The 287,109-nt window shown below is 43.3% G+C and overlaps 11 protein-coding genes across 22 annotated transcripts; 7 read left to right on the top strand and 4 right to left on the bottom strand.

The window, feature by feature from the left end:
* Nucleotides 1-4,824: 4,824 nt before the first annotated feature.
* UNC93B1 (unc-93B1 regulator of TLR signaling) lies at nt 4,825-25,053 on the bottom strand. Its single transcript, XM_089520553.1, has 12 exons — nt 24,937-25,053; nt 23,255-23,358; nt 21,717-21,858; nt 14,537-14,690; nt 13,769-13,930; nt 12,291-12,420; nt 12,051-12,144; nt 11,732-11,856; nt 8,827-9,009; nt 8,456-8,729; nt 7,238-7,356; nt 4,825-6,398 (listed from the first exon to the last, which is right to left on the bottom strand). The coding sequence occupies exons 1-12, from the start codon at nt 24,944-24,946 to the stop codon at nt 6,087-6,089; spliced, it is 1,809 nt and encodes a 602-aa protein (XP_089376679.1). The 5' UTR covers nt 24,947-25,053; the 3' UTR covers nt 4,825-6,086.
* A 14,741-nt stretch (nt 25,054-39,794) lies between these two features.
* On the top strand, nt 39,795-113,444 carry LOC149314114 (aldehyde dehydrogenase family 3 member B1-like). The gene is made up of 12 exons (XM_089523062.1): nt 39,795-40,049; nt 40,984-41,092; nt 94,978-95,317; nt 100,557-100,719; nt 100,862-100,972; nt 101,939-102,059; nt 102,238-102,323; nt 104,795-104,876; nt 107,085-107,471; nt 107,843-108,009; nt 110,387-110,486; nt 112,583-113,444. Exons 1-12 carry the CDS (start codon nt 39,795-39,797, stop codon nt 112,774-112,776), a joined length of 2,115 nt encoding a protein of 704 aa, XP_089379188.1. The 3' UTR covers nt 112,777-113,444.
* Nucleotides 41,323-51,031, bottom strand: LOC149314115 (aldehyde dehydrogenase family 3 member B1-like). Its single transcript, XM_089521347.1, has 4 exons — nt 50,671-51,031; nt 50,319-50,398; nt 49,700-49,799; nt 41,323-41,345 (listed from the first exon to the last, which is right to left on the bottom strand). Exons 1-4 carry the CDS (start codon nt 51,029-51,031, stop codon nt 41,323-41,325), a joined length of 564 nt encoding a protein of 187 aa, XP_089377473.1.
* A 6,007-nt stretch (nt 113,445-119,451) lies between the features above and the next one.
* On the top strand, nt 119,452-143,855 carry LOC149314116 (aldehyde dehydrogenase family 3 member B1-like). Of its 4 annotated transcripts, none has more exons than XM_089520556.1 (10): nt 119,452-119,473; nt 128,311-128,473; nt 128,631-128,741; nt 130,733-130,853; nt 131,031-131,116; nt 132,184-132,265; nt 133,790-134,176; nt 134,472-134,638; nt 141,947-142,046; nt 143,279-143,855. In XM_089520556.1, the coding sequence occupies exons 2-10, from the start codon at nt 128,312-128,314 to the stop codon at nt 143,470-143,472; spliced, it is 1,410 nt and encodes a 469-aa protein (XP_089376682.1). In that variant the 5' UTR covers nt 119,452-119,473; nt 128,311; the 3' UTR covers nt 143,473-143,855. The 4 variants fall into 4 exon arrangements, with proteins under 4 accessions (XP_089376682.1, XP_089376681.1, XP_089376683.1 ...); XM_089520555.1 differs by lacking the exon at nt 119,452-119,473 and adding an exon at nt 121,087-121,191; XM_089520554.1 differs by lacking the exon at nt 119,452-119,473 and adding an exon at nt 126,023-126,284.
* Nucleotides 143,856-145,529: 1,674 nt separating this feature from the next.
* On the top strand, nt 145,530-158,989 carry LOC149314117 (NADH dehydrogenase [ubiquinone] iron-sulfur protein 8, mitochondrial). 4 transcript variants are annotated; one of them, XM_089520558.1, is made up of 7 exons: nt 145,530-145,600; nt 149,983-150,046; nt 154,859-154,921; nt 156,628-156,717; nt 157,712-157,884; nt 158,473-158,601; nt 158,777-158,989. In XM_089520558.1, exons 2-7 carry the CDS (start codon nt 150,007-150,009, stop codon nt 158,906-158,908), a joined length of 627 nt encoding a protein of 208 aa, XP_089376684.1. In that variant the 5' UTR covers nt 145,530-145,600; nt 149,983-150,006; the 3' UTR covers nt 158,909-158,989. The 4 variants fall into 4 exon arrangements, with proteins under 4 accessions (XP_089376684.1, XP_089376687.1, XP_089376686.1 ...); XM_089520561.1 differs by lacking the exon at nt 145,530-145,600 and adding an exon at nt 145,647-145,767; XM_089520560.1 differs by lacking the exon at nt 145,530-145,600 and adding an exon at nt 145,855-146,000.
* A 4,433-nt stretch (nt 158,990-163,422) lies between these two features.
* TCIRG1 (T cell immune regulator 1, ATPase H+ transporting V0 subunit a3) lies at nt 163,423-195,010 on the top strand. Of its 5 annotated transcripts, none has more exons than XM_089520562.1 (21): nt 163,423-163,586; nt 171,240-171,573; nt 172,581-172,701; nt 173,291-173,369; nt 175,187-175,416; nt 177,931-178,028; nt 178,628-178,754; nt 179,024-179,106; nt 179,607-179,700; nt 180,407-180,619; nt 182,396-182,546; nt 182,968-183,107; nt 183,280-183,437; nt 183,518-183,608; nt 185,761-185,879; nt 186,254-186,467; nt 189,954-190,070; nt 191,035-191,148; nt 192,973-193,090; nt 193,373-193,544; nt 193,835-195,010. In XM_089520562.1, exons 3-21 carry the CDS (start codon nt 172,585-172,587, stop codon nt 193,914-193,916), a joined length of 2,517 nt encoding a protein of 838 aa, XP_089376688.1. In that variant the 5' UTR covers nt 163,423-163,586; nt 171,240-171,573; nt 172,581-172,584; the 3' UTR covers nt 193,917-195,010. The 5 variants fall into 5 exon arrangements, with proteins under 5 accessions (XP_089376688.1, XP_089376689.1, XP_089376690.1 ...); XM_089520563.1 differs by having other exon boundaries at nt 177,934-178,028; XM_089520564.1 differs by lacking the exons at nt 179,024-179,106; nt 179,607-179,700.
* A 1,098-nt stretch (nt 195,011-196,108) lies between these two features.
* Nucleotides 196,109-210,006, bottom strand: LOC149314119 (T-box transcription factor TBX10-like). The gene is made up of 8 exons (XM_089523063.1): nt 210,000-210,006; nt 203,896-204,157; nt 203,091-203,192; nt 201,055-201,226; nt 199,445-199,600; nt 198,324-198,391; nt 197,374-197,462; nt 196,109-196,383 (listed from the first exon to the last, which is right to left on the bottom strand). Exons 1-8 carry the CDS (start codon nt 210,004-210,006, stop codon nt 196,109-196,111), a joined length of 1,131 nt encoding a protein of 376 aa, XP_089379189.1.
* A 9,584-nt stretch (nt 210,007-219,590) lies between these two features.
* Nucleotides 219,591-226,368, top strand: ACY3 (aminoacylase 3). Its single transcript, XM_089520568.1, has 6 exons — nt 219,591-219,823; nt 221,734-221,929; nt 222,027-222,120; nt 224,266-224,373; nt 225,534-225,643; nt 226,174-226,368. The coding sequence occupies exons 1-6, from the start codon at nt 219,591-219,593 to the stop codon at nt 226,366-226,368; spliced, it is 936 nt and encodes a 311-aa protein (XP_089376694.1).
* A 396-nt stretch (nt 226,369-226,764) lies between these two features.
* Nucleotides 226,765-250,514, bottom strand: CABP4 (calcium binding protein 4). The gene is made up of 6 exons (XM_089520569.1): nt 250,224-250,514; nt 238,144-238,174; nt 237,028-237,171; nt 233,734-233,843; nt 230,015-230,162; nt 226,765-228,766 (listed from the first exon to the last, which is right to left on the bottom strand). The coding sequence occupies exons 1-6, from the start codon at nt 250,455-250,457 to the stop codon at nt 228,738-228,740; spliced, it is 696 nt and encodes a 231-aa protein (XP_089376695.1). The 5' UTR covers nt 250,458-250,514; the 3' UTR covers nt 226,765-228,737.
* A 10,294-nt stretch (nt 250,515-260,808) lies between these two features.
* On the top strand, nt 260,809-284,664 carry CORO1B (coronin 1B). Of its 2 annotated transcripts, none has more exons than XM_089520570.1 (11): nt 260,809-260,880; nt 264,963-265,174; nt 266,264-266,386; nt 267,335-267,464; nt 267,619-267,800; nt 277,254-277,373; nt 278,589-278,693; nt 279,219-279,364; nt 279,514-279,571; nt 282,307-282,588; nt 283,384-284,664. In XM_089520570.1, the coding sequence occupies exons 2-11, from the start codon at nt 264,974-264,976 to the stop codon at nt 283,510-283,512; spliced, it is 1,476 nt and encodes a 491-aa protein (XP_089376696.1). In that variant the 5' UTR covers nt 260,809-260,880; nt 264,963-264,973; the 3' UTR covers nt 283,513-284,664. The 2 variants fall into 2 exon arrangements, with proteins under 2 accessions (XP_089376696.1, XP_089376697.1); XM_089520571.1 differs by lacking the exon at nt 260,809-260,880 and adding an exon at nt 262,669-262,759.
* On the top strand, nt 271,906-272,938 carry LOC149314123 (uncharacterized). Its single transcript, XM_089521356.1, has one exon. The coding sequence runs from the start codon at nt 271,906-271,908 to the stop codon at nt 272,848-272,850; it is 945 nt and encodes a 314-aa protein (XP_089377482.1). The 3' UTR covers nt 272,851-272,938.
* Nucleotides 284,665-287,109: the final 2,445 nt, after the last annotated feature.

Consider the following 287,109-nt stretch of genomic DNA (forward strand, 5'->3'; position numbering starts at 1 on the left):
CCTCCGACAGACACTGACCCTAGGACTGCCCTGGAGGAGCTACAAAGGCCTAGTAGAGTGTTCTCTCTAGGAATCTCTGGGTCCTCCAGGGCAACTCTGTGGCCAACGTCCGACAGACACTGACCCTAGGACTGCCCTGGAGGAGCTACAAAGGCCTAGTGGAGTGTCCTCTCTAGGAATCTCTGGGTCCTCCAGGGCAACTCTGTGGCCAACCTCCGACAGACACTGACCCTAGGACTGCCCTGGAGGAGCTACAAAGGCCTAGTAGAGTGTTCTCTCTAGGAATCTCTGGGTCCTCCAGGGCAACTCTGTGGCCAACCTCCGACAGACACTGACCCTAGGACTGCCCTGGAGGAGCTACAAAGGCCTAGTGGAGTGTCCTCTCTAGGAATCTCTGGGTCCTCCAGGGCAACTCTGTGGCCAACCTCCGACAGACACTGACCCTAGGACTGCCCTGGAGGAGCTACAAAGGCCTAGTAGAGTGTTCTCTCTAGGAATCTCTGGGTCCTCCAGGGCAACTCTGTGGCCAACGTCCGACAGACACTGACCCTAGGACTGCCCTGGAGGAGCTACAAAGGCCTAGTGGAGTGTCCTCTCTAGGAATCTCTGGGTCCTCCAGGGCAACTCTGTGGCCAACCTCCGACAGACACTGACCCTAGGACTGCCCTGGAGGAGCTACAAAGGCCTAGTAGAGTGTTCTCTCTAGGAATCTCTGGGTCCTCCAGGGCAACTCTGTGGCCAACCTCCGACAGACACTGACCCTAGGACTGCCCTGGAGGAGCTACAAAGGCCTAGTGGAGTGTCCTCTCTAGGAATCTCTGGGTCCTCCAGGGCAACTCTGTGGCCAACCTCCGACAGACACTGACCCTAGGACTGCCCTGGAGGAGCTACAAAGGCCTAGTGGAGTGTCCTCTCTAGGAATCTCTGGGTCCTCCAGGGCAACTCTGTGGCCAACGTCCGACAGACACTGACCCTAGGACTGCCCTGGAGGAGCTACAAAGGCCTAGTGGAGTGTCCTCTCTAGGAATCTCTAGGTCCTCCAGGGCAACTCTGTGGCCAACGTCCGACAGACACTGACCCTAGGACTGCCCTGGAGGAGCTACAAAGGCCTAGTAGAGTGTTCTCTCTAGGAATCTCTGGGTCCTCCAGGGCAACTCTGTGGCCAACGTCCGACAGACACTGACCCTAGGACTGCCCTGGAGGAGCTACAAAGGCCTAGTAGAGTGTCCTCTCTAGGAATCTCTGGGTCCTCCAGGGCAACTCTGTGGCCAACGTCCGACAGACACTGACCCTAGGACTGCCCTGGAGGAGCTACAAAGGCCTAGTAGAGTGTTCTCTCTAGGAATCTCTGGGTCCTCCAGGGCAACTCTGTGGCCAACGTCCGACAGACACTGACCCTAGGACTGCCCTGGAGGAGCTACAAAGGCCTAGTGGAGTGTCCTCTCTAGGAATCTCTGGGTCCTCCAGGGCAACTCTGTGGCCAACCTCCGACAGACACTGACCCTAGGACTGCCCTGGAGGAGCTACAAAGGCCTAGTGGAGTGTCCTCTCTAGGAATCTCTAGGTCCTCCAGGGCAACTCTGTGGCCAACGTCCGACAGACACTGACCCTAGGACTGCCCTGGAGGAGCTACAAAGGCCTAGTAGAGGGTTCTCTCTAGGAATCTCTGGGTCCTCCAGGGCAACTCTGTGGCCAACGTCCGACAGACACTGACCCTAGGACTGCCCTGGAGGAGCTACAAAGGCCTAGTGGAGTGTTCTCTCTAGGAATCTCTGGGTCCTCCAGGGCAACTCTGTGGCCAACGTCCGACAGACACTGACCCTAGGACTGCCCTGGAGGAGCTACAAAGGCCTAGTGGAGTGTTCTCTCTAGGAATCTCTGGGTCCTCCAGGGCAACTCTGTGGCCAACGTCCGACAGACACTGACCCTAGGACTGCCCTGGAGGAGCTACAAAGACCTAGTGGAGTGTTCTCTCTAGGAATCTCTGGGTCCTCCAGGGCAACTCTGTGGACACCGTCCGACAGACACTGACCATAGGACTGCCCTGGCCTGGAGGAGCTACAAAGGCCTAGTAGAGTGTTCTCTCTAGGAATCTTTGGGTCCTCCAGGGCAACTCTGTGGACAACGTCCGACAGACACTGACCATAGGACTGCCCTGGAGGAGCTACAAAGGCCTAGTAGAGTGTTCTCTCTAGGTCCTTCAGTGGACTTTGGTTAAAGTTGGCCATAGAGTTGCACTGGAGGACCTAGATATTCCTTGTACTAAGCACGTCTCCCATTTCCTCCACCCCTTTTGGATGTTTTTTTTCTTTAAAGAGATATTCTCAGGGTAACCAGGCACCCTCCTTTTCCAGGACAAATCCTACATTTTGAGGACACGTCCTACTTTTTCAGCTTTCTGTACAGGAGGAATTCCTAAACGTCTTTCCATTTTGAGCATGGCCTGAGAAGCATGGATTTACATTCCTTATGAGTATTTCAGGCTTTTATTTTTGTAATGTCCTATATTTTTCTTTGATATCCTACATTTTGTGGTGCCTTAGAATCATAGAATCGTAGAGTTGGAAGAGACCACAAGGGCCATCCAGTCCAACCCCCTGCCATGCAGGAAATCCAGATCAAAGCATCCCCAACAGATGGCCATCAGCCTCTGCTTAAAGACCTCCAAGGAAGGAGACTCCACTACGCTCTGAGGGAGTTTGTTCCACTGTCGAACAGCTCTTACTGTCAGGAAGTTCCCCCTAATGTTGAGGTGGAATCTCATCCATTGCTCCGGGTCCTAATCTCTGGAGCAGCAGAAAACAAGCAGTAAATGATGCCATTTGCCAGGCATGGGCGAGAGGGAGAAGGCAGAAGAGGCCTGCATGTGCCCGTTCCTCCTCCTTCCTGCTATCCCCCCTCCCCCCAGCTGTCTCTCTGAGTCCTTCCCAGGCCTTTCCTCAACACGAACGGACTCCCCAAAGCCCATTCAGGGTGAAGAAAGGCAAGCCGAGAGGAGACAGTAGGAAGTCAGAAAATGGTGCTCAAGAGAAGGAGCCAGAGGGGCGCGCTTCTGGCTCTTCCTCCCAGATCTCTCCCAGCCTCTCTGAGACAGCTGGAGGACGAGAAAAGGGCAGGGGGATGAGGAGCAACCGGAACATGCCAGCAGCTCCTCCTGAGAGACGTTTTCCGGCCTCCAGCTATCTCCGGAGGGAGAGCAGGGGGCAGGAAAAGGTCTGTGGGGAAGAGGGACGGGCCACGTGCCCACTCCTCTTCCTCCCGGCTTGCCTTTGTTTACCCCAAACGGGCTCCAGGGAGTCTGTGTGCAGTGAGGAAGTGACTGAGAAGAAGAGGACTGGGCTGAGTCTTTGCTAGTCCTGAGGTGTCCCTGGAAGGATACCTCAGGATTGGCAAAGCCCCGCAGAGAGAAGCAGGTGCTGCGGGCCCATTGCTCCTCCCCCCACAGGCCCCTACTGGCCCCCAGCTGTCTCTGAGGGACAGCTGGAGGCCAGGGGAAGGGCAAGAGGGGCAGGAGCAACAATGCGCACTCGTCCCCCCCCCTCCCCCCGTAATTTCCCCTGGCTTCTAGCTGTCTCTCAGAGACAGCTGGAGGCTGGGAAAGGGCAGGGGGAGGTCCTGCCCCAGAAGCCCTGCCTCCGAGGGCAGAAGTTCCACTTCCGAAGGCCAGAAGCCCCGCCTCCAGAATGCAACCCCCTCCCTGGGCAGCACGCGGACCTGAAATGGTTCGCCATCACTGCCCTAGTGGATAACAAGGATCCATTGCACAGAAAATGACATTACACAGTGTTATAAGCCCCAAGCTAAAACTCTGGGTTGTAGTCTGAACTTTACAGTTGCATCCAGAGCATGTTGGGGGTAGGGTTCAGCGCATGAGTGGTTTCTTTAGAGCTTGGTATGAATCAAGGAGCCAGTTAAGGAACCCACTGGCATGCAAGCCATCAGCCACTCTGAATTTACAGCAAAAGACAAATGGACAGAGAGCATCAGGAACTGTCCATCTTGAAACTCCTAAACAGTGGGTGAGATCCTACTTAGTCAGGCATAAGAATGATGAGACAGTTCAGTTGTTGTAGTAACATCTGATGACCCCCCTCCCCCACTTAAAATGCCATTTTATTAGCCCAGCAATGTCCCAAACAAAAGGTTTCCAAGGCACTACAGATAAGGATGCTGGGAAATTATGTCTGCAGTACTCTCCTGGTCAAGGGGTGTGTTGAGAAATCAGGCAGCTGGAAAGATGCCTTGGGGTCCTGCCCCACCGGCTTGTCTCAATGTGCCCTACAACTAAGAGAGTGCTGCAGATGTCATTCCTCAGTACCCCAATCTGCAGCACCTCAGAAACTCTTCAGCTGGGATGCTGCAAGGCTGGTAAGGTAAATTTTTGAAATCACATTCAGAGGTTAACCATAAACAAGAATCTCCAGCAGTAACAAGGTCTAAACTCCAGTTTGCAATCTCATAACTACGGAAAAGGATGCAAGCCAATTTGTTTTACAAGCAAGTGCATTTGCCCTTCCTCTAGTTTAGGTAAAATCCAGCAAAATAAGATGACAAAATATTTTTATTCCTGTATATCATGTAAATATTGTGCTGAACCAAAGTTTGCTGCAAGACTTTATAGTAAGTACTTTAATATGACTCTAGAGAGAAATAAAACACCTGGGCTGTCTGTGGTTGCCCACATAATTATTACCAGCTGAATCACAGCAACCGATATATGAAAATATACTAACATTTTATTGCCAGTTCTTCCTGAAGAATAAAAGAATTTCACCATAGAAAAAAATAATTAAAAATAACACTTTTCTCACCACTTACAAGAGGTTACATTAAAAAAATAATTTTATTAAGTCTAAACACAACCACAAACAAATTTTGTACAGATATCTAAAACTAGTATCAACAAAAAATAACAAAAACTTAATTAAACTACTAACAAAAAAAATAAAATATACACCAATGATTCCCCACACAAACTGATGGGGATATACCACTGTTAGTATAACTGGATTTTTCCAAAATGTTGGTGTGTGGAGTTCCTTCATGGCCCCAAACTGACCTCCCAGGTAGGTCTGCCATTATCCTCAAAGCAGTGGGTCAGGTAGGCAGATGAGTCAGCCTCGCAAGACCCCTGGAAAACAACACTTTGGAAATTCCCCACACGGTTTGGGAATTGCTAAATGGGAAAGCCATCACTTCCAAACTTAAAACAATACAAAATGTTGGTTAATAGTCTCACACTTGATGGGCCAGTGATCAGCTTAACAACTCACACATTCTCCTGTTTGTCTCCCCCCCCCCCCGCCCCCTGTTGTCAGACCCAACTCCACTGATACTACCATGCTACTCCCTGACTTAACAATGCCCAGGCAATCAAACAACTTTGTCTGATCTTCAGCCAAGCCATTAAGCATCTTGCCAAAGGCTAGATTTTGCCTATAAGAACCCCCAGATTTGCCTCTTCACGGGGCCAGTCTGGATTTCAGGGGAAAGCGCTGTCCTTCTGAACTCTGGTCTGGCTCCTGGACTGGTCATTCACTTGCATGACTGAGTCCCATCTACATCCCACTGGACTGGATTCCCAGAGAAGCCTACTGGAGTAAGTATAGCCTTAGTACTGCCTTGAACTATTCCCTATTTCCACTCTTGATTTCCTGAGCCTTATATGAGTGTGTGTATGTCTGTGTTGCTGTGTGATTTTTCCCTTTTAATTGAAGAAGCCTGTCTGTGCACTATTTCTTAAGGATAATTCAGTCCCTTTGTAGACAGATTGGGAGCCAGTCTCATGCGGTACTTGTAAGGCCCCCCTCTCAGCAACTTGAGCTAATTAAATATGCCCCTAATTAGATCCTTCCTTACACCACATATTACTTATTATTTCTAAAGTGCATTTTCAGCAGGGTCTTGAGATCAGATTTTCAAGTTTGATATCATTCTTTTGTCAATCCTAATATTTAAAAACAAAAACAAAACCTAACCAAGTAATGAAAAAGTAATAGGCAATAAAACAAGTAACCTTTTAAAATATACAGTGAGTTGATAGGAATGAATAATTTTTAAAGAAATGTTACAAGCTGCAGTAGGAGTTAACCAGCATTATCTCCACCCTCCTCCCCCAGGGCCTGCTCATAGGCACATCTGTTCCTGTGCCGAGGTTGGTCCTGCTGGTCAGCGGGTGCCTCTCCCTCTGAGGAGTCACTCTCCTTCCCCTCGTCCTCCCTCTCTGAGTCTGTCTCATCAGAGTTCTCATCTTCCAGGTAGCGGTAGCCTCGCATCTTGTGGCGTGGCTTGGGAATCTTGGGAAGACGGTGTGGGATAAGCTGGACTACTTTACGTTCCATCCACAGGTAGGATAATACCGCAGCTATCAGTGTAGCAAGCAAGATGGACAATTTAGCCTGGAAGGTAGAGATTTCATGGGTTACCAAAGAAAACAATAACAAAAAACAGGAGACGTCAGTTCTTCCCTCACTCTCTTCTGGGAACTTAGCCTAGCAATAAGAGGAAAATTCAGCCATCTAGGTTGATGCTACTCAAAATGACTGCTGACACCTTCTCCTATCTGAGAAGTGAGCAAAGTGTGGCTCTCCAGATGTAGTTTAACTGTTGTTCCCATCAGACTTAGCCAACACTGACAATGGTGAAAAATGATGGGGAGGTGCAGTCCCAAATCTTGAAAGCCATGCGTCACTCCCTCATTCCTTTCTTTTTTTTTTTTTTTTCAACCTTACTTTACACACTACTATTGCCATAGATTTTGTCACCCTTCCTGGGCCAGAAGAATTCTCTTTGTCTCAAAGTTATTCTCATATTTTGCAGAACGAGTTTCTTTTATCTGAAATACTTCGGACCAGACGTGTTTTGGATTTCAGATTTGTTTTGATTTTGGAATATTTGTAGATACATAATGATGTACCTTGGAGATAAGATTAAATTTTAAACATAAAATTCACTGATGTTCCATAATCATCTTATACAAAGAGCTTGAAGGTAATTTTATACAATATTTTAAATTTTAAATAATTTTTGTGCATAAAACAAAGTTTGTATACATTGAACCATCAGAAAGCAAAGATGTCACTATCTCAGCAACCTATGAAAAAGTTTTGAGTTTTGCATTTCTGGATAAAGAAGACTCAATCTTCTATGAAGCCAGAAAATGCACCTTGCCCTAAAGCATGTGAGAATTCCACTCTGTTGCAGAGTCCCATCTTTCCACCCCAGCCCTGGTCCTCACCTTCATGGGCAGTCCAGACCACAGATAAACAACAAAGATGGCCATGGCTTGCCACCAGTGGTAGATGGTGAAGATAAAGTCCTGACGCTGTTTGTCCTCATAGAGCATCCCTAGGAGCACTGTAGGAAAGGAGTGAGAGTGGCAATCAGATTCAGGGACAGGATTCTCTCTCTTGTTTGCGTTACTGACCTGAGCATAGCAAAGTGAATTTTTGGAACCACAACTCTCACAATTCCCTAGCCAGCATGGACAGCAGAATGCTGGGAGCAAAAGTGACTTTTCCAAGCTCTGATAGTACCCAGTGCAGACTGATTGTAAAGATTATCAGCTGGGTCTGATGGAAGAACACAGCTCATACAATAGTTCCAAAAGATGCAAAAAATGATAGCTTAAAAGCTATCATTTTTTGCACCTTTTGAAACTATCGTATGAGCTGTGTTCTTCCATCAGACCCAGCTGATAATCTTTCTAGGTTTATTAGTGACCAATAAAAGACTTAAAGGAGATAACTGTCCTAAAAAGCCATTGCAGTCCTTCAACACTGAGTGTGCTTGGTATGTATTCTCACATCTTCTTAGAGAACTGCTGTTAATGTGGAATGATTCAGCCTGGTTTGATGTATTTCCTAGTCTGAGGCAGGGCAAACTTCTAGATTATAGAATCTGTGTGACATGCATGCATACATTCTGTTATGCTATAACCTCAAGATCCACAAATGAGACTCAAATGACAAAAATAATCATTTAGAGACCAAACCTTCATTATTAAGAGCACCTCTGAGTACATGGATAACCTAGGACCTTGTTTTCAGAAATGTTCCAGAAATGAGTTCAATAGTTCTTTCACCTGCAAACATATTCCTAATTTCAATATACAGTATAATTTATTTTTATCCAAGCAGTCTTTGTTAAACTTAAAGTTACTGCTATTGATAATTTCCTCTGTGTGTTCAAGCATATGTGTGTGTATTTACAACAGATCATCCAGAAAACCTTTGTGAGATCTATTGTAAACCACCCAAAGATCTACCATTAAATTCTGACCTACCTTCTGTTAATCTCTACCTACTGTTCATCTCTGTCCTTGTTTATGGGAAAGACTGCAGCTACATCAGACACTCAGTTTAGAGGTGAATGGGAGAACAGGTCTGACTGAAACAAGGGAAGGGACATGGCTCAAGCCCTTTGGCACAACTTTTGGACACATTCTTTGGCTCACCACTGAGGCCCGTCTTGTTGAGGGAACTGCCAAGGCCCCAGAGTGCAGCCACAAGGTAGAGCATGGAGGCTTCGGCTAAACTGCGGGCCTCAGGCTCCCAGAAGAAAAGGGCGATCGAGAGGACAGCATGGACAAAAGCACCAGCAAGCAGAGGAACTTGACGTGGCAGCCACAGCATGGAAAGTGTGAAGATGGAGCAGACAGCTGATGAGAGTCCGTATGATGTCAGAATATATGCCACATGTTCCAGGCCAATGGAGCAGACACCATAGTTCTGGGATGTGCAGAGAAAGGAAGTGTTGATTATCATGACCCAATCACACACCCAGCTCATTTTGTTTCCCAGGCTTAGAAGAGGACATGTACTGTACCAGTGTAAAGCCTGTGCAGAGGAATAGCACTTCAAAACCACTGTACACGAAGAAGGGGAAAAGATGGCGTAGGCGATAGTCTCGCATGTGCTTGAAAGGCAGCTGGAAGATGTTACCCCAGCCGATGCTGCGTAAATCGATCTCCTCGGTGGGACGATAAGCTGAGCCACACATAATCAACACCTGGGGAGAGAAAACCACAGTATGATTTCAGGAACAGAGGCAAAACTAGAGCCTATAATGTTAGTTTCCTGGCTTCTTCCCTCACCCCCGAGAGGTGCCAGCTTATGACACAGGACATGGAAAAGCGCAACAGCTAAATCCACTTAAGTGAGAAATGAGGAACATAGGTTCCTATAGATGTTCTTGTATTATAGCACCCATTAGCCCTAGCCAATATAACTAATGGTGAGTGGTGGTGCAATTTGTAGTCCAACATGACCTGCCCCCCTATGACATTAAATTCCTCCATAATGCCTGACCTAAGGTGGTCAGAATACAGCAGAGTATAACTGACAATTTCAGAAACGTGTTCACAGCCCTCAGCGAAGATAACAGCAGATGGATGTCTTCCAGGAATGAAGGAATGCAGCTACCGTCAGGAACTCTCCAGCACCACTGTAGGCTTCTGCTGATTAACAACCAGACAAGCCAGGCTCCCGAAAGTGCTTATCTTTATTTACAGAGTGCAAACCAAACAACCAACGCTACTATACAGAACTATACAACCAACTCCTATCTCTCAACTCACACCACTCATCAGAAGTCCCTGAGTTTATATACACACAATGCCATGCGGTCCCACAAACTCACCCCCTTCCTGTGTTACATTGAAACTTGTCCCCTTGTTTAAACAGACACATGTACATTTCCAGGCTTGCTGCACGCAGGCAGTAGAATGGCCTTGTACCTATGAGCAACAGCTGTAGCTCATTAGCTTTTGTCCTCCAAAGGCTGATTGCTCATGGTCACACACATCTAAACATTTCAGTGCTAGTTTGGCTTTTAACCCTTGACAAAGGTGTGTGTGTGTGTGTGAGAGAGAGAGAGAGAGAGAACAAATGAACTCAATATGGGGCTGCCATTTTCAATGGCATCTGCATCTCAAACTCAACTCTGCCTCTTGTAAATTAGCAGTTATGTCAACTAGTGGCCAGTGATTAAGGGTATGACATCTTCCACAGACAACCCGGAATTGACTCACTGCTTTTAGTGTTTTTTTTAGTATTTTGATGTGTTTCAAAAATGTTTTCATCTTTGTATTGTTTTAATAGGTTTTTATTTATTCATCACCTTCAGGCAAACCGTCTAATTAAAAAGATTGTATGTACAGCGCTGTGTAAATTTACAGCGCTTTATAAATAAAGGTTAATAATAATAATAACCTTGGGAGCCTTTTATTTATTCATCACCTTGTGGACTGGGAGGTGATACAGAAATTTGTTGCTGTTATTGTTGTTTGCCTTCAAGTTGTTTCCAACTTATGGCAACTCTAAGGCAAACCTATCATGGGGTTTTCTTGGCAAGATTTGTTCAGAGGAGGTTTGTCATTGCCTTCAACTGTGATTGTGTGGCTTGCCCAAGGTCACCCAGTGGATTTTAAGGCCAAACTACCCTGTACTCTAGAGTCGTAGTCCAACACCCAAACCACTACACCACACTGGCTCTTAATACTATAAATAAATAAATAAATAAATAAAGGCCATTTTTCTATTATGCTTCCCTAGATATGGTATTCCCTTTCATGAGAGATCTGTCTCCCCCATGCTTTGGTCTTTTATGAGTCAACTGCAAAATATCGTATAACTTTATCTGTATCCCACCCTTTTCCTGAAGAGACATATCAGTTAAAAGTACAGTAGAGTCTCGGTTATCCAACATTTGGTTATCTGACATTCTGGATTATCCGACTGTCGGATAACTTGGGGGCGTGGCTAGCCTTCCCTTCAAAGGGAGCTCTCGGACTCCCTTTGGAGGAGAGCTCCCTTTGGAGGGAGGGCTGCTGAAGCCCCCACCGGTGCTAGCCTTCCCTCCAAAGGGAGCTGAGGGAAGCCAGGCCACTGAGGAAGGGACTCTGGCCTTGGCCCAGTCCCCTCCCCGGCGGCTTGCTTTCCCTGGGCTTGAAGGGAGCTCTGCGGAGCTCCCTTCAAGTGGAGGGAAGCCAGGCCACTGAGGAAGGTACTCTGGCCTTGTCCCAGTCCCTTCCCTGGCGGCTTGCTTTCCCTCGGCTGGAAGGGAACTCCGCGGAGCTCCCTTCAAGCGGAGGGAAGCCAGGACTCCCTTGGGACTGAAGGAGTCCAAGCCGCGCTGAAGCGAGGCTTAGACTCTTTCAGACCCAAGGGAGCCACTGTCCCCAATGGCAGCAGGTGTGCTCGTGCACGCATGCTGTCATTGGATTATCCAACATTTTTGGTCATCCGACAATCAGTCGGCCCGTTTATGTCGGATAATCGGGACTCTACTGTATCAACTTGTACATACTTTCAATGCATAATTAAATGTTTATTCCTTGCATGTATTGCTTTTGTTGTAGTTCTTCCATTATTTGTAACTGGTGTTTTAAATATTTGTAATTTGGATATGTGTAATTTGTGATTGATAGATTTGCTATTTTGGATGTTTGCAATCTGTGATTTGACTGCATGCTGCATACATTTTTGGTCACCCTGACCTCTTATGAGAAATGGTGGAGTATATACTGAAAATAATAATAGCAACAGTGAGAACAATTACAAACATGATGATGGCCATGTGAATCACAGAAGTTGCATAGTCTCACACAAGACAGATTAACATGTCTCTATGCCAAGTGCATAAATGATTTATGGTCACAAAGTGGGAAGTAGACTGCAGAAAGACTATGAGTATTGGGTTTAGTCCTTGCACTTATTCTATCTGTTCATACCAGGAGCATGGAGATGAAGGCCACTCCCATGAGCACACTCTCCACTGCGATGAGTTCACTGCTGCGTGGAAGTTTCTGTAGAACTGTGGTGTTGAACCCTATGAGAATCCCATGGCTCTTGGTTCCTGGGGAAGAAATACTGCCTCAGAGATTGTGGGCTAAGTATGGGTCCTGATGGAAGAACATCCTTCAGTGATAGTGAAAAGGGATCATGGGATAATAGAGCTATGTGAGAAACTCAGGAGACTGAAACCCCCAAGTGGAAAATGCTGGTACCTAAAACTGTGGCTAAACTACAGCCATTTTCCACGATACTCACCACAGTGCTGCACATTGTAGAGTGTATGATTCATGTCATAAAGGTACCACCTTAGGAAGAAATACATAGGAAACTGGGCGCAGACAAAACATAGCTGGGAAAGAGGAATGGGAGAATATGTCAAACTAACTATGAGAGACAAACTTGCACAATGGGAGGGAGGGTGCCTCAAGTCCTCCCACCCACCCCTCTTGCTTCATTCTCCCCAGAACATTACAGTTGCATTGGCAGAACTCTCACATAAAAGAGACCATAGAAGACAGTCTGGAAGCCAATGATGTAGGAGTTGTAAGCTCCACGTGGGGCCCGTTTCTGCTCCTGGACATGTTCCATCTTATAGTTTGCATATTCATAGTACTTCTGAGCCATCCTGTTGAGGAGAATAGCACATGAAAGCCTGTCACAGGGCCTTCCAGACCTCAAGCCTGGGTTGTATCCAGCAACCCCTTCAGAGATAAGCAACTGCAGTGGCTCAATTTTTCTACCAGGCTACCAAAAATCAAAAAGGAAAAAAGAGAACTGGCCACAAATTTAGTTCTCCAACAACTAATACAAATTTTAAGCTGTGCAGGAAACACAGCCACCTATTTAAAACCTGAACTGTGTCTCCTGCATGCTTCCTGAAGACACTTCCCCTTTTTGTGTGTTCAAAGAGCAGAATTTCTGGACAAGCGAAGGGCTGCCAGAACAACCAGGGTGGATGGCTGGGTGGGAAGCACATGCAGTTACAAGACACACTTTCACTATTTCTGCTTTAAACCAAGGGAGGTAAACCTGGGGCTCAGGTGCTGATTTTCCTCCCTGGGACCTGCTACATGCTACGCCACCCCTGAAAAATGGAAATGGACAGAAATCTATTTCTGGTTTCATAAAATCCCGTGGGTGGACAAAATAAGGAATTTGGGGTGGGGGCAACTGACTTGTTTTAAAGTAAATTGTCACCCCTGGAAATTTCCAGAAGCAGCTCTTTTCCTCTGGCCCTAAAAAAAATAGTGTTGGATGGGTTTGGAGATGGGAAATGGTTAAAAAAATGGGGGGAGGCACTATGGCACCACCCAGCTTTAAAAGTTGGTCAAAACTTTGCACATCGTGAAACTATCTAAAAAGTTTCCATCAAGATGGGGACAGTATATCCAAAACATACAAAACCCATTTACCACTCTGACAGCCCCGATGACATGACAGATAGACCCAATGTCAGTGCCAGTCAGAGCAGCATAGTGTGTGTGTGTACATACATACATGCACACCTTCAAATCGCCTGTTAGCTTATGGTCACTCCATGAAAAATACTCAGAAGTAATTTACTATTGTCTTCTTCTGAATGGGGCCTACAGCACCTCACATTCCTTGGCAGTCTCTCATCCAAATACTAACCTTGCATGATCTTACATAGCTTTCAAGGTATGATGAGATTTTGTGCCTTCAGGGTGTTTAGGCGCTAATGCACACTAATGGTGAAAAAGGAGCTCAACCAGCTAAGTAAGGTCAGGTCTAGTTAGTACTTGGATGGGAGACTACCCATGAATACCAAATGCTGTAGGCTATATTTCACAGGAAGGAATTGGCAAAACCACCTGTGAGTATTCCTTGCCTTAACCCTTTGAAATTCATGGGGTCATCATAAGTTGATAGACGACTTGAAAGCATACAGGATGGCTGATATAGCTGGGCAAGTGGCTTTTCCTCTCACAGCCTGGCATGTGTGGCCAACTCACCGGGTGATGTAGTTGCTCATGGAGGTCCAGAGAGGGACAATGACAGCCCCAATTGCCACAGCAGATGGCACCAAAGTATAGTAGCGCTCCCAGTAATTAGTAGAGACAAAGAGTGCATAAATGCCCACAGCCAAGAACAGCATCCACTTGGTCCCAAAGAATCTGGAAAGATGGAAGGAGAATCCTGGATTCTAGTTGTGTCAAGGTTCAATGCTTGGGATTTTGGATCACTGAAGTATAGCTACTTCAAGGAAAAGGCTTCCGGGTTACACTCCTTTCAAAAGGAAATATTTTCATAGAAATCTACACAGTGGTATTGGGAACCAAAGCTTGGGAAAGTTAGGCCTGGTACATACCTGAGGTTTTGTCCGGAGCGACGGCGGCCTTTTTTCCTGCGGAGGGAAGTCGCAGCTGCCAAACCGTGCAGCTTCCCTCCGCAGGAAAAAACATCCGCAAAAAGCTATGCATCCGTTATGCCATAATGGCAGTGCCAGGGTACATGGGGCACCGCCATCATGCCACCGCCATTATGTGCTAGGGTTAGGGACCATGCGGTTGCTGCGTGGTCCCATAACCCTAGCATGGTGGGAGCATAGCGCTTTAGTGCCATCTGTACCGCAACAGAGTACTGATCCCAGAAACCCCTAGCCACCTTAGTCATAGTGGCTAAGGATTCTGGGAGCTGTAGCTCAAAAACCTAACATTTCCAAGCTCTGTACAAAATTCACCATGAAAAGAGGATTAACAGCAGGAAGGATAGAGCAGTACCTGATGAGGAGCGGAGTGTATAGAAGTGCAACAATTGGGGTGACGTTGATGCCCATCAGCATCTTGTTGTCAATGTTCTGTAACCCCAGGTTGCTGTATTTTACTTCCCGGTAGGTCTCATCATAGTGAAGGATGAGCTGCATCTGCAGCAGACCTATAGGAAATCATAATTGAAACACAAAAGATTGAGGGTCAGGCCTAAGAGTAGTTGTTCTAAGCAAAGGCACTGCTCAGTTGACTTCTCCAAAAAGAGGCAACAGTTGTTCAATTTTCCAAAAGGCAGGGAATCTTCAGAGCTAGTACCAAGCTTTCAAGATATAGCAATACATGGAAACCAAGCTGCCTTGACCAGTATCCCTTTGCCTGCTTCTTCAAAGAGACTCTGCAGCAGGTTGAGATCTCACCAGCCTTCTGAGGCTAAATAAGGACAGATAAAGAAAAGCATAATCCACCTGCCTGGATAGCATTTCTGAAGACCAGATAGAGACAAAGCTGTAGGTGCCAGCCCTACGTCAAAGAGCTGGACAATCAGATCCCTCACCAACTGGAAGTGTTACATTTAGTTTGGCATACAGATCCTTCTTCCACAAGAGCTGGGAGCTTATTTTGCCAGAAGGAAACCAGGTAAAGATTAATTTTTAAGAAACCGACAATACTGGACTTAAACTTTAATAATGCTTTTTTAAAAAAATGACAGAACAAAAACAAAACAAAAAACAAACAGCTTCATTTATATACCGCTTCATACTGAACTAACTGTCTAAGTGCTTTACAACTGTAAGCTAATTGCCCCCAACAACCTGGGTACTCATTTTAGCGACCTTGGAAGGATGCAAGCCTGAGTCAAGCTTGAGCCCCCTTGGCTAGGATTGAACATACAACCTTATGGTTTTAAGTGAATGGCTGCAGTACAGGCATTTAACCACTGCACCATCAGGGCTCATTAAATACAGTATCAGGAATATCTGTCAGCATAAAAAACCCTTGGTGCCTGGAGACCAAGTTATAATACATAATAAAAACTAGTTTAAACATTTTAAAAAAGGCTTAAAACCTTCCTTTTTTTGTCAAGCCTTCCCCCTGATAAATGAAGTTGTGTATGCTGATGCCATTGATTCCCTGTCTTACCTTGCTGTATGACTGTGTTTTAAATTTTGTATAATTGGGTTTTTATCTAGAGATGTTTTGTAACTTTTTTTATGGTTGTAATGGTTTTCTACGGCTGTAAACCACTTTGATCTGTGGAAAAGCGGTATACAAATAAAATGTATTATTATTATTATTATTATTATTATTATTGTTATTAAATTATAGTGATAAAACACACTAGGATGTTTAAAAATTAGAAGAAACAAAATTTAACATGGGTCATTAAAATTGTAGCACTTAAAAATGAAAGCCTTACCATAATTACTACTTTTATTCAAAGTCTGCTGATAAAAATACCAAGTGATTAAAGAATGGCAAAAGCGAACCATAGACATTTACAACACATCATAACAAGCAACCTAGATTAAATCTGGACACTGTACTGAACATCTGAAAAAGAAAGACCAGGCCTTTCAGGACTACCAAATTATTTGGCTGTGTACCAGATTAAACTCCACATCTTACTCCCTTCCTGCAAAGTAATGTTTACCCCTATGCTTTTAGCTGAATCAAACGTGCCTCTCCCAATAAATGGTTACCACACTTCTTTTCAGATTATGGCACCAGAATGCATTGCTTGAAAAGGCTGCATGCATCAATGCTCCAAAACAAATCTACATTTATAAATGGCACATGTAACAAATCTCTAACAGTTGCCAAGTTTTCATGCTTTTCCATGGACTTTGGAATCTACACTAAGGGCTCATCCAGACTGGCCAAAAGCCTCCGGATTTGGCAGATATATCTGTACTTATTGGGATTTTGCAACAGACTTCCTGTTCCGGTGTTTTCCTTATGAAATTGACTACTTGTGACTTTCAAAATCCAGGTCAAGGTGAGTGTTTCTGATACAGGTAGGGTTAAATTCCCATGCCTGTATCCATAGTCTTGGCTCATCTTGTACTTCTGGACAGATCCACTGTTGACATGTTGAAGAGGGATGTGATCTTTGCTACATACGTTTTCCTTTTATCATACTTCCCTTTCACATTCCAAGTTACCAGACTGAATATTACTTCTTCTTTTTGCTTTTCTTTTGCAGCTACAGTGTTAAAGTGGTATTGCATTTTAGCATTATGACTACAACAACAATAATAAAAATTAAATATGTGAGACAATGGGGGAGGAAGTGAACCCCACCCACACCACAGTTAATCACACCTCAAACAGAAAAAAATACCAGTATGTTTGGGGCATGACTGGATAAGGGAGCATAAAAAAAAAAACTCAACAATGCATGAAATCCAGAAACAGAATAGCCCAACATTTACCACTCATTGCCCATCTGGAAGAACCCTAAGGAGGGCCGTTATCATACAAGGGAAATGTATCCTCATCCCAAAGGAAAGTAAGCCAATTCACGTTATGAATTATCACACATTTAGAGCCAAATTGTGGTCATTCCAAAGGCAAAGCAGAGTGACAGCAAAATAAGTTATCACACCAGTACATACCAAGCGGATTAAGCAATTTGAATTGGCACCCTTGTACATGCTCAGAGGGGCTCTGAACACATCATGAACCTTTGCACTTCCAGGATGAAGAAGGGGGCCACTTCCTGTTTCATGTGAATGATTGCTTCACATTTCTTCTTTTCCATGCATATATATACGGGCACATGGAAGCACACACACACACATATATATATATTTGTGTGCACACATACATATGCATGCGCACATAATCCCCCCCCATGGGCGAGCCATGGACATGGGTGGGCATATACATATATGGAAATATAAACATCTATATATATATGTGTGTGTGTGTGTGTGTGTGTGTGTGTGCGTGCGCGCGTGCTCTGTTTTTGTATCCAAACAAGCAGCCTTTCTATGGGCTTTATGCCCCGGTTTGTTTTTTTTTGGGGGGGGGGGGCTTGCATCCAAACAAGCTGTCTTTCTATGGGCTTTATGTTCTTTTTTTTCTTTTTTCTTTTGCATCCAATCAAGCTGCCTTTCTATGGGTCTCTCTGCTCTTACCCCAGCGGCATCGGGGGCACAAACCATGCACTGCTTTGTCCACATTAAAACTTGAATATGTTCATTCCACAGTAACCTTTTCCCCAGCGGCATCGGAAACTACTACACTACACTGGCTACACTACCCTCCTCGCCAGCACTGGAAGTGTAAGGACTACCAGAAGTAAAATGGTGCAAAATTGCAGCGCTGCACCATGGGATATGTTGTACCTTCGAGGTTGGGGGGGGGGGTAGCAGGGCCAATGCAAACTTGCATTCCACACCAGCACCACATCGAATTGACTGTGACTTAACCTTGGAATAAGATTTGTGAATTTACTAGTTCACTGAATTTGCCTATTTTTGGACTGACTCAGGATCAGGCCCGGAATGACTGCACAAAAACAGCAATTGCGTGAGATAATCTCTTGCAAATTAACGTGAATATGCATGATTTGTCTTGGGATGGCATTGGATTGGCATTGGTTTGCCTGGAAGTTTTCGGGGTGTGATAATGGCTGAGGCGTACAAAGAACATTGCTTGGTGGGCTGAGTCCCTTGGCCCCATACAGACAGGCCAAAATAAAGCTGCTTCGGGTCACTTTGGGGGTATGCTGTTTCAATGATGCACGTGTCTTAAGAGTCTGGAAGCTGCGCCAAAGCTGTGCTCCAGTTCTTAGGACTGGGACGTGGCTTTGGTGCAGCTTCTGGACTCTTAGGACGCATGCATCATTGAAACAACATACCTCCAAAGTGACCCGAAGCAGCTTTATTTTGGCCTGTCTGTATGGGGCCATCATTAACTATTTATCACACCTAATAAAGTACCTGGTGTTCCTTTCCATCAATAAAGCAGCACTTTCCAAATGTTTGAAGAGGTTTTCTATAGACCATCACTACAGATTTAATTTTATCACAGACAGTCAAGATTTTTTTTGTGGCTTTTGAGCTTCCATGTTTATTAGCTTGAACTGAAAGAGGAAATAAGCTCCCACCAAAGCTGTCTTTGTGTTCCTTTCCCAAATTTATAAAGAAAGCAGTAAGACAAACATTGCATTAATAGTGGTTAAGGCAAAAGAAAAGGAACCCTTTGCTTCTTGTCCTAACTTTGGGAGGACAAAATCACTGTGTTTAGCACAACAGGAAGGCACCTCACCACAGAGGCTGCAGCTGACAATGAGAAGGAACAGAAACACAAGAAACACAGAGGCAAACTTGGCTAAAGCATTCTGGTACTCAATGCAAATTCATAAAGTATTATGCCCCACCAGCCAGATCCTGGCATACCAGAGGCACACGATCTCTCTTTTCCAAAAGTTTTACAAAGTTATTTTTAGGGACTACAGTTCCTCAGTTCTCCCACTGGTCACACTGGCTGGGGAATTTGAGGAATTTCCCCCAAAAAGTAACATTTCAAAGCTCTGCTTCTTTCTTTCCTCATTCTATTTCCCCTTGAATAACAGAGCCTCTTTCACTGCTCGGTTCTCATAGGTGTGCCTGCAGTGTGTCCCTTGCTGGAATCTCTCCTATACCCTATTGCCTCCTGACATCTTAGCAGGCTCAACCTTCCATGTTGTAGAAGGATGTTGCTAATAGTTTTTTGTGGGTTTTTCGAGCTATGAGGCCGTGTTTTCAGGATTGGTAGCCAAACTTTGTTTACTATGAAAAACACCACAATCAAGACCTAGCAAATGCAAATAAAAACCACCTAGCTGAAGAGGTTTCATTCCCCACAGACAATGGACCATTAATTAAATAGACACCCTGAGGCCTTGCTATTCAGAACAGAACAATACACAGATTAAATCATTTCCTCTGAACCAACAGTATATATACCCTACTCTCTTCCATGCCAGCATTCTCTGAAGATGCCAGTCACAGCTGTTGGTGAAACCTCAGGAATAAACTCTTGAAAAATCCACAAAAAGCTATGGATGCCGGCCATGAAAGCCTTCACGATGTTACTAATCACTCATTGTTGTCCACCTCCAGTGAACATCACTGCCTCCTACCTGATGCATCCATGCATCACTATGTTTCTAATTTTCCATTATTTTAAAGAAAGCAAGGCATAAGGGGCTACCTGATTGGGAATCAGCCCACTGGGCATTTTTATCCCTGTGCTAACAGGCTGTGTCTCTCTGAGGTCTCAGGCAAAGGCCTTTCACTCATTTGCTGTGTACAGTTCTTTAATATAAGGGCAAACAACAACAACAACAACAACAACAATTTATTTCTTTCCCACCTCTCCTCATGGCTTGAGGCAGAGTACAACATGTTAAAATAAAAACACAAATAAAAGAAAAAGAAAGAAAACACATAAAACTAATAGTTAAAATATAATACAAATAAAACATTAAAATACACTCATATGAGTACATTTTAAAAATACACAAATTAAAATGTAATGATTTAAAATTGACTAGGTAAGCCTGCCAGAAGAGATCTGTCTTTAATTTTGTTTTAAATTATGTCAGTGTTTTCCGCTATAATCTCTCTTCTGGCAGGTCATTCTATAGTCTCAGGACAGCAGAGGAAAAGGTCCTCTCAGAAACTTTTGCCAGTCTAGTCCTATCAAACAAACAATCACTTTATTTAGATCCCACCTTTCCACAAAAATTGGAACACAAGGCAGCAAACCGGATAAAATGAAAACAAAACCACATATAAATGGACTAAAGCCATGGTTAAAATAGTATTAAACTGTCTATAGCTTCAAAACCATTTACAACACTAATTTAAAAACACAGAATAAAATAGTACAGCCATAGTAAAACAGAAAGATTTTTACATATAAACTATCTGTTCCCAAATGCATACTAGAACTGAAAGATCTTCACCAAAAGAGAAGACAGCAAGGAGGGACCATAGGACTATCTCCATGCCAAATATATGCCCTCAAGTTATGAATACAGTATTCCCTTTCTTCATTCTCAAATATTCCAGAGTGACGTAAGAACATATGTACTAATAGGGCATTGGGAAGTAAAACTCTTTTACTAGTATTTTGCTAGTTTTAAGTCCAGAACTAGTGTTCTGACAAAACACACAACTGCTGCTTTAGTCCAGCCTTCTTAGCAGATATTCCTGATACTGTATTTGTTCTGTCATTTTTTAGTCCAGCCACTGAACTTGTAAACACTACTTATTGGGCTACAGTTCCCAGAATCTTCCAGCCATCATGGCAAGCATGCAGGAAAATAAGCAGGTTCAATTCCTTTGCAACTAACATGGAAAGCAAGAGCACAGGTTGCAAAATGTCTACTTTGATAGAGGGCAGGTTTTTAAATGCCTAGCCTGTTAAGAGGATAGTAGTCTATGTTCCAGTGCTACTTAGCACTACAGTCTAATGATATACAGTCGGCCCTCCGTTTTTGCTGGGGATCTGTTCCAAACGCCCTCCCCCCGCAAAAATGGAGACTTGTGTATATTCAAGCCCCATAGCTTGAATGGGGTGCGTGGCTGCAAGCGTGTGCAGGGCGCACACCAGGGGAACACATTACACTGACAATAACGGAGGTTGCCTCTCCGTGAATATCCAAGACTGTGGATCTAAAGTCCTTGAGAAAGGAGGGGTGACTGTACAGTCCACTTGCCCCAATTGCGGGTTTGCCATCTGCAGATTTGAGCATCGGCAGATGGCCCTCCTTCATTCACCCCAATGACAGGGTGTTTATGTAGCCATACGCACAGCTCACCTCCATTAAAACCAAAGGGATTTGAAGTCCCGCAGTTTTTTGGCATCCAAAGGGGGTCTGGAACAGAACTCCAATGGATACGAAGGGCCAACTCTATGTGGGCTTACTTACAAAATTGTTCTACTCTACGTAGACTAGGGGATAGCCAACATGTGAACCTGCAGATGTTGTTGAACTGCAACTTCCTTTATCCTCATCAGTTTAGTAAATGGGGAGGGATGATGAAGCTGCAGGCCCGTAACATCTGGAGGGCCAAAATTTTCCCTCTTCTGTCCTAGATATATGATTGGCCCTGCAGATGGGTGAGAATTTCAAGCAGACTAAGGCATGGGCCAATAGCAAGACATGTTCAAAGTAACAACATGTAGAGCATACCGAGGAACACCCCATAGGTCAGCATCCCTCCAATGCTGGCTGCCAAAAGGTTCTTGATAATACCCAGACGCTTCCGGCGGAAGTACTTCCGCTCCTCCTCTTCTTCGTTGTACTCGCCATGAGCTCCCACAAAGTCCTCCAGCTGGAAATGGAAGCATTATCAAGAGGTTGAAAGGAGCACCCTGGCATATTCTCAAAGAGCTAGCATGCCTCACATTCTTCAGAAAACAAGAAAGAGAAGAAGGAAAAGGCCTACAAACAAAGTGGTGATGTGACAAATTTTGTGAAATGGAAATAAGCTTAGCACTATGCACAACGGTTTGTCAGTTCTCCTTTTCTTAGATTAATAACTGGAACTTCATATCCTATATTTAGCCCATTTAACATGATTGATTGCAGTGCAACAACCCAGACAACTGGGGATGCACACAGACACCCACACATATATAGGTTGATAATTTTTCCATGGAAAAATATCCATGTTCTCCACATTTCCACATTCACAGGAAAATCTCAGCACTCAAATTACAGATTTATAGTTTTACAAGGTCTTTTCCCTTCTCTGCCAAAGAGTGCTAGCGCCTCACAAAATTACAAATTCCAGGATTTTGTATGATGGGGCCATGGCAGTTAAGTGGTTTCAAACTGCATTATTTCTACAGTGTAGATGCACCAGAATAAAGGAGCATAATATATTTTGCTATTACATTAAAAAATAAAATCTCCATTCTTATCAGGGCTGTCAATAGGAGTGTGTGAGCTTCACCAGGTGACACCCTAAGGAGGAAGAGACACTACTGCTCTCCAAACATCTGCCTTTTGGCAGTTCTGGGCTGTGGTGTTTACCTGCATCCATTAAAAATACTAAAGAGATGGTGTGAGTAGGGCAAGGCTTGGAGGAAAGAGAAAGGAGAGGCCCCAGGTTTTTATATATATATATATATATATATATATATATATATATATATATATATTTAAAATTAAATTTAAAAATCATTTTTTAAAAAAAAAATCTTTTACTTTTTTTCACTTTACCCACATGAAACAATGTACATGTAAATACATTTAGGCTGTGCATATGACATTGTAATTTATAGGTTTAATTTTAATTTTGCTAGTGGTTTATGTCACAGCTATTGCCATTACATTCACTGGTATATGGGAATTATGATTTATGAGTAACATTAGTACGAAAATAATAATACAAAAGTTTCTGTATGGAGTGGGGTATTGGAGGAAGTCATTGGGGGGGGGGTTGACACCACGGGTTTCCGCAGAGGATGATCATGATGGCAGTCCCAGTGACACCATCAATTCTGGTCAAGCTTCCAACTTAGAACAAAATTAACTTTCTCTCTCTCACACACATATGCACTCACACCACTTAAAGATAATGTGAAGAGTTTAGCAAGGTTGCAGTTTGGACTACAACTCCCAGAATCCTCCCAGGTCATGCTGATAGCATGAGAGAAATCTACAAATTGTAATTCAGAAAAAAACGATTCCCATGCTCTGAGTTGGGGTAGGTCTTCTCTTACTTGAACATCTGGCCCATTCAGGGCCGGGCCATTTACACCGCCAACTTCTTGCCCATCTGGGGCCAGCCCGTTATTCCCCAACGCCTCTTCATACACATTGCCACCTGTGTGAAACAAACCAACAGGAAAACACATTGTAAAATCACTGTGAGGGGGGTTTCAGGCAATGATGGTGAAAGGCACTGCTTGCTATCAATTCCGTTACCCTCAGATGGTCCAATTCTTGAAATGTTTTAGTCAGAAGGTCTTCTTTCTGCAAGGATGGTTGCTCTGAGTCCTTATGACTCTATCCCCTCTGCTTTTTAAGCCTTCATGGACTTTCTGAGGCTCCACCAAGGAACTGATAATGAGTACAATAATCCAAGCCATTGTATTCCCCATCCCCATGTATGGATGTGAGAGCTGGACTGCGAAGAAAGTGGATAGGAAGAAAATCAACTCATTTGAGATGTGGTGCTGGAGAAGAATGCTAAGGATGCTATGGATAGTCAAAAAGACAAATAAATGGGTCCTAGAACAGATCGAGCCTTAAATACCCCTGGAAACCAAGATGATCAAATTGAAGCTGTTGTACTTTGGCCACATCAGGAGAAGGCACGACTCATTCGAAGAAACCATAATGCTAGGAAAGGTAGAGGGAAGCAGAAAAAGATGAAGACTGCATGCCAGTTGGATAGGAGTTGATCACACAGGGACAATTGGAAGTGGAAAAATTGTCCTGAATTTGCAGGAGCTGAGCAGAGCGGTGGAGGATAGAGGATCTTGGAGAGGTCTCATCCACAGGGTCACCATGAGCTGGAGTCCACTGAGGGTAACTAATACACCAACAACAAAGCCAGCCCAGCGTAGTAGTTTGGGCTTGGGACTGTAGCTCTGGAGACCAGGCTTCGAATCCTGGCTTGGCCATGGAAACCCAGTGTGTGACCTTGGGCAAGTCACACTCTCTCAGCCTTTCAGGGAAGACATTGGCAAACCCCCGCTGAAGAAACTTGCCCGAAAAACAACACCATGATTGGGTTGGCTTAGGGTCGCCTAAGGCGCACAACAACCATTGAAGGAATGCAAGACTAAACCCAAGGCAATAAATAAAAGCAAGGCTGGTTGAGCTTGTCCCTTGTCAAGGGGGGGGGGGGCAAGGCATGGACTGTGCGCTGCTCCCCACAGAAGGCAAGCGCCACTCCAGAGGAAGAGAAGGAGAGGGGGACTGCAACTGGGCTCCTCCAGCTGTCCTTGCTGCTGTGTGCCTTCAAGTCATGTCTGACTTTGGGTGACCCTTAGGCCACCCTTCTAGATTATTTGGGGGGTTTGCTGGCAAGATCAGTTCAGAGGAGGTTTGCCATTGCTTTCCCCTGAGGCTGAGAGAGTGTCACTTGCCTAAAGTCACCACTGGCTTTCCATGGCCCAACTGGCATTTGAACCCTGGTCCCCAGAGTTGCTCAAACCACTTATACTACACTAACTGGTTGTTGTTGTCCTCTGCCCTTGAGCTACCATTGCCTCCCTCTGAGGCTGAGAAAGTGTCACTTGCCTCCAAAAAACGCCTACATTGTTGTTGTTGTCTGCCCTCTCTCCTGGGGTTTCCTTGGCAAGATTTGTTTGGGGGGGGGGTCTGCCAATACCTCTCCCTGGGGCTGAGAGAGTGTGCCTGGCCCTGGGTCTCCCTAGAGGAGGGTCAGTACTACCTGCTTCCATGGCTCTCTCTCTCCGCGGGGCGTCGTCCTTCCTTCCTTCCTTCCTTCCTCCTTCCTGGCCCCTCGGGGAGCGGGGCTTGGAGCAGCCGGGAGCTTTCACTTCGTGGCTTTTCCGGCCCCAGACAGACAGTGAGGCTGGCCCAGGGGAGGAGGAGGAGGAAGGCAGCCAGGGGCAGCCCTAAGAAGAGAGAGAGAGAGAGGGGCAGGCAGGCGGGAGGAGGGTGGCAGAGGAGGAGAGGCAGCTCGGGTCCAGCAGGGCTGCTGCCCCTGGGCCTCTCCCAGCCCTGAGACACACTTGTCCACACAGACACGCATTCAATGGCCTTTCCCTGGCACCGCTATGCCCTGCCAAGTAAGCAGTGAGAGTGTCCAGTTTTATAGGGGCCACTTTTACAGCATGCTTCTAGCCTCACGTTTGGAAACAGGGCAGGAGTTCCCAGCTGGGGTGACTCCTCAACAACAACAACAACAACAACAGCCAGCGTAGTCTAGTGGTTTCAACACTGGATGCTGACCCTGGAGACCAGGGTTCAAGCCCCAGCTGAGTCATGTAAGGCCACTGGGTGACTTTAGACAAGTCACACTCTCTCAGCCTCAGAGGATGGCAATGGTAAACCTCCTCTGAACAAATCTGGCCAAGAAAGGCCATAGGGTTGCCATAAGTCAAAAAGGACTTGAAGGCACATGACACCCCCACCCCCCACCCACACACACAGAGAGCTCACTTAGACCAAGGACCCATGGTATTTACATGCAGGTCAGGCAACTTACAAGCAAGCTGAGAGATGGGGTGTTTAATATATTCCCAGCAAATGCACCTGTGAGGATGGCAGGACCGAGCCAAGGGCCTTCTCTAAAGGTCTCAGAGCTTGGGCAGACATGGTGCATCAGACGGCTTGGACATAATTCATCCAAGGCTTTAGAGGTAATTATCAGGATGCTGGACTTTGCTCAGAAACAGACCAGTCGCCAGTGAAGCTGTTGTGTGTCCCCTGCAACCCACTCCCTTTAATATTCTGGCTGCAGACCTTTGGACCAGTTGGAGTGTGCAAACATTCTTCAAGAACTGCCCCGTGGAGAGCATGTTTCAGTAATCCAAACAGGATGTAAGTACTGTAGTTCCACTGAGATTTTAGATTCACATTTGGATCTAGGCCAAAAACTCTTTGGGATGGCTGTTATGGTAGAGTTTAGTCTTTTTAGATTATGCGGTCTTGAAAAATTATTTTGGAAAAATAATTCTAAATTCTAGGATTATTTCCCCAAAATTCTGCCTTTTGCAGGGCATACAAATAGATCTGAATGGTGAATGGAGACCAGATTTAATAGCTGCTGATAGCACAAGCTCACCTCCTCTAAACCTCAGTTCCTAGAAACGCTAAAAATCCAGTTCTTAGGATCAGAATGAGCCGACTCTCTTCCTCAGGCTGCACCCTCCATCACCAATAATTTCCCACTCCTTTTGGGAAGGGAAATCTGACATTCTCCTGAGCCCGATCTATGAGCATGATGACAACAGTGGGACCCAGTTCTGGGAGAGGGACAGGATGTATATGCAAGTAGATCCATGGAATGCCTTCTTTGTCTATTTGGATCTCAGCTTTTAAAGCAGCCACCTGCATGAATATGACTATTCTGGATGTTTCACATTTTCCAAGTTTCACTTCCTCTGTAGGGTCTCAGTTCCTCTGTTACTTCAGCTTTTCACTGTGATCTAACTTTCATTTTCATTTCCCTATCCTTTGCAGAAATTTACAGAAAGTGTGAGCTAAATATGTTCACTAACAGAGTGACACTAAGAGCGATGATCTTAGGCTTTTTAAAGTAGCTGTAGAGAAATTTATTGATTTTTTTGCACTCCAGGGTTTTACAGTTTTGACGAGTAGGTTTGCCATTGGGATGCATCACACGAGGCAGGTAAATCACAATTACAGCAGCATAATAGTGTCTTTGCCTGGGACTTATCACATGATGTACGGTAGTTCTTCTTCTGTTGTTCTTCTGGTAGAAGACAGTTTGGAAAGCATTCCTTAACACACACAACAATATCTGATAATGGCACCCTTTTCCACTACTATTTTGCTACAATTTCTAATTCAAAATTAAGTTCTGCTGTATGCCAATTTTGGATGGTCAGATGGTCTGTTGACATGCTTTGTGTGTGGCTTAGGTGCCCCTTGCTTCTATCCTTGTGCAGTATTGGGAAACTTCACTCTACCTCTGGTGATCATGTGAAAAGGTGGAAAATTCAATTTGATTTCAGTTTGAGATGGCAAAGTTAACTGTGAAACTTCTAAACTTGTTTTGTCCAAAGAAAAAAGATGCAGTGGCAAATGACACCCACCCAACTGGGGCTTGTCAGAGAAGCCAAGTAGGTCAAACTTGGCTCACTGCCTCCCTTACCCCACATCCTTTTCCAGCTGGAGTAGCCCAGTTCCAGAATCTCTCTCTCTCTCAGTCATGCACATATACACATACATACATGTTTGGAAATGTAAGTGGAAAACAGGCTTACAGTTTTTTAAAAAAAAGATATTTCATTAACCCTGTCTTCTGCCTCTTCTTGTTACTTCTACCTTCAGACTTAATTAATTGTAGGCAGATGAAAGCCAGCTGCTATTTTAGGTCTGATCTATCCTGAATTGGGAATCTTCCCTTCACACACAAGTGGGGGGGGGGGGAGGCAGAAGGCTGTGAGGCTTATTTTTCTGTACATGTGATTAAATAAATACCATTTTAAATGTAAGACTATTTTCATGACAGAATTGGGGGCATTCTTATCAAATTTGCAGATGACACCAAATTAGGAGGAATAGCTAATACTCCAGAGGACAGGATCAAAATTCAAAATGACCCGAATAGACTAGAAAGCTGGGCCAAAGCTAACAAAATGAAATTAAACACGGAGAAATGTAAGGTATTGCACTTAGGGCAGAAAAATGAAATACACAGATAAAGGATGGGGGACACCTGGCTGAACGAGAGACTACATATGAAAGGCATCTGGGAGTCCAAGTAGACCACAAATTGAACATGAGTCAACAGTGTGATGCGGCAGCTAACAAGGCCAATGCGATTTTAGGCTGCATCAATAAAAGTATAATGTCTAGATCAAGGAAAGTAATAGTGCCACTCTATTCCGCTTTGGTCAGACCACACCTGGAATATTGTGTCCAGTTCTGGGCACCGAAATTCAAAAAGGACATTGAGAAATGAGCATGTCCAGAGGAGGGTGACTAAAATGGTGACGGGTCTGGAAACCATGCCCTATGAGGAACGCCTTAGGGAGCTGGGGATGTTTAGCCTGGAAAAGAGAAGGTTAAGAGGTGATATGATAGCCCTGCTTAAATATTTGAAGGGATGTCATATTGAGGAGGGAGCAAGCTTGTTTTCTGCTGCTCCAGAGACTAGGACCTGGAGCAATGGATGCAAACTGCAGGAAAAGAGATTCCACCTCAACATTAGGAGGACCTTCCTGACAGTGAGGGCTGTTTGACAGTGGAACACACTTCCTCAGAGTATAGTGGAGTCTCCTTCTTTGGAGGTCTTTAAACAGAGGCTGGATGGCCATCTGTCAGGGATGCTTTGATTGAGAGTTCCTGCATGGCAGGGGGTTGGACTGGATGCCCCTTGCGGTCTCTTCCAACTCTATGATTCTATGACTCTATGATTCATTTATATTTCTGTGTGGGTGTATTTGTGTGTATATTTGTGTGTATATTTGTGCATGTGTGCGAGACTGAGCTGTTATGCAGACAGTAAAAATAATGCAGGTAGAATCTGGTTTTAATTTTTGTTATTCACATTCATTTTGAATACATCCAATTAAGTTCTGGGAGGAGCTGCCAAAAACCTCCACTTAATGCAGGATAAGTTTTTCTATAAGATTTGGATTCTCAGCAGAGGTGAATAGATGGGGGATAAACCAGGGTAAAACTCTGCATGCCTTGAATGTGTTTTGAATACATTCACATTATTGACCCCATTTTTATGTAAATGAACTCCCAGAGATGCCCTTAGATGGGGTTCCATAGTATCAATAGCAAAGGTCGTATGCGTGAGTGAGATTATTTGCATAGTCATGCTAAAAAACGACAACATGTGAATGACCCTGAAATAGGAATTCCAGGGGTGTAGCTGCAAAAAGGGATGTGTAGGGGTTTCCATGGCTTACATTAAAAAAGAGAGAAAAGAGTCTAATTCAGGAGGGCAGTGTTGCCAACAAGCCTCAAAGATATTCCCTGGAATGTTTTACAAAAATCCCCGGAATTCCTCGATATTACCCGGAATATTCCATCAATATCCCCAGAAAATCCCTGTAATGTTAATATGGCAGATCTTTTGCAAATAAACGTAAACATAATTGAATAAAAAATAATTGTAACTTATTTCAACTCTCAAAATTAAAAAAATTAAGACACCATTTTTCATCTACAAGCTATTGCAGCAACGCAAAAACTTGCCACCTTGGTTGTAATCCCTGGCCAGAAGTTAATCAATTTAAAATGCATCAGGTTTACCTGGTATTTTTTGTAAAATTGGTACTATAAAACAACGCTGCAGATCCAAGTAAAAGGTGCAGTACAATAAAACATGCCCCACTGTTTCTACCTCCCCAGACCCACACGAACATAAACATCCAGAGAATGGTTTATTATATCTTCCTGCAAGTAAGGCCAATGGAAGTACATTACATTTGGCCAGGGTAAAGGCTTCCTATACTTTGGATATGTTAGATTTTTCAAATATGCAGCAAGGACCAAGCCTCTCCCACTGTCTTTAAAAGTTGAGTGTAAAGAGGCTGTACTTACATGATTTTGTTGTTCAATGTCCCGTATGCGCTGGCGGATGTTCACACACTGCAGAAATAATCCAGTTTGACACCCCTTTTACTGCCCTGGTTCAGTGCTAGGAAATTTTAAGAATTGTAGTTTTGTGAGAAAGAGCTCTAGTGCCACAATAAACTACAATTCCCATGCATCTGAGGAAGTAGGCTTAAGTCTAGGGAAGCTTATGCTGTCAACTTCTTTCTTTCAGTGAGTCTCAAAGGTGCTACAAGATCTCTCTATATCATCATTGCCATTATTATTATATCTAACCAAATGCACTTGAGAAAGTGGACTTAAGTTTAGGAAAGCTCATTCTGCCAACTCCTTTCTTGTAGGGCGTCTCAAAGGGGTTACAAGATTACTCTACAAAATTATTATTATTATTATTATTATTATTATTATTATTTCCAAATGCATGTGAGGGAGCAGACTGAATAGGGCAGGATTGGATGGCCAATCCAGAGGAGCAGCAGCGATTGGCTAAGGCTGCTGAATGTGATAGATTGGATTGGGGGACGGTCATGCATGGCCTGGCTGGCTGGGTGACCAGATGTCCTTCTTTTCCAGGAGATGTCCTACATTAAACCTTCTATCCAGGAAGAATTCCAAAATGTCCTCCATTTTGAGCATGACCATTTGAGCATGCTGCCCAAATACACCTCAGGTCCATCCCCACTTCCAGGAGCATTCCTACCAGTTCTTTTTGGATCCGGGAGTTTTCTGAGTTAAGAAAATGGCCGCCAGAGTGCTCCTGGAAGCGGGGATGGACCCGAGTTGTATTCGGGTGGCAAATTAGGCAGCAAAAACCTTGCGATAATATCAGGCTGCCACCCGCATTAAGCCGAGTAGAGGTAAATCAATTTATTAAACCATGGGATAAGCTACAAAGCTTCCACAAGAGGGGCTTCTACCCATAGAGAGATGCAATGTTAAATATAATTTCATCTGTTGAATTTCTGGCACTTGTGCAGCTGATAAGAGACAGGAGCCTTGATGCAAAATATATGGCAGCACTAGCAGTAATAGTGGAATAAAGGTCCAATGCCACAGAAGCCAATCCAATCCATATATACTGTATAACTATATGAAGCAGGGCCACTAGAGGGAGCGCATAAACCACAGAAGTCATGATTGTTCACCAACTCTTGCTAGAAAGATGTTATGGAGATGAAAGAGCCCAGCTAATAGCCTGACCTTCACCATGTATTTTGGTCCACAGTTGATTTTTGTTAAATTTGTTAGCTCAGTACTGTTTTAGTACTATCGTGGTCCTGACTAGTATTGACGTCTTCTGTTGCCTGCTATTCACAATAGAAATAAAGTGTCTGTTAGCAACAGATGGTTTCCCCCTTCTCATTTTGATAACCAGTGTCTGTCTGTCTGTCTCTGTGCGTGCACACACACACAATGGCCCCACTCGAGTTTAGGATTTCCTGCACAAACTGCTTTTGTTTTTTTACAAAAATTAATTCTGCCGCACTCATGCACATGAAGAAATGATGTAACTAGATTGACCCTGGGTCACATTTCTCTCCTCTCAAGATGTGGAGCAAGAGAAATAGCTATGTTTTGTACTGAAATCCATTTCTGCTTGGTTTTGAAATGACCTGGGAACTCCTTTCCCAGAATGGTTAGACTGGGACCCTCCCTACTTTCGTTCTGCAGACATGAAACCCTTTCTGTTTTGAACAATAGGCCTTTGAAGACTGAGTGTACAAGGCCCATCCCAACTAAACATTGGATTTTCTATCTGTTATTTTTGTTGTGCTGCTTTAAAAAATGGTTTATGTTTTTAACTGATTTTAATTTTTTGATAGTTTAATTATCTTTTATATTATATTGTGAGAATGTTAACTATATGTTTTTTATTTGTTGTAAGCAGTCTTAAATCCCAAACTGGGATAAGGTGGGATATTACTTCTACTACTATTACTACTACTACCACCATCATTATGAGCCATTTGCCAGGGACTCTTTGGTTTTAACTTTTTGACACATTTCAACATGTTTTGTTGAAGCCAAGAAAATATAACAGATCATCTGGTTAGGACTAAAATTCCCCATAAAACCTATTCACATGTTTACTTCTAGATGGGGCCCCCAATCTACTCTACACCATATGTGCAACTTGTTATTGGGACAACTTACTTTGTGTAATTTGCTGCACACAACACACCTGAAACTTTCCTAGATATTTAACCTCAGAGATGGGTTGTTTACTCTGCACTGGAAATATATACAGTAATCAGAAATGTACCTATTTGGCTTATGTATTATAAAGAACATTTAAATGATATGTACAGGAATGCTGAAGATGCCAGGTCACTTTTGGAGGGTATCTTACTTTCTTCCTCTTCTTCTTTCTTTTCCTCTTCCTCTTCTGCAGTGCTGTTTGTGCAATTTCCTCTGTGTGACATGAAGTGACAGGACTTAGGATATTTTGTTGTTCATCATCAACAACACAGTCACCCTCTAGATTTATGGACTGGGATTATGATAATACTTGAGTAGGGTTGCCATCCCTGAGGACCTCCAAACCGGGAAAAATGTAGGACAAGGTTTTAAAATGTAGGATTTTTTTTTTAAATTTCCTGGCCAGGAAATTTAAAAAAAAGGTCCTACATTTTAAAACCTTGTCCTCCTTCCCGGCTTGGGAGGAAGCCTCAGCCTCCTCTCAGGCCGGGAAGGGGCGCGGTGGCCGCCCGTCATCGCGGCCATCGCCGCGGTTGCAAGTGGCCTCCTCCTCCTCCCAGGCCCGGCGATGCCTTGGAGGACTCCGCGATCGCGGAGCTGCCCCCAGGGCCTCGCTGGGGGGGAATCCCGGGGCGGGGCCAAACCGGGGCGGGACTGTGCGGACCCGCCCCCAGGCGGGATATGGCAGCCCTACTTCCAGAATGCCCTCTCTCTGCCTTCTCCCAGCAGCTGATTCCTTAATTAGAGGAGGAAAAGCAGCCGGGGAACCTGAAGTGGGGAGTGTGTGTGTATTCCTTTAAGACATGAGAGGACTCTCCCTCTTTGGCACAGCAAGGCATCCTGGGAAATGAAGTCATCTGAGGCTTGCTTTCCACACAGCTGATTTGACGCAAAGGGAGTCAATCCACAAGCAAAAAGAAAGCGTGAATCCAGTAATTTTGCAAATTTGCTCATTTCTTGATTCCCCTCCCATTCTCCCTGGATTCCCTCCGGATTGGGTGCAGCGTCATGTGATAAGCGACTGCAAAGTTGTCTTTAAACTCTGCATTGGGGCCACTTTAACCCTCCAGTTTCTCTCGTGTGATAACCCTCTAAGGGGGCTCATGGTGGTGGGAGCTGATACTCAGTTCTGCCCCTGCTTCTAGTAACAAGCGAAGGGTCACTAAGTAGTGAGGAGGGTGGTTGGAGAGGGCTGGAACGATCCACCTAGCAGAAAGGAAATGGCGGATGTGGCTGGGCAGGTGGTCCGAGTTCAAGGGACTGCTTCTTCTCCCTTCAGAGGGATACAGCCTCTGGGGCGGGGAGAAGGGGCACCTGTCTTTTCTGTGGGGGAAGGCGGTGTGAAGGGAGCGGGAAGCCGGGAAGGGAGGGCCGGAGGCGGCGGCGGAGGAAGAGGGTAAAGCCATCTAGTCCAAAACCCTTCTGGGCTGCCATGGGGCTGAGAGAGTGAGACTGGCCCATGGGTGGCCAGAGTATGTGACCCCTCCTCCTCCTCCTTATCCATCTGCAGTTCCTGGAGAAAGGCTTTGGGCAGGTCATGGGCCAGAGGTAGGGCCAGGCGGGGGTGATGCGGGTTGCAGGGGATTCTGGCTACACCTTGCCACTTTCCCCCATAAACATTCTCAGCATCCCTCATTTCAGGGTGTATGAGGCCTGTGAGAGTGGTGAGGGATGATGAGGGTTGCAATCCAAGGGATTCTGGTTACAGAGGAAGCCACTATCCCCCATCATCTTGCCACCTTCCCCCATAAACATTCCCAGCACCCCTCCTTTGCGGTTCTACACTGGCTCTGAGGGTGGTGGTGGTGCTGCTGCTGGGGATGATGGGATTTGCAGTGCAACCGGGTCTGGGTACAGATGATGAAGCCCACTCCCAAGTTGGGGTCCTGTCACATGGAGATGCCTCTAATCTCCTTCTCCAGCCTGAAAAATGTTGGGTTGCATGTAGGGACGATGGGATCTCTAATCCAAACAGTGGGAAAAGAAGGCCGCAGATGGTTCTGGGCACTTCCTTTCCCCTTCCTTCCTTCCTTCCTTCCTTCCTTCCTTCCTTCCTTCCTCTTTCTTTCTTTCTTTCTTTCATTCCCTCCTTCCCTCTTTCTTTCCCTTCGTTCCTTCCTTCCTTTCTTCCCTTCTTCCTTTCCCCTTCCTTCCTTTCTTCCCTTCTTCCTTTCCCCTTCCTTCCTTCCTTCCTTCCTTCCTTCCTTCCTTCCTTCCTTCCTTACCATCTTTCCTTCCTTCTTTCCTTCCTTCCTTCTTTCTTATTTAATTTTTTTTTCTTTTTCTTATTTTAATTATTTTTATTACACAGTACATAATGCAAATTGTACAATGCACATTTCGTAATATGCTTTTCTCACCTCTCCCCCGTTCCCCAAAACAGCATTAGAGGGAAATGCATACCAATCAAGTTAACAATCATGATTGGAGATGTGGAAAATATCATTCATTATATTTTTTTTACTTCTTCATAACCCATTTTACCTTCCACTTTCTTAATCACAATTTCCTATTTTCCATGATTCTTTATTTCTTTTCCCTATATATTTAAGTCGTCTTTCCCTAAGGAAATCAAACAATATGTATTCTTTTATATATTTAAAGAAATAAGATTTATTTCAGTTTGATTTCTTTTTCCACCCAAAAGCAATCACTGCATGGACAGCATTTAGAAACTTTTTATTAAATATCTTTGATTACTATTCAGTTTTAATTCCCCTAAACTGGAGCCCATTCGGCTGGAGGCAGGGGCCAAAGGAGGGGGACTGGGACAAGTGCCCAAGCTCCTTCCTTCGGCTTCTCTTCCCTTCGGCCGAACGGGCCCCTTGGAGCCCGTGCGGCCAGAGGCAGGGGCCAAAGGAGGGGGACTGGGGCGGGTGCCCAAGCACCTTCCTTCAGCTTAGGCTTGCCATATCCCGCCTGGGGGCGGGACTTTCCCAGTTTGGGGTGGGGCCACATGGTCCCACCCCGGTTTAGCCCCTCCCCCGGGACCTCCCCCCCCAGCAAGGCCCTGGAGGCAGCTCCACCCCTTCCTCCCCATGGCTGTGTGCCACCCTCCCCGCCTCCCTGCCTGGCTTAGCCTAGAGAGCAGGTCTTCAAGACATCTGCCACTCAGAGCTATTGCCAGCCCACTTGGTATATATACCCTGCAAGAGGCATTACTTTCAGGTTACAGTGAGCAAAGAAAAAAAGGCCATCAATCGTTCCTGTTTCCCTGGGAGTCTAATTGCCTCATCTTTTAAATGTATAGCACTCAGTATTCTTGTAATTCTTTATCACAGGGTCGTTTTTGAGGCCCTAAACACCTTTCCGTGTAATATGCAAATTTCTCTGGAAGCTGACCAATGGGAAAGAAGCAATCAGCCCCCCTCCACTTGGGTTGGTTTTCAATGGCTTGGAAGGAAGAGATTTTGCCTTGCTTGTAAATAGGAAGGGCTTTAGGATAGCAGAAGGCTGCAGAAATAGTTTGACCCCCCCTTAAACATCCATGGCTCAGTTCTATGGGATTCTGGGAATTGTAGTTTCTTGTGGCACCAGAGCTCTTTTGACAAAAGGAAGCTGAATGCTCCACAGAGGAGGCGGGGGCAGAGCTTCTTGCCAGCAGTCTGCGGTGGAAGAGAGGAGGCTGATGGTCCTGGCCACTTCCCTTGGCTCCCTCCCTCCTCCTCCTCCTCCTCCTCCTCCTCCTCTCAGAGTAGTCACAGCCAAGGTGAGCTTCTCATTCACACTCCCTGGCTTTTCTCTCCCCCCCCCTCTCTGCACTTTGAGACCCCTTTAACTGCCAAAGCTCAATGCGACAATAAACTACAATTCCCAGGATTCCATAGCACTGAGCCCTGGCAGTCCAAGCAGTGTGTTTTGGACACAGAGATCCTCCAAATGAATCCAGTCCCTAGCTTTTATATCTCTCTCACACACTGCAGGAATAATAACCCGCTTTGAGACTGCTTTAACTCAGTGCTAGGGAATCCTGGGAATGCTAGTGTTTGGGAGACATTGAGACTTCTCTGTCAGTGATGGCTCTGAGGCCACAATAGACTACAATTCCCAGGATTCCCCAGCACTGAGCAGTCTCAAACTGGACCATTTCCTCAGTGTGGATGCACCTGGGGAGGAATTCTGGGCACTGCAGTTCAACTACGTTTGGAGGGTTATGGGACTCCCTGTTAGAGAGAGCTCTGGGGCCACAATGTACTACAATTCCCAGCATTCCCCAGCACTAACCCAGGACAGTTAAGTCACTCTTAAACTGGATTATTTCCTCAGTGTGGATGCAGCTTTGGTGAGGAACTCTGGGCATTTCAGTCCAGCATTGTTTTATTTCTGCAGTGTGTTTTGGACCAGAGACAAGGTGACCAGGCATCCTCCTCCTTTTCCAGGACATGTCCTCCATTTGGATCATGGCTAAGAAGCATGGATTTATAATTACATGGGTGTTTTTAGCTTTTATTTTTGGCCATGTCCTACATTTTTTTGCTTGGGTGCCCTACATTTTGGGGTGAGGGCATTGGTCACCTTGGTCAGAGAGCTTTCCAGGGGTTAACTGCCATTCTGCTGTGGTGCTGGAACAAACCACCATTCCCAGAATTCCATAGCATTCATCCAAGACAGTTAAAGTGGTCTCAAACCAGATTATTTCTCCAGTGTAGATGCAGCCCAAGCCTTTTGCCTCTCTTATGCCTGAGATTTCAAAGCCCAGCCTTGGCACCACAACAAACTACAAATCCCAGGATTCCATAGGATGGAGTGATGAGAGTGAAAGCAGTGTGGCAGCAGCCTAAGTGTGCTTAATGCAGTTCTTAACATGGTGCACCTCTTGCCTACAGAGTCTCACAAGACTTTTTTGTTTAACAACTTGTACCCATTAACTCCATTTCATGTCTCCTTTATTTAGTGGGGTGGAATACAGACAAAACAAGTCAAAATGAAGAAAAACCAAAGTCCCTTGACCAAGTACACACTTCTGAGAAGTATACTTGGTGAGACACCTGAAACCGAGGGCAAATCCACTTTTTGTTTAACCATGTTCTATATGCATAGCCATGTTAACCCATGTTCAGTGTTAAACCCAAAGGGTTTGGTTGTGGAATAAGCCTCTGAAATATGCAAGAGGCAATGTTAAAATAAAGCCATGATCAATGCCCAAATGTGCTGTTTGGAATAGGGAGAGGGGGGCGGCCAGAAAGGGAAGTACATTTCCGTGATCTGTCTACGAATAATGTCAAAACGTCCTCCATTTTGATCATGCCTAAGAAACATGCATTTCTATTAACATTTCTAAAAAAAGCCTCAATTTTTTGAGTGTCCTCCATTTTTATAAAATGTGTCCTACATTTGAAAACGTTGTCCTGCATTTGTCCTACATATGTCCCGGTTTGGAGGTCCTCACTTATGGCAACCCTACCTCAGCTTCTCTTCCCTTCTCTCCCCTTGGAGCCCGTTCAGCCGAAGGAAGGTACCGCGAAGGAGAGGGAGGGCGTACACCTCCTCCTTCCCACGGGGCTTCGCTAGACCTGAGTTGTCCTTTGGAGGACACCTCAGGCCTCGCGAAGCCCCGAGGAAGGGAGCAGGGGCCGCTGGCCTCCTCCTCCCTGCGGGGCTTCAATAGACCTGAGGTGTCCTTCGAAGGACACCTCAGGCCTCGCGAAGCCCCTCAGAAAGGAGCAGGGGCTGCCAGCCTCCTCCTCCTCCTCCCTGCGGGGCTTTGACAGACCTGAGGTGTCCTTTGAAGGACACCTCAGGCCTGGCGAAGCCCCGCAGGGAGGGAGCAGGTTCTGCCGGCCTCCCCCTCCTCCCCCCTGTGGGGCTTCGACAGACCTGAGGTGTCCTTCGGAGGACACCTCAGGCTTGGCGAAGCCCCTCAGAAAGGAGCAAGGGCCGCCGGCCTCCTCCACCTCCTCCCTGCGGGGCTTCGGTGTCCTCCCTCCCTCAATCTTTCGTTCACTTCTTCCTTCCTTCCATCCTTCCTTCCTGCCTTAGTCCCACCCACTCTCCGTTCCTTTTGTTTATTCCTCTTTTTTCCTCCCTCCCTCCCTCCCTCCCTCCTGTCCTTTCTTCCTTCCTTCCTTTCTTCTTTCTTTCTTTCTTTCTTTCTTTCTTTCCTTCCTTCCTTCCTTCCTCAGTCCCTCCCTCCCTCCTTCCTTCCTTATCTTTTTTCTTTCTCTCCTTCCTTCCTTCTTTCTGTTCCTTTCTTTCATTCCTTCCCTTTTTCCTTCCTTCCTTCCTTCCTTCCTTCCCCTTCCTTCCTTCCTTCCTTCCTTCCTTCCTTCCCTTTTCTTTCTTTTTTCTTCTCCTTCCCATCCTCCCACATCCCTTCCCTTCCCTTCCCTTCCCTTCCCTTCCCTTCCCTTCCCTTCCCTACTGCCCTTTCCCCTCCTTCCCCTCCTTCCTTCCCCTCTATCCTCGCCTTACCCTCCTTCTTTCCCTTCTTCCCCTTTTTCCTCCCCTTCACTTTCCCCTTCCCCTTCCCCTTCCCCTTCCCCTCCCTCCCTCCCTCCCTCCTAATGAAATCCAGTCCCATGAAATAGAGCATAAAGCCGCCCAGAACATCACCAGCCCTTTCCCAAGTGGCAGCAGTGGTGCAGAGGAGGAGCCTGAGCAGCTGAGTATAAAGCCGCCGAGGACACCAAGAGCTGTTTCTCAAGCAGCGGCAGCAGCGCGGAGAAGGAGCCTGAACGGCACAGGATAGAGTCCTGCAGGAAGCCACCAGTCCTTGCCCAAGCGGAGCTGTTTAACACCGCCCAGGACATGACCAGCCCTTCCCCATGTGGCGGCTGTGGCGTGAAGGAGGAGCCTCAGTGGAAGACCATAAAGCTGTCCAGGAAAACAGTAGCCTTTTCCCAAGAGGCGGCAGCGGCGTGGAGAAGGAGCCCGAACAGCACAGGATAGAGCCCTGCAGGAAGCCACCAGTCCTTGCCCAAGCAGAGCTGTTTGACACCACCCAGGACACCACCAGCCCTTCCCAATGTGGCAGCTGTGGCGTTAAGGAAGAGCCTCAGCGGAAGACCATGAAGCTGCCAAGGACAACACTAGTCTTTTCCCAAGCTGCGGCAGCGGCACGGAGAAGGAGCCCGAACGGCAGAAGATAGAGCCCTGCAGGAAACCACCAGTCTTTGCCCAAGCGGAGCTGTTTAACACCGCCCAGGACACCACCAGCCCTTCGCCATGTGGCAGCTGTGGCGTGAAGGAGGAGCGTCAGCGGAAGACCATAAAGCCACCCAGGACAACAGCAGCCGTTCCCCAAGTGGCAGCTGTGGCGCAGAGAAGTAGCCTGAACGGCACAGGATAGAGCCCTGCAGGAAACCACCAGTCCTTGCCCAAGCGGAGCTGTTTAACACCGCCCAGAACACTGCCAGCCCTTCCCCATGTGGCGGCTGTGGTGTGAAGGAGGAGCCTCAGCGGAAGACCATAAAGCTGCCAAGGACAACATGAGCTGTTTCCGAAGTGGCGGCAGTGGCGCAGAGAAGGAGCCCAAACGGCACAGTATAGAGCCCTGCAGGAAAAAAACAGTCCTTGCCCAAGCGGAGCTGTTTAACACCGCCCAGGACACCACCAGCCCTTCGCCATGTGGCAGCTGTGGCGTGAACGAGGAGCGTCAGCGGAAGACCATAAATCCACCCAGGACAACAGCAGCCATTCCCCAAGTGGCAGCTGTGGCACAGAGAAGTAGCCCGAACGGCACAGGATAGAGCCCTGCAGGAAACCACCAGTCCTTGCCCAAGCGGAGCTGTTTAACACCGCCCAGGACACCACCAGCCCCTTCCCATGTGGCGGCTGTGGCATGAAGGAGGAGCCTGAGCAGAAGACCATAAATCTGCCCAGGACAACATGAGCTGTTTCCGAAGCGGCGGCAGTTGCGCAGAGAAGGAGCCCGAACAGCACAGGATAGAGCCCTGCAGGAAACCACCAGTCCTTGCCCAAGCGGAGCTGTTTAACACCGCCCAGGACACTGCCAGCCCTTCCCCATGTGGCGGCTGTGGTGTGAAGGAGGAGCCTCAGCGGAAGACCATAAAGCTGCCAAGGACAACACTAGCCCTTTCCGAAGTGGCGGCAGTGGCGCAGAGAAGGAGCCCAAACGGCACAGTATAGAGCCCTGCAGGAAAAAACCAGTCCTTGCCCAAGCGGAGCTGTTTAACACCACCCAGGACACCACCAGCCCTTCGCCATGTGGCAGCTGTGGCGTGAAGGAGGAGTGTCAGCGGAAGACCATAAATCCACCCAGGACAACAGCAGCCGTTCCCCAAGTGGCAGCTGTGGCGCAGAGAAGTAGCCCGAATGGCACAGGATAGAGCCCTGCAGGAAACCACCAGTCCTTGCCCAAGCGGAGCTGTTTAACACCGCCCAGGACACCACCAGCCTTTCCCCATGTGGCAGCTGTGGGGTGAAGGCGGAGCGTCAGCGGAAGACCATAAATCTGCCCAGGACAACAGCAGCCGTTCCCCAAGTGGCAGCTGCGGCGCAGAGGAGTAATCTGGTGGAATGCAAACCACTTGCCACACTCATTTTCAAGGAAAGATCATCTACCGTTTTAAGCTTGCTGTTTCTAAAAAGATCATATATAATAAGTATGGCCTTTTCCCTTCATTCCTTAGACTAGATTAATTTGTCAGCTGCACTGAAAAATTGATGATTAAGGTCTGTATAGGTGAGGGATTAGGAGATTAGGAGACAAGACTTTCCCCCCCCATTTCATCCCAAGTTTTCATTAATGTCTGCAAGAATGAGTTTTTAATATCTTATTTTTTTTAGTGGGGGGTTGAAGGAGTGACATTGGGAAATATAAGATCTAATTTAGCAAAATGTTCATGAGCAACCTCTAAAGCCATCCTGGAGGTATCTAACCTTGTCATTTGGGTATATGGATTTAGCTGGAAGGCGATGAAGTAGAGTTCAATGTTTGGGACAGGTAAACCTCCATTTTTAGAAAATAGATGACAGACATGTTTAACAAATTGAGGTTGTTTGTTCTCAAACACTAAATGGATAATTATCACCTGCCAGGTTTTGCATTTTGTAGACGGGCAGAGGGGAATCACTTGAAAAAGAAAAAGATGACTCAGGAGCAGAACATTTTCAAGAGAAAAACCCTTCCGAATCCCAGAAGAGAAAATTTAAAGATTTTCCAAGTATGTATCTTACATTGCATCCATTTTTGTGATCATGTTATAGTTATGAGATAGCTTTGGTGATCATAATTCCTAGATATATAGATTCCGAGGGCTGAAGCTTCATGTTCGTCAGGTTTTGTCAGCTCAATTGCTGATTCAATATGGTTTTGGTGCATAGAAACATACATTTTTGAACATTTATTCTGATACTAACATGGTTATCAATATCTTCCAATGTCATCTTAAGCTCAGAACACAAGGTTTGAAGAGCCTGTGGAAAGAGTGGGACATAATCCACAGAAAGATGAATTTTCTGTGTACATCCATTAATTAGTGGCCCCAGGATGCTTGGGTTTTTCTCTAACAGAAATAGTCAGAGATTCAGGGGCCAAAAATATAAGGGAAAAAGTTGAGACTGGGCATCTGTAGTTTAGTGCTCCTCTGTAAATGAATGGGCACTGAGTTCATTCTTCTAACATTTATGAGTGCCTCTGAATTCCTGTACAGCTTTTCCAGAGAATCAATTAAATTCTTGCCAAAATTCACTTTTTTGAGTATGCTAAAAGCACTCTGTCAAATGCTTTTAGTCTATCAAGAGAAATCATTGTAGTTGGAGAGTGTGACAGAGTGGAGTGGTGTATCGCATTAAAGATGCATTTAATGGCATCCACTAGTTTGTGGTCAAGAATAAATCCTACCAGATCTCAGTCTTTGTATTCTGGATTGAAACTGTTAATTCTGTTGGTCAGGACAAAAGTTTAAGTATGATTTCAAATATGTTTGAAATGGATTTTTAAAATGGTTTAAACTATGTGTTTTTAAAAGAAACACATTAAAATTATGTTTTTTAGCTTTTGTAATATTTTTAGTGACACTTTTGTTTTAAATTGTTGTAAGCCATATTGTGTCCCATGGTGGAAGAAAGGCAAGATATAAACTGAATAAATAAAACAATTCTATTGAATTGTAATAATAATAATAATATGTTTTATTTATAGACCGCTATTCCGCGATGATCATAGCGGTGTACAGTAAAATCGTAAAAAATACAAAATACAGTTAAAGGAGGGAGAAGTCTCATCCTTCAGGCAGTCCCTGATGTTGCTGGTCTGCCTGATGGCTCCCTCTGAGGCCAAGATGACAGTTGAGGAGGGAGGGGCCTCTTCCTTCAGGCAGTCCAAGATGTTGCTGGTCTGCCTGATCTCTCCCTCTGAGGCCGAGATGACAGTTGAGGAGGGAGGGGCCTCTTCCTTCAGGCAGTCCAAGATGTTGCTGGGTCTGCCTGATGGCTCCCTCTGAGGCCGAGATGACAGTTGAGGAGGGAGGGGCCTCTTCCTTCAGGCAGTCCAAGATGTTGCTGGGTCTGCCTGATGGCTCCCTCTGAGGCCGAGATGACAGTTGAGGAGGGAGGGGCCTCTTCCTTCAGGCAGTCCAAGATGTTGCTGGGTCTGCCTGATGGCTCCCTCTGAGGCCGAGATGACAGTTGAGGAGGGAGGGGCCTCTTCCTTCAGGCAGTCCCTGATGTTGCTGGGTCTGCCTGATGGCTCCCTCTGAGGCCGAGATGACAGTTGAGGAGGGAGGGGCCTCTTCCTTCAGGCAGTCCAAGATGTTGCTGGTCTGCCTGATCTCTCCCTCTGAGGCCGAGATGACAGTTGAGGAGGGAGGGGCCTCTTCCTTCAGGCAGTCCCTGATGTTGCTGGGTCTGCCTGATGGCTCCCTCTGAGGCCGAGATGACAGTTGAGGAGGGAGGGGCCTCTTCCTTCAGGCAGTCCCTGATATTGCTGGGTCTGCCTGATGGCTCCCTCTGAGGCCGAGATGACAGTTGAGGAGGGAGGGGCCTCTTCCTTCAGGCAGTCCAAGATGTTGCTGGGTCTGCCTGATGGCTCCCTCTGAGGCCGAGATGACAGTTGAGGAGGGAGGGGCCTCTTCCTTCAGGCAGTCCAAGATGTTGCTGGTCTGCCTGATCTCTCCCTCTGAGGCCGAGATGACAGTTGAGGAGGGAGGGGCCTCTTCCTTCAGGCAGTCCAAGATGTTGCTGGGTCTGCCTGATGGCTCCCTCTGAGGCCGAGATGACAGTTGAGGAGGGAGGGGCCTCTTCCTTCAGGCAGTCCAAGATGTTGCTGGTCTGCCTGATCTCTCCCTCTGAGGCCGAGATGACAGTTGAGGAGGGAGGGGCCTCTTCCTTCAGGCAGTCCAAGATGTTGCTGGGTCTGCCTGATGGCTCCCTCTGAGGCCGAGATGACAGTTGAGGAGGGAGGGGCCTCTTCCTTCAGGCAGTCCAAGATGTTGCTGGGTCTGCCTGATCTCTCCCTCTGAGGCCGAGATGACAGTTGAGGAGGGAGGGGCCTCTTCCTTCAGGCAGTCCAAGATGTTGCTGGGTCTGCCTGATGGCTCCCTCTGAGGCCGAGATGACAGTTGAGGAGGGAGGGGCCTCTTCCTTCAGGCAGTCCAAGATGTTGCTGGTCTGCCTGATCTCTCCCTCTGAGGCCGAGATGACAGTTGAGGAGGGAGGGGCCTCTTCCTTCAGGCAGTCCAAGATGTTGCTGGGTCTGCCTGATGGCTCCCTCTGAGGCCGAGATGACAGTTGAGGAGGGAGGGGCCTCTTCCTTCAGGCAGTCCAAGATGTTGCTGGGTCTGCCTGATCTCTCCCTCTGAGGCCGAGATGACAGTTGAGGAGGGAGGGGCCTCTTCCTTCAGGCAGTCCAAGATGTTGCTGGGTCTGCCTGATGGCTCCCTCTGAGGCCGAGATGCCAGTTGAGGAGGGAGGGGCCTCTTCCTTCAGGCAGTCCCTGATGTTGCTGGGTCTGCCTGATGGCTCCCTCTGAGGCCGAGATGACAGTTGAGGAGGGAGGGGCCTCTTCCTTCAGGCAGTCCCTGATGTTGCTGGGTCTGCCTGATGGCTCCCTCTGAGGCCGAGATGACAGTTGAGGAGGGAGGGGCCTCTTCCTTCAGGCAGTCCAAGATGTTGCTGGGTCTGCCTGATGGCTCCCTCTGAGGCCGAGATGACAGTTGAGGAGGGAGGGGCCTCTTCCTTCAGGCAGTCCAAGATGTTGCTGGGTCTGCCTGATGGCTCCCTCTGAGGCCGAGATGACAGTTGAGGAGGGAGGGGCCTCTTCCTTCAGGCAGTCCCTGATGTTGCTGGGTCTGCCTGATGGCTCCCTCTGAGGCCGAGATGACAGTTGAGGAGGGAGGGGCCTCTTCCTTCAGGCAGTCCAAGATGTTGCTGGGTCTGCCTGATGGCTCCCTCTGAGGCCGAGATGACAGTTGAGGAGGGAGGGGCCTCTTCCTTCAGGCAGTCCCTGATGTTGCTGGGTCTGCCTGATGGCTCCCTCTGAGGCCGAGATGACAGTTGAGGAGGGAGGGGCCTCTTCCTTCAGGCAGTCCCTGATGTTGCTGGGTCTGCCTGATGGCTCCCTCTGAGGCCGAGATGACAGTTGAGGAGGGAGGGGCCTCTTCCTTCAGGCAGTCCAAGATGTTGCTGGGTCTGCCTGATCTCTCCCTCTGAGGCCGAGATGACAGTTGAGGAGGGAGGGGCCTCTTCCTTCAGGCAGTCCAAGATGTTGCTGGGTCTGCCTGATGGCTCCCTCTGAGGCCAAGATGACAGTTGAGGAGGGAGGGGCCTCTTCCTTCAGGCAGTCCAAGATGTTGCTGGTCTGCCTGATCTCTCCCTCTGAGGCCGAGATGACAGTTGAGGAGGGAGGGGCCTCTTCCTTCAGGCAGTCCAAGATGTTGCTGGGTCTGCCTGATGGCTCCCTCTGAGGCCGAGATGACAGTTGAGGAGGGAGGGGCCTCTTCCTTCAGGCAGTCCAAGATGTTGCTGGGTCTGCCTGATGGCTCCCTCTGAGGCCGAGATGACAGTTGAGGAGGGAGGGGCCTCTTCCTTCAGGCAGTCCCTGATGTTGCTGGGTCTGCCTGATGGCTCCCTCTGAGGCCGAGATGACAGTTGAGGAGGGAGGGGCCTCTTCCTTCAGGCAGTCCAAGATGTTGCTGGGTCTGCCTGATGGCTCCCTCTGAGGCCGAGATGACAGTTGAGGAGGGAGGGGCCTCTTCCTTCAGGCAGTCCCTGATGTTGCTGGGTCTGCCTGATGGCTCCCTCTGAGGCCGAGATGACAGTTGAGGAGGGAGGGGCCTCTTCCTTCAGGCAGTCCAAGATGTTGCTGGGTCTGCCTGATGGCTCCCTCTGAGGCCGAGATGACAGTTGAGGAGGGAGGGGCCTCTTCCTTCAGGCAGTCCAAGATGTTGCTGGTCTGCCTGATGGCTCCCTCTGAGGCCGAGATGACAGTTGAGGAGGGAGGGGCCTCTTCCTTCAGGCAGTCCAAGATGTTGCTGGGTCTGCCTGATGGCTCCCTCTGAGGCCGAGATGACTGTTCAGGAGGGAGGGGCCTCTTCCTTCAGGCAGTCCAAGATGTTGCTGGGTCTGCCTGATGGCTCCCTCTGAGGCCGAGATAACAGTTGAGGAGGGAACGGCCTCTTCCTTCAGGCAGTCCCTGATGTTGCTGGGTCTGCCTGATGGCTCCCTCTGAGGCCGAGATGCCAGTTGAGGAGGGAGGGGCCTCTTCCTTCAGGCAGTCCCTGATGTTGCTGGGTCTGCCTGATGGCTCCCTCTGAGGCCGAGATGACAGTTGAGGAGGGAGGGGCCTCTTCCTTCAGGCAGTCCAAGATGTTGCTGGGTCTGCCTGATGGCTCCCTCTGAGGCCGAGATGACAGTTGAGGAGGGAGGGGCCTCTTCCTTCAGGCAGTCCAAGATGTTGCTGGTCTGCCTGATGGCTCCCTCTGAGGCCGAGATGACAGTTGAGGAGGGAGGGGCCTCTTCCTTCAGGCAGTCCAAGATGTTGCTGGGTCTGCCTGATGGCTCCCTCTGAGGCCGAGATGACTGTTCAGGAGGGAGGGGCCTCTTCCTTCAGGCAGTCCAAGATGTTGCTGGGTCTGCCTGATGGCTCCCTCTGAGGCCGAGATAACAGTTGAGGAGGGAGGGGCCTCTTCCTTCAGGCAGTCCCTGATGTTGCTGGGTCTGCCTGATGGCTCCCTCTGAGGCCGAGATGCCAGTTGAGGAGGGAGGGGCCTCTTCCTTCAGGCAGTCCCTGATGTTGCTGGGTCTGCCTGATGGCTCCCTCTGAGGCTGAGATGACAGTTGTTAACCCCTTGTTACAACACTCTCCAAATGACGAGTTGCATTGCAGGTAACATAATTGCTTCTAATGCATTACTGCCAAGCTGTCTCTGAGATTATGATATGCAGATCTGAATGCAAGCATCATTACTAGAGATAGGCCCTCCCATCCCCACCTCCATGCAAATTTTTGTTAATTGTGGCTGGAAGCAGAATACCACACCAGATGGACTTTGATCTAATTCAGTAAGAGGACCAACAACTTGCTTACTGCGACCCATCAGTTTGCAATTGCAACACAGAGAATATAACCCAAGGAGACTATACCCCTACCGGGTCTATCAACCATAATGGAATGCATATGTTCTTCATCAAGAACAAGAAACATATGTCTGAAGATGAAGTTGGCAAAGTACTACAGTATAATAACTTGACTTCTCTGTGTATAGTTGGCTCGATACATTACCACCCATCTACCTCCAAGCAGTCAGAACACCAGCACTTCAAAATGTTTTGAGCTGTAGTGAATTTTGTTGTAAAGTGAGCATTTATTTGTCCTCTTCCCTTGTTTCTATTCCTCAAATTCTGCATTTTGAATGGATCCTTCAGGGTAGGGATGGGTATTTGGCTACTTTTACTACATATTATCTATCAACCAATGACAGCATGTCAAGAGAACCAGTCAAATTTGATGCAAGATCTTTATTACAGAAGCAAAATGTTTACTTCCAAAAACAGTACTGTGCAAGAAAGGTCAATAAGTCTGTAATCATAAGCAATCATTGCAAGGAAATAAGTACCTTGAAACTCATCAGATTTACTTCTGAGTAAACATGCTGAGGATTGCCTAGGCTGGAAATTGTTTGGATGAAGATTCTGTGTTTTATTTTATTATCTTTATTTTTACTGTTGTAACCCGCCTGGATTCCTTGTGATTGGGCGGGCTATAAATAAATCATTATTATTATTATTATTATTTAAGATTCTGGGTTAAAGATGGCTGTGTAAAGATGATTTTATACTATTTCATGTGGTGATTTTAATTGTTTGTAAAATTCAATTGTGAATGTTTATCAGTTTAGTCTGGGGGCCTCCTTGGGTCCCACTCCATTAGAAAGGCAACATACAAATGTCATAAAATAAATAAATAAAATAAAAATAAAAATACTATCCAGGAACAAATGTTGGAAGAACTGTTGCTTACTAAAAGGCAGTGGACATGATTATACTAGCATGATAGTGTTGGGGAACTTGCATAGAAATAATTCATGTGAATTTAGCTTTACAACCCTTTTGAAATTAAGTTGGCTTAAGGACCCAGCCTTAAGACATTGACTGACTGCTGGTGCTCCTTAGAGAGCATCCTGCAAATCTCCTTAGAGAGTCCTTGCTTTTAACATATGGATACATATATTATGAGAGTGATTCAATCTGTAGGTGGAGTGACTTTAGTCAGTCTTTACAAAAATCTGGTACTCACAGACACTAAACCAGAAGTGGCATCATAAAACTGTATTAAAGGAGAAATTAATCTCTAGCTTGAACCTAGTGCAAAGCTTTTGCATGTGCTCATCCTCAACTGAGGACCCTAGTGTGAGAAAATTCAGTGTAAGAATGCAGAGCACATCTGGGCTGGGGGGAAATGTGGCCCTCCTGATGTTTTTGGGTTGTAACCCCCATCAACCCTAGACAGCAGCATCAACAGTGAGAGTTGAGAGTTGAATAGTGGTTCAATAGCAACTTGGAAGGATCATGTGTTCCTCAACTCTGACTTAAATGTTGGATGTAGACTGGCTACCAATGCTGAGGTGCTGAAGGAGGACCACAGGGTGCAGGTTTCTGGGAGAATCCGTTTTCTTACTTTTTAAGTGTGTAAGGTCTGAAGATCATACAATCTGGTATGGGTTGAAGGCAAGACTTTACCCACCCTTCCTCTAAGCACTGTCTAAAGATGATCTAGTAGAAGCAAGACAGATTCTGCACACCTAAGAGCCAGCAGGGTGTACTGGTTTGAGTGCTGGACTAGAATTATATGAGGTCAGGGTTCAAATCCCCACTCAGCCATGGAAACTGACTGGGTGACCTTAGGCAAGTCACACTTTCTCAGCCTCAGAGGAAAGCAATCAAAAAACCCTTCTGAACAAACCTAGTGATAGGTTTTCCTAAGGATCACCAGAAGTAAATGAATTGAAGGGCTGCAACAACAAATGCGCACCTACTAGGAAGTAGGGTTATTGCATAAATTAGGCACTATCTCTGATTAAATGCACTGGACTATATTGGACACCTGATATTAATTGATTAATTGTGTCATAGGAATAGTGGGGAGAGTGGTAGGCAGAATAGACTACATTCTGGCACACCTGAACAAATCATCCAGATTTCTGAAGCATACCTATGGGAATGGATGGATCCCCTGGGCAAATGCAGAGCTTTGGAAAAAAATGTTTGAACTACAACTTCTAGGACCCTCTCACACATGGCTAGTGGTCATGCTTCCTGGGGGATTCTGGCAGTTGCTGTCAAAAAAACTGATTGTTCCACACACACCCCAGCTCTGTCAGCACCTAAGATGCCATTTGAAATGGTAAATTGGCTGAAATCTTCCACATCATGTACTGTTTTGAAAATAAATGAATCCTGCTACCAAGACAGTAACTTTTCCTTCTCAGCAGTTTCTGGTCTCATTGGTATTACTTTAAACTCAAAAATATAGTGCCCTCTTCTCAACAATGAAGTTACTTGGCCCAGAAGATTGCAGAAAATGCCGTAAGCCTGCCATGGCAAGTGGCAGAGTTCTCCCTGTTAACAGCCTGCAGGTTGACATGGCACAATGGGTTAGTTGCAATTAATCTCTTTGTTGCATTTTGTGCTTATGATCTGCAAATGTGGGCAAGGGTGGTATGGAAACCTACAAGATCTTTCTTCCTCCTTGTTCGAAAAACAAAACATAGGACATTATCACACGTGGGTTTTAAACCACCATAGACATCTGATAATAGCACCTGTGGTATGACACCGTCTCCCTCTTGTCTTTCAAATGCGGTTAGCCCACACCTTGTCAATGATGGGGAAAACCCATCAAGCTCCCAATCATGCTAGTCCACAGGTGTGGCAAATCATCTTTGGCAGTTCCAGGACTGTACAATTATTTTTTAAAACCATGGAGTTTAAAATCACAGCATAACTCCAGAATTGTATTTAAGAAAAACAAAACACACACACATAGACACACATGAAAGGCATGCTGGGTAGGGCATAGAGCTGGGAGGCAGGGTTACGGACGAGCGTGAAAGGAAGGGGCTAGCAACAGCCTGGTGGTGCTAATGAAGGGACATGCAGTGGGGAGTGCTCCGAAACTGGTATGTATGCGCTTCCCTCGTTAACATGATAGCTGTGAGAATGGGGGTAGTGTGATAAAGTCCTAAGAAACAGAAAGCTTATCCAGTCTCATAGACTGGAAGGAAGGATTAATGCAAAAGCAGGGAATGGAGATAGCTGTGGGATAGTCATACCAATGCCTCCAAATGGTAAGGAGGTCAATGTTGTGTGCATCAAGGTATCGTTGCCACAAAAACCACCACTGCTGGTGCAAGCCAATACTCGATTCACAACCTGTAGAGATTTTTTTTTAAAAAAGAGCACAGGTGTATTAGAAACTCTGCCCTTGATCTTCCAAGGAAAGGAAATAAGAGTTTTCACTTTAGTAAAAAGGGACACCTTATGACCAATGATGAAACATACATGAAACATAGCCAAAGTTAATAAATAATATACATATAACAGGAAAATACCAGCATCTACCAAATAGTGTAAGATCATGAATACCAAATAAATGATTTTTTAAACAATATATACTGTAAATATACAAAGCCAAATTTGACTTATTTGTATACTGTGACACTGTATTCAGTTCTGCACATCTTCCTATTTGTTTGTCATTCATATGGACTATCAACAGTATCTTTGTAATTATACTCTTTAATACTGTCATAGGCCCTGTACAGACTGGTGCTTTGCGAAGGTCTGGAACCAAAATTAGGGTTTTGTAGGGCTGGGCGTCCGCACACGCCCAGCCTTACAATTGGCGTGCAGGAGCCATTATTGTGTGTGCCCGTCCATACGTGCGCCCACCCAAACAGCACCACGCCACACGGATGTCATCATTGTGCATGAGGGAGGCAATGGCGTCCGACGCTCGGCACAAAAGGAACCTGCCAAGAGTTCACAAGTCTACAAAGTTTTTGCTTCATTTAAACTAGGGTCAGGAACAGATGTGGGCTTCCAGATGGTGGACTCCAACTCTCATTATCTTCCCTATAAGCTATGCGCACAAAGGCAGATGGGAATTGCAATCTCATGACACCTGGTAGATCCCATGTTCTTCACCAAACCCTTCATAGAAAGCTTCCTAAACAATAATACCACATGGTCCCCCCCATCCAAGCCCCTTCCTTTCCCCCCAAAGATCAGGCCACTTGCTCACCAATGTAACGGTCACATTCATCTGTCTCGCCACCCATGGTCACTCGTCCACACTCCATCAATGCTCGGACACGCCGGAAATGCTTATCATTGACTAAGCGGCCAAAGTCTGGTGATTCACGGGGGGTGCAGCCATAGAACTTACGGATGGCCTGGCGCAGGCAAGGCATCAGCCTCTCCTGTGTTTCAATGGTACAGATCACGTAGTCGGGTGCAATGCACGTCTGGCCAGCATTTAAGAACTTTCCCCACACTATCCGGTTGGCTGCATTCTGGAAATTGCAGCAGTTATCCACGTAGCAGGGATTTTTGCCCCCCAGCTCCAGAGTCAATGGTGTCAGGTGTTGGGCCGCTGCAGTCATAACAATCTGCCCCACATGGCGGCTCCCTGCAGAGGGATGGCAAGATTGAGGGAAGTCAGAGATCTACAGAGGTGGCTTCACCCAGACTGCCGATCCTAGATTTTTCATCTAATATATCCAAATGCTATGATTATAAAAGAATTAGGACACAGTCTACCAGTGCCAAGTTAACTCTGACAGGTTATCACAAATTTATTCAAATACCCTACTAACTACTAATTAAAATATGTACTGCAAAACATTTCTGCAATATGTTTGCATACACATTTATGTATATTAAAATAGGCAAACTGTATGCCAGGCAGAATTGTATTGCCAGTTATTAGTATCAATTAATTACTGTAAATACTCATGTAGAAGTCTAGAAATTTTAGTCAAAAATTGACCCAAAAATTGACTTATCGGCTGGGTCGACTTATCCACGAGTCAATGTAAGTACTGAACTTTAACTCTTATATATATATATAAAAAAGGAGCCACCCCCTTTCTCTGAATAAAAGACAAAAGCTTAGTCTGTCCTTGTAGCACCAAAAAGAAGGATGGATCCCCTCTACTCTCCCATCTATCCAGTTATTCCTGTCAGAATTTTCTAAGTTCTTTGGGATCATTTTTCTTTGCATCATCCTTTACATCCTTTGTTACATGCCCCTACGTTTTACCCTCAACTCATAGGGCATGGTTTCCAGACCCTTCACCATTTTAGTCACCCTCCTTTGGACAATTTCCAGTTTCTCAACATCCTTTTGGAATTGTGGTGCCCAGAACTGGACACAATATTCCAGGTGGGACCTGACCAGAGCAGAATAGAGTGGCACTATTACTTCCCTGGATCTAGACACTATACTTCTATTGATGCAGCCTAAAATCGCATTGGCCTTGGTAGCTGCCGCATCGCACTGTTGACTCATGTTCAATTTGTGGTCTACTTGGACTCCTAGATCCCTTTCACACGTAGTCTCATTCACTGCCGAATCCACCATCCGAATACAGCCTGGCTACAATCCGGTCCCAGGAGCACTCAGCAAGCTGCTTTTGAAAGTTGGAAAACTCCCGACTTTGAAAAGTGGCTTGCTGAGTGCACCTGGGACTCCAGATGCAGCCGGGCTGTATTTGGCCAGCAGATTCGGTGGCGAATTACATGCGAGAGAACCTACCTGCTCCCGAATTAGAATTCAACTCAGGAGAGGTACGCCATTTTTTTAAGCAGTGCAATAAACTCCATACACACTAGTATTTGGGACTAAATTAATTTGTACTAATTACTGACAATACAACTCTGCTCAAATATATTTAACGCATATTTTTGGGATCATCCTTTGTTACATGCCCCTACGTTTTACCCTCAACTTATCCATGGGTCATATCAAAATCCATAATTTTGGCCCCCAAACCTGCCCTCGACTTATAGTCGAGTATATACGGTAGTAATATTAACTAGTATTTAGGACTAAATACCCTGAAGGCACCAGATCTCCTCTAATCAGGGTAGCAAAGCAGGATCAGGCCTGTTTAGTACTTGAATGGATGACCACTAAGGAATACCAGGTGCTGTAGGTAGGGATGCCTTATCCCGCCTGTAGGCAGGGCAATCCCGCTTTTGGCGGTGCCAGCCCGGTCCCAGTCAGGTTTCGCGCCAAAACCGGGACTGCCCCGCCCGCGGCCACCTCCACCCCCGCGCACACCTTCTTTGTGGCCGCGGGGTCCTTTTTCAGTAGTGTTGCCCAGAACTGGACACAATATTCCAGGTGGGGCCTGACCAGAGCAGAATAGAGTGGCACTATTACTTCCCTTGATCTAGACACTATACTTCTATTGATGCAGCCCAAAATTGCATTGGCCTTTTTAGCTGCTGCATCACAGTGTTGACTCATGTTCAACTTGTGGTCTACTTGGACTCCTAGGTCCCTTTCGCACTTAGGAGTTTATCACATGTCGACCTATGTGCTTCCATCCCAAAAATAATCAAAGTGCTGGCATCCCACAAAAGCAAGCCCATTTGCTATTGGTTATCACACACAGAGCACAACAAGGGGTTAAAAGCACATTAAAGTGGGTCCAATGCGGATTTGGCTATCAAAAGGAGACGAACAAATCCCCATTGCCAACATAGAAATACCTTTTCTGAGCATGCTCAAAACTGTCATTTCCACAATTGCCCTCCCCACATGCTCCAGGGAGGGGAGGGGAAGGGATAGGGCAGGGAATCCTCTTTGCCCAGAAGCCCCAAAAGGTGTTTCCCTTTGCAAGCTCCAAAACCAGGCACACACACAGAGAGAAAGGAGGCAGCCGGGTCCATTTCTCCCTCCTCTCCAGGAGGACTTCCAGATAGGGTTGCCATAAGCCAGGAGCTCCAAACCAGGACAAATGTAGGACAAAATTTTCAAATGTAGGACACTTTTAAAAAATGGAGGACATGCGCAAAAAAATTGATGATTTTTAAAAAATGTTAATCTAAATACATGTTTCTAAGGCATGATCAAAACGGAGGACATTTTGGCATTATTCCTAGACAAAAAAATAAAACTCAAGACAGGGGTGTATATATTTAATAATAAAAATAATGAAAAAATAAATAAAAAAGCAATAATAAAAATTAATAAAATAAAAAACAAGAAATAATAAAAATTAATAAAATAAAATAAAATAAATATTTGATATTTTAAAAAATAATTTAAAAACCCCCAAAACCCAAGGCAGACCTAATGGCCACTGACTCACCTTTCGTCCGCCTCCTCCCCCTCCCCCTCCTCTTCCTCCTCTTCCTCCTCCTCCCGCTCCTCTTCCCCCCTCCTCCTCCTCCTCTTCCCCCTCCTCCTCCTCTTCCTCCTCCCCCCGTCCTCTTTCTCCTCCTCCTCCTCCTCCTCCAAAACAGGAGCTCTTCCCTTGCTTTGACCAGCCAGCCATTGGCCAGCTGGCCAAAGAGGATGGGCTCCTCAGCACGCGCCGCCCGGGCCTCAGCAGGGGCCAGCAGCAGCGTGCGCACCTGCCCTATATCCCTGCTGCGCGCGTGCTGCCGCTGGCCCCTGCTGAGGCCCAGGCGGTGCGTGCTGAGGAGCCCGTCCCCTTTGGCCAGCTGGCCAATGGCTGGCTGGCCAAAGCAAGGGACGAGCTCCTGTTTTGGAGCCCCGCGCGTATGTGCGGGCGGGCAAGCCCTGACGCTGGAGGCGTGGTGGCGGTGGCGCTGCTGCCACCGAGGAAGAGGAGGAAGGCGGAGCCGAAGGAGGAGGTGGGTTGGCGCTGCCCACCACGAAGAGGAGGAGGAGGTGGGTTGGTGCCGCAGCCAGCCGCATTAGTGGCAGCGGCAATGGCCGCAGGAACGGGCCCCGAACCGGGAACAAGGCGTGGGTGGGGGCCAAACCGGACCGGGACCGGGAGGGGCCCCCCAAAAGCGGAATTGTCCCGGGGGCCACCGGGATATGGCATCCCTAATATCACAGCATGTCTGAATGGGAGAAAGGCATGCCAGCTAGACTTGATGCGTGGTGTGGATTCTATGTGCAGCAGACTGCATACCCCTTAACCATTCACAGATGAAAAATGGGACACATCCCTGTGGCCAAGCAAGATCGAGGTGTAGTCAAGATGGCAAAATACATTAAAAAGGAAGAACACACATGCCTGCAGCAGTTTGCTTTTGCCAGAACCTGCTGGGAAGGGCAAGACTCCTCCTGTCCTTGCTTTCCTGTGCAGTGTATATAGAGGAAACCTTTTGTATTTTGAATGCAGTTTGCAGCCAATGAAATAAGCTGAAGACAAAGGGAGAAAGTAGGAGGAGAGAGAAACTGGGACAGTATAAAAACAGCCATAAAACTAGAATAGCAGAAGATTAACTGGGACTGTCCCTGCCAAATCAGGACAGTTGGAGGGTATGAAACTGTACAAACAGGATGGCGAGGGAGTCCAAACCTTATGTAGCAGAAAGGTAGACAAAAACCTAGTGTGTCATGAATGACTGCATAAAGTTGACAATTTGCAACTAAAAGGTATCCCGCTGTTTGTCTTTTAACAGTTCAAGAGCTGTGAAACAGCATGCAGTTGCAGGTCCTTGTCTTCTACTCTTCCCTAATCATCACTCCTCCTTTCTCCCTGGTAGAGTAAATAGTCTTTTCATTTTTGCTGTGCAGGATGGAGGATAGGCAAAGGAGCTGTAAGGTCGGAAAGGAGCCAGAGAATCTGGTGTAGCTCAGGCCCACCCATGTTGACTGATATGTGTGTTAGTGGAAACATACATCCCATATGTAACAACTCATGTAATTATCCAATACAGGGAGAGGCGGGATACAAATAAATATTATTATTATTATTATTTCAAGTCTGAAAAAAATATTTTCTGTTTCTAAAATGACATGATGACCCTCACTTTTTCTAACATGCATATATTTCCCTTTCTGCTAGTTTTATGTATCCAGTCTGAAGAAGAGTCCTTCTTGCAGATTATTTTATAACTGTAAAATTGAAGGCTTTCATGGCTGGCATCCATATTTTTTGTGGGCTTTTCGGGCTATGTGGCCATGTTCTATAAGAATTTATTCCTGACATTTCACCAGCATCTGTGGCTGGCATCTTCAGAGAATAGTTATACCACACTCTTCCAGGTTAGCATTCTCTGAAGATGCCAGCCACAGATGCTGGCGATACATCAGAAACAAACTCTTATAGAACATGGCCACAGAGTCTGAAAAACCCACAAAAAATTATTTTATAACTTTTTACATATAGTCCAATTCACTGGAAACCTTTTATTCTTGTTCCCTGGTTATAGTGTACCTCTTACAAACTCTTTCTCCATCCCAGCTGAGTTCAAGAAACCCTGGGACTGACAGTTCTTGAGAGAGCTACTGAAAGGTATTAACATCAGAACATCACAATGAACAAATTTCTCTCTGTAAAATTAAACCAAACAAATACATTCTGAGTTCCAGATAATATAGGCATCAGCCAACAGCTCATTGTTAGAATATTGTGGTGATCTGACACTCTTTTTTTTTGCTGGCTCTAGAAGATCACTCCAGATTTAAAGATTGTGTACATAGATGTAAGCGATTTGAGGGGTCAGTCATTCACATGTTGTTTTTTGTAGTGGAACGATGTTAATAACCTCACTCACGCATTCTGGGTTTGTTATTCACACCATGGAATGGCATTGATCCTCATCTCTGCGTTCAGAGCAGGAGTGGGCAGCTGAAGCAGGGTGGGGGGGGGTCCCCCATTGCTGGTCCTGTGCTTGGCCTCTTTGGTTTTTTGGGGGGGGAGATGCCGCTTTCTTCCTGGGAAGCCACCGGAAGCCAGCCTGTAGTAGCAATAGGTGTGCAAGGAAAGAGGACGAGGAGGAGAGTCTCCGCTTAAAGCCAGCTGGGAGGAGCCTCATCTCCCCGAGTTCAAGGTACACTGAATTTAATCCAGGTCTGTTCTCATTGTTATTCACCCTGCCGACAATGCAAATCTTTTTTATAATCTTGGGAAAAGACAGTATTGATTATTCCAGATTAAATGGTTTTTTTTTATAGCCTCCTCCAACACTGAATCAGGTGCATTCAGGGTGTGCGTGAACAACAGAAATCCAACCCAAATTCCTTCTGGATTATTTTCACTGTGAAAATAAGACCTGAGTGTTGGACTCTGACTCTGGAGAACAGGGTTCAGTTTCCAACTCAGCCATAAAACCCACTGGATGACCTTGGGCAAGTCACACTCTCTCAGCCTTGGGGGAATGCAATGACAAGTTTCCTCTGAACAAATCTTGCCAAGAAAACCCCATGATAGGGTTGTCTTAAGGTTGCCACAACTCAGAAACTATTTGAAGGCACACAACAACAGATGCAAGGAAATAAGTTCCAGGAAGCATTCCTTTAATTATAGCCTCCTAGTATAGTATCATTTTCCCCACATATAGTAATAAAATTGCTCCTTGAGCTGGCTGGTTAATATTTAGAATTGTGCTAGTACCTTTCCTTCTATTGCCAGCATAGGATTCCCAAATTGCAGGCCCTGGACGCTCTTCTCCAGTCCTCAGGGCAAGAGGTGTGGAATCTCAGAGTGGAAATGATGGCTCAAAAAGTTTGTTTGTTTGTTTGTTTATGGTATTTATATCCCGCCCTTCAGCCCTAAAGGCTAGTTGTGTGCATTTATATTTCCCTCTGTTGTTATATGTAGAGTTTCTGATTTGATTGGTGTACTCCGTGGGACTGTGGTTGATGCTTAAAGTATCATGCTTAATGATATCACCAGGCATTTCCTCTTGTAATGTTACCATCTGCTAATGACATCCAAAGGAGACTGTGATGTGATCGACTTGTATTAGAAAATATTGATTGATTCATTGATACTATAATAGACTATAAGGTAAGGAGCTACTGGGAGTGGGGAGAGGACAGAGTGTCGGAGTGAATATTGATTGGTGCAGTGTTTGAGAAGATGTTCATAAGGTTGGTGAATGAGTTTGTAAAAGTCAGTTAGACATTTGGGGTTAGTGAGGGATGTGGATGGTTTACAAGCCTAAATGCCCTGGAGGCACCAAATCCCATCTGATCATGGAAGTTAAGCAGGGACAGATCAGGTTAGTACTTGGATGAGAGACCACCAATGAATACCAGGTCTTGTAGGCATTATTTCAGAGAAACGAACTGCCAAAACCACTTCTGCATATTCCTTGCCTAAGAAAACCCTATGAAAGTAGTGGTGTCACCATAAGTCAACAAGCAGTGTGAAGGCACATACATAAATATGGATGATCTTTGTGAGAGGATATGGAAGATTAATAATTAAGAGTGAGGTTCAGGAATAAATGAGTGGCTTCCTGTCTGATCTTGGAAGCTAAGTAGGGTCAGCCCTTGTTGGTACTTGAATGGGAGACTACCAGGTGTTGTAGGCTATGTTTTAATTGTAATAAATAATTATTCTGCTTTGTTGTTTAATTTCTATAAATAAAGAATTGTTCTTGTTTTTATACACTTTTGGCCTCTGGGAATATGGGAGGATATCACATGACTGAAATTGGAAGTATAATCCAGTTTCATCCTGAACGCAATCATGCGTATTCACGTTATTGCGTGAAAGGTTATCACACAAGATCGCTGGCAGTCCAAACGCACTCCGAATGCAATCACGTGTCAATCCACACTTAAGTAAATTCGGTGAACTAGCGAAGTCACAAACCCTACTCCTAGGCAACTTCGCACTCAGTGCGCTGTTGTTTGGTGTGATGTGCATGTCTGCTTTGGTCCTGGTCCCCCCCCAATCTGGAAAGGGGGGTTCCCATGAAGCCACGCTGCAATTCCGCTCCAATTTTGCTTCCACTTGTCCTTCAGCATTGCTGAGGGGGGGGCTGCTGCCTGATAATTAAGAGGCATGGACCAGGAGCTATTGGATAACCATTATATTCACGTTTTAACATGACAAGAGTGAATATATACTCATTTTAACGTGAATAGAGCATGTTCTTTCAACCATTCCTCCCATAATTACGCGTGAATTTTCGAATTGACCGCGCTATCTTCTGTTTTGAAATTGATAGCCTCCCGTCCCGTTTGATAAACTCCACTGTCTATATGAAAGGATGGGTGTTTGTGGCAGCAGCACTGAATATAGATGGGTGGTGTCCATTGGGCCTAGAAGTTGCACAAATCCTCATAGAAATATTGAGGGCATTGAGATGGTCCCCACAGTTGGTGTCACACAAAGGGAACTGAAGGAAATCCTTGCATTGGTGGATAAGGGTGGGGATCAGGGGAAACCCACACTCTTGGCAATTGCAGTAAGAACAACAGTTTGTAGTTATGGAGTAAACAAAACCCACATTTGGCCACAATTGTGGAATTTCCACACTTGGTAGGATAAGAGTTAGAAAACCCCACATTTGGTGACCATGCTGGTGGAATAAGGGTAAAATGCCCCAGAAGTTTTGGTGCTGAAATTGCAGGGATTGAAAATCTGTGCAGAATCTCTTATTGCAGCCTAGCAAGTAACATTATTGATGCCTCTTTTCTCTTGGCACATTTTCAAAACCAATATGCTTACAGTTTTGCCACAACAGTTGTGACTGATGCAGATTGGGCAACAATTGCATAGCAATAACTGCGCAGATGGTAGACTGCTTGGCCTACATTTGTTCGTTCTTATCTACCTTTGTGCGGCAGTTGGTTTGTTTTTCTTGTAGCTGGGTTCTGTTTGAAGTATGACTTGAACAATGTAATCTGCAATTACTTAATAAAGCAACTCATCACTAGTGATATTTGGCAGAGCTCTGTGCCAAGATTTATCTTGGCGTTCTTTCTTAAGCTTCGCTAGACTCGTTTTTAAAACATAACAAAAGATAGTAAGAAAAGCAACTTGCATGGACTCATGTGTTCCAGCGTTTCAAAGATGAAAACAGGGTCATATGTGACCAAGCAACATCAGAGCATGGCCAAGATGGCAGAAGTTATTAATGGGGAAGAACACACAAGCTAGGAGAGGCTGCAGAAGTTTGCTTTTGCCTGAACCTACTGAGAAGCCAAAGATTCTGCCCCTTCTCTTGTCTCCCCACTTGTGAGTTGAGTACAAACTATTTTTGCACTTTGAACTCAGTTTGCAGCCATAAGCTGAGGACAAAGGGGGAAAGTGTGAGAAAGCAAAAGAAACAGACATTTGTAAAGCCGCTGAGAAAGTGGGACAGCAGAGGATTAATCAGGAATGTCCCTTCCAAACCGGGGTCATTGGAAAGCTTGGGCACCTTTCAACTTTTTAAGGCTAGTGCAAAGAGCCTTCATGTTTTTGTTTCTACCAAATTTTCAGAAATGAGTGTTCGACTACAGTGAACCCTAACAAGAAGATCTTGATTTCAGAAATCCCTGGAGAATAATTCTAAATGTCCTTCCATAAACTACAAATCCTAGGATTCCACTGGATGTTGCCATAGCAGTTAAAAGGGAATGTATCACTGTAATTGTGTAACGTGAATGGGCCCTACGCCCAGATAGTCCCTAAATGGGAGACGGGAATGCAGCCACACTAAGTTTATTCTTACAATCCATTTTATAATAGGGCAAGGAATTTGCACATAGTTCTGACCACAGTGTTTTTCTGACCATAGTGGTTTAGAATGGTTCAGCAACAGTCAATTTGTTAGTCTTTATTACAGTGGAAGAAACTGTCAAAACTACCTCTTGAATATTCTTTGCCTAAGAAAACCTTCTGAAATTCATGGGTTTGCCATCTGTTGACAGGCAACTTGGAGGCAAACACACACAGAGTATCTTACATATGGTAAGTCTTGACTTGTTTTTTGTTTAGTCCCCCACCCCCACCAATGTAGGGTCTTTAACGACAACAACAACAACAATTTCTTAAACACCTCTCCCCATGGATCAAGGCGGGGCACAACAATTAAAAGACAAATAACATCAGTTTTGAAAACTTGGAAACCCTAGATCCGGCACCTGAAGTGGTCTCTTGATGATGGAATGGTAGATATTATCATAGCAGACTTAATTTTTTTAGCAGAACGTCCTGACTCATGACTCATTACAAAATTGCAGGTATTATCAATCTACTAATAGTGCCCTGTAATTGAGAAATTATGATAATGTTTAAGTGGGTGTGAATTAATATGCATTTCTTTGTGATGGCAGCGTACTCATATTTATTAATGTGCCACCAACAGCTGCCCAGCAGTCCATGAACAGAGATTGCTGTGTTTCAGCTACTAGTGTGTTTGTGCTGTGTGGTTAAAACAACGTGAAAGTGTATGATTGTATCACTGGAAGAGTCAGATAAAAACCAGAAGTCACATAGGTAAATTGTTTATTAGCAATAGGCCTTGTTCTTTTTTCATTAGCTACAGATACATTGCTCATAAGCGTGATGTCAAGATTTCACAACAATGATGACGATGGCAATGGTTCATTGGCTGTTTTGTCTCCCCTGTGAGCCCTCCTCCTCTACCATTGGCCAAGTGGGTGTCATCTTAAGGAATGTTCATAGATATTCTGTTTGTTCATGATATATGTATGTGTCACCATGCATTTCAAGAGAACCAAGGGGTCATGGCATGTGAAGATCAAAGGTCACATATTTTATCTCAAGACCAAAAAGCATAGACAGCCAACATTAAGATAGATAAAAACAGAATTTGTACTCGCTAAATTAAAAATAAATGTTTTCAAGGAAAGTGCATGTGTGTGGGGTGTGCCCTCCCTTGCAATTCTGTCAGGGGCAAATGGTTAGGTCCTTTTCTTGGCTAAAAGGATTATTGGAAGAAGTAATTAGTTCAATGTATTTTTTAGTAAGTAAGTACTTTCTGCAGTATCGGTGCATTACATTATTGTTGTAACTTAAGGGAGGAACACTTTTAGTTACATTTATCATTGTAGAGGTTGTTGTTTTTTGTGTGCCTTCAAGTTGGTTCCAACTTATGGAGATCCTAAGGAGAACCTATCATGGTGTTTGTTTTATTTTTAGCAAGATGTGTTCAGAATGGGTTTGCCATTGGCTTTTCAGGGCCTAGGAGAGTGTAACTTGCTCATGTTCATCCAGTGGGTTTCCATGACTGAGCAGATATGTGAACCCAGATCTCCTGAACTCCTAGTCCTCACCCAAACCATTATATCATGCTAGCTTCCCATTGTAGCAATGTAGCCAGACTACACTGACAGAGGAATAGCATGGTTGTAATTTAGAAGTAATAGTTTAGTAACCTTTGAAAAGCAGCAAAGTAATGTGTTACTTTATAAACAGCAACCATAACATTAACTGTGAAGTCAAAGGCTTTCATGGCTGGCATCCATAGTTTTTGTGGGTTTTTCGGGCGATGTGGCCATGTTCTAGCAGAATTTCTTCCTGATGTTTCGCCAGCATCTGTGGCTGGCATCTTCAGAGACTGTTTGCCTGGAAAGGACTTGGCTATATATATTATGTGACCTGGAAAGGCAGGAATGATTTGCATGTATATTGTTTGTTGCTAATAGCAGGCCTCAGGGTGTGAGGGTCTGCACAAGAGGATTAAACCCCTCTTCTTGGAAGATGAACTGAAGCACTTGGACTGGGCTCTACAGGCTAATGGTTATTCCAGCTCAGACATCAGAAGGGCTGCCAGGCCCAGGAAAACCCAGAGAAGTGAAGCAGCCACCCAAAGGGAAGGTATTTTTACCATACATCAAAGGAGTCACAGACAGAATAGGCAAAGTGGTGAGGAAGCACAACCTTCAAATGGCTTACAAATCGACAAAGATAATCCAGCAAATGCTTCACTCAACCAAGGACCAGAGAGACCCTCTCACAGCTGCAGGAGTTTACCGCATACCATGCAGATGCGGAAAAGTCTACATAGGGACAACCAAACGCAGTGTGCAAACAAGAATCAAGGAACATGAGAGACACTGCAGACTGGGTCAGCCAGAAAAATCAGCAGTAGCAGAACATGCCACAAACCATCCTGGGCATAAAATACTGTTTGAAAACACTGAAATCCTGGACCTTGCCAACTACTACCATGTCAGGATGCACAGGGAAGCCATTGAAATCCACCAACATCTGGATAATTTCAACCGGAAAGAAGAACCCCTTAAAGTAAACAAAATTTGGCTACCAGTCCTGAGGAATACGAGGGTCATTCAACAAGTACTTAGCCTCACCACCCGATGGCGCTGCTGTTACAAAAGAGTTTTACCATTGTGCAGTACATTCTTTTAGAAGCCTACTGTCAAAGTTTCAGTTAATTCCCTTCATTTGTTTTGTTTTGATAGCCTTTGGAAGTGAGTGTGTTGGTCAGTTTTACAAAAATGGAAAAAGAGCAGTATCGTTCGGTGATTCGATTCTTGTTTTTGGAAGGGAAAACACGCTGCAAAATCAAAGAGCGCTTGGATGCCATGTACGGTGACTCTTCTCCTTCAATGGTGACTGTCAAGAATTGGTTCAACGAGTTTGTTTGTGGCTGCACGTCAGTTTTTGATGAGCCACGCCCAGGTGCCCCGAAAATGGCTACTACGGAGGAAAACGTAAAAAAAAATCCACAATCTCGTGTTGGCAGACCGCTGATTGAAGGTTCACGAGATAGCTGATCGCAGAAGGAACGGTGCATCATATTTTACACGAAGAACTGGGCATGAGAAAGCTGTCGGTGCGATGGGTGCCGTGTTTGCTCACACTGGACAACCGTGAGACCACATCAGTGACATGTTTGGCGTTGTTTAAGCGCAATCCGGCAGCATTCTTGTGTCGTTTCGTGACCATCGATGAAACATGGATCCACTGGTACACACCAGAGACCAAGGAACAGTCGAAACAGTGGACTTTACCCGGCGAACATGCTCCGAAGAAGGCGAAGACTGTTCTATCGGCCGGAAAGGTGATGGCCATCGTTTTCTGGGATTCACAAGGTGTGATCCTCATTGATTACCTCAAGAAGGGTAAAACAGTCACGGGGCTCTACTATGCCAACTTATTGGGCCAATTTGACGCCGAATTGAAGAAAAAACGGCCCCGTTTGGCGAAGAAAAAAGTGCTGTTCCACCACAACAACGTGCCGGCTCCGCGGTCGCCATGGCCAAATTGGTCGAATTGGGCTACGAATTGCTGCCCCATCCACCGTATTCTCCAGATTTGGCCCCCTGTGACTTCTTTTTGTTTCCAAACCTGAAAAAGTCACTCGCCGGGAAAAGATTTGGGTCGAATGAGGAAGTCATCGTCACCACAGAGGCCTATTTTGCAGAGCCTGGGAAAACGTATTTTTCGGATGGGTTGAAAAAGTTGGAGCATCGCTGGGCTAAGTGTATTGAGCTAAAAGGAGACTATGTTGAAAAATAAATTGCCACTTTCCCAAAATTTTCATTTTTCTTTTATAGGCTAAGTATTTATTGAATGACCCTCGTATGTATCTGAAATACAAATTATTGCATAATGTGATGATAACCTGTTAGGTATAAGAGTCTGAGGCCTGTTACAGACTGCCAAAATAAAGCTGCTTTAGGTCTTTTTGCAGGTATGCTATTTAAATGTTGCATGGGTCCTAAGAGTCCGGAGGTCGCGCCAAAGCCACACTCCATTCCTAAGCACTGGAGTGCAGCTTTGGTGCAGCTTCTGGATTCTTAGGATGCATGCATCATTTAAACAGCATACCTCCAAAGAGACCCGAAGCAGCTTTATTTTGGCAGTCTGTAACAGGCCTGAATTTTTGGTTAGTTTGGCAATATTTGAGGGGTATTGTTTGCGATGTATAAAACTATTAAGCACAGCAGCCCTATAAATTAATTAAATTGGGGAACAAGAGTGATTTGTTACTGCTAGTCTGTCAAAATGCCCCCCTTCTTCTATACCTGGAGGAATGAGAAATATTCAATAGAAAAAGGTCCTCAGACTGTGTAAAAATATTAGACAGATCCTCAGCATCTTTGGAAACACCCCCATGTTCACCCATCAGGGGTCGTGCAAGTGACAAGGCCAATTTGCCCCACCCATATAAATGCCTTTCAACCTTTCACTGATAAAAAACAGAACACGAGTCCAAGCAACATCAGAGTGTGCTCAAGATGGCAAATATTATTAATGAGGAGGAACACATAAGATAGGAAAGACTGCAACATTTTCCATTTGCCTGAGCCTACTGGGAAGGGCAGGATTCCACCTCCTTCTCTCTTCCCCAGTGAGCTGAGTTGCTCTTGCCTCAAACCAAAAAAGGAATGCACAAGTAAACGCAGTATGATATTCAAATGGAATTTAAAGAGGACTCTAGTTACTAGACCTGGAATATTTGAATGAGCAAATATTTGCATTGGAATGGAATAATCATCAATGGTCCTTACATCACTTAAACTTTAACAGGTTGAGTGACATCTGGGATCCTTCCCCAGTGAGAATAAAGAGGAAGACTTTATTGTCAGCATCTGGAACAAAGGAGACAGTCATAGCAATGTATGTTAATCATTGTATGAGTAGTGTGAGCATGAGTAGTATTTCATTTGGTCATAGAACAAGGGTGGATTCAATTCAAAGATTTTGGCAAAAGAGCATGGCATGGCATGGCATGTAGGATTTTGCCCTCTGATGAATGTGGGGATTTCAACGGTTGTGCCTAAATTAACCTAAGACTCCAAGGCCAGATGAACTACATCCAAAGGTATTGAAAAACTTGCAGAAGTAATCTCAGAATCACTGGCAATAATCTTTGAGAATTCCTGGAGAACAGCACAGGTCCCAGCAGATTGGAGGAGGTCAGATGTTGTCCCCATCTTCAAAAAGTGAAGCAAAGATGAACCAAACAATTACCAGCCGTTTAGTCTGACATCAATACCAGGAAAAATTCTAGAGCAGATCATTAAACAGACAGCTTGTAAGCACTTAGAAAGGAATGTCGTGATTACTAAAAGCCAGCATGGGTTTCTCAAAAACAATTCATACCAGACTAATCTTATCTCTCTTGTTGCTCTACAAGCTTGGTAGATGAAAGGAATGATCTGGATATAGCATTTCTTGATTTCACTAAGGTCTTTGTCAAGGTCCCCCATGATATTATTGCAAATAAGCCAGTAAAATGTGGGCTGGACAATGCTACTGTATGTTATACCCTGAGTGTGGAAAATTGTAATTGGTTGACCAATGGAACCCAAAGGCTGTTCACCAGTGGCTCCTCTTCATCCTGGAGAGAAGTGACTAGTGGGCTGCCACTGGGTTCTGACCTTGGCCCAATGCTATGCAACATCTTTTTAAGTTATTCGGATGACAGAACATAAGACATGCATATCAAATTTGCAAATGACACCAAATTAGTAGGGGTAGCTAATACCCCAGAGGACAGGATAAGAATTCAAAATGACCTTAATGGATTAGAGAGCTGGGTTAAAACTAACAAAATGAATTTCAACATGGAGAAATATAAGGTAGTACACTTAGAGAGAAAAAAATGAATCATACAGATATAGGATGAGTGACACCTGGTTTGACAAGAGTACACGTGAAAGAGATTTAGGAGTCCTAATCAACAGTGTGATGGCATAGTTTAAAAAGCCAAAGTTATTCTAGGCTGCATCAATAGGAGTATAGTGTCTAGAACAAGGGAAGTAATAGTGCCACTCTATTCTGCTTGGAATACTGTGTACAATTCTGGGCAGTACCATTCAAGAAGGATATTGACAAACTAGAACGTATCCAGAGGAGAGTGAACAAAATGGTAAAAGTTCTGGAAAACATGCCTGGTGAGGGGTGGCTTAGGGAGCTGGGTACATGTAGAAGAAAAGGTTAAGAGGTGACGTAACCAGATTTAAATATTTGAAAGAGTGTCGTATTGAAGATGAGATGCAGTGGCTTAGTGGTTAAGATGCCAATTCTGACGATCGTAAGGCCGGAATGTTGGCAGTTCGAGGCCCAAATGCTGCATGATGGGATGAGCTCCCATTCTGTGCTATCATGCTGGCCACATGACCAATGGAGTTGTTTTCAGACAACGCTGGCTCTTCGGCTTAGTAACATAGATGAGCACCACCAACTACAGTTGGTTATTACGACTAGACATTCATGTCAAGGGGAAACTTTTACCCCCCTTTTTTTACATATTAAACATGGCTTGTTTTCTGCTGCTCCAAAGACTAGGACACAGAGTGATTCAAACTACAGGAGAAAAGATTCTGTCTAAACATAAGGAAGAACCACCTGATGGCAAGAAAACAGTGGAATATGCTGTGTGGTGTCCAGAGGACAGAGTGTGGTGGAGTCTCTGGAAGGTTTTTTAAACAGAGGCTTGATGGCATCTGTTGGGGATGTTTAAATTGTGTATTCCTGCATGGCAGGTGGTTGGACTGGATGACCCTTGGGGTCTCTTCAAACGCCATCATTCTATGATTCTTATGTAGCACCTGCCTGTCTTGGATGGAGGCCTACACAGAATATGCGCCCCTGGAAAAAACCTTAAGGATCCACTGAGAGAAAGAAGAAGCCTGTGAGAAATGACCACAGCTCAGTGGAAGAGCAACCACAATCTTTGCCTGCAGGTCCAATGCCTGGTGTCTTCAGTAAAAAAGATCAGTTAGCTAATGATGGGAAATATCTCTCTGAAATCCTGGAGAGTGGCTGCCAGTCAGAGTAAACAAGACTGTGCTAAAAGGACCAACAATTATAATACAAGTGCCTATGTCACTGCACATGAATATGAAACAATGGTGCACGTGTAGTATAATATTTGATTGGTCTGCTGTTGGTGACATAGCGACTTCAGCATGTAAGAGCAGTTTACATGCACGTAAGTCACTTTTTGGATAGGGTGTGTAAGACTATTCTCTTGCCCTTGTGCTCTATCCAGAAACCTCCCATTGCCTGGCAGATGTCAAGCCATAGGAGGGCTCCTGCACTACTTTTGCTGATGGTGGTGGGAGGGAAAAGGTATATCTGCCATGGGCAAGATTATCTTCAAAGAGAGAAGAAGAAACCTATCTTATAAGTTACACCCTGGGTGTGGAAAATCAAACCATTTAGCAACATTTACACAAGATAAAAGTAGCTTGGTAGATACATATCAATCATAACATAATTATATGTGTCCTATTATGGCCATTTGTGATGAAAAGATGTTTAAAAGAAAGAACTGGAGAAGAAGAGCAACCAAAGTGGAGTGATTAGGCCAGGCTTTACTACATACACCTGAGAAGAGGTGTTATGAGAAAATTTGCCCTGTCCCCAAAAGAGGGCTGCTGAATGCAAACTACATAAAAATTCACCATCCCTGATGATGGTATACACGCTTGTTCTTGTTTTTATGTACCTTCAACAGTGGCATCACCAGGGGGTGTGGGGGATACAGACTGCGCTGGGTGACACCCTAAGGGAGGGTGACACCATTATTCCCCAGACTTCTTCCTTTTTGCAGAAATGGGCTGTGGCGTTCACCTGCATTCCTTTAAAATGCTGAAGAGATGTTGTGGGTAGGATGAGGGTTAGTGGGAAGTGAAAGGAGAGGCCCCAGGGTTTTTTTTCAAAAAATAAATTTTAAATGTTAATTTTTTAAAATTTATTTAAAAAAACAAATTTTTTATTTTCATTTTTTAAAAACACCACCACAACTTACCAAAATTTCACTTTATTGACATGAATCAATGTACATGTTACTTCATTTAGGCTGTGCATATGATATTGTAATTAAATTAAATTTTAATTTTGCTAGTAATATGTTCACCTTAGGGTCACCAAAAGGGTCAAAAACAACCTGGAGGCACACAGCAGCAGCAATAACAACAACAAATTGTTTATGTCACAACTATTGCCATTACATCCAGTGATATATGGAAATTACAATTTATGAGTAATATTAGTACAAAAAACATTACTAAGGATTCTGTATGGTGAAGTTTGAAGGAGTTCATGGGTGTGTGTGACACCATAAGTTAATGCACCGGTTAATGCCCGTCCTAGTGAGGCCACTACCTTTAAGATATATGGAGACCCCATGAACTTCACAAGATTTATTTGCAAGATTTATGCAGGGGTAAGTCTTCTTTTCAATATAGCTTAAGGCACCTGCTGTTCTCTGTTGGTCTCCCTTCCAAGTCCTTACCAAGTCTGATTCTGTTCATCTTTGAGACTAGGAGGGAGCGATGCCTTCAAGATATTTAGGCCTGTTCTACGCATGTTATATTCCTGACTGTGGAAACTACCAGAACAATGGTTCTTCGTGCCACTGGCTGTAGAGCTGTTGTATTGTTTCTTCCTCCTTCCTCCTCCTTTTTTTTTTACAGAGGAAAAAGATGAATTGAAGGAAAAACAGAAGAGGGCTCAAAATGGAAAATGCTGTAATCTAGATCGCCCCTTCCACTTCACATTCTGTGAATGAGACTGGATGATTGCAGATGAAGAGCCTCACCTGGAAGCAACACAAGTGCTTTGGACCCATAATTGTTTAAGAGATAGTCCAAAAATATCACTTGCGTCTTGGATGGTTGGATGGATGTTCTTCATGATATGTTTAGAAATTGCCAGTACACTCAGCATCTGCCAGACATTTTTTTCTCTTTAATGTGTGTGTGTGTGTGTGTGTGTGTGTGTGTGTGTGAGAGAGAGAGAGAGAGAGAGAGAGACATTGACTCTTTATTCACAGGATAATGGCAGGATTATCACGATGTCACACAACTTTGTCTGAAAATCTTTGCCAAATCGTGCAACATTGATGGGAGCATCGCTCTATGCTCCCATCCCTTTTGCCCATCTGAAAAAGTCCATTGTCTTCTCCACATTCATGCCTTCTCATGATGTGGCCATAGTATGACAGCCTCAAATTAGTCGTCATTGCTTCCAGGGAGAGTTGAGACTTGATGCTTGACTTCTTGGCTTTCCATGGTACCCTTGGCACTCTTCTCCATTAGTCATCTTGGCTAATGAATGAAACGATGAAGTCTGTGTTGAAATTCAACATTGACATGCATATCTACCTGCATCCCTGGGGTCAATAGGATGTTTTAGATGTTCAGACGTAGTCACATTTTCCCAGGCTTTTATGCTTTTCCTATAACAGTCACTGGTTCATACTGTGAAGTGAAAGCATAATTTTGATAGGAAAACTCCTCCTGCTACTTGTGAAAATTCACCTCAAGCATCAGTTTTTCACAAGTGCTTTGGGTTACAACAATCCATGTGGGGGAGGAGAGGCCAGGGGAAAATACTGATGTCAGTGAGTGCCACATAAAGCTTCATTTGTTGGGTGCAAAACAGCAATAACAATGACTTGCTTATAGGGACTGAAGAAACAGGAATTTAAAAAACACTTTCAACGATTCAGAGCTGGAATACAATGAGCCATTTTAATCTTCCAGATGAGGCTAACCTCAAGACCCAGTGAGCGCCATACATGTACCAGGCCAAACGACAGTAGCTTCTCTGTTTCAGGTGACTTGGCTATTCCAGATTGCTCAGCAACAATTAGTTACTTCTTGCCTCATGAACATCTTTCAGAGGTAGTAGTGACGGAGGATCTGGTGGCCACAGATTCGTGACCTGTCAACATTAATTATATGATCAGAGCTGGAATGCCCATGTAGTATCTTTCAGTCCTCCTCATCCTACCTTTTCTTTATCATTTCCAAGGAAAGAGATTCCATTAATTCTGTGGGCAATTTTTGGTGTCAGGCAGTGACTTGTGCTGGACAGTAACTTAAGCAGTCATTGAATGTCTGAAGCACAGCAAAGGAGCAGCTGCAATTCAGAAGGGAGAAACTGCTGTTAGGGGAACATAGTGCTTACTCTTTGCTCTGCCACTGTTCAGAGATACAGAAATGGCCTACTGAATGTGTGTAATTAGAAAACAATCCCCTTTACTCCAGAGACTGGCAGTTGTGACCTTCCAGATGATTTTGTCCTATAGCTCCCATTGGGCATAGCTAATATGGCTAATGGTCAAGGGTTGTGGGGGCTGCAGTTTAAAAATATCTGGCAGTCTACAGTTGCCCATCTGTCTTCTGCTCTTTAACATATAACTGTAGACAACTGCAGGGAGAAAGGATAATGCTTACTATGTATGTCTGGATCTCATCTAAATCAAGAGCTGGAAGCCCTGTGTGATGTGCCTCATTTACATTTGTGATTATGTTCATTGATAGTACTGGGCAAATGCATTTCACTTTCTGTCCCCATGGCTGTCCAAGAGAAAATTCACTTTGCTGGAAATGGATGGCTAAAAAGGCAAACAAATGGGTCCTAAATGTGGCCATGCTAGTGGCTGTGCACTTGTTGCTCTGCCAGCAGGACAATGAGACTTGAGGTCCCATTTTTTCATATTTGCAGGGGTGTGTGGTCCAAACAGACTTTGAAGAGTAACTAGAAAGCTCTACTTATCACACATGCACGCACGTGCGCATACACACACGCACACACACACATACACATTATTGACACATTACTTTACTTTTACTTGTTATGCATTACTTGATTTTTGAAATATACTACTGAATTGTGACCCTTATTACCCCCACCAAAAGCAACTAATTACTGTTATGTACATTGCTTGTAGCCCATTACTTTATAGCACTGGTTATATAATCTGTCAACAATTAATCAATTCTAAAGGTTAGCAACAAAAGCAGCAATGAAAAGAATGCTTTTTTAACTGTAAGACTATTTCCCACTTACATGTACAGGTGTGTGTGACAGAGAGAGAAGTTTATCACATGGGGAAAAATTGAGGGGGGAATTGGGGTTTAAAGTGTCATCATCCATAAATCTTCATGCGATTGTGGGAAGATTTTCACACACATCGCAATTCAAGAGGACTTATCCTGGGAATAACCAGGGAATAACCAGCAACAAATCATTCATGGGATTTCCCAGTGAATGATTCATTGCTAGTTATTATCTGGTTATTGCTGGGACAAGTCCTCTTTAATTGCGACATCGTGTGAAAATCTTAAGCACGATCGCATGACTTTCATAGGATAATGAAACTTTAAACCCCGCTTTTCCCTGGTGTTCCCCATGTAATAAAGTCCAGAGAGAAAGAGAGAAAAAGTGAGACTCTAGAACTACTTGGCCAGGAAAGACAGTGGTGTAGGAGGCTTTTCTAACAAGCCCAAGCTGGGGTGGGGAGGTCATTTGCCAACTGATTTTTTTTCTAGCCAAAATAAAATAAAATAATGTTTAAGCATTTCTCAGTTTCTTTGTCAATTCTCAGACCATGATCGAAAATACAAATCATTCTTGGCGGCACCATCTGCGAAGCCAGTTATTCACCTCTGCTATTTTCTTCTCCCTTCATGGACTAGAACCAGGAGATCTAGGTGGAAATATCCATTCAGTCATAAAACTTGCTGGATCGCCCCACTGGGCTCAGCAACATCTTTCAGTTCAGTGACTTTGGCTGCTGCCACACTGTAGAGATAATGCAGGTTGACGTTACTTTTAGCTAGCATGGCTCTATCCTATAGAATCCTTGGATTTGTAGTTTGTTGTGACATCAGAGCTCTCTGACAGAGAAGACAAAACTAAAAATCCCATAATTCTGTAGCATTGAGCCATAGCTAAAGCAATGTCAAACTGCATTAATTCTGTAGTGCAGATGCAGCCTTGAATATAAAACTGGAATATAAATCTCATCAACCCACAGTTCCATTGTCAGAGATACACATTAGGGCCTTGTGATGTTATTACCTTGTTGCAGAAAAATCCATAAATAAAGCGAGGTAGATTTTCCTGAAGGGTGTGACTGAAGACAGGATGTTTATCGCTCTAATGTATAATCCCTTGACTCATTATGCATATGAGTGCTCTCTCAGTAATCTGCAGAACTCCTGTGCTACACGAATTACATAACTTAAATTTGGCGGCAGTGATACAGGATCTTTTTCTAGGAAATAACTCTAAAAATGTATAGCCAAACATAGCTATATGGGCTCTAACCATATAAAAGTCATAAGAAAATGAAATGCTTATCTACCCCCTTCCAATAGAAACCCATCTCACATCTTCATTAAAAACCTGTTGTCAATCGTTGGGACATTTTACTGTTACTGCTTGTTAAAAACAAAATTATTGTTTGTTTTTACACATTTTAATGTTTGATGATTGTTCTAGGCTAGGATGAGGATTTTGCTGCTGCTTTTATTTATGGGCTATAGAAGGATTTATTTTCATTTTTATTTATTGTATATATTCATGTATAAGTATAGAAATGTTAGTCAAAAAACTGACCCAAACAGCCTGAGTTGACTTATCCATGGATCAATGTAAATACAGTGCTGTACTTTAGCTCTTAGGCTGCATCCACACTCCAGAAATAATCCAGTTTGACACCACTACAACTATCATTCCCAGAATTCCATAGCATGGAACCATGGCAGTTAAAGCAGTGTTAAACTAGATTATTTCTGCAGTGTGGATGAAGCCTCAGGGGAAAAAAGGAACCATCCCCTGGTGAAAGGCACGAATGTGATCTGTCCTGGAAGCACTGACCCTCCCTCTACGCTCTCATCTATCCAGCCTTTTGGGTGAGCACAGACAGTTATACCTGCTGGAACTGTGTAAGTTCCTTGGCATAGTTTTCCTTTGCTTCATGCTTAAGATCCTCTGTTACATACCTCAGGATTTTACTCTTGACATATATACAAGTCATATTAAAATCCATAATTTTGGCCCCCAAACTCTGCCCTCTAGGTCGACTTAAAGTAAATACAATATATATATATTTGCTATGAGAACTCTGGTTTCTCTTCATATTGTATAGAGAACTAGCATGGTGTAGTGGTTTGAGTGATGGACTATGATTCTGGAGACTGGGGTTTCTATCCCCGCTCAGCCATGGAAACCCAATGGATGACCTTGGGTAAGTCACACTTTCTCATCCTCAAAGGCAAAGGAAAAGTAAACCTGTGAACAAATCTGGCCAAAAACCCCCCATGACCTGTTCAATTTATAGGATTGCTATAAATCGGAGATAACCTGAAGCACACAATAATAACCGAGGGATTTTTTAAAATTATTGTTGAATATTTATTTGTTGTAATCCAGATAGAACTGACTAGAAAACAAGCATGATAAAATATTTTTAATGTCTTCCAGGCAGAAAATAACATTTGAATTCCCCAGATTTATGTTTTGCTACAGAATTCGCCCAGATACAAGGCAGACATTAAATGACATTATTTCTTGAAGAATTATAAATAATGTTCCTAAATTTCAGACAACAGGTTTTTTTTTAAATCAGACCAAATGGCTTCCATAAAGGCACCAAATCCTGTCTGATACTGGAAGCTAAGCAGGGTCATCTCTAGTTAAGTATTTGGATGGAAGACACCAACAAATACCAGGTGCTGCAGGCTATATTTCAGAGGAAGGAACTATCAAAACCATCTCTGAGTATTCCTTGCCTAAGAAAACCCTATGAAATTAATGTGGTTGCCATAAGTCAGCAAGCAACTTGAAGAAACATACTCTCACACACAAAATGGCTGGCACAAAAATTGTCCCAACGAATCAGTTGCATTTGTGTTAGTTACTTTTGAAGATACAGAAAAGGCAGTCTGTCAGAAACTCAAAAGATATGTCCTACCTTGTTCATGTGTCCATGTGTTTCCTGGCTCTGGGTGCTGGGTATCATAGAATACCTTTTGTGCTGCACTCATTCCTATGGACACGGGACATTTTTGTATCCCAGCAATACACTGAATTTATAATTGGGATTAGAAAGTACTCCCCATTAAGGCTTTCTATTTATTTTTAAACCAATCTGGATAATGGCAGACGGATAGAAGTAAGTAAGTTAGGAACAACTAGTGGCTATTCACATTTCTTAATTACAACACTATGATTTCACTTTAATTGTCATGGGTATATCCAAAGGAAATTTGGGATGTGCAGTTCAGTGGAGGGATATTCAGAACTCTCAGGCAGAGAACTCCAGTGGAGAACCTGGAATTCCAATGGATGCTGCTGTCATGGCAGTTGAAGTGGAATCATAGCACTATAACTGTGAAGGGTGAGAGGACCCTACGAGTAAAGAATGGATCTCTAATTAAACAGACACAAATCTTCTTTGCATAACCTCCCACCCTGAGGCCTTGCCATTCAACAACTGAACAATACACAGATTAACATCCTTCCAACCCAGGGTCACAGTGTATGTGTGTGTGTGTCTGTATGTACATGCACACACACACACATGCACCCCACTCATTTTCATGCCAGCATTCTTGGAAGATGCCAGCCACAGGTGCTGGCAAACCATCAGAAACAAACTCTTCTAGAACATGGCCACTTTAGCCTGAAAAACCCACAAAAAACTAAAGACCCTAAGAGGGTCTTGTGAGAAACTCTCAGAACTATGGGCCCTCAACAAGATGAGCAAGGGGTTGTTCTCACTAGGTGAAACCCCGCGTTCTGAATCGAATCCAAGGAGTGGCGTTCCTATTAGGATCCGATTTAAACCTAGAACGCCTGCATCTGCCAAAGGAGTACAAGGCTTCCCCCGGTGGATTGCAACCTCCCCTCTGTGTGGGGAGAACCCATTTCTAACGGAGGAGAGGCAGGAAGGGAAGCCTCCTCTCAAAGAGGCATTCCCTGCCCGCTTGGGCACTGATCTCGCCCAGGCAAGGAAGGGAAGGCTCCTCGCGAGGAGGCATCTGATCTCGCCCAGGCAAGGAAGGGCTCTGATCAATGGAGGGGGGGGGGATAGTGTCCGGGATTGCTGCCAGCAATCTCTGACTTATGCTGATACGTGTAGGCAAAACAAACCTTGTGGAGAAGCAGTCAAAGAGCAAGCCGAGGAAACAAGCCGGTGTCGGGGTTGCAGAAAGTCAAGCGTGCCGAAAGACGAGCCGAGGTCAGGAAGCCAGAAAGCAGCGTGGTCAAAACAGTCCGAGGTCACAATAGCCAAGAGATAACAAAGGTCCGGTCCGAGGTCAAGGTAGCAAGGAAGCAAGGTAACAAGATGTCTGGAGCTAGAGCGACAGCAATCACACCAAGGGCTCATGCAATAAACTCTAGCAACAAACTCAAACCTCTCTTCCACTTAAATCAGGGAAGCTCTCCCTCGAGCCACCTGAGGCTGATTTGCTAACTGTCTTTCTGCAATCCTCCTGGATCTGCGCCTGCAAGCACTCTCGGCCCTTCTCTCTTGATAGGAAGGCACCTGCAGGCAAGCTTCGTCTCCAGACTCACCACTAGGCTGTGGTACCGAAGGAAGCCTCTCTGTGGCACTAGGACCTGGTTGAATCTCCTCCTCTGGGGCTGGAGGATCACAGCTGGGACCTGGCAGAGCAGAACTAACACCTGGCGTTGCCTCAATCAGCCCTTGCTCTGGAGGAGGCTCATCCTCCTCCTCATCCTCCGAGAGCTGATCTTGGCTGGCCATGACATCATTCCCCCTCCCATAATGCTCTCCCTCCAACTGTGGAGGACGAGGTCTGTCGGAGCAGCGGCGGTGGAAAGCCCGAACGAGCCGTGGAGCATGAACGTCCGAGGCGTTCTCCCAAGAACGCTCTTCTGGCCCGTAGCCGACCCAGTCGACCAGGTACTGGAGGCGCCCCCGATGGCGACGAGAGTCCAGGATCTGGGCCACCTCAAACTCTTGCTCCCCATCCACCAAGACTGGATCAGGCGGTGGCGTCCTACCAGCGTCAGGCCGAACATCGGAGGCTGGGAGCAGCAGGGAGCGATGGAACACCGGATGAATCCGCCAAGTCCGGGGAAGTTGGAGCCGAAATGCCACCGGATTCACCTGGGCCACGATCTTGTATGGCCCCACAAACCGGGCGTCCAACTTCCGGCAGGGCCGCTGTAGGGGCAGGTGCCGCGTGGAGAGCCAGACCGAGTCCCCCACCTGCAAAGGAGGACCCTCCTGGCGGTGCCGATCCGCTCCTCTCTTATAAGCCTCCTTCGCCACCTCGAGCTGCTCTTGCAGCAAGGACTGCGCCGCCTTGAGCTCCTGGAGCCACTGATCCGCCGCAGGGACCTCGGAGACTGGAACCACCGCCGGAAACCCTCGTGGATGGAAGCCCCCTGTGGCGAAGAAAGGCGTCTGCTGAGTCGAAGCATGGACCGAGTTGTTATATGCGAACTCAGCCAGCGGGAGCAACTCGACCCAATTGTCCTGGCGGTAACTGGCATAACAACGGAGGTACTGCTCCAGGGTCCCGTTGGTCCTCTCTGTCTGACCATCAGACTCTGGATGATGTGCTGAGGACAGATGAGGCGTGACGTCTAGGAGCCGGAGCAAGCTGGTCCAGAACCGGGCGGTGAACTGGCTGCCGCGGTCCGAAATCACCCCTTCAGGCAGTCCATGGAGCCTGAACACATGCTGCACAAACAGCCGGGCCGTCTCTTTCGCAGTGGGCAGACCAGCGCACGGGACGAAGTGCGCCATCTTTGAAAAAAGATCCACCACCACCCAAATGGTGGTGCAGCCAGCAGAGAGGGGCAGATCTGTGATAAAGTCCATGGACACCATCTTCCAGGGCCCCGACGGCGTCGGCAGCGGCATCAACAATCCCGCCGGCCGACCCGGATGGTCCTTCGCCCGATGGCACACTGAGCATGTGTCCACATACTTGGCCACCTCCGCCCGAACTCGAGGCCACCAAAACTCTCGGGTGAGGAGGTGCAAAGTCTTACAAAAGCCAAAGTGACCTGCTGGCTTGGAGTCGTGGCACAGCCGCAACACCGCCTCCCGACACGGTCCTGCTGGCACATACAGGCGGCCCCGGTGGTAGAGCAGGCCGTCCCGCATGGTGAAGGGCGAAGCATCCCCTTCCCCTGAATGCTGTGCCACCAATGGGTCCTGGCCCTGGAGTTCCCGGATCTGGTCCACCAGTGCGGCCTCCCTCGGCGCCGCAGCAAAATTCTCTGGACGCAGGATGGTGGACTGTAACTCCCTCTCTGAGTTCGTGGCATACTCCGGCTTGCGGGAAAGCGCATCCGCCTGCCGGTTCCGGGACTGGGGAATGTATTTCAGTTGGAAGCGGAAGCGCGTGAAAAAGGACGACCAGCGCTGTTGCCTCTGAGACAGCTTCCTGGCCGTCTGCAGGTGCTCCAAATTCCTATGGTCAGTGTGGACCACCACCGGGTGCGCCGCCCCCTCCAGCAGGTGCCGCCAGGTCTCGAAGGCCGCCTTGATTGCCAACAGCTCCTTCTCCCAGATAGTATAGTTCAACTCCGGAGGAGAGAGTTGCCGGGAGTAAAAGGCGCAAGGCAGCAGATGCCCCTGGGGACCCACGGGTTGGAGCAGCACCGCCCCGATGGCTACGTCTGAGGCATCCGCCTCCACAACAAAGGGCGTGCGAGGGTCTGGGTGCTGTAGAATCGGGGCCGACGTGAAGCGCACCTTCAAGGCCTCAAACGACGCCTGTGCCGCCGCCGTCCACAAGAACTGTCCCTTCCCCCGCAACAGTCGGGAGATGGGGCTGGCGAGGGCCGCATAGTCCTCAATAAACTTCCTATAGAAGTTTGCGAACCCCAGGAACCGCTGCACATCCTTCCTGTTGCGAGGGGGCTGCCAAGACAACACCGCCTTGACCTTGGCTGGGTCCATAGCCACACCCTGTGCTGAGACAGTGTACCCCAGAAAGTCCACCTCCCGGAGGTCAAAAGCACACTTCTCCAGCTTGGCATACAAGCGGTATTCCCTCAGGCGCTGGAGCACAGCACGCACATGGGAATCATGGGCTTCTTGATTGGGGGAATAAATCAAAAAATCGTCCAGGTAGATAATCACGAACCGGTCCAAATAGTCCCTGAACACATCGTTCACAAAATGCTGGAATACGGCAGGGGCATTGCAGAGACCAAAGGGCATGACCGTATACTCATAATGCCCATACCGAGTCTGGAAGGCCGTCTTCCACTCATCCCCTGCCCGAATCCTCACCAAATTGTAGGCCCCACGAAGATCCAGCTTGGTGAAGACCTTGGCATGGCGAAGCCTCTCCAACAGCTCTGGAATCAAGGGCAAGGGGTAGCGGTTGCGGACAGTGATCTTATTCAAGGCCCGATAGTCATTGCAAAGGCGCAACTCCCCACACTTTTTGCGGACAAAGAGCACCGGGGCACCCGCAGGAGACTTGGAGGGACGGATGAAGCCCCGCTGCAGGTTCTTCTCCAAAAAATCCCTCAGAGCCGCCAGCTCAGGCTCCGAGAGAGAATAGAGACGCCCCGCCGGAATAGGGGCCCCCGGCACCAGATCAATGGCACAGTCATAGGGCCGGTGCGGGGGAAGCCGGTCCGCCTCCTTTTTGTCGAAGACATCCGCAAAGTCCCGGTACTTCTCCGGCAGCGTCACCTTGCCATCCTGAGCCTCTGCCACCACAGCCGCTGGGATCCGCTCTGGCCAGCAGTGCTCCTGACAATACTCAGAGCCGAAAAGCACCTCCCGCCGGGACCAGGAAATATGCGGGTCATGCCGCGAGAGCCACGACATGCCCAACACCAACGGGAAGTGCGGGACCGCTGCCAACAAAAAACGAAGCTCCTCAACATGGCCCTGGATCTCCAGATGAAGCAACGGTGTCTGATGAGTCACCGGGCCTGAGCGAAGGAGCCGTCCATCAATGGTCTCTACCGGTCGGGGCTCAAGCAGTGCTTCCATGGGGATCCCATGCTGACGAGCAAACGCCAAATCCATGAAGCAGTTGGAGGCTCCTGAATCCAGCATGGCTCCTACTGGCAACAGTTCCATGGATGGGAGCCGCAGGGTGGCAGCCACCAGTAGGGGATCCCTCCGGGAGACCAAAGCAACAGGGTCGGGTTTTGAACAGGCCCCCAGGTGGCAAACCCTCTCTACACCTGGGGTGCGCCGTTTCCCGGCGGCTTAGCATGACGTCCTTTGGCCGGGCAGACCCTGGCAAAATGTCCAGAGAGGCCACAGTACAAGCAAAGGCCCTCCCGCCTCCTCCGCTCTTTCTCTGTCCCTGGGAGCCGGGGCCGAGCTCCCCCCAGTTGCATTGGTTCCTCGGTGGTTCCGTGAACAACAGTCTCGGAAGCAACTGTAGGAGATGACGACACAGGGAGCGAAGGCAGTGAGAGGCCAGCTTGTCGAGCCTCTTTCCGAGCCGTAAGGCGGCAGTCCAATCTAATGGCCTGGGTAATTAAGGCTGCCAGGGTTGCTGGGGGTTCGGAGCGAGCCAGTTCATCCAGAATTCCAGCCGACAGTCCCTGCCGAAACACAGCCTGCAAGGCACTATCTCCCCAGGTGACATCCTGGGCAAGCAGGCGAAAAGCCACAGAGTAATCTGCTACTGAGCTCTGGCCCTGCTTCAAAGTCAATAGCCGGTGCTCAGCAGTCTCAGTCCTAACTGGGTCTCCCCAAGTGTCTTTAAACTCCTTAACAAAGGATTCCCAGTTATCAAGCACCGGGCTGTTTGCATTCAAATAAGGCGTTGCCCATTTACTAGCTGGGCCAGACAACAGACTGATAACAAAGGCCACCTTATATGAGTCTGTGGGAAAATCTGCCTTCCTGATTCTAAAATGCAAACTGCAGCTGGCCAAGAAGCTCTCCAGCATAGCCCGGTCTCCAGAGAATTTCTCAGGCAAAGCAGTGAGACACTTGGTTCTTGGTTTAGGCTGAGGTGGCTGCGGAGCTGGAGCTTGGTTTTGCAGCTCTGCCATAGCCTGAGTGAGCATAGCAACCTGAGTTGTCAGCTTTTGGTTCTGCTCCAACAGTTCTTTAACGAGCACTGCTTCTGCCATTCTGTTATCAGCAATGATTAAGGCTAGAGTTTATTATGTCCGGGATTGCTGCCAGCAATCTCTGACTTATGCTGATACGTGTAGGCAAAACAAACCTTGTGGAGAAGCAGTCAAAGAGCAAGCCGAGGAAACAAGCCGGTGTCGGGGTTGCAGAAAGTCAAGCGTGCCGAAAGACGAGCCGAGGTCAGGAAGCCAGAAAGCAGCGTGGTCAAAACAGTCCGAGGTCACAATAGCCAAGAGATAACAAAGGTCCGGTCCGAGGTCAAGGTAGCAAGGAAGCAAGGTAACAAGATGTCTGGAGCTAGAGCGACAGCAATCACACCAAGGGCTCATGCAATAAACTCTAGCAACAAACTCAAACCTCTCTTCCACTTAAATCAGGGAAGCTCTCCCTCGAGCCACCTGAGGCTGATTTGCTAACTGTCTTTCTGCAATCCTCCTGGATCTGCGCCTGCAAGCACTCTCGGCCCTTCTCTCTTGATAGGAAGGCACCTGCAGGCAAGCTTCGTCTCCAGACTCACCACTAGGCTGTGGTACCGAAGGAAGCCTCTCTGTGGCACTAGGACCTGGTTGAATCTCCTCCTCTGGGGCTGGAGGATCACAGCTGGGACCTGGCAGAGCAGAACTAACACCTGGCGTTGCCTCAATCAGCCCTTGCTCTGGAGGAGGCTCATCCTCCTCCTCATCCTCCGAGAGCTGATCTTGGCTGGCCATGACAGATAGAGCCTTTCTCCCTCCATTTCTCAAATGGAATCTGGCTTCTCCTCCAACCCTGGAAAGAGAATCTTTGGGAAGAGTGCTCCCTCCCTGCTTTTCCAGCAGCCTCCTTCATTGATCTCTGGGCTCTCTGAAGGGATTCTCCCTGGCTGTCTTTTGGGAGACATGAAGAGGGGATGCTGTCATGCAAAACCTATCCCATAGTTCCTCTGGAAAGAGCTTGGGTTTCCTAAATTCGCTTTCATAAATTCGCTAAATTCACAAACAGTCAATGAAATGGAAACGATGCCAAAAGATAAATCGCTTCCAAATATTCCGGATTAACGTTACGTCATTCTGACGTACTATTGCAAAACAATTCCACATGTGAAATTCTGTTTTGTATATTTACTATTTAAGGGGCATCAGCACTACTACAGATAGTTCATAGATCAAGTGTAGAGAAGAATCTCCCTCCAACATTTTGCAATGACTTTCCTTTAGTCCATTATTTGCCACAACACACAACATTGTTATTCCATTACTGTCATTTTACATTATTCCTTTCAATTTCCCCCCTCTTCTCTGTAACCACAAAAAGTCTGCATTTTCAACTGAAGAACCAAAAAGTAACAAGTATATGTGCCCTTAGAGGGAGAGAAGCAGGCCAGCAACAATAGGCCTCCGCCTGCTAAGAAGTAAAGCCCTTCTCCCGACCACCATCTTGCTTGTCTTTATTGCATGTTGTTCAATTTTTATTGGTTTTTGTGAGGTTGTTTTTATGATGTATACGTTTTAAATTGATTCTGTGAACCGCTTTGATCACTTCGGAAAAGCGGTATAAAAATAAAGCATATTATTATTATTATTATTATTAGAACCATACCTCTGCTTTTTTAAAGATAGCAGGGGCTTAACATTTTGTGTTAAAAAACCTAATATTTATTTAATGGCAGGGGTCTGAAATAGGCAGAATATTATTTAGTTGGTGTTTTGATTAGCATTAACACCCTTTTTGGGCTGCCATTTTAAAAGAAGTAAAATATTGCTAAAAAGGAGGATGGCAATGATGGAACACTACAATGCCAATTGAAAATATGGTCTAAAAACTTATTTCTGGTCACAGTAATACATTTCATTTCAGTCCAATACAAACATTCTTTTTTAAAAACGTATCAAAGGAAGTTAGGCAACCAGGCAAAAATGAATAAACACATAGCCTAATTTTAAAAATAAATTAAAAAAGGATTGTTTGGGCTTTCTCCTGCAAAGCTACTCACATGAATTGAACCTTCTCCTTTCTCAGACACAACACTAATGTCAGTTTGATTACTATGGACAGAATGTAGGAGGAAATTGCAATTTCCCTACAAGCGTGATAACTTGGAGTGGGATAGCACTAATACAAGTCCTCCGTCTGGACACCCATCACTCTGGAATTTCGAGGTATTCTTGGAGGCTGACACCAGACCCATTCTATATCATCCACATGGCACATATTGCTGAAGAAATCATAAGGCAGATCCCTGTGATTGCATACGCAACCATCACTGTAGACAGTAAAGGTGTCAAAATTTTTTTGTCCTGCCTGTACCATCCAGCACAGAAAACTCAATTATCAATGTTCTTCATGAATACTGAGACTTCACCACCAGAAGATCCTCCTGTTCTCATTACATACTAAATGATGACACCTTTCCCAGCAACTTAATCATATTTAAAAATATGATGATAAAGGGAGATTGGGCAAGCAGGATTTCTGCATCATGTGCAGGATTATGATGCTTTTGAAGTGTGACATTTCAAAATCACAACTCTTTCCAGTATTTTAAAACTAAGAATAATAATCCAGGATTCTCTATATGCCAGAGGGAGTATCTGCTCTTGAAGGTTCTGCCCCTGGGGCTCATGAGTGGAGTGACATTTTGAAGAGCACTATTTGAAGAGACATTTTGAAACTTCTAGGCCAGAGGTCCACAGAAGGGGAAGCATTTCCATTTGGAGAAGTACATGAAGGAAACATCTCCCAACACTGTGCCTATGAAGAGCACGAGATCTGTCCTTATCTTATTTCAAGTTTCTCCTGCAAAGAAAAATAATATTCAAAACTTGAAGGGGAAAGACACTTTTTTGGACCATAACTCCTTGAATCCCACAATTAGCACGGCTCCCTGAAAAGGTGTTCACATTATATTAGGATCTTCTTGTTCTTCCTGACTTCACTTATCATTCTTGGCTTCTTTCCATCCAGTTCCATAAGGATAGCTCAGCTTCCACGTGCTCTATATGGATTACCCAACTCTCCCTGTCATATCCTTTGCACTCAATACCCCCTTCTTATCCTTGTGGTTTTGGCAGAAACTCCACCCCAATTTCTACAGCTCCAATCAGTTACTAGGTGGCTTTGGTCGGCACCCAATCACCATTGCCAGGTATGTAAGGCAGGGAATACAAAGCGGTAACAATGTGCTGAGTCAAAGTCATCCAAGGCACTTATCAAAGAAACACATAAAGTGCCTGAGACTTCCTCCCAGCAAGCCAGAACTAAAGGAGCAGAGGAACAGGCTGAGGAGGATCACATCTGCAGCAATGGAAAGAGGTACCAAACACAAAAGGAGATTAGATGATATGTAGCTTGCTTAGAGCCTGGTGACTGACTACTTTTTGGACTATAATTCCTAGAATCTTCCAGCCATAGAGATGTTGGTTGATGATTCTGGAACTGGTAGTCCAAAAAGTAAGCTTTCTACATGGATGCTAGGCATAGCCCAACTGGAACTTGAGGAGACTAGCTGCAAGGAGAGCTGCAAAGAAGGTCTTCTTCTAATCTAAGCAATTCTTTTTATGTGATGAGAGATTCAAATGGGCATGAGACTGGATGCAGGCAGTGGTTGTGGGGGTGTTGTGCACTGAATGAATCAGAGAAAAGCAACTGTTTGTGTATGTCAGCTCTTTTTATCTGATCTGAGAGACATCCCTGCTCCAGTCACAGGAAGTCATTGCAAACTGTTATACATTATTTTGTCTTGAGGTTTTTAGCTGTAAAATGGGAATAAGGAACATTCCCATAGGATCCAATAGGCATCACATGGAAATGATTTTGCATGGCCTGGCCCTTATGGCTCAACTGCATAGCTAGATACATTCTAAGGACTTTTGTTCATTGTTGCCAGGAAATACAGAGACAACAAGGCATCAAAATGTGTTGTGTCAATAGCCATGTAAACAAATTGTATTCCACCCTTCAAATTAAAATTTGTCCAGGGTGGCTTACAGAAACTGTCAGTGTCATAGTTTAATTGGCAATAACAGCATTAAGTCATTATACAGACTATTAAGAATGTCTTTATAGAAGAAGGCAAGAACACAGAAATATATCAAGATACAAAGGCATCTGCTTATTGATTTTGAGGTAACTTCCTTTCCAGTGGGAGGTTCAGAAAGCAGGGACAAGGAAGAGGACCTTCTCAATTGTGACTCCCTAACACTCTTGAAAAGAAGGGTATATACTGCTCAGTCCCAGTTTTGTCTTTCTTTTCATGCCAGGTCAAGAGGTTCTTCTACTTCCAGGCTGCGGATGCATATAATGGTCTTGTTTTTCAAGACTGATATTACGTCAACTGATTAGCTTTATGATTTGTTGTCCTTAGATATTGTTTTTATATTACAGGCACTGGGTTTTCTATTCTTGATTTTCAACAATGGATCTTAATATAAGTGCTGATGTAGCAAGTTCCCACTTGTTTTGGGAGTCGTAGAAACACTTTGAAGTGTAGGATATGGCTTTGGGTCTTTCTCAAATCCATGCTCTCCTCAGAATTGTCCCTCAGCAAAATTACGGGCCTACATAGGTGTTGCTTACTGGAGTACCTGAAATAGCAAATGCTCGTGTAAATTAGCATACTGCCTTTAGCAATCAAAATTAATTTCTAAATACAATTTTGTGATTAACCCTCAGTTTCTGCTTAAACTACACTAACTCCAATTCCCAGACATTCCCCTTCTTTTTATGCTGGCTGGCTGACTGGCTTGTGACATACCACAATTATTGACTTTGTATTTGTCAGCCACTTTGTAGAATTCCCAATGGTTACAAGGAAGGGTATAAACTGGGCTTAAGAAGTATAATGATCCAAAACAACAGTTTCCATTTTAGACAAAGGCAAAGACAGAAGCAGTCCATCTTTAAACTGCTAAGTCCATGGGCATTCTGAAAACTGATATTGATCATAGGATCATGGAAGAGACCATAAGGGCCATCCAGTCCAACCCCCTGCCATGCAGGAAGATACAATCAAAGCACTCTCAACAGATAGCCATCCAGCTTCAGTTTAAAAACCTCCAAAGAAGGAGACTCCATTACACTCTGAGGCAGCATATTCCGCTGTCTAACAGCTCTTACTGTCAGGAAGGTCTTCCTAATGTTTAGGTAGAGTCTCTTTTCCTGTAGTTTGAATTCATTGTTCCATGTCCTATTCTTTGGAGCAGCAGAAAACAAGCTTTCTCCATCCTCCATATGACACCCCTTCAACTATTTAAACAAGACTATCATATAACTTCTTAACCTTCTCTTCTCCAGGCTAAACATACCCAGCTCCCTAAGTTGTTCCTCACAATGGTTTTCAAACCTTTCACCATTTTGGTCACCTTCCTCTGGAGGTGTGCTAAATGGCACACAGCAATGGCTACTAGTTGTCATGTTATGAGCAAATGTTTGGGAAAGGACGAATTTCCTACTTGCATTTATTTTAGGGGAGAAATTATAATTCTTGTACATTTGTGCCTTTGCATCTGGCAGAATGAAAACACATTTTTGCACTTGGTGATATTGTTTACTTTTGAGATAAACCTGGAATAATTTCATACCTACTAATTCAAATTAATTTTTCAAAATTCTTAATTCATACTAAGCATACTAATATTTGTTATTGTCCTGGTAAAGAGTAATTTGATAATGTAAAGTAATGTGAACAACAGGGCAATAGATTGTTAGAAGATGACTAATATTGAATGCACATCCATATAGAACACTAATAAATTCTCCTAAGCATTTACAAATCGACATGTGAAACTGAGTGTAGTAGCCTTGGATAACATTGTATCCACTAATAATTTCAATTTTGTTAAAGATCTATCCTTTTCTCTCTCATTTGCCTACATAAATACATTTGTAAATATAAAATAAAAACATACAGTACAAGCAAATAGATGTTAAGTTTTCAGTATACAGTATAAATATATTAACATCTGCACAAGTTTGATATTTTTCACTTTGAGTTTAATCACAGTTTGAATATGTAACTGAAACTGAATTAAATTAACACAAAGCAGTAGTCCAAGAAAGCGTATGGCACCATGCTTTTTTTTAGTCTTTGAGGTCCACCTTTCTAAAATTAAGTGTAACATGTTTACTATTTCAATGAAAATTAATCTATCCCAGGTTAAAGTTACCAGGGTGCTATAATTGCCAGACTTTCTATTTTAATTCAACAAATTGTCTTTTTCCGAGGCACTTTAAAGTCTAATAAAATGATTTTGGCATAAGCTTCAAGGACTGAAGCCCCTTGCTGTGTTCTATATTCAGTACATTTAGTGTGTCAAGGTGATAAAACCACCCCAATAAATAAAATTCAGGAAATTATCTCACAATGGAAACAACAGAAAGTCTAGTGGGATCTTAAAGACTGACTAATATGTTAGTGTTTAGGGTGCCCTAAATAAAAAAAACGATAGGCCTAAATATCATGAAGGCACCATATCCCATCTAACCTTGGAAGTGGAGCCCTTGTTATTAATTGTTTGGGAGAATGCCAAGGAATTGCAGATACTGCAGGGTAAATTTCAGAAGAACACAATAGCAAATCATCTCTGAGTACTGCTTGCCTAAAACAACCCTATGAAATTCATGAGGCTGCCATAGGTCAACCTGAAGACACAAATAAAGAAATAACATCCTCACTATGAGCCTGCTGTGGTCCTGCTAAACAAGGCTCATTTGCCTGGACATGGTGCCATGATTACATCCATAATCTCCTAGATATTAAGGCACTCAGGAGCTATATCCAATCCTACGGAGGAAAACAGTTACAAAATAAGCTAACATGGTCCCGGGAAACAGTTTTTCAGTGATGTCTGGCAATCCATGTAAGTGCTGTCTCTTTGACAGGTGCGGAGGTCTGGTTACCTGAAAGAGCTACAGGTTGAGAGAGATGCTAGTGCTCCAAGAAAAGGATGTCTCAGCTTATTCTGCTAGCTCATATTGTCTACAAGAGTTGGAAAAGTTTATTTTTGGACTATAGCTCCCAGAATTTCTCAACCAGCATGATTATGCTTGCTGGGATTTATAGTTCCAAAATGAAAATTTCCAGGCTCCATTTCCTACATTTCTTGCAAGTCTTGGTATGAGTAATGTGTTAGAGGCTATTCGGCTTGGGTTATGATCCTGAAAACTCTTGACATGGGGGTAGGTGTTCTGTATATTTACTTTCATTTTAATTTTGTTTTAAATAATTCTGTGCCACATGTCAGGCCAAAATCTTCCCAAGGCAGTTCACATGAGTAACCATAAAACACTTCCACTTGGATTTGCCTTTGAGTCAGTTGATTTAGGATTGTGTTGAGGGGAAAAAAGCAGTACATCATACTATAATATCCTATCAGCCTGAGGGGAAATTTTGAGCTTGATCTGTAGAAATTATGTAGACATTATGACAGCCCTATAATTATCCATGTTGTTTACACTTGGAAAATATATTGTAAAACATGCAGCATCACACAGTCTCCTGGCATCTGCCCCCACAGTGAAACATTATCAGGCAGGGATCCATGCCAAGTCCTTCCTTGCTCATTTTAACTCCTATTGGCTAAACAGCCTCTCCTTCTTCCTTGAAATGCCTGTACAGCAGTGACAACTCGTGGCCTCCAGGTTAGTGGGATGTTTCAGCACCTTGGATAGTGTCTTTAAACTTTGGATTACAGACCAGAGCAGATTCACTACCCCACTCACACAATTATAAAGCCAGGTTGGCAGGAGAAAACATCCATCTTTCAGCTGTAATGTTGCTCTGAATCAGCCCTTCCTCTACCTGATTGTGCCCCTTCTGCTGAAAAACAACAACTTTTTTTCTGCTTTGCGCATGGAAAATTCTTGGTTCACTCTTCCAGTAGCTCTAATTAAAAGGTTCTCTCAGGTAACAGACCTAAGGAAGGCCACTGTCCCAAAGGACTGGTGCTGGTTGGGGATGCATGAGGACTGGTTTCATAGGCCCAGGAAACAGCATAAGAGAAACCGCAAAGTATAAGAAGGAAATGAAAGGGAGATAGTTGGTATCAGATGAGATGGAAAACTGCTATAAATATTGTGACAAGAAGCAGAGCCTTGGCTACTTCATGAACTCCTGATTTAAATATGACAACTGTTTTTCTGAGTCAGATTAAAGTCTATCTGGTGTGATATTCTGCTTCCAACAATAACTAACCAAAATTTTGTGGTAGCTAACACAAAGTATATGGAAGTGGGAATGGGTGGAACCATCTGTCTCTAGTAGTGATAACTATATTCAGATCTGCATGTTGTAGTCTGGTGAGACAGTTTGGAAGTGACGTCTTATAAGCAGTTACGTTCTCTGTAATGCACTACTTTGGGGGTGAAGCAAGGCCTTAACAGTTTATTATTATTATTATTATTATTATTATTATTATTCTATTTGCTTAATCAGTATAAACCCCACATTTCTTCCACTATGGGACCCCAAGGTACAACAATTTAAAAGAAAAGTTTATAAAAAATGTTCTTTCAGAAAAGTTGTATGTGTGTACCTTCAAACTGCCTGTAGACTTATGGTGACCCCATAAATTTTGTGGTGTTTTCTTAAGCAAGGAATAGTCTGAGGTGGTTTTGCTATTTCCTTCCTCTGAAATATAGCCTACAGCACCTGGTATTTGTTAGTGTTCTCCCATCCAAGTACTAACCAAGAATGACCCTGCTTAGTTTTTAAGATCAGACGGATCTGGTACTTTAGGGTATTTAGGCCACAGCTATTACAAAAGTTAAAAACAATTAATATAGTTCTATTAAAGGCATGTAGTTAAGAAGAGTTTAAAATACATTGAAATTCAAAACATACAACAAGGCATACAAAACATACAAAAGCACAGCATAGCACTTTCAAACACAGTCCTGCCATGTGATTAAAAATCAAAGAACGTGTTTAAATAGTAAGGTCTTAGCTTGCTGGAAGAGTGAAAACAAGGAAGGGCAAATCAGACTTGTTCTGTGAAAAACAATTTCATACCTGGGAGCAGTCACTGGGAAAGTCTTTCTTTCTTTTTTAAGAGCTTTTAAGCATTAATGCTAGTATGTTATTTGATGCTTTAAAAATTCCTTTTAAAAGTTTTCTTGGGAGAAGTTGTTTTATTTATTTATTTGCTATGCTGGAGTTTTTACTTTTTTAAAAATAAAAAATAGTCTTTTAAAAGATTAAATATAGGATTAGTACAGACCAGGTCCACAAGCCACTTCCTGTCCAGCCTTAACTGGTCTCTAGTCTCTGATATTTGGAGACACATTTATAGGCATAATAATAATAATAATAATAATTTTTATTTATAAACCGCTATTCCGTGTTGATCATAGCGGTATACAGGTAAAAATTGCAATATCAAATACAAAATACAGGATAAAAATTGCAATACATAAATAAAACTTCAATAAAAACATTTCAGAATACAGATTAAAACCATACATCAAATGTCTTTGGACATAAAGATTCAATGTAGCTATCTTGCCAAACAACCCCTGATAAACTAAACCCCATTGATTTTATCCCGCAACAAAACAAAACAAAAACATCCAAGTTGTGGGACCATGCTGGCTAGTGGATTGCAGTTGTGATCCGAAATAGCAACTTTTCCAAGCTCTGGACCGGACACTTCAATTTCTGAGCCTTGCAAGTCTCAGAATTGGGGGATGGAAACAGTTTGCTTTAGCCAGACTGCTTCTTCATAGCTGTGTGCTTTGCTACTTCAAGACTAGTTTGGCCAGTTCTCAAGCAGGTAGAATTACAATAATCTCAGAATGTGACCAGGACAGCATCTCCTTGTGACACATAATATGGGCAGCATCCTTGGTTACTAAATGCAAAGCCGGGACATTCACTGCACACTCAGTCCCAATTCATAAGATTCTTGAAATGTATGAAGGCCTCAATAATTTTCCATTCTCTTCAGGCAGGACAGTATTTCCTGCCTTCTGCTAAGGTCCTGCACACATTATTTTTTATGTATACAAGGAAAATATTTCTTACAGAAGATGGAAGTCTCCAAATTTAGCCAACCACTATGTCCCCTTTATGGATTTTTAGTGTCAGATGCCAAGTCATATACGGTGGCCATTGGTATTTGCTGATTCCAAGATCCTCCAGAGAATACCAAGATCTGTGGATGTTCAAGTTCCATTAAATACAGTGACATAGTAAAATGGTGTCCCTTATATAAAAGGGCAAAATCAAAATTTGGTTTTGGGAATTTATATATTTTTCAAATACTTTCAAGCTATGAATGCTTGAATCCATGGATAAAAAAATCTATGGATACAGAGGGCTGACTGTATTTCCATGTTCCATAAGGAGGCGGAAAAGGAGGAACAAAGCAATTTATGTGTCCACTCTCATTCACATGGCACACTGACTCACACAAGTTCTCCAATCATGATAGGGCTTAGGCATTTCAGGAACTGCCTTTGATACTGACTAACAACTAAGCAGTATGACAGACAACAAGTCTTATAGAAACAAAACTCAAACACATAGTCATTTGGGACTGCTAGATAATGGGACTGCCATGGGATTTCCAGAAAATAATGTTTAAAATGTACGTTGCAGGGAAGCAGCAGGTTTATACAAGGAGAGGGAAGTGAGGAGAGAGAGAAATCGGCTCCTATTTTGCTTGCACTTGGGAGTTTTCAGCTTTTAATGGAAATTCCATGTATCAGCTGCCAAACTCTTTAAAAATTTGCCAGGGAACAGAACTTGTTTTTAAAGGAAACTTATGCTCATCCCTTTTAGGAGATGTCTGAAAAGGCAACATTGCTCTTAATAGTTGCCCAACATTTTCCAGGAATAAGCGCATGGGCAAATACAGTTTATTTAGGTGGCTACATGAAAGCTGTTTAGATGTTCACCTGAACTCTAGTTCTTATGCATCCCCTCTTCTTTTAGGTTTCATATCTTATATCTTTTGTGTTCTTATATTTAATATTAATATAATTAACTTCTACCTAACATTCCATTCTTCCAAAGAATTGTTATGGAAAATATTATAAACTGCCTTGAATGCAAGAAAAAGTATGTTCTAGGCTTGAAGAAAACATTTATTGTGCTTTCATGACCCTTTTATTATTTTCCCTTTTTTTGCTACTTATTGCTCCCCATTTTTTGCCTCTGTCCTAGGCTACATTTATAATACTTTTAATCCAGGGCAATAGTTATGTTTGCAGAAGTTTTAGGCCTTTACACCCTGTACAATGATATCAGAATTCTGGGATTTGCAGTTCAGGAAGGGGCATTTAGGATTCTCAGCCAGAGAGCACCTCTAGTGCCTTTGATCAAACTACAAATCCCAGGATTCTGTAGGAAGCAGACCATGTCAGTTAAAGTGGAAACATAGCACTATAACTGTGTAATCTGAAAGGGCCCTTGGTGGGGTTGAAATAAATATAACAGAGCTAAAACTGGACACCAGTGAGCCCATGATTAAGAAAACAAAGAGTATAGCCAGGTACTCTATCAATGTTCCTTGATGGAGGAAAGGCTATATAGTATCCAGGTCATACTGATTAGCACACAGGACTATGAAATTACACAACAAATGTAATACAGGATGTGGTGGTGTGCAGATGGGTAAAGTTGTACTGTATCTAGATATTTTACTGACTGATGCAAAAGAAACCATGCTATCCCCTCCATTCTGTATACAGAATGCTCTGGCACTATGACAGAGCCCAGAAGTCAGCAAGTTAGTTTAAAGCGGACAGTACAGCCATGCTGTTGGTAATCAAGTTGTGGGTTCAAATGATTGAAAGATCCACAGACTTAAAGATCGAGTGAGGGGACTGAGTGATCCAGTAAGGAGACCTGTTTGGTTGAAGGAAAGACAAAAAAGAGATCTTATATTTGGACAGTTGGCAGAAGTGTGCTGATAATGATGTGTTACAGAGAGAGAATGGTAATCCCTGAAGTAATAGTTTTAGTTGCTGAAGTGTGCCTCTGACTGGCTGCATCCCCACAGCAGAACTAATCAGGTTTGACACCACTTTAACTGCCATCACTCCATGCTATGGAATTCTGAGAATTGTAGTTTGTTGGGGCACCAGAGCGGAAGTAAAAGTTCTTGAGGTAAACGTTTTGTGTAAATGTAAGGAAATACTGATGGTATGCCTCCCAAGCAAGTAAAACCAACTTTGGAAAGCCCACTTCAAAAGTGGAGGAAATAATAGAGAGTTTAGGGGCTGAACAGACTGCCCCTAAGGGGGGGCCTGTAGCTGCCCCTTTCAGTGCTGATCAGGGCCATGACAACTACATGCCACAGCCTTGATCTGGCTCCTCTTTGTGACACAGAAAGGGTGCCTTTGCCACCATGGCAGCACCTTCTGGCACTCCTTTTGGCACTGCATCATCTGGGTGCAGTGCCAAAGGATCCACACACCGTGTGGTCAGGCGCATGGTATGACGGTGGTGTCAGGGCAGTGTTGGGGCATGTGTCGTGTGGACGCCACATCCCCACTCTGCCCTGAGATCAGCATTTATCTATCTGTCGGTGTGCAGAGGCTGTTTAGACACTAACATGCCTGAAATCACAGATAGGGAAAAGTATGAAAAAATAAAATAAAGAACTGAACTGGCTAGGCTAGCTTTAAGAGAGAAAGAAATGGAAAATGAATATGAGAGTAAGTTAAGAAAAATAGGAGAGAGGAATAAAGAAAGGCAAAGGGCACATGAAACAAAGCTGGATGACTTGAACCTGAAGAGAATGAGTTGACAACAAGTTTAACTCCTAAAAATATCAACACCAATGTTTTCCTTTGCCAGGATGGAAACAAATTTCCTAAATACTATAAAGAAGACCAGCCAAGGACAGTGGGAAAGGCACAGTGAAGGAGGCACTAGGCAGACCTGACCCCCCCATGAGACTGGGAGTTAGCTAGTGTTATAATGTGTGTAGTGTGCCAGGAAACAATTGTATGGTTGGAACTAAGTACTAGAACTTGTTAAAGTATTTACTACTAACTTTAGAAAGCCCACTTCAAGGAGAAGACTAAAAGTGGAGGAAATAATAGAGAATTTAGGGGCTCTTATTTTGTTAACTCCGATTCAGATTGTCTTCTTTAACCCTGAATCTAAGGGTGGTCATGTTTACTACAAAGAACACAAGCTAATACACAAACTTGTCCACACTCGTCTGGATGCCCAGAAACCCAATCCAGGAAAGAGGGGAACTGGAGGAAGAAGGGCAGGGTGAGTAGTAGGATTCCCTAGGGGTTGGAACTGTGGGGCCAACCTGGGAGAAGAGATCCATCACATTTATGCATCACCCTTCAGCACACAATGGCTCTCAGAGCCCAGCAAAGAATGACCAGGCAATTCAGGAGGAACGTGGGCAGAGGACTCCCCACAGCTGCCCTCCCCCAAACATCTGCTAGCTGAAGTGGCTGCCTCTTTCTGCCTAATGGTAGGAATGGCTCTGGGTGCAGAAATGGCATTTTTGGTAGAGAACAAGAATCATGGCTGTTGGCAGGCACATTGATATTGCCTGAGACTGCTTCCCACCCCTCTTATTTTGCCATCCAAACCAGCTTTGGGTTGAAGATAAAGACATTGAGCTGTTTGTTGTTGTTGTTATTGTTAACTGCCTTTGAGTTGACTTCAATTCATGGTGACCCTATGAGTGAGAAACCTCGAAGCCCCCATCTCTTCACCTGTTCTGTTCAAGTTCTGCAGGCTCAGGGCCATGGCCTCCTTGATTGAATTTATCCATCTAGTATGCAGCCTTCCTCTCTTTCTGCTACCCTCCACCTTTCCTAACATCATTGTCTCTTCCTATAAATTGTGTCTTCTCATTATGTGGCCAACGTACAACAGCCTCAGTTTGATCATCTTGACTTCCAGGGAGAGCTCAGGTCTGATCTGTTCTAGTACCCATTTGTTTGATTTTCTGACTGGTCAAGGTGTTCTCAGCACTCTTCTCCAGCACCACATCTCAAATGAGTTGAATTTCTTACTGTCAGCTTTCTTCACTGTCCTTCCATACATGGTGATGTAGAATACAATGGCTTGGACTATGCTTCTGCTTTGTATCTTTGCACTTTAGGATTTTGTCTGGTTCTTCCATAGCTGTCCTTCTCAATCCTAATATTTTGATTTCTTGACTGCAATTTCTGTTCTGATCAATGATGGATCCAAGGTGTGGAAAATCTTTGACTATTTCTATTTATTTGTTGTCTAGTTTGAATTTAAGCAAATCCTCCGTGGTGATTATTTTTGTTTTCTTAAGCAATACAAGCTCAAATGTCTCCTGATAAGACAGTCTTGTTAATAATATTGCCTCCCCTGTTTCTCCCAGCCTTACCATTCAAGTATAAATGAGTCAGATGCACCTCATTTTATAAACAAAAACCTTGCCATGGCATGTACTGAAAAACCTTTCCAATGACAATACTCAGGATCATTTAAATTGCTTCATACTCCTTAAGTGACAATAGTGGAAGATCTGTTAATGTGTCAGAATAAGGGCTGTGGCACAACCTTCCCTCTTCAACAAAGGATTTACAACTGTTTTGATTCCATGGGCAAAGCACACCATTAACAGTGGCTGTGATCCACTGAACAAGCACTTTTCAAGAACATAACTTCTTTCCTCTGGGACAGGGGTGGGGAAGACATTTGGCCATGCAGGAGCTTCTTGAAGCTAAAGCCTTAAACTTGTCGAAGACTAACAATTCTCCCTCCTGACCTAGGAGGAGGTAAGCACTTGGCATTCTTAGCCAAAAACATAGCAGAGCATACATCTGGAAGCACCTGCAATTGTTCTTATAAACCAGGGAGAGCACACTTAACTATTTTCTTATCTCTTTCTAGCTGGTGAAGTAGTGCAAAGCATATTCTCAGGACAGTGGGATGTAAGACAACACCAAGAAGTTCAAAACCAAGGTGAAGGCACACAGCATGCAATTTCCATAACTCAGGAAATAGAACAGCACATACTCCAGGAAGTTCCCCTCCAAAATGAAGTCACACAGAATGCTCCATCTGGAGAACAACAAAGTGTAAGAAAACGCCTAAGGGTTCCCGGAGTTTGCAACCATAGTGGTGGTGTACAGATTATCCCTGGAGGGCAGCGGAATACAAATACAAGACAGCACAGACTCCAGGACGTTCCCAGACAAAGCGACAACAAGCAGAATGATACCTTATCCAGGTAAGGAACTGATATTGCATAGGGTTAGGAAGATTCTCTCAGGATTAACGGACTATTGTTTTCTATTCAGTTCACACATTCAGATAGATTAACTCTAGTAAATGTTGCATAGGATCACAGCCCACAGAGGAAAGAGGAAGAGGGAGAAAGCCAAGTGAATGGGTATTGATTTGGATCTGATTTGGGATCATTTTGTGTTATTTTGTGTCTTCAAGTCATTTCTGATTTCTGATTACCCTAAGGTAAATCCATTACATGGTAAGATTTGTTCAGAAAAAGTTTCCTCTTGTTCTTGTTTTCCTCTGAAGCTGAGATAATGTGACTTACTCGAGATCAACTAGTGGGTTTCAGCAGCCAAGTGGGGATTCAAACTCTGGTTTCCCAGCATCCTAGTACAATGCTCCAACGTTCACTGCACCACACTGGCTCCTGGGACAATTTAGCCAACCATTTTCTACCCTGGACATTCTAAACTATAACAGTGATTTAACAGGGAAAAGTTCAGCATAAGTGTCCACCCATCATTGCAGATTTGTCCTTGAAAAAATAGTTCATGCCTGCTGTTGTAAAAAAGGCACATGGCCTTGCCCAGGAAGATTAACAACAAGTTACCCTCTGCTTGTTCAACCAGAAACTAAATGAAAAGGGTTTAGGGATATAACTTTCTCTCAGACCTACTTTCCTATTTGTCAAATGGGAATAATAATGATTTCCCATTTGGGAGGAAGGCGAATATCAAGTCAATAATTAAATAAAATATTTCCTAGGAAGCCTAATACAAACATAATAGAAGCACTTGTATTTTAAAAAACATAATCTTGAATATAGAGTGAATTAAACCCATTGAACTCAGTAGCAATTCATCTGAGAAAATCTGTGTAGGATTGAGTTTTTCTGCCTACATATACTATAAAGTTATTAATAAATCATTAAGGATAGTGGATACACAATACATGTCAAATCTAAGATCTAAAACTTAATTTAACTCTTTTTTTTTAATTTAAAAAAGCAACAAGTGATCAGTCTTTGTGGTATGGAAAAAAACCCTTGAACATTTGCAAACAGTGTCTGTTAGAGGTCTGTAGTGTAGGCATAAAGATTGAAAAGTGGCAACTGACAGGAGCATTGTACTGTCTATCTTGCAGAGTTCCCTTCTCCTTGTCTTCAGCCTTCCCATCTGCTCTCTTAAGTCAATGATCATCCTTCTACTTCTTAGCTATCTGTTCCAATATAATTCAAATTGGCTGTTGCCTTCCTACTGTCAATAAACTGATCACAACATTGCAACAAGCATTAGGATTCTGTAAGATGTTGCTATGGCAAATAAAGTGAAATTATAGTGCAAACATTGTGTAGTGTGAAAGGGCCACTGTCTGTTTGCTCCATGTGGACTCTAACACTTTTGTCTTTGGCAATGGTGACAACACAGCTGTTAGCAAAAATATATTCCAATGCAGATTGTGCTTCTCCACAGACATTGTGAAAACCAATGGGTTTACACCACCCAAACTTCACAATGGGACGATCCTTGTAACTTTTGCAAATCCTGTGGCTGATTTTTATTACTTAGGAATCAATATTCAAATAATTATTAATTGTGTTGCCTCTGTTGGCTTGGGACAGTCAGTCTCACTGAATGTCTGAGCCATTAGCAAAATATTGCATTGTTTAAGTATATCAGTTGTCTATCGGCTGCTTGTTGTTCAACACAAGGGCTCAGCCTTGACATACGTAACATATCCCTATCCATCTTTGAACTTTCTAGTTGAGTAATCACAAACTGGGATTACAGGGGAAATATGACAATCTCAGGGTTTAAATCAGATTTAAACACTTGACCCAAATTCCAGATGTTATTTCCATCATTTTAGAGGGATTATAGCATGCATCTTGGTCAGAAGTAGGGTCGGTTAAGTGTGCCAGGCTCAGCACACAAGTCTGGGGTGGTCCAGCTCCTCATAAAATGCAGCTACCCACAGCTGACCTCAGTGAAATTTTGGGAGGAGAGTTTCAAATATGACAGTCAGCAAGGAGGGTGAGTTCAACATCTAATCTTGTCTGGTTTTGGAAGCTAAGCACGGTTGGGCCTGGTTAATACCTGGGAGGGAGAATATCAGGAATCTCCATTTAAACTAAGAAAAAGAACCTTTCTGAAGCTCTGGAGAGCTGCCAGTCAGAGTCAATAATAACTAGGCTCAATGTTTCCTTTGCTTCCTCTGTTCCTCTGGTCAGGGCAATTTTGTGTACACAAGGGCAGCTACAGAGCTGTCATGATATAGGGGTTTGAGCACTGGTCTATGACTCAGACTAGAGTTTGAATCCCCACTTGGCCATGGAAACCCACTGGGTGACTTTGGGTGAGTCACATACTCTAAGCCTCAGAAAATGCTGTGTTAAGATCATCTTAGTGTCACCAGCAGTCAGAAATGACCTGAAGGCACAAACAACTTTAATACAGAGCTAGAACTTGAAACAAAAATCTGTGCATAAATGTCCTTCTCTAATCATGCATACTTACAGAATCCAGTTCAATGAGATCTTGATGCCCATGTAAGAGTTCATAATCTACATGAAGAATCCACTCAAAATCCCCAAAATATTACACGTACAAATGATACATGGGGGTTTCATTGGAGTAATTAATCACCTACTTCAATACATGTATTCATCAGCTGTGATGCAGCACCCATTTCTTTCAACCCCAGCCACAACCTAACCTTTCCAGTTGTGTATTAAAGTGGTAGGTAAGAAGACTGGGAGATAGGAATTTAAAATCTTCAGTAAAGCAATGTTTTGCATTAGGACCAAGTAAAATGTCACTATGGCCTGAGCAAACAATATAAATTCAACAGACTTCTTCAGATAGGTTAGATTGCCATCTAAACTCTTATAGCACAATCCTGTTCAAGTTTATTGAGAAGCAAATCCTGCTGTGTTCAGTGGGAGCTTGCTCCTAAGTCTGAATCGGATTGCAGCTTTACCGTACAATTTATGCATTACTACACAGAAAGCAGTAACTGTAGTTTCTTGTAATATGTTACTTCTAAGCTATAAGCATGACCATTGATAGGGGTTATGAGAATGTACTGTATTCTAAACATATCTGCTGGGTGGCTTCCCAGCCTGGTTAAATTTTTTGTTGAATAGCTTTCCCCCAAATCAATCCTTTTTATACTTGCTTGCTTGCTTCTTTGCATGCCTTGTACTATTTCTACAAAAGATCCTGTGTCACTGCTTACATCTTTTGCATTTCCTCCTTCCTTCATTTCCCCATTCAAAAGGGCCCCAGAGGAGATTTCCCACTTGGTTTCAGCGGCTCCTTGTTAACATAAGGATGAATAATATAACAAATATACATACCTCCAATGACACATACTAGGGTTTATCTTGTCTTTCCTGAATGTCCATCTGCTGTACTCATATAAATGGAATAAGAGTTTCCATCCTTCAGATGCATATTTTTCAATGATATAATCATCATAATCTCCCCTCGTGATGTGAAGGGTTGCTAGTTCTTTGAATTAATGATTAACAACAAGGTATAATTATGTAAATATGACACAAGTCAGAAAATGTTAATCTCTAGGTTGTTTAGGGCTGAACTGAAGGCAGGTAGAAGGTCATAAATGCTGTAAAAGCAGGGAAGCCTTAGGGAATGGAGCAGTGGAGGAGATAATAGAGTTTATCACATGGGGAAAACCCTGTGCAAAAACGGGATTTAAAAGCTGGAAAAAAACTGCAAAAGTGGGTTGATTTTCACACATGTCATTGTTAAACTGGTGTTAACCTGAATGGAAAGTAGACAAAAGCCACTCCTTTTTACTTTCGGGATTTTCCTAAAGTAAAAAGATTTTCCTTCTACCTTCTGTTCAGATTAACACCACTTAAATGACGACGTCATGTGAAATTAACCTGCGTTCTTTCTAATTTAAACCCCTGTTTCTGCACGGGATTTCCCCTGTGAGATAGACTCCATTGATAGCAAGAGGAGATTGGGAGTAAATGGGGTTACCCACAGTATGTTTGTTGACACACAGATCTACTGGTGCTCACAATTAAAAAGTGTTATACAGCTATTCTGGTTTTTTTTTTCTTAATGGATTTGCTCTGGTTAAAAATTTGAAAAAAGAAAAACTAATGACATCATCATTCAGACCTTCCATCAACTTCCATGATCATGGCAGTGTGACCACGCTTCAGAAGCCTTGAATGGAAGTACTTGAAAGGTTTGAATAATGATGTCATCAGTTTTTCTTTTTTCAAATTTTTAACCAGAGAAAATGATTGGGTTTCTAGTGCTGTTTCTTGCATATATTCCCCTGTGAAATAGTGAGACAGAGAATACTTTTCTCCTTCACTCTGTTCCTTGGTCACAGCAGTTTGAAATTTCCTTTCTCGGACTTTTATGCCCAGCTTGCAGACATTGTAGACACTGAAATTCTTTCCTGTTGGGAGCCTGGCTTAACATTTCACTGCTGCTGTGGGGGGGGGGGGGGAGTTGTTTTGGCAGGAGTTTGTATCTCTTGGAATCCTGTTAAGGAATTAGGATATACAGCATCATTTTGTTGCAAATTCTATTTGTATTCCTATTTGGTTGTTCCAGTTTGTGATGCAATGTCTGGGTATTTTTAGAATTCACAACAAAGCTGTTCTATTCTGAATTAGTATGCAAAGGGATCTTGTAGCACCTTTGAGACTAACTGAGAGAAATAAATTGATAGCATAAACATTCATAGATTAAGGTCCTGTGTGCACAAGCCATAATTTAAAAAAATCCTTCCTCCATTCCCATGGTGATGATGAATGATTCTATGAATGGTTGCAGGTGGTGGCAGTTGAGGAAGTTGTCTTCAGGAAAGTGAACTTCTGATCAAGCCCAGTGAAGCAGCTGTACTTTCCTGTTCCTGTCTGAAGCTCACCATGATGTCACATTGGCGGGATACAGACCGCCCAAAAAGGGCGGTCTGCCGCCGCCTCCATTTCCACCAGTGGGAAGCCTCAGCCTCCAAACGGCGAGGAAAAAGAACCTGCAAAAAGCAGGTTCTTTTTGCATTGCGCTTGCGAAGAGGGCAAATAAATAAATAAATAAAGCAAACAGCAGGAGCCATAAAATGAGTATAGTTGTGGGGGATCCTAGCTTCAGGTATGGGGTTCATATAATTGAGCCATCTTGTGTATGTGAGTGTAGGAATTTTCTTCTGCAATATTCTGATTCTGTGAGAACCGTCTTTCTCCTCAGCATAAACCCTTACAAAGGCCTGGTGGACTGCCTACGTACCACATGGCTCTCAGGAACAACACGATCTATAGAGTATCGGAAAGAGCAGTTGGAGGCGTTGGGTCGCTTCTTGGATGAGAGGAAGAGCGATCTCTTCCATGCCCTACAGGAAGATCTGCGCAAAGTAAGTGTGACTATAAACCAAAGATTCTCATGAGACCATACCTTTCCTCCAAGTCAGAGGTACCAGATCAATTGCTGATCACTTTGGCTCTTGAGCCTGAGGTGGATCTCACCTATACATTTGTTTCTTGTCCTCCCTACAGCCCACCTTTGAAGCTGAGCTCACAGAAGTTTCCTTTACAAAGAATGAAGTGAATTATGCCCTTAACAACTTGGACTGTTGGATGAAGGATGAATATGTGACCAAAAATCTAGTAAGGAGATCAACTTGGGAGAGGAGGAAATGTGACCTTGCATGTCTGATGGAAGGAAGGTTGACAGGGGCTGTTCTATTTCATTAAAAGGACAGGGTGGGTCTCGTATCTTTCCCCTTTTAAAGCAATGTATGCACTCTATCTTGAGCAACTGGCTTGGGTTTATCTTTATCTGGTGTGGATATTGTCTGGGCTTGCAGATGTTGTGGATCTGCAATTCCCAGGATTTCTCACCATTGCTGTCCACTAGCTGTGGCTGCTGGGACTTTTATCCCAACAATAGCAGAAGTGCTTCATCTATATATTTGTAAAGATGCCAGCGTATATCTGCAATTTCCATCAACCCTAGTCAACATAGCATCCATGCTAAAGGATGCAAGGGACTGCAGTCCAACCACAGCTGGAAGGTCATAGATGTCTACTTATGTTTTAAGCAATTATTGTACATTATGCCAAAACTCTCCTTTGGTTTCCTGTATTTGTAATGTAAATGTAAAATCTACAGAGTCCAAAATGGAGATTCACCTGAGATTTTGTTGTTCTTCTGAGACAAGCAAGAGCCAAGATCCTGTACTGTTTTAGCATAGCATAAATTTACACCTGTGTAATTAAGCTGGATCCCATATTATTTAATCACTTGTACAACAGGCACCAAGGCCATAATCTCATCTGCTGTGCAATATTCAGTGATTTCCCCAACCACAAAGTCAAAAGTAAGTGACAGAAGGCTGTGTATTTGCTTGTGGGATGATTAAAATATATGCCTGCATCATCAAAACAGCCAAAACAGAGAGTAAAACAGATTTGTCTTTATGTTATCATGATAAAAGACTACTTTGGAAACTACCCTGCCAGTGGACCCTTACTGTCGGGCCAAAAGAGAGCTTTTGCTGCTACAACCTGATTTGTTATTTTTTTACACTGCTACACTTGCTTCATGGACTTTTCCTGCTCTCTTCCTTATAGGCCACCAAGCTTGACAGTGCCTTCATCCGCAAGGACCCCTTTGGTGTGGTCCTCATCATTGCAGCTTATAATTACCCTATCAACCTTGCCTTGGTGCCTCTGGTGGGGGCCATTGCAGCTGGTGAGCGAGAAGCTATTTTGAGGGCTTCCATCTAGTGTTGCTCAGCTGAATCCCCACAATCATTTCCCTTGGACTATTGACCTCTTCACAGTTGTGGGCTGGTTGATTGATTGGTTCCAGGGATGGGGTGGGCTTGTATCTCTTCCTACCATGGTAATGTGTCTTTCTTTTCCTCCAGGGAATTGTGTGATTCTGAAACCTTCTGAGATAAGCAGCTGTACCGAAAGGCTCCTTGCTGAAGCATTGCCTTGCTATCTGGATCCAGTGAGTTTATAAGGCCTAATCAGTCTATTGTATTATTTTCATCCAGTTTAACAAACAGAAAAGTTTAGGAAATAAGTGTTCACAGAGTAAAACATCAAAATAGTTTTAATGTCTAAAATATTTTGATTGTGCGATAACAAAGAATTCCCTTACATCAAAATAAGCAGTGTATAAACAGGGCAATACACTGTGCCAAAATGCATAAAAGACAAGATGTATATAAATTTCCAAAATTCATTAAAAGTAAAAAATATCAAAATATCCAAACACATTTCGACAAGAGTCTTCCTCAGTGGTAAGCAAAGCTGTAATGGCAGCAAAACAATTATCCTATTGCCAGAGAGTCACCCAGTACAAGTAAGTAGGATAAATCAGGCTTACAATAATTCTGTATCCTGGATGCTTATTTTGATGTAAGGAAAATCTTTGTTGTTGCATCATCAGAATATTTTAGGCATTAAAACTATTTTTATGTTTTACTCTGTGAACACTTCTTTCCTAGACCTTTCTGTTTGTTATACTGTTTCGTTTTTGGTTTAGGCTAACACTTTGTTGTCTTGATCAGTTCATTGTTGGTGTTATTTTCATCCAGATATTTCACTTGCCTACATTCCCATCCTGTCAGACATTGAAAATATTTATTTATTTAATTCATTTATATCTCACCTTTCTCTCAATAATGGGACTCAAGGCAGCTAGAAACATAGTTAGAAACAATACAGATTAAAATTATGGAAAATTTTAATGACTGATAAAAATATCAATATTCATTACTCAAAAAGTGATTAAACAATTTTTAAAGTTAAAACATTAAATGTTAAAAACATTAAAATTCATTAAAAAAATAAAAACCTTAAAAACAGCACCACATAGGATGAGAGGAAGAGTGATCTCTTCCATGCCTTACAGGAAGATTTGCGTAAAGTGAGTATGACTATATACCAAAGGTTCTCATGAGATCATACCTCTTCTCCAAGTCAGAGGCACCAGATCAATTGCTGCACGCTTTGGCTCTTGAGCCTGAGATGGATCTCACCAATGCATTTTTGCCTGCCATCCCTATAGCCCACATAACATTAGAATCCTATCTCAATCAGTTTTTACAAACCTAATTTTGCTTGATAGAGGGAGAGCAAGGACAGGGCTATCCTGGCCCCTCTAGGGAGGGAGCTCCAAAGTCTGAGAGCAGCCACTGAGAAGGCCCTCTCCCTTGTTCCCACCTAACAGGGCTTGGAAAGTGGTGGGACAGAGAGAAGAACCACTCCAGATGATCATAGTACTCTAAGAGGCTCGTACAGGGAGATATGATTCTTCAAGTAACTGGACCCAAATCATATAGGCTTTATGGGTTAAAACCCAAACTTTGAATTGTACCTGGATAAGGGCCAGTAGCCTGTGGTGCTGTTGTAACCAGTGTTGCCAACAAGCCTTGAAGATATTCCTCGGAATGTTTTACCAAAATCCCTGGAATTCCCCAATATTTACCAGAATATTCAGTCAAAATCCCTGGAAAGAAATTAATTAAATTCTCCAGGTTCTGGGGAATTACCTTGAAATTCCTGGTTGTAACATGGGCATTGTGTGTTCCCTGTAGCCAGCCCTAGGTCCACAACACATTGTATGAGACCACTTTAACTGCCCTGGCTCAATGCTAGAGAATCCTGGGAAATGTCATTTATTGTGACACCAGAGCTCTCTGACAGAGGCAGCCAAATGTTTCACAAAACTACAGTTCCCACTGGATTATTGGATTATTTCTGCAGTGTGTTTGGGGAGATTATCATACAGCTAAATAAAGTGTCGTACAGCTGCCGAATTCAATCCTCATTTGAGCTGCACGCTCCTCAAAACCACCATCCAGGTACAGCCCAGCTCCAATGAGGGTCCGTGAACTCGCTTTGGTGGCCATTTTTTCAAAGTTGGGAGCGTTCACTAACACAGGCTGCTAGCAAGAAGCCACATACTATTCCAGTACTGTTATCTCCTGACCTGCTTTGATCATCCTCAAATGATCCTGGGGATGAAATAGGTAGGGCTTCTAAATCACAGTGACCTAAAAGCTGGGCTTGTAATTCCTAACAGCCTACTAATCAGAAATAAAAAAGGCCTGCCTCATTTCCTTACTGTAATGCAGAAGAATTAATGATATGCACGTGGTGAATTAAATATAAATGGAGGAAAAGAGTTTGTATTAGATAAAGGGTAGAAACTGAGCAGCCATGTAAGTATTGTTGAACTTCAATTCCCAGCATTTCTCACCATTGGCTGTGTGGTTACAGCTGCTGGGAGCTGCAGTTTAACAACTCTGGAAGGCTGTTCAGTTCTACCCATGTATTTTATTTGAAAACCAGACATTGTGTTCTTCTTCATTTTAAGAATTCAAGGATGGTGTAAGGATCTGAGTACCTACTACATACGTTTGTTTTCTCTGTATGGAAGTCAACCTTCTCCCCTTCCCCCCTCTTCCACAGGAAACCTTCGCTGTGGTGACAGGTGGGCCAGAAGAGACAACAAAATTATTGGAAAACAAGTTTGATTACATCTTCTTTACAGGTGACCTCACCTTTTAAATCTCTGTTGTTCTATTTCCCTATAAAATAACGTGTTTTGAACATTGCATTTCTGCCTGCAATCTTACAGGTTAATTGATCAAATTCAAAGTTCACAGATAGGATATTCTGAAATGATCCCAAAAATATGCGTTAAATATACTTGAGCAGAGTTGTATTGTCAGTAATTAGTACAAATTAATTTAGTCCCAAATACTAGTGTGTATGGAGTTTATTGCACTGCTTAAAAAAATGGCGTACCTCTCCTGAGTTGAATTCTAATTCGGGAGCAGGTAGGTTCTCTCGCATGTAATTCGCCACCGAATCTGCTGGCCAAATACAGCCCGGCTGCATCTGGAGTCCCAGGTGCACTCAGCAAGCCACTTTTCAAAGTCGGGAGTTTTCCAACTTTCAAAAGCAGCTTGCTGAGTGCTCCTGGGACCGGATTGTAGCCAGGCTGTATTCGGATGGTGGATTCGGCAGTTGTGATGGTTCCCTTGAGAGCAATGCCCTGTGCGTGGCCCTTACTCTCAGGGAGCCCCTTAAAAGAACTATCTTTCCGCTGCCACCACTCAGTGAATTGTCAATGAACTATATTTCCCCAAGCACACACTGAGACTTGCTTGGGAGGGGGATCTAGTTTCCTTTCTTGCTAACCCAGAGCAATCAGTAACCGAGTTAAGGCACGTGTACAGGAGCAAAGAGACAGCAGATGCTTTTAAAAGAAAGAGTTTATTTTAAAGAAATAATATAGAATAGGAAGGTATCACTCATGCCAGGCCTCCTTGCCTTGCAGGTCAGAAAACACCGTTACAAAGATATTCATTTCAGGCAAGCTATTAGATAAACATAACAAAAAGACCTAGACGTACTGACTAACACTGTTCCTGAGCTACTCACACAATGATGGGATTTGTAGTCCTTGTGGAGTTCTTGGAATCAGGGAGCTGGCTCCTTGCCAACTCTACCTGCATTCCTGAGTCTGTGTCCCCCCAGACTCCAAGAGACATCATCTGGTTCCCCCTCAGGAGAGGATCAAGGGAGAGACAAAGGAGCGCATGGCTTCAAAGGGCCTTTTAAAGATTTCCCATAGAAAGTTCTTGAATCTCGCGGTCCTACCCTCTGATTGGTCAGGTAGACCTTACATCAGCTATGATGCTACAGCTCATTAGCATGTGATGTCATCTCTCATTAGCATGTTCCTCCTCCCAGATTAACCCTTTGTAGTTCAGGAGAAGTTCCCAGATGACTGGAGGACCAGTCATCACAGCAGTGAATGAGACTACGTGTAAAAGGGATCTAGGAGTCCAAGTAGACCACAAATTGAACATGAGTCAACAGTGCGATGCGGCAGCTACCAAGGCCAATGCGATTTTAGGCTGCATCAATAGAAGTATAGTGTCTAGATCCAGGCAAGTAATAGTGCCACTCTATTCTGCTCTGGTCAGGTCCCACCTGGAATATTGTGTCCAGTTCTGGGCACCACAATTCAAAAAGGATGTTGAGAAACTGGAAATTGTCCAAAGGAGGGTGATTAAAATGGTGAAGGGTCTGGAAACCATGCCCTATGAGTCGAGGGTAAAACGTAGGGGCATGTAACAAAGGATGTAAAGGATGATGTAAAGAAAATTGATCCCAAAGAACTTAGAAAATTCTGACAGGCATAACTGGATAGATGGGAGAGTAGAGGGGATCCATCCTTCTTTTTGGTGCTACCAGGATGGACTAAGCTTTTGTCTTTTATTCAGAGAAAGGGGGTGGCTCCTTTTTTTATATATATATATAAGAGTTAAAGTTCAGTACTTACATTGACTCGTGGATAAGTCGACCCAGCCGATAAGTCAATTTTTGGGTCAATTTTTGACTAAAATTTCTAGACTTCTACATGAGTATTTACAGTAATTAATTGATACTAATAACTGGCAATACAATTCTGCCTGGCATACAGTTTGCCTATTTTAATATACATAAATGTGTATGCAAACATATTGCAGAAATGTTTTGCAGTACATATTTTAATTAGTAGTTAGTAGGGTATTTGAATAAATTTGTGATAACCTGTCAGAGTTAACTTGGCACTGGTAGACTGTGTCCTAATTCTTTTATAATCATAGCATTTGGATATATTAGATGAAAAATCTAGGATCGGCAGTCTGGGTGAAGCCACCTCTGTAGATCTCTGACTTCCCTCAATCTTGCCATCCCTCTGCAGGGAGCCGCCATGTGGGGCAGATTGTTATGACTGCAGCGGCCCAACACCTGACACCATTGACTCTGGAGCTGGGGGGCAAAAATCCCTGCTACGTGGATAAGTGCTGCAATTTCCAGAATGCAGCCAACCGGATAGTGTGGGGAAAGTTCTTAAATGCTGGCCAGACGTGCATTGCACCCGACTACGTGATCTGTACCATTGAAACACAGGAGAGGCTGATGCCTTGCCTGCGCCAGGCCATCCGTGAGTTCTATGGCTGCAACCCCCGTGAATCACCAGACTTTGGCCGCTTAGTCAATGATAAGCATTTCCGGCGTGTCCGAGCATTGATGGAGTGTGGACGAGTGACCATGGGTGGCGAGACAGATGAATGTGACCGTTACATTGGTGAGCAAGTGGCTTGATCTTTGGGGGAAAAAGGAAGGGGCTTGGATGGGGGGGACCATGTGGTATTATTGTTTAGGAAGCTTTCTATGAAGGGTTTGGTGAAGAACATGGGATCTACCAGGTGTCATGAGAATGCAATTCCCATCTGCCTTCGTGCGCATAGCTTATAGGGAAGATAATGAGAGTTGGAGTCCACCATCTGGAAGCCCACATCTGTTCCTGACCCTAGTTAAAACGAAGCAAAAACTTTGTAGACTTGTGAATCATGTGAAGGTGCAGCCAGCAGGGAGTGCTAAAGCCCTGGAGATAAGGGAGCAGTATGTCATAGATACCATAACATGTCTTGATGTAATCTCTCTGCCTGCCTACAGCCCCGACAGTGCTGGCTGATGTGAAGGAGTGGGAGCCAGTCATGCAGGAGGAAGTCTTTGGGCCCATCTTACCCATCTTCACTGTGGCTGACTTGGATGAGGCCATCCAGTTCATCAACTGCAGGGAACGCCCACTGGCTGCCTATGCTTTCTCCTGTGACTCCAAGGTACGTGTTTATTGTGTCCTGGAAACTTAGCACAAACCCAGCCCAAGCAAGCCTAGCCATAAAGCAAAAAAGCTTTACAGTACTTTCAAGATATCAAATCCATTTGTAACAGAGGTCTCTCTCAGGACTGTCTCAGTACATTCTGATAGATGTGGAATTATATAAAAAGTAGCAGCACCTGATCTCTAGTGTCCAAAGGTAAATGGAATACTGTCTTCCCTATATGCACATGGTGACCTTTGAACTGAACCAGGATGTTTGGCTGAAAGACTGTAGAATTCCCCATCTCTACTGGAGGAGGTTATTAAGAGCATTTAATATCTATAATTATATAAAGCCAGAGATAACAATCAGTTACCAATTATTATTTATATCTGTAGTATATTTAGTACAGATTCTCTGAGCTTCTGAATAAAAAGCAATTTCCAGGTCAGTGGTCCTCTCAGTCTTTTGCAGTCTTGTGGTGTCTTAAAGACTAAAACATTTCATTTATTTATACTTATATTTCATACACACACACACACACACACACACACACTCTTCATTTCACTTAACCTTCTATGGACCACAACCCACTTTACAAATTCAGGCATGGAGATTGTCCTTGGTATATGTAGAATGTTGCTGGGTTTTATAAAATGTAATTTGATACCTCTTGCTCATAACCTCTGAAAAGTAACCCATTATTATTAATAAGAATAGTTGTTTATTGCCAACACATTGCATATATTTTGATTATATTTTTAAAAATACATTTGAGTACAAAAATGCCAAACTTCCACCAAAAAGACTGCAAATGATATTTTAGGAGTAATGAGTATATATTATTCATTACACTTCTAAATATTCTGATATTTATCAATCATTTCATTGCTTTTAAATAAGAACTTTGCCTCAAAAATCACATGGACAGTGTTGTCATTGCCTGCAATGCATTACTTGCAGCCTCTTCCCTGAGTGTTCTCCATTTAGAGCAGGAATGGGAAACTTATGACTGTATTGCAGCTTCCAGCATTCCTCACTATTGGCTATGCTGGGTAAGGCTGATGGGAATTGCAGTCTAACAACATCTGAGGGTCATAATTCCAGTGTATTTAGAATGATGAGGTTGCTTTCCAAATTTAAGGCCCTACTTCATCTGCTATTAGTGGCCAGCAGATGGTACCAGTGTAGCACCCATCTATTGGTGACAGTAATTTCAATAAACCGGTTTCCCTAGTTTTTTTTTTAACTATCAGAGACCTATAACTTTATTTTTAAGACTCCAGATTCCATGAATATGAGACGTTTTTTGTGTTGGAGGAGGACTACAGTTTTAACATCAGCAGTACATCCATCTTCTGATGCTCATTTATACAGTCGGACCTTGTTATCTGCTGGGGTTTGGTTCCAGGATCCCCCGTGAATAACAAAATTCGTGGGTGCTCAAGTCTCATTAAATACAATGGCAGAGCAAAATGATGTCCCTTATATAAAGTGGAAAATCAAGTGCATAACATTAGAAGAACAAGACAAAATGAATAGGTCCCATCATTGTTTCCCCCACTGAATGGGCTGTTAATGTTAAAACAAACAAACACAGAGGAGCAGGGTCTCAACCACAAGTGCATAAACCACAAAATAGCATCACAAAACATAGATATATCTATTAAACTATAGGACTGTACAGATTGGGAGAAAGGGGCAGCAAAAGTCCACCCATTTCTTCCCCGGATAGAGCCCACAGCCGACAAATGGTGCAGCCTCCGTGAGGCCTAAAAAGAACCAGCTCTTGGCGGGTTCCTTTTGTGCCGAGCGTCGGATGCCATTGCCTCCCTCATGAGCAATGATGACGTCTGTGTGGCGTGGTGCTGTTTGGGTGGGCGCACGTATGGACGGGCACACACAATAATGGCTCCTGCACGCCAATTGTAAGGCTGGGCGTGTGCGGACGCCCAGCCCTACAAAACCCTAATTTTGGTTCCAGACCTTCGCAAAGCACCAGTCTGTACAGGGCCTATGACAGTATTAAAGAGTATAATTACAAAGATACTGTTGATAGTCCATATGAATGACAAACAAATAGGAAGATGTGCAGAACTGAATACAGTGTCACAGTATACAAATAAGTCAAATTTGGCTTTGTATATTTACAGTATATATTGTTTAAAAAATCATTTATTTGGTATTCATGATCTTACGCTATTTGGTAGATGCTGGTATTTTCCTGTTATATGTATATTATTTATTAACTTTGGCTATGTTTCATGTATGTTTCATCATTGGTCATAAGGTGTCCCTTTTTACTAAAGTGAAAACTCTTATTTCCTTTCCTTGGAAGATCAAGGGCAGAGTTTCTAATACACCTGTGCTCTTTTTTTAAAAAAAATCTCTACAGGTTGTGAATCGAGTATTGGCTTGCACCAGCAGTGGTGGTTTTTGTGGCAACGATACCTTGATGCACACAACATTGACCTCCTTACCATTTGGAGGCATTGGTATGACTATCCCACAGCTATCTCCATTCCCTGCTTTTGCATTAATCCTTCCTTCCAGTCTATGAGACTGGATAAGCTTTCTGTTTCTTAGGACTTTATCACACTACCCCCATTCTCACAGCTATCATGTTAACGAGGGAAGCGCATACATACCAGTTTCGGAGCACTCCCCACTGCATGTCCCTTCATTAGCACCACCAGGCTGTTGCTAGCCCCTTTCTTTCACGCTCGTCCGTAACCCTGCCTCCCAGCTCTATGCCCTACCCAGCATGCCTTTCATGTGTGTCTATGTGTGTGTGTTTTGTTTTTCTTAAATACAATTCTGGAGTTATGCTGTGATTTTAAACTCCATGGTTTTAAAAAATAATTGTACAGTCCTGGAACTGCCAAAGATGATTTGCCACACCTGTGGACTAGCATGATTGGGAGCTTGATGGGTTTTCCCCATCAATGACAAGGTGTGGGCTAACCGCATTTGAAAGACAAGAGGGAGACGGTGTCATACCACAGGTGCTATTATCAGATGTCTATGGTGGTTTAAAACCCACGTGTGATAATGTCCTATGTTTTGTTTTTCGAACAAGGAGGAAGAAAGATCTTGTAGGTTTCCATACCACCCTTGCCCACATTTGCAGATCATAAGCACAAAATGCAACAAAGAGATTAATTGCAACTAACCCATTGTGCCATGTCAACCTGCAGGCTGTTAACAGGGAGAACTCTGCCACTTGCCATGGCAGGCTTACGGCATTTTCTGCAATCTTCTGGGCCAAGTAACTTCATTGTTGAGAAGAGGGCACTATATTTTTGAGTTTAAAGTAATACCAATGAGACCAGAAACTGCTGAGAAGGAAAAGTTACTGTCTTGGTAGCAGGATTCATTTATTTTCAAAACAGTACATGATGTGGAAGATTTCAGCCAATTTACCATTTCAAATGGCATCTTAGGTGCTGACAGAGCTGGGGTGTGTGTGGAACAATCAGTTTTTTTGACAGCAACTGCCAGAATCCCCCAGGAAGCATGACCACTAGCCATGTGTGAGAGGGTCCTAGAAGTTGTAGTTCAAACATTTTTTTCCAAAGCTCTGCATTTGCCCAGGGGATCCATCCATTCCCATAGGTATACTTCAGAAATCTGGATGATTTGTTCAGGTGTGCCAGAATGTAGTCTATTCTGCCTACCACTCTCCCCACTATTCCTATGACACAATTAATCAATGAATATCAGGTGTCCAATATAGTCCAGTGCATTTAATCAGAGATAGTGCCTAATTTATGCAATAACCCTACTTCCTAGTAGGTGCGCATTTGTTGTTGCAGCCCTTCAATTCATTTACTTCTGGTGATCCTTAGGAAAACCTATCACTAGGTTTGTTCAGAAGGGTTTTTTGATTGCTTTCCTCTGAGGCTGAGAAAGTGTGACTTGCCTAAGGTCACCCAGTGAGTTTCCATGGCTGAGTGGGGATTTGAACCCTGACCTCATATAATTCTAGTCCAGCACTCAAACCAGTACACCCTGCTGGCTCTTAGGTGTGCAGAATCTGTCTTGCTTCTACTAGATCATCTTTAGACAGTGCTTAGAGGAAGGGTGGGTAAAGTCTTGCCTTCAACCCATACCAGATTGTATGATCTTCAGACCTTACACACTTAAAAAGTAAGAAAACGGGTTCTCCCAGAAACCTGCACCAGTAATGATACGCTTTTTGCATAGGTCTCACAGGTTCCTTGTACATTTTAGCTTGTGTATAGTATTAATTTCCATTTTTTCCAGTGTCCATTTTTCAAAACCAAACATAAAGGTCTAGCCACTTTCAGCTGTGTTTTGTTTTAATTTTTTGGCAGTTTGTGTGTCCCCCACCAGGCCAAAAAGGTTGGCCCCTAGCCCACTGAAGGTGCCCAGGTGGTACAGAATCCTGAAAACAGTCTGCCCAGGAAATATCAAGGGCTGTGGAGAAGGAACTCTGTACCAACACACCTGAAACCTTATTCGCATGAGAAAGAACAGAACAAAGAACTACCCAAGCTGTGTAGTGAACTGAAAAGTTCTGCCCATGAGCAGGTTTTAACCTGGATGCTTTCTTCTTCTTATGTTGTAGGATGCAGTGGCATTGGCAAATACCATGGCAAGTTCAGCTTTGACACATTCACTCACTACCGTGCCTCCCTTTTGCGCTGTATGGGCCTGGAAGCAATCAACACAGTACGCTACCCGCCATATGCTGACCGCAACTTAGGGCTGCTGCTTTCTACTACGGAGGTCAAGCGCAAGGGCATATGCACTCTGCTATGAGCTCCCTTGAACTGTACAGACCTTGTGCCCAAGTACCTGTGACATGGAGAGGAGGGCTGTTCCTTCACACTTCCTTCCACTTAATTTACCTGTGAGAACACTGCCTTCTGTAAAAGCCTTGCTTCCTCATCTTGGTTTCTTACCCTGTGGTCCTCCTTCAGCACCTCAGCATTGGCAGCCAGTCTACATCCAACATTTAAGTCAGAGTTAAGGAACACATGATCCTTCCAAGATGCTATTGAACCACTATTCAACTCTCAACTCTCACCGTTGATGCTGCTGTCTAGGGTTGATGGGGGTTACAACCCAAAAACATCAGGACATTTCCCCCCAGCCCAGATGTGCTCTGCATTCTTACACTGAATTTTCTCACACTAGGGTCCTCAGTTGAGGATGAGCACATGCAAAAGCTTTGCACTAGGTTCAAGCTAGAGATTAATTTCTCCTTTAATACAGTTTTATGATGCCACTTCTGGTTTAGTGTCTGTGAGTACCAGATTTTTGTAAAGACTGACTAAAGTCACTCCACCTACAGATTGAATCACTCTCATAATATATGTATCCATATGTTAAAAGCAAGGACTCTCTAAGGAGATTTGCAGGATGCTCTCTAAGGAGCACCAGCAGTCAGTCAATGTCTTAAGGCTGGGTCCTTAAGCCAACTTAATTTCAAAAGGGTTGTAAAGCTAAATTCACATGAATTATTTCTATGCAAGTTCCCCAACACTATCATGCCATTATAATCATGTCCACCGCCTTTTAGTAAGCAACAGTTCTTCCAACATTTGTTCCTGGATAGTATTTTTATTTTTATTTTATTTATTTATTTTATGACATTTGTATGTTGCCTTTCTAATGGAGTGGGACCCAAGGAGGCCCCCAGACTAAACTGATAAACATTCACAATTGAATTTTACAAACAATTAAAATCACCACATGAAATAGTATAAAATCATCTTTACACAGCCATCTTTAACCCAGAATCTTAAATAATAATAATAATAATAATAATGATTTATTTATAGCCCGCCCAATCACAAGGAATCCAGGCGGGTTACAACAGTAAAAATAAAGATAATAAAATAAAACACAGAATCTTCATCCAAACAATTTCCAGCCTAGGCAATCCTCAGCATGTTTTCTCAGAAGTAAATCTGATGAGTTTCAAGGTACTTATTTCCTTGCAATGATTGCTTATGATTACAGACTTATTGACCTTTCTTGCACAGTACTGTTTTTGGAAGTAAACATTTTGCTTCTGTAATAAAGATCTTGCATCAAATTTGACTGGTTCTCTTGACATGCTGTCATTGGTTGATAGATAATATGTAGTAAAAGTAGCCAAATACCCATCCCTACCCTGAAGGATCCATTCAAAATGCAGAATTTGAGGAATAGAAACAAGGGAAGAGGACAAATAAATGCTCACTTTACAACAAAATTCACTACAGCTCAAAACATTTTGAAGTGCTGGTGTTCTGACAGCTTGGAGGTAGATGGGTGGTAATGTATCGAGCCAACTATACACAGAGAAGTCAAGTTATTATAGTACTTTGCCAACTTCATTTTCAGACACATGCTTCTTGTTCTTGATGAAGAACATATGCATTCCATCTCATTATGGTTGATAGACCCAGTAGGGGTATAGTCTCCTTGGGTTATATTCTCTGTGTTGCAATTGCAAACTGATGGGTGGAGCTATAGTATTTTCTCCCGTTAGAATAAACAATCCACATCTCCTCGCTTTTAAAGAATGTGGATTATTTACTTGGAGAGAAAAAACTGGGAGGGGATACCCTAAACTAAAACAAGCAAGTGTGTGGACAAAAAGTCTAGGGGGGATGAAAATAGGAAACACAGTAATTTTATTGAAACAATATGTTGCAATGGGATGTTAAAAGGAAATAAAAAGCATAAAATATTTGCAATCCTATAAACAAACAGGCTTGTGATGGCCTGTAAGCCACGCCCTAACAAACACAAGGCTAGTGTTGCCAGTCAGTACTAGGCTTGAAAACTGCAAATTCCAAACAATATAACAGACCATAAGGAGGTGTCAAACATACAAAATGCCAGTACAATGTCAGATAAATTCCCTTGCACCTCTCAGTAAAAAATTAAAAGGGATAGCACAGTACGCCCATTACAATTGCAAAGTGGACAAACAGAGACCAAACGCGTTTTGACTATGCGTCTTCATCAGTGGTCATGAAAAACTAATATTGCAGCCTTGTAAGGGAAATCATATGCTATGTAGGGACATCCAGTCACAGTAAGCAAGTTGTTGGTCCTCTTGGACCTAGTATAATGCCAAAGCCCCACTTGCTAAACCCCATTAGGGCTTGTATTTACATGTGGGACTTCCAAGTCTTTGGCATTTGGCATGGGGAAGGGCTGGTGGTGTCCTGGGCGGTGTTAAACAGCTCCGCTTGGGCAAGGACTGATGGTTTCCTCCAGGGCTCTATCCTGTGCCGTTCGGGCTCCTTCTCTGAGCTGCTGCCGCCGCTTGGGAAAGGGCTGGTGTTGTCTTGGGCAGCTTTATGGTCTTCCGCTGAGGCTCCTCCTTCAAGCCACAGCTGCCACATGGGGAAGGGCTGGTGGTGTCCTGGGCGGTGTTAAACAGCTCCGCTTGGGCAAGGACTGGTCGTGTCCTGCAGGGCTCTATCCTGTGCCGTTTGGGCTCCTTCTCCGGGCCGCTGCCACTGCTTGGGAAAAGGCTAGTGTTGTCCTGGGCAGCTTTATGGTCTTCTGCTCAGGCTCCTTCTTCACGCCACAGTCGCCACATGGGGAAGGGCTGGTGGTGTCCTGGGCGGTGTTAAACAGCTCCGCTTGGGCAAGGACTGGTGGTTTCCTGCAGGGCTCTGTCCTCTGCCGTTCGGGCTCCTTCTCCGCGCCGCTGCCACCGCTTGGGAAAAGGCTAGTGTTGTCTTGGGCAGCTTTATGGTCTTCCGCTGAGGCTCCTCCTTCATGTCACAGTCGCCACATGGGGAAGGGTTGGTGGTGTCCTGGGAGGTGTTAAACAGCTCTGCTTGGGCAAGTACTGTTGGTTTCCTGCAGAGCTCTATCCTCTGCCTTCAGGCTCCTTCTCTGCGCCGCAGCTGCCACTTGGGGAACGGCTGCTGTTGTCCTGGGAGGCTTTATAGTCTTCTGCTGACGTTCCTCCTTCAAGCCACAGTAAGGAAGGAAGGAAGGAAGGAAGGAAGGAAGGAGAAAGGAAGGGGAGGGAAGAGGGAAGGAAGGGGAGGGAAGAGGGAAAGGGAAGGAAGGGGAGGGAAGAGGGAAAAGGAAGGGAGGGAAGAGGGAAAGGGAGGGGAGGGGAGGAGGGAGGTTAAGGAAAGAGGAGGAAGGGAAGGAAGCAGGCGCTTAGGAGCCCGGCTGACTGTCCAGCAGTGTCAGGAAGACAATTGTGGGTGGTGGCTGATGGGAGATGCAATTCTCCCTTCCTTCCTTCCTTAGCCTTCCTTGGCTGAGTGGGAATTTGAATCTAGCCAGCACTTAAAGCAACCTGCTGGACTCTAGCAGTTGAAACCTCAGAGCTGAATCCAGACCCAGCTTTGGGTGTTAGTGCTGACCTCATCTTCCCTATTGGAGCAGAGCTGCCTCCCATCACTGGAAACCGGGACAGGCAGCTCGACCTGGGCGGGACATTTTAATCCTGGGTGAAACCAGGATTGTCCCACCCCAAATGGGGAAATGTCCGCCGCACCCAGCTTCCGAGTGGCAATGAGGAAAGCCATGATGGCATTTTTCTGTTCCCCAGATTCAGCAGAGTCCTCAGGCGAGTCTTCTGGAGATTTCTTGGCAGGAATAGGAGATGGGGGGCACGGGGGAAGTGAGGGTCTTTCAGACCTGCGGGGGGGGGGGGGGAGCAGAGATGCTTGGGGGGGTCTGACACTGGCCAGACCCCCCCCCCCCCGCTGCCATTCGCTTGACCACTCCCCTTCCCTAACTCACTCACTCTGAGGAAGCCCCTGGCGCTGGGGCTAGCAGCAGTTAACAACCAACAGTTGGGTTTCTAGAATGGAGTCAAGGTTCCAGACCACAGATGGAACCTTTGCAAAGGAAAGCAAGGGTAGGCTTCTCTTAGGCAGAGGGTTGCCATGTCTTTTCCTGGGCCTTGCTCCTCTGCCTTGAAGGGCAGGCGTCTTGAACATGCTCCAGAATGGCAGCTCATACTTCCAGAGGTTTCAGAGGGGGCATGGCTTTCCCTCCAAACATAATAGTGGGGGATCCCATAATAAGTCTCCTTGAGGCCTCAACACCCTTTATTTCCCAGCAGAGAATAGGGTTGCTTCTCCCATGAGCTCCTAGAGGCAGGGACATATTAGAATAACAAAAGGACCTCCCTGCTGGCTGCCACCATTTTGGATACTGTGGTGACGGTGCCCTACAGGGCTCTGGCAGCCGCCATCTTGGTAGCGAAGGGGGAACCCGCTCTTTGCAGTACCGAGGGGGCTTCTCTCCCCCCCACTCAGCCACAAGCTCCTTGGGCAACCTTCCACCCCAACGTACCCCCCAGAAAAAGCCTCAGCTAGACAGGCCAGGGTCAAAGAAACCTTCTCCTGCTGCACAGGCCCCACCAGCACACGGTTACACCACCCAGGAGGGGGGCGGCCGCAATCGACAGCACAGAGAAGCTGAGGATCAGGGGACCCCAACCATCCCTCCTGCAAAGCGACGATGAAGAGGACCAAGAGGCAGAGCTGTCTGAGACGCCAAGGAGCCTGCTTCTCTTTCTGGAGATCCTCCATCTCCTGCTGCTGCTGCTGCTGCTGCTGCCAGGGCCTGCCTTTGCCCCAGAGGGCTCTCATGGCTGGGAAGGAGGCCAGAGAGAGGGAGAAGTCATCCTCAGGGGTCATCCATGGGGTCACCCTCACAGGATAGATGCCACTCCCTCCGGCCCATACCTTTCCTGCATCCTTCCTCTTCTTGGTGGAGGAGGAGGTGCGGAGGGAATTCTGGGAAGAAAGAGAGGGTTAGGAACTGGGCCAGGGCCGGGAGGCCACTGAAGGCCATCAGGACAGGCCACCAAGAGCCATTGCCCAGGCCAGGACCTCCCTGCAGGAAACAGAGAAATGGGGGGAAATAGCAATACCCAGAATCCTCTGGGGTTGGATTGTAAATCCCATCATCCCTTGGACATATAACTCAAAGCATCAGGGAGGCAAAGGTGCACTGGAGATTCGCTTCCTCTGTGCCCAGAACCGTCTGCGGCCTTCTTTTCCCACTGTTTGGATTGGAGATCCCATCGTCCCTACATGCAACCCAACATTTTTCAGGCTGGAGAAGGAGATTAGAGGCATCTCCATGTGACAGGCCCCAAACTTGGGAGAGGGCTTCATCATCTGTACCCAGACCCGGTTGCACTGCAAGTCCCATCATCCCCAGCAGCAGCACCACCACCACCCTCAGAGCCAGGAGGGGTGCTGGGAATGTTTATGGGGGAAGGTGGCAAGATGATGGGGGATAGTGGCTTACTCTGTAACCAGAATCCCTTGGATTGCAACCCTCATCATCCCTCACCATTCTCACAGGCCTCATACACCCTGAAATGAGGGATGCTGAGAATGTTTATGGGGGAAAGTGGCAAGGTGTAGCCAGAATCCCCTGCAACCCGCATCATCCCCCGCCTGGCCCTACCTCTGGCCCATGACCTGCCCAAAGCCTTTCTCCAGGAACTGCAGATGGATAAGGAGGAGGAGGAGGGGTCACATACTCTGGCCACCCATGGGCCAGTCTCACTCTCTCAGCCCCATGGCAGCCCAGAAGGGTTTTGGACTAGATGGCTTTACCCTCTTCCTCCGCCGCCGCCTCCGGCCCTCCCTTCCCGGCTTCCCGCTCCCTTCACACCGCCTTCCCCCACAGAAAAGACAGGCGCCCCTTCTCCCCGCCCCAGAGGCTGTATCCCTCTGAAGGGAGAAGAAGCAGTCCCTTGAACTCGGACCACCTGCCCAGCCACATCCGCCATTTCCTTTCTGCTAGGTGGATCATTCCAGCCCTCTCCAACCACCCTCCTCACTACTTAGTGACCCTTCGCTTGTTACTAGAAGCAGGGGCAGAACTGAGTATCAGCTCCCACCACCATGAGCCCCCTTAGAGGGTTATCACACGAGAGAAACTGGAGGGTTAAAGTGGCCCCAATGCAGAGTTTAAAGACAACTTTGCAGTCGCTTATCACATGACGCTGCACCCAATCCGGAGGGAATCCAGGGAGAATGGGAGGGGAATCAAGAAATGAGCAAATTTGCAAAATTACTGGATTCACGCTTTCTTTTTGCTTGTGGATTGACTCCCTTTGCGTCAAATCAGCTGTGTGGAAAGCAAGCCTCAGATGACTTCATTTCCCAGGATGCCTTGCTGTGCCAAAGAGGGAGAGTCCTCTCATGTCTTAAAGGAATACACACACACTCCCCACTTTAGGTTCCCCGGCTGCTTTTCCTCCTCTAATTAAGGAATCAGCTGCTGGGAGAAGGCAGAGAGAGGGCATTCTGGATGTCCTCCTGGAGAGGAGGGAGAAATGGACCCGGCTGCCTCCTTTCTCTCTGTGTGTGTGCCTGGTTTTGGAGCTTGCAAAGGGAAACACCTTTTGGGGCTTCTGGGCAAAGAGGATTCCCTGCCCTATCCCTTCCCCTCCCCTCCCTGGAGCATGTGGGGAGGGCAATTGTGGAAATGACAGTTTTGAGCATGCTCAGAAAAGGTATTTCTATGTTGGCAATGGGGATTTGTTTGTCTCCTTTTGATAGCCAAATCCGCATTGGACCCACTTTAATGTGCTTTTAACCCCTTGTTGTGCTCTGTGTGTGATAACCAATAGCAAATGGGCTTGCTTTTGTGGGATGCCAGCACTTTGATTATTTTTGGGATGGAAGCACATAGGATCTCCATAAACTCCTAAGTGCGAAAGGGACCTAGGAGTCCAAGTAGACCACAAGTTGAACATGAGTCAACACTGTGATGCAGCAGCTAAAAAGGCCAATGCAATTTTGGGCTGCATCAGTGTCTAGATCCAGGGAAGTAATAGTGCCACTCTATTCTGCTCTGGTCAGGCCCCACCTGGAATACTGTGTCCAGTTCTGGGCAACACAACTGAAAAAGGACATTGAGAAACTGGAGTGTGTCCAAAGGAGGGTGACTAAAATGGTGAAAGGTCTGGAAACCATGCCCTATGAGGAAGGACTTAAGGAGCTGGGGATGTTTAGCCTGGAGAAGAGAAGGTTAAGAGGTGATATGATGGCCCTTTTTAAATACTTGAAGGGATGTCATATTGAGGAGGGAGCAAGCTTGTTTTCTGCTGCTCCAGAGAACAGGACCTGGAGCAATGGATGCAAGCTGCAGGAAAAGAGATTGCACCTCAACATTAGGAGGAATTTCCTGACAGTAAGGGCTGTTCGATAGTGGAGCACACTCCTTCCTTGGAGTGTAGTGGAGTCTCCTTCCCTGGAGGTGTTTAAACAGAGGCTGGATGGCCATCTATTGGGGATGCTTTGATTGGATTTCCTGCACGGCAGGGGGTTGGACTGGATGGCCCTTGCAGTATCTTCCAACTGTACGATTCTATGATCTTTGTATATATTGGAACAAAGATTAAACATCTGGTGTACGCTTGACTACACTGTCTGCATACCCCCAACAAAACCTATATAATGTCCTATATGATGTGGGACATGAGCAAATAAAAGCTAAAGACACTCATGTAAACATATATCTATGCTACATAGCTATGCTCCAAAGTTGGGGCGGAGGACATACCCTGGAAAAGGAGGACCTTTGGTCCCCCCCGACCTGATCTTGTCTAAGAGACATCGCTCCACTCTTTGATCATTGTATAATTTTATTGCCACTGTCATGTGATAATGTGTTAATTTTTAATGGAGTTATCACTGTTATTGTATTTTATTGAAGTGTTTGTATGTAATTTTTAGATTGGAACCGCACCTCGATCCATCTGGGAGAGGCGGTAAAATATAAATAAATAAACAAATTTATTATTATTATTATTATTATTATTTAGCCACTTATATAATGTCCCCCATATAATGGAGGACATGACTAAAGACAAGCCTAAAAACACTCCAGGAAATGTAACTCCATGCTTCTTAGCCATGGTCCAGAAAGGGAGGGCATTGGGGAACAGGGCAGAATAAATGGAGGACACTCTGGGCGGCCTGCAGAGAGGAGGAGGAGGGCGACCTGAATCATCTGCGGAACCTTCCCCCGCTTTTTGATTCTTTGCTCCCGGGTCCAGAGTTCTAATCCTGCCTTGTCTGCAAAATTGACCAATCAGCGGCGGCAGAGGCGGGTCCTGGCCCCAGAAGAGCCCTAGGGAAGGGCGCCAGCAGCGACATATCTTTCTGCAGAAGAGGGAAGGGAAAGGAGGAGGAGGAGGAGGCGGCTTTAGGAAGTTGAGAGACTCAGGTAGGTGGGTCGGTTGTGGCTGTGCTCTGCCCAAGTGCAGCAGGGTGGCCGGATGTCCTCCTTTTCCAGGGCAGAGTCCTCCATTTCAGCCTCCTTCTGTCCAGGAGGAGTCCCAAAACGCCCTCCCTTTGGAGCAGGACTCCTGTAAGAAGCATGGGTTTGCATTCCTAGGAATGTTTTCTCCAAAGCTTTCGTTGGGTATTGCAATGAACTTTTCCTTGAAGGCCCTCCATTCTGAGGGGCACTTGTCCTCCTTGCAGGGGTTAGCCATGAAATGCGGGAGAGGAAGGGCAGCTGCACCTCTCCAGGGCTTTCTTTCTGGTTTACAGCTGCTGCCAAGGCAGGAGAGGCCCAAATTATTATTATTATTATTATTATTATTATTATTATTTGTATCCCGCTCTTTTCCCAGAAAAACAAAGAATACAATTAAAAACAGGAAATTAAATTATTACAATATTAAAACAGATAGTTATTAAAAGAATAAAACACAAACTATATACGCTTGTCCCTCCCTATTTGCTAGGGTTAGGGGCACAAGACCCCCGTGAATATGGAAAAACTGCTAATAACAAAAATGCCATGTTTTGACCTGAGAGGAGGCCTCTAGGAATCTCTAGGTCAGTGATGGTGAACCTATGGTACGCGAGTTTTCTGGCACTCTTTTCCTTTGCTTCATCCCTTGCATCCTTTGTTACACACCCCTAAGTTTTACTCTCGACTTATCTATGGGCCATATCAAAAGCCATAATTTTGGCCCTAAAACCTGCTTTCAACTTATACATGAGGTTGATTTATAGTCAAGTATATATGGTAGGTCTTCACCTGCTGGCGGAAGGCCATCAAGGAAGGAGCCATCCTGGCCTCCCTAGGGGCAGCCGCTGAGAAGGCCCTCTCCCCACCAACCGTTCCTATGATGGTGTTAGGAAAGAGAGAAGGTCCAGAGGATCTCAGAGTCCGGGTCTGTTCATACAAGGAGATACAGTCTGCCAAATAGTGTAATATTTTGCCGCCTGAGGTTATGGATGAGGATGATGCTCACTCTGGCACTTAAGGAAACCGATAGTGGTTGTGGTGTGCCTTCAAGTCGTTCCCGACTAAGGTGGAACCCACTGGGTGACCTTGTGTGAGTCACACTCTTACAGCCTCAGGGGGAAGACAAGGACAAATAGTCACATCTTGCCAAGAAAACCTCATCATGAGTTCACCTTAGGGTTGCCCTGAGTCAAAAACGGCTTTAAGGTATACACAACACGCACACACACACACAAGGTGAATGTATTGTAGGAGTTTATCACACAAAGGAGATCAGAAATTATTCCATGAATATCCTGGAAAAATCGCATAATTATGTGAAATGATTTCACATGACCTTGCACAATTAAAATGGTCACAAAGAAGAATTAACTTACATCTTTTTACTTTTGGGATTTCAGCGACAATGCATTTCCGACGTCAGTTTATTTGCGCAATTACATGTGATAATCATTCAAGCAATTACTTGCCATTTTTGCTTTATTTGCGGGATGCTTTAAATGCACTTTAATCTCTCTTTAATGCCAAAATTAGCTCCAGTGTGATAAACTCCATAGGGTTTTCTTGGCCTGTTTTATTCAGAGGGGTTTTGCCATTGTCATCCTCTGAGGCTGAGAGGTCCAAAGTCATCCAGTGGGTTTTCATGGCCAAGTCAGTTTCCATTTCCAGAGTCATTGCTACCCCCGCTTAACATAGTATAAGAATAATAATATTTTGTTTATTTAGTGTACATATTTTCGTTCGCACATTCATGTAAATTCATATTTAAACATTTCTAATTGATATTTTTATTTAATTTTTTGACAATATAAATGAGACTTCATTCTAACACAAATACTGTCTGTTATATAAAAGAGAGTTGTCTTTCTTTAACCTTACTTCATTTCTTCTTCCTTACTCTCTCTCTTTCTGACTTCCGGTTTTTCCACCATTACTATGGTTTTAAAATACAAGTATAATTCACCTCATATATTATATAATGCATACATCTCATATACATAACATGAAATCTAGAGGCAAGTAAAACGTTAGTACATATTACATTGATTACATTGATTGCACAACCATATATCATACCCAAAAATATTGCATTCTTGCCTTCTTAATCACTTCTCCTTGTTCCTATATTAACTCTTTAATATCAATCTATTGCCACCTCCTCATTTGATTTAACAATTTAAAAAAACATTGTTCTTGTTGATTGACCTTCTTTATATCACAGCACCTCTTGCAACATTTTGCTGCTTATCACTATTATCCAGTTACTATGATCTGTCTACAAGCATTTTACATTACTTCTATATATTGTCATATTTAAACATTTTATATGGAAATTTGTTTTTAGTTTTTTGTAGGTTTTTGCGTTATCTGGCCATATTCTATAAGAGTTTGTTCCTGATGTTTTGCCAGCATCTGTGGCTGGCATCATCTTGGGCTGGGAATTGTAGTCCACTTCAAGGCATTAAGAGCCAAGAATGGGGGCGATGTGGGTTGCAATCCAACAATGTATCTCGAGAGCCCTCATGTAAACACATTACATGATGTGACATCAAATACAAGTTTTTATCTGGGTGACCATGGGGAGAGGTGGGGAAAAAATACAGTGGCCCCTCCACATTAGCTGGGGTTAGGGGTGAAGGACCCCGGTGACTGTGGAAAAACCACAAATAAAAAAACACTATTCTTTTTACCTAAGAGAACACCTCTTTAGGAATCTCCAGGTCCTCCAGTGCAACTCTGTGGTCAACATCTGCCAGAAGTTGATCATGGAATCATGCTGGAGGACCTACAAATGTCTAGAGAAGTGTTTTCTCTAGAAATTTCTAGCACAACTCTATTGTCAGCTTCCGTCAGAATTGTGCTGGAGGACCTAGAGATTCCTAGAGAAAACATATTAGCCAAAATGGCAAATAATCAAATCTACAAAAGTCAAAGCCCCAAATGTGGAGGGCTAACTGTAAATAAGTTTTTTTTTATCCAGGGTGACTGGACTATCCTGGGGAGAGGTGGGTAATAAATAAATAAAAATTTCTTATCCTCCTCTCCCCATGGATCGAGGTAGGAAACAACAATAGACCAACAAATTCACAACATCACTTAAAAAATGCAACATCAGTTAAAACACACACATCAATTTAAAAGCACAAACAAGACATGTATTAAAACAACTCATATTTAAAATTAATTGTTTAAAATTTTAAAATAATTGGGATAAGTCTACTGGGAGAGACTGGTTTTAATACTGCTTCAAATTTGGACAGAGTATTCAGCTGTCAAATCTCTTCCTGCGGGTCATTCCACAGTTTAGGGCAGTTGGAAAAAAAGTGATTTGTCTGACAGTTTTCAACCTAGTCCTGGCTGCCTGGAATAAATGTTTGCCAGGGGACCTGAGTGTACAGAGTGGATTTATACAGCAGGATGCCATCCTGTAGGTAACCTGGACCCAAGCCATGTAGAGCTTTAAAGGTAATAACCAACACTTTGTACCTTGCCTGGAAGCTAATTGGCAGCCAGTGGAGTGAATATTGCTGTAATGTGTTCACTCCCGGCTGTGTTAGTAACCAGTCTGGCTTCCGTGTTTTGAACTAACTGAAATTTCCAAACTTGGTACAGAGGTAGCCCAATGTACAGCACATTGCAGAAGTCAGCCTTGAGGTTACCAGCATGTGCACTACCATCTTTAGATCCTCCAGCTCTAGATAAGCATAACCCCAAAGGAAGTAGACTTTAGTCTATGACAACTCATGCTGCCAACTTTTTCCTTTCAGTTAGTCCCAAAGGTGCTACAAGATGTAAAGTCGAAGGCTTTCATGGCCGGCATCCATAGTTTTTTGTGGGTTTTTCAGGCTATGTGGCCATGTTCCAGAAAAGTTTCTTCCTGATGTTTCGCCAGCATCTGTGGCTGGCATCTCTGAAGATGCATGGAGTGAAGTTCCTAGGGACAGACATTTATACTCATGAATAAACAGGTTGTATGTGTGAAATGCAAAACTTGTTGATACAGTTTTGAGGTGACAAGTTCAGTTTTAATGCTGTTCATGGGGAACAAAGGTGGCAAGAAAGCTATAGCCTAAAGCCAAAGTAGGTAAATAACCATATGAATAGTGGAGGGAATTATTGGAATGTACTGTAATATGATGCTGACTGGCAAACAGAAAGGAGATGTGATAAAATGGGCAATGGAGGCCCTGATAAGGGGTGTTTGCTAGTGTTATGTGTAGGGTTCCAGGCAACCATTGATTCTGTTTAACCCATTGCTGGTGGACTGGAATTTGCAGATATATTCCGGTTCTGCTACATAGTTCTCTTTCCAATCTCCATTTGAAGTTTTGTTGTTTGTTCAAGGACTACTGTTCTGAGGTCTGAGATGGAATGTGCAAGAAGACTGAAGTGTTCTGCAACTGGTTTTTGTGTATTCTCATTCCTAATGTCTGATTTATATCCATTTATCTTCTGGTGTGGAGCCCTGGTGGTGCAGTGGTTAAATGCCAGTACTGCAGCCACAACGTTGTGAGTATGATCCCAGGGGCTCCAAGTGAACTCAGCCTTCCATCCTTTTGTAGGTCAGTAAAATGAGTACCCAGCTTGTTGGGGGTATTTGGCTTACAGATTGTAAACCACTTAGAGAGTGCTGAGTTCACTATGAAGCAGTATAGAAATGTAAATGCTATTGCTGGCCTGTTTGCCCAGTGATTGCTGACAGAGGATAACATATATCACATTAGAAGGATGACGATGACGATGATAATAATAATAATAATAATAATAATAGTAATATTTATTTAGGGCCCGCCTCTCCCCGGAGGATCGGGGCGCGTTACAATCAAGAATAAAACATAGTAAAATAATAACACAATCTCTAACCTACAATTAAAATACAACAGCATAAAAATAGTTTTTCTCACACAACCAAGGATCTTGTCCACGTCATCAGTACTTACCGACTCGAATTGATCCAGTTTAACAACATAAGCGGAGTTGCTGGATACCTCTCTTACTGCTTCTGCTGCAATGCTCGGGTCTAAGTCTGATGAACAAGGAAAAGTACTTCTAATATTGTGAGTGATGTAATTACTGTATATACTCATGTATAAGTCTAGAAATTTAGATTAAAAAATTGACCCCGAAAACCTGAGTCGACTTGTCCATGGGGCAGTGTAAGTACTGTATTTTAACGCATATATGTGGTGAAAGGCAAGGGTTTCATTTGCCCTGGAAGCACTGACCCACTTCTACTCTCTCAGCCATCCAGCCTTTAGTATGTGCACAGATAGTTATGCCTGCTGGAATTTTGTAAGTTCTTTGGCATTGTTTTCCTTTACTTTGTCCTTTATATCCTTCATTACTTGTGCCTAACTTTTACACTTGACTTATCCATGATTCATACCAAAATCCATAATTTCGGCCCCAATATTTGCCCTCAGCTTACATATGAGGTAAACTTATAGTCCAGTATATACGGTAGGTCGTGTAATGACATTTCCCAAGTAGATGTGTGGGTAGAGTTGGCATTTGGGGTTGTGGCAAGGTCTTGTACCTATCTCCCACAACACAAATGTGGAGTTGGGTACCTAAAAACCAGTTTCAGTATTCCTGGACATTACATCTTGGGTCATAGAAGAGCAGTCCTTGGACAAAAGAGCCTACAAAGGAAGATTGGAAAGAGAAAAATACAGAATCTAAAAAGTCATTATACAAAAGGAAAAAAGAGTTGGGGAAGGCAACGACACTGTTTCAGCAGGGCTTTGGGAATGACCCTGCTTGGCACCTCACCTCCTTTGCAGTAGTTCCCTGAAAGGACTGCTGGTGACAGCAGTTGAGGAGAAACCTTACAGGAGGAACCTTCAGGGTGCAGAGGGCTTTTCAGACAGGGATGGTGCAGCCTGAATGGTTTCTGGTGGTGACAGGTGGGGGAGTTGCCTTCAGGGATGTGGTATTCCGATCAAGGCTAATGAAAGAGCTGTATTTTGCTGTTCCTGGCTCAGGCCCAACATGATGTCACACTTCTTTGCAGAAGAAAGATATTGGCAAAAGAATTGGTGTGGTAGGAAAATGCTGCATTTACCCTTTTTGAGGTACAAAAGTGTTGTGTGTCCATTTTTCCTGCTACGTTGGTGGACTGAGAAGCTGTTGTGCAGTTGACACGCCCTAACATGGATTCAAGGAACAGAAAGGCAAAGATGCTATCCTTTAATAATCTATTGAAGGGACTTTTGTTATGGACTGTGTTTTTCTATATCTGTTTTCTATATATTAAGTGTTTTTATTTGGTTTATAACAATACAAAACAAACAATTAATACATAAATAACAAATAGCATTGGAAGACTAAATGTAAACTTGTATAATAGCTTCCTTTCATGGGGTAATAGCAGTAACAAAGTCCTAAACACATTACTCAGATTTGCTGGTTGATGAACTTGGGATCAAAGTATCTTTCCAACAGATAGCTTGATGAGTAGGAGGTCTGATCGCAAATGAGTTGGTGCTGATGTAAATCAATCAACACTGACCAAATATCTATTTTCTTTTTAAATGTTTATACTTTTAAATTGTTTTTAATCTTATTGAGAATTTAATTATATTTTAACTTTTGCCTGTTGCGAACTTTTATATGCATTTAACTTTTGTAAGCCACCTTGAATCCCAGGGGTGGGGAAAAGGCGGCATATAAATAAATAAATAGTTAGCAGCAGCAACAGCAACAACAATATAGTTGTAGGGTATGGGATTCATATAATAATAATAATAATTTGTTTTATTTATATACCGCTATTCCAAAGATCATAGCGGTGAACAGCAAGTAAGCTAATTAGCACGTAAGCTAATTTGCCCCCAACAGTCTGGGTACTCATTTTAGCGACCTTGGAAGGATGCAAGCCTGAGTTGAGCTTGGGCCCTTTTGCTGGTCTTGAACTCGCAACCTTGTGGTTTTGAGTGAATGGCTGCAGTACAGGCATTTAACCACTGCGCCACCAGGGCTCCATGCGCCACCAGGGCTCCATCCATAGTTGACGTGTGTGTGTGTATGTAGGAATTTTCCTTTGCAGCCTTTTGATTCTGTGAGCCTTGTTTTTCTCCTCAGCATGAACCCCTTCGCAGGCCTGGTGAACAGCTTACGTGCCACATGGCAGTCAGGAAGGACACGCTCTATAGAGTATCGGAAAGAGCAGCTGGAGGCATTGGGCCGCTTCTTGGATGAGAAGAAGAGTAATCTCTTCCATGCCCTACATGAAGATTTGCACAAAGTAGGTGTGACTGTCCAACCAAAGGTTCTAATGAGACTATACCTCTTCTCCAAGTCAGAGGCACCAGATCAGTTGCTGCATGCTTTGTTTCCTGACCCTGAGGTGGACCTTATGAATGAACTTTTTCTTTTTCCCCCCTGCCCTGCCCTCCCCACAGCCTGCTTTTGAAGCCGAGCTCTCAGAAGTTTCCTTTACGAAGAACGAGGTGAATTATGCCCTTAACAACCTGGACCAGTGGATGAAAGATGAATATGTGACCAAAAATCTAGTAAGGAGATGAATTTGGGTGAGGAGAAAATGTGACTTTGCATGTTTGTTGGAAGAAAGGTTTACAGGAACTATGCTATCTCATTAATTGGGGCAGGATGGATCTCATATCTTTGTCCTTTTAAAGCCAAAGATTATATATATACACACACACAATGTGGATTGTTTTAATAAGTATATCTTATTTGTCCTTTTAAATTGTTGTGTATGTTAACTGATGTGTTTTAATGTGCTGTGTCTGTTAATTGTTGTTTTGTGCCTCAATCCATAGGGAGAGGTGAGTAAGAAATAATAATAATAATAATAATAATAATAATAATTTATAACAATAATGTTGTTGTTGTTGTTATGCAGTGGGCCTTGGGATCTGCTGTTGTTTGGTTCCAGGACCCACTCACCTCCGTGGATACCAAAATCTGTGGGTGCTCAAGTCCCATTGTATAAAATGGCATAATAAAAAGAATGGTGTCCTTTATATAAAAGTCAAGGATTGCTTTCTGGATATTTTTTTTTTTTTGTGTGTGGGTGAATATTTTTGAACTGTGGTTGGTGGAATTCATGGATACAGAATCTGTGGATACGGAGGGCCAATTGTAATGTATGGATGTGAATCTTAAGACACTGTGTTGGCTTTATTCTGGGGTGGGAATTATCTGGTTCTGTTGATGTTGTGGAACTGCAATTCAAAGTGTTCCTCATCATTGCCTCCACTTGCTGGGGCTTCTGGGAGTTCTATTCCAACAACATCAGGAGGGCTTGATCTGTGTATTTGTAAAGATTCCAAAGTGTATCTCAAACTGTGGTCTCCAGCAGTTGATCCCTAGTGATGACTTAACTTTTTATTTATCAACTTAGATTTCAGCTGGGTTAGTTAAAACATGTCTGTAGCTCAATTTAAATCCACTCAAGCTGTTTTGTCTTAGAATGGGGTGGGCAATCAGTAATCCTTCAGCTGTGCTGCGACTCCGACTTCCATGAGCCATATCCAACATAGCATCCATGTTGAAGGATACTAGGATCTGTAGTCCAAGTATATCTGGAAGGTCTCGGTTTTAGGCAATTATCATATGGGCCCATACAGACAAGCCAAAATAAAGCTGCTTTGGGTCACTTTGGAGGTATGCTGTTTAAATAATGCATGCATCCTAAGAGGCCAGAAGTCGTGCCAAAACCTCACTCCATTCATAAGGACTGGAGCGCAGCTTTGACATAGCTTCTGGCCTCTTAAGATGTGTGTGTCATTTAAACTGCATACTTCCAAAGTGACCCGAAGCAGCTTTATTTTGGCCTGTCTGTACGGGACTATATGTTACAGTATAGCTAGTGAGTCAACATGGCATAGTGGTTTGAGTATTGGACTGTGGTTTTGGAGACCAGTTCATATCCCCAGTTGGCCATGGAAACCTACTGGATGACCTTAGGGAAGGCCCAGACTCTCAGACTCCAAAACCCTGTGATAGGTCCACCATAGGGCCAGCACACAACAACACCATATTTGTTGTTGGTTTTCTGTATTTGGAATGGGAATGTAAAACTTCCAGGGTCCAAAATGGAAATTCACCAGAGGTTTTGTTGTTCTTCTGAAATAAGGAGGAGCCAAAATCCTGTACTGTTTTACAATAGCCTAAATTTTCACCTGTGTAATTAGGCTGGATCCCATATTGTTTAACCAATTGCACAGCAGGCTCCAAAGTCATGATCTCATCTGCTGTGAAACAATAAGTTCCCCAACTACAAAATCAAAAGTGAGTGAGAGAAGGCTGTGCATTTGTTTGTGGGATGATTAAAATATATGTCTGCATCATCAAAATAGCCAAAAGAGAGGGTAAAACAGGGTAGTCTTTATGTTATCATGATCAAAGACTAATTTGAAAACTAGCTACTAGTGGACCCTTACTCTCAAGCCAAAGGAGAGTTTTTGTTGCTACACCCTGCTGTGTTTTTACTCCGTTCCACTTACTTCATGGACTTTTCCTGCTCTCTTCCTTATAGGCCACCAAGCTTGACAGTGCCTTCATCCGCAAGGACCCCTTTGGTGTGGTGCTCATCATTGCCCCTTTTAATTATCCCCTTCAGCTTGCCTTGGTGCCTCTGGTGGGGGCTATTGCAGCTGGTGAGCGAGAAGCTGTTTTGAGGGATTCCATTTAGTGCTGCTCAGCTGAATCCCACGGTCGTTTCCCTTGGATTGTAGTCCTCTTCATAATTGCGAGCTAGTTGATTGGTTGATTCCAGGGATGGGGTGGGTTTGTATCTTTTCCCATCATAGTAATGTGTCCTTCTTTTCCTCTAGGGAATTGTGTGGTTCTGAAACCTTCTGAGATAAGCAGCTGTATTGAAAGGCTCCTTGCTGAAGCTTTGCCTTGTTATCTTGACCCAGTGAGTTTATAAGGCCTAAACTTGCCTTATTATTTTCATCCAGACACTTCACTTGCCTTCAGTCCCATCCCGCCAGAGCTTGGAACAATTGCATGGGCCCCTATCAAGAAAACCACATATACAGTACAGAGTTGTTGCAGAATTGTTATCTTCTGGCCTGCTTTAACCATCTTTGAGCAATGTTGGGGATGAAGTAGGGTTTCTAAGCCACAGTGATCTCAAATCTAGTTTTGTAATATTCCTACCAGCCTACTCAATCCTGCCTCACATCCTTGCTGTAAAGCCATAGAAGAATTAGTGATACGGTTAATGAACTGCACACAGAGGAAAACATTTTATTTACATCAGGGATGGTAACTGAGCAGCCTTCCAAATAGTGTTGAACTCCAACTCTCAGTGTGAAGTCGAAGGCTTTGTGAAATCGAACTCCAACTCTCAGCATTCCTTACTACTGGCTATCTGGTTTCCTGGCACATTACATACTTATAAGACTAGTTAATACCCCCTCCCTAGCCACATGAGGGCTCTCTTGTCCACTTCATCACATCTCTTTCTGACACCCACATTACATTCTAATTCATATGATTATCTACTCACCTTGGCTTTAAGCAACATTCTTCCTCTTGCCTTTTTCCCTCAGTGATCATCATTAAAACTGAACTTGTCACCTCATCTCCATACCCACAAAGTTTTGCATTTCTATTGCCATTTTCATACAAAATTTGCTTACGTAGGTCTGTCCCTGTTCCCTCTACTCCACCCAATGCATCTGAGGAAGTAGACTCAAGTCTATGAAAGCTCATGCTACCAACTTCTTTTTTTCCATTAGTCTTAAAGGTGCTATAAGATCCCTTTGCATATTGGCTGTATGCTTAGAGCTGGTGGGAGTTGCAGTTTAGCAACATCTGGAAAGTTGCTCAATTCCTACCCCTTCTTTAGATGAAAAACAAACATTGTGCTCTTTCCTCTTAAGAATTCAAGCATACCATTAAGGGTTTGAGTACCTATCACATAGGTTTGCTTTATCTGTAGGGAAAGGAACCTTCTCCCCTTTTCTTTTCTTCCAGGAAGCCTTTGCTGTGGTGACAGGTGGGGTGAAAGAGACAACGAAATTACTGGAGAACAAGTTTGATTACATTTTCTTTACAGGTGACCTCATCTTTTAAATCTGTAGTTGTTTCCTCTTCATAAAATAAAGTGTTCTGAACATTGTATTTCTGTCCACAACCCTGTGGTGTAATTGATCATTTAAAGTTCACGGATAGGATATTAAGGTTAATGGAGAATGATTTATTCCTGATCATCCAATGCTTAAGAATAGCTTAATCCAAGCCCTTCTTATACCATACTGCCTGCTGACAATTGCAAACATTGACCACATTTGCGTGTGTAGCAGCTCCATTGTGCCTTGTTAATCTATCTAATGCTATGTTTTCCTTTATAGTTTCTTGAACGGTAGGCCTCTTGTTTAGTAATGCAACAGGCCAGAGCCGTGCCTACCCCCCCCCCCCCCCCCCCAGATTTCTAGTATTTTCCAGCAAAAATTGTTCTGTCAGGAAATAATTTAAACATACCTGAAGCAACTATGTCAGCTAAGAGGTTTGTCTTTGGATCAAATGAAGCATCATTTTGATTTGCTCTTATTCAAAACTATGCACCAAAATTTCTGTACATGTAAAGATTCTAAAAATATGCATTAAATTTGCTTGAGCAGAGTTGTATTGTCAATACTTAGTACAAAACAATTACTAGTGCTTAATATTAGTGTTTGTGTAGATGTTACCCTATGGTGATCCCATTAATTTCATAGGGTTTCTTTGGCAAGGGCTACTTAGAAGTGATTTGCTGTTGCCTTCCTCTGAATACCTACATCAACTGGTATTGCTTGGTGGTTCCCTATCCAAGTACTAACCAGGTGTGATACTGCTTAGCTTCCCCAATCAGAGCAGATCTGGTGCCTTCAGGGAATAATAATAATAAGTTTAATTTATATCCCGCCTCTCCGAAAAGATCGAGGTGGGTTACAACATAAGATGCATAAATAAAATACATAAATACATACATAAATCAATACATAAATCCCCTTATTCCCCCATCCTTAATCTAATCCACATAATTACAAAAAGAAAAAAATAATAAAACAGTTAAAATCAAATTAAAACAGTCACAACTGGGGCGAGACATCTTGGGGCAGACATTGGCCAATCCATATCCATGGAGCTGGGTTGATCAATCAGGGAAGGCCTGCAGGAAGAGATCTGTCTTGACGGCTTTTTTTGAAGCTGTCAGGATTGGTGATATGTCGGATCTCTTCTGGCAGGCCATTCCATAATTTTGGATTGATACTAATAATTAGCAGTACCACTCTGCTTGGGCAGACTTTGTGTGTGTGTGTGTATACACACATAAATATGTTGCACAAATTTGGCAAAACATGTATGCGAACACAGTGCAGAAATGTTTTGCAGTACATATTTTAATTGATAGTTAGCAGGACATTTGAATAAATTTTTGATAACCTGTCAGAGTTAAGTTGGCACTGGTAGACTGTGCCCTAATTCTTTTATAAGCATAGTATTTGGATATCTTACATGCAAAATCTAGGATCAACATTCTGGGTGAAGCCACCTCTGTAGATCTCTGACTTCCCTAAATCTTGCCATCCCTCTGCAGGGAGCCCCCGTGTGGGACAGATTGTTATGACTGCAGCGGCCCAACACCTGACACCACTGACTCTAGAGCTGGGGGGCAAAAATCCCTGCTATGTGGATAAATCCTGCAATTTCCAGAATGCAGCCAATCGGATAGTGTGGGGAAAGTTCTACAACGCTGGCCAGACATGCACTGCACCCGACTACGTGATCTGTACCACTGAAACATGGGAGAAGCTGATGCCTTGCCTGCGCCAGGCCATCGGTCACTTCTATGGCTGCAACCCCCGTGAATCACCAGACTTTGGCCGCCTAGTCAATGACAAGCAATTCCAGCATGTCCAAGCTTTGCTGAAGTGTGGCCGGGTGGCCATAGGTGGCGAGACAGATGAAGGTGATCGTTACATTGGTGAGCATAGGTAGCTTTCTATGTAGGGTTTGGTGAAGAACATGGAGCCTTCTAAGTATCATAAGACTGAAACTCCCAATAGCCACTGGGGAAGATCATCAGTTGTGGAGTTCAACAATATTTTGAAGCCTTAATTTGTTCCTGACCTTGGTTTAGACAGAGCAGAAAGCATTTGTGGACTTGTGAATCATGTGGAGGTGCAGCCAGGGGGGAGTGCTAAGGTCCTGGAGATAGGGGAGCAGTATGTCACAGATACCATAACATGTCTTGATGTGATCTATTTGCCTGCTTACAGCCCCGACAGTGTTGGTTGATGTGAAGGAGTCAGAACCAGTCATGCAGGAGGAGATTTTTGGGCCTATCTTGCCCATCTTTACTGTGGCTGACTTGGATGAAGCCATCCGGTTCATCAACTGCAGGGAACGCCCATTAGCTGCCTATGCTTTCTCTTCTGACTCCAAGGTATGTGTTTAAGCTTATAGCTTACTGTGTCCTGGAAACTCAGCATGAACCTTTCCCAAGGAGGCCATGCCACAAAGCAGAAAAGCTTTGATATATTAGAATACAGATCACAACCAGCTACCAATTATTATTTATAGCTGTAGCCTATCTAGTATAAATTCTCTCCACTACTGCTTAAAAAGCAGTGTCTAGGGAGGTAGTCATGTCAGTCTGTTGCAGGAAAAAAATGACAAAAAGTCTGGTGGAATCTTAAAGATTTGCACATTTTATTTCATATAAGCTTCTATGGATCACAACTTACTTTACAAAATGTGTGGATTTTAACAAGTTGGTGTATTTTTAAAAAGGTAATTTGATACCACTTGGTCATAATTTCTGAAATGTAGCCCATCATGATTAGTAAGAGTAACTCTAGTTCAGTGGTTCTCAAACTGTGGGGTGGGACCACTAAGGGGGCCTCGAGACTTGGAGGCCCTGATCCCTCCCTCCCTTGCTCTTCCTCTTTTTCCTCCTCATTCTCCCCACCAAACCTTTTTGGTCCTGGAAGGGAAGAGAAAAGTATGAAGAGTGCTTGGAGTCTCTGCCTGAGAGAGAGAAGGAGGAGGAGAGCTATTTCCTTATAAGATATTAAAATATGAGTATACATAAATGTGTTAACACTAAATATGCACATAAACAAATTATTTATTCATATATTATGTCAAGCAGGAGAGCATGATGTCTAGATGTAGATGTAAAGAGGGTCACATGTAAAAAAAGTTTCAGCACCATTACTCTAGTTGTTTATTACTGACATTGCATATGTCTTTGAATACAAAAATGCCAAAGATCCACCAAAATGACTCCAAGTAATATTTTAGGAGTAATGAGTATATAGGATCCATTATACTTCTTAATATTCTGGCATTTATCAATCGTTACATTGCTTTTAAATAAGAACGTTGCCTCAAAAGTCACATGGACATTGTTGTCATTCCCCGCAATGCATTACTTGCAGCTTCTGGCCTGAGTGTTCTCCATTTAGAGCAGCAATGGAAATCTTATGACTGTATTGCAGCTTGCAGCATTTCTCACCGTTGGCTATGCTGGGTAAAACTGATGGGACATGCAGTCTAACCACATGAGGGTCATAATTCCAATATTTACAAATGATGGGGTTGCTTCCCAAATTTAAGTCCCTACTTCATCAGCTATCGGTGGCCAGCAGATGGCGCCAGTGCAGGACCCAACTGGTTTCCCGACAGGTTTTTCTAATTCTCAGAGGCCTGTAACTTTCTTTTTAAAAATCCAGATTCCATGAATATGAGATGTTTTGTATGTTGGAAGATGACTGGTTTTAACATCAGCTATACACACATCTTCCATAGCTTTTTTAATGTTAGCCAACATATCCATAAAGTATATTCAGTATATACTCTCATATTCTTGAGGTTTGAAAGCCAGAGCCTGGTATGATTGCCATAGCAATTCTACTTGGCAGAATGTGTTCAGAGAAGGTTTCCCGGTGCCCTTCTCTGAAACTTAGAGGGTGTGACTTGCCCAAGGTCACTTAGTAGGTTTCTATGATGGAGCTGGGATTTGAACCCAAGTGTCCTAATCCCAACACTCTAACATTATCACAGTTATTGAAATAAATGTGTTCCTGTGCATTACTTCTTTAACAGAAAATTGGCAAGAGAGGCAAAAATAACATGGAAAGAATAGGGATTGATCCCTACACCACAAAAAATATTTCAACATGTTTTGCCAAAGTTTTTACTTAAAATCAACAGTATGCAAATGTGAAATGAAACAATCAGATCAGATAAGCCTTGCATAAGTAAACAAAAGCATAGTATCTTAAAGTTGGAAGGGGTCTTATGGGCCAGCGAGTCCAGCCCCCTGATCAATGCAGGATCTCCAGCTAAAGCATCCCAAGCAAGTAGCTGTCCAGACTTTCCTTGAAGATGTCCAGAGAAAGAGACCCCACCACCTCTCTAAGCAATTGGTTCCATTGCTGAACTATTTTGTCAAGAAGTTCTTTCTAACATTCAATCGAAATCTACTCTCCTGCAACATAAAACCATTAGACCTGATCCTACTGCAGCAGAGAATAGGCGCACTCCCTTTTGTCTGTAATAGCCCTTGAGATATTTTGAGCCTTCTACAGACCGCTTGAAATCTTCAAAAATGCATCCAGAGATCCCCCCCCCCCAGTCACCACCCTGTTTTTGTTATGATTTCCATTTTGGTGGCCAAATGTAAAGCTCTGTGCCTTTTTTAATTGGTGAGGCAGGCTAATTCACTTTTCCCCATTTCTCTCTGTTTTGCTATGTACTCATGCTCAATAAAAAAAATTATAGAGGGAGCAGCTGTTACTTAGCCTGTTGTAAACAAAGACAACTTCCACAATATGGGCTGAAAAGTAACCTCTTTACCAGCTCAAGTTTTATTACTTTATTCACTGCAGACATGCTGTTACAACCCAGCAACTTGTGTTTCTCCAGTCCTTCACCACTCTCCCAGTTCAAAAGCTGTTTCAGAAAACTTCCAGCTAGATAGAGGACAAGGAAGAAAAGAGAACTGGCTGGGCGGACAGAAAAAGATTTTGTAAAAAGGAGCTTCTTTGTTAGAGGCTTAGTTCACTGAGGTATGCCTCTACAGTGGACTTTTGGTATGTATGGGGTTTTGGTTTCAGCACCTCCCCCCATACCAAAATCCATGAATGCATGGTAAAATGGTGTCCCTTATATAACATGGCAAAATCAAGGTTTGCTTTTTAGAATTTAAAACACATATATTTTCAAGCTGTGGAGAGTGGAATCCATGGATACAGATAGCCGACTATATAAATTTAATGTTTTGAATGGGTTTTGATATTAAAGATACCAAGTATCTGTTGGTGGACCTCCTCCTAGATGCAGTTCTTAGATCACACAGTACTTTATATTGTTACATTGAAAGTTCTGTTTATTAAATATTTTTGAAAGATTATTTCCCAGCAGAGAAGGTGAGAGAATTGGGTTGCTCTTCCCATATGCTCCTAGAGGCAGGGACATAATAAGCATAACAAAAGATCTCCCTGCCCCCCAATGGGAGGGGCAACCCCTCAAAGGACAGTTCTTTTCCTGCCTCGCTCCTAGTAGGATGTGGACCTTCGATTCTCAGGAACATCTCACCTTTGTCCTATTTGTTATTTTTAAATAATTTCCCTTACTTCTTACAATGGAAAAGCCTTCGTCGGAGCCTTCACCCCAGCCACTTGCCCCAACTTTGGTGGAGGGGCAGCTGGCTCAGGATATGGGGACAGCAGAAAGCAATGTTGCTCATCCAGAAAAAGGGTTTTCCCCTTTGTGCTACTAAGGAAGCCCCACACCCTCAGTAAGCAGAATCAGCCTTGAAAGAAGGCCCACAAGGCCTTATCTATCACTATGAGGGTGACGGCCTCCTCCTCCATGATGGCTAGGCCCTCCATCTAGGGACCTACTGGAAAACTCCCCGGCCTTGTACACCAAGCTGCACCAGTCTGTGAACAAACTGGCCAAGGCCTTGGCTTACACAGCAGGTGGCACCCTTGATGCGGTCCCAACACTGTGCTGGGGCCCAGGCAGCGACAGTGAGGTTCTTCGACAGCTGTGGCTCAAGAACTAGAATGTCAACAAAAAGTCAAAGCAGAACCTGGCCTTCATTATTTGGAGACTCCCTGGACCTGGTATTGGTAGAGGGCAAGGACAAGAAGAAGGCCTTGCCAACCAGTAAGAAGACTTGAGAATAAGAATCACTACAAGGCCAAGCGCCAGTCCTTTCGTTCCTCTAGATCTTCCTACTCCACAGGTTCCACTGGATCCTTCCAGTCCAGAGATTCCAGACAGCCTAGACAGCGATGGGAAGGGTTCAAGCCTCAGCAAAATCAACAGGTGGGCTTTCCCCAAAAGGGATCCAACACCTCCTCCACCAGCAAGGGTCAGCGAAGGAACCAACACTACGGGCTTCCTGGACCGGCTGGATAGAGATGTTATTGACGGAAATAGAAAAGGAATAGTGAAGGGTGGGCTTAGGAGGGAAAACAAGAAGCTCAGTCTTGGACATATTGAGCTTCAGACGTCGATGGTGCATCCAGTGGGAGACAGCTGTTAAACAGGATGACACTTGCTGCTCTAGCTCGGGTGAAAGATTAGGGGTAGAAAGGTACAGCTGGGTATCATCGGCGTACAGATGGTAGGAGAAACCAAAAGAACTGATAAGTTTGCCAAGGGAGAGTGTGTATAAAGAGAACAAAAGGGGACCCAAAACAGAGACCTGAGGAACTCCAACAGATAAGGGGACAGAAGACGAAGTCTGACCACCCGAGACCACTGAAAAAGATCTGACAAGTAAGATGTGAACCAATCGAGAACAAGGCCCGAGAAACCAAGGTCAGAAAGTACGTCTTACCCTTTCCCTCCACCACTCTCTTCTCCTTCTGTGTCATGTCTTTTTAGATAGTAAGCCCGAGGGCAGGGAATCATCTAACTAAAAAGATTGTATGTACAGCACTGTGTAAATTTACAGCGCTTCATAAATAAAGGTTAATAATAATAATAATAATAAGGAGACAGTGGTCCACGGTGTCGAAGGCCGCAGACAGATCGAGAAGGACGAGGATAGAGTAAAGGCCATTTGCCTTGGCCCGCAAAAGATCATTCGAGATCTTAGTGAGGGCTGTCTCTGGAGTGCCGTGGATGAAAACCAGACTGGAAGGGATCCAGAATAGAGTTGGTTTCAAGAAACTCAAGACAGCGTGAGTAGACAACTCGTTCCAACACCTTAGAAAGAAAAGGAAGAAGAGAGATTGGAGGATAGCTAGCCAAGGAAGAGGGGTCGAGAGGTTTTTTTCAGGATAGGGGAAACTAAGGCATGTTTGAAGACTGAGGGGAAGGAACCTGAGGAGAAAGAGAGATTAAAGATATAGAGGAGGGAGGGTAACAAAGAGGGGGCTATAGAGATTAGAAGACGAGAAGGAATTGGATCAAGAAAACAGGTGGTGGGTTTGGATGAGTTCAGCAGCAAAGAGAGTTCTTCCAAAGAAACAGGAGGAAACACAGAGAGTTTATTAGTAGGAGGGGCGAGGAGACTAATGGTGGGAGCCAAATCAAGAAGAGTTAACTCAGAACGAATGGTAGTGATCTTTGTAATGAAATAATTGGTGAAATCGGAGGGAGAAAATAATGGAGAGACGGAGGGTGGAGAGGGTTTTAACAGTGTGTTGAAACAGGAGAACAAATGCTGTGGCCGTCTCTCGTTGACGCAGATCAATGATTTAAAGTAGTCTTGTTTTGCCATCGACAGGGCGTGTGAAAAAGATAAAAGAATGAATTTATAGTGGATAAAGTCGGCCCACTCCCTGGACTTTCTCCAGAGATGTTCGGCTGCTCGGGAGCAGGACCGAAGAAATCTAACAATGGGAGTGATCCAGGGCTGAGGCCTAGTCGTAGAGGACACGCGCGTAGATAACAATCCGTCCAGACCTACTTTCCCAGGGTCAGGTGTTCAATCCCGACCCAGCCTGGCTACAACTTCACACCTGGAGGCTGAATGGCTCATGCTCCAGCAATATGGCTACTCACCAGAGGTGATAAACTCCATCCTCGCCTCAAGACGTCCCTTCACACAGAGGATCTACGAGTGTACCTTCAGAGCATTTCACAAATGGTGTCCATGCAAGCACACCCACTATCTCCACTTCTTGGCATTAACCCTCCTGCAGTTCCTACAGGACGGCATCAGCCAGGGTCTCCAACCCAACATGCTAACATCCTTCCTGTTCCACAAGGAAACAGCCAGGATCTTGGCCAACCCGCACATGAGACGACTCCTCAAGGAGATCACTAATCTCACTCCACCAACCAGACACAGGTTCCCTTCATAGGACCTACACATGGTACTCAAGGCACTGACCATCCATCCCTTCGAGCCGCTTTGGGAGGCATCACTGAAGCACCTCTCCTGGAAAGTGCTCTTCCTGACCGCCATCACCTCAGCCCACAGAATTTCCAGGTTGAGCGCTCTGTCGGTGTGCGAGGACCTATTTGACTTCAGACCAGATTTGGTGTTACTGTGCACGGATCCCACTTTCATTCCCAAGATCAATTTTCCCTTTCACACATTGCAAGACATAATTTTGCTGTCTTTCTGTCCAAATTCAACAGCAGAACTAGAAAGGATCTGGCACACCCTTGATGTCCGCAGGGCAATCAAAATTTACTGCAAGAGGACGAGACCATTTAGGATCTCAAAGGCCCTCTTCGTCTCCTTCAGCCAAGTTAAGAAGGGGAAGAAGGTGTCCCCATCCACCCTGGCCAGGTGGATCAGAGTGTGCATTGTGGCCTGCTACAGGGCCCTGGATTTGCTCCCCCCAAATGGGGTGATCGCATACTCAACCAGGAGCGCAGCCACTTCTGTGGCCTGGTGTACCTGCACACCCTTGCTTGAAATCTGTAGAACTGCCACCTTGAAGTCCCCATCAACCTTTGTCAGGCACTACAAGCTTGAGCATTTCCAGGTGGCTGAAGCACCTTTAAAAAGAGAGTACTCCAGCACATGCTACCGACTTCCCCATCTGCTTCGCAGCAATCCCTCCCAGATTATAAAGAGGGCTTTGGCAAATCCCAGTTCTCAGGAGGATCTCACCTTCTCCACTGGGAAAAGGAACATTGGTTCTTACCTGTTATACATCCATTTCTGCCACATCCCTTGTTTCCAGCACCAGGTTCCTAGCGCACTGCTACCAAAAAAACAAAAATGACAAAAAGAATGAAAAGAATAAAAGAGAGAGACTAAAAGGACAAAGACCTACCTCTGGCCAGAGTTTGCTATCTCTAGGCTGGCTAACAACTGACCTTTGAGGGGTTGCCCCTCCCAATGGGGGGCAGGGAGGTATTTTGTTATGCTTATTATGTCCCTGCCTCTAGGAGCACATGGGAGGAGCAATCCAATTCTAGAATTGGATTTCTCTGCCAGAAATGGAAGTATAACAGGTAAGAACCAACGTTCCTTTTCATGGTAGCCAAAAATCCTAGTTCTTACCATTCTTACATAAAACAATAGAAAATTCAGTCTTGCTTCAAATGGTTTTGAATAATTTATCCACTTAACTATAAGGTTGGAGGGACAAGACAAAGTGAATAGGCTCCACCATTCTTTCTCCCACTGAATGTGTCGCTGTTGTTGTTGTTAAAACACTGGTTTCTGCAGAACAGAATTTGTTGGGTCTAGAAATAACTATACTGCGTCCTTTTTCTTTAATAAAAAACCAAACTGGAAACACTTATTTCTTTTCGATCTCTATAGATTGTGAATCAAGTATTGGCTTGCACCAGCAGTGGTGGCTTTTGCGGCAATGATATCTTGATGCAAACAACGTTGATCTCCTTACCTTTTGGTGGCATCGGTATGACTACAGCTATTTCTAATTCCTTCTTTTGCATTCCAGTCTGGTAACACATGAGAGTAGATGAGCTTTCTATTTCCTAGATTTGTTTTTGGGATAAAGAGGAAGACCTTGTAGGTTTCCATACTATCCTTGCCCACATTTGCAGATCATGGGCACAAAATACAACAAAGAGATTAATAGCAACCCATTGTGCCATATCAAGCTGCAGGCTATTAGGTTTACTTACGAGTAGATTTCCTGACAGGGACAAATAGCCCCAAATCCCCCGCCCCTCATCCTGGCTTGTTGCGTCCTGTTTACATGACAGGCCAAAACCCCAAATTGGGTCCCTTTTCACTTGCTGGCCCTCACTCCTGGAACCTCCTTCCCCCACGAGCACGGGTCATCACTTCTTTAACCAGTTTCAAAACTGAGCTGAAGACTATATTGTTCAGGAAACTGTTCCCAGGCATTGTGTGACTATTTATCCGATTGTTACCTAATATTTTATTTTATTTGAGCTCTGATGTTCTCAATCTGTTGCCTCCTTATTTCATCTAATTCTATCTTGTATTACTATCTATTGTTTTATATGTCTTTTGTAGATTGTACACCACTGGTAGGTTTCACTTTTATTGATTTTATTGTCTGTATGTACAGCGCTGTGTAAATCTACAGCGCTATATAAATAAAGTATAATAATAATAATAATAATAATTCACAATGCCCACTCCTGACTTGGGACTTCTTCTTTGCAACCTGCATTTAAATAACGTGACTTTTTGCTGTGGGTTTGGTAGCTGCTATCAAATTGATTATCTCATTCTGGTGTGCCAGAATGTAATCTCTTCTCATCCGCCCCCAGTATTCCTTCGACACCCTTAATCAGTAGATGTCAGATGTCCAGCATAGTCCAATGCATTTAATCAGAGTAGTGCCTAGTTTATACAGTAGGCCTACTCCCTAGTAGGTGAGGATTGGACTATTTATTTTTAACTTCCATCTCCTATGATTGTGTCCCAGTCAATTTCACTGTGCCAACAGGAAAGCAAAATGCCCAGGCACATGAGCCACCAGTCTGCACAGTCAATATCAATGGTTGTGGAGAAGGAACTCTGTACAAACACACCCGAAACCTTATTCGCATGAGAAAGAACAGAACAAAGAACTACCCAAGCTGTGTAGTGAACTGAAAAGTTCTGCCCATGAGCAGGTTTTAACCTGGATGCTTTCTTCTTCTTATGTTGTAGGATGCAGTGGCATTGGCAAATACCATGGCAAGTTCAGCTTTGACACATTCACTCACCACCGTGCCTCCCTCTTGCGCAGCATGGGCCTGGAAACAATCAACTCAGTGCGCTACCCGCCATATGCTGACCGCAACATAGGGCTGCTGCTTTCTACTACGGAGGTCAAGCGCAAGGGCATATGCACTCTGCTATGAGCTCCCTTGAACCCGATAGACTTTATGCTAGGCTGATCATACGTATCATTTTAAATGGGACTGAACCTTTCTTTTTCATATTTTCAGATTGCCCTGTCTTTTTAATATAAATATCAAATTTGCCCTGTTTTCAAGAAAAATGAGCTGTTACATTGGAAAAATGCTTTGAAGATTCCTGTTTGAAATTGTGGTAAAAAAATTGTCATGGAATTGAATAGAAAATTTGCTAAGATTACTTTATCAGAGAAACATTCATGGCACGATGGTGCTGAAATCCAGTCTCCCTCTACGTCTGCCTAAAATTTTGTATGAGTTCTGTCAGTGAAGAATAATTGTTAGCTCAATATGTTAACGTAATAAAACTTTTGTTATTGTTTTAAGTATTGGTTTACTTTGTCATGAATACAGAATATTACAAAACCCTGTCCTGTATTTTGCCATCCCAGTGTCCCATTTTTGTCTCAAGGAAATATGGTCCACCTGCCTTATGTCCCATTAGTTGCGACTTCCACGTCATTCCCATTCAAGAATGTTACCTTCTGTAAAGGCCTTGCTCCCTCGTCTTGGTTTCTTACCCTGTGGCCCTCCTTCAGCACTCCAACACTGATAGCCCAGTACCAGCTTACAGTAAATTTAGGTCACAGTTGAGGAACACATGGCCCTCCCAAGATGCTACTGAACCACAGCTCAGCTCTCAGTGCTGATGCTGTTGCCTGGGGCTGATAGGAGTTGCCGTCCAAAAACTTCAGGAGGGCTACGTCTTTCCCCATCCCTGATGCACTCACTATTCCTACACTCATTTTACTCACATTAGTGTCACAAGATAACTAAGGATAAGAATGTGCTAAGTTTTTGCACTAGGTTCAAGTCAGAGATTAATTTGCCATTTAGTACAGATTTATGGTGTTAATTCTGATTCAGTGTTTGTGAGGACCAGATTTTTGTCAAGAATGACTCAAATCTCCACCTAAAGACTAAATCACAAAGCACCCTTGAGAGATGGCCATCCAGCACCTGTTTAAAGACCTCCAAAGCAGAAGACTCCACCAAAACCTCTGAGGGAGTGTGTTCCAATGTCTTAACAGCCCTGACTGTCAGGAAGTTCCTCCTAAGGTTGAGGTGGAATCTCTTTTCCTGCAGCTTGGATCCATTGTTCCGAATTCTAGTCTCTGGAGCAGCAGAAAACAAGTTTGCTCCAGCCTCAATGTGACATCTCTTGAAATATTTAAACAGGGCTATCATGTCACCGCAGGCACAATGGAGATCATAGATTTATAGAGATGGAACAGACTGCAAGGGCCATCCATCCCAACCCCAATCTGCCATGCAGGAACTCTCAATCAAAGCATCCCCAACAGATGCCCATCCAGCCTCTGTTTGAAAACCTCCCAAAAATGCCATCACATATTCCACTGTCGAACAGCCCTTACTGTCAGGAAGTCCCTCCTAAGGTTGAGCTGGAATCTTTTCCTGGAGTTTGCATCCATTGCTCCATTCGGTCCTAGTCTCTGAAGCAGCAGAAAACAAGCTTGTTCCCTCCTCAATATGACCTCCTTTCAAATATTTAAACAGGGCTATCATATCACCTCTTAACCTTCTCTTCTCCAGGCTAAACATCCCCAGCTCCCTGAGTCTTTCCTCATAGGGCTTCATGGTTTCCAGACCCATCACCATTTTAGTCGCCCTCCTTTGGACATGCTCATTTCTCAATGTCCTTTTTGAATTGTGGAGACCAGAACTGGACACAATAGAGTGGCACCATGACTTCCAGTTCTAGACTCCTATGTATTCCTGCATGGCAGAACGGGGCTGGACTCCTTGTCCTTCACTCTCTCCACAACGTTCTTCGCCCAAACAGGTGCCTTGATGAAGGCAACTGCTAACCCTTCAACGCAGAGGCCCAACTGAACTGCGCCAATCCCGCGCAGCCAATCAGCGGCTGCTACAGTAGACGTCACTACCCCGCCCTTTCCCATCGTTCTATTGAACCTCGCAGAAAGTCCCGCCTCCCGCTGGGCATCTTCAACCAATGAATCTTCAGCCTCGCAGTGATTGGCTCCTTAGTGGTCGCTCCTTGCCGGCGGCTCTGAGCTCTGCGGCGCGCGGCTCCCTCTCGCCGTTTTCGGGGGTGAGTCCTCTTTTTTTTGTCCTTCTTCGCGACCCGGCGTGACGTCACGCCACGCCTCGCCGTCCCTCCAGACTCCTGGGAGGAGAGTGGAGAGGCAAAGGGAGAGAAGACTGTCCTCGCATCCACTCGATGCTGGGGACCTTCATGGGGGAGTACAGAGGACAACGGTATGCGCATGCGTCCTGGCGGATAGGCTGATGACTGCGCAAGCGCCCTAAGCAGTTTGAGGGGTAATGAGAAGAGGGCAGAGGGCGCTGCGCATGCGTGCAAGCGCTTTGGCGTCACTTCAGGCCGGAGTCCCGGTTGGCCCCGCCCAAGTGAGGGCAGCCCTCCAGGGTTCCATCTCTCCTTGCAAAGCACCTCTCTCAGCGTTGTGCCCTCGCTGCTGGTCTGGTTGAACGTAAGCACAGAAGTCGGCTTTTTAATAGCGCCCGCTTTAAGGGGAGGGCCTGCGTGGCTTAGTGGCTGGAGCGTTGCTCTAGGACCCTGGGAGAGAGCAGAGTTCGAATCCCCACTCAGCCATGGAAAGCCACTGGGTGACCTTGGGCAAGTCACACTCCCTCAGCCTCAGGGGAAGGCAAAGGCACCCCCCCCCAGGACGAATCTTGTCAACCCTGTGACAGGCTCACCTTTTGTTGTTGTTGTGGATGAGACACCTCCAAGACCACAAGTTGAACATGAGTCAACAGTGCGATGCGGCAGCTAAAAAGGCCAATGCAGTTTCAGGCTGGATCAATAAAAGTATAGTGTCTAGATCAAGGGAAGTAATAGTGCCATTCTATTCTGCTCTGGTCAGGCCCCACCTGGAATATTGCATCCAGTTCTGGGCACCACAATTCAAAAAGGAGTTGAGAAACTGGAAATTGTCCAAAGGAGGGTGACTAAAATGGTGAAGGGTCTGGAAACCATGAAGCCCTATGAGGAACGACTCAGGGAGCTGGGGATGTTTAGCCTGGAGAAAAGAAGGTTAAGAGGTGATATGATAGCCCTGCTTAAATACTTGAAGGGATGTCACATTGAAGAGGGAGGAAGCTTGTTTTCTGCTGCTCCAGAGAACAGGAACCAGAACAATGGATGCAAGCCACAGGAAAAGAGATTCCAGCTCAACATTAGGAGGAACTTCCTGACAGTAAGGGCTGTTTGACAGTGGAACACACTCCTTCCTCAGAGTGTAGTGGAGTCTCCCTCCTTGGAGGTCTGTCAGGGATGCTTTGATTGAGAGTTCCTGCATGGCAGAATGGGGTTGGACTGGGTGGCCCTTGCTGTCTCTTCCAACTCTACAATTCTATGATTCTTAGACCTCTGTCCTGCAACCCGATAAAATCCTTGACCTCCTTAATAGAGTCCATCCATCTGGCATGTGGCCTTCCTCTCTCTCTGCTTCCTTCCACCGTTTCTAGCAATACTGTCTTTTCTAGTGTGTCATCTGTTCTCATGATGTGGCCAAAGTATGACATCTTGGCTTCCAGAGAGACTTCTGGTTTGATCTGCTCAGGACCCATTTGTTTGACTTATTAGCTGTCAGTGGGATCCTCAGCACTCTTCTCCAGCACATCCACTTTCCAATGAATGGATTTTCCTCCCATCTTCTTTCTTAACTATCCAGCTCTCGCATCTATACATGGTAACAGGGAATGCAACGGTTTGTACGATTCTAACTTTTGTACTGAGTTGTATACTTTTGCATTTTAGGATCTTTTCTAGTTCTTTCATAGCCACTCTTCCCTTTCTTAATCTTCTGATTTCCTGGCTGCAGTCCCTGTTCCAGTCAATACACTTGTCCCTCCACATTCACTGGGGTTAGGGGAACAGGATCACCATGAATGTGGAAAAACTGCAAATAACATAAACTCTATGTTTTTACCTGAGACGACACATCTCTAGGAATCTCTAGGTCCTCCAGTGCAACTCTCTGGTCAGCATCTGCCAGACATTGACCATAGAATTGCACTGGAGGAGCTACAAAGGCCTAGTAGCATATTCTCTCTAGGAATCTCTAGGTCCTCCAGTGTGACTTTTGGTTAAAGGTGACCATAGAGTTGCACTGGAGGACCTAGAGATTCCTAGAGAGAACATATTAACAAAATCAGTGAATAATCAAATCCACAAAAGTCAAAGCTGCAAATGTGGAGGGATGAGTGTATTTGATCCAAGGTATGAGAACTCTTTTACTATTTCTATCTCTTCATTGTCTAGGTTGAATTTATGTAGGTCCTCTAGTCATTATTTCAACATTAAGCCTGCCTTTGCACTTCTTTGATCTTCCTTAACAGATGTTCCAGACCTCTGAGGTTTTCTGCTAGTACTATGGTGTCATCTGCATATCTTAGGCCCAGTACAGACGGGCCCTTTGCGGTGCACCCATGACGTGCTAGGGTTGCTCGGGGCAGGGCGTACACACGCCCTGCAACCCTAGCATGTCATGGGTGTGCCGCAGCACCATTCAAATGGTGCGGGCAGCAATGACATGCCAGCAGTGCAGCGTCCAAATGGGACTGTGCTGCTGGCATGTCATTGTTCCATTGCTGGTGCTTTGGCACAGCGCAAGTATGCCGCCACAAATTAGCTGCTTCCATGCGCTCCTTTCTTGCTGCGCAGCAGCGTAGCACAGTTTGGTTGCTACGACGCTGCTGTGGAGCAAGGAGAGGCACCTCCCCGGCGCCTCTTTTTGGTGCTTTGTACCGCGCCTTAGATTGTTGATATTCCTTCCTCCTATTTTCACTCCTTCTTCTTCTGTGTCCAATCCTGCTTTTTTATGATATGTTCTGCATACAAGTTGAATAGATAGGGTGAGAGAATACAGCCTTGTCAGACCCCTTTGCTAATTGGGAACCATTCTGTTTCTCCATGTTCTGTTCTGACAGGAGCCTTTTGTCCTGAGTACAGATTCAGATGTGCTGGCTTTCCCATGTCTTTAAGGGCGTTCCATAGCCTTTCATGATCTATGCAGTCAAAGGCTTTGCTACAGTCTATAAAGCATCTGCTGATGTTCTTTGGGAATTCCCTGGTGCACTCCATTAGCCATCGTATGTTTGCAATGTGGTTCCTAGTGTCTCTTACTTTCTTGAACCCTGATTGGACCTCTGGGATTTCTCTTTCCATGTATGGTTGGAGTGTATGTTGCAGAATTTTGAGCATAATTTTGCTGACATCTGCCTTAGAGACATCTTAGGTTCACCATAAGTCAGAATCAACTTCAAAGAACACAACAACAATGTGTGGATGGGCTGTTTTAGGCTTAGGATAGGCGGGATGCCAGAAGGAGTTTAGGCTCAATACCACCTTAATCCTCAGTTTCTGTATTATAGCCTTGGGGACATCCTGGAATTTCATTTGCACCATAATCTTTGCTGCATATACACTGTAGAATTAATGGCAGTTTGAAATGCTTTAAAGGCCATGGCTGAATGCAGTGGTTTTTTGGGATTTGTAGTTTCATGAGATATTTAGCTTTCCCTGTTAGAGATCTCTGCTGCCCCCACCAAACTACAAATCCCAAAATGGAGCCATGACAGCTAAAGTAGTGTCAGGCTGTATTAATTCTGCAGCATGTCTGCAGCTGTCTAATGATTTGATGTTAAGTTGCGAAGCAAGATTTCTCACTCTTAACTGACTTTATCAAAAGTGCAGCATTAATGAATGCTTACTCAGAGTGGGAGCCAGGTAGCACTGGATTTCCTAAGGCTTATTCCTGCATCAATAAACAATAGGATTGCAGCCATACAGTGCAATCCTATGTATATATGCTTGGGAGCTGGTATCCAGTGGAGTTTATCCCAGGTAAACTAAGGCCTGTTACAGACTGCCAAAATAAAGCTGCTTCGGGTCTCTTTGGAGGTATGCTGTTTAAATGATGCATGCACCCTAAGAATCCAGAAGCTGCACCAAAGCTGCACTCCAGTGCTTAGGAATGGAGTGTGGCTTTGGCGCGACCTCCGGACTCTTAGGACCCATGCATCATTTAAATAGCATACCTCCAAAGAGACCCGAAGCAGCTTTATTTTGGCAGTCTGTAACAGGCCTACGTTTAGAGAATGTCTCTTCCACTCTGGAGTAAGATGGAGCTTTTCTCATCATGCTGCAGTCCATCTGCCCCTACTTGCCTCCTTTTTTTCATTCTTTTATTTGATTAATAATCAGCTTGGTTAGTCAGCCATATTTAAAAACATTAGCTGGAATCCTGTTCTCAATCCTGACTAGAATAGACCAGTGGGGTTTACATGAGTGTTCACTCACCATTGAGTAGTTGATTCTGTGGTCTTACTTTAGTTTGGATAGCTAAAAGGATTCATGCTCTACTCTTCTCCTAGATTAAAAAAACCCAACAATAACATATCTAACCAGGAAAACTATCAGCATTTTTTGTTTCTTTTCTTTTTCAGAGGAATCCCAGATTCAAGCTGAAAATGCCTGTGCTGTGGATGATGCGCCAGGTTTCCCGAACAGGTAGCTTGCAGCAGAGAGATATCTGGGGTTTGATGTTGGCTTTGACCTACGTTTTGAACCTAGGCCTAGCCATTACTTGTTAGTAGTTCCTCCCCACTTGTAAAATGGGAGTATTACTAAATGGCTGATGTTTTAGGATTAATGTATTTAAAATGTAAATTATACTGAAAGACATGTTTAAAGAGTAATTATGGTAGCATGAACAATGTATTGAGTTCTCATGTGGATGATTCATATTTAAGTTGCTGCCTAGCCCCAAAATTTCCAATGGCATTTTGTTGTTGTGTGCCTTCAAGTCATCTCTGACTTATGGCAACCCTAAGGTGAACCTATCATGGGGTTTTCTTGGCAAGATTTGCTAAGAAAACGTTTGCCATTGCTTGCTTGCTTGCTTGCTTGCTTTATTTATTTATTTATTTATTTATTTATTTTTATCCCTCCTTTTTCCCAAAGTGGAACCCAAGGTGGCTAACATACATAAAACACAACAGTTAAAACTGTACAATTAAAATCGTAAAAATATAAACATTACAAATATAAAATTTAAAACATACAAAATTAAAAGTTATTTAGTCTGTAACCCCGCTTCAATCCACCAGGAGAGGCGGGGAAACATAAATAAATTTTATTATTATTATTATTATTATTATTATTATTATTATTATTAACAATCCAAGACCATCCCTCTCATCCCCCAGTAAAACCATGCCTGCCAGATATTATACTCCCTTGAGGCTGAGAGTATGTGACTTGTCCAAGGTCACCCAGTGGTTTTTGTGGCCAAACTGGGGGCTCATTCCCACTTACATTTAAACTGGTTTGGGATTCCTCTTCGCTCAGTGTTAGTAAATCGATTCCGAAAGGTCCGTCGTTCCTACTATGAAAGCAGATCTTTTTAATAATAATAATAATAATAATAATAATAATACATTTTATTTATAGACCGCTATTCCGCAATGATCATAGCGGTGTACAGTAAAAAATTGCAATACATTACAAAATACAATGTGACAGTTAAAGGAGGGAGAAGTCTCGTCCTTCAGGCAGTCCCTGATGTTACTGGGTCTGCCTGATCGCTCCCTCTGAGGCCGAGATGACAGTTAAGGAGGGAGAAGTCTCGTCCTTCAGGCAGTCCCTGATGTTGCTGGGTCTGCCTGATCGCTCCCTCTGAGGCCGAGATGACAGTTAAGGAGGGAGGGGCCTCTTCCTTCAGGCAGTCCCTGATGTTGCTGACATCATGTCCTTGTAATTGCTTCTTTTTTGGCATGATTGTTGTCCCCACTAGTTTGCACCGCTTCAAAATGCCAAAATCATCTGTACATCATCAGTGACATAAGTGACAGCCCAGGCTCTGGATAAGGAGAGGGTACTGGTAGGCACTGGGCCTTTTGGCTGGGCATCACTCAGGAAGTGCTTTCCCCAAAGAGGTGCTTAGAGGCACAGTGCTGAAACCTTCAAAGGGCTCCATGGCATTTATAGATTTTTTTTAAAATAAATTGATTGAAGATTCAATTCATTGGTTTTGCAACTACTTGAGTTTGTACCCATAGGTCACACCAAAAGTCGAAAGGTAGCATTGAAGGGGGGGGGGGATGGTAGATCTACCAAAAACTGAGGAGCGATGGTAAACACCCCTCTGCCATTAGTCCCTCCCCACCAGAATGGTACCATTCACATCCGTCATTCCCACTTGTTGAACATGCTCCAGAATCTACTCTTTCCAAAAGAACCTCCAAAGAACTAGTGTCAGAGTGGTTTTGTTTTGTTTTGTTTTTGCATTTGCCTTGCTTCATCACGCTTGAAACTGATCACACTAGGATCAGAACTGGGAATGACAATCATATAAACTGATCTGCAATCATAGTGGGAATGAGCCTGGTCTCCAGAGTCATATGCCAACACTCAAACCACTACACCACACTGGCTCTTTACAGTAGCATTATGTACAAGTAACTAATATCTGTGATGTATGAATAAACAAGATTTGTAAAGTATATTATACAATACTGTTTCTAAGAGGTCTTGAAGCCTGTACCAGCTTATTTGGAAAGAAACCCTGTTTAACCAAGTGAGATTTATTTCAGAGTATTCATCCATAAGATCAGGCTCCATATGTGAAGCAAAGATGGTTTCTAATTCTAAGCAGATGATGATGCCAGTTAGAGGACACCTTATCAGTAAGCAGTTTTTAGGCTTTACTGGTGAACCAGGCACAGTTGGTGAAGATATCTTAAACACTTTGTTGTATCTATACACAAAGGCCTCATGGATAGCCAATGTGTTGTCTTCTATAAAGGTGGAATGTCTAGTTTTAACTCCATGTCAGCATCTACATCAGTGCAATAGAAAGAAATGCTACTAGCCATTCTATACTTTATGTTGATTTGTGTGAAATAGTAATGGTGCATCTCTTATTTGCCAGCTTTGTCCCCCTCCCCCGGTTTCTGTGATGAACAGCTAGTATCTGGATCCAAGAAGAACTGTATATTTGTTTATTAGCAAGCAGTCTTTCTAGTGGGGAAAAGACAACTAGATGTGTCAGTGAATGATAAAGTTGGGCATCTTTATAGAATTTTAAATAACATCCCTAAAGCATCTTGAGATGGTAGCTGTGTCTTTTTTGAGAGTGTTTTTCTTTTGGGTAGCCCTCCACTATTGTAGGTGTTAGGGGTGGCAACAGTAAAGCATATGAGAACAGTATCAGATTTTGTGCATATTTATGCATGGTGAAGAAAATGAAATGGCAGTTGGGTTGTTTGTGATATCCTTATTGTCTCCACTCAAGTGCTTTGGCCAGTTTATTGACCTCGCTGGATATAAACAGCCCTGTTTGTACTTCTTAGAATGGCATGTTCTCACTGTTAGTTAGTTTAGTTAGTACAGTCAGCCCTTGTTATACACTGATTTTTTATACACGGATTCAAGCATACACGGCTTGAAAATGTTCAAAAAAAGTATAGATTTCAAATATCAAACCTTGATTTTCCATTTTTTATAAGGAACATCATTTTGCTATGTCATTGGAAGACAAAGAGCCCTCCTCCAACCACCATCTTGAGGGGGAGAGAGGCCTGGCCTGGAAGACAAAGAGCCCTCCTCCAACCACCATCTTGAGGAGGAGAGAGGCCTGGCCTGGAAGAAAAAGAGCCCTCCTCCAACCACCATCTTGAGGGGGAGAGAGGCCTTGCAATTTTTTGTATTGTTTTGCAATTTTACTGTACATTGCGGAATAGCGGTCTATAAATAAAAATTATTATTATTATTATTATTATTATTATTATTATTATTATTTTTAATGGGACTTGAGCATACACGGATTTTGTTATACACGGGGGATCTTGGAACCAAACCCCAGCGTATAACAAGGGTCTGCTGTACATTGCTTTGCTATCTGAAGGATGGTTTCAAAAAGTTTCAGTATGTAATAAAAATAACCAAAAACGGTAAAGCATAGTTTTGAAAGTACAGTGCACCCTTTTTTTACGCGAGGGATTCATTCTGGACCCCCCACGTAAAAAAACGTGTATGCTTGAGCCCCATTGAAAGTAATCGGGCTTGTGCATGTGGTGGTGGTGTGGCGGCGCATGCGCGCCACAGGCACACGCCCCATTAATCTAAATGGGATGCGCCTCCCCTTGCGTCCTGCGTGCTCCTGCACGGCTTTCAGTGTATGCTGAAAGCCGCATATAGTGCATCCACGTATGACACAGGCACACTGTATGTACAAAAGACTTCTCTAGAGAATTAATTTTGTAGTTATATTCTGAAGTACATGTATGAATCTGTTGATTTGATAGAGATGTATAAAATTATACATAGTGTAGAAAAACAAGGTAAAAAGAAAAACCTTCAAAAGCTTGCTACATGTATTTTGTACATTTTGGCTGGTCCGATAAAGGTATCACTGTTTTGTGTATTTTAGATCCCATGAGGTTCAGGACAGATAAAAGGGAGTGCTACTTCACATAGTTGTATAGTCAAACTGGAATTTGCTACCCAGAATGTCATTATGCTAATGAGAATAGACAGACTCGTGGAAGATGCAGCTATCAAAGGCTACTAGTCATGATGGCCAAACATTGTCTCTAAAAATCAGTTTCTACAGAATAAAAAACAGCTGTTTTTATCATGCCCTGAATGCAGGTTTTCCCATAGGCATTGGGCTAGCCGGTGTGGAAACAAACTGGACATTTTTCACAGTGAGCAGCTTGACTGTGTGCTAATTTCTTTTGCTGGTTGTTTTACAGTTGTTCTCTAAACCAATTATGGTAATATTTTGAAAACCAGATCATTATTTCTCAATCTTCTTGGGGATAGTAGAATAGGATGGAAAGCTTTATTGCTGTTTACATTTTCCCAAAAGGGCTATCCATAAAGAGAGATCTTTTTCTTCATGAACAGCACTTTTAGCTCTGTGTTATTAGCATGGTAACTCATCTGCATCAAATTCTATGCTAGATGTAGTGAACAGTTAGCTGCCCAGATGTTTTGTACTGCAACTCCCCCAGTCCCTTGCCATTGGCTGTGCTGGGTCTGGCTCATGGAGTTTATAGGCCAAAAAATCTGGAGAGCTAAAGGTTGCCCATTCTTCTTCTGTGCTCTCACCTGCATGGAGTTTCTTGTTGCCTCTGTCTAGCAGACTAGAGTTTAATTATAAGACTGTTTCAGAAAGAATGTGGGTCAGGATTTTAGACATTTTGGCAGAGACCATGAGTTGAACTGTTCCTGTACTCACTGTACTGTTTTGGGCATTTGGAACAAGCATCTCTGTTTCTCTCTGGTATATTGCCTAGTTTTTCTGTTGCTTCTTAGGGACTCCAATGTGCCTGAGTCTTGCCCGTCATCTTAGCAACACAGTTCCCAGAGCTTCCTACAGTAAGTACATAATAAAGTCCATGTTGAATTATAATTATTGCAAACAAGCTAGTGAAATGTGGGCTAGACAACGTAACTGTTACATGGATTTGTAACTGGTTGACTGACTGAACCCAAAGGGTGCTCAATAATGGCTCGTTTCATCCTGGAGAGAAGTGACCAGTGGGGTCCCACAGGGCTCTGTCCTGGGCCCAATGCTGTTCAACATCTTTATCAATGACTTGCATGACAGAATTGGGAGTATACTTATCAAATTTGCAGATGAAACCAAATTAGGAGGAGTAGCTAATACCCCTGAGGACAGGATCAAACTTCAGAATTACCTTAATAGATTAGAAAGCTGGGCCAAAGCTAACAAAATGAATTTATACACAGAGAAATGTAAGGTACTGCACTTAGCGCAGAAAAATGAAATAAATAGATATAGGATGGGTGACACTTGGCTGAATGAAACTATGTGTGAAAGGGATCTGGGAGTCCAAGTAGACCACAAATTGAACATGAATCAACAGTGCGATGTGGCAGTTAAAAAGGCCAATGCAATTTTAGGCTGCATCAATAGTGGTATAGGGTCTAGATCAAGGGAAGTAATAGTCCCACTCTTTTCTGCTCTGGTTAGCCCCCACCTGGAATATTGCATCCAGTTCTGGGCACCACAATTCAAAAAGGATGTTGAGAAACTGGAAATTGTCCAAAGGAGGGTGACTAAAATGGTGAAGGGTCTGGAAACCATGTCCTATGAGGAACGACTTAGGAAACTGGGTATGTTTAGCCTGGAGAAGAGAAGGTTAAGAGGTGATATGATAGCCCTGTTTAAATACTTGAAGGGATGTCACATTGGGGAGGGAGCTAGCTTGTTTTCTGCTGCTCCAGAGACTAGGACTCGGTGCAATGGATGAGATTTCACCTCAACATTAGGAGGAACTTCCTGACAGTAAGGGCTGTTCGACAGTGGAACAAACTCCTTCGGAGTGTAATGGAATCTCCTTCCTTAGAGGTTTTTAAACAGAGGCTGGATGGCCATCTGTCGGGGATGCTTTGATTTAGATTTCCTGCATGGCAGGGGGTTGGACTGGATGGCCCTTGCGGTCTCTTCCAACTCTATGATTCTAAGCAAGGAGATCTTTTTCTAGCAGTTGTTCCCTTGTACTTTTGCTGTTTTCTTTCTGTGTCTCTCAGGAAGGGACACTATGCAAGTTTATCACATGACAACCTTCCTATGAAAACTCACAGATATCCCTAAGAATGAATATGAGGCTTTTAATATGTAATTGTTTGCAGAAAGACTTCTTTTGAATGTGTGTGTTTATTTTTAACATTTGTATGCTTTTAAAACGATAGTCATACTGTTTTAATGCGATGATTTTAAATTATTTTAAAAATGTTATTGTTAGATTTTAGTTGATTATTTTTGTGAGCTGCTTTGGGTCCCACTCCAGGAGATAGGCAACCTATAAATTAAACCAATACATAATAAATAATAATAGTGCAGACAAGGGAATTTCCCATCAATAATCAAGGGCATGAACATTTTTACTTTGAAGTTAATTTTTGTTTCCAGGAACTTTAATGTGTAGTGTCCTTGTTTACAGAGTTTCTGTAGGAGATCTTTTTGGTTGTTAATTGCATGATCCCTTGTTGTACATTACAGCATTTGAGATTTCTATGAAGCAACAGCGCAAGGTTCATCTCTTTTTCCCCAACAGAATATGTGAATGCAAGGGAGGAGGCAACAGACATGAAATCAATCACTGACAAAGCTGCACAGACTCTCCTGTGGACAGAACTTATCCGAGGTGAGGACAGTGGTAGGATTAAGACAATGATGGGGATGCTTGGAAGTAAGGAGAGGAAAGTGTGTCTTGTGGCATTGAGTAAACCAACTAAGTGGGAATGGAGAATCTAATATGCAGAGATTACCGACTGCCTCCTCCTGTCCTCACACCCTCCAGAAGTTCTATCATGGTGGGACTGAGAATGAGACTGTGCCCTGGCCATGGCTGACTGCAACTAGTAATTTTTCAGTACCAATTTCATCTCAGTGTGTGAGTAGCCTTGGAAAAAATGCTGCAAATAACCTACCGTTATCTGTAATAATGACGACAGTCTTCATTAACCCACTGCCCCTCCTGTTGCTGCCAGATTTATTTATTTACTTATTTATTTAAATTCAAGACTTGCTTTCTGCTATTGTACTTCTATCACTGCAGATGCATTCAAGGACCCTGACCTAGCCTTTTAACACCAAAATAAAATATTTTTTTTATCTCAATGGCGTGGGTAGCTGCAACATGAAAATACAGCTCAACACTCTGGTGGGCATCCTCAGTGCTCCTTAGTTTCTGTCAGAAGACTTTGAACTGGCAGCTGTGATAAAGTGTCATGTTATCTTAGCTGAATTTGTGCACTGTCACTCTATCTTAAAAAGGAAGAAAGGAAATAAAGAAATTTGTAAAGGCAACTGTGGTAGTTCTGCTGTTGGATGGCTAATTCCTTGGGAAGTAGCAGCAGCAGCTGGTGGGAAGGAGATTCATGCTGGGTGCAGTTTATGATTGATCATGCCCCCTGGTAGTAAATGCAACTTACCCAAGGTGAATAGGCAAGCAGCCAATTGTAGCACTCCAGGAAACAGCTATAATATTAAATCTTTTCAGTTATAGTGCTTTTGTTTGGACATTAGCTAGATAGTCTTTTTAACAATTTAACTCTGTAGTTGCTCTGCCCAGAACTTTGTAGTGAAATCAACATAAGATTTCAATTAATAATATTTTGTTTTGCTATCCTCTTCAGGCTTGGCTATGACCATGAGCTACTTATTTAGGGAGCCTGCCACTATCAACTATCCCTTTGAGAAGGGTCCCTTGAGCCCCCGCTTCCGAGGGGAGCATGCCCTGCGCAGATACCCATCTGGAGAGGAGAGGTGTATTGCTTGCAAGCTTTGTGAGGCTATATGCCCTGCTCAGGTGAGACCCCTGTTGTCCCCCCTTTCTTCTCTGATTTGATAGAGATTGTTTTTCCCACATAATGCAGGAATTCAGTGCAAAAGTTATAAGCATAGAGATGAAAGTTATAAACATTTGGAAGCTTGCAATCCACCTGGGAGACACACTGTTATTCCTTTAAGAATCAGGTAAGCTTCACTGGATTGTTAGATCTGCAGATTTGCTTCTGTTAGTCCCTGTGACCTCCTTTTGAACTGTGAGAATGTGTGTCTGCTCAGTTAATCTGAAATACTTTCCCTACCACTAGTTACCAAATCCAGTGATTGATTGTGCCCCTTAATAATATCCATTATGGAGTTTGTGTTTGAAATAGTGTCCTCCTTTTGGGGCAGAGATTTACATCCTTGCTAAACAAATCTTCTCCTTTTCTGCCAGAGTTCTTTTCTGCCAGAGTCCCCACAGACCTTAGTCCCTTCTCGTCCATAGTATGAATACAGCTGAATTCTGCTTTCTGTCATTCTGTTCCCTTACTTCCCCCAGCCTTCAGACCAGGCTTCTGATATGTAGAATGACACCTGCTATTGTATTGTGCCTCTTTCTTCTTCACAGGCAATAACAATTGAGGCAGAACCCCGTGCTGATGGCAGCCGGAGGACTACGCGTTATGACATTGACATGACCAAGTGCATTTATTGCGGATTCTGCCAGGAAGCCTGTCCGGTTGATGCCATTGTGGAGGTGAATAGGCTGGAATGAATATGTTGAGATTAATATTTTGAGTTGCCCACTTTGGATTTGTTTCTGGAAGATGGGTCTACTCATAGAGTAAAACATGCCCCCTGCTTTTGTGGACAGGGGTGGGGGTGGTAATGCAGACTGATCTGACAACATGCTTTTTTCCTTTATTCTGCAGGGTCCTAATTTTGAGTTCTCTACTGAGACACATGAAGAACTTCTATACAACAAAGAGAAGCTACTCAACAATGGTGACAAGTGGGAAGCTGAGATTGCTGCTAACATCCAAGCTGACTATTTGTACCGATGATGGAGCACTTAATTCAACCTTAATACATCCTAACCAGCCAACTCCACTGAAGCACACCTGCAATAAAGGACATACACCCATTGTTCGTTTTCCTGTGTTTTGAAGAAGCAGTAGTCCATAAACTTTCTGATATTGTAGTACAGTCATACTTGCATGGGTGGGGAGAGGGAAGTATCTGTCTTTTCTTTTAATGGAAGATTGTTGTACGAAGGGCAAAATTAAAGTGCAGTACAAGGATGTTGTTCTGGGAAGAGGTGGTGCTTAGAAGAGAGAACTATGAGAATGCATGTTCTTCTATATTCTTTCTGCTGAATGGGCTTTTTTGTTTGAAGGCACTCTTGTGGAACTAATATCCCCTTTGCTGTCTTCTGTTACAGAATCAGTTCTAAGATTCAGAGAAATGTTAGTCTTCCTGGTACTAGTAACATCTGTTGAATCAAATATGCTGTTGACGGGCAACTAGTCCATTGTGGATAAACCTGACATTTCTTCACATACTATAAGCTCCTTTATACAGCTTGTTGTTGAAATGGGAGTTAGAGATGTAACTTACTTTTCCTCCACCTACTTATACAATTGAAGGAAGCCTATGCCACGTGCTTTTCTCTAAATGTTTAAATGAGCTGTGAATAGAATAGAAAGGTCTGTTTTAAGATAAGCATCCTTTAGAACTAAGATAAGAGTCTTGTGTACTCTTCAATGAAAGTTTTGCCAGGAGTGTGTTTGAGTAAGATAGACCTGAGTGGATAAAGAAAAGATTTATTGCATAAACACCTGATCTTTTGAGAAATGAGGATACTCCCTCGTCTTCAGCTGTTTTAGCCACTCATATTGATGGTACAAAATCCAGATACTGAGTCAAAGGGCGGGTTTCACTTTATTCATGCTGGTGTGTGACACAGTGGACTTATACTTTACTGGTGGTATCAGTAGCTCTGACTGATTACATTATTTCTGAATTCTGATAGTTTAAACAGCCTTAACAGATAAAGAGCCCCATAGTTAAAAAGTGGGTGGAGTTGATTTCTTCTGCTACTGAAGAGGGTCAGAGTAGTTGTGCTGCACCTTAAATCCAGTATGTGACAGTTATCTGCCTCTCATGTCAAATGGCTGTTATATCAGAGCTCTTTTGACGTAGAGGCTTAGAGTTTATTGGCTCTGCACAGCTGTATGTCTCTTTCTGCCAAGACCTTTAAAACCATTTGCACTTGGAGAACAAAAAGTATGTTTCAGAGTAGAAAGGGGTCAGAATAAAGTGATTATGATTCAAAGAAAAACCAAACAAAAAAGATATGCATGTCTCACTACTTTGATTGTTATCTCTTAACAGTAAGTTCTTACAAGTACGATTAAGGTATGTTTACCATAGGGATTTGTTTCTACAGCACCAGATCCTGCTGATGGATCTGTTAGGGGCAGGAGGGACTATGGCTGTTAGGTTTTCCTGAATGCCCAACCAAGTCTATAGGAGCCATTACCTTACACTCGGCTAATTTTAGAAAACCTCATGATTGTTTCTCTGAATAATCACTGTCTCTGTTTTGCATGTCCACCTTGCCTGGTATGCAATAGGAAGCTTCACTTGAAGTAAAAATGGTTAAAGGGAGCTGCTGAAGGGCGAGGGAGAAGACTGAGAGGCAGGGAGAAAGCAGTGAGGGCAGGAGAGTAAGCTGCTGCCATGGTCCTGATAGAAAGAGGCAGACAGCAGCATTTAGAATGATTACATTCCTCCAGAAATATGGGAAGTCTTCCAAGTAGACACTGTCATTAACCATACGTTCCCTTTCCTATTTTTAGTCAGAATGAGTTGGTATAATCTGGTTGACTAAAATTACTGTTGGAAAATAGGAAGGAAAACGGTGAGATGCTTTTGGATGGAAAATGAAACTTACAGAGTGGGCAAGTGATGCTGAGTCAGTCTCCCAAGCTGACAGATGTTTCCACACATTTAACTTTTCAAATCCAAATTACCATATATAGTAACTCTATATATTTATATAGTAATGTCATTATAGCAACATATTTCTATATAGTAATATATTTATATAAAATAATTCCAACACAATAACAAAACAAATATAAAAGCAGAAAGGAATTAATGTTAGGAGCCTTTTTTTCTCTCCGATAGGTTTGTTTGCATTACCTATTTTCTTGGCCATTTTGCTGACTTCTTGATGGTACGTTTCCAGTGGTACTATATCTGAGTTTCTGTTACTGTGGTTTTGAGTGACACTTCCGCCCCAAGCATTCCGGGGAGTTTGGCTTTTCCACTTTTAACTGCTGTCCTCAATTCAGAGAAGTAAATGGAGGGGGAAGGCTTGTGTGCCTTCGATTGCTTGCTATGTTCCTTAACTTACATGCCCACTTAACAGTTTGCCTTAGTGCTATGCCACTGGGGCAGAGATGCTTCCCCTCATGCTCATGATGAAATGGAGCTCCCTGTAACTATGGCTGGCTTTTCCCTGGGGTGTGTCAGTTTGGTGAAGAGGTTCTCATTTTCCCCCCTGGGAGTAGAAATTTAAGAGACTTTGGTCAGGGCAGTTTCCTGTGAGGCTTCAAAGTATTAACAGAGAAGTGGAAAGAGAATTTGGGCATTTTGAATCTATCTGAAAATGCAAGCATGTGTGTGGATCACAGGATCTTCAAACACCTGACGGTCACAAGTTGTCCCCCTCCTTCTCTCAAGTGTTACCTAAATTGCAGGGGTCCCAAGAAGGCACCCAGAAATTTTATTCAATCAGGAAATGGATTTAGCTGAGTAGGGAACAGCAAGAAGGCTTTGGTAATGGAAAATGGGGACCTCTGCATTTGTATAACAGTTCCAAACCCAGAGAACTCCAGAGGCAGTGTGTCCATATTAATTTAGTTTATTAAAAAACAAAAAACAAATACACACACACACGAACTAACAATGCAAAAGTAGTAGGTAATAGTGAATTGCAGTATGGTTAAGAGGAAATACTGTACCAATCTAAAGCGTAGCGCCAATTGCTGGGTTACTGTAATGAAGATGACTCGGTAGCCACCTTAATGCGGGTGGGTGGCCGGCTACTGAGATTTCCAGCTGAAATAGAACAAAGGTTCTATTTAGCTGGTTGCTATTCCTGGAGTTGCAGTCAAACATTTGGAAAACTGGGTGATACCCACCCCGATTGAAGAAAATAGTGGGCAACTTTTAGGGCACTCACTAAGAACAATAGTAAATTCAAGTGTATAAGCTAATGTTCCTCCAGTGTGCAGTAGCATAGGCATCCATCACACACCATCTCCCTCTCCACTTTGTGCTTGTCTTGCTTCTTGATCAGAAAGCCTCTGGCTCCACAGTGACGTCGCTCCTGGGAATTGTAGTTTTTTGTGGCACCAGAGTTCTCTGACAAAGGTTAAATGTCTTACAAAACTAGTTCCCAGAATTCCCTTGCATTGAGCCAGGGCAGTGTGCTTTGTACCTAAGACAGCAAAAGATGTAGAACAAGCTTTTGTAGACTTGGTCTACCTTCTTAGATATGTGGCATGAACACTGTGTGTGTGTGTGTATCTCCTGTGTCATGTTTTGCTCTGGGTGGACTGTATCCAGCCAAAGCACAGCTCTCCTGCTGCCAGGGAATCCTGTTGTGTGTGCACTTACTTGGGAGTAAACACTTTAGTCAACTTCCGACAAAGTCCGACAAAGCATAGTGAATGCTAGACTAGGACTTTAGAGGCCAGGATTCAAATCCCCACTGAGTGACCATGGGCAAGTCATACTGTCTCAGCCTCAGAAAACAAAATCATAAGAGACCTCAATGGCCATCAAGTCCAACCTCCTGTCACAAAGGAATACCAATCAAAGCACCCTGGATAGATGGCCATCTACCCTCTGTTTTCCGCTGTTGAACTGTTTAGGTGCAATCTCTTTTCCTGTAGTTTGCATCCATTGTTCCAGGTCCTATTCTCTGGAGCAGCAAAAAACAAGCTTGTTCCATCCTCAATATGACAACCCTTCAAATATTTAAGCACGGCTATCATCATCTCAAGAAGGTTCTGGGCTTTGCCACAAGGCTGGAATAAGTGAGAGGCCTCTCAGTCACTGCTCAGCCAGCTTAGTTGCTGCTCTGAGGGTGAATGGGTGCAAAGGAAGCAATGACCAAGCAGCAAGCTGAACAGCAACTGAAAGGCCTTTCTCCTGTGCTGGCCTTCACCGCAAGATTGGCACAATAGACAGGCTTCTTGGTCACTGCTCAGCTATAGGCGGGGGGGGGGGGGGGTCAGGATTCAGCTTACACAGCCATCTAAGAGAAAGAATACAAACTGAAAACACTCCTAGGAAGAGGATCGTGCCCTGAATGGAGGACGCTTCCCTGGAGGGAAAGTTGAAATGGAGGGCAGGTCACCTCAACATGGAGGCCGCGGAAAAGAAAAGCAAAAGCTAAGAAGGCTCCTCGGAAGAGGCTGGTGCCCAAAATGGAGGATGTTTTGGAATTCCCCCGGAGAGAAGGCTGCAGCGGAGGGCAGGCCCTGGAAAGGAGGACCCTGCTCCTTCTCCCTGGGGCTGTGGCGGGCGGGCGGGCGGCGCTGAGGGGAAACCCTGCCCTGGGCCCTGCCTCCCTCCCCGGGGTCCCTCCTTCCCTGGCCCGGCCCCAACCCTTCCTGGCCAGGAGAGCCCGAGGAGGAAGAAAGCATCCTCGCTGCGAGGAGGACGGTAGGTACTCCCCTGGGCGCCATCTCTGGGCCCTTCTTTCCTTCTTAGCCAGGCTCAGAATGGAGGACACATGGGGGGAAATGGAGGACATGACCCAATGGAAGCCTAAGACACTGGTGGAAATATAAATCCAGGCTTCTTAGTCTCTGAATGTATGGAGAAAAATGGAGGACATGATTAAATGGAAGCCAGAAACACCCATAGAAACCCAGGCTTCTTAGTCAGGCTCCAAAGGGAGGACATTGGAGAAAAATGGAGGACAGGACTAAAGAAAAGTCTGAAAACAGAAATAATACATTCATCCTTCTTAGGCTCCACATGGAGGGCATTGGAGAAAAATGGAGGACGTGACCAAGTGAAAGCCCCACTCACAGAAATGTAAAATCCAGGCTTCTTAGTCAGGGTCTGAATGGAGGACATTGTAGGAAGATGGAGCTCATGACTAAGTGAAAGCCAAAAACACTCATAGAAATATAAATCCAAGCTTCTTGGTCAGGCTCCAAATGGAGGACATTGCAGAAAAATGGAGGGCATGATGAAACGAAAGCCAAAACCACTTGTAGAAATATAAATGCAGGCTTCTTGGTCAGGCTCCAAATGGAGGACATTTGAGAAACATGTAGGATGCGGCCAATCAGAACCCTAAAATAAACCCCACTTTTGAGTATAAATCCATGCATCTTAGGCGGGCTCAAAATGGAGGACATACTGGAAAAATGGAGGACACAGGGGAGGGGGGTCTGGGAAACATGAATGTTAAATTCCTCCTTCTTAGTTCTGCTCCAAATGGAGAACATCTGGAATTCCTCCTGGACAGAAGGCAGAAATGGAGGACCACTGAGCTTCCCTCACCCACTTCCTCAAGTGCCTTGGTGCTGCCTCCATCTTGCCTTCTCAAGGGCTCACCTGGGCTCTGGGGCTACAGGCCCCCTTCTTTTCCCCTTTCTCTGTCAGCCAAGAGATTAGGGCCTTTGCACAGAAGCCATCCATCCCTGCCTTGTGGATTTTGAACCTGGAGGGCCATCTGCAGCAGGGATGATAGTGCTGCTCCTTCAGGAGCACCTGGGCCTCTGGAAGGGGCAGGGGGCAAGGTTTGGCCTTTTCCAAATAAAGCTACAACTGCTGCACCTCCCCACAAGAAGGAGGGCCAGGGGCATTGCCTTCAGACTAAGGTCCAAAGCACATTGCAGAGATAATCCAGTTTGAGACCCCTTGAGCTGCCCTGGCTCAGAGCTAGGGAATTCAGGGACTTTTGTGAGACAGTGAGCTTTCTCTGTCAGATAGCTCTACTGCCACAATAAACTACACTTCCCAGGATTCCCTAGCACTGAGCCAGGGCAGCTCAAACCGGATTGTTTCTGCAATATGTTTTGGACCTAGGTTCTGCCAGTGCTAAGCGTGTGTTACTTTGCCACTTCCAGAGTGTGGCAGCTTTGCAGAGCTTCCCTCACTTCTTTTCTGCAACTATATATATACAGTTGCCCCTCCGTTTTTTGCAGGGGATCTGTTCCAGCCCCCCCCCCACAAAAACAAATTCCTCTATATTCAAGCCCCATTGGCTTGAATAGCAGCGCGCACCCCACTTGTCCCCCACCCGCAAACAGGAGAGGGTCACAGACTTCAAGCTCTCTCTCACACACACATGTAGAGAGGGAGAGAGTGTGTATATTGTGTGTGTGAATATATATACAGTATAGATAATGTGTTTTATATATATAATCACATCCGAAACTACTTGAAGTCACACAAAACAGACACACAACTTGTTACGTGTTTTCAAATCATATCTGACTTAAAGCAACTCTTAAGACAAACCTATCATGGGGCTCTCTTGACAAGATTTGTTCAGAGGTTTGCTATTGCCATCATCTGAGGCTGAGAGAGTGTGACTTGCTCAAGGGTTTATACGACCAAGCTGGTATTCCAGCTATGTTCCCCAGGGTTATAGCCCAGTGTTCAAACTACTACACCACACAGTCTCTCCTACACGCATATCTAAATTGTAACTCTATCTATATAGTGTGTCTGTGTGTGTGTGTATACACACACACACACACAAGATGAGTAAACTGACGCTGTTGTACTTTGGCCACATCATGAGAAGGCATAATTCATTAGAAAAGACAATAATACTAGGAACAGTAAAAGACAGAAAGAGTAAGACCACATACCAAATGGATAGACTCAATCAAGGAAGTCACAGGCTTGAATTTAGAGGGCCTGTGCAGAGCAGTGGAGGATAAGGGTTTTTGAAGAGGTGTCATTCACAGGGCCACCATGAGTCAGTGTCAACTCAAGGGCATTTAACAAGTACACACAATAAATAAAATGTAAAATAAAAACTAAACATTGCTATTGCTGATCCCTGAAATTTTTGATAGTAGTGGAACTGTTGATTGGATTGGGTGCAGTACAGGTTGGGAGTGCAAGGGCCCTTGTACACTTCTTCATAGGTCTAATGAAAGATATTATTTACAGCATGCTGAATTATTTTCTGGGACAAGTGCAATACTCTTCAAGATATGGCTAAACATGTTTCATTTTGTGATCACATCCCGTCTGCTATAAATATCAATCCATTTTGTTACCCTCATATCTGACACACATTATCACAGTGTGGCAAGGGCAATACAAGAGTGATTTTATTTTATTTTAGAGACAACTGGAAAAGGTTTTAGCATATTTAAAATATGCATGACTGCTCTGGGGGAGAAGTTATTGCTTCTTCTTTTAGATTTCTGAGCAGTGTTTTTTGCATGACCTCTTGGCCTACATCAGTTTTCTGACTGGGGGCAAATCTGACCTAGAAAGATATCTCACAGCAGATTCCTCACTCTGCAAAGAGATCTTGTAGCACCTTTGAGATTAACTGAAAGAGAGAAGTTGGTAGCATGAGCCTTCCTAGACTTGAACCTACTTCCTCAGATATAGACAGCAGATTCCTCAGCTGTAAGCATCATCTTGGTTCTACCATATGAATGAGAGACAAACAGTAATGTCAGATGTAAATCAGGTTTGGGGGCCCTTCCACACTACATTTATAATATTATGACTCCCTTTTAACTGCCATTGTCATGCAATATTGAAATTTGCAGTTTAGTAAGGAGTGCTTAGAAGTCTCAGCCAGAGAGCTCTATTGGCTCACCAAACTACAAACCGCAGAATCCCATAGGATGCAGCCATGGCACTTAAAGTGGAATCATAGAACTATAAGTATGTCGTGTGAAAGGGTCTTTGGTTCAGCTCAGAGTTGTGTGCCTTCCCCTGGGATAGAGGCAGGGGTGTTCTTTTTTCATTCAATATAACATGTGTTTGTCTTAATTTGTTTCTTTGCTGATTTTAAAAGAAGAAGTGAAAAAATGCAAAATTAATGTAGGGCCGAGGAGAAGTTGGTATGCCACCAACATTTGACCTCTACCACAAAGATTGAAGAACTGTTTCTTCCCAGAGCCTACATTTCCAGTAACTGAGGATGACTCCAGATTAGTCCCTTTGCTTTAAAAAGGAAATTGCTTTTCTCTTTACTCATTACACCAAGTGTAGTCCTGCAGATGTTTATTGAGCCACACCTCCCAGCATTCCTCATCAGTGGCTGTGCAACTAAGGCTTATTGGAGCCACAGTCCAACAAACACCTAACGGGCTGCAATTTGCTCACACCTGAGATCTGTTTGTTTTTCATTTTTGTTCTAAGAAAAACTTACCAAAATTTGGGAATTTTTTTTTAATATTGTATGAAAATATAGCCTAAATCTGCTGCTGACTTCACTTTAAGAGTTCTACAACCAGACTTGCTAGTTGAAAACTTTTCATTCACATGCCAAGGGAAATGTGATTGTAGCTGAAGCTCAACACAGCCTAGCTCAACCTGGAATTCCCCTCCCATCAGGGTTTTAATATGTGGCGGCATTACAGAGTTGATTGTCATTACTCATGTTGCTGCATGCTGAAGAGCTTTCTGTAGTAGACAATTATGAATTGTTTACTTTTTTCTTACCCCTCAAATCTTGGCATTTGGATCTTCTGCCATATTTAACCAGCATGCTTCTCCAGTTTCTGGTAAAGAGAAGTCTTAACTCAGCTCCCTCCTGCCCCGAACCAGATCCTTGAACCTTCTAAGGCCTGCTGCGACCAATTTAACAACTTCTTTGCGGATAAAATCTCTCGGATAAGCGAAGGTCTTGAGGCCAGCCTTAGAGCAGAACCTAGAGTAGAGGTATCCAGGGCTTCCGTGAACTTGGTTAGTCTGGATCAGTTTGAGTCTGTCAGTACCGAGGATGTGGACAAGATCCTTGGAAGTGTTAGGAAGACAACATGCCCTCTCGATCCCTGTCCCTCATGGCTAGCGGCACAGGGGGGCCCAGCTGTAACCTTGTTGTTACAGCGGATTATTAATACCTCACTGAGGGATGGGCAATTTCCAACAAATTTGAAATTGGCCGTAGTTAAACCTCTATTAAAAAAGCCCTCCCTTGACCTCCTGTTGCATAACAATTATCGGCCTATCTCACTATTGCCATTTCTGGGGAAGGTGATCGAGCGGGTGGTTGCAATCCAACTTCAATCGATCTTGGATGAAACGGAATATCTAGACCCATTTCAAACCGGCTTTCGGGCGGGTTACGGGGTTGAGACTGCTATGGTCGCCTTGGTCGATGATCTCCGTCTGGGCATGGACAGGGGAAGCGTGTCCCTGTTAGTGCTCTTGGACATCTCAGCGGCTTTCGATACCATAGACCATGGTATCCTTCTGGGGCGCCTGGCGGAGGTGGGAATCGGGGGCACTGCGCTCCAGTGGTTCCGGTCCTACCTCTCCGGGAGGTCCCAGATGGTGCAGCTGGGAGACGTGCGCTCCGATGAGAGGGCCCTTACATCTGGGGTCCCTCAAGGAGCCATTCTGTCTCCCATGCTTTTTAACATTTACATGAAACCGCTGGGAGAGATCATCCGGAGACATGGGGTGCGGTGTTATCAGTACGCTGATGACACCCAAATAGTCTTCTCTATGTCTCCGACTGATGCAGTGACCGGGATTGGCGTCTCTCCTCTCGTGGCCTGTCTGGAGTCGGTAATGGGCTGGATGAGGGACAACAGACTCAGCCTGAATCCAGAGAAGACGGAAGTACTCGTGATAGGTTCCCCCGGTCCGGGGTTGGCGGTGGTTCCACCAGCCCTGAACGGAATCACGCTTTCCGTGAAGGACTCTGTACGCAGCCTGGGGGTGCTCCTTGACTCGTCGCTTCACCTTACATCTCAGGTGGATGCGACGGTCAGGAGCACCTGTTATCAGCTTCGGCTGATACGCCAGCTGCGTCCCTACCTCGACCGGGGAGACCTTGAAACGGTTGTACACGCCCTGGTAACCTCTCGTTTGGATTTCTGCAACGCGCTCTACATGGGGCAACCCTTGTACCATACCCGGAAGCTGCAACTTGTGCAGAATATGGCAGCCCGTCTGGTTACTGGCACTGCCAGTCATATAACACCAGTCCTTAAAGACTTACATTGGCTGCCTATTCGCTTCCGGGCGCAATACAAGGTGGTTATTACCTATAAAGCCCTAAATGGCTTGGGCCCAGGGTATCTGGAGGACCGCCTCTCTCCGTACAATCCGCCCCGCACACTCAGATCATCAGGGCAGCTATTGTTAACCGTTCCAGAGGCGAAATATAGTTCTACCATCAGGAGGGCTTTCTCCATCTCAGCCCCCAACCTCTGGAACGCGCTGCCCTTCGAGCTCCGCTCAGCCACCTCCCTAGCCCAATTTAGGAAGGGGCTAAAGACCCACTTATTTGAACAAGCTTACCCCTGACCAGTTACTCTCCCCCCCTCCCCTTGTCAGCACTGTCTTGCCGGCATGGACATTTTGTTATTTTTATTAATCTGTTTTTAATGTTTTGTATGACTTGTTGTTATATTGTTCGGAATTGTTGTTCACCGCCCTGATTTTTAGAAGGGCGGTATACAAATAAAGTTTTTATTATTATTATTATTATGTGGGCAATTACTGTATATACTCAACTTGCCAATCTTGTGTGTAAATCAAGGGCAGGGTTTGTGGTCAAAATTATGGATTTTGATGTGACCCATGGATAAGTTGAGGGTAAAACCTAGGGGCATGTAACAAAGGATGAAGCAAAGGAAAGCAATGGCAAAGAACTTAGAAAATCCCAGCAGGCATAACTATTTGTGCTCATACTAAAGGCTGGATGGAATAGAGAATAGAGGCAGGAGTTAGTGCTTCCAGGACAGATTACACTCTTGTGCACTCATCAGGGAATGGTGTTTTTTTTTTAAAATAATATAAGAGTTAAAGTAGAATACTTAGATTCATCCTTGGATAAATCATTTCAGTGTTCTGGGGTCAGTTTTTTTGACTGAAATATCTAGATTAATACATGAGTATATACAGTAGCTCTCAACATAGGATGGTTGCTAAGTCATTTGGCCTTCATAGCTTAACATTCCATTATTTTAATTCCTGATACTGTGTCATAGAGTTGTATCTCTCTTTTTTAAAGCAATGAGATCCTAGAGCTCACAAGGAGAAACAAGCCTGCTTGCAATGCATGATCCACAGTGAGGAATGCTTAGCTTCTCTGCTAGTATATAGATCATCTTTGGGGACAGTGTTTCTGTCATTTGGAGAGCTCAGGAGCAAGGCAATGTTTGTTAGACGCAGGTGTGTTTCTTCCTGACACGGCAAAATCAGGTTGGGAGAAGTTGCACCTTTGGCACTAAAGCTCTGATCAGACTGAGGGTCAGAGGCCATCTTCTGAACAGAATGGGAGGTATATTCACTCCAGCAGAATCTAGCTCAGAATCATTCTAAAGTCAGGATGACCCTCAGAGTGGCAGGTGTGCCTAGTTCATTCACAATCAAAGAGATACTACAATAGGTGGCAGACGACCACCGTCATTTTGTTTGCCATTTTTACAACAGGAAATGGCCTTAGTAGCTGTTATGATCTGGAATATCAATTGTGTTAAAACTAATCTTGTAGCAATGATGGTCTAGTCTAGATAGTTACCCTGTGTGTGGTTCCTGTGGCTATCACAAAGACTCTGTGGTTTCCCAAGTCTGCCATGGAGATGTGAGAGGGGCCTCATTCAGCTATAACTAGGGCATTAATATTGCCTTAGATAACATATTTGGGGGTTCATAAAAGGAAAACAAATACTGTAGTTATTTCCTTTTTTAATATTGGACTTGTACTGTCAGGGGACGGTGAGGGGTGATTGTGGGACATTCTGCCTTGTGTGCCAAAACAACAAGACTGAGAAAACAAGCTTGACTTAGGTGGGTGTCATTTGATGGCTGTTTCAGAAAACAAAATGTCTTGGGTCAGCATGGCTGTCATTATCACTTTACCTCCACAGCAAGTGACTTACCACAGAGTTTCAACCAAAGCTTGGAAGAAATTACTGTTTGGACTGCAGCTCCCAGGATCCCCAAACAGTGTGGCTATTGGTCATGCTGGCTGAGGGGAATTCTGAGAGTTGTAGTTAAAAAAAAAGTTTCAAACTCTAGTTGCTACTGATTTACCTCTCATAATATGGAGAAGAGTTGTTGGAAATGACAATTTGAGAAGATTCTTCTTGACTAATAGCGGAGTCTTGCCTCTCTCTCTCTCTCTCTCTCTCTCCCCACAAGGACAAACTACTGTGCCTCATCTGACATGTCAAGATAACACTTGCAAGGATTGTTTGCTGTTTTCCTCCATCTTGACTCCCAGATTTGCCATCTTGGGAGATTTTTTAATCCCATGGTGAGCAACATGGAGCCCTGAGTCATTGGGAAACGGATGGTCGTGGCTTAGCTTGGAAACTCTGTCGCAATCCCAGAACTAAAAAAGGGGAAAATACTCACGTGAGTCAGTAGCCAGAGCTTGGCTGTTAGTTGTAGCAAGATCCTGGAACATCAGAAGAGACAGCAGCTGCAGGATAACCTCGTTTTTAGCTTCTTGTGCTTTCTGGAACACTTGAAGGTAAGCTGTTGATAAAATTTAATAGACTAGTGCTGTTGCTGAATGTCATTATGTATAACCTTAATGTCAGGCACTGGGAACTTTCTTTTTAGGGAGATGTCCCAGATATTATTGCCCAGGGATCTTTCTGAGTATGACCTCAAAACTGACAAGACGAGAGCTTGTAAATGTTGTTTTTTGAACAGTCGGCCCTCCATTTTCATGGGGGATCCGTTCCGGACACCCTCCCCCCTCCCCCCTGCAAAAATGGAGACTCACTGATATTCAAGCCCCATAGGCTTGAATGGGTTATATGCCTGTGATCGTGCTCAGGGTGTGCGCTGCTGGGTGCACCCCATTGAAAATGGCGGAGGTCACCCCTCTGTGAATATACAAGACCATGGACCTCAAGTTTGCGAGAATGGAGGGGCAACAGTACAACTTCAGAATCCTCCATCCAGCAGTGGACATATTGGTTGGCATATTGAAGAGTTTTAGTCCAGAAAAGTAACATTTCCAGATTCTGGGCAGAACTGAATACAGAAGCCATCCTTCTTGTCTCCTTTCTGTTTGCCTGTGATTTACCCCTAATAGTCTGTCCCTTCTATCCTTTTGTTGCCACTACCTTTCCCTTGCTCATTCCAATTTTTATTGCTACTCTCATGTCATTAGTTCATGCTAGGCTGCATCTGCAGTGCAGAAGTAATATGCTTTGACACCACTTTAACTGCCATTGCTCAATGCTGTGGAATTCTGGGAACTGTAGCTCTTCTCTAGTACCACAACAAACTACACTTCACAGAATTCGATAGCATTGAGCTGTGTCAGTTAAAGTGGTGTCAAACCAGATTATTTTTGCAGTTCAGATGCAGCCCTAGTTAGATAACCATAGAAAAACCAACAACAACCCTCAGATGGCACCATCTCAAATGTAAATTATTGCTGGCCTGTTAAGGACCTGGTTCATGTTAGTTTCATTTAGGCCATGCCTGCTTCACCAGCTGCTTTTCTCTTTTGGTTTCCTCTAGCAACATGGGTTCCATGTTCCGCAGTGAAGAGATGTGCCTGGCTCAGCTGTTCTTGCAGTCAGGTTCTGCATATGCTTGCATCAGTGAACTAGGCGAACAGGGACTTGTAGAGTTCCGTGATGTAAGTGCAAGAAGGCTTGAGAGAAATCTCTGTGGGAAAGCTATGGAAACCATGGTGTAGTTCTTTGGGGTCTTTGTAAAGAAAAAGTTTGCTCAAAACATTGGATACATGGTTTTATTTGGGGTGGCAATTGATGTGTGGTTGTACCTGTGGCACCCTTTTAAAGGTAAGTCTATTTTCCCACTACAACCATGAGAAATAGCAAAAATTTCTGCTTTGTTTCACATAACGATATATGTTGGGGGATGAAAAACTTGCTAATATTGGTTTTGTTAAGAGTTCAGAACATTTTTAGCTGCATGCAGAGAGATAAATCCCCCCACCCCATTTATGAAGAAAGTTGGCTATGATACACGGATGTCAGCAAAATGGACAAGGAAGTTATAAGAAAGGATCAGCATTTGGGTGGATTATAAAGTTGGTGTCTTTTGCTTGGAGAGTGGGTTTTGAAGTTGTGCAGCCCTTAAGAGGGGAGAGCATGGGCAAGCAAGCAATGAAGACATAGCATATGTATTTCCCAAGTAGGGTAACCTTCTATACTATGTCTTTAGTATGTTCTTCACTAGCAACATACTTCTTTTATTTTCAGTTGAATCCCCATGTCAATGCCTTCCAGCGACGTTATGTGGGAGAGGTGCGACGATGTGAAGATATGGAAAAAACCTTCAGTAAGTGATCCTTGTGTCTGAGGGAGCTTTTTGAGGTCTGTCTGTGGTGACTTGAACAAAGGGACTTCCCAAGACAGCATGCCAAGCCTCTTGCTCTAAACTGCCTGGACCATCCAAGAGCAGTCAGAGGGCTGGGCAAGGCTTCCAGAACTTGGTAACTGGAACTTTGTGTCGTTCGTCCATCATAACAAAACTGAATTAGCAAATCATGAGACTTCCTTTTTATGAACAAAACCATGCTTCATGGGTCTTAATCTAATTTCTGGTTTCTGACTAGTGGTAGTTATACTTCCTCACACAGCCTGCTTTTTGCCGCTCCTTCAAACTTAAGTATCTTTATGACTATGAATTTGGTTAGGCAACTGGTATGTTAGCCATCTAGGTTACGGTAATGTGTGCATCCTGGCATCTTCCTGCCTGTTGTAACTTCTTGTTTCCTCTTTTCCTATAATGAGACTACAGCTTTTGAGGGCACTATCACTGATAAGATGGACATTTTGGGGTGGGTGGGGGGGGAATCCTAGGGCTCTTAGTCAGTGAAATTTGGTTTTAGCATGTGTAGTGTATATTTAATTATCAACACTTTTTTTAAAAAAAAAAGCATGCTAGATTAATTTTACATTTTTAATATATATACACACACAGTGTGCCTGCGTCATACACGGGCGCGCATGGGGTGCTCATGGGGTGCAAGGGGCGGCGTGTCCCATTGGAATGAATGGGGTGCGCTCCTATGGCATGCGCTCGCCACTGCACCACCGCCGCATGCACGAACCCCATTCAAGTGAATGGGGCTCGAGCATATGCGCTATTTGGCTTATGTGGGGGGGGGGGGGTCCGGAATGGATCGGAGTTTTGCTTATATGCAAGCCCCATTGGCTTGAATATAAGTGTGGGTGGACAGGTGCTCACCACTGGTATACTCCCCATTCATCTCCCCCCCCCCCCCCGTTCATCCCTCGTGCATAAGCAAGGGACACGAGTCCAAAGATCACAAGAACGGAGGGAGGACTGTAGCTCAGAATGCTTGTTTCTAATACTGCATTAATTTAGGGAAGCAGTACCTTTTAAAACATGAATGGGTTTCCATTGGAAAACATAGTAGTGGGAGGTTTTCATTTTATGAAAAGTACCCAAATTATTGCATAAGGTAAAATATTCTACTTCCCTTTCCTGTTAATGCCATATTTTCTTTGGAGAATTCTAGATTCAGTTGCAGAAAAACAGTGATTCTTCATGTATCCTTCTGCTTAATTTGAAGTAGGAAGGGCTTAAAACTCAATCTTCTTTTATGCATGGAGGCTTTCATAATTTCATAATAATATAACTTCCAAAATTTTAGCAGCCTGTCGTTTTAGGAAATTTCTTTCTTTCACAAGCCTCCTTAACAATAGAGAGAAATTATTTTAGTTATGCCTTTGATAGATATTTCCAGATTGTGACCAGCCAGGTCACCAGCTATGTAGTGCTTAGCACCTCCTGTTTGTGTAGGTCCAGGCAGCCAACAGGAACAGGAACTTTTCGAGCATGAGGAACTTGTGGTCTTCCACTTGATGTTGGAGTTCAGTTCCCATCAGCTCTAGCCAGCATGCCCAGTAGTCAGGGTGAGGGGAGCTGTAGTTCAATACCTGCAGGGACACAAGTTCCCAATCCCTGGCTCCTGGGTTGTCTGGTGAACTGGTAACAACCCCTGGGTTTTCTGATGAGGTGTGTTGAATGTTGTGGATGTCCATATGTCTAAGCCTGCTTTTCCATGATCTTAAAAAGAAATGGGTGTCCCAGGTGCTGGTGTTCCTCATGATTCACTTCTTCTCCAGCTTTCTTGACCCAGGAAGTGCGGAAGGCAGGGCTGTCACTAACACCCCCTGAGGAGAATTTGCCAGCTCCACAATCTCGCGATGCCCTGCAGATCCAAGAGGAGTCAGAGACACTGGCACAAGAGCTGAGGGAGGTGAGCCACAACCGTGAGGCACTGCTCAGTCGACTACAGGAGATGCGAGAGCATATTCATGTGTTGCAGGAAGGACAGCACTTCACTGGTCAGCTGGTAAGTGATTTCCCCCTCGCTACACACACACTTCCATACCTGCTTTTTTGGCTAGCCAGAGGTTATCAAGAGAAAGGGATATAGCTATGGCTAAAGGGTGGTCCTTCAAATACTTGATACCAGCTCTTTTGAAAGTGGTGTACCTGCTGGTGCTTGAGTATCTAGGGAGGAAGAGGTGCAGAGAGGAAGAGGTGATGTGGTGAAAGAGGGAACTGCAAGGACTGACAAAGGAGAATGAGAGAACTATAAAAAAGAAGCATTCTGTTTACCACATATAATCCTTTGGACAGACTTCATGTCTATATCATACTGTCTAAAAGAAGTCCCTCACATTTCCAGAATTTAATAGGTGACTTGTTGCTTACTTAGACTTCTGCCAAGCGGGAATACAAAGCAACATTATTGATACCCATTCTCATTCTCTGAAAATAGATAAGGTTGGATTGATGTTTGTGAAGGTGATGGCTTCTAATGCCTTACTGTTTTGAACACACTGATTTCTTTTTCCATATATAGCGTGCCTGTGCCATATGCGGGTGTGCCATGTGCAGCTTTAACCTTATGCGGAAGGCAAGCCCCAGAAGCAATAATGGCACATGCACATAGCCATTGTTTTAAATCGGGCTTGAACATACGCGTTTTTCCTTTATGGGGGGGGGGGGTCAGAAACAAATCCCCCGCATATGGGAATGGCCCACTGTACTACTTCCTTTCTCATATATTACCAACGGCCGCATTCAGATATCAGATACCATAGTTTAGTGTTAAGCTGAAAAAAGCTGTTTAACCCGTCGTTGTCTCCCGCCCCCGAAATCCATCAGTATTTCTGTAAGGCGATCTGAATTTTTGTTTCTATTTTAATTTAACCATATTTTAGTATTATGTCCCAACCCAATACACACTGGTTAATTTTAACTTTTGGTTGTTTAAGCAAGGTTTGTAACTAATTGTATTAATTCAACTTGTTTGAAACAAACTCAAATTGAGATTAACCACAATTTGTCAGGTTCAGAAGAGGGAGGTCCCTCAGGTCTTGTAGGGGGCCAGTGTGCCTCCAACTCACCATTGTATTTAAATAATGTTGTAATGTAACTTCTTTTTTTAAATTTTATTGGAATAAAAAAATTACACCATCTGACTTACACTTACAACATAGACCATTACATAAGACAAACATGACATACAAAACCATTAAAAATATAGAACTATAGGCAAAATTTTCTGAGTACATGTACTGTACAAGAAGAATGTTTCAATGATATCTACATTTTGATGTAGCCCTAAATGGTTCTAAACATGCACTTCAAAGAAAATTTACTTCCTGTTACTTTGAACCTACATTTGTATAATGTATTGTCATTTTAATTAAGTAGTAATAAGGTAAGCTATATTACATAGCAAAAATAAATAATATAAGGACAATCATGCCTATTTCTCTATTTTGTCTATTTTGAGTCTTGCCAGTGTACTGTTAAATCTTTTACAATTACAATTATATTACATAATTCTTATTTTTAAAATAAAAAGTATAGACCGTTGTAACCAACACTGTAATTTTTCCTTCATTAAAAAAAACATGGTATCTTTTCAATCAAAACTACTTCTATTTTCTGGGTCTCCTTCTTTTCGTTGTAATAAACTACAGATCTTTCATGCCATAATTAGTTTTGTGGCCATTTCCTTTCTAAGTAATCTATGACTTTTTTCCATATCTCAAAAAATTTGTTCGATTTTTCATCTCTTACCTTTCTTGTTAATTTGTCTAGCTCCAGTACCTCAGAGGCAGAGAGGCTCATCTTGCTTCTTTGCCAACTCTGTCCTTCACACCAGAACTCTTGCATTTTCATGTTTCACCCCTGACATTATACAGGCATCCAGCAGATTCATTAAGAACAAACATAGCTGCCTCAGTTGCATCTTATTTGGCCTTGGAAAACCCTTTTACCTTGAATTTTAAGTATTACAAGATGACACTGTTAAACATATAAATTTGAATGGAGCTTGGTGGCTACAAGAGTTACATACAAGAATTCATGAACTCTGTGGAGATAGGATCATAGAGTTATAGAGCTGGAAGGGGCTTTGAAGGTCATTTGGGTCCTTTTGCCAGTCAAGGCAAATTAGTGTAGGAAATCTACGGGTAAAGAACATCTTAAAAATCTCCAGTGAAAAGGCTCTTATCTCCTTCCAAGGCAGTGTGTCCCACTGTTGAACAGCTATTACTGTCAGGAAGTGCTTTCTGATATTTTGCTGTTTCTTTCAACTTGAAACTTTTGGCTCATGTTTTACCTTCTGGAGCAAAAAGAAATCTAGTTTGTTCTGTCTTTTACAAGATATTATATGTATATTCATATACTTGGGATATCCAATTACCTCCCAATCTTCTCTTCTCCAGGCTAATCATGACTAACTCCCTCAACTATTCCTTATAGGATGTGGTTTTCAGACCCTTCACCATCTTTGATGCCCTCTTCTGTTACTCAATGCTTTTCTCACAAACTCTTTTCCTGCCAGCAGGTACCACTGGGATCCCCATTCCGCCGGCGTGCCTTCTCTGATAGAGAGCCTCTGCTTGACCCATCCATGGCACAGCGAATTGACCTCAGACTAAAGTGAGCCAAAAGAGTATGATGATTGGAATAGGCAGGGTAACATTTCTATTTGAGGGACAGAGCTTGCAGGGCAAACAAAGGCCATTGCTCCTGGATGAGGCATGGTGTAGCCAAATGATTAAAATGGTAAGGTGAGAAATCCTCAGTTTACCTCTATTTAAACCTGAATACTCTAGGTGGGCACAGGCAAAGTGCTGTCTCTTCAGCCTCCTCCCCCATTTTGGGGAGATAATGCTTACCTACCTTTTAGGGTTGTCCTAAGGCAGGAATGAACAACTCTGAAGAAGATGGGGCCATTTTTATCTCATGCAATTCCCCTCACTCCCATGGGGGCCTGGGTCTGGGTGTTGCTCCCTACACAACTAGAAGTGACTTAACATCACCTCTGGTTCAAGGTTTCAACTGCAGTGTATAGGATGCATTTTCTCCACCTTGTTCTAGGGGTTACTGTGATATTATATAGGAAGCACTTAGGTACATTTGAAATACACTGTACAAATTACAAGAGTTTGTTAAGTTGCCCTGGGGTACTTTGCACCCAGCCTTTTGCAGTTAATCTGCTCATGCACTTTGCATTTTATTTATTTCTTTCCCCCAAGCTTTGTGGCTGGTGTGATCCACCCATGGCGTGTTAGTTCTTTTGAACGACTTCTGTGGCGTGCATGCCGTGGATATCTTGTTGCTCATTTCACAGAGATGCCAGAGCCCCTCATAAATCCAACCACGGTAAGTTGGAGTAGAGATAGTAGGTATGGTTTCAGGTGGGGAGTTAAAATGACTTACCCTATGAGTTTACAAAGGGAGGACTGACAAATTACACAGAGGGCCTGGGTGTGGGTGAGACTGAAGACTGAATATGGATGAAACAGGAAGAGGCTACAGCTGAGGAGGCCACAAGTACTTCTGGGGTATAGCCCAGGGTGAAGGCTCCCAAAGTGCATCTTCTACCCCCCTCAGTGCAGAGTCTTCTGGGCAACCTCTTCTCTCATGTGTAGGGTGAGAGTGTCACCTGGGTCGTCTTCCTCATCTCCTATTGGGGTGAACAGATTGGACAAAAAATCCGCAAGATCGCCAACTGGTGAGTGCTGAGGTAATACATGCATGTGTTGCTGTATGTCGATGAATGTTGCCTTCTATGATTTCCTTTGATCTGCTGCTTGTTTTTTCTATTCAAAATGCTTCTTCTTTATTTGGTGCTATCCTCTTCCAAAGATACTACTCTCACCAACACTTGATATTATTTGTCTTTATTTGACACATGATGTGTCTTCTTACCCATTCAGATTTGTCATCCCCGAAATACATGGATACTCTAAAATTTTTCCTCTCATATGTTCTTCACTCTGCAGAAATATGACAGGGCACAAACTTCTGCAGGGAGTCTGATGCTAGTGTAGGCCCATGAGCACCAGGGTGTCTTCCATAGGCCTGCTCATCTTCATACAACTGACAGAGCTCCCAACCCTTCTTCAAGAAAACTCACTTTCTGGACCTCTGCCCTCCCCTCTGTCAGCTTCCCTATGTGTATGGGCTTATATATGCACTCTCATGTTCACTCTATACCATGTCTCTCTCTAGTTTTCATTGCCATCTGTACCCATATGCCGACGATGAGGTTGAGCGGGCAGAAACCCTGCGTCGTTTGCGCACCCAGATAGAAGATCTGACCACTGTAAGAGGCTGGGAGCTCTTTGGGGTGGTTTGTGGTAGAAGTGCAGGTCTTAGGAGGATGGAAAAGAGCCATTGGGGGATCTGTTGTTACCTTTTTTTGAGGAAAAAAATGAGATTGCTTGGGTTGCCGTGGTGTGGGAGAAAAAGTCTCATTTTCAGCCTTTATTTTTTGTAAGGTGTTCTATTTTCCTTTCAAGTCAAGATGTCAAAAACACACTAAATTCAGTGTTTGTATTTTGATTGACATCTATCGTTACTTACAATCCAAGTTTTTGGGCTAAAAGTAACAGTCTCTTCTGATCTGTTTCACCCAGGATTTTCTTTTCACAGTGCTATCCCTTTGTCTGAAGTACTCAGTGTGTTCCACTGACCTGTAGAAAGTGCTATCAGGGCATTTTAAGGCATAACAGCTACCTCCCACCCCCATCCCAGAGCTTGTGCTTTTGGAATATGGGAGAAGAGGAGGGGTTGTCAGTGAGAGAAAAAGAACCTGTAGGATGCAGGTACTGGTGCAGATTGCTAAATGTAATCACACAGAAATTCAGATTTCAAAATTTGCAAGCTCAATGCATACTCCGTGGCCTTAGATGTTGCAACATCTTCAGGCTGCTTAGGGAGCCAATGTTCTGAGCAGCTCATTCCACAGCTAAACTTTTCTTTCATACCAAGAAGTACTTCATAATTCACAGTTCTCCTTCTGCAAATAGGTCTTGGGCCAGACGGAGCAATATTTGGACCAGGTGCTGAAGAAGGTGCTACTGCTGCTTCCTGCTTGGCAAATGCGGATTCAGAAGATGAAGGCCATCTACTTCATCCTCAACCAGTGCAGCTTTAACATAACTGACAAGTGCCTCATTGGTGAAGTGTGGTGCCCTGTACGTGATCTTCCAGCTGTACAGCAAGCCCTGAGGGAGGGATCGGTACGTGCCATCACATATCTGCCCTTTACTCACCCCTGTCTCCATTCTAACATTCCTCATTCTGCACTGCTTGGGGAATCATGGGCTTTGGGTTGGAGCTTTCTGCTGTTCTTTTTGATGTACTCTTAAGTCCCGTGGTTTTTTGTTTGTTTGTTTGTTTTTGTTTTTTGGTGCCATATAGCAAGTCTTGCCTATTTCTCTCAGGCAAATTATGAATCAGAGTTTGACCATTTGGGGCTGTAGCAAAATTTTGCAGTGTGGGATGTTTCTGTTCATGGCCAGCTTAAATAGTTCCCTCTTCCAGGATATCCCATTGCTCCTTCCACTACAACTCCCAGTCCTGTGGCTACCAGGTGCCCAGTCCTTATCAAGCTTTTTGGGGTATCTACAGCTTAGATTCCCCTCCTGCCCCAGTGTTGATTTTCTACTGTAAATTGTAGGCCTTTGCCAAGGCTTCTTTTACTTTCCTCTTGTGCATGGTGATTCTGTTTCACTAAATAATGATAATGTCGCAAAAATGGAATCTATGCATGTGTGTATGGTTTTGTATTAGTTTTGTTTATTCCTGTGGGCAGGGCTAAACTGAAGGTAACATATTGAAGGATATAGACTACTGGTATTACTTCTCCCCTCGTATATCAGTTCAGTCCAGATTCCAGAGTACCTAACCCTCATAACTGGTTTGTATGTGAGAGAAACTGTGTGTGTGAGAGAAGAGCATTGTGTGCTGAAATTGCAGAAGGGAGGAGTAAGTAACATTTCCAACTGTGTCTAAATGTCCTACATAGCTCCTTCTCTTCAGCCCCCCTGGTGGTTAGCAGAAACCAGAATTAAATCATTCAAAATCAGATAGATAGATAGATGTACATTTGAGGTAGCAAAGAGTTATTGTGGAAGTGGGATAGAGTGGTGCAAGGCAATATAACTCCATTTCTGGCAACTGGTTCACTGATATATCTCACTGATTGTTCTGTAATCTGTAAAGACTAGAAGCATTATTGGGGAGGGAGGGGAGACTGATCTAGAGACCTCTTAAAAGGGATAATCACACTTGTACATCACACATGTCTGAAATCACAGTGTACCTTTCCTTTCTCCCACAACTGTAATTTGCTTTTCATCTCTGGGCATGTAGTTGAATGGCAAACTACAGTATGACCCCTTTATCTGTGAGGGATACATTTCAAGACACCCTGTGGAGACCTGAAACTGTGCATAATAGTAAACCCTATAGTTTGCTATACTTGGGCATGGATCATAGCATAGAATAGCACAGAGGACCTAGAAGGCCCACGAACACTTCCAGGGTAGATATGTTTTGAACCACAGGTAAGTGAAAGCATGGCTGTTGAATCTGCAGGATCGTACTGTACACTGTATTGTAGAAGCTGAGCTGCATATATAGTGTGATGTACCCTTTTCAGAGGAAGAGAGTACAGTGGGCCCTTCCCATACATGGGAGATCTGTTCCACCCGCACCCCACGCCCCCACATAAAGGAAAAAATGTGTATGCTCAAGCCCTGTTTAAAACAATGGCTGCACACTCCTGTGTGTGGCGTGGTGCAGGTGTAGTGGGTGCATACACCATTATTGCTTCCAGGGCTTGCCTTTCACATAAGGTTAAAGCCGCATATGGCGAGCATGTGCTGTTAATGATTATTGACACATTGGTCTGCCTTCATGCCTTTTTTTTAAGAGCTCCTCTGAAAAGCTCCTTTAAGAAACTGGGCTTCTCATTTTAATCTCCTTTGTCCATTCTCCTTGTACCCTTGCAGCGCCTCAGTGGTTCTACAGTAGAATCCTTTGCCCATCGGATCTCCTGCACTGAGAACCCCCCTACTCTCATCCGTACTAACAAGTTCACAGCTGGCTTCCAGAACATTGTTGATGCTTATGGGGTGGCCAGCTATCAAGAGGTGAACCCAGGTAAGGAGATTTGTAAGGTGCATCTTGTCTTGCCTCCACTGGCTACATCCCTACCTAAAGCTTAATGGCTTGTACACCTAACAAGGAGAGGGCAAGGGTATATCAGCCACTGATGCTGGAAGTATTGCTGTCCCTCTCCAGGCAGGGGCAGGCTTTATGGGTAAGCTAGCTGTGGCATGAAGAGAGAAGAAAAAATGTTATTTTTTATTATGGATGGAATTTTATTCAATGAGAGGGACCAATGGTGATACTGTCTTGTATTCATATCCTGCCTGATCAGTAACATGACAGATAGTTACAGGTTTTTTTTAAAGGAATAAATATGGGTTTCTGCTGTATTAGGTGAAGGATGGGTAGCCTTGTGTGTTTGGCCTAGGAGGTTTTGTTGAGCTCCTCATCTGACACTGGGTCTGTTTTACAGCTCCCTACACTATCATCACTTTCCCATTCCTTTTTGCTGTCATGTTTGGGGACATTGGCCATGGTCTGCTGATGTTTCTCTTTGCCCTGTGGATGGTGCTAGCTGAGAACAGTCCTGGCCTGAAGAAGGTGGAAAATGAGGTACGTCCTCGGTTGTAGAAGAGGCAGTTTGGGGGAAAGACACTACAGATGGGAAAGGAGGAACCCAGATCTTGACAGCATTTCTCTACCAGATGTCTCTGATCCTTGCTCTAGCCACTACACTACATTATTTATCAACCTCATTATTAAAATTACATTGCTTTTTCCTCAGATCTGGCAGACGTTCTTTGAGGGCCGCTACCTCATCCTCCTTATGGGTGCTTTCTCTATGTATACTGGCTTCATCTACAATGAATGTTTCAGCAAGGCTACCACCATCTTTCCATCTGCCTGGAGTGTTGCTGCCATGGTTAACCAGTCAGAATGGAGGTACTGACCAGCTTGTGACTCAGACCATTGTATCAGCCCCTTCTTTCTTCTGTACCAAATAATACTCTTTTTCCTTACAGCTGGAAGTATATCACTGAAAATCCTGTTCTTCCCCTGAATCCTAACATCACCGGAGTCTTCAATGGCCCCTACCCTTTTGGGATAGACCCGGTAAGTATTGAAAGAGCAAATCAGTGTGAAAAAAAAATTAATGTAATGGTTAAGAAATCTTGGTCACCAATGTCAGACAAGGACAAGATAAAGGATGCCTAGGTATCTTTAGCTGCTCTGACCAAGAGTACAGTTAGGATTTTTTGTAGAAAGTCACTACTGCACCGTTAGCTTAAAAGCAACAGTGTGGGTTTTCTGCAAAATTTTTGCAGAAAATTGCAACATTTTCCCATTTGCTCAAGGGTTGCAATTTTTAGCTGACTTACACAAAACCTTTTAAAAGTGAATCATGTTAATTTTATGCCCCTGTAAATTAACTGAAAAACTTGTTTGAGGGGGAAAATAAACAAATTACAATTTAGTGTGGATTAAATGCACAGTTCAAGCAAATCCAAAGCTAGACAAGCACACTATTTTTACTGTAAAAATTGAAGAGCAATAGCATATACTTCACTTGCATAGATGATACAATTTCCTTCCAAATTAAAAAATAAATTAGTTGGTTAATTTGAAACAGCAATGTCACTAGGGTTGACACTGATGTCCAAAATTAAAAAATAAAATAAAGGTAATGTGCATTGTTAATGCATTATTTTCAGCACATGATGTGCTATGTGTGTCCATCCATTTGCTTCAACAGAATTTAACTCTCCCACTGAGATTACTGGGGCAACTCCTGTTTCACTTTCCCTGACTGCACTTATACCACGTACTCATTCCATTTCATGCTGAAGCTGACCTGATTCTGATCCTGATCTATTTGAATAACCTCTTTGTTGTTATTGTGTGCCTTCAAGTCAATTCCAGCTTATGGTGACTCTAAGGCTATCCCTATCATAGGGTTGACACGTTTCTTCAGAGGGGGTTTGCCTTTGCCATCCTCGGAGACTGAGGGAGTGAGACATGCCCAAGGTCACACAGTGGGTTTCCATGACCGAGCTGAAATAACTTATACTTTCACTAAAACAATTGGGGAATGTGGCTCTTCAGATGTTGTAAGATTGCAGTTCCCATCATGCCTCAGTATTGGTCATACTGGCTTGAAGTAAAAGATGGCTCCCTCTTTTCTCTCTTTTGATTTTGTTTGAGCTGAAACGCTTCCATTTTTATTCACAAGAAGTGGCTGTTGGTGGAATGCTTGGAAACTTTATGACCCCCAAATCCAGTCAAGGTAACACCTTGTGAAAAAGTGTCTCTCACTTTCTGAGAAGACCAGATGAGCTCTGTTGCCTGTCAAACAATGTCTTTAAGCTTTAAAGAACAATTAGACCTTATGCAGCTGCCTGCAATTTCCCTGGCTTGGGGAGAAAAAAAATGAGGTGCTGTTCCGTGTGCTGCTGAAAACAAAACAATACGTTTTAAATTACATTTTTAGCTTCACTGGAAGTCAAGGATGAAATAAGGGCCTGTTACAGACTGCCAAAATAAAGCTGCTTCGGGTCTCTTTGGAGGTATGCTATTTAAATGATGCATGGGTCCTAAGAGTCCGGAGGTTGCGCCAAAGCCACACTCCATTCCTAAGCACTGGAGTGCAGCTTTGGCGCAGCTTCCGGATTCTTAGGGTGCGTGCGTAATTTAAACAGCATACCTCCAAAGAGACCAGAAGCAGCTTTATTTTGGCAGTCTGTAACAGGCCAAGAATTTTTGCTTTGGTTTTAATTTGTTTTACAAAGCTGGCCAAGGAATTCATAGCTAATTTTTTTAAAATCTGAATTGTTGTTTGTATTTATGGTTTTATTTTGCTGCCTTGTTTACAAATCAGTAAAATGAGTATGCCCTCTCACACATTTTCTAGGGATAATTGTCTGAAAAGTACTGCATTGCACTGTTAGAACAGCCAAGCTTACCTAACATTGTTTTAACTTCCATCCATGGTTTTAATGGATGTTCCCTATCTATCCCTAAAAAAACTATCGGATTTTTCCACATGGAAATTTTTCCTGCTCATTTTCCTGCTTTGAGGTCCAGATGCATATTTAGGACAGGACTCCTTGTGCCACCAGAATTAAAGTAACTGGACTTCTTCCTTATCCCTACTTTTGTTCTGTTCACCTTCCAAAAGAAGTTCATACTTTCGTTTTTTTGTGGGTTTTTCGGGCTCCTTGTCTATTTCGAGTATGTGATTCTTGTCCTCTCCATTCTGTTGCATCAGATTTGGAGTTTGGCTGTCAACCATCTCACCTTCTTGAATTCCTTCAAGATGAAGATGTCTGTGATCTTGGGCATTGTGCACATGAGCTTCGGGGTATTTCTTGGCATCTTTAATCACGTGTAAGTCCATGGCCTTCCCTTCCCACATGATTTGTTTCAGTCAAGGGTGTTAAGAAATCCCTAGATGGCACTCCAAATTTCTTATATTTACTGTGGATATCCCATGTTGGCAAAGAGGGCAGTGTAAGGGTGTTTGCTAAATCTAGGGCAAATAAAGTTGTTGGGGACCATTCATCTTTAAAGAACATGCTTCTGATACCCATTGCTTGAGTAATACAAGAAAGAGGGTGCTTTCGCGCTCTTGGGCTGCTTGTGTCTCTGTGTCATCTGGTTAGTCACAAACAAGATGTTGAACGCAGCTGGGCTTTTCCTGATGATTTTTTCTGACAAACTCCCCCATAGCTGATGGTTACTCTTCTTTGTCTGACCTGCAGTCACTTCAAGCACAGGTACAAGATTCTACTGGTTTTTCTTCCGGAGATCACCTTCCTGCTGGCACTCTTTGGCTATCTTGTGGTCCTGATTTTTTATAAGTGGCTGGTCTACAATGCTTCTAATTCCCAATGGGCACCTAGCATTCTCATCCACTTCATCGACATGTTTCTGTTTGCAGAGAATGCTGATAACTTGCCACTCTATGAACACCAGGTAATAGCTTGAGGTAACATAACATGTCTATTCAGCCTAATATTTAGGAAGTATTCCATCCTCCAGTTTTCCCAGTTGTTACCCCTCCGCTCCCCCCTTTGCCCCAGTTTGTTCAACATGAAAATGATTGCATTCAGATTTTGTAAGGCAGAGTGGACAGAACAGTGATATGGATCAAATAAATTGAGATAGTATGCTCATATATTCAGGTTATCCATGTTATCTGGTTTACTCTTTGTCCCAAGTAGCAGAGAAATGCAGGAGTTTGCTGATCTTGTGAGAGATACTTGTAGGAAAAGAAATGGTCAAGTGAGACAGGTTGAGTCTGGTTCACTCAGATGTTTTTATCCTTTGAAGATTGACCTTTGTTGGAGACTTTTAAATAGAGGTTAGGTCGCCATTTCTCATGGATTTTTTAACTTTAGATTTCTGCATTGACAGCACTGTGAACTATGTCAGTGTTTCTCAAGCTATGTGATGTGGCAGACTCACTTGTTCTCCCCAGCATGCCCCAGATCAGTACCATATTATTATCCAAGGGCTTGTCTACACTTGCCAGCATATTTCAGGCTGCCCCCAGAATATTCTGGCCTTGAATTCACCCCTTCCCTTGCTCTCTTCCCCTAGTGACAACGGGCAGCTTCCTTGCTGCATGGCCCCTGTTCATAGTCTGGCACCACTGCTGAGACCATAACGAGGTACCCAGCCATGCTATCAATGCTGGGTGCTTTGTTCTGACCTTAGAGTGACTTGTGCCCACAGTGACAGCATCGGGCAATGAATGGAAATTGCAAGTGAAAAAGTCATCTGTTGTTGCTGAAAACCCCTCCAAAACCTAGAGCAAAAGATGAGTTTTTAAAGTGTGGATTAGGGGGAGGAAACCCTGAATTGGGTGTGGGCTTCATGAATACAGTCTGGAGCCAATTCAGAGTTTGGCCCTGCATTATGTAAGCGCAGGATACAGCAAGTCCACAGGGAACTTGGGGTAAAACAGCCATGTAGACATGGCCTGAGTCACGTATTTTCCTAGAAATTTGTCACAGAATGGCAGCTGATGGCTTAAGGATTGGCAGAAGTCCATGGACCATTCCTTTGAGTAGCATTGAACTAACTAGCTCTTAGGATCCCTTCCAGTTCTGGAACTTTATGACTCTGTGACAATCTGCCATTTCCCAAAGACAAAGTTATTTGTTGAAAAAATGTGATATTAGTAGCTTTTACAGGTCACTGTATTATCTAAGGAACATAAAATGTATTATGTATAATTTTGTTTGGCACAAAGTTATATTTTGTATACAGGTATACCTCAGTTAACAAAATTTCTGACAAAGAAGCCCCTTTTTACAATGTCTTTTTAAGGGGCCTAGCCTAGCGCAGCTCCTCCCCTCTTCTGTTTAGCTAGGTTTTTTGTTTTGTTTTTTGGTTGTTGTTTTTTGCAGCACTGCCATAGGAAAGATGACAAGGGCGGGCTGGAGAAAGACCTTCAGTGTTGGGTTGCAGCAGCAGCAGCATGTCTTCAGTAAACAGTGCAGTAAAACTGAACAAGGGAAAGATTGACATTCTACTCTGGGTGATTCTACTGTAGCCTTATGTGCTTACAATAGCCCATAAACAGCTGCCTACAGAATCACTCACTGAAATGTATAAAGAGCAGATGGGAGTGGGGGGAGAGTGGAAATAAGACTAGCCTGCCTCACCAACTACCCAAGTATGTTGAAAAATATAGATCTATAAGTTCACCACCAAAATGAAGATCTTACAAAAAGTGGAGGCTGTTGAAAGATAGAAAAAAATCATCCCAGGATGCATTTTGGAAGAAGCTTTCAATATATTTCCTCCGTAAGGTACCAAACCTCTTTGATTTTGTGAGCAGACAAAAAGCATTAGAAACAGAATAAACTGTCAACATTTGTAAAACAGAGAAAATAATTTTGTCTTCCCTTCCATAGTATCAAGCAGAGAAAAAGTTTTCATTCCCATAAAGAAACTGAAAAAAGGAAACCAAGATCAGAAGCTGCAATGATCTAACATTGTACATAGTCTTATACAAAAGTCTTCCTTAGACATAGTTTTTACAAATGATTATGGTGCAATGAACTTGTAAACATATTTTAAAAGAATTTAAAAGAAAATATACCAGAATCCTTTTTATGATTTTTGCATGAAAAAAGGCTTTGGGGAAAAATAGAAATAACCAGGGTTTTCTCTCCTGAATTGTAAAAAATTGTTCTGGGCCTTCACATCCTTTACTCAGTAATGCCTTAGATTAATACAGATTGTAGGTCTAGAATCATAGAGGTGGAAGAGACCACAAGGGCCATCCAGTCCAACCCCCAGGACTTGTCCTCTATTTTTGCCTTCTGTCCAGGAGGAATTCCCAAATGTTCTCCATCTGGAGCAGGACTAAGGAGGAATTTATATTTTTCCAAGCTTTTTCCTCCTCGTGTCCTCCATTTTTCCTGAGTGTCCTCCATTTTGAGCCTGCCTAAGATGCATGGATTTATACTGAATAGTGGGGTTTTAAGGGTTGTAACTGACCATGTCCTACATGTTTCTCAAATGTCCTTCCTTTGGAGCCTGACTAACAAGCCTGGGTTTATATTTCTGTGAGTGTCTTGGCTTCCATTGGATTGTGTCCTCCATTTTCCCCCAACGTCGTCTGTTCTGAGACTACGAAGTCTAGACTTCTATTTCTGTGAGTGTTTCTGGCTTCCTTTAGATTGTGTCCTCCATTCCACCACCCCCCCCCCCCCCCACGGCCTTCACCTGGACTAAGATAAGGAGAGGAAATTTGGCTTATTTAATTACTTAGTTAATTCTTTAATTACCAGTACTGAAGATCTATATTGGAACTACTGTTATATTATGGGATTACTACCAGGAGGTGTAATTTGACAGATAGGAGGATTTGTATATAGGTAGAGGTTTATGTATTTAGGTAGAAGTTTATGTACACAAACAGAATCAAAAGCCAGTTTGATTTAGTTAGCACCAACTCCCTGAAGGTAGGAAGTACTAATAAAATAATTGTACATTTGTAGAACAATAATCTGATTTGCAAATTTTAATAATGAAATTAATAACAATAACATTTTAAAAAGATTAATGCACATTCAAATTATCATATTTCTGGTCATATTATCCTATTTGGGGAGCATAGTGGAGACTTGGAATACTATCACGTTTGTAACAACAACAGTGGTGGTACTGTAGTTGTTGTTTATAACAACAAATGTGAAATTGGATTGTAAGACGTAGCCTCGCCAATGAAGCTGCACAGGATAGGGATTGAGGCAGAAAATGAGAAGGAGATTAATGCAAGAGTAAACATGGTGTTATTAATTGTCTCCAATTGTCTTGTGTTAAGGTTGGACCTAAAATCCTACCCAAACAGTAGGCCTTGTGAGATAGGCTTGCATCAGTTTTATTCCTCACCTCAACTGTGGTTGTTAGGACTGAAAGGCTTGCAACAACCTTTTTTGGTAGGTGACGGTGCAGACTGTTTTGGTGGTGGTGGCCCTTGCTTCAGTGCCTGTCCTACTGCTAGGGGTACCCTTGTATCTCTGGTGCCAGCATTCACGGAAAAAGGCCTCCCAGTCCCAGGTAAGACAGTCCTATACCCTACTCTTGGGTTGCTATCCAAATCTGGCTCCCTGCCCAAGCCTCCTTGCCAGGGCAGGGGAAGGACCATTATGTGGATTCACTGGCATCATGTCCTGAGACCCCACTGGAAAGAGCCAAGGACTGTATCTGGGTTTGTCCTGCAGTGGCATGCCTGCTGAAGGTGCATGTCAGGGGCTAGAGGGTGTATAGTTGGGGGTAGAACAGACCTGGGAAACATGTGGCCTCCAAATGTTTCTGGATTGCAGCTCCTATCACTCTTCATCACTGGCTATACTGGCTAGGGCTGATGCAACTGTAGTCACAACAATAACTGGAGGACCATATAATACACACCAGGGTTGAAGGGTACAGGAAGGAGAAGAAGGCTGTGATTATAATGTCACTGCAAGTTCTTTCAGTTATTGATGTAATATACCATATTATATAATCTATTTCTATATCTTTATAGTCTATTTCGGAGCATATTAGCATCAAACTTCATTCAGTTGTCTCACTAATTCTTACATTAAAACTGCTACTTTCCTCCATTTCATTACATCATGCAGTTCTGTGAACCAATCATCTATTGAGGGTGTGTCTTTTATCTGCCAGTTCTTTGCACATAGTATTCTGGCAGCTGTTATCATTTATAACATGGTTTTGCGGATCCTTCAGTCAATGTTTGTCTATCATGTTAATTTTTAATATTTTATTGATTTGGTCATCGATTTGTTTGCAAAATATATTTGCTTTGTATGTGGTATATAGTACCTTTCTGTTCTTTACACTTCCAGCATTTGTGTTTCATATTTTTTGCCACCTTAGCTGTTTTTGGCAGTATCCAATGCCATCTGTAAAGCAGTTTGTAGATGTTTTCTTTGAGATCCTGGCTTACAGTAAATTTGAAGGGTTCACTGCATGGAAGCTTCCTTTCTGATGGGCTATACATTCTGGGATGTTGCAGCATGAACCCTCAACTGTAGAAGAGCGCCAGTCTTTGATAAACTCTGGGCCAAGCAGATCGGTGAACGTTGCTGAGGATGATGTGGACCGTGCCCAACCAAGGCAGGAGCTGGAGGTAACATCAGAATTGTAGGACCCACCCAAACCTACCCCTTCGCCATTTTTGACCATGCAGTTTTTCTACATAGCCTAAATGCTTCATTTTTGTCCATTGTTAAGTTGAAGGCTTACACAGCTGGCATCCATAGTTTTTTGTGGGGTTTTTGGTCTGTGAGGCTGTGTTCTAGAAGACTTTATTCCTGACCTTTCGCCAGCAGCTGTGGCTGGCATCTTCAGAGAATGCTAGCATGGAAGAGAGTGGGGTATATATACTGTTGGTTGAGAGGAGGTGATTTGCATAATAATCTGTGTATTGTTCTGTTGTTGAATGGCAAGGCCTACAGGGTGTCCATGTACTTAATGGTCACAGTGGAAAAAGAAAAGGAAGGAACAGTGTCATTCTTGGGTGTCCTGGTTATCTGAAAATTGAACCAGAGGTTGGGCCATACACAATACAGAAAATCTACACACACGGACATATACCTACACAAGAACTCCAGCCATCACCTAGGACAAAAAAGAAGCACAATAAAAACACTGGTAGACAAGGCAAAAACGATCTATAATCCCTACTTCCTGGAAAATGAATTGAAGCATCTAGACTGGGCTCTGCATGCTAATGGATATTCCAGGTCAGACATCAGAAGGGCTGCCAGACCCAGAAAAAACCCAGAGGACGGAAGACAACCACCCACCCAAAGGGAAGATATTTTTACCATACATCAAAAGAGTCACAGACAGAATAGGGAAACTGGTGAGGAAACACAACCTCCAGATGATCTACAAAACAACCAAGAAAATCCAGCAAATGCTTTGCTCAGTGAAGGACAGGAGAGACCCTCTCACAGCCACAGGAGTTTACTGCATACCATGTAGCTGTGGAGAAGTCTACATAGGGACTACCAATCACAGTATTCAGACACGAATCAAAGAACATGAGAGACACTGCAGACTGAGTCAGCCAGAAAAATCAGCAATAGCAGAACATGTTATAAACCATCCTGGGCATAAAAACCTGTTTGAAATTCTGGACCATGCTAGCAACTATCAGGTCAGAATGCACGGGAAAGCCATTGTAATTCATAAACACCTGAACAATTTAAGCAGGAAAGAAGAAACCCTTAAAGTATGCAAAGTTTGGCTACCAGTCCTGAAAAATACCAAAATAAAGACCCAGCAAATGCAAATGAAAACTACCCAAAGAGAGATGGATTCTCAGCAGATCATTAAGTAAATGGACACAGAATAACATGCAAATCACCTCCTCTCAACTAACAGTATATATACCCCATTCTCTTCCATTCCAGCATTCTCTGAAGATGCCAGCCACAAACATCACAAATAAACTCTTCTAGAATATGACCTCATAGCCCGAAAAACTCACAGAAAACAATGTTTCATTTTTGCTTATTTTAGAATGATTTCTTTAAAATAGTTATCGCTTTAGAATGAGGTTGAAATAGCTGGAATAATTAAAACAATATAATTAAGACAATAAGATCATTTCCTGATTGGAAAACGGCCTCTCCTGCGCCTAAAACAAACCAGGAAGACCTTTATCCTAGCAAAATGGACAGGTAGGGGAGCTTTATCAGTATTTTTTAAATGAAGATATTTGTAGGAAGCTGTAGTCTGCCTAGATCAGTGCATGTGCATATGTGCAGCCACTGGATATATGCTCATTGCTAACTCTAGTAAGTCCTTAACTTTAATCTTTGGAAGCTGCTTCAGAGGACTTTTATTTGAGACCTTGCCTCCTGACTGGATTGCCTGCTATGACAGCCATTTAGAGCATCAGACTAATGTTTGCCTGCACCCTTTTTGTTTTTCTCTCCTTCAGTTTGAGTTCTCTGAAGTGTTCATGCATCAAGCAATCCACACCATTGAGTATTGCCTGGGGTGCATCTCAAACACAGCTTCCTACCTGCGTCTATGGGCTCTTAGCTTGGCCCACGCACGTGAGTTTCTGGAGGTGGGAGGTGAGGGAGCAGAGAATGTGAAGCATGGCAAAAGCTTTGGACATGGACATTTGTGTAGGAGGTGCTGTTGGAGAGGGCTGGGGTGGTATTTGTCTCTCTCTGTGTGTAAAAAGAATGAGAGAACGCACATGCATGCTTTGGCATCTGTGCTAACCTTTTAACTGCTGTTCTTGCCCCGAGAGACTTCTAGAGTGGGGCAGGGTGGCTCTTTGATTGCCCCACTGATTCGCTGACAATTCCCCTACCCGTCTCTATCCATAGAACTTTCAGAGGTCCTGTGGACCATGGTGATGAGGAACGGCTTTTGGATGACTGGCTACAAGGGTGGTGTCATCCTTGTACCAGTCTTTGCCTTCTTTGCGGTATTGACTGTGGCTATCCTGCTTGTGATGGAGGGGTTATCAGCTTTCCTGCATGCCCTGCGTCTGCACTGGTGAGAGCTACAATTATGTGTCAACCCTCTTCCTAGACCATTGTTATATAATCATACCCTATATGATAGCTACCATACTTGACTTGGATTGCCTCATGCCTCCACTGTTCTAGGAAACTGAGCTGGAGTGGAAACACGAAAGAGGTCCTCTTCCCAGGTTGAGAGGGAGGGACCTGGAATGGGAGAGGACATCCTCTTCCATGTAGCATTAGTGTGGTATAGTGTGGTTTGAGTGTTGAATTATAATTCCAGGAGACCAGGGTTTTGACTCCTCTTGTATCTTTTTTCAGGGTGGAATTTCAGAACAAATTCTATGCAGGTGCTGGGTACCGGTTCAACCCATTCGCTTTCACTGCCAATATCTGGGACTAAGAGAAGAAAGACGAAGGCTTCTCTGAAGAGAGCAGATGTACTGTGTGCCCTCATGAGCCAGTGGGGAAAATTAATTGGCTTATGCTGCATTTTCTTACTTGAGCAACTATCTCTTGCTTCTCTTTCTGCCGATTGTGCCTCCTGTCCTACCACATGGTGCGACAGAGCTTTCTTTACCCCTTTCCCCTATTTGGACCTGCTGTCTGTTACAATGAAGATAAGGTCATATGCTGCTTCACCACAAGGATATCAGTATTGGAGGAAATTCTGAAACTGCCTCCTGGTCCATGCCATGTTACTTCCATTCTTGATTCATGGGATTTGCACCTGAACCAGACTGCCTTGTGCATATCTGTGTAGCCATAGAGATGCTTCCGGGAAAAATGTACCAATACCCTATACCAATATAAGGACAGGACTATCTGTGTAGTTTTCGTAGGTTTGCCAAGTGGCCTGTTCTTCCTTGCTCATCCTTGTTCATCAGAGCGCATTAGAAGACAAGAGATGTAGGCCAGGCTCCTAACATCCCAAGAAAGAAAGCATTTTGGAAGTTTACACTTCAAAATTTTTACATCTGTTGTTGATTTCTGAGTCTGTCCCAAAGTTCTTGTTTCTTTGCTAAGGAGTTGGGCTTCTCTGCAACTACTAGTGCATGTAGTGGCGCTGTAAGTGTGTGCCCTTGGCATGTGCCTAATGTGAAGGATCTGTCTGCCTATGCTAGCAAAGTAGATGACATACTGGTGGCTAATTCATGGAAAGCAGAGGATGTGGCAATGCTTGTTGTAGGCCTCTTGTTGTCAACTGTTAGAAAAAAAGAGCAAAGTGTAAGTACCAGGAGTCCTGTATAGGCCACACTTGCAGGCTTATCTTTCCAAGGACAAGAGAAGTACTCTTCTTTCCTTGAAACTGTAGAATAAATATTACTTTGTACTGAGGACCAGGGGTTTGTAGCAGCACCCTGAGTTTTACCCTGTTGAGTCCTGCATTTTAAGAGAAGGAGAGCTGCCATAAGCAAGCTGTCCAGAAGTTTTGTTCTAAAACCTTTCAATCACTGTAGTCACAAAATACCAATTAAAAACATGCTTCTCCCTGCATCATTTTTAAAATATTTATCTGCTAAGTTTATTTCTGTTGCAAAGCTTGTGTAGGAGAGTTGAGTTCAGGGTCGGATGTGTTGTGTACATTGGAACATCATTTGCTAGTGCACCAGGTTTTGGGATAGCGTCGAATTCTTTTATAACTGTAGATTCTACAGTGCAGAATATTACAAAGAGAGAAGGCATGACATTGTTTGGGAGGTGGAGACCAGGGCATCAGTGAAATACATTTCCAGCTTCCCTAGGCTGTCTTCCATCTCGGAAAGGAGACTAATTCTGCACCAAGTCCTGAACTTTGATTGATGTCTGTAATTGTTATGTGCCTTCAAGTTGACTCCAACTTATGGCATCCTTAGAGTTTTCCTGGAAGCATTTATTCAGATGTTTGCCATTGCTTTCTTCGAAAGCTGAGACTGTGTGACCTGTGCAAACCAGTGGCTTTCCATGGCTAAGCAGGGATCTGAACCCTGGTCTGTAGTCCTAGTCCATTATTATGATTTGTGTGTTGAACTGGGATTGGAGACCAGGGTTCAAACCCTTGCTCAGCCATGGAGATCTCTGAATGACATTGGGCAAGTCATGATGTCTCTGCTTAGAGCAGTGGTCCCCAAACTGTACCCTTTAAGAGATTTTGGACTTCAGCTCCCAGAAGCCTCAACCATGTTGGCCAATAGTCTGGGATTCTGGGAGCTGAAGTCCAAAATCCCTTAAAGGGCACAGTTTGAGTACCACTGACTAAGAGGATGGCAATGGCAGACCTCCTCTGAATAAATATGCTAAGAGGATTATGCAACAAGGACTCCATAAATTGGAGTCACCATGAAGGCACATAATATCCATAGACTAAGGAATAACTAGTGGGAACAACACTGTTTGCCTTCAGTAGAATGGTAGGCACATGTTTCAGGATGCCTTGAAGGTACCATCCTCAAATATTTTCAGTGGAGTGTAAGTTGTGAAATGGGAGGACCTCTGTGGGCAGGCAGTGGAATGATCTAGACAACAGGAGGGGAAAGTGGCCACACATTTGACTCTTGTTGTGTAGATTCAATGAGGGGTGTGCTTGCTTGATCTACCCCTATCTCTTTTTTTCCTTTATTGTTGATAGCCACCAGCTGTGTAGATGTTGAGAGTGTGGAAGCTGGTGGACCGGCTGCTGGGGAGTGCATATGGTGTTGCACGTGAGCGGGCTCCCACGTAGATGCTGTGATAGGAGAGATGCTTGTAGGGCAGGGCCCCGGATGCTTCATTGAAGGGCCGTCGAGCAATACACATATCCGAGAGGTTGGTGGGAGTCACCAGGGGTGAGTGTTGGAGCTGTGAGGTTTCTTTGAAAAGAGAAGGAGGAAGATGATGGCTGCTGGTAAATCCTAGAAAGAAAACAAATACAGCACGGAAGCTCTTTCCTGATAACTTGACTCATCCATATGCACTGTGAGACTTGCTTATGTGATTCTCCAACCAGTGTCTACACACTGCACTAGTATGAAATATGATCATGCCTTCTGCCTGAACTGTATGCTGCTTATTTGTATGGTTTAATGCTGTGCCAGAAAGACCTAGATGGAACTCAGTGTTTTGCCAGGCAGTATGTTGACAAGGTTAAAGCTCTCCCAAAAGAACTCAGTATCATATGATTATGACCAGGATTGGTTATGCATTGCAGTCTGAAAAAGGTAAGATCATACTGTCCATCATAAAAAGCCAATTTATGCAAATTTACACAAACTATACTGCTAGTGGTAATTACAGGTGGACAAATGAGGTGGGCACTAGTGAGAGTAATTCCTAATCATGGAAGCCCTTATTCGGTAGCATCTTTTCTTTTAATTGTTGAGATGTTATTATTTGTATGCATCCATAAGGACTAGAAACTTGTAAAAGCAAGCAAAGAGTCACAGCTGAATTCTGCAACTAAAATTAAATTCTGCTGTTGGTCCAAGGGTAGATTGGAATGCAAACAATCCTGATTACAAATTTATGAAACCAGGCTACACTAAAAGTAAGCAAGAGGCCAGTAGTAGATAGGTTTGGTGACCCCAGCCTATCAGCATTGCAACATGTGGTGGGGTTTTATTTGGATAAATGCTATAATATTGTGATCTGGGTGCATTGTGGCCCAGCACGATACTTTAATCCACTGTTGGTGTAGTCTTTGAATCTTGCCAAGATAGCACTACAATAGGATCGCTTTAGGATTGCCCTAAAAGTCAGGAATGACTTGAAAGTACATGAGAACAAGGTGTTAATAGGCCTTTAGACCTCTCGGTAGCACAGAACTGTTGTCTCTGGCCCCCTCCCCCCAACATGCTCTGAATGAAGGGCTCTGTGCACCAGTACCATTACCTCTTCCATCTTACCTTTCTCTGGAATCTCCTGCATCTGAGCTAAAGTAGCTGCACCACCATTCCGCGATAAGCATCCTAGAAGCTGCCCTGGTGACCCTGGCCTATATAAAAAAAGAAAGGGAAGATGCAAAAACTAATTGGTGATGGTCTTCATGAAGAAAAGCTGTGAATTTGTCTCTTAAGCAAAAATGTGGAACCTTTGACCCTCCAGATGCTTTGACGTAGAATTCCTATCAGCCCCTCTCTACATTGATAAGGGACTGTGGAAGTTTTACTCCAAAACACCTGGGGAGGGTTCAAAACATCTGGGTCCCCCCCCTCCATACCTGCTGTAACCCCAAATCTTTCTCCTATTCCTATTTATTTCCATTTTTTTCTTGTTTTGATTATTGGGAAGGTACAGAGGCTGGCTAAGCCACTAGGAAGTCTTAACCTTTTGAGCACAGCGGGATGTGAAAGCTATTTATCTCAAATTACAATCCAAGAAATCAGCCTTATTCAGACGTGGCAGCAGTGCATTATATAAAAATTCATTAATACCAGTAGACCCTTGGTATCCATTGGCATTTGGTTCCAGGATCCCCCATGGATACCAAAATCTGTGGATGCTCAAGTCCCATTACATACAGTGGCACAGTAAAATGGTGTCCCTTATATGAAATGGCAAAATCAAAGCTTGCTTTTTGGAATTTATAAATTTTTATAATATTTTCAGTCCGTGGATGATTGAATCTGTGAATAAGAAATCTGTGGATATGGAGGGCTGATTCAGTATAGCTAAAGGTGTAATCTGTACAGACAGTTACTTGGGAGTAACTTGTTGAACTCGGTGATGCTTACTTCTGAATAAGCCTACATAGGACTGTGGCGTGAGAATGGTGTTTGCCCTGTTTGCAGACATACCACTTGAGAGATTAATCCTTCTACTCATAGTTGACCGTGGTAGGGCAAAGGAGACTTACCACTCATCTGGTTCGCACTCCCGGAACCCTTTTGCAAATGGATTACTAGCGATTTTCAGCTGTGTGATCTGCCAAGAGAGAGAAGAGTTTGTCAAGTAAGCAGCATCTTTCCTGCCTCTCCCTTCCTTTTATATTAATCCACGAAAGAACAGCAACAGATCCAGTGTAGGCATTGTGGTGCTGTATCAATCAAAAAGCATGCAGATCTATATTACCATTTTGTGGAATTAAAAGCACACTCTGTTTTGGAAGAAAGGTACAACATACATTTAAGAACATCTAATTTGTTTATTTTATTGCAATCTTTTACCAAGGGTGGCGTACATGGGTGTTATTTCATTTGATGTTTGCAACAAGTCTTTGAGGTAGGTCAGGATAGGGGATATGGCCACACAGTGAACTTAATGGCTGGATAGGAATTTTGAGCTAGGCACTTGCAGTTCATATCAGTCCCTTCCCACTACACTCCATAAACATACTGACCAGAATTCACTTAGTTAAAATGTGTAGCAACCCTAGTTATGTAGTGATTTCCAGCTCGATGCCCACTTACAAGGCAGCAGCAGCTGCAATTCATATGGGTCTTTCCCTGTCATTTGGGAAGCAGCTATTTGATGTTCCCACTTTCTGCCATGGTTGAACGCCATTGCAATAGTCAGAAGCAGGGTCTGTGTCACAATTTCCCCTCGAACCAGAGATCTCCCATGTGAGATGTTAGTGGAAACATCAGTCTTATTTTTTTTGCCAGTTAGCGGGAACAGAACTCCCCCCCCCATTGATTTTAGCAGCTGCTGCCTGATAAATGGGGGTTGGCAAACTTTCATGGTCTCTACATATCCCCTGAATTAGGGAACAAATTGGGATTGTGAATACAAAACAGTCACTTGGTCATGCATTCATAATGCCCAAATAAATTCTGGCCATTACATGTTATGGTATCTAAAAAACAATACTTAGCTGAGGTGCCATTAAAAATGCATTAGGAAAAGAAGATTGCACAGCAGAGGACATCATCATTGTATTCATTAATTTGCCAGCTTCCAGACAGATGCTGTATTGAAGCAACCTTGCACACTCTTGCACCATACTGACTTGTTTTTACAATACTGTTGTGTTCTTACCCGGTGGTTCTGATAGGCTGTCACAGCCATGAATTGAGTTTCGGTGAAAATGAAGGATTTGAAATTCTCCTGGGCATAACGCTCGCTGTCTGGACGTGGATCTACCACCACCACATGGAATCTGGGCTGGTATCTATGCATGGAATTCAGGATGATCTGTTTGATCAAGAGGAGAGACCTTTTCAGGTGGTCCTGAAGATATTGGCACCTGCTTAATCATTTCCATTTACTCACTCAGCAATACAAAATCAATCCCACCCCTTTATTATCCCATATGTCATTGTACAGCCTGGCAGGGATTTACAAATCCTGAGGGCCTGAGCCCATGGAACAGTGGAAATCATGTTTTCCCCCCAAGCACTGTATGACTATACATAAAAAAAGGAAATTGTATAAAATTCCAACACTTTTTATTTTACATTTCATATGTACAGTAGTACATCTTTCAGTATAAGGCTGGGGGACTTGTGCCCCTCAAGATGTTGTTACACAGCTCAACCTCTAATGAGAGCTATAGTTTACAAACGCTTAGGGTTTCCACGTATCCCTTATTAAAAGGATAGCCCTTATTTGAGAGCTGGAAAATATGTCATTTTATGTTGACTGAATGGCATGTAAAAAAAATCCATTATCTGGGCATTTTGAGAAAATATGAAGTCAAGTTGCAGGATCCAGTGAGTGTGTCTGAAGATCACTGGCAATACAGATATTTTGGTTATGATTAAAATGGATTCAGGACTGCTGATGCATATTAAAAAAGAAACAAGATACAGATTTTCATAAAGACAGAAAATTGTCAGCCCTGTGTATCATGAATTTTGGCTGTTCTGTATTGGTATTCTGAAAACCAGGCAACCCTACATAATATATAGTGGGTCACATATTTCCTACTTATTTAATAGTCTTAAGCATTCACTTAAGCATGGACTCTCTCCATATGCCAGGATAGCCAGCTAGGGAGATCAAGATTATGAGTTCTTCTGTCATAGACCTGTTGTCCCTCTCATTTTATTAATCCTTTACAGGAGCCATTTCAGCCAGTCAAACCCCATGATAGTTTCGCCTATGTTCTTGTTAGCTGCCCTTGAGTTGGTTCTGACTCATGGCGACCCTGTGGATGAGGCATCGCCAAGAATTCCTATCCTCCACTGCCCTGCCCAGATCCTGCAAGCCCTTGCCTGCCTTAGGGTCACCATAAGTCAGAAAGGATTTGAAGGCACACAGCAACAGGGTGGAACAGGAAACCTCTTCTCTGCCAGTAAGAGAAGAAAAAGAGTTTTTGGTTAGGGACAAGATTGCTTGGCTAGAAGATTGCTTTGCTTTATTGCTCTTGATGTTATTTTCTATTTCTCAGATGCCAAAGATTTTAGTTATCTTTCAATAGCTGCATTTTATAGTGTCAGCCCTCTAGGCTCCTTATTTTACTATGATAACAGCCGCTGCTAACTATGATCTTGGAATGCTTGAAGAATGAATCACTTGGGAAGCAGCAAACAAGAACAAGACAGTAAGGTAAAACTCAAGACTTCAGCCCAATAAAACCGTCTAGTGACACCTAGCGACTAAGCTATGAAAAGACACTATCCGCTGAGCAGTCCACAATGACTTACATGGCCATTGTCGTCCATCAAGTTGTTGGTGAGCTTGAGCTTGTCAAAGGAGACGATTTGCCTCATCCACTGGCCTCCTTTGGCTGGGGAGTCAGGGTGGAAATGAACTCGGCCAGGTGTAGCAGGATCCGCTTTGCCAGCTACCAACCAAGCAGAACTGTGAAATGCATACCTGTAGTGCAAAGAAGTTTTATGTTGAGCCAGCCTCCTTCCCATCCTTGACATAATGCTTCCAAGTGAAAGGATTTGGGATGATTTCAGTACACCTGCTCAGCTATGCAGTTGCACAGTTTTAGGTAGATATTTGGGCCCAAAAGTAACCCCAGCCACCCACTCTGTCTCCATCCATTGGCCAGAGTGGAGCAGTTACAAGACTAGTTTTCCCACCCAGCTACAAAAAGAACGCTTAGCTGCAAAGTCACCATTGTCCTGGGACTGCAGAGCTAACCACCTTCAGAAAATAAACGAATTTAGTTTAAAAAATGGTTACCTAAAAATATACAAATAAATAATTGTTTTGAAGTTTATTTGGCTTTCTCATGTATATAGATTTTAAGTATATTTACAGAGCTGTCACCAAAAAGATAAAATTAGAGACAAGATTTGTGCATATAAAACAATCCAGATCAAAATTTTTGCAAAACCATGTACATTGCTAAAGAAAATAGTGACTTGTTCATGTTTCTCTGTAGGGAATTACAGGAGCTAATTCCAAGAAGGGCAAGAGAGTACAATGGTCCCTCCACATTCACTGGGATTAGGGATGAAGAACACCTGTGACTGGGAAAAAACGCAAATAAAAAAACTATTCTTTTTACCTGAGAGAACACCTCTCTAGGAATATCTAGGTTCTCCAGTGCAACTCTATGATCAACAACTGCCAGAATTTGACCATAGAATAATTTTTGAGGCCCTACAAATGCCTAGAGTACTGTTTTCTCTAGGAACATCTAAGTTCTTCAGCACAACTCTAGGGTCAATGTCTGGCAGAGTTGCATTGGATGACCTAGAGATTCCTTGAGAGAACATAGTAATCAAATCCACAAATAATCAAATCCGCAAAAGTCAAAGTTGCAAATACAGAGGATCAACTGTGATAAATAAGAGGAGAACACTGCGCTGCTTTGTATAATAGACTATTAGTATACAGTTGGCCCTTCTTATACACAGATTTTTTATACACGGATTCAAGCATTCACGTTTTGAAAATGTTCCAAAAAAGTATATATTTCAAATATCAAACCTTGATTTTCCATTTTTATAAGGGACACAATTTTTATAAGGGACACAATAAAATTTTGCTATGTCATTATATTTAATGGAACATGAGCATCCACGGATTTTGTTATCCATGGGGGATCTTGGAACCAAACCCCAGCGTATAACAAGGGTCCACTGTATTAAATTTTGCCTGTTTATCAAATCTAAAGATCAGCTTGGTGGCCACTAAGTAATATATCCAGTCCTCTGTCCTTTGGTCATTTAAACCCTGACACCAGAAGACAACACTTGAGCCAAGTGATATTCTCTAATACCATTGAGGTCACCTCCCAGAATTAAAAAAAGTAATTTGAAAATTACAGTTACACGACAAACGAAGTGAAATTCTTATTAAGTTGCAACCACAAAGTTATTTAGGCTGCATCTGCACTGCAGAATAATGCGGTTTGACTTTTCTTTAACTACCATGCCTCAGTGCTATGGAATACTGGGATCTGTAGTTTTGTGAGATGTTTAGCCTTCTCTCAGAAAGCTCTGGTACCTCACAAAACTACAAATCCCAGAATTCCATAGCATTGAGCAATGACCATTAAAGTTGTTTCAAACTGCATTATTTCTGCAGTGCAGACACAGTCTTAGTTATATGCCTGTTAGTAGCAAATAAACTACTTATAAGTAACTAATGATGTGTAACTAGTTACTGTTAGGTTCTGCTTATGTTTTGCCTTCCTAGTCTCTCTTAGACCTATTGTACACTCACTAAACAAGACAGACAAAATAGCTTCAAGCTCACTATTCTAGAATGGGGCCCATACCGGTATCTTTTGTCGTCCAAAGGCACAAAGTCCATGAGGAGCACATAGTCAGCCAAAGGGTCCATGCCTGATATCTTCACTTGGAAGGTGGGGAACATCCTCCTAGAACAGGTAGAAAAGCACCTACATATTCAGTCAGTAAGCTCAGCCTCTCTAGAATGATGTTGCTGGACTGCAACAGCCATAGCCAATATTGCCAAAAGTGAGGTATGATGGGAGCCGCAGTCCAACAACATCTAGAGGGTTACCCTACAGTTATTGAAGGCAGAGTTTTCTCAGACACAGACATATACAGCCAAAATGTAGCAGTAAATACACTTTTCAGGTAAAGCACTATGTACATTGATGGCACTAAATAAATGTCAAGCTTTGGGGTTCCTTGCGGGCAGGTGTTTACATGCTGACCAACTGTCTTTTTATGGAAAGGCTACCTGCATTATTAACAACATTGTACAGTGGTGTTAATAGACTGTGTGGAGTACTGGTTTAAGTGCTGGATTAGGACTTCAGAAGACCAAATCTCTACTCAGCTATGGAAATTTGCTGTGTGACCTTGGGCAAGTCATCTCTCCGCTTCACAGAAAAGCAATGGCAAACTTCCTCTGAGTAAATCTTATCACAGAGTCACCATAAGTTGGACTGGACTTCAAGGATCATAACGACAACTAAAGTGGTGTTAATTCACAGTGAGTTGTTAGCCTGGAAGAGCATGAGCATCGCCATAGATCCTCTTTTGTCTCTCTCTAGATTAGAGCCATTTTTTAAAGTCTTCGTGACCTATTTCGTGCTGGGATATTGTACCTACCGTCCTGCCTTGGTGACAATCATTTCAGTGCCAAGACTGTTGAACTCCTCCCAAAGGCTCCTCATCTCCAGCTGCACAGTGACACCAGATACACACTGGTTTTTTCTGGCCAAAAGGCTGCCCCCTCCTTGCCTCATGGCTGCTTCAGTTTCATACTGCTCAAACTCTGATGTTGTCCCCAGCAGACATGGTGCCCGCACAGGGCTGGATGAGAAGGGGCAGCTGTCAGATGTCAGGACACTGAGGCTGGCTGCAATGAAGGCTAAGAAAGCAAAGACAGAAAACTGGCATTGTAGACCCCAGCTGGCCCAAGGACCAGCAAGTGTAGCTCACCTTATTACTACTTCTCTATCATTTTGTTTGGGACAGACAAGTCTCAAACCACCATACATCTTCACGGAGGCACATGTTCTCTTCTTTATTTTCTTAACATGTTTTCACAGTTCACTGAAGAAGGAAAAAAGCATCCTAGGGCTAATCTAAAAGTTACAGTCAGCCCTCTGTATCCATGGATTTTTTATCCACGGATTCAAACATCCATGGTTTGAAAATATTTTAAAAATATATAAATTCCAACTTACCGTGTCATTGTATGTAATGGGACTTGATCATCCACAGATTTTGGTATCCATAGTGGGGTCCTGGAACTAAACCCCAGCAGATACCAAGGACCCACTGTACTAAAATACGGATGTTACTTCCCTGCCTCCACAACTATCATCACACTGACAGGCATGAATGGAACCTAGTAGGGCAGTGATGGTGAACCTTTTACAGACTGAGTGCCCAAACTGCAACCCAAAGCCCACTTATTTATCCCAAACCCATTTATCTGGCTTTCTAGTAACGAACTCTGGCAAACTCTGTGCTGGGGTGACAGGGTGTGTGCCCACAGAGAGGGCTGAGTGCCACTTCTGGCACACGTGCCATAGGTTCACCACCACTGTAGTAGGGTTTCCTCACAACCCCATGACTGGGTCTGTGGTCCTTACTGCTGCCTTATTCTCCAAATAGCCACTTTCCTCCCCACCCACTCACCCTCCTGGACAAAATGCTGATTCTGAAAACTGCTGAAAGCAGCAGTTCATGATCTGAATTGGTTGCAAGGACCCCATGCATTGTTTAACACTGGACTTTATTACATGGTGAAAATCAGGGGGAAATGAGGGCTTTAAACAGGGATTGTCCCGGGAAAATTGTATGATTACGATTAAGATTTTCACACGACGTCACGATTAAAGAGCAATTATCCTGGAATAAACAGGCAATAAACAGCAACAAATCATTTACAGAATTTCCCTGTGAACAATTTGTTGCTGTTTATTGCCTGTTTATTCCCAGGATAATGACTCTTTAATTGCGACATTGTGTGAAAATCTTAATCGTGACCATGCAATTTTCATGGGACAATCAATATTTAAAGCCCCAATTTTCCCCGTGTGATAAAATCCATTAACAGTTAAAAACTTCAAAACTAGAAGTCAATTTCTGACCACTTTTGATTTTTATTTTTGGCATGTCTGTAAGGTCCATAGGAGCTATGGAAGAGAAAACTGGCATCTATACTCTTTGTAGTTTCCTGACCCAGGATCAGCTGCAATTACGCCTGTAGCTTATTTATTTATTTTATTCATTCATTTATTTTTGAATGTATAGCCTTCCTTTTCCCCCAAAGTGGGATACAATGAAAGAACAACGAGTGAGTATTGCTAGAACTAGCCCTTTGCCTGGAAGTGCTCTGATAGGAGAAACTGCATTGATGGCGATGCTTCCCTCTGATTCAGCTGACTGTGAATAGTAAATATCCTTTTCTGAAGCTTGAGCTTTCATTTTCAAGGCAGGCAGAATCTGCTTTAAACATATTTATTGTTGCTGTATATTGGTTTTGCAGTTAAAGATTCCTCGCGCCGCCCCCCCCCCCCCCCGCACCTGGCGTAAAGGGGCTCTTGCTCTTTCAGCTTGACTGGACCTAATTAGACATGGGCTGCGTAGGTCCATTCCCTTAGAATTTGGGAACATTGCTTTTTTTACTACAACTTGAAGAATACTCCAGCTACTATGTACTGTATAGTCCAAAGAAGAAACTTTTCTTAGCTAAGGGAATCTACCACCATAGCCAGTGATTTAAGGGATATAACATAAAGCACATATGATAGTACTGGACACAAATAGAGATTAAAATTTCTGTCTATAGGGGCCGTGATGGAAAGACTAACTCCTGTCTTCAGACCTGAAATGACCATAGTGGAGCAAGAACTGGTAAAAAACACAACACACTAAAGGAGATTACTTTTTAAAAATGTGCTCCCTTCCTCTTACCATTTGGTGGAATGAAGCCATCACCTCAGAGAGCTGATTTTGGATGATCATGAAAAAATATAAAAAATGTTAACTTTTAATTTTCATTATTATTTCATTTTTATTACCAAGGCGAGGGAGGGAAGAATAATTTGTTGAGTATTCTGGCTCTGGCACCAAAATAACTTGATAAATCTTGGGCACCACACTTATTGACTTCAGGGGTGCCATTTGTTCCTGTGACTCAAAGTCTTGGGCTGACCCTGATCTGGGGACAAAATGAGGGCTAGGATCCTTGAAATAAGTGTTTGGTGTGGGTGGGAATTAGGCTCCAGAGTATCTTACCAAAGAGATACACAGTCACTGTGCCCAAATAAAATAATTAGACAGAGAAACCCTGGTCTGGGGGACAAGTGTAGCCCCCTGTTTTATTTACTCTACTTCCCAGGCATTTGTGGAGAGTTCCTTCAATCCTTCCCCATCACAACAAAATGCTGTTATTGTTCTTGTATTTATTATTGCACTATCACTATATATGTCACTTTACGACTAAAACAATAGCAAAGAACATTCAGCCCAGCCAAAGGTGTACAATCTGAAATATTTACACACACACACGAAGGATGGAGTAATGTAAATATAAAACTACACAATACAATTGTAAAACAAATTATCCAGATTTAATTTTATACACACACACACACACACACACACACACACACACACACACACACAGAGTGTCAAATACATATAATCAAAACATATAAGATAACGAAACAGCATTAAACTAAAACTCTACAACCTTCATGGGAGGAAATTCAACAGAGAGTTAAAAATAACAATGGAAGGAAGTCTACAAATGGCTAGGCATGCAATTCCAGACGTATGGCGCAGGAAGTGAGAACACAATTGCACTAACAATGGAAGCATACCAGTTTGGCATCATTTCTTGTCAAACTTTCGCCCACAACTGTGCTTTGGTGTCCATGGTCATGAGATGTTTTCCACACTGCCAAATGCCATCTTCCAGGAGGGAGAAAGGATAAATGATTGTGGCTGCCAACCGGCTTATGAAGCTGGGTGCTGTGTGGATGTGCACACAGAAGATGGCCTCAGGAAAGTGTTGGTAGCTGCAATTGCGAGCCTTCTGTGTGCAAATTGCAGTCCTGCACTTCATGGGAGGAAGGAGGAGTGGTCACAACTGCCAACATCTTTCCAAGGCTGGCTGCTAAGTGCACATTCACAGTTTTGCTTGTCAATGGGAAGGGGCACTAAATGGAATGCAAGGCAACAGCAGGATGGATATGATGTTGTGTGATAAGTACTGGCCAAAGAAGCTTTTATTCTGTTAAAATTCTGATTCTCTAGCTTCATGTGATAAAGTCCTAATTGAAAGAGGAACGTTCTTCAAGGTGATGGAGAATGTATGTATGGAGAATGCAATTTGATTGTGGCTCCAAGCAGCTTCCAGGAGAGGCACCAACATTCCCAGTCCTTCAGTCCTTCCTGAAATAAGTGCTACAGGGGAAATGAACTGATTGGGAACTCATGCTAGAAAGCATTCCAAACACTTTCCTGGTATCCAAGCATCCCTCCAACTTTCCTTTCATGTTGTAAATACTCCCTGATAAGAAGAACATATGTGTTCCTTCTTTCCCTTCCTCCTTCACCAGGAATAATCGCAGAACTGTTCCTAGAATTCAGAGGCATAGAACTTTATTGCACATCTTTTCTCCCCGTTATGGGAACTGGAACGGGACTCTTGGGGCCGCGCGTGACCTGCAAAAAATGGATTTTATTGCACAGCAAATCATCTTCAAAAGGGCCCCGTTCCATCCCTGGCACCAAGCCGTCCCCGTTCAGTGCTGAGGGATGTTAAATATTCTGGTCGGAAGTCTTCCAACCGAGGAAAATGGTGCCCCTCAGCACTGAACAGGGATGGCTTGGTGCCAGGGGACAGAACAGGGCCCTTTTGAGGACGATTTACTGGGCGATAAAATCCATTTTTTGCAGGTCGCACATGGCCCCGAGAGTCCCCTTCCAGTTTCCATAATGGGGGAAAAAAGGTGTGCGATAAAGTTCATTGCTATGCTAGTCTGGAATAGCAATATGCAAAGGCTTCTTGTAGCACCTTTGAGACAATGGAGATTATCGCACACAAAATCCGCGCCAGATCCATGCTGGGTTACATGTGTGTTATAACCATCAGCCATGTATCTTATTGCACTGTCCCATGCCCGGGGAGTAGGCAGCCCATATCCAACACGGACTTCTCCCACAGCTTTTCATGAACAGGATTGTCCCATTCATGAAAAGCTGCCTGCGAGAGAATCCCAGGTTGGATACGGACTGCCTACTGCCCAGGCATGGGGCAATGCAATAAGATCTTTAGCTGACGGTTACAACCCACATGTAACCTGGCACGGATCCGTTCCGGATTTCGTGTGTGATAATCTCCTAGCATAAGCTTTCGTATACTTGATCTATTTCCTCAGATGCATGGAGTGTAGTGATACCCAGGAAAGACCTTTTTAATTGTTCCTGTTAGTTTTTAGCTCCCAACCTGAGTAGCTGGAGCTTCAAGAAATGGTAGTATCCCTGTGCTGCTGCTACATCATCATCATCATCATCATTTCCCCAGAACCAGGTCTCAGGGTGACCTGCATCAATTAAAACAGACACAGATCAATGAATATCAGTAAAAACATTTAAACATTAAAATATAACATTATGTACCATAATATTTGTAGGTATGTGTAGTACTTACTATAAGAACATCAATCAAATTAATTAGTTAGTAATAAATACTTATTAGCTTCTAATAAATACTAATTAGTATCTTATAAATACTAATTGTTACTAATTGAGTGTTGTCCCTGATTTTCTATCCTGTGCATGTCAGTTGTCCCTAAGACTCCTCCCTGCCCCTGCCATAGTTCATCAAGCTGAGTGTTTCACTTCCTATAGCAGAAGCAATAGCACCAGAATTTGAAAAAGCCATAGGCAAGACTCTAGGATTTCACAAATAAATTCCATGCAACACTATAGTGACTTCTGAAGATTTCTTAGGAACCTCTGGTCATTCAATTCATTTCCCCCAACATCAGTATGATAGTTCTTTTATAGCTCTGAATCAGGAGTGATCAGAAGGTACCTTGGGGTCTGCTGATAGATCTCTGAATTATTTGGAGCAGCTCACAAGATCTATCTGTATAACAGGAGTGAACTGTGATCTGAACAAAGGGAAAATCACTATGAAATGATGGGGTGAGGACTTCCCACAGACTTCAAGCTGTTCCTGTTATATAAATTGCCATGTTAAACTGTTATGGAAACTACAGCCTGGTATGAGACTGTAGTGCACAAGTCAAAAACCCATGCTAGGATCTGCCACAGAAGTCTCCACCTTCCACCTTGGTTGCTCAAGTGTCACCATCTCCAGGACCCAAGGACTTGGAACTGGATGGAATATTAACCAAAGAAAGGTTCTGCTCACTATGCAATCAGCTATGCTACCACATTGAACGGCAATGCAGAAATAACATGCAGTCTTGAATGCAATAATGCCTAGACGGAGATGGAAAAATGTTACTGATTTGGACTACAGTTCCCAGAATCCCCAGACAGTACGAGTGCTCTCCACAAAAGTTGGGGATTCTGTGGGTTGTAGTTCAATAAAATAATGTTTCCAAGTTCTGCTTCTGTCCTAACCAAGAAATGGAGCTATGTAGAAGAAACAAATGCCCAAAGAGAAAATTGCCCAGGTCCAGATTGTTCCTGCCCTCACAGTTCCCAGCATGCTTTACCTGACATTATGCACAGCTGGAAGGTTAGCAGATTCTGGGTCGTTCAGTTTCCTCCTCTCTCTGTCTTGCTTTGTGTTCAGAACTGGATCTCTGGGATGGTGTGAGCAATTTTATCTTCTTCCATAGCAGGGATGAGGGGCAAGAGGTGGACATGGAGAAAGAGAGGCATCTCCTGCATCCAATGGGAAACAAGACAGGGGAATGGGTGAATCGGGAAGAAGACTGGTAGGGTGATACAGCAAGATCATCATCAGTTGCTGGAGGCATTTGGGTATACACACATCCATGCTACAAATCCAGAGCTGGATGAGCAGGTGACTAGGGGCAGCAGCCCTGGGACTGCATCCTGGGATGAGACAATATTGCCAAAGCCAGAGGGCTAAAAGGGACAGTGGGTGCAACAGCTTTAATTTGCAGTTAGTATTTCAAAGTGATCCCTACAGATATCAGCGATGGAAGTCTCAATGGAAAAGGCCAGATCTGTAATATAGAGATAACACATGTCAGCACTGGAGAATTTTATACGTTGAATAGAAGAAGGGATTTTTGCAGGTGTAGTTTTTCTTATCCATGGTAGTTTTAATGACTTGGTGAGATGCCTCTAAAAATCCTTTCTTCTCCACAAACAACTTCCTGTTATTCATCAGAGCCACATATGTTTCAAGGCCTGCCTCTTTTCCAAGTCCATTATCAGAAAGAGAACATGGAAGTAATGAGTTACAACAAACATAGTAGTGTGTGGCTAATTACCCCTTGCTTGATAATGAGAGTGTAAGCAAGTTATATTTAAAAAGAAAAAGTGGAAGTGATGCTATTAGGCAGAACCAGCAACACTTTCTACTTTCCCCCGCTTCACATCTCAAGGAGAGTTTAAAGCTATTTTGAATGGAATTTTTCAAATTTTATACATTTTGCTTATTGTTCTTAACAACCTTACAAGTATTTTAAAGAACCAGGAAAGTAATGAAAAACAAAAAGTAAGCCATTTAGTTACTTTTTTAACCATTGTAACAGGTAACAACAAAAATCTCTTTCCTAATAAGCAACATCTGCTGAAATGCCCTTTTACACAACAGTTAAAAGTACAGTAGCCCTCTTCAGTTTTCACTGTGGCGAACCCAATGTGATGATATATATCCCACTATGCTGTTGAAATGTTTGTGAAAAGAAATGAACATTTTGATTCAACAAATTGAATCTTTATTGATGCTTCATTCTGGTGTCATTTCATCTCCCCAAACACAATTTTTTTTGTGTGTGAAATTTAATTCATACAAAGGACATCACAGAGCCCATTTTCTTGATGTAGATATAGGAACTATACTTCAGACTTCTCTTCCCCTTACCCCTGCGCCTTCCCAAGCTAGATGGATTTTGGTGTGGAATACTGATTGTGGAGGCAGCAGGGCCAGAAGGAAAATGGTACCTTGGAAGGTATAGATGTCTACAGTAATACATGCACAAGCCATACTCCGACACACTCCAGGATGGCATCCATATAAACAAGGGCTGTCTGAGCTTCCTGGATCTCCTCTTTTTCATGTTGATGCCTTCCTCCTTCAGAGCCTCAGACAGTATTTTTTGGGACTACACACCCCAAAATCCCTAGCAGGCATAATGACTGGGGACTCTGGGTGTTAAAGTCAAAATGTTTATTTTCCATAGCAGTGACAGCAAAGAGAAACAGTAGCAGTAGCTTTCAACAATCTTGCCTAAGAAATGATGAGGCCTTGTGAAAGAAGGCAACGAAATTGGTTGCTGTGATGGGTCTCAGGGAAGAATGTTTGTCCAAACTTCTCCCCCACCTCTCACCCCAAAATGGAGCCTGCACATGCACATACATTCAAGTTATGGCTTGCATGTGTGAAATAAATTGCCCCATAGGGTTGCCATATGGAAAACTGGATAAAGTTCCTGTACCTGTAGTAGCTGTGTAGAAGAGGAAATTTCAGTAGGTTTGTTTTGTTGTAATAACCACCACTTTCTGGAATTCTCTCTCCTATACAACCATTAAAGGTATACAGAAACCATCTTCAGTTTTCTCTCTGGTAAACTAACCCAGATGAAGAACTTCACAAAGTCTAAGAGAAGGAGGCCAATAATTCATGTGGGAGTCCTCTATCTTGCTGTGTATGGCTGCTTTCACAGGCAGGCACAGATACCTCAATGCTGGCTGCCTAAGAGAAAAATGGTAGGCAGTCCTAGGCCGATTTTACTTAAGCAGTTGTCTTTCCTTAAAATTGTATGGTGCTCCATGTTCCAGGAGATTTTAAGAAACAACTACGTTGAAAAGATCTATGTATACTGGTGTCTCTTATATTCAAAACACCCTTCCTTTCCCCTTCTTCATGCTTAGCCCCCAGGCTCTGAGGTATGGCCTTTTCTTCCCCACCTCCATCCATCTTCTTCCTCCTGCCAAGCCATTGACAGTTACGCTTTGTGCTTTCTAACACCTCCTCATCTTGCCGCTCAATACCTGCCTAGGAGTTATTAGAGCTGCCACTGCTGGTGACAGAAGGAGATAAATGGGCGACCAAGAAAGATGCCCTTATAGTAGATCTGGAGGTGGGAGCTGTTGCTATCTCCAAGAGCAGGGAAAAGCATGACCAGTGGGAAGCAGGAGGCCAGCAGGCAAGGTATCTGGAAATCATTAATGAAGCCGACTCTGATGTATTTTTCAAATACAGTGAGCCCTCTACGTTCACTGGCGTTAGTGGCATAGGATCTCTGTGAAAAACAACCCAAAACTTGATACGTGAGAGAACACCTCTGTAGGAATGTTTAAGTCCTCCATCACAGCTCTATGGCCAACATCTGGCAGAAGCTGACCATAGAATTGCAGTGGAGGACCTAGAAAGAACTAGAGGGGTGTTGTCTCTAGAAAATTATGGTCAGCCTTTGGCAGAGTAACACTGGAAGACCTAGAAATTCCTAGAGAGAATATATTAATCAAATCTGTGACTAATCAGATCTGCAAAAGTCAAAGCCACAAATGTGGAGGGCCAACTGTATATACAAAATGAAATGGCAAAAACACATTCCTGTGCATGCACTCCTCCAATGCATTTCCTTTTACACCTCATGAGCAGAAGTAACATTATTTCACAGGAATCATCCTATCTGGTCTGAACCTGGGGCTGGCATCCTATTGTTTCATCCCAGCTAGACTAGGGGCCCAATCATACTACACTGTTATAACACTGTATTCCACTTTAACAGCCCTGACAACAACATATGGAATTCTGGGATTTGGAGTTTAGGAGAGGAAATTCAGAATTATAAAATAGATGGATCTTGGGTCTTACTTAACTACAAATGTCAGAATTCTACAGAATGTTGCCATGGCAGTTTGAGTGGAATATAGCACTATAACAGTGTTGTGTGATTGGGCAGTTGACCTACTCAGTCAATTGTTGAGTGGTGAGTATATAGTAAATATGGGATATAAGTAAATCCTGTTGAATGAATGGGTCTACTAGGGCTGCCAGAATGAAAACTGGAGAGGGTACCTGCACCTTTAACAGCTGCACAAAAGAGGGAATTTCAACAGGTGTTGCTTGTTACCCAGTTGTATGACAAGTAATGAAATTTGATCTTCTGCACTGTTGTTCAAAGTACATGAGGCCTGTAACTGTTTCTAAATTTTGGCACTGCCCCGTTCTCCAAAGGAAACCAAGGTACAGTACAGTGCTATCCACAGCCTCTCCTTTAACTATTCTAGTTCAGCTGGATCCTAGCCAAGAAGATAAAGCAACATTTGGGGATATCACAGAGTGGTCCATAGGTCACTCAGGAACCACAAAAAGAAAATCATTCACCAAGCCCGATACAAGCAAGAGGTAAAGGTTAAACATCCACATTCCTGACTCTGCAGGTGTGTGTCCCTAGTGCATGGAGGTAGCAGATACCATCCTGATCTAAGAAAATTTGAACTCCTTGAAAGGCTATTCAAGGTTCTGAGTGGTAAGTATTCCTCACTGCTGTGCATTGTCACCAGATACCATAGAGCCTCAGTGCTTATTCTGGCTACCAGGGTTCTTTTTGTTTTCCTTCATTCTAATATTTGACAAATCAGAATCCGCTCTCTGTAAGGAAGCATGGATATTTGCTGTCCCTCCTTTGAGCACTTATCTCCGATTGCCCTCAAACTCCTTGGAGTCGTCCTCTGTCTAGCAGCAGATATGCCTAATTTCCACAACATATATGGACTCTCTACACTCAAATATGTGTGAGATATGTAGATGTGACAGCCAAATAATTAGTTGGTTAATTTGGAACAGCAATGTCACTAGGGTTGACATTGACGTCCTCCTAATTCACACCATACAGAATCCTTAATAATGCTTTCCTGCACTAATGATAGTTGCAAATCGCAATTCCCATATACTACTGAATATAATGCTAATAGTGTGACATAAACAACTAGCAAAATTAAAATGTTACCTTCAAATTACAATATCATGTGCTCAACCTAAATGTATTAACATATATATAGTGAAGATTTGATTAAAATGTGGTGTTTTTAAAGAAAATGTAATATATATATATATATATATATATATATAATTTGACATTTTAATTTTCAAAAATTCTGGGGCCTCTCCTTTCTCCTCCCACTGAGCTTCACCCCACTTCCATCATCTCTTAAAGCATTTTAAAGGGACACAGGTGAATGTCACAGCCTGCTTTTGCCAAAAGATAGGTGTTTTTGAGGAGCAGTGGTGTCACTCCCCTTAGATTATCACTTGGTGTGGTCCAAACTCCCTGCATCGCCCCAGTGACACCACTGGTTTGGAACACTGTGTAAATTCAGACTCAGACCTGCTTTCCATGACTTTTTGCCCCTGACTTAAAGTAGTCTGATCACTGCAGTAACAGTTGGACCCACAAAGTTGACCTTTGATCTAATTTATGAATAGTGGCCAGGTCAGTAGAAATTCATATTCTAGACCTCAATTCCCTCCTGGGTTTTGGATTTACAGTTCTTGCTCATTTTCTCATTTCCTTCTTGACAACAAGACATAAATCCTATGCACAGATTTGCTCCAATTCTATGCATCTTCTACTCTTCTGTACTTTAAAAGCAAATTTCCCCCCACTATTTGAGAGCCAGCATGATATAGTGGTTTGAGCATTGGACTACGACTCTGGAAACTGGGGTTCAAATCCTTGCTCAACCATGAAAACCCATTGGATGACCTTGGGCAAGTCACATTCTCTCAGCCTGAGAGGATGGCAATGGCAAACCCACTCTGAAGAAACTTGCCAAGAAAACCCTGTGATAGGTTTGCCTTAGAGTCACCATAACTCAGAAACGAAGGCACACAATATACACAAACACACACACATTTTCTCTTTTCATTTGCCCTGTTATGTTGTCCAAAGGCTGCCAAAAGAGCCACCAGACCCGTCTTTCTACCTGTGACTGTTTTTACTCTCATTGGAACTCACACAGAGCTCTTCACCTGTGAGCAGTGGTGCCACTTGCTGGGACAAGATTGGAAACAATGCACATGAAACAACAGCCTAAGGGAGAAACCTGCTTCCTTATTCATTTTCTCAGGGTCAAAATAGTGTCTGAAAATTATCTTCACAATTGCAATTGAAATTCAGTTCCTAGTTGCACAGTCCAAACTGTTTTTCTGTTCTTGATAAAAACAACAACACCACAACAGCATTGGAGGGGAAAGATACCCAATTGTATTTAATATGTACAGGTAGCTAAAAATTATCTTCACAATTTAAATTGTAATTTTGAAGATAATTTTTAGTTACCCTGTACAAATTAAATACAATTAGATATCTCCTCCCTCCTCCAATAGCGCTGTGTTATCTTTTCAAGAAGAAAAGAAGGTGCAACTAGGAACAGAAGAGTGACAGAGTATAATGACATGCATCCTAAGGTTTCCAGGTTTTTGCCCATTCAAAAACACCTTCTCCTTTCAGAATAAAAGATCTTTCCCTCAAGGATGGAAAAGGAGTTTGGGGGTGAAGTATGATTTTAAGCAGACAAATAGCAAGAAGGGAAGGGATTAAGTAGAACCATTAAATACAATGGCATAGTAAAATACTGTCCATTATATAAAATGGCAAGATCAAGGTATGTTTTTTGAAAATTTTTAGTGTGTGTGTGTGTGTGTGTTTGTATAAAATAAATAAAAATATTAAATAAAAAACCCTCAGAGTTTTATTTTTTTTTACTATTTTAAACTTTTCTTTAAAAACATTGCATCTTACCAAATTTATATGTTAACCACATGAAATTATGTACATGCAAATATATTTAGGCTGTGCTTATGATATTGTAATTTAAAGGTAGAATAGAATACTTTATTACGGTCAAAGGCCAGCATAAAAGAAACAAAACAACAACAACAGCATTAAAACAATAATGATAAAAATAATGCATTAATAATGATACATTAGTATTACATTAAAAACAATGCAGTAAAATCATGCATAGGGTTGGTTACAGAACTGGGTGCTTTGCTCTTAAATAGCAGGAGGATAAATCTGCCCACTGGGAAGATAAAACAATTTAAATCAACAATAAAATGAATTAAAATAAGAATAAAGAACAACTACAGTTGATAGGATTAAGGTAACTCAGGCATAATGTGCTCTGCTAATTTAGAATTAATTTTGCTTTTCCTGCAAGTAATTGCAGACCCACAAAATTGTGCCACTTTATAAGTTATTTGTGAGTTACAATCTGACAAAAGATAATTTAAATAAAAAGTTTCAGATCTCCCCGGTTTATTTAGAAGGATTGGGGAGATCAGGACTTTACGGGCTTCACTGTAAAAACAACAGTGAAATAGTACATGATTGACCATTTCAATATCTCCTGTGTCACAAGGGCATATTCTTTCAAGCACAGGAATCTTACTATATCTGCCCTTGAGTTGTGCTGAAAGTAATACGTTTAGTCTAGCTAACAAGAATGCTTTCCTGTGTTTGGGTATTGTTAGGTTCGTCAAGTAATTTGCCATAACAGATGAACTGGCACAATCCCAATAGTTGAAATATCTCGTGGACTGACTACGATGATTTTGGAAATCTAGATCTTTTATGCGTTGAAGTTTTAGCTTTTGAGTGCCCCATGGTGAGAAGGGTATCTGGCGGAAGACCCATATTTTGTAATTTTGTGGTCAATGTCTTTTTCCATTTTGATTGGAAGGTGTCTATCAGAGTTAATGGTGCAAGACCCAGAGGCAAAAATGTCAATTTTAGCCAAAGATTTACTGTCATTATCAGAATTCACACCTCCATTGAAATTTGTCCGGTCTCTAGACGAAATATTACATTTGGAACACAGGTGAGAATTCCTGTGATAGCTCTTATAAATTTAGTTAGCACAACTTCAAAAGGCTTATAGTCCTCGTTTGCATAAATCTGACAGCCATACAGCATTTGGGATATTTACTGACAAAAACCTGAATTGCTGCAGGGATGTATTGGCTGCCTTTGATGTAGAAAAAAGATAGAAGAGCTTTGGTACTTCTTTGAACGGTTGCGATGGCGTGCTTTATTTGCAGAATCCAGGAGCCTGTTGACTGGAATATTAGACCAAGATATTTGTATGAGTTAACCTGTTCTATTGGTTGGCCAAAACGTATAATGTTAGTTCTGTTAGTTGTTTCACTCACAACTACTGCCATAACTTTCTGAGATATATAGGAATTGCAATTTATGAAAGACATTAATACAAAAAACATTGCTAAGGATTCTATATGGTGTGGTATGGGAGAAGGTCAAGTAACCATGAGTTACAATGCTGGGTGACATAAACCCTAGTGATGCTGCTGGAACTTGTACCTAATATTAAATTTTCCTAACAGTTCCTTCTCTATGGATGCCAATAGGATTGAGAATGCATTAGAAAGTAGTTGAACCATTTGATTTTTTTTCTAGGAAGATCTGATTTTTTAAATTTTTTGTCTACTTTTTTAAAAAAAATATTTAACTTGTTGAGTGCAAGGTGCAAGAAGACTTGAACACTTAGATATTACCATTTAAACTGTTTCTGTGAAATATTCACTTAGACAAGTCAAAGTCCTACCCTGGATTTATTTCAAGAAGCAGTGAGGAATCTGTTGCTTGCAACTGATTCCTCACAGTTGGAATTAGGCAGACAGACAGACAGACAAAAATTCCATTACAGACAGATAGGTAGACCTTTTGCAACAATCTCAGTAGTGCTTTTTGTATCTGCTTCAGCAACAGAGACAACTGAATTTTTGGTGCTTGAAACTGAAAATTCCCTGTATATTTAGCAATTATCACAAGCATCAGTGCCATGTTTAACAAAGTAGGAGTTGCAACTCTTCCTGTGGTGTGTGTAATAATGAAAAAAGAGAAAAGAAGGGAATAAAATGAACTAGTGATATAATTAATAGTATTATACCAGGGGTAGGCAATCTTTTTGAGCTGGGGGCCGGGTTGCTGTCCCTCAGACAACTGGGGGGCCGAAGCAAAATAAATAAATAAATAAAATAAAAATAAAAAATAATAATTTTTAAAAAATTAAATAAAAAAATAAAAAATAAAAAATAATTCCTACATACACTGCACACATCATATTTTGAAGTAAAAAACAAAATCGGTTTCAGGTGTCTTGCTCCAACTATACTTTGCAGAAGTGTGTACTTGATCAAGGTATTTTGGTTTTTCTTCACTGCGCATGAGTTTGGTCATGCCTTAGAAGCTGGCTGATATCAATATCACCATCATCATCATCATCATCATCATCATCATCATCATCATCATCATCATCATTGTTAAAGCAGACCTTTTAGCATTAAAAGCACCGAAAATACACAGAAATGCACTTTGGAAAGTCACCCTGTCTCACCTTCAGAAAGAGTGAGTGCATGCCTCAGAAACTGACTGATATCATCATCATCACCACTAATTTGTTAAAACAAAGCAGACCTGTACAAATGGAATGGAAATCCTCCTCTTCCTGCTACTCTTCTTCTTCTTCTTCTTCTTCCTCCTCCTGCTACTCTTCCTCCCCCTTCCTCCTCCTCCTCCTGCTACGCTTCCTCTCTCTTCCTCTTCCTCTTCCTCTTCCTCCTCCTCCCTCCCTCCCTCCCTCCCTCCTTCCTCCTCTTCCTCCTCCGCTGGCCCCTGCACCCTCGCCAGAAATCTCTGAAGATGCCAGCCACAGATGCTGGCAAAACATCAGGAAGAAACTCTTCTAGAACATGGCCACATAGCCTGAAAAACCCACAAAAAACAATTTAATGTTTTTTTAATTACTTGTCTAATTAAAATTAAATGGTTTGATATGAATTAGATTTAGATAAGGTAGTAAAGAATGGATAACTAATGTGATATACCATATATATGTGGAATATTATGTAAAACTTTTCTTATATTATTGTATGTATGTTATAATACTAATGAAGATTTTAAAAATGAAAAAAAGTAGGAATCTGAGAAGGAATAGGAATCTGAAAAGGAGAAAACCGGGTTGCCTGGATGAGTTGCAGTAAGAAACATTTGTCTTTCTAGCATTCCCAAGCAGATGGCTGACAGTCTCACCTAGACTTCTTTCTCCCAACAGGCTCTAAAATCTACACAGTCATGACTGGCCTGCAGCACCTTCCTGCCCTGAGACGTGTGGCAGTATGCGGGGGCACACACGGGAATGAGATGTCTGGTGTTTATCTGGCCAAGCACTGGTTGGCTAATTCCTCTGAGCTACAGCGTGGAACCTTTCATGCCACACCCTTCCTGGGCAACCCACGGGCAGTTGAGCAGTGTGTCCGCTACATTGGGAGGGACCTTAATCGGGCATTCACAGCTGGAATTCTCAAGTGAGTACCACACTGCATTACTGTACTTTGCAGAGCTTCCACAAGTTTGGGTGAGAGGAGAACGATGCCATTGTTTTAACCTGCACCAGGCTTCACGGGGCTTCTAGGTGCTTGAATATGCTGTAGAGTTCTCAGATGTGCTCCCTCTGGGTGGTCTCCATGGTTGCTCCAGTGGTGGATTAAATTTATTTAAAGGCATAAGGAATCTGTTCACATTGGCCAGAATCCTGTTGTTTGTTTATGCTACCATAACACCTGGTAGTTGCTTGTCGTTAGCTGCCTTTGAGTCGACCTCAACTCACAGCGATCCTATGAATGAGACATCTCTAAGCCCCCTATCCTCCACCTCTTTGCTCACGTTCTGTAGGCTCAAGCTCATGGTCTCTGTGATTGAGTCTATTCATCTGGCATGTGGTCTTCCTCTCTTTCAACTGCTCTCTACCTTCCCCAGCATCGTTGTCTTTTCTAGTGAGCCATGTCTTCTCCTTATGTGGCCAAAGCCTCAATTTAGTCATCTTGGCTTCCAGGGAGATTTCAGGCTTAATTTCTTCTAAGACCCAGTTGTTGGTCTTTTTGGCTGTCCACTGTATCCTCAGCACTCTTCTCCAGCACCACAGAAAATTAATTAATTTTCTTTCTACCTGCTTTCTTCATTGTCCAGCTCTCACATCCATGCATGGTGATAGGGAATACAAAGGCTTGGACAACTCTAACTTTAGTATTCAGCTGTATATCTTTACCTGGTTAAACCAATATAAATACCTCTGGCGGGATTGCAAGAAGGAGTTACCCAGTATCTCCTTCCATAACACCTTGACGCTGGAGTATGAAGGCATAAGCAGACAGTTCCTGAGTACAGTTCTTTCTCCCTTAGCTGCCCCCCCCCACCTTGAGACTGGCCATGGAGGTGCATCTGGATGGTTTCTGGATGCCTTCATACACCTGGGGAAGAAGGAGCAGACTTTGCCTGGACTTCTTTGTTTCATATATTCTTTTTAAAGAACTCTCATTCTATCTTGGCTGCTGAAGGGCAGCCAAATAGGGCTTTGGCAAGTCATAGGCTCTCAGCCTCAGGGGAAGGCAATGGCAAACTTCCTCTGAACAAATGTTGCCAAACAAACCCCATGATAGTGTTGCCTTAGGGTTGCCATAAGTCAGAAACAACTTGAAGGCACAACAACAACAACAACAACAACAACAACAGTTTCTGGCCTCCCCCAGACTTTGCTTGGTATGAATGCTGATGCATATTATGGCTATAAGATAAGCTTTATAGATGAATGATGCAGCAGATGGTACATAGCAGGGAAGTAACCCAGCCCTTTTGCTGATGAGATCCAGCATCCTCTCACAGCCAATTGTAGAACTGGGCCCCTAAATGATCAGTTCACCCCCAACTATCTCATTAATGGGAGGCCAATCCACCATGGCTGGCTAAACAGAGCCCCCAGACTGTGGTGAACCACTCTAGATGAGGCTGGTGGAAGAAGGATTCCCAAGGATTATATAATGCACAAGCATGACCCATCTGTTCAAGCAGGTTGCTAAACGAGAAACTTCACTCCACTCCCTGACTTAGCTCCTAGCCTTCATATCTTTTTTCACTTTCAGCAAAATATATCTAACAAAGTCACTAAATATACATTAACTTTCGCTGTGCCACTGGACAGCTGTTAACATTTGGCCATGGTGCTGGGGACAGAGACCAAACAGTGACTGTGGGAACAGAGTTGCACTCAGGAGCCTTCTGATTATTCTTGCACAGCTGGGGAGGAAGATGAAGAAGCCTTTAACCCTACTAAAAAACAAAAGCAAAATCTTGTCTTAAATGCACTGGTGCAGGGTTAGGCTCTGTAAGGAGGCCTGTTGGATCTTGGCCATTGCTTTTGCTTTGAGTTTCTCTTTCTCAGCTATAAGGTCTCAGATACAGACTCCTATGAATGTCAGCGTGCTCAGGAGATCAACCAAACCTTTGGACCCAAGGGTTCATCACAAGCCTACGATTTCATGCTTGATCTACACAACACCACTGCCAACATGGGGTGCTGCCTCATAGTGGCTTCTGAGCATGACCTGTTGCCCCTGCATGTGTGCAGTTTCATTCAGGTGAGAATGTGCTCCAGGGAGTTACTGAAAAACTTATTTCTCCACTTTTCTCAGGTTGCAGCTCCCCTGGTAATCTCCTTTCTTCTTTACTCCACAGAAGCAGTCCAAAAGGAAAAACTGCCCCATCTTGCTCTATCAACAACCAGGACAGGAGACATATTCCATTGATTCTGTGTCCAAAGCTGGACTAGGTAAAGTGTAGTCTTCAGCATGAACATTCCTGATGGCAGAAAACTCTCCTCACATTACACTGGCTGTTGTTCTGCCAGCAGTTTTGTAAGTTGACCAGCTCAAGTGAGCAAGGCAACCAAGTTATTATTTGAAGTGAATGGTGCTTTTATTCCGAATACCAAGGAAACATGAATAATCTTTCTGAAATTCAAAGACAGCAGTATTAGTCTGGAAAATCAGTCTACAAAGATATCTAGTAGCACCTTTGAGACTATCTTGAAGAAAGAAGCTGGTAGTATCAGCTTTCATAGCTTTTCTCCCGTATGCATCTGAGGAAGTAGGCTCAAGTCTTTGAAAACTCATGCTACCAGCTTCTTTCTTTCAGTTAGTCTCAAAAGTGCTACTAGATCCCTTTGCATACCAATCTGTCTGAAAGATGTACAGCCCAGTATTCCTTTCAGTCCTACTGAAGATTATCTTAAAGATGAAGAATATCCACCGAAAGCCCACCAATATGGGAAGCAAATATATAATAATAAATTCTAATAAAAAAAAGTGTTAGTGATATGTGCCATATAATTCAAAAGCAAGAGGACTCTGGGGCTGTTCACACTACATTATAAACTGGTTTGCAAACTAGTTTAAAAAGGGTCATTCACACTTGCGCCAGTTTTCCCCAACCTGAATTCCAGGTGGCTAGCCCAATCCTCCTTTACCTGGTTTTTCCAAGATCATGTTTTTCTCAGTTTCTTTTCCAAAACACCAGGTTATATCAGGGTGCTGCCAATGGGAGCTTGCTCCCGATCCCATTTGGGCACCCAGGAGGGAGGGGTTAATGTACAGGGGGAAGATTATGCCCACAGCTTTGCTCTCTTCCTGCCAGCCAAGGCCAGTTGTTTTTCCCCTCTCAGCATTTGGTTGAAGGAGTAAAAAAAGAAGCTCCAGAAATGCAGTGGATTCAAACTTGCTGTGCTTTAGAAAGTGGTCTCTTTAAAGCACAGCCTGGCTTTTTTTCTCTTCTGCCAGTGATTTTTAGTCCCCTTATTTACACCAATGTCTGATTCGCATAGCCCGGAAATGGTATCCAACCTAAGTAAAAAGAACAAAACACTACCCAAAAGACAGGAAAGATAGGGATTTAAAAAAAAAAAAGTATTAAAGGCTGCTTTCCTCTCAGCAACCAGACATGACAAAAGAGCACCGGAAGTAAATTCACCCCAAAGAACCTTGGGAAATCTGGCAACGAGTACAAAAACTGTGAGAATCCCATGAATAAACCACAACTAGTTTTCATATTAGAGCAACTGTACAAAAAAAAAGCGATATTGTGAATGAAACGGAAATGAATTCACAATATTTTCCTGAAAATGACTAATTGCTGGTTCATGTGTCTTTCCAGTTGGATTCTTAGCAGTTTGCACATAACGTCATGTGAAAACCAATTGCATAATTGCTCCTAATACGCTGGATAATCATGGGTTCTTCCCTTTTAAACTTCCAGTTTTCCCCATGTGATAAACTCCCTAGTGTTATCCAAATGTTTGTGATGCCTTTGTTTCATAAATGCCTTTTATGTTGCACTTCCTTGAAGGAGCGTAGGACAGGGTACATGTTCTCTTTTTCTCTTGTCTTCACAGTAACTCTGTGAGATAGAGAGAGTGAGCCAAGAGAGAATAACCGTCACAAGGTTATGCAGCAAGATTTGGTGGGGGCTGGGGATGAGATTTTATAAGATTTCCTAACTCAAAGTTCAGCACTCTTAAGTACACTGTCTCTCTTTATGGGATGGAATAGAAATGTGGTTCAGGTGGATGATGGTTCAAGACAGTGATCTGCGGAAAGCCAGGTAAGAATGTGAAATGCACATTATCAAGTCTTTACTCTTTGCATTATGAACTATGCTAGTATTTCACAAACTGCTGTTCTCTAGAAGTGTTGGGTTGTAACTCCCTTCACCCCCAACCGACCTAGCAGTCAGTGGGTCTTGTACACATCCAGAAGGCACCAAATTGGGGAAGATTGATTTATGTAAAAGGTTCCCCAGGAGGTAACGTAGTACTGTACATTATTAGTATATTATGGCTATATAGGTGAAGGCGTGCTCTGCATGATAACTCTTGCAAAAGCATCAGTCAACATATCCATATCCTTGTGATTTCCTACAGTGATAGAGATGGGCCCACAGCCCCAGGGAGTGGCACGAGCTGACCTGCTTACTGAGATGAGATCCACTGTGGCTTATGTTCTGGACTTCATAGAGCTATTTAACAAAGGTGACTTATCCCATTGTGCCTCACTCTGTACAGATTCATAGAACTGGATGTTGAGCCAAATGAACTTGATTTAGATTGATTGGTAGCTGATGAAACACTGAAAATGGTTTGTATCACTTTTGTAGCTTCTTTGTGAATGCTGGTAGTATTCAATATTTTTACATTCAGAGTAAAAGAGAGAGATAGACTGATTGATCAGCTAGCTATTATATACCACTCCATAATTAATTTGCCTGTTGCATCAAGTATGCTTTCTAATGCTGTTCTACTCTACAGAACAGTGGCATCATTGGGGGCTGCACAGGTGCAGCCTACCCTAGAAGAGGAGTGATCCCCCGATCAGGCCGTCCTCCCACTGGGGGGAGAGCTAAGCACCCCCAGCCCTTACAAAGAAACCACTGCCACCATGGGGAAAGAGAAGGCTGAGGGCACCTGGCCCTTCTTCCTTGCGGCAGTGGCGGTACTCATCTTGTGAGGAGGCTTCTGCCGTCGCGGAGAAGGATAAGGGGTGAGTGCAGCTTTTGGCCATGCCCCCAGGTGGCCATGCCTAGGTGACACTGGGGCTGGCAACACCGCTGCTACAGTACTCTCAGTTCAGTATTTTAACTTTAATATAAGACTTGATAAATACATTGTATAACTGGCATATAGTTCCATAAAATTATAATGGTAGCAAAATACAACAAAATCCAAAAAACATTTTCTCGTAATAACATATTCTATTCTTGCTAATGGATGAGCAATTTTTATTGCAATTCTTTAACTGTCTTTGTTTTAAATCATTTTAAAGCCAACAAAAGTTGTGGTGTCCATCTGCATTGACCCTACTTTGAGACCATCTTTAACATGTAAACAAATTTCTGAAGCAAGGTGCAGACCTGTGACACTCACATTGTCACTTTGGTTTCTTTACATGGTGTTTTGCCTAATGAAGAAAGCCAGTGTGGTTCAAAAAGTAGTGTGACATAGTCTTGCAGTGACTATAAATTGCAGAGGGCAGGAGTTGCCTTTTATTTAAAAGCAGGGCTGGAAATCTAGGAGGAGTGGAGTCCAATTATATCTGGAAGGCCACATGATTCCCACCCTGGTCCTAATGGATTCCTCACTGTGAAGACAAAGAATAAATTAGGAAGCCAGCTCTTTCCACCTCCTTTTGCCAGGTACTTTGTTCCAAGCCTTTGAAACTGAAGCATACCAGGTAGTTGGATGTGTGGACTTCCCTCGCAATCCCAGTGGTGAGATTTGTGCTGTGGTCCATCCAAAACTGCAGGTGAGTATCAAAGGAAGGAATGGAACAAAAGGAGGTAAGAACCTGTTTGCATATGTGCAGGAGAAAAGCCTTGTGACTGATATGCATCTTTGTAACTTCTGCACAATGCAACAAGGAACAGGACTTCTATAAATGGCAAAAATAAGGATTTGGGTTGTATATCACATAGCATAATGTTGAGAGAGGAAAGATGCCTATGGCAAAATTCCCTTCATTTCAATTATCAAAGGTACACCAGACTATCTGTTTGTGCAGCCTTTCCCAATTTTGGGACCCCAGATGTTGTCTCATCATTGCCAGCCCCAACCAATTGCTAAGCTAGCTGAGAACAATATCTGGCTGAAGATGAAAAATGTTAGCCCCGATCACCCAAAACTATAGTGATGATGTTGAACTCTTGTTCCATCTGTTATAATGAGGGTCATTGTTCTTCATAAGATACTGCAGGGGACATGTTAAAATGCTTGCCTGTGGGTGGGGATGTGACTGTTTTGTTTTTGACCCATACCTAAACAATTAATTCATCTTAGGATAAAGATTTCCAACCTCTGAAGCCTGGGGACCCTATTTTCCAGACTCTCGATGGAGAAAATATTCTGTATGAGGGTGATGATACCACCTACCCAGTTTTCATCAATGAGGCAGCCTACTATGAGAAGAAAGCTGCTTTTTTCAAGACAGAGAAACAGACATTGTCCCGACCTGCCTTGCAGAAGGAGTTTTAAATCAGTCATGGTCTCTCATGAACAGCCAAACAGTATATCATATAGAGCAAATTGAAATCAATAAGCCACTGCTGTATGACTTACTCAGGAACCTTTATGCAATCAATTAGTCAGTCATATTAATCAGACCACAGTTTATTGCTGGAGAGAGCTTTTATCCAATGTTTATGCCATGTGATGCCTAATTCTCTAAAGCAGCAATAGTCTGTAGAGTTTTCATCCAAAGAACCTGCACTGGACCAGTCTCCAACATATTTTCTAGCTTTGCTTTTTTATATCAGTTGGGTGAAGTGGTTGTGTTTGGTTAAGTGACTAAACAGTATTCCAATAGCATGAATTCTGACTGCATGGACCTAGATTCTGCACTTTTAGTGCAGCCTCAGTCCCCCCCCCCCCCCCCCCGCCCCCAATAGCGCTCAACCAGTGACAGGGATGATGGAAAAGATAAGATTATAATCTTTTGTGTGCTTGTGTGAGAGAGACAGTGGATTCTCTCTCAGTTCTAAAACAGCACTTTAATCCTGTCAGAATTTAGGCGAGTCAACTGCACTGGAATTTTCCCTTCTGCTGCTGCAGATAAGACTTGAAAGTTCAGTGTACCAGAACTCTGAAGAGCCCCTCAAGCATTTCAAAACTTCAAGGGGAGGAGGGAAGCATTTTTGCAGACTTTGCAGACTTTGCCTATAAAAAAAACACTTGTATTTGTTGTTTTAACTCTGTTCCTGTCTGACTGTTGAGCAAACAAGAATATACACAGAGGTGTTCCTCTAGCACTAGACAATTATTATTTTAGCGCTTTTGGATCGGGATTCTGCACTCTGATAATATGCTTCATTTTCAGTTGCTGACAAAACTGGTTAGATGTTTAAGGAATGTCACATATTTTGGAGAATTGTTCCTTGTGGCAGAACAGCACAAGACAGGGGAGCTATAGACCATAAGAGACAGATGTGCTGTTCATAAGAAATGAGATTGACTCTGCATACAGTTTGTGGGTGGTAGTTGTTTAAAGAAACAAGTTGTAGACTGAGAGTTGTTGTATATTTTCAAGTAGTTTCCAACTTATGGAGACCCTAAGGTGACCCTATCACAATTTTTTTTTTACAAGATTTGTTTGGAGAGGGGCTTGCCTTTGCCTTCCTCGGAGAGTGTGTGACTTCCCCACAGTCACCCAGTGGATTTCCTTGGCTGAATGCAGATTCGAAGCCTGGCCTTCAGAGTCAGTCCTATGCTCAAACCATTATATCATGCTGGCTCTGAAGACTGAGAGTACTCCTCAGATTAGCCTTCCATCTGGATGTCTAAATTATACCTATGACCAAGGCCTTCTTAGGCTGACATGCCTGCTATGCTCATTTCTCAGGAGATCTGCCATGGCTATGGTAAATGTAAGCTGCACCAAAAGCTGCACTCCAGTGCTTAGGAATGGAGTATGGCTTTGGTGCGACCTCTGGACTCTTAGGACCCATGCATCATTTAAATAGCATGCCTCCAAAGAGACCCGAAGCAGCTTTATTTTGGCAGTCTGTAACAGGCCTAAGTCTGGGAACATTTAAATGAAGGCTATACTGTTTGCTAGCATGAGCTATGTTCAGAAATATCTCTTTGGAATGGTGTTGTTCTGTCTGTTCAGCAAAACATAGTGTGACTTTGGTTCAATTGATCACAATAAGTGTACCTTGGTGGATGGGATGAATTGCAGGGCTCCTTTCCTTCCTTTCTCCCTTAAAGCCTCTGCAAAGAGGACTTTCATTCATTGGTTTTATCCCAGAGAGAGGCATATTTCATCACACAGTGCAGGAGAATATTGACATACTTGGAAAGAGGCAGTGAATGCTAATTACTTCAGTGAAATTCTCAGACAAATCTGGGCACGTGAAGGAAGCCTAGGATTGCACAAGAAGCTGGATACTATCCCTTGGCCTTTACCTCTACCTTTGAGCTATGGTTGGGAGTGCTTTTCCATGCCTGGGGATTTTTTTTTCCAGGCTTAGTGGTGTGGGCTGTTGGATGTTTCCCAATTCAAGGGTGAAGAGATTCCCAGGGGAATTCTCAAGATATGGCCTAGCCAATTTATCACAAGGCAGGGCAGCTTTTCTTGAATATAACTGGCAACTGGTTGCTTGTAAAATACTTTGTACCCCCTTGGAGGTGGACTTAAACTTGTAATTATATTTTTTTACATGGTTTTCAGAGTAGCCTGTGAAGGATCCATGTTTCAGAGAAGAGAAGTCAGTCTTCTGTGGAGTGATGCTCCACAATTCCCAGGAGGTGAAGAGCCATCAAAGGGCAGCCATTGTTCTTCTGGTCACCAAAGAAGATCAGTAGTACTGGAAGTGATGATACCACCCCTTCCTTTCCAGATCTGGTTACCTGATTGATAGCATCATCACAAATTCTGAAAGAACAGGGAAAAGTGAATCAGACCCCAGCCTTGAGTTTCTCATCCTCAAGCTCTCCTCAGTCTTTTTTTTTATGTGCCAATGGAGCAAACATTGGTGATGGTGTGGTTAAGCAACACTAGGGGCACTACTAGGAGTGCATGCAGGGTGATATGTGAATTAATATGCAAATAAGCATTCAATTATCCTTCTGTTATCCTTCTTCATGTAATTTTGCAATGTGGATTTTTAGTCAAAACAGGCATACAAAAATGTACATATGCTTGTCAAAAGAAAATTGCACACGTTTGAGGGAAATTGGATATAAAAATGCATTATAAATTGTATGTGTACAAAATGTACATTAAAATGTGCATGAACATTTTAATGTAAATTTTTAAGAACTTAATTTTAAAAATAGATTTTTTAAGAAGAATAGATCAGGAAACAGGATTGAACAAATACGTGCTTGAAAAAAAAGTAATTATAAAAAGTAAAACTGACAGGATTGTGGATCCCTACATGTAGAGGTATGTGGGATAGCAGAGGGAAGATGAAAGTCATGGTTTATGGTAGGGATAGGGTTTATGGTCTGGGAAAGGGGAGACCCAGACCACACATAGGAGTTTATCGCACAGGGAAAATTGGAAGTTTAAAAGCATCAGATCCCACGGATATCCAGCGTATTAGGCACAATTGTGCAAATGTTTTCACACGACGTTGTGCACAAACCACTTAGAATCCAAGAAGAAAGTGACATGAACCAGGAAATAAGCATTTTCAGGTCTATGTGTGAACATAATTTGCGCATTTGGTCACTTTTTCAGGATTCACACGCTTTTATCATTATCAAGATGGAAGTACATTTGGTCCTGTCATGTGAAAACCATTCGCATATTTGTGTGCAATCTTGGATTCTGCATGGGATAACAGAGCTTTACATGTAAAAACCATTTGCACAATTGTCAGTTAATAATGGGTTCTTACAATTTTAAACTTCCAGTTTTTCCCCATGTGATAAACTCCATAGGCTTTGCACAATACGAGCAATGGAATCAACAGCAGGCTAGTAGCCATGTGGTGTAGTTTAAAGTGATGGAAAGATAGACACACACACACACACCCCATCTTCCTGCTTTGGGTAATGGAGTCACACACGCAGCATGAGGAGCCACTCCCTAGCCCCCATATTGCTGAGGGAGGACACTGCAGTCAGAAATAGGTCTAGGTTTTATGGCAGGAAGGAAGACACTCTGTTCTCTCACCATCAAAGTCCACACTTCCATCACCATTGAGATCAACATCCTTCAGCATCTCATCCACCTCCTGGGCCTTGAGTTGCTCTCCTAGTAGGGCAGTCACAGCCTGGCGCAGCTCTGCCCCACTAATGGATCCATCTCCATCTGTGTCAAACTTGAAAAGGAGGGAAATATGTGAAGGCCTGGTTATATGCTTTCCATCCAAATCTAATGTCTTACTTTCTTCTCCAGTCCATTTTTTTTCTTCCCATCTCCAGGTTCCTCCCATTCCTTTTTTTCATGCCCAGTCACCCTGCTCAACCCACTCCATCTCTGCTGCTTTTGTCTATTCTGGCATAGCATTGGGTCTTGGCTTTGGATGCCTACAGCAGACTGGGATCCTACTTTTCGCTGGGATATAATCTCAAAACCTTTCTGTACATAAATTGAAATATATGTGTGGTCTCGGACAATTATGGGCATCTTTTCTGCTCCACTGGTATTCTCTCTCCTGGCGGTAGGTGGGTGGGTGAGTCATGCAGGAGAGACTCATGCAACTGGTTTAACTGATATGTTTGTTTATTGTCTCCTTCTGCATTGTGGGTGTGCAGCAAAAAGAAAGAGCTCCCATAATGCTATAAGTCATAGGTGTGGATGTGAAGCAGGGCTAGCCCTACTATTGGGCAGAGTGAGGCAATGTCTCAGGTGGCACATATGGGGGTAGTATCTCCCTCCCCAGTCTAACTGAGCCCTGGACCTTGGAGGACACTGCTCTCTCTCTCTCTCTCTCTCTCTCTCTCTCTCTCTCTCTCTGTATGTCACACTGCCTCACCTGCTAAGCTACGCTGCTGTTCTCAGATCTTGGTGGTGGATGCTATCCTGTTCCTAATGTGGAAGTAAGATCATGCTGCCAGTCCAGTCAGGAAGAGACTGCCATCTTGTCCTTTGCCTCAGGCAAAATTTTTGGGGGTGCAGGGGACTGGTTCTGGTATGAAGAGAGCCTGTATCTTATGTTTATATGTCAGGTGTACTGGATCTCCTTCCAGTTATACCAAAAGTTTCTTCTTATTCCTAAATGATTCTCTACCTTAACAGTTTCTCCTTATTCCTAAATGATTCTCTACCATAAAACTCAAAGCTCTGTGAAATGTTAATAGATGTCTCTACATTTAGAATCTCGTACTTGCACACAGAAGATCAAAGAAAGATACCACAGACAAAGAATGACGACAAATGTGTACTTTTGGACATGTGCTAGCTGTCCCTGTGACATTTTAGGGCTTCTACAGACTGGGCCCAGGGCATCATGATGGCGTGCGCCCTTCCAGACGGTGCACACCATGATTACGCCTCTCTGGTGCTGTATCCACATGATGCAGCACCGAGGAGGCATTACAAAGCCATGGCAAAAAGGAGCCGCTTTTGGTGGCTCCTTTTTGCGCTCTCTGGAGGCCAGATCGGGACCGCAGCGTGCGGTTGTTGTGGCCACAATCCGGCCAATAAAGGGGTGGTTACATGCCGCCCATCTGTACAGCCCCATAGTCATCCTAAATGCTCACCCAGGAATGTATACAACACAGATAACAGGGTTTTCCCCACTGTTTGGTCAAAAGTTAATTAACAGTGCTGTCAAAAGGAATTGCTGTTCACATGTCTGAAAACCAGAGGGCGTTGTATTAAAACATCAAATGAGCTCAGATAATTTCAGTATAGCAATAAATCCATCATAGGTAGTCAACCATTTTGCCAGCTGTAATTACTAATTATATGGAAGCTGTGTGGCTGCAATGGCTCTAACCAAACCCAGGCCAGATTTATGATTCATTTTTTCAGACTAGAATAATAATAATAATAATAATAATAATAATAAGTTTTATTTATATACCGCTATTCCAAAGATCATAGCGGTGAACAGCAAGTAAGCTAATTAGCAAGTAAGCTAATTTGCCCCCAACAGTCTGGGTACTCATTTTAGCGACCTCGGAAGGATGCAAGCCTGAGTCGAGCTTGGGCCCTTTTGCTGGTCTTGAACTCGCAACCTTGTGGTTTCGAGTGAATGGCTGCAGTACAGGCATTTAACCATTGCCAGAATCTGGCAAACACAGAGATGTTTTTATACACTTAGCAAGATTGCTTCAGGACCCTGAAATGTTTGAAAGAATATGTAGCAATTTTTTTCCTCTAACTTGTGTTAAGTCACATAGCTAGTCGCCCAGGGTCTGAAACTACCACATGGTTTAGAAACAAGGGCTGAGATCCTGCATCAGAAGCTATAGTGAGTAACTTTATGATAACAGAGCTATGCTGCTGAAATGATATGCAACCATGATAGTGACAGTGGACCATGGGGCACTGCACAAGACATCCTGTTGTACAATGGAAGCTCTCATTGCACAACAGGACACATTGCGCACCACCAGGATGCTAGCCATAATATTTTGTGTTGATTTCTGTGAGGGTGTCCTGGAGCTGCAGGATTTTTCACATCACCCTTTCTGTAGAGAAAGACCCAGCCTCAGAGAAGAAGAGCTGCCAACACAGCCTTCTGTGGAAATGGATGTTGGAAATTTCTCTTTCTTGTCTTAAAAAAGTAGGGAGGAGGGGACTGCATAAATACACAACAGTCTGGTGGTTCAAAAGGTTGCTATAAACGGTTACGTGTTTTTCTTGTGAAATGGCCACTGCTAGCTCTACTTTTGCCATGGTCCTCATGGCATAGCTGTGTCTCCCCTCCTGAGAGTATGAACATGGACAAATAGAATAATTCTACTTTCTGTGTTCATAAGTTGATTTACAATGGCATCATTTTCCAACAGGATGCTAACCAGAATACTTTGTGTTAATTTCTGTGAGGGTGTCCTGGAGCTGCAGGATTTTCCACACCACCCTTTCTGCAGAGAAAGACCCAGCCTCAAAAAGAAAGAGCTAACCAGACAGCTTTCTATGGAAACTGATGTTGGAAATGTGATGCAGGCTAAAAGCAGGAGAGCTGAGAGAGGCGGTGGATCTACAGGATAGAAAGCCCTCCTGTTTTCTTGATATGGCAGGAAGGATGTGAAGGGGCATTACACTATCTTGCAGCTGGTATAACATCTTTACCAAGGGGAGGATTTTTTAAAAATAAAATGGTCAAAAACAATGAGAGGAAAAGTACAGATCTCTCCACTTTCTGACCTTGGGACCTTTCCCACAACCCAATTATAGCACTATGATTAACTGCCATGGTTTCAGATTATAGGATCCTGGAAAGAGACATTTAGAATTCTCAGCTAGAGAGTTCTAGTGCCTCACCAAACTGCAAATCTCAGGATTCGATAGGATGCAAGTGGAATCATAATGCTTTAATTGTCCAGTGTGGGGAGGGCAGCTCATGCCTAAGAAGGTATTATTCCCTGGTCTCCTGCACAGTATTTTGTTAACAGTCCTATTCTGTGTACTGGTGAATTAGGATCAATGGCTTTTTTTACCTATATTTGGTGTCACAATAATGGTTATGAGACATAACTCTATTCTAGTAGTGAAGAAACAGGGTCTGAATGTTTTTACCCTCACCAGGGCCTACTGTGCTCTAGGTCTAGTTGGCATCCACACTTCTAGTCCACATTTGCATTCTTCTCTATGTTTTACAATTCAGCCTAATGGCAAGGACTACAAAAATATATTGTAAATAACACATTACATAGCACATCATACAAGGATCATTGTAAACTGCTGGATTCTTTCTGTTCATTTTTGCCCTGCCATACCTCACGGAAGGCGATTTTCAGTTCCCTTATGCCCACCATGTGAGCTGTCTCCTCACGTAGCTTTGGGCCCATCATCTCTACAAAATCATCAAAGTCCACACGCCCTCCCACTGTGAGGAAAGAGAAGGGAAAAGGGTCAGTTTCCCCAGGAATGGAAGGAGAAGCTAGTCAGACTTAGAAGCACTGTTATCTGAAGTAGGAAATTATGTTAAAACTCTTATTAAATATACCTTAGCTTTCTGTAAAGTACACAGGTGTCTTCATGTACCATATAAGAGAAAGAAACACTACAGAAAGGTCCAGTTTCATACCTCTAAAATTTCAGATATGTACATATGTATTAGCGTTGCTAGGTCAGGATTATGTCACACTCTGATATTTTGGGGCCCAAACCTGACATCTAAGGACAGCCCCTGGTGATGCCATTAAGCATGATACATTATGTATCAAATACAGTTGCACTCAGAATGGCATTTAAATAAAAACACCATGGATTTTATCACACGGGAATAACCAGCAACAGGGTTCCTTGTGAATGATTTGTTGCTGGTTATTCCCTGATTATTCCTGGGATAAGTCATCTTTAATCGCGATGTGTGTGAAAATCTTCACCACGATTGTGCAAATATCACTGGATAATGCCTGTTTAAACCCCTGATTTTCCCCATGTGTAATAAAGTCCCATGTCTAGCAAATTAGGGAAATATGTATCTGTATATCTATATCTAATGTTTTGAGGCTGTGTTCACACCCTGAGATTCCTCTCCCGTGCCTTGAGAACTGAAAATGAAGCCCTGAAACTCAAGATCAGGCTATGACCTCTGACATCCTTTGGAAACTCTTATTTCTGTTTAATATTCCCATTGCTATATAAAATTTCACTGCCTGAGAATCATTCTCCTTCATTGTACCACATGACACTTCTTGTAGCCTGTACTATGTTGGCTTCTGAAGCTGGTATTAGTGAAATTACCATAATTATGTCTTAATAAAGAAATGTATGGGAGTTTAATAAACATGGTGGCTTTTTAAAGACAGGCCTGGGGCAAAATTTTTATTTAAGACTTTTACAATTGCCTCTTTTTCTGCGACCTTTATGGAGCTCAGGTTAGTGGGATTCTGGAAAGAAATTAGTTGGTAACAATGCAGCAATGCTAAGGTAGATGTAGTTCCCTGGCAGTGTGACGCCCTTCTCCTACACGGGACGGCTTGGGACAATTGCCCCGTTACCCTCTGAATAGAAGTTTTATGGCTAGTCTGGTTGCACTTTTTATGAATGACTATAATTGGTAACCTTTACTTTGAATCCCCCTTTGGGAGAAAGGTGGGATATAAATCCAATAAATAAATAAATAAATAAATAAATAAATAAATAAATAAATACTGATGAGAGATATAGTGGTGATAGGAGGAAATGACAGCACTAGTATTTCATATAAAGACAGAAATAATAAGCTTAGCAGCAGTCTAGATGTGGCTGTGTCATTCAAAATTTAAGTGGATGCTTGCTCTTTTTGTTGAATCTATACAGTCAGCGCTCTGCATTCACAAATTCTTTGTCCATGGAGTCAAGCATCCATGTCTTCAGAATATTAAAAAAAAAGTTCCAAGAAGCAAGCCTTGATTTTGCAATCTTAAATAAGGGACACCATTTTACTATCCATTGTATCGTATGTAATGGGACTTAGGCCTCCACAGCTTTGGTATTCAGGGGGTTCTGGAACCAGTGGATACCAAGGGCCCCTGTATTAAAAAACTTATTTCTATAAAAGGCCATCATTCTTTGGTGTTCAAAATAAACGTTACCTGCTGTGGTCTTTGAAATGCTCATAGTATATCATATGCTTATTTATTTCTTTTATTAAAATACTTTAAAATTGTTTTTCATTCTTATGGACATGAATGTGTTTTATAAATATAATGAAAACAATATTATATAATTAAAGCAATAAAAACTCCTAGCCATATCAGCAAAATTAGAATAAAACAGGCTGGATCAGCCAGTTGGGCTGTTTTGGGAAGCAAAGACACTTCTAGCTGGTGCTGAAACAATTATGGCCTTGGTGCTACTAACAACTCCATTATTCCATAACAGGGGTGCTACAACTGATAAGGCCCTACTCTCGTCTGTTAATGCTTGCAGTGCCTTCATTAATGACCTTAAGTTGAGTGTTCCTCTACCCATATACTTTCAACAAATTTGTTTTGTGGGGGAATTAATAATAATAATAATAATAATAATAATAATAATAATAATAAGTTTATTTGTATTTTCCCGCTTCTTCCAACAGATTGAAGCGGAATTACAAACAAAAATCTCCATACAGGCAATCATGTCTAAAATACATATCATAAAAACATCACAAAGTATAAACATTTCAGTTACAGTAATCGCAGGACAGTGGGTAGTTATGCTGTTATGACCGGAAGTGGGGTTTCCTAAAGTTCTTTATAGAAGGTCAGGTGGGTATGCCTGCCGCAAGAGATTCGTCTTTAGTGCCTTCTTAAAGGCATCTAGGGTTGTGATGAGACAGATCTCCTGTGGCAGATTGTTCCATAACCTGGGGGCCATAGCTGTATATGCTTTTTTGGAAGTAACTGTTAGTGTGACCTTTGGGTAGTCTAATAGATACTGCCCTGTTGTCCTGAGGGTATGGGGTGGATTGCCTAGGGAGAGGCATTCCCTCAAGTAACTCGGGCCCAAGCCATGTAGGGCTTTAAAGGTAACAACCAACACTTTGTATTGTGCCCTGAAGCTAATTGGCAGCCAGTGTAAGGATTTTAGGACAGGTGTTATATGATCTGACCTGGAAGTTCCAGTGATCAATCTGGCTGCTTCATTTTGAATTAATTGAAGCTTCCGAACCTGGTACAAAGGTAGCCCCATGTAGAGCGCATTACAGAAGTCTAAGCAAGAGATTACCAGAATTCCCCAGCCACCATGGTCTTTGGCAAAGGGGATTTGGAAGGATGTAATCCAAGAAAGTATTTTTTTTTCCAACCTATGATTTTTCTCCATGTATATAAAGTAAAGTCAGGTTGCACTTGTCCACCAAACACCAGACAGAACCTGAGACAGGAGTGGAAACCAGAGAAATTACTACAATATTTTTTTCAAACATATCCTCAAGGACAAAATAAATATCAGAAGATGAGGGGATTCTCCTTAATATACAGGGATGATGACACTGAAGTCTATGCAGTTCTGGGAGGAAGTAACAGGGTTTGCCTGGGGCTTCTTCCCACTGTTTTGGGTGTGAGTTTTGGAAAGGAGAACATAAACACACAACTCACTGCGCATTTTGATATGTTGGGAGATTTCAATGAGCTCCATCTCAGTTGGCATGTAGCCCATGGTTCTCATGCATTCTCCCAGGTCTTTGTAACTGATGTAGCCATCCTGGTCAGTGTCAAACTCCTTGAAGGCATCTAGCAGTTCTGCCAGGAAAGATCCAAGAGCATTTTACAGACATGGTACTAATATTCTGGTTTTAACCACAGCTTGAAAGTGTTCTGTTTATTTGTGTGTATGTGTGGACAACTCCTAGGACTTCCAGCTAGAATGGCCAAAGACTTTTCCAGGCTCTGCTGTTAGCTTCATTGTTCACACTGGGGAGTCAGAATCCAATAAGGCATGCTATAGTAGAAGAAGGGACCAAAGGTTGATGATGATGATGATGATGATGGGAGAAAGGGTTGATGATAATAATAGTAATAATAATAATAATATCCCACTTTCCCCTTAAAATTGGACAATGGAAGGAGATTTCTCTAGATCTGATATAATTGTAACTTGTTTCCAGACGTCCAAAAAAGCTAGTCTTTATACTAATTAAGGCAAGTAGTAATGCCAATAATGTGAGTTTTAAAACAAAAAAAAAACACAACAGATTCATGTTGTTCATGTGATTAAAAATGAATTTGTTTATGGCAAATGGCAAATCACTATTTCCTTTACTTCATTGTCATCATCCTCATCCTCAACATTTGAAGCCTCTTCCAAAATGGACACTGGAAAGCTGTCGTAGGGAAACTGGGAAAAGGAGGTGGAGCTCTGCTGATACTTCTTTTACTTTTACTGCTGATACTTCAGTAAAAAATTGCTTATGTGGTTTTCCTGTCCCCTTCTCCATCAAGCCAGGACCCAACAGCAGTTGATGCCCACTGAAGCTTCTGGGGCAAAATATAAATTCAGCAGAGGCAGAGCCAAGGAATCACCAAATGTGACACCAGCTACATGTAGTTTGGTACTCAGCCTCCTCCCTTCCAACCTCTGTGTTGCTGAAAAGATCTGGAAGGGGGAGTAGGAAGGGGCAGTGCCCTACTTGCTGAAAGAAGAGGCCCATCCTTGCCATCCTTGCCAGGACCCAAACTCCCCATCCCCATCTTCCCACAGTGGTGCCAACTCACCATCCAGCTCTTCTGGGGAAAGCTCCCTCTCCTGAAAAAAGAAAAAGAAAAAGGGTGTGGGGAGAAATGAGAGTTAGAGTCCTGCTCTTTTACATTATACACAGTTACCCAGAGGGCAGAGTTAAGGGATCAATGAAGAAACAAGGGAGAAAACTTCATCAGAGACATTAATGTATGTCTTAGGCTGAGACCCTGCATTGTTTCAGCATACCATAAATATTTGCTGGCAGCATAGTCCCTGAACTGAATAACAATGGAGTGTGATGTATCTGGATCAGTGGTCAATGTGCATAGCTGATATCCCATTGTGAAATTTCAATGCACAATGCTCAAAAGTAATGGCTAAAAACAATGTATATTCACATGCAACTATGTGTACTTTAATGTGCTAGCACATGTGCAGTTGTCCCACATGTGCAACTCTACTTATGCTAGCATTGGCTGCATATGAGCATTGTGCATATCACTTTGCATGTGTAGCACAACTTATGTTCACAACAGGATGCCAGCCATTCCCTCAGGCAAACCAATTAGAGCCTCTCAGATCCAGCATGCAGGAGGGGATCAAAACTGGGTAAAGGTACCTTTCCATAGGCCTATGCTGGTGTGGATGGTCTCCATAATGCATCCACAGAGAGGTCTATAGCAAGAGCAGGATCCCCAGACAGGGGTGTTCCTTCTGGGGATGGGATAGGGATCTCTCAGCTCTGCCTCCTGGAAACTGACATAACTAATTTTCCCATTGTTTTCATTTGGGTGAAGAGCTAAAATGAAATGTTTGGCCAGGTTGAAAAGTCCTATAACCTAAGGGTCTTACCCAACTGCCTCCTTTCCCACTACAATTGTACTGTGTTTAAAAATGCAGTTCAAACAGGATTGCTTTGGCCGGTTACAGACTGCCAAAATAAAGCTGCTTCGGGTCTCTTTGGAGTTATGCTGTTTAAATGATGCATGCATCCTAAGAATCCGGAAGCTGCACGAAAAGCTGCACTCCGGTGCTTAGGAATGGAGTGTGGCTTTGGTGTGACCTCTGGACTCTTAGGACCCATGCATCATTTAAATAGCATACCTCCAAAGAGACCCGAAGCAGCTTTATTTTGGCAGTCTGTAACAGGCCTTAGTCTACTACCACAGCTTCATAACCATTGCAGGATTGTAGTGTCTGATATTGCACACCCTCTGCATTGAATTAAGCTCCTCAGTGCACAAATGGAGGTGCCCCTGCACACACACACTGCCTGTCTAAGACAGAGGGATGGCCAGTGAGAGGAGCAGGTGGAGGGGGTCCTTCCTTCATATTATTTCCCTGACCAGGGGATCTGGAGAGTGCAATGGATGCGAAAGGAAGGCCATTGGAGTCTGTACAACGGGGGACGCCAGCCCAACTGCAGTAGCATAGGCCCTTGCTCAACTCCTGGGCTACCCTCCTCCTCATTCTCCACTGCTGCCTCAGGCTCTGTGCCATGATGTACTCTGCACTCCGGTTGGAGTTTGGCGAGGCATTTTGTGTGTGTGTGCATGCCCACACAAGTGTCCCCTGCGCACCAAGGAGATCTTGGCATGTCTAATGGTGGCACCTTAACATCTCAGATAAGTGGGGACTTTCTGTAAAAACACTGGGAAGTTTCACACTTAAATCACAGCATGACATAAGCAGGAAAGGAGGTCAATAATGGATTTTTTTAAAGTAAAAAGAATTACTTTTAAAATTATCACCAGCATAACAACAGAACAGCAACAATATCATTTGGTAGACCAAAAACCGAGTGCTATTATACAAATCTACTTCTACTTTATTCACCTCATGCAATAAGCTCCTAACATTTCCCTGCTGCCCCACCTTCTGTCTTGGGTATTGCAAGCCAACAGGGATGAGATGGGAATATAGATCTTCCTCTTTGCTTATCCCTGACACCACTAAGGCTTCCACCACAAGCACTCCATTTATGGTTCTGGTCTAAGTGACCTTATATCCCTATAGCACACAAGAAAGATAGTTACCTCCCAAACTATAGCAAGGGTGGTCAAAGGATGGGCTTCCCAGAGGTTGTTGGAGTTTGACTCTCAGCATTCTTCATATGCTGGCTAGGGGAGATGGGAGCTAGAGTTCAACAACCTCTGAAGGGCTGCATTCTTCTCCCTTCAGTGTCCTGCTGGGGATGTTTTGGTGCCCAGATTTCTTGGGAACAGTTTTTCACCTTAGGGGCCATTCAGACTACGAAAAAAACCGGTTTCCAAACCGATTCTTCCATGTGAAGTTCATATTCACCCCGAATCCCCCACAAGCGAATCAGAGGCTTGCACACCCGTTCTGTGGCAAATGCCCCTTAGAGCGGGTTAAAAGAAATCGGCCCAAATAGCATTTCTTTTGAGAAACCCCGGTTCTGTGGAATATGAACTTGCGCCCGATCATGACCGGGGCAAATTGAGGGAGGGATTTAGGTCAGAGGGTGGGCAAAGGGCAGGGCATTCCCTCCCATCATCAGAAGGGAGGGAGGAGGATGAGGAGGAAAGAGCTGAATCTGGATGCAAAGGGGTGACTTTTAGGCTTCAGAGGGCTGTCAGAGAGAGGTGGGGGTGGAGAAAGTAATGAAGGAGGAGGAGGAAGAGGAGGAGGAGGATGAAGAAGCTGGGAGAAAGAAATATAGAAATATAGCTATATATATAGCGATAGATAGATGATAGATAGATAGATAGATAGATAGAGAGATAGATCGTGAGCAGGAGCAAGGGTCAGTTCAGGGCAAGTCAGGGCGCTACAGCAAGGGATGCCTCTACTATCGGGCAGAGACCTTTTTCCTTTGGCTTTTATTTTTTTTAATTATTTTTGGCAAAAAATGTGCATGTTTGTAGGTAAAGATATATAGATATACATAGATATATAGATAGATCGTCAATTCAGGGCAAGTCAGGGCGCTACAGCAAGGGATGCCTCTGCTATCTGGCAGAGACCTTTTTCCTTGGGATTGTATTTTTTAAAATTATTTTTGGCAAAAAATGTGCATGTTTGTAGGTAAAGATATATAGATATACATAGATATATAGATAGATTGTGAGCAGGAGCAAGGGTCAATTCAGGGCAAGTCAGAGCGCTACAGCAAGGAAAGCCTCTGCCATCTAGCAGAGACCTTTTTCCTTTGGATTTTATTTTTTTATATGTGCATATATGTGCCTATGCACATATGCGCATATGCGCATATTCTTTCCTTTGGAATGACTGCTGCAATGAGAATTAATTAGAATTCGAATGTACTGTTACAACTTGGCAAATTGATACAGCTGTTGCTACTGTCTTCAAGGGTAGCCTATTTTTTCCTTTGGAATGACTGCTCCAAAGTGAATGAATGTTAGAATGCGAATGTAATGCTTCTCTATCCAATTAGGCAAATTGGCAAATTGATACAGCTTTTGCTACTGTCTCTAAGGAATTCAGGGGTAGCCTAGGGAAAGTAAAAAAAAAAAAAAAAAAAAGCATCCTTTTCTGGCATTCTGAGGTGAGGAATTAATTTTGTTCTTGTTGTTGTTATTACTATTACTATTATTATTATTATTAATATTACCTGTGTATGAGGCATTCTGGGGCGCCAAGGGAGTGGGATACAGGCTACAGAGATGGCACTAGCTTTCATTTTGGGGTTGAAAATGGGGCCAAGGGCAGATCATAACTTACAACACTGACCCAAATGCCCACAACACACACACACACACACCAGAGGTTTTTAAATTTAACAAGTGGTGCCTGGTCCTTTAAAAAAAAGGAGGGGTGGAAAGCACACTTCTGATGCCCCTATCAGTGCGGGAAACGTCACCTATGACCATCGCGGAACTAACTTTGATTGACAGCCAGGCACCTTCACCTTAAACCCGAATTCTCCAAGAGGGCATTCGTGTTAAAATGCCCCTGATTGGTAGTCAGCACTTGCTTCTGGAGAGATTCGGGAGGGAGCCCCTCAAATTTGCCCAGTTCCTTCTGGAGCAATTCCGCCAGTGTGAATGTTTAGACACAAATACCAGCTATGAAAAACACATATGGCGGCAACTACTTCCTTACCATTACAAGCCCACACTTGCCCTCCCACTTCTTAATTGTGCTCTTAATAGAAAGTGCAGCCCAAATCTCCAGATGTTCTTCATTTTATGTGCAATTCAAGAAATTGTCCTCTCAGAGTCAGTACAATGAGATTGAATTCTCTCTCTTTGTCTGTGTGTATGCTAATTAATCCACTCATCCATGGAAACCACAGGATGACCTTAGGCAAGTTACACTCTCTCTGACTTGGAGGAAGGCAAAAACAAACTCCTTCTGAGCAAATCTTGCCAAGAAAATCACATTATAGGTTTGTATTAGGGTCGCCAAAAGTCAGAATGACTCAAAGGGACAACAACAAAAACATATGCATAATATTCTGTTTTATATAAAAAAAAATAAGCCAACATTTTAAGTCGCTGAATCTCTTTCTTTTATATTCCAATGTTAAGTTTCTGTCCCAGTCTTTTTGCTCTTTTTTAAAATGGAATCCATGCATTTTATCGATTATAATAAAGGGTCTTTAAGTGCTTGTTTCATTTTATAAATGTACAATCATCTTCAGGAATAACTCTATATCTCACTACCTCCTTTGTTCATATATAATTAATTTGCAAAACTTACTCTTATTATGAAAAATTGTATTACATATAAAAGGATTACATTTGTTGGTAATGATGACATAACACCTACATGCTCTCTTCTCAACAGCATATTAGGAAAAGATTATACAGTGATATGAAATTAAAGTTGTATGTTCTATGAAAATTATAGGGCCTCAAGGAAGGGCTATTATAATGTTAAGGGATCTTCCACTGTATAAATGTTTATATTTTATTTTATTTTTCTAAAAATCAGTTCAGCAGGGAGTAGAAAGTATCTCACATTTTCAGTGGGTATAATTTTGCACTTCATTAGCAGAAGATTAAAAATTATAATGGGCTGCAGTTATCAAAACCTAGAGGAAACATTGGTCCCGTACAGAAAGGCCAAAATAAAGCTGCTTCAGGTCACTTTGGAGGTATGCTGTTTAAATGATGCATGCGTCCTAAGAGTCCAGAAGTCAGGCCAAAGCCACGCTTAGGACTAGAGCATGGCTTTGGTGTGGCTTCTGGACTCTTAGGACGCATGCATCATTTAAACAGCATACCTCCAAAGTGACCTGAAGCAGCTTTATTTTAGCCTGTCTGTATGGGGCCATTCTTACCTCCTACAATTTCCCCAGCTAAAGGTCAGAGAAGAGTCAATCTTTCCAGGCCCAGGAGTGGGATAGGAGGAACCTATTTGTATCTGTGTGAATGCATGGTTCACCAGTAGGTTTTAGAACTCCTTAAAAGGATCTAAAAATGAATAATAAAGGCAATAGATCCGATCCCTCTGATTTTCGACCGATTAGTCTCTTGAGTTTGGTGAGTAAATTGTACACAAAACACCTTTTAAATACGTTTTTAGATTGGCTCAAGTCCGAAGATATTTTGTTGGCTGAACAGGCAGGCTTTAGGCCTGGACGATCTACTATTGACCATGCAATGATATTGCAATATCTTGTTGAAAAATACCTCCATTATGGTCAACCATTATATGCGGCATTTATAGATTTTAAGTCCGCCTTTGATTCAGTTAATAGATCTAGATTGTGGGACGAACTATTGTACACTAATATAGAGAAACGACTCCTCTTGCTTCTTATTAAGATCCATGAGAATTCCAATATTAAGGTCAGATGCAGTCTCCAAGGTCATGTTTCTAAGGCTATTCCTGTCAAGACGGGTGTAAGGCAAGCATGTGTCCTAGCCCCCACTTTATTTAATTTTTATATTAATTCCCTTGTTTCTGCCTTGAACAATCTTTCTTTTCATCCTCCAAAGCTGGCTAATAAGCATATCAACTCATTGCTCTATGCGGAAGATGTCGTTATCCTCTCATTATCCCCATCAGACTTAAAAGAGGCCTAAATTCTCTTGCTTTGTTTTGTAAAGAGGAGAAATTAACAATTAACTCCTCTAAGACTAAGATTCTTACTTTTGCTCACCGCCCCAAATTGAGACAATGGAGACTTGATAGACAACACATAGAGCAAGTTAAGACTTTCAAATATCTCGGGATTGTATTTCATACCTCTGATAGGAGAACAGCCCATTCAGAACTTGTCGTTAGTAATGCCCAAAGAACTATAACGGCTATTTTAAGATTTTTTTTCACTAAAGGTGCTCAGTTCATTTTGGCCGCAATTAAACTGTTTAATGCCAAGGTTCGCCCTCAATTGCTATATGGAGCCCAACTGGGGCCATATAGTAACATAAATGTAATTGAACGTGTGCAAACTAAGTTCCTTAGGAGAATCTTTCAGGTTGCCCATTGTGTTCCGAACGCTGTTCTCAGAAGGGAGGCTGGGACTATTAAAATAGAATCTAGTCTGTGCATTAGTATACTCACCTATTGGCAAAAATTGCATAAAACTTCTGGAGGTCTGACAAATTTAATTTTCCTGGATTCTTTTAAATCCTCTTGGGAAATTTCCCTCCTTAAGAAATTAAATGAGCTTGGTCTCAATAAAAATGAAATTTTAAAGCTTGACACCGATAGAGCTAAATCTACTATTAAACAAAAAATCCTAGAAGCAGAAAGATACATGGACTCGACTTCCCTTTCAAAATATGTCATGTTCAGTGCTCAAGTTTTGGTCCCCTCCCCAGCTCCATATCTGTTCCATGTTACCCTCCCGAAGTTTAGAAGGGCTCTAACTCTGGCACGTTTCAATGTGTTGCCCACGGCCATGTTGGAAGGTAGATTTAAAAAAACACCTTTTGAAATCCGTTTTTGCCCATGTGGCTCGGGCACTGTTGAAACCAATGAGCATGTTTTCCTTTATTGTCAATTCTATAGAGACATTCGTCACCAACTGATTAGCCCACTACTGAGTAAATTTCCAGGCAAACCTGACTCCTTTTATTTACGCCTCCTATTGGACAACAATGATCCTACAGTATCCCTTAAGGTGGCTAAATTCTGTTACATTGTTTGTAAACTGCGCCCTCAACTGTCAAATGGTCATTTTATTACCGTGTAGAAAGAACTGTTTGATACTGTACATGTACAGTCTACCATCAGTTTATATTTTAATTTGTTATTGTTATATTGATATGTTGCTTGTGTGATTTTGTTTTTATACTGGTCAATGACCAAATAAATTTTATTACATACATTTTATTACGTAAAGGCCAAGATGAAGAAAAACAAAAATGTTATTCAAAATAGATGGCTCTGATCTCTACCAAAACAGGATGGAAATACAATGGGATTGCTGTGGTTCCTCTTGGGCCATCCAGTCCCTGCTGGTCAGAGTATCTGTCCTTACCATCTTTATCCTTCTGATGGAGAATTCAGGCGATGAGTGAGAAATAAAGCCAAAAATGAGGCCAGTGCAAAACAAGATGAATGTTTCAGCATTCGTGGGAAACAGAATTACAGAATCTCTTTTAAAATCTAAGGAGGTAAAGAACACCTCTCAAATGAACTGAGCATGTTTTTAGTCACAGGGTGTTAAGAGTGTTTAAAAATTTTGAAAATTGAAATGCGTGTTTTTGGGAGGAAGGTAGATGGAGTGTTTTAGAGAAGGGCATGGCTAGCTGGCTGGAACCTTGGAAGGAGCTGTCCTTCTAGAAGGTGATGGCAACGCTGCCATGGTTTACTGCAGGTCTTGCATGTCTAGAAAGAAATAAGTCCCTGACAATGTTCTCTAGTCATTCCTTCTTGAAAGGAAGCTGATTAACTCAGAGGGAAGCTTACATAATGAATAACAGAATGCTCATAACAACCCTTCCCACTTCCACCCGAGTAAGAAATCGCTTCCCAAATTAACCTGCTGAAGGTTGGATTAAATGGATTGGAGGTCAAGTATAGCTCTGCAAGTTTTTTCTCTGCCACCCCTGTATGAAAAGAAGACAGCTCTTCACAGGCCTTTAACTAAATCTGAAGAGTTGAAATGCTGCTGAGCCAGAAAGCCCTCAGTGGAAACATCTGGAACCCACTCCCAAACAGGAGGAAAGCTTAGAAAAGAAGCCAGGCTACTATTTCTCCAGCCTTTCTCCCCACCAAATGCACTGGCTAATGGGATTTCCTGGCCTCCCAGCAGGGCAAGAGACTTGGGCTATTTATATGAGTTAGTCAAACACAGGCCAGGAAGATTCAGTACAGAGCTAATGATAATCTTGATGGGCACGGTGCCATCCCACTGCTGCTTAGAATCCAATTGGATCCACTATTCCCCAAATACTGTGGCTCCTGAAACATTGTAAGTATCTGCCCTAAAGTTTGTGTAAACTTACTGCATCTTAAAAGAAAATTCTGAAAGAGCTTTTAGCTATATCTGCTATATAGTGACAGGAAATAGGCATGCTGGACCTATACAGATAAATGGTCCCTAGTCAGGATAAGGCAGAAGAAGACCAGTAAGAGAATGTTGTAAAAGTAAGGGAATGTTAGAGGGTCTATGTTGCTGGACCTCTATTCCCATCAATCCCAATAGCATGGCCAGTGGTCAGGGATGAACATCTAGTCTATATGTTTTCTACTGCTACTATTTCTCCAAGATTTAGAGTTGCCAGGTTTCCCTTATAATAAGGGATTTATTTAATTTGTGAGTTGGAAAGCTTCTCTCTTATAGTGTCCCTTATTATAACAGATGTCCCCTATTTGAAGGCTGCTAGGTGTCCCTTATTGTAAAGGATGCCCCTTATTTGAAATATCTACTGAATAAGATACCACCACCACCACCAACAACAACAACATATCCTGTATATTTGAGTGAGATTCCTTCATAATGACAGAGATGTGTGCATTCTGTAATTTATGAATGTGAACAAAATGTTAACTTCACAGAGAAATACATGGTTAAGTTAACTGAAATCAATGCTTTCACTTGTTTTTTTAGGTAGAACACAAATGTGCTAATAACTTCTTCCTGTCTGTCAACCCTACTTGTCTTGAATGTTGACTGCTGCTTATTACTATTCTGAAAACCTGGCAATTCTGCTAAGGTTGCATACAATAGACTTTATGTCACATGAGTAATAGGGCTGTCCTGAAAGCACACTTGACTCAGACAAATAATTTTCTCTCCTGGGTCAAAGATGATGGAAAACTTGTTCCACATGTTGTTCAGTGAAAGGCAGCTGTGCAGAGCAAAGGGGTGGCGCTGGTGTTTGTGATATCATAAACCCAGCTACCTCCCTTCCCTGAAGTGGTTTTGAAACTATTTTTAAAGGAATTGTTTGTTACTGTACTTATTTTAATCAGATAGCAAACAATCAAACCCCCACACAAATAGTCTGAACAGCTGAACAGCTAAATGTTACAACCCTATCCCTAAATAACCTGTCTGAAGCATGGGGGTGGTGTGGTAGAGATTGTTGAATCAACGTTTAGATCACGAGGATGGGCATTTAAGACTGACATGACATTCTCAAGGTGGTGGAGAATGCCATATTAATTTCTCAGGAGGCAACTTTGTTTTAATTCTTATTCTAATGCCAGCAGTATACACAGCTTCATCTTGTTCCCTTCATCCAGAACTCTACATAACATTTTGATGGTACTCCATAATCCTACACCCATCCTTGCTCAGTTGCATCACTCTCTTCACTTATCAGCCTATGGGCTACCTTACTTTCTCCCTTCTCCACAAGTGGGCCTGCAACAACATATTGACATGTGGAGTCCACAAGAGTTAAGGCTCCCAGGCAGTCATGATTTCTTCCAGGATATCCCTATCCATCCATTGATTTCCTACCCAAGAGCATCCAGTGGCTTCCATGTCAATGGGGCAAGTAATCTACTCTTAGTTTTAACCCAAACTATAAAGGGCCCATGCAAGGTTCTGAACCTAGTTGGGAAAATACAGATTAACACCTTTATCTCTTTTAAAGGTCAGATTAAAACCCAGACAAATTTTACTATCCCCTGAATTGGGACAGATTAACTTGCACTGCTCCAAAATAAGTCAATATTCTGTGCCTACTGACCACATCCAGTCCTCATTGGACAGTTCTGGTTTGTTCACCCCTTATTTGCTAATTTTGAGGGGCTCTTCTCTTTTTACTCTTTCTTCTATGAATCTTGAGATTTTCTACTATTGATACCACCATCTGGGAAGGAGTGTGTGCATGTATGTGAGACCATGCATGTGTGTATGTGTGTGTTATCATTCAGAGCTTGGAAGGTTACTTTAAAAAATAGATTGTTTCCGTGATCCGTTACACTATATCAGAAGAAAGTAATTGTTTGTCACATTGCTTGTTACTTTTCATTTGCTTTATTATTTTTTGAGAGAATGAGAGAGAGGGGGGGAAGAAAGGGGGGAAAGATAGAGAGAGAGAAGATGGGAGAGGGAGGAAGGAGGGAGAGAGGATTGATAAGGCTGATAAGAGAACAGCACAAAATTAGAAAAATTCAACTCAATGCTTTGCTATAATGCTTCCTTTCAAAGTAGTATTTGAATCATAGAATCATAGAATAATACAGTTGGAAGAGACCGCAAGGGTCATCCAGCCCAACCCCATTCTGCCATGCAGAAACTCACAATCAAAGCATCCCTGACAGATGGCCATCCAGCCTCTATTTAAAGACCTCTAAGGAAGGAGACCCCACCACTCTCCGAGGGAGTGTGTTCCACTGTTGAACAGCCCTTACTGTCTGGAAGTTCCTCCTTATGTTGAGGTGGAATCTCTTTTCCTGCAGTTTGCATCCATTGTTCCAGGTCCTGTTCTCTGGAGCAGCAGAAAACAAGTTTGCTACCTCCTCAATATGACATCCCTTCAAATATTTAAACAGGGCTATCATATTACCCCTTAACCTTCTCTTCACCAGGCTAAACATCCCCAGCTCCTTTTGTCGTTCCTCATAGGGCACGGTTTCCAGACCCTTCACCATCTTAGTTGCCCTCCTTTGGACATGCTCCAGTTTCTCCACATCCAGGTGGGGCCTGACCAAAGCAGAATACAGTGGCACTATTACTTCTCTTGATCTAGATACTATACTTCTATTGTTGCAACCTAAAATTGCATTGGCCTTTTTAGCTGCCACATCGTTCTGTTGACTCATGTTCAACTTGTGGTCTACTTGGACTCCCAAATCCCTTTCACACATAGTTTTATTCAGCGAGGTGTCCCCCATCCTATATCTATGCATTTCGTTTTTCCGCCCTAAGTGCAGTACCTTACATTTCTCCATGTTGAATTTCATTTTGTTAGCTTTAGCCCTTCTTTTTAGTCTATTCGGGTCATTTTGAATTTTGATCCTGTCCTCTGGGGTATTAGCTACTCCTCCTAATTTGGTGTCATTTGCAAATTTGATAACTATGCCCCCAATTCTGTCATCCAAGTCATTGATAAAGATGTTGAATAGCACTGGCCCCAGGACAGAGCCCTGTGGGACCCCACTAGTCCCTTCTCTCCAGGATGAAAAGGAGCTATTGTTGAGCCCTCTTTGGGTTCGGCCGGTCAACCAATTACAAATCCATGTAACAGTTACTTTGTCTAGCCCACATTTTACAAGCTTGTTTGCAAGATTGTCATGGGGAACCCTGTCAAAGGCCTTACTGAAATCAAGATATACTATATCCACAGTATTCCCTTCATCTACAAGAAACAGTTACTCATTACACCAGTAAAGTAACTTCACTTTCCCTATTGTGTTACCTTTGAAATATAACTTCATCACATTGTCACTGAAGAAAAAGCTAACTAGCAAACTATTGTGCTATTTGTAACTTGTTCCATCCATGGTCTGGTACCATTTCAGCTGTATACAGGTTCACACTCAATGAATTTACTATTGGTATATAGGACATTGGGGACTTACTTCTACCACTCCCCTCCCTTCCTCTACAGCAGAGATAGGAACTGTGTGGCCCTTCAAACACTGTTGGACTGGAATCCCCAGCATTTTTCATTACTAACTATGCTAGCTAAGGTTACTAGGGGTTGTAGACCACCAACAACCTCTGATGGGGCACACTTAGTTCACCCAAGTGCTACAGACATGGGCTCCTTACCTTGCCAAAGACGGTGTTGAGGAAAGGCGAGTAGGTCTTAATAGCAGCTGCATAGGGGTCAGCTTGATGCTTCTTGCTGTGCTTGCGCCCTTGGCCAGACTGGGTGCTTCGCCGTGATTCAGAGCCAGGGCTTCTGCTGCTTTTGGACTCGCCGTCTTCTTTAGGGGGCTGCTCTCCTTCCTCTGCTTTGCCCTTGGCTGGGCCCTCCACTTCCCCCGACTGTTTGCGTGGCATGGGACAGGTATGTATCTCTGAGATGGGCCCTTGTTGAAAGACTTGTAATATAAAGGCTTAAGAAGAAGTACCCAAGCAATCCTCTTATACTTCCCTCCCTCCCAAGGAGAAGCTGGGCGAGAGGGAAGCCAATTAGGAGGAATTATCATAAAGATACTAGTGCTGGCTTCAGCCTGTTAGAGCTGCTCTTATTCATGGCTTCTCCCAAAAGACCCTCTTAAATCTTTCCTCTCTCCCTAGTTCCTATGTGGGAAAGGCCATAGCCAAGGGGCAGAGCATAGACTCTACAGGTGCGCCAGCTTATGCAATGAGCCACTTGGCTCCAGATAAGCATTTTCAAGGAGGGCACCTCTGGCCAAGAGGACAACCAGCAGAAGACATCCCCCACCCCTGCCCTTTTCCACTGGACTGCCTCTGGAAGCTTAATTCCATTCTGGTGATAGGATGGTTGCACCTTCCACAACCAGTAAGGGTGGCAGACCACTTTTGGGGTAGAGGAAAGGCCATATGACAGTTATGTCCTTCAATAGAAGGCCAGGGGTTCTGGAGGAATGGTTAGGAAACCACCACTGCTGCTACTACCCACTCCACAGCATCTTCTGATTGAAGCAGCTGCTTCACTCTACCTAGGGGGTGTTCCCACTTGGCGGATAAAACGGATTATATTGGCGCGATTCTGATTCGGATTATGTTCCGGGAATAATTCGAATTTTTTCCATCGTCTCCATTACGAAAAGGGGCAAATTACCTCAATTCATTTAAACCCTGTTTTCGTTCCCATTTATTTTAAATCACTTTATTTTAAAGCAGATTAATTTGCTCCCCGTTCCCATTTGTGTCTGCAAGCTGTCAATCAAGCGTGTATGCTTCAGACGTCACAAGTCTTGTTGTTGTTTTTTTGTAGGGCAGCCAATGAAAATTGGCTGCATCCAAGACTCTTCTGTCATGTCTCCCCAGACTAGAAGGAGCCTCTATTCATCCTAAACTCCTTGCTCTTCTGTGGCCATATTAATTGCCATAATTCTGTGCTAGGGAATCCTGGGAATGGTAGTTTATTATGGCACCAGCACTCTCTGGCAGAGGAGGATAAATGTCTCACAAACACAACAGTTCCCATAATTCCTTAGTACTGAGCCATGGCAGGTTAAGGGGTCTCAAACTGTATTATTTCTACAGTGGGTTTTGAACTACAGATGAGGTTTTTTTCATAAATTAAAAAAGTTGTTACTTTATAATTTACTTTACAAATATATATTTCTAAAGTATGTGTGTGTATGTGTGTGTGTATATATATATATATACACACACACACATATATACATACACACACACACAAAAAAATATATATAAAACCTACTGTTTCAGTGGAGAGAGACTCTGCATCCAAAGCCCAGAGTTGGAACACACACACACACACACACACACACACACACACACATATAAAACCTACTGTTTCAGTGGAGAGAGACTCTGCATTCAAAGCCCAGGTTTGGCAAATTGGATCAAGGGGGGAAAGCAGCGGGCTTCAGTGGGGAGAGACTCTTTGGGGAAGAGAGAAGAGAAGGCTTGATCTCTCCCCCCCCTCTCAGATCCCTGGATGTCCAGGCTCTCCTGTGTCTTCCCATAGTTCCTCTGGGAAAGACAGAAGGAGCCTCCATTCCCCCAAATCCCTTTGCCTCCCCCATTGCTCCCTGGGCTGTGTGAGGAGCGATCAAGCAGGCATGTACTGCAAAGCCCATCTGCTGCTCAGGTGCTCAGGCAGAGGCACAAAAAGAAAAAAATAATAGTTTAAAATGATGTTCAATGGCTCTCCTCACACATCAGTCTATGAATGAGGAGCAGAGGGGAGGTTGCAATCCACCGAGGTAAAGGCTATGCGAATGGAAGAAAATGGTACTGGCGATGCAGAAAGAGAACAAAGAGGGTGACACCCCCAGGCCAGCCCCTTGAGCGCTACTCCTCCCATCTCCAGGTTCCCGAATCAGACACCCTTGTCGTTTCCATTCAGATACCGCGAATCGGACCCCGGTAGCAAAAATAATCCGCTTTAAAACCTACTGTTTTTTTAAAGCAGTTTATAGGCATATAATCATGATTATACAATAAAACCCAAATCAGATTCGAAACTGAATGGGAATGATTCCGGGGTAATGGGGATCAGATTCGGGGTTAAATGAGAACGATGCCCCCTTCATTCTCATCCTAATCCATGTTTTAGGCCAGTGGGAACGCCACCACAGTGGTGGAGTCAGTCTTGCTAAGAACTGCCTATGAGAGGTAGCAAGAGTGGGATAGAGCAAAGCAATTTAATATGGCTTCTTATTGTGCCAAGAGGCCTCATTTTCTTTCCTGTGCCATTTCTTTAATGTGCCTCCCTTAATACATGGTTTACACAGAACCCCTTTCCCCCCTTTTCAAAGCTTTTCCTTTTCATAACCCTGTTCTTGTCACTTTTTGCCTTGGATCTTACTGTGCCTTCCTTCTAATAATCCCATTATTTTACAGCTATCAGAGATTTTAGTAGGAGACAGAGCCATAGGATCTTTTTCAAGAACGAAGTAATACATGTTCCCAATTTCTGAATCTGGAACACATATGAACCAGCCAGGAAAAAAGCTGGACCAAATCCAGTCCTTTGCCATATTAAATGTAGTGTACTAGTACAGCTTTTCAGAGCATTCTCAACACTTCTGAAACCTCACTTTTGTGAGAAGGATTCATGTATCATCTAGATTTTTGGAATATGAATTCTCTGTACCACACACAAAAAAAGTCTGAAAGATATTGACTATGAAATTGTTATTGTTAATTGATATCAAGGTGTTATGGCGACCCTACAAATGGAGCCTATGCTGGATATCGACCCTTCTCCACATTTCTTTGCCTCTAGCCCCACACAGTGGCTAATTTTTCAACTCTGGAGAAAAGAAGTAGTGCAATAGCAGCCTATGATGAAGCACTGAGTTAAATAGAATTAATTTCTGAGTACAGGAATGGGGAACCTCTTCCCTTAGCCTATTTTTAGTCAAAAGATGCTTTCTCTGAATGTAATCTGTTTTGGAGCCAGATATTGTGTGGTGAATAGGGCCAACCCTTCTCTTCTCTTCTCTTTCTGCTCCCCTCCCCATGATCTACTAAAAGGGGTCAGGTCACTCATGATGGATATCAGAAATGTTTGTTTTGGAAGTCTTTTGAAATTAGGCCAAGGGACAAAGTAGTCCCATTTTTGTTTTGGTAAGTGTACATGGAATTGCAACCAGACTCTTCATGGGAAGAATCCACTTCCTTGGAGAGGTAAAAACCAGGATATTCCCATAACTCACAGAGGGGACTGAAAGGAATGCAGTTTTACAGTCAGCCCTCCTTATCCACGGATTCTTTATCTACAGATACTTTATCCGCAGATTCTTTATCTACAGCTTGAAAACATTAAAAAAATATAAATTCCAAAAATCAAACCTTTATTTTGCCATTTTATACTATATATACATATACATACATACATACATACATACATGCCATTCTATTTAATAGAACTTGAACATTCACAGATTTTGTTATCCACAGGATGGGTGTTCCTGGAACCATACCTCAGAGATATCAAGGGCCCACTGTAGTTGGAAATTGCCATATATCAAGTGATGCCTCCTAGCTTTGTCCTGGAGCCAACAGTGAACAAGTCACTGAAAGAAACAAGTGCACACACCCTTTTGAACAAATAGAGAATCCACAGGAGAATCAAGCTTTGTGAAAACGAAATAGGCAAGATGTTAATTTCATCTGGGTTGGTTTCATTTGGTGCAACAACATGCAAAGTTTCAGTTTATGTACAACTCTGTCTATTAAGTTTATTGCTTTATTGCTAAACCAGCAAGCTCACTTCAAAACTCCCAAAGTACAAAAAGTAAAAACAGTTAAATCCTGAAGAAACAGAACCACCTTCAGGAAGGCAAGGTATATTTTAAAAAACAACAACAACCAGTACATAAAAATGTTTTCACAGTACACTACATTTGTTTCAAAAATGTCCTAATTGTTATATGTTGCTCCTGGCTGTTTTAAGCAGGTGATCAAAAGGATTTTCTTATTCACATATTGCCACATACATTATTCCTCAGCAGCTTCTATGATGTTTCTGCATTTGACTCTGGGCCCCAGCTCCTGCATTTGAGTTTCACACTGCAGCAACTGGTTACTGCAGTTTTTGGAAGCCTATCTGCCTCTATGCTAGCCCGATTCAAAATCTAATTTGTTTTAATATATGCATAGTATACAGTGCAAACCCATACATGTATTATTGTGCGTTCATGTCATTTCTGATTTTCTGTGACCCTAAAACCAACTTATCACAGGATTTTCTTACATGATTTATTCAGAGTAGGTTTGCCATTGCTCTCCTGAGGCTGAGTGTCAGATTTGCCCAAAGTCACTCAGTGGGTTTCCATGGGCAAGAGGAATTTGGACCCTGGTCTCCCAGAATCCAAGTCCAACACTACACACACTGGTCCATGTGTCTACTTATGTGTCTACTTATACATGTCTATGCAGAAATAAATACCACTAAATTCAAGCAGGCTCGCTCCCAGATAAGTGCCCAGAGGACTCCAGCCTTTGGAGACATAATCCTGTCTTTGATCTACTACAAACTGCAGATGTTCCAGAGAACTCTTTAAAAATGTTTTCTGTCATTTATAACTGAACCATTTGAAATAATCTCCAAATAGGAAAAAAAAACACCCTTTGTCTTAAGTGAGGAAAAACTTTGTAAGCTTTGGGAGGGCCAAGGACAAATTGTGTAGCAAGTTTCCTAAAACCTTGAAACTTTTATCTCACTTGTTTCAAGTGGCCATCCTTTAACAAAAGAACTTCAAAGGACGAGGGATAAAGATTTATTACACTGCATGCCTGTAACAAACCAGGCCTGCTGCCCTGCCATCAAGCCCAATGAAGCATCAGCTCAGACAGTAGATTTGGGATGTCAGGGAAAGGCCATAATTGGTTAATTCTTATTTTGTGCTTGATGGTTTTTCTGTCTCCTGTGCCAAAATGGGATTGCCATAGGTTGACAAGCAACTTGAAGGCACACACATACATACACATACACACACACCCACACACCAAAATAACTTGGCTCGCTTTGAGTACTGTGTACTTTGACTTGGAAGAAGAATATGGGCACATACAAACTACATTGATTTCAGATAAGTTGTAATTTTTAACCAGTCTCTCTCGAAGCTATCAATTGATTTATTCCTTTAGTTGTGTTAATTTGTCATTTTCAGTATATTCATGTACTTTGGTGTACCATTCAGATAATTCTGGGATTTTATCTTCTTCCAATATTTGGCATAAACATTTCTTGCTGCAATGAACATGTAGAATAGGACCTTCCCATATTCTTTTTCTAACTTGTCATCAATCATACCTGGTAGGAAAATTTCTGGTCTTTCTAATTCAATGTGCAGAATTTCTGAGATAGCACTACGTATTGCATCCAATATTGTTTTGCTCTTTTACATAGCTACCTTTGGGCATTGACAGGGGAAGTGTGACCCTGCTGGTGCTTTTGGACTTCTCAGCGGCCTTCGATACCATAGATCATGGTATCTTTCTGGAACACCTGAGGGAGTTGGGAATTGGAGGCTCTGTTTTGCAGTGGTTCCATTCCTACCTATCGGGAAGGTTCCAGTTGGTGATGCTGGGGGACAGCTGCTCTTCTAAAAGAGAGCTTGTATCTGGTGTCCCTCAGGGCGCCATTCTGTCACCCGTGCTGTTCAACATTTACATGAAGCCACTGGAAGAGATCATCCGGAGACATGGGGCACAGTGTTATCAGTACACTGATGACACCCAGATCTATTTCTCTATGTCTCCGACTGTTACAGTAACTAAGGATGACTAAGTGACTAAAGATGGCATCTCTCCTCTGGATGCCTGTCTCGGATCAGTAATGGGCTGGATGAGGGAAAACAAACTCAAGTTGAATCCAGAGAAAACAGATGTACTCACGATAGGCACCCTAGGTCCAGGGATGGAGATTTGTCAACCAGTCCTAGATGGGGTCACACTTCCCCTAAAGGATGAAATTCACAGTTTGGGAGTACTCCTGAATCCATCACTACAGTTGTCATGAGTAGATGCGATGGCCAGGAGTGCTTGGTACCAACTTTAGCTGATACGCCAACTGTGCCCCTACTTGGCCCAGGCGGACCTTGAAGTGGTGGTACATGCACTGGTAACCTCTCGTTTAGATTTCTGTAATGCGCTCTACTTGGGGCTACCCTTGTACCAAGTTGGAAGCTTCAATTAATCAAAAATGCAGCAGCCAGATTGGTCACTTCTAGGTTTGACCATATAACACCAGTGTTAAAATCTCTAACCTGGCTGCCAATTAGTTTCCAGGCACAATACAAGGTGTTGGTCATTACCTTTAAAGCCCTACATGGCTCGGACCCAAGTTACCTGTGGGAACGCCTCTCCCTACATAATCTGCCCCTCACACTCAGAACATTGGGGAAGAATTTGTTGGAACATTGTAATACTCGATTAACCACAACTTCCCATAGAGCATTCACTGCTACAGCCCCTAAATTATGGAATAGTCTGCCAGAAGAGATCCGTCTTATCACTACCTTAGATGCCTTTAAGAAGGCACTAAAGACGGATCTCTTCCGGCAGTCTTTCCCATCAGATTTGGTATAGAGATGATGATTAAGACCCCCCTCTCTAAGTATGATGGTATATGAATTAATGTTTGGAGATTTTAAGGAACTAATAGGGATGTATAATTTAGTATTAGTATTTTATTGACTGTTCAATTGCATTGTATTATTTTAATGATGTAATCCTGCTTCGATCCTTGTAAGAGGCGGGACATATAAATAAAAATTATTATTATTATTATTATTATTATTATTATTATATGAAAAAAGTGCCTTTTTCGGTAGAATATTTCCAACATCTGTCAGTAGTGTTGTTGTACATTTTACAAACTCTTTCAGGTGTTAAGTGCCATCTATATTGCAACTTATATACATTCTCTTTCAAATCCATGGTAGCTGTATATTTTATTCTCTTTTTCCATGTTTTTCCCCATTGTTCATATGGAATATTTTTATCGACATCCTGGGCCCCCTTTATCATTGATGACTTAATCACTTCAGTTTCCACTTCTAATTTAAGTAAGTATTTATACATTTTGGATCAGAATTTTTTTTCTTCTGGTGACTTAGGTAGTTTCTCTAATTCTGTTTGTTCATCTGTTATATAATTTGTTATCCATCTTAAATCTCTCATAAAGTTGCCTGTGGGTAAACCACTGGATATTATATCCTTCCCCTTCTGAAAAATTTTAAGGTTAAAAGCTAGAAGCTCTTGTCAAGGTTGCCTCTAGTGACATCAGGGCTGAGATATCAGCTGTAAACCTATATGGTGGTTGTTATTTTATGTAACTTGCCTTCTCTCAATATTGGGAAAAGGTGGGGTATAAAAGAATAAAATAATCCTATAATCACTGACTTTGCAGTAAGCCCCACTGAATTCATTGTGAGTTTTGTTTGTTTTTGTTTTAGTAGACACATAAAGGACTGAAGCACTTGGCAATCTTCTTTTTGGGGGTTCCTTTCCCTGCACACAGCTGGCATGATCTAACAATGATGGAAGCAGGTTTTTATCCCCACAGTCCCAAATCTAGACTCTAAACTCTAACAGGGACCTTACTTCTCACTCCCACTTTTTGCTCCATTCCTTAACACTGTAATGTGCTTGTATGGAGACTAATGCGAAATGCCACCTGAGTCTATTCTGGCTGCAGGCACTGGCTGACTGATGCCAGTCTTGTCCAGGTCAGCACGCAGGTGCGTGTGTGTGTGTGCTCAGAATAGATACAAACTTCCAGATGCTGGATGAAAAAGAAGGAAGGTCCTTGGCTGGGAGACCTTGGGAGTGCATCCACACTGCAGAAATAATGCAGTTTGATGTAAAGTGTAAGTCTTTCATAGCCAGCATCCATAGTTTTTTGTGGGTTTTTCAGGCTATGCGGCCAGGTTCTGGAAGAGTTTATTCTTGACGTTTCACCAGCATCTGTGGCTGGCATCTTCAGAGAATGCTGGCATGGAAGTGAGTGGGGTACATTATACTGTGTGACCCTTAGCTGAGATGAAGTGATTTACATGTTAATTTGTGTATTGTTCTGTTGCTGAATGGCAAGACCTCAGATGGTCTATTTAATTAGTAATGCATTGTGAAGTTGAAGGCTTTCATGGCCAGCATCCATAGTTTTTTGTGGGTTTTTTTGGGTTATGTGACCATGTTGTAGAAGAGTTCTAAAGGATGGCCACATAGCCCGAAAAACCCGCCAAAAATTATAGCAATCCATTGTCTGCTGCGAAGTCCCCCTGACCCTGGATGGTTTTCATTTGCACTTGCAGGGTCTTGATTTTGGTGTTTTTTTAGGACAGGTAGCCAAACTTTGTATACTTTAAGAGTTTCTTCTTTCCTGTTGAAGTTGTCTAGGTGTCTGTGGATTTCAGTTGCTTCCCTGTGCATTCTGACTTGATAGCTGTTGGCATGGTCAAGAATTTCAGTGTTTACAAATAGCATTTTATGCCCAGGATGGTTTATAACGTGTTCGGCTACTGCTAATTTTTCTGGCTGACCCAGTCTGCAGTCTCTTTTGTGTTCCTTGATTCATGTTTGAATCATTTGATGGTCCCTATGTAGACTTGCCCACAGCTGCATGGTATGCAGTAAACTCCTGCAGCCGTGAGAGGGTCTCTCCTGCCCTTCACTGAGCAAAGCATTTGCTGGATTGTCTTTGCTGGTTGGTTTGTAGACCATTTGGAAGTTGTGTTTCTTCACCAGTTTCCCCATTCTGACTGTGACTTCTTTGATGTATGGTAAAAAGTATCTTCCCTTAGAGTGGTTGTTTCTGTCCTATGCGAAGGATAGGTGACATCTTCTCATGGCCGCAGAAGTTTACCACACATGTAACATGTAAATCACTTCCTCTCAACCAACAGTGTATGTATATATATATATATATATATATACCCACTCTCTTCCATGCTAGCATTCTCTGAAGATGCCAGCCACAGCTGCTGGCAAAATGTCAGGAATAAACTCTTCTAGAACATGGCCTCATAGCCCAAAATAGTCACAATAAACTATGATGTATATTTGTTGGCCAATTGTTGTTCCTCACCTCAATCCATGGCGAGAGGTAGGTAATAAATAAATAAATAAACCCTACTGTCTTTGTATGGGGAGGCTTTGTTGTTGAATTTACATTTATAGTGTTTTTAGCTTTCCTTGGGTCATGTGTTCCCTTTCCTTGGAATGCCCCCCATTTCGCAATGCCTTGTCCTCCTTTGCTGTGAGGACACATCTGGTCATTCTAAGATGCAGGAATTTACATTTCTCTGTCTTTTGAGCTTTTATTGTATTTTAAGGAGGTGGGTTGAGGGTTTGGGCTGTATATTTTAATCTTGTAAGCCACCCCGATTGCATTTTGTAGAGAGGCAGGATATAAATAAACTTTATTATTATTATTATTATTATTATTATTATTGGGTCATATCCTCCCTTTTCTAGGAACATCCTCCATTTTGCGATGCCCAGGCCTCCTTTGGTGAGGACACACCTGACCATCCTAAGAAGCATGAATTTACATCTCTAGGAGTGCTTTTTGGCTTTTCCAGCAGGACTAAGGAGCATGAATTTACATTTCTGGGAACGTCTTTTAGCTTTTATGGGGTCATGGCCTCCCTTTTCTTTGGGAGTCCTCCATTTTGTGGTGAGGAGAACCTCTGGTCATTCACCCTGATGAAGAAGAAGCATTGCTAGGAGTGTAAAGCTTCATCTTTCCTCGTATCCTTCCTTTTTTCTTGAAGGGCCTCCATTTTGCGGTGCTTGGTCCTCCATTGTGGTGAGGGCACATCTGGTCACCCAAAGGAGCATGGATGTACATTCTTGGGAGTGTGTCTAGCTTTTATGGGGCCACGTCCTCCCTTCTGAGCAGGACTAGGAGCATGGATGTACATTCCTGGGAGTGTGTGTTTTAGTGCTGTATGGGCTCGGGCCCTTCATGGGAGGCCTCCATTTTGTGGGGAGGGTCCCCTGCGAGGTGGATCTGGGGGGGCCTCTGAGGAGGGGGAGCGGGAGTCCTGCTCCTGACCCCGGGCGAGGGCGGCCCCTCCCTGCCTGGGCCCTTCTTCTTCTTCTTCTTCCTTCCCGGGCCTAGTGCCTCCTCCTCCTCCTCCTGCTGCTGCTGCTCCTCTGTCACTTCCTGTGGGCGCCGGGAGGGAGCCCAGCCCAGCCCTGCCTCCCTCCCTCCCTCCAGCGGCTCCAGCGCCACAGGGAGAGGCTGCTGCTGCTGGTGGTGGTGCTGCTGGTGGTGCTGCGTGGCCCCCTTTCCTCCTGGAGGGTGAGTCCCCGGCCGGGATGCTGCGGGGCACAAGGGGCTACAAGGCAGGGCTGGGCCCCCCATCTGCCCCCCCAAAAGGGAGAAATGGATGGAGGGACCAGGGTTCGCCCCTTCAGCCACACTCTCTCAGCCTCAGAGGGAGACGCCTTCCTTTCCCAGCAAACCTGGCCATTGCACCCCAGCCACAGGGCGCCCATAGGGACGCCTGCTCCACCTTTGGGGCATATCCCTATCGCACTCTGCACTTGCTCAGAGGCTTCCCTCCCCTGTGTTGTTGTGGCTGTGTATAGCGGGTTTTCCCAGGGGGCCTTACACTTTGCGATGCCTGGCCCTCCCTCCTTTGCTGTGAGGACACCCCTGGTCTCCCCCAGGAGCATGGGTCGACATTTCTGGGAGTTCGCTCAGAGGTTTCTCTCGCCCTTGCCTTCCTCTGAGGCTGAGAGAGTGTGACTCACCAGAGGCTGCGAGGAAGGGCTGGGACTTCCAGAGTCACAGGGGGCGTCCACATCGCAGAGATAATCCAGTTTGACACCTCTTGAACTGCACAGGAATCCTAGGAATGGTAGTTTCTTGTGGCACCAGAGTTCTCTCCCACAGAGAAGGCTCCATGTCTCACAAAAGCTCCCCAGCGTAGAGCCATGGCAGTTCAAGTAGTATAGAACTGGATTATGTCTCCAGTGTGGATGCAATCCTCAACTGCAGGGGACACCTAAGGCTGAGCTTCATCAGCCTCTTTCCTTCCCACTGAGTGTAACTGCCCTTTTTGGGGTGTGTTTGTGTGTGTGTGTGTTATATAACTCTGTGGGGCCCCAAAATGGCATTATTTGGGGACTGGAGAAGGAAGGGAGAAACCCTGAGCCCCAAGGCTTCTCTTTTTTGGTGGGGCAAAGTCTGTGGTGTCCATATTTTTGTCCCGCAGGAAGAGCTCCGGTTGCGAAATGTCCCTTTTCCATCTGGCAGCCCTTCACCATGAAGTAACTCTGTATTTTTAATCATTCTGTTCCTTTTGAGAGGGAGAAAGCACTTCCTTCCCAAATCATAAGACTGTTTCTCTCTCCTGCTTCATTTCCTCTCTCTCTCAGCTCCTAAATCCAAAATACCGTATATACTCGACTATAAATCGACCTCATGTATAAGTCCAAGGCGAGTTTTGGGGTCAGAATTATGGATTTTGATATGACCCATGGATAAGTCGAGGGTAAAATCTAGGGGCATGTAACAAAAGATCCAAAGGATGAAGCAAAGGAAAATAATGCCAAAGAACTTACAAAATTCCCGCAGGCTCAACTGCTTGTTCTCACCCAAAAGTTTAAATTTTAATAACGTAATGCTTTTAATTGTTGGAATTGTTTAATTGTTTTCTTAAACTTGTATTTTGCATGTTTTATAGTGTTTTAACTTGGACTGTTTTAGATTTGTAAGCCGCCTTGATTCCCTGTACTGGGAGGGAGGTGGGATATCAATAAACATAAACATGCAATTATTATTATTGTAATAGATGGATGGGAGAGTAGAATGGGGTCAGTTTTTCCAGAACAGATTGCACTCTTGTCTTTCACCAGGGGATGGTTCCTTTTAAAATAAGAGTTAAAATACAGTACTTACATTGACCCATGGATAAGTAACCTTAGGTTTTGGGGTGACTAAAATTTCCAAACTTATGCATGAGTATATAAAGTAATAATCAAGAATTGGAGGTTCTGGTCTTTTTTTGAGGTGAAGTGAGCCAGTTCTTTCCCTCTCATCTACACTTCAGAATTAATGCAGTTTGATGCTGCTTTAACTGCCATGGCTCCATGCCATGGAATCCTGGGAGTTATAGTTTTGTGAGACATCTGGCCTTCCCTGTGTAGCTCTGGTGCCACAACAAACTGCAAAGGTTTTTATTACTTTTTATTTAATTTTTATTTTCTTTGCTTTTAATTTTTATTGAACAAATATAATCAGTGTTTCTTTAGACATTCCATGAGTATTCAATAAACATGTAATAATTATTCCCTACTACTCTAACTCTAACTCTAACTCTATTCTAACTAACATTACTTACTCTCCGGCAAAAAAATGTGGTTTGTTGTTTGCACTTTCATGGGGGCCCTGTATCCCTAACTCCAGTGAATATGGAATATGTATATAAATTTTAGAAAGCAGACCTTGAGTTTGTTATTTTATATATGGGACACCACTTTACTAGCCACTGTATTTAATGGGACTTGAACATCCACAGATTTTGGTATCCAGGAGGGCTGCTGGAACCAAACTCCAGCAGATACCAAGGGACCACTGTGCAATGAATATAGTTGCTGATGCTTGATTCCTATGTTACGGAGCATTGTGACAGGAACCACCCAGAGGAGAACTTTGGTAGCCTTGGTCTCACACCTGGCTGTGATGTGTGAAAGCCGGTGGAGTTGATAGCACAACAGAACAGGAGGCTAAAGAGAGAACAAGTTGGCCACCAAAGTAGCCCCTCACCCCAAATGCCTTTAAATATGAGCTGACATGGGATTTGTATCGATGTGGATTGGTTAGCTTGTTTTCCGGTTTTGTATGTTGTATTCTAATTTTCAGATATCTCTTGCACACTATTATGATTCCACTTTAACCTGTTGTTGTTGTGTGCCTTCAAATATCAAGTCCTTTCCAACTTAGTGACCTGACCCTATGGTGACCTATCACAGGGTTTTCTGAGGCTGAGAGGGTATTACTTGCCCAAGGGCACCCAGTGGCTGAGAACCCTGGTTTCCAGAGTCGTATTCCAATGCTCAAACACCAGGCTCGTTCCTTCCCACTGTAACTGCTCTGGCTCTCTCCTATGGAATCCTGGGAGTTGTAGTTGGGTGAGGTATTTAGAATTCTCAGCCAGAGAGCTCTAGTTCCGGTGTACTTGATTCTGTAGTTGAACACCATTGTGTTTAGAGGGAGTGCATTTGGTCCTAGACACTGACTTCTTTGAAGGAATGGATTAGACCAGTGCTGAATTAATTAATACTGTAGGATTTGCTAGAGAACAGAGAGTGAGTTCACCCTTTTGCTGTGTAATTTCCCCTCAGTCCAACTAGAATTGAAGTTGGTCCCTGTAGTAAAGAGATCAGGTGTAGAGAGATAGGTGTATAATGATTGAGGATATAAGCAACACAACCCCTGATGTGGCCAGAAATCCAGGGTAGGACCAGTTTTCAGTGTGCACACAAATCTCCATGGAAACAAATGGAGAAAATGGGAGAGTAGAATGTGAAGCAGAAAGGAAGTCTACATATGGATATAACTGCAAGCTGACTCCCAGAATGTAACACACAAAGGTGCTGAGAGCTGTTCTTCAGAGAGATTTTGGCATATATAGGGAAAAGAGATGCATGCTGAAGGATCCAAGTTGGATCAAGAGCGCGTGGAACTGCTGTTAACATCATCAGCCAGTTACAGTTTGGGTTAGGGATATGAAAATTGGTCAGTTTCATTTTGTTCCTGTTTCTCAGAAACCTATAGGCATTCTTCCCCTATCCAACTTCCGTATTGGATTGTGCATGATCTCTCACCACCCACTTCCTGCATGGAAATTTGTGTGTATTTTGGCAACAGTTATTCCTAATGCATGCCTTTCCAATGCATTTTTCTCAATGTAATCAGTTTCCCCTATTGACAAAAGTATATTCATGTGCGTTGTTCACTTCTAAGCATTTGAAGCCATTTGCATTGACTTGCATATGAATTGGAACAGGGAAAGGGAAGAATCTGATGTTCACAGTTTCTTTCTAATAATGGGAGACTGAAAGAGATGCACACACTTTTTGTGATAGGGCATGAATTTGGGTAAATCCAGTAAAATTCTCAACATAAATATTTACCCACCCACCCCTAATCTAGGAAGCTATTTATTCAGGCTCCTCAGCTTGGGGTTCATTCTCCACATTTCAAAATTAAAATCACATTGGTACGGGTGAAATCGTCCCTGGTATTAATGATCAGCCTATTAAAATCATCTCGATAAGAGAATCACACCCCACAGCATTGCCTGAGCCACTGCACTGCATTGTATGTGACCCTGCAAATCAAGGTGTGTGACCTTGATTTGTTTTTCTTCCAAGTCTCCCCAGTCATGTCCTTCCGGAAGGTTGTCCGCCAGAGCAAATTCCGCCACGTCTTTGGCCAGCCCGTCAAGAACGACCAGTGCTACGATGACATCCGGGTATCGCGAGTCACTTGGGACAGCACTTTTTGTGCTGTCAACCCCAAGTTTGTTGCTGTGATTATAGAGGCCAGTGGAGGAGGGGCCTTCATGGTGCTCCCACTACAGAAGGTGAGGGGTGTGTTGCAGGTGTATGGTAAGAGGAGGGCAGGAACAGGGAAGGTGCAGCTCAAGAGATGAATGAGGCCCTCCATGGCTGTTTCTTTGACCCTTCTCCAGGCTCCCCAGACCACCTGTTCTTCTGACTGAAGAAAGGGTGAATTGACTCTTCTGGAAGCTTCCTGGTGTAGCCCACCCCTGTTTTACATTTTTATTTTTTTTAAATGCAGTTTTTCAAGACTAGAAATGGACATCTGAACACCTTGGAGGGTCCCATGGATAAAAGATTGGCCCTTAGACCCACCACAGTTGCACACTCTTGGTATATGAATAGAGAAGTTTTGAATGGGACTGATAGTTCTCTGGTTCAGAAAATTGTTATCAAGCTTTATTCGATTTACATTGTGCTTTTCTCCAATGAGTGAAAGGCAGCATAACATGTATTTAACTTTCTTCCTCTCTCTCTCAATGGAGTTTATCAGACAAGGGAAATTGGAAGTCCAGTGGCAATCTGAACACAATCATGTGGTTTCACGTTATTGCGTGATAGACTGCCACATGCAAATTCGGGCAGTGGCATGCTATTTTCAGGCAGTGGGAAGCCAGTTCAAATGCAGTGCACATTCACGTAATTGCACTAAACTAGCGACTTTAAGTGAATGTGTTCTGGCCCCACTTTCTTTTCATTTGAATTTAAGAGAAATTCCTCCTGTTTGATAAACACCAATGAGTGAAAGGCAGCATAACATGTATTTCCTCTTTCCCCATGAGGCAGGTTAGGCTGAGAAGGGGGATTTTCCCAAGTTGATCCATCCAGTGAGTTCCTTAGGTCAGTGGGGGCTGAAAGCTGGATTTCCTTAAATCCCAATTCAGCATTACTGCATTGGATCTATACAGTACTGCATTGGATCTATAAAAATTTGTTTTCCATCTTCTGCTCTGTATTAGCAAACACAGCTTCTGTGAGCAGTCAGAGATGGGACAGAGGAGTTGTACTAGAAGTGAAGATAAATAGAGGGTAAATTGGGTAAATAGAGAAGGCTATGCAACCATACATTTAAATACTTACTGGTTCTTTTCTCCTTTGATTTTTCTCTGCAGACTGGGCGCATTGATAAGTCCTATCCTACAGTATGTGGACACACAGGCCCTGTTCTGGATATCGATTGGTGCCCACACAATGATCATATCATTGCCAGTGGCTCTGAGGATTGCTCTATTATGGTGAGGAGGAAATGGAAAAAAGGGACTGCGTGTGAAGGCATGAGATGTGTTCATCTGAACCCATAGTCTCAGTGAAATGCATAGAGAAGATTGAGGTTGTAAATATTCCATGATCAAGCAGTTTGGCATGCTGTGGATTTCAAGACTCTATTGTAACCAGTTTTCTGTTCCTCAAGATTGTGTGGGCTTGATAGTGTGTGAAATCTAAAAAAAGCTTTTATTTGTTTGTTGAGAGTGTAGCTGAGGAGAAGTTTCTTTCTGATCCTTGCTTTATTGCATGAGTGCTCAAAATACCTTTTAAAAAAACTGAATTAGACACAGAGGCCTGCTACAGACAGCCAAAATAAAGCTGCTTCGAGTCACAGTGGAGGTATGGTGTTTCAATGATGCATGCGTCCTAAGAGTCCAGAAGTCGCACCAAAGCCATGCTTCAGCCCTAAGGACTGGAGCGTGGCTTTGGTGTGGCTTCTGGACTCTTAGGACGCATGCATCATTGAAACACCATACCTCCACTGTGACTCGAAGCAGCTTTATTTTGGCTGTCTGTAACAGGCCACAGTGAAAGCCCAGGACTTTGAATGGCTAATCATACTTTTGGGGGGGGGGGGTTTCTAGCTATTCAGCTAGCAATTTTTACACCAGTCTTTCTTTTTCCTTTGCTCTGAGCCACACCTTGCTTTCCTGTTCTCTATTGAAATACTTGGAAGGAAGGAGCCTACCTGAAGAATGTGGGGTGATGGACTGTCAGCATCATGAACTACACAGATGCTTGAATATGGAGTAGGCTAAAGGAAATGTGCATCCATGTTGAAGGTTGGGTGCTGTTAGATGTTTAGATCAGGAAGCGGGGAGAGCGAGTGAGGGTTTTGTGGTGGGAGGTGAGACTGGAGGGGAGAATCAGAGTAGAAGAGAGTCTAATTCCCCCCCCCCCCCCATCTTTCTCCTCAGGTATGGCAGATCCCAGAGAATGGACTGACATTGCCTCTGACTGAGCCAGTGGTGGTTCTAGAAGGGCACTCCAAGCGTGTGGGCATCATCACTTGGCATCCAACAGCCCGCAACGTCCTTCTGAGTGCAGGTGCCTTATGTGATAGTAGAGGAAACAAAGTCATTTACATTTAAACTGCAAAGCTTTGTGGGTTGGCGCAATGGTGGGACCAAAGTTTATAAGCTGCAATGGGGCAGGACTCCATCAGCATACCTGGTTTAATGTGCACCCTCTCCTTTTCCAGGCTGTGATAATGTGGTAATTGTGTGGAATGTGGGCACAACTGAGGAACTTTACCGTCTGGATGATCTCCATCCTGACCTCATTTATAATGTCTGCTGGAACCGTGATGGCAGCCTGTTTTGCTCAGCTTGCAAAGACAAGAATGTACGCATCATTGACCCCCGCCGTGGCCAAGTTGTAGTGGTAGGTGTCTACCTTGTTCTTTTGGCATCACGTCTGTCTTCCTGGCGATCACATCTATAGTCCTTGCCTGCTGCGTGTTTCTGCAAGATCCCCATCTCTGTTTTACTTACTTCTTTTGCTATTATTTCTGACCTCTTTAATTTTAAAGCAAGGCAGGACAAGGACACTGGAGGCACCTACAGTGGACCACATTTCTCTATTTTGACTGTAATTTTTGTGAGTAAAAATCAGTTCCATTTGTAACTTTCAGGTTTGTTAGGGTGAGATTGACAGCAGCTGGGGAGTATTTTCAGCAAATCTAGCAATACTGGGGATTTCCAGGAACAGCAATTGGCCAATTTCAGACATAATAGTATGGCTGTGAGCCCCAGTGAGTCCTCCTCATTTTGTTATCTGAATAGCAGTATCTGTGCTTTGTACCTCCCTGTTTGCTTTTCTGGCTTAGCCACATGAGTATTGATCAAGTCTGTCTGCAGTCTAACCTGTGTTAAGTTTACAGCAATTTGGTGAGTGCAAGCTCATACTTGCCTTCTGGTGTAAGTAGCTCTGCACAGGGCTTATCTTTATGCAGCGAACATGTTGGTCAATTGTTCAGAGACCTACATTATAACACTGGCTTTGATGCATGGCAATGTTTACCTTGGTTATGGTTGTTCTTGAAAGTTAGTATTTGGAGAAGCTTGCTTTTAACCACATCCTGGAAAATGGAAGAATGTATATGGAATGTGTGTTTGAAGGAGATACTGGGTTACGACAAATGTATCTTCCGTGACTAATAACATCAGATTTGATCATTACATTTGAATAGTATGGCGGAATACACGTGTTCAAATAAATGCCTATCCCATCCCCAGTAAAAACTGAAGACACTGTTGTTGCTGAAAATATTGTGTTAATGGCAACATATATAGGAAAGAAGGCATGCATTTCTCATTAGGATAGCGAGTCTGGAGATCTGGAAATCTGCAAAGCAAACTGCATGACTGTGTGGCTCTCAGGATGTTTCTGGACTGCAATTCCCATCAGTCTTAGCAGGCATAGCCAGTAAGGGGACATCTGGAGAGCAGTGCGTTCTCCATCATTGATGCACAGGGAAAAGGTAGTAGAAACCTTTTCAGAATTCCTCTTGGTCTTTAGCAGTGCTGTCTTTGTCTTATCTCTGCTTCTCCCTTTCCTAAACCTTTTCCTAAAATCTATTAGGAAGTTGTTGGGAGCTCTAGCCCAAAAAAGGTTCCAGACTTTTTCTAGACTTCTTATGAGATCAGGCTACTTGTTGCAGAAACATATTCTGGGTGGTTTCTGTAATTCTTTTGTGAAATTGCAACCCATTTATTTCCAGCTTAGCCTCCAGTTTTCATTTGTGACTGTTTATAAGGGAGCATCATTGTATAGAATTGGGAGAGCAATTTGTATTAAATCAATGTTTCCTGCATTAGTGAACTTAGTTGGCTTTCCCATATCTAATCTCCCATTTGTGCCTGGCTTCAGTCCCAGGCCTGTATAATGCAAAGCATTTCAGATTCTGAGGCTAAACCTATCCCTTTCCCCCCCTCTCAGCTGAGCTGGTTGGTTGGTTTGGAAACTGGAAAAATAAAGATGAAGATAAGTTTATTTTGGAGACTTGAGGGAGGGGGGATGCCCAAAGATTATTAATGGCGATGGGGTGTAATGCTTGACTAACCGTCAAGGCTGACAGATGTGGAGTGGATAAAAATTTAAAATATATCAGATTTTTAAAAAAAAAGTTCTTAAAATTTTGACCTGTTTTTTAAAATCAAAATATCATTAAAAAGATATTAATTTTTTCTCTTGACTTCCATTTAAAAATAACAGATAAAACAATCTGATCCCAAATATGTTAATTAAAGTAATACTCTTATAAAAATAAATTAATTGCTCTGTCACACTTACATGCATTGGCATGGATTCTGTTAAACCTATATCCCAGCATCAGACCTTTTTATGCTAGTATATTATTCATGGAGGCATTGTGCAAGGAGGTATCTAGTACCTCCTTGCACAACTTTCCTTGTCCCAGTTGTGCAACAGTACCTGTGTTGCTCAGTCTCCTGTGGGTGTGTACTCACGTGGCTCCTGGGGACAATGAAGTCACCTCTGCCTCTCTGTCCACAACAGAGGTATGTTGGCAGAGACACATGTTCCTTCAACATATTTAATGAATCTTGACCACTGAGTTACTTGAATCATGAAAAAACTAGAAAACTCATTTCCATTTTATAAATAAAACATTCTGTTTTAAATAAAATTTCCATTTTATGTTGATTTAAAACAGACTCACAGGAGTTGTGGAAGTTGTGTTCTAATAGTAGAAGTTCCAGGCCCAATTATTTACTGTTGATGGGGGAAAGACCCACCACCATCTGGATCCATTTGGTTTCCTAGTGTCTTTGGTGTCTACTGTTCTCTCTGTTCCTCTTTAAATGCATATAAAACACTTAGGCTGCACCTGCACTGCAGAAATAATGCAGTTTGACAATACTTTAACTATCATGGCTCCATCCTGTGGAATCCTGGGATTTGTAGTTTGTTGTGTTACCAGAGCTCTCTGAAAGAGAAGGTAAATATCTCACAAAACTACAGATGCAGTCCTAGAAGCCCACAAATGGGGGAGTGAGGGGTATAGAAGTATGTATGGACATTTTCAAGATAGCCAGCTGCCAACAGTGCTGCAATAGCAACTGTTAAACATTTATATAAGATTTTGATTTAGTTTAATAAATTATGGCCTGGTTCCAGTTGTTCATCACAACTTGAGTAGACCTGAAGAACTCATGGAATTTACATTAAGTGCTGTCTTACCAAGTTCCTACTGATTCAGTGGGTCTGTCTCTGGTAAGGAGTAACAATTTAATTTCATCCTAAGTGCTACTGTATTTATGTAAGTACAGCATCCCCTTGGTATCTGCTGGGGTTTGGTTCCAGGACCCCCCATGCATAATAAAATCCATGGATGCTCAAGTCCCATTAAATACATTGGCAGAGTAAAATGACATCCCTTATATAAAATGGCAAAATCAAGGTTTGCTTTTTAGAATTTCTGTATTTTTGAAATATTTTCAAGCCGTGGATGCTTGAATCCATGGATAATAAATCTGGATAAGGAGGTCTGACTGTATCAAAATTCAAAATGACCTGAATAAACTGGAAAGCAGGGCCAAAGCTAACAAAATGATATTCAACACAGAAACATATAAGGTACTGCATTTAGGGCAAAAAAATTAAATGCAGATATAGAATGGGAGACATTTGGCTTAAGGAGACTACATGTGAAAGGGATCTAGGAGTCCAAGTAGACCACAAGTTGAACATGATGCAATTTTAGGCTGCATGAATAGAAGTATAGTGTCTAGATCAAAAGAGAGAAGAGCCATCTTGCTGGTCCCAGCTGCTGGTGAGGCAACCTCCCTCCCTCCCAACTGCCACTGCTGTGGACTCTGAGGGAGAGAAGAGCCAGTAAGAGGGAGACCACGCCGACATCTGAGCCCCAAGGGACTAAGAGGCACTGAAACCAACTGCCACTTCTCTCCAGGGACGCTTCCCTGTCCAGCAACATCTATATTAGATCCCTCATACCTTGTGGTAACACAGAGAGAGAAGAGCAAGCCTTCCCTGATAACATCTAGGAAGGAGACAACATCTGGGAAGAGACAGAGGCCCACAGGTTCTATCTGGAGGCTCTTGGCAGAAGAAGCTTCTGTTCCTGCTGCCTGGACCTCTGCTTCACTTTCTGGACTGAGCAATTTCAGGACTGGGCCTTAACTCAGCAGGCACTGTTTCATCCAGCACAGTTGCCTTGCCTGCCTGAGGTATAATGCTGGGACTTCTACAGGAGACTCACCAGACCACATCCCGATTTATTTGCTACCTGTCCTTTTTTGTTTGTTTTTCTTTTCCTGTTCCTGTCAATTCAATAGGAAGCATGTTTTTTCCTGAGGGAGGAAGGGATATACAGTGTCAGGGAGCAGCCATTGGAGTCATTCAAGGCAGAGGTAGATACGAAGAGAGGAGACAATTAAAACACCAAGGAAGAGGGGAGCTCAAGAGGGTGCTTGTGGTCCCCAAGGTGTCTCCCAGTCTAAATAGTATGTATAGCCTTGATGACAGTCTCCCTGGGTTGAAGCTACTGCTGCTCAATGCCAGGTCAGTGAATGGTAAAACAGCTGCCATTCAGGACCTGATCCTGGAAAAACAAGCTGACCTAGCATGTATAACAGAGACCTGGTTAGATGAGGATGGAGGAGTTAATCTATCTCAGCTTTGCCCACCTGGTTTCTCTGTGCAACATCAGGCGAGATATGGAGGGCGAGGAGGTGGAGTTGCAGTTGTATATCATGATTCCATCCCCCTGACCAGATGCCCCCTCACACAATCCACGGGTTTTGAATGTGTTTATTTAAAATTGGGTAGCCGAGACAGAATAGGGATTCTGTTGGTGTACCGTCCACCCCGCTGCACAACAGTCTCCCTTCCTGAACTGACCGGAGTGGTCTCGGGGTTGGTATTGGAATCTCCACATCTATTAGTGCTAGGGGACTTCAACATCCATGCTGGGACTTCCCTTTCAGGAATGGCTCAGGACTTCATGGACTCCATGACAACCATGGGTCTATCCCAAGTAGTATCTGACCCTACTCATGCTGCTGGGCACACCCTGGACCTTGTTTTTTGTGCTGGGTGGGATGATGATGATCTTGGTGTGGTGGAACTCTCCACAGTTCCATTATCATGGACAGATCATTATCTGGTCAGGTTTAGACTTACTGGGACTCAGAACCTCTCCAGGGGTAGGGGACCGATTAGGATGGTCCACCCCAGGAGGCTGATGGATCCAGATGGATTCCTGAGGGCTCTTGGGGAGTTTCCTATCACCTTGGCAGGCGAATCTGTTGAAACCCTAGCCAGCCTTTGGAATGGGGAAATGGCCAGAGCGGTGAACACAATCGCTCCTGAGCGTCCCCTCTCACGGAGTGGAGCCAAACCGCCACTGCCAACAGCTCCTACTAGCACCCAGATTGGGAGAAACGGATAAGCCTACCTCGTCAGCTCCCCCCAGCATGCTAAAAAAGCAGAGATCAAGAAGTATGGCCATCAAAATAGAAACCGTAGGAAAAAATGTAGACGAGCAAAAGAAAAAACGATTGTTGGATACATTTTAGAAGAAACTTTCAAGTGGTCTCTAGGATGTTCAAAATGTTTCTATTTACTTATGCAAGGCTTATCTGACCTTGTTTCATTTCACATATGCATATTGTTAGTTTTGAATAAAAACTTGGCTGAAACACGTTGAACTGCTTTATTTTATTTTTTTATTTTTTGTGGTGTAGGAACCTATCCATACTTCTTCCATGTTATTTCTGTCTCCGGTATCAATTTTTTTGTTAAGGAAATAATGTCCAGGAGCACATTTGTTAAAACGGAAGTTTTTATTTCATTTCTTTTCATTTCATTTTATTTATATCACATCTTTCTGTTAGGTTCTGAGAAGCATGGGAGGCTGAGCACAGTAGCAGTCATGCCCTGCTGGTTATCTTCTCATAATGAGATTGACCACTGTATGCACAGAATACTGAACTAGATAGACTCTTGGTCCAACCCAGCGTAGTTATCCTTGTGTTCTTAATCCCTTTTTCACTCAGTATGGTGGCTGTACTGGCTGGAGAAGATGTGAGTTGTAGCCAAGGACAATTGGAGGGACCTGTGGTCTAGTTTCAAGCCAGCTGCCTGCTCTCTTAATTTGAATCCTTGGTCTTGTATTCTGTTGGTGAGTCTAATTGGGTCACTAGTATCTCAGTTGAGAGCTATTATGAGGACCCCCCCCCCCCAGCATTATTTAGTGACTTCAGGTAAATCTGAGATTCTTTTTCAGGTGCAAAACTTGGGGCAGGGAGTTGATTTAGGCTACAAGGGCTGCACTAAATCCTTCCTAGGGCCACATATGGCCCCTTGGCATCTTGATTTCTACCCCTGGTCTAAATTATTATGACAGTAATGCAAATCCTGTGAGCCAGCATGATGTAGTGGTTTGAGTGTTGGACTATGATTCTGGAGATCAGGGCTTGATTGCTCTCTTGGCCATGAACCCACTGTCAGGAAATGACATTGGTGTGGCCACTAGGGGGAGCTGTTGTGCAGATAATTTGGAGCTCCAGTGTCAGCATTCAAACAGTTCATCATCGGAATGTTGATGCAACTGTCAACTGTCAGTTCTCAACTGTCACTGAGAGGAGAGAGAGACAGTTGGTGCCTCAGTGAGTGGGCTGTGTCTGTTACAGTGAGACAGTTGATGCCTATGAGTAGGCTGTGTCTGTTACTGAGAGGCAGTGAGATTGTTGTGTGTTAATGTGGCTGCCTCAGAGGTTGTGTTATTGTTGGTTGGCGTAAATAGTGTGTATTAGAGACGGATGTCCAATACAATGTGTATATCTATGTTGTAAATACTGCAAAGAAAGAGTAAAGCCCTCATTTAGAGTGAACACTTGTAAGAGTCATTATTAGTTGAAGACATCTTCACAGATTCCTTCTTCTTGGCGTCCTGTCGACGTGGTTGAACTCTGCAGGTGGTCGTGGTGGACACTGCGCGTCATTTCCATAGGTCCCAACAAGGGCTATGGGCGCAGCACACGAGCCACAACACCCACTGGGTAAACTAGGGCAAGTCACATGCTCTCAGCCTCAGGGAAAGGCAGTGGCAAACCTCCTCTTAATCTTGTCAAGAAAACCCTGTGATAGGTTCACCTTAGGGATACCATAAGTTGAAAATTGCTTGAAGTCACACAACAGCAACAATAAAGCAAATTTCAGATGCTGGAGGAAATGCAAGACTTTGTGTTATACAGTTTTCAACTTGTTTTGAGGGCCTTTCATCAATGAAATGTTATTAGAAATAAAAAAAATAGATAGGGCTTCAGCTTTGGTCCTGCCTTCACTCTTTATAAAAACAAACACTCCTTTTGTGCATAAAAACCTGATTGTTCCCCTGTGTTTAGTGGCCAGATGACTGATCGTTTGGAAAAATAAAAGGGAGAATAAGTTTTTTTCTGTCTCATTGATTGTTCAGAGTGTGGCACCCAGTCCTTAGGGATACATTGACATCTTATGTTCACTTTTTAAGATCTTCACTATAACACTAGCACATTTTATGAAAAATTGTTCCTCTTCATCAACTATGCTAACTCTTAATTAATTGAGTACTTGTACTCTATTTGCAATGGTGGAGAGAGACGTGAGTATCTGTGAAATGGTGGGAGGCATGGATTTGTGCTGACTGCTACCCTTTGATTCCCACCGTTTCACAGATCCTCAGTCTCTCTCCAAAAAGTCTCTTTTGTCACCAGGTGCCTGCTTCTGCTTTCGAGGCAGCAGATGCAGCAGTCCTGCTAGTTCATCTTTCTCCAGCCTTGATTCTAGTTTGTTCACTATTTGTATATGAGATGTAAGGCTTGAGAGAGAGAAGGATCTGAGAGACGAACAACAGGAGCGCTGCTGGTGCCTCTGCCACAGCCTCAAAGGTGGAAATGGGCAGCTGGCAGTAAAAAGTTTTGGGTTTTGGCAGTTTTTGGATTTCTGGATTGGGGTACTTACCCTATTTAAATACATATATCTATATGTATCTTTGGGCATATACCTCTAATTCTGGAGTGCAAGTAAGGAGGAGATGATATTTGGTAGTCATCATTTCTCTCTCTGGTGCTGAAAAGTGAACCTGAATGGTTGGCTTAGGCTGCATCCATACTGCAGAAATAATCCAGTTTGAGATAATTTTAACTGCCTGGCTCAGTGCTGTGGAATTCTGGGAATTGTAGTGTGCTTCAGCAGCACAGCTCTCTGACACAGAAGGCTAAATGTCTTACAAAACTATTAATTCCCAGAACTCCATAGCATTGAGCCGTGGCAGTTAAAGCAGTATTGAACTGGATTATTTCTGCAGTGCGGATACAGCCTTAGTTGATCTTGGGAGTGAAGGTTCTATAACTTAGTTTTTCTTCTAGGGCTGTTAGCCGCTCTGGAGGTTGGGACTAAGAGTTTTCAGTAGATTGTAGTGCATGTGTATGAGGAGAACACTCCTTATTATTATTATTATTATTATTATTATTATTATTATTATTAACCTTTATTTATAAAGCGCTGTAAATTTACACAGTGCTGTACATACAATCTTTTTAATTGGACGGTTCCCTGCCCTCAGGCTTACAATCTAAAAAGACACGACACAGAAGGAGAAGGGAGTGGTGGTGGGGAAGGGGCCTGTCTAGTAAGATAATACATATAAAATACATAGCAATACAGGAAATGATTCAATAAAACAGACAACAAAAGAACATCAAATAGCAAGTGACAATTATGCAATGCCTGGGAATGCTTCTCTGAACGGGATGGTCTTCAGCTCCGTTTTGAAGCTGGTTAAGGAAGTGATGGCTCTTGCTCGCGGGGGAAGAAGGTTCCAGGAGTGAGGGGCAGCGAGTGAAAAGGGGCGAATCCGAGATGGGGCAGAAATCCTGGGCTGGGGCAGCAGACCGTGACTACCAGAACGCAGGGCCCTAGTGGGAAGGTGAGGGGAAATAAGGTCTGATAAGTAGGGAGGGGCCAGCCCATGGAGGGCTTTAAACGTTGACAGCAGGAGCTTATACTGAATGCGGAAAGGGAGTGGGAGCCAGTGAAGGGATGCCAACACAGGAGAGATGTGGTCAGAGCGGTGGGTGGATGTGATAATGCGTGCAGCTGAATGCTGGACAGAAATTAAAGGACGGAGGTGAGAGAGAGGAAGCCCAGCCAGGAGGATGTTGCAGTAATCAAGTCGTGAGACCACTAGGGCATGAACCAGGATCTTTGCAGTAGAGGTGGATCCTCATAATCCCAAACCTTCGTCTGTCTCTCACAGCTGCTATTTTTGAAGGAAAATAAAATACTCTGTGTTACCTTTCTTCTGGCTAACGTCCTTGAGTCATATTGTTTTCTCTGTGTAGTTCCAGAGCTGGGGAAAGTTACTTTTTTGAATATGAGTTTCAGAATCCTCCAGCCAGCAAGGTCACAAAAAGGTAACTTCTCTCAGCTTTGATCTAGTTCCTTATAGTCTACTGTGGCCAGCAGTTACTCTCAAAAATCTCTCTTAGCTCTGTGCCTGGAAAGTCTTTTTTATTTTTTAAGTGGTGATGCCTAGATGGAGTCCTGGATTGTATACACACACATACTACCTTATCTGAGCTATTGTTTCTTGAAAGAGTGCTGAAAGCCTAGCATGTATGGTTGCAACATCTTCTGGCCAAGTATATACTTGACTTTTAAGGGTATGAATAATGATGAATGATACCTCTTCTGATAGGTAACCCAATTTGGATCCAGCAGTGTGGAGGATACTGGAGCAAAGACATGTAAAAAAAATTGTGCTGCTTGGGGAGCCTGTTTCATCTCTTGTGTATCTATTTCACTCCACAGGAAAAGGAGAGAGCCCATGAGGGAGCACGTCCCATGCGGGCCATTTTCTTGGCTGATGGAAAGATCTTCACCACAGGCTTCAGCCGGATGAGCGAACGGCAACTGGCACTCTGGGACCCGGTGAGTGGGAAGTTAGACTGGAAGCCTAAGAGGGGCTTTATTCTGCTGGAAAGGGCCCACAATTAAGTATGAAAGAGAATTTTGCTCTTTGTTCCTGAGAAATCAACTCTCCCTGCATTCCACTGTAAAAAGGAAGTGGTATAATTTCCCTTCTTGCACTGGAACAGTTCTCTTGGCAACTGTGTTTGAAGAAAATGGGTATGGCTTAAATAATGACCTCAATGCTAGTGTTTTCTTTAGATGGTATCAATGCAAGTGAAATCATGTGGAGGACAAGAGTAGGGCTGCCCTATCTGATGTGAAAAGGACTTTGGGATTATCTTTGATCATAACTTGAACATGAGGTGGCAGTGTGATGATACAGCAAAGAAGACACATGTTATTTTTACCTGCCGTAATAGAAGAATAGTTCCAAGTAGAGGGAAGTAATAGTCCTACTATATTCTATGCTGTCCAGGCCACATCTGGTGTAATGTGTTCATTTCTGGGTGCCTCATTTTAAGAAGGATGTAGACAAATTGGTGCAGATTCAGAGAAGAGCAACAATGATGATAAGCAGTATGAGGAACATATGATGAAAGGTTGAAGAAGTTGGGCATGTTCAGCTTAGTGAAGAGAAGACTGAGGGATGGTATGACTGCATGCCTGTTCTCTGCTGCCCCAGAGATTAGGACCTTGTCTAAAGGTTTAAAGTAACAGGAGAGCAGATTTCAATTCAGCATTAGAAGGAACTTGTTGAAAGCAAGAGCAGTTTAGCAATGGAATCAATCGCTTAAAGAAGTGGTCTCCTTCTTACGACATATTCAGAAATAGACTGGACAGCTACCTGCTGGGGATGATTTAGCTGAAGATCCTTCACTGAGCAGGGGGTTGGACTCAACGGCCCATGAGTCCCTTTCCAGAGTTATTTGACTCTGCTTTGCAGCCTGAGATGATTCTGTTGTATTGAGGCTTTCTCTTGCTTAGAGAGGCATAGAACTGAGTAGTGCTTTGTGTGACTGGCAGGTAAATGTCCAAATTGGTAAGAATTATATTTGATCCACTACATTTTACTTTGCCCTTTCTCCCATGCTCTTAGCCATGGCTGTTCCCAGGATGGGACACTTGAGACTCTTTCCAAGTTCAAATGGAACCCCTGGGGTGAAAAATGTTACTACCCTTGCTATAGTGTTCATCTTTGTTCTTCTTTTTGTGTGCATTATCCGTATGTTGCAGGAGAATCTAGAGGAGCCCATGGCATTACAGGAGCTGGACTCGAGCAATGGTGCCCTTCTTCCCTTCTATGACCCTGATACCAATGTTATCTATGTTTGTGGCAAGGTATGCTTCTCATGCTCTTCCTGGAGAGGGTATTGTGTTTCTTGGTGCCATAGATTTATTCCATCTGAAAATGGTGTTGATTATTCTTACTGTTTCCCATTTCTATTAGCTTCTTTTCTGAATAGTTATTTGGTGTCCCTGAGCTACTTGTTCTTTGGAAACCATATTTTCTGTATGGGTTGAGCATCCAGTGCTGTCATGGCTACGACCAGGATCTAAGGTGGGGATGGATGCTTTGTGCTCTTGTGTCCCCTAAAATCCCTTAGACTGGCCTTTTCTGACCCAAAAAGGATGAATTACCCCCTGGAGTTACAGGAGTCCAGCATTTGATAACATTAAAGCAAACCCATTTTTCAAAACCAGAAATGAATTACAAGTCACTTCTAGATTTGTTTGGCATTTTTGCCAATCTGTGTTTCTTCCTTAACTCTGACAGAGTTGCTCACTCCTGGTGTAACAGCACTGTATCTCTGATCTGTACAGCTAGACATTTTGTCAACTGCAATAAAAGCTGTTTCTTTCCAGGGAGATTCAAGCATCAGATACTTTGAGATCACATCAGAAGCACCCTACATCCACTTTCTGAACACCTTTACTAGCAAAGAGCCCCAGCGTGGCATGGGATGGATGCCTAAGCGGGGTCTGGATGTCAACAAGTGTGAGATTGCCAGGTACTTGCAATAAGCTGAGGAGATGGAGGCTGAAGGTGCCAAAACAGCTGGCAGTCGGAGGCCAAATAACTGATTGCATGCTTTCTGTTGCTCCTGCTTTTACCAACTCATTTCTCTCTTCAGCATTCTTTCTCTCTGTGTTTCTCCAGGTTTTACAAACTCCATGAACGCAAATGTGAACCCATTATCATGACAGTGCCAAGGAAGGTGAGCCCTTGTGAGAAATTATTACCATAGTTTATCTTTTCTGTTAAATTACTTTTTCCCCTCACTTGGTACTGTGTGGGAGCAGGGATATGTGCATTAACATATGGCTGCAGGGAAGCTGTTGGCCTGGCGTGACAGTTGAGAGAATCATGAAACAAAAGCCATTTCCCCTGCTCTCTTCAGGCAGCAACATATTGGAATGCATGCTAGAGCCTCACTCACATCTTATATTCCCCACAAATCAAGGAGAGGTTGCTGTTCCTATTTGAAAAGGTAATTTGGCTCCCTTGTCCAGGGCCTCATTCCCACTTTCTTGCTGGGTCAGAGTGTTGAGCTCTCACACTTCATGTATATGTCTGTGTTTTGTTACACACTGAATCATGACTGGGACTTTACATCAAAGATGAAAAAAGTGCTAGCTGCATGTGACCTGCAGAAAATCAAAAGCAGCCTCCTTCCTCCAATTTTTGGTAACAAAAGCATTGCTGAAAAAGCCCTCTCCCAGTGCCATCTGTGGGGAACAATCTCAATTTTTGGTTGACCTTGACCTGTTTAGGTCAAAGTATGACCTTGGCCATTTCCTGGCTGGAATGAAGGTCTAAAATCAAACCAGATGCCCCTCAAAACATGGTAAAGTTGCAGCATGGGCCCCTAGGTGTTGTGTAAGGGTGTGTCAGCAATTTGTAAAACATTTTTAATGAAGCATTTTGCAGGCAGTGGGGTGGAGGTGGCTATCCCAGATCCATTGAATGTATGCAAGAAGCCCCTGGATCTGGAGTAGTTGTCCACCCTTGTACTGCATTGTATGTAACTACCTGAATATAGAAGTAATATTTAGCAATTACCTAGTATGATCTGACTGCTTGATGTAGACTATCCCTACCATTCTGTAATCTAGGCCAGTAATTTGACTTGAGAGATTATTCACTGTCTGGACAGGTTTTTATTCTTAAAGTGACATAAATAATGTTAAAATAAGAGGTATATATATTCCCTGCTGGGCCATGAAACTCACTGAGAGACCTTGGGCGAGTCATGTACTCTCAAGGGAAGGCAGTGGCCTCCTTTGAATAAATCTTGCTGAGAAAGGCCTGTGATAGGTTCCCCTTAGGGTTGTCAAAATCGGAAAGATTTGAAGGCACACAACAACTACACACACACACACACACACACACGTGCGCACGATCGTGCCAGTGTGATGGAGTGGCTTGAGCATTGGACTATGACTGGAGATCACGGTTCAGTTCCTGCTTAGGCTTAAAAACCCTACTGGGTGACCTTGGGCAAGTCACACACTCTTAGCCCCAGAAAATCCTGTCATAGGTTCACCTTATGGTCACCATAAGTTGAAAACAACTTGAATGCAAATAAAGACAACATTCACACACACATGCATTTATATATGTAGAGAGAGAGATTCATATATTCATTCTCTGTTGTATACGGGAAACTAAATCATGCAAGTTATCATTTCTAATTGTTGTGATAAGATTTTTGCTGAGACTGTTTAACCTCATTGTATATAGTATCTACAAGACATGCTGTTTAAAGCACAACATTTGATAGGTTTACTTCAAATGTTGATTATAAGTTATATTATGCTTTCCTTGGCCCCCTTCAAACAGATACAAGGATTGAGTCTAAGTTTTCTGAGTATGAAGGTTCCTGAATAAGCACACCAGCTTTTATTTAGCTGTTTTATTCTTCAAGGGGTGTTGGCTTGGTATCACAGTTTTCCTAGTCATCTTAGCAATGTGTGTGTTTTATTTTCCATTCCCACCCTCACACATTTTGAAGACTGGTGATAGCATTTTTTGAACTTACACCACAAAATTGTTCCCTGAATGTGTGTACTAAATTTTATCAAGTAGAAGAGTGTCATGGCCACAAGGTCTCTTTCTGGGGAATGATCCCCTCAGAGTGAGGCATCCGATGGGGAGCAGCAGAGATATGTCCTCCCACTTCTGGCAGGAGGTCCTCTTCTGTCACTGCTAGGGAGAAGAGTGTAATGTTTTTCAGTAGGAGATACAATTTCGTTTTTTAATATATCTTTGTTCAATAATTATTCCAAAACATTTTTTAAAAACCCTTAATACAGATATTATTACAATGTTATTACAAAGCTGTTCAATCCAACACCATACAAATTATACAAATACAGTCATCTTTAACATCCTCCTCCTATACAATGGCATATCCTAGTCTTTTTATATCTTATTCTATCTCTTATCTTATCTCACTTGTGGGAGATACAGTTTCTAATTAGCCTAAGGTTTTAAGCACTGAGGAGTTAAACTATTCCTTTTTTAAAAAAAAATCCTGTATTGATCTTGAACCAATCGGATCTGTCCTGTTCATGCTCAATTAGTGTTTATGGTCTCTTAGCCAGAATGATCCTTCCTAGCTTTAATACTTGAAACACAGAACTCAGATCTTGGTCTCTATACATGCAGAACAAGTCCCTTCTTGAACACCCATGGTCTCCAAAACAGTGAATAAGTGGCTTGCAAATCTGCTAGTAGCATATCTCACCTCTTATGTTTCATGGGAAGAAGAGTAGATTGCACCAGAAAGGAGCAGAGCTTGGGAAAATTCCTTTTTTGGACTGCAGCTCCTAGAATTCTGGCCATGCTGCCTAGGGATTATGGGAGTTGTAGTCCAAAACCCCAACGTTGCCCAAGCCCTGCCAGGAAGCCATGACAGCCCATGTGCTAACTCTTCTCATCTCTTTGCAGTCAGATCTGTTCCAAGATGACTTGTATCCCGACACAGCTGGGCCCGAAGCAGCCATGGAAGCAGAGGAGTGGGTAGCGGGCAAGACTGCAGCACCCATCCTGATCTCGCTGCGTGAAGCCTATGTGCCCACAAAGCAACGGGACTTCAAAGTCAATAGGAGGAGCTTGTTGCAAGAGAACCGCCCTGCTGCCACACCCAGTGCTGGGCTGAGTGCCACACACCCCAGTGCCATGTCTCAGTCTGCTGTAGTGCCTGCTGTTAGCGTCAGTGCTGCCAGCGGGGTACGTGCAGAGCCAAGCCATGCCACAGAATGCAATGGAAAGAGTTTCCAAGGTTGGGTGGGTGGGTGCTTCTCTGTCTTGCCAAACAGGAGGATGCCGAGGGGTTAAAAATGAGGGTGGAAGCAAACATAGATAAGCAGCCCCAAGTGCAAGGAGTCAGAAGCAGCATGGAATATATTCTGGACAGGACTGTGTACATGCTGTTTCTTTGTGGGATGCTTCATCTTGAGGCTGTCCTGACTCTCTCCACTTCTAGAAAAGCAAGTTTCTAGCATATAGTGGGTATAATGGAAAAGTGATGCAATCTGTTGCTTGAAAGAGGGCTGGGCTAAGGCTTCTGTGGTTCAGAGTGTGGACCTCTAATGCCCTGCACAGGTGCCATTCCCACACACACCAGGGTAAGCTGGGAAGTTTTGGCATCCTTTGCAAAATAAGCAAGTCTGTGTGGTGTTTTGTTGTTTGACGATATAACACTAGCCTCTTTCCTTCCTGTGGTTTCTATATGATTCAGGTAGGATGCAGTGTAAGTGTTGATCAGGCTTGAAAGCATTTGCCAGTATGGCTTTCTTCATCTCTTTTACCTCTCTGTGAGTGTTGTGGGAGTGTTTTTGTCTGAGCTTGGAACTGGCTATGCTACCCTTGGGCGGATTTTGCCAGTTGCAGCTCAGAGATATAACATTCCCAAGCTTTTGCTCTGCATGTATGCTTATTTCAGAAGGAGAAAAGCATGGGTTGGGTTGAGCCAAGCAGCTGGGATTATGGGACTGTTGCATGACAGCACTTTCTGATTTGCAGGATGGAGGACAGATCACAGAAGAGGTCCTGCGTGAGGTGGCATCCCTGCGAGCACTCGTAGCTGCACAGGGCGAGCGCATTGCACGGCTAGAGGAGCAGTTGAGCCGCATCGAGAATGGTGATGTCTAGGGGCCTTGTCTGCCACAGAGGAGGAGACCCCACCAACACGGTTCTTCATTCCTGCTTCAACTTTCTTTCTTTCTTTCTTTCTTTCTTTCTTTCTTTCTTTCTTTCTTTCTTTCTTTGAGCTGCCAGTGATTCCTCTACACTGCCTCATCCTCCGTGCCCTGTGGTGTGAGACAGGGATGTTGCCCTCTCTTGTTGCTACTGGGAATGCTTCCTTGAGTTTTATCTGGGACCAATATCTCCTCTTCCTGTTGTTACCCTTGCACCTCATACTCTCCAAGGGGCAATGTGCTGGTCTCCCCACATCTGCCCCTTTGCCTTACTTGTCAGGGTCCCTGGATGCTCTCCCATTTCCATGTTTGGGGTTGGCCTGCATGTCCTCCCAGTGGGGATCAGGACTGGCTGGTGGCTCAACCTGCTGTCTGTGCCCTCCACTGGGGAGAAGGCTGGTATTCACCTTCCCAATCTCCTGGGGCAGGTGGGATTTGTTATTAGAATAGTGCCTCCTATGATTCAGTGCTGGGGGTGGTCATGCCTCTTCTCACCTCCTTTCCCTCGCTAAGACCACTAAGATCATGTTGAGGATTCTTCTGTTTCCTCTTCTGAACTTCATTTTTGCAAAGAGACCACAGAAGTGACCAGAGGGCCTCGGCTGAGAAAGAAACCTGCCATCCAGTCACGGCCTGAAGCCTCTTGCCTCTGGGACCACTTCTCTTTTTCCTGCTCCTTCTCTCCCCCGATTTCTTCATCCCTCTCCAGCCCTCAAAATGAAGCAGGTTCTATCTAAATTAAAGAGGGGGGGAGGAGGGGGGAGCTGTTCAGGGTTGATACCTATATTTTCATTCCAAATAAATGTCTTTATAAAGCCACAGTCTATTGCTGCCCCCTCTCTTTTTCCCACTAACCTGGTAAGTCAAAGTAAGTGGAGGTTCTTTGCTGGAATGTTTGCCTCTGCCAAGCCACGGATCATAGTTACACCAACATTATCATGACATGAGACAACACAGTGCACTATGCAGCAGATAACTTCCCGAAGGAACCAGATCTCATTCCCAACACCACTTCAGGAGCAACATAGACATTTTTGTATGTTTGCAGAAAATCAGACTGTATGTGAAAAGTTGCATGTATGTAATAAACAACATGGTTTTCTGACCTGAATTTCTATATTCATTTTCTTTGATGAAAAATTGCTTGGCTAGTTTTTATACTGGATCTCTCTCTCTCTCTCTCTCTCTCTCTCTCTCTCTCTCTCTCTCTTTCTTTCACCTATTCCTTGTTACTTTTAATCTGAATGTAAAAAGCTTAAAAGGCATGCTGCTGCTTTTGAATGAAATGAGTAGTTCTGCACTGTGTTATAGCACCCATCACCTCTGAATGTTGGTCATGCTGGCTGGGGTTGATGGACATTGCAGTTGAAAATAACTTGAAGGTACAGGTGGCCTGCCCCTCTGTTAGAGGCTGTAGACTTAAGGGACAAGGACTGTTTTGGGAAGGTAGAGAAATGGAAGTAATACTGCATATTACAGTGGACCTATCATTGTGCATAACAGCCTGTTAATGCTAGCTCAGATACTAACCCAGTGAAGTCACCGTTAAAGGAGGAATAGGCTAATTTTTTGGGAAACAAGGATTATCCTTGTTTCCTTAACTGTAATATGGCAGTTGTGAGCTCAGTACAGTCATTCTGATAATATTTAGAAAGTAATTTAATTGGGGCTTGGGGTAGCTGGGGTTTTTGGGCACAGTTATTTGAGATTAAAATCTTAAAAGAATCCCTCTTGCTGGGGCTCTTCAACCAGTCTGCAAAAGAGGCTGGTACAAGGTATATTGGGAGCTCTGTCCTGGGCCCAGTGCTATTCAACATCTTCACCAATTACTTGTATGATGAAATAGGGACATGCTTATCAGTTCTGCAGATAACACTAAATTAGGAAGAGTAGCTAATACCCCAGAGGAGAGGATCAAAGTTCAAAATGACCTTAATGGATTAGAAAACTGAGCCAAAACTAACAAAATTAATTTCAACAGGGAGAAATGTAGGATACTGCATTTAGGCAGAAAAAATGAAATGCAAAGGTACAGGATGGGGGACACCTGTCTTAACCAGATTACATGTGAAAGGGATCTAGTAATCCTAGTGGGCCACAAGATGAACATGAGTCAACAATGGGATGCAGCAGCCCATGTGATTTTAGGCTGCATCAATAGAAGTATAGTGTCTAGGTCAAGGGAAGTAATAGTGCCACTGTATTGTGCTTTGGTCAGACCTCACCTGGAATACTGTGTCCAGTTCTGGGTACCACAGTTCATAAAGGACATTGACAAGCTGGACTGTGTCCAGAGCAGGTGACCAAAATGGTGAAAGGCTTGGAAATCATGCCTTGTGAGGAGCGGCTTAGGGAGCTGGGTATGTTTAGCAGGGGGAAGAGAAGGTTAAGGACTGACGTGATAGCCATGTTTAAATATTTGAAGATTGTCCTACTACTCCAGAGATTAGCACCTGGAGCAGTGGATTCAAGTTACAGGAAAAGAGATTCCACCTAAACATTCTGAAGAACTTCCTGATGGTAAGAGCTGCTCAATAGAGGAACATGGTGCCTTGGAGAGTGGTGGAGTCTCCTTCTTAGGAGGTTTTTAAACAAAGGTTGCATGACTATCGGTTGAGAGTGCTTTGATTGTGTCTCTGTATGGAAAGAGATTGGACTAGGTGGCTTTTGTGGTCTCTTCCAACTCTGATTCTATGACTTGGAAAAAGATGCCTAACGCCTGTCATTTGAATGAAATGGAAACAAGTCTTACTACATTAGGTTGTGCCTGCCAGCAAAGTTTTTCATAGTGAGTAAGAATGGTTATGCCTTAGCTCTTGCAGAGGTTGCGGAGAGGGTGAGATGTCAAAGGCCTTTTCTGGCCAATAAAGTGAAATTCCTGGTAGATAAGTCATTTGGTTCTATTTTGTTGGACTCCAGGATGATTGGAGAGCTGTGAATTGCTCCAGGTTCCAGCTTGCCCTGTTTTTTTGTTGTTGTTTGTTTTGCTTTTTATGGATATCTTTCCATTTGTACTCCATGAGGATATGGACAAATTTTTGAATCCTTGCCTATTCTGACTTGATTAAAATAGCCAGAGTTTGAACAGCCAAACAGAGTGGAAATTTTATAAAAGCTTCATAGAAAGTTGTCTTCTATTAGCTTGGAATATTTTTGTTTTCCATCTAGTGTGGTGATATTCTTTGTTCTGTTATGGCTCTCTGGAGACTTGGGCAGAGGTTTCCTTCTTTTAAGGCAAGATTCCAGTGGTTTAAAAGAGGGAACAGGAATGGGAAAATGAGTATGATGGTATGCTGTCCCAGGATGGTGGGGATTACAATCCAGCAATATCTGCGCAGCTACTTGTTCACCACCATGTTCTGCAGTAGGTCATGGTGAAACTGTCATTGGAAAAGTACTCCTGAGTTTGCCATTCTAAGTAACTACAAACTTGTTTCTGATTTGTTTCTACCCAGTTCCAGAAGGCTGTCCTTCTTGACCTTTGATGTTCCACTTTATGGTTCTTCCTAGCATCTGTGCATGGTGATGTGAAACCCTTCCTTATCTGTTA

Source organism: Sceloporus occidentalis, unplaced genomic scaffold, assembly GCF_023333645.1.
Source record: "Sceloporus occidentalis isolate IW3139 unplaced genomic scaffold, rSceOcc1.0.p SCAF_4, whole genome shotgun sequence".
In the NCBI taxonomy this organism is placed as follows: Eukaryota; Metazoa; Chordata; class Lepidosauria; order Squamata; family Phrynosomatidae; genus Sceloporus; species Sceloporus occidentalis.

Excerpts from the sequence above, each read along its gene's own strand:
- ACY3 (XM_089520568.1), top strand. The coding sequence starts at position 219,591 with ATGACTGGCCTGCAGCACCTTCCTGCCCTGAGACGTGTGGCAGTATGC. Across the intron at positions 222,121-224,265 it reads TGTGTCCAAAGCTGGACTAG|TGATAGAGATGGGCCCACAG; the intron begins GTAAAGTGTAGT and ends GATTTCCTACAG. Across the intron at positions 225,644-226,173 it reads TGGTCCATCCAAAACTGCAG|GATAAAGATTTCCAACCTCT; the intron begins GTGAGTATCAAA and ends AATTCATCTTAG.
- TCIRG1 (XM_089520562.1), top strand. The coding sequence starts at position 172,585 with ATGGGTTCCATGTTCCGCAGTGAAGAGATGTGCCTGGCTCAGCTGTTC. Across the intron at positions 172,702-173,290 it reads GACTTGTAGAGTTCCGTGAT|TTGAATCCCCATGTCAATGC; the intron begins GTAAGTGCAAGA and ends TTTTATTTTCAG. Across the intron at positions 183,438-183,517 it reads GTTAACCAGTCAGAATGGAG|CTGGAAGTATATCACTGAAA; the intron begins GTACTGACCAGC and ends TTTTCCTTACAG.
- LOC149314117 (XM_089520558.1), top strand. The coding sequence starts at position 150,007 with ATGCCTGTGCTGTGGATGATGCGCCAGGTTTCCCGAACAG. Across the intron at positions 150,047-154,858 it reads GCGCCAGGTTTCCCGAACAG|GGACTCCAATGTGCCTGAGT; the intron begins GTAGCTTGCAGC and ends GTTGCTTCTTAG. Across the intron at positions 154,922-156,627 it reads AGTTCCCAGAGCTTCCTACA|AATATGTGAATGCAAGGGAG; the intron begins GTAAGTACATAA and ends TTTCCCCAACAG.
- UNC93B1 (XM_089520553.1), bottom strand. Across the intron at positions 12,145-12,290 it reads TCTTCTATGGTCTCTTTTAT|CTATGTTTTGTCTGCGCCCA; the intron begins GTGAGAGTTCTG and ends CCTCTTTCCCAG. Across the intron at positions 7,357-8,455 it reads CAACAAGACGGGCCTCAGTG|TGCTCCTAGGGATGCTCTAT; the intron begins GTGAGCCAAAGA and ends CCTTTCCTACAG.
- LOC149314119 (XM_089523063.1), bottom strand. Across the intron at positions 203,193-203,895 it reads ATTGTCACCAAGGCAGGACG|GAGGATGTTCCCCACCTTCC; the intron begins GTAGGTACAATA and ends TACCTGTTCTAG. Across the intron at positions 201,227-203,090 it reads TTGGACGACAAAAGATACCG|GTATGCATTTCACAGTTCTG; the intron begins GTATGGGCCCCA and ends TTTGCACTACAG.
- LOC149314115 (XM_089521347.1), bottom strand. The coding sequence starts at position 51,031 with ATGACTGCAGCGGCCCAACACCTGACACCATTGACTCTGGAGCTGGGG. Across the intron at positions 50,399-50,670 it reads TGAATGTGACCGTTACATTG|GTTCCTTTTGTGCCGAGCGT; the intron begins GTGAGCAAGTGG and ends AACTCTTGGCAG. Across the intron at positions 49,800-50,318 it reads TGTGGCGTGGTGCTGTTTGG|GTTGTGAATCGAGTATTGGC; the intron begins GTGGGCGCACGT and ends AAATCTCTACAG.
- CABP4 (XM_089520569.1), bottom strand. The coding sequence starts at position 250,457 with ATGCCACGCAAACAGTCGGGGGAAGTGGAGGGCCCAGCCAAGGGCAAA. Across the intron at positions 233,844-237,027 it reads CCAACATATCAAAATGCGCA|TGGGAGGGCGTGTGGACTTT; the intron begins GTGAGTTGTGTG and ends CTTTCCTCACAG. Across the intron at positions 230,163-233,733 it reads TGAAAATCGCCTTCCGTGAG|TTTGACACAGATGGAGATGG; the intron begins GTATGGCAGGGC and ends CTCCTTTTCAAG.
- LOC149314116 (XM_089520554.1), top strand. The coding sequence starts at position 126,238 with ATGCTCGGGTCTAAGTCTGATGAACAAGGAAAAGTACTTCTAATATT. Across the intron at positions 126,285-128,310 it reads GGAAAAGTACTTCTAATATT|CATGAACCCCTTCGCAGGCC; the intron begins GTGAGTGATGTA and ends TTTTCTCCTCAG. Across the intron at positions 134,639-141,946 it reads CTTTCTCTTCTGACTCCAAG|ATTGTGAATCAAGTATTGGC; the intron begins GTATGTGTTTAA and ends CGATCTCTATAG.
- LOC149314123 (XM_089521356.1), top strand. The coding sequence starts at position 271,906 with ATGTATAGCCTTGATGACAGTCTCCCTGGGTTGAAGCTACTGCTGCTC.
- LOC149314114 (XM_089523062.1), top strand. The coding sequence starts at position 39,795 with ATGAGCTGTTTCCGAAGCGGCGGCAGTTGCGCAGAGAAGGAGCCCGAA. Across the intron at positions 41,093-94,977 it reads AAAATTTAAAGATTTTCCAA|CTGGTGAAGTAGTGCAAAGC; the intron begins GTATGTATCTTA and ends ATCTCTTTCTAG. Across the intron at positions 107,472-107,842 it reads TGAATGTGACCGTTACATTG|CCCCGACAGTGCTGGCTGAT; the intron begins GTGAGCAAGTGG and ends GCCTGCCTACAG.
- CORO1B (XM_089520570.1), top strand. The coding sequence starts at position 264,974 with ATGTCCTTCCGGAAGGTTGTCCGCCAGAGCAAATTCCGCCACGTCTTT. Across the intron at positions 265,175-266,263 it reads TGGTGCTCCCACTACAGAAG|ACTGGGCGCATTGATAAGTC; the intron begins GTGAGGGGTGTG and ends TTTTCTCTGCAG. Across the intron at positions 279,572-282,306 it reads TCATGACAGTGCCAAGGAAG|TCAGATCTGTTCCAAGATGA; the intron begins GTGAGCCCTTGT and ends ATCTCTTTGCAG.